The sequence below is a fragment of the Schistocerca americana genome, chromosome 6 (genome assembly GCF_021461395.2).
Source record: "Schistocerca americana isolate TAMUIC-IGC-003095 chromosome 6, iqSchAmer2.1, whole genome shotgun sequence".
NCBI lineage: Eukaryota > Metazoa > Arthropoda > Insecta > Orthoptera > Acrididae > Schistocerca > Schistocerca americana.
In genome coordinates, this window is record NC_060124.1 from 66,367,249 (window position 1) to 66,611,041 (window position 243,793).

General features: G+C 43.5%; 1 protein-coding gene and 1 non-coding gene across 2 annotated transcripts; both read right to left on the minus strand.

Moving 5' to 3' along the window:
• Positions 1-48,526: 48,526 nt before the first annotated feature.
• On the minus strand, positions 48,527-224,125 carry LOC124619965 (UNC93-like protein MFSD11). Its single transcript, XM_047146627.1, has 8 exons — positions 224,030-224,125; positions 136,532-136,701; positions 124,873-125,049; positions 107,719-107,996; positions 101,499-101,624; positions 83,893-84,061; positions 75,786-75,921; positions 48,527-48,763 (listed from the first exon to the last, which is right to left on the minus strand). The coding sequence occupies exons 1-8, from the start codon at positions 224,123-224,125 to the stop codon at positions 48,527-48,529; spliced, it is 1,389 nt and encodes a 462-aa protein (XP_047002583.1).
• Positions 224,126-241,512: 17,387 nt separating this feature from the next.
• Trnat-ugu lies at positions 241,513-241,586 on the minus strand. Its single transcript has one exon. It is a non-coding gene; the product is annotated as a tRNA-Thr (tRNA).
• Positions 241,587-243,793: the final 2,207 nt, after the last annotated feature.

Below are 243,793 nucleotides of genomic sequence, written 5' to 3' on the forward strand. Positions count from 1 at the left end.
TGGCGGGCAGTAACTCAAAAAAATTGTTAGCAGTCGACAGGTGTCCTAAACAATTATACGTCATTTTGATGTCACTTCCCGGTAAGCATCGAATGAAACTAGCTTTGCCTTGTCACGCCGGCACTTGGCCGACAGACTGGAGCCGGAACTTTTGGCAAACGACTCGTCTCTCTCTCTCTCTCTCTTTCTTTCTCTGGCAAGACTTTCTCACGGTCCCTGCGACCTTAGCCCGGAGGAGATTGTAGCCCAACCCAGAGAAGGCAGCAGTTGATTTATGAGCGTGGTCAGCATGCACGGGGGCGCTAATTCACCGAGAGGTTCGCTTCCAGAAGACAGCGCTCATTTCTCAGAGATCAAAGGCTCCTGACCCCTGAAGTGACTCATAAAAAGCGTTCGTTTCAAAACTTCCCAGCAAAAGTGTATATTGTCGGAATACTTTTGCTTGTTTGTTCACAAAATTGTAATAATATACACTCAATGATCTTGTATGTAGTCGGGTTGTGCCTAACACAGGCACAGCAACATCGTATTTATGCTGTTTGAGACTGTCCCGACGCAATAAGTTCTTCATTGGTTCAAGGGCGTCGCGTCGTAAATGTTGTGGAACCTGCACAGTATTTCAACGAGACAGATACTTGCCATCTTAATGCTTACTGATGTGTTGCTGCAGTATATGCTAGCTCGCTAGAAAAGCGCAGGCACAACGGGTGGGGCTATAATGTCATCGTATACGGATCATAGAGCACGGCGACATCCAGTGCCATCTGCCGGAGAAACGGGCTCGGTTTTCTCACGCGCGACTCGGAAAAAGCGCGGCCGCAAATCGCGCGGGCAGTGTGTTTGCGCCCAGTTTAAGTGTGCGGACTCCGATTCCTCGTATATGTTTCCGGATTCTTTCACCAGCGGCTGACGATGCCTTAGCAACCTGGTTCTCTTGCCTTGGTGAGCTGAAATCCCTTGTCTCTATCAACCTAGCGTTACTCATCCGTAACTTATACGTCTAATGATGGCGTCCCAGGACATGGAAGATCCGGCACATCCATCACCACCTCCACCGAAACCACCACCTCCCCAACACCCAATGTGTTGACCTTCCTTATCCGCCGATGACCAACTCCTACACCTCACTCATCTCCTCTCCCTTCATCTTCTCCCGTCGCTCCGCCATTTTTGTCTCCCTCGACCTCGAAAAAGCCTACGACCGTGTATGGCATCCCAATCTCCTGTTTAAACTCCAGACCTACGCCTTTCCTGTCAACTACGTCCGTCTGATTGCCTCCTTTCTCTCCCGCCGCCCCTCCTACGTTACCATCCATAACACGGATTCCTGCACCTTCTACCCCTCTGCAGGTGTGCCCCAGGGCTCTGTCCCCTCTTCTCTACCTCCTGTACACGGCAGATATGCCCCCCGCCCTCTCTCCAGTACACCTCCTGCAATATGCCGATGACACCGCATTCCTCGCCCTCGCTCCTACCCTCCATCGGTCCCAACGCCTTCTCCAGAATCACCTTGACCTTTTTGCGGTGTGGTGTAACCAGTGACTCCTGAAAATCAATCCTTCCAAGACCCAGGCAATCATCGTAGGTCGTACGACTTGCTCCTTCTGGCTCCTCAATTTCTCCCTTACCATCTGCGCCCGTCCTGTTCGCCTCTCCCCCACCCACACCTACCTTGGCCTCACCATTGACCGTCACCTCACCTGGATCCCTCATCTCCACTCCATCCAGTCCAAAGCCCACAACCACCTCAGACTCCTCAAACTCCTCTCTGGCCGGACATGGGGTTTGAACTCCTCTACCATCCTCCACACCTACAAATCCTTAATCCATCTCATCCTTTGTTATGCCAGTCCCACCTGGATATCCATCCCCCCCCCCCCCCTCCAGATCCTGGAGTGCCATGCACTCTGCCTCGCCTTCCATATACTCCTCCCATCCCCTGTGCGGATGCTCTACAACCTGATTCCCTTCCCCTGGTTGCTCCTCTCCTCTCCAACCCCCGCCCTCTGCTGCGCCTTCCCTGTTGTGTCCCCCCTACCCTCTACCTCTGCACCCTTCATCTCCTGGCTTCCGTCAACTCCCCGTCCTGGATGATGCCCTCTCTCCCTCCATTTATCCCTCCCATTGACTTTGATCCTCATCTCCCCCTCCTTTCCTCTGTCCTTTCCCCAGGCTCCCTCTTCCCCCTCATTCCATCTTTCTCCCCCCCCCCCCCCACGTCCTTTTGCATCTCCACCCTCTGCCTTTCCCCACTCTTTCGCTTCTGGCCAGCCCCCCCCCCCCCTCTCGGCTCCTTCCCCCCTCCCACCCACTTCGTTTTTCCTCTCCTTTCCCCCTTTTCCTTTCCCATTATCTGTGCAGGTCCCCCCCCCCCCCCCTCATCTACCCTCAGCTGTGGTGTGTCATATTTGTGACAACTTTTTAGTGCAGTGTTCAAGTGAGTGTTCAGTGTTGTGCGTCTTTCCAAAGTGTTGCAAACAGAAATCATGCTGCCGCTGGGTGTGATTTTTATATCTCTTGCGAACAGAAACCGGACTGTTGCCGTGTTTTTTTTAATTGTCTATTATTTTACCTGTCTGCTACCTGTGTATTTTATTAGAATCACCAACCCTCTGTTTTACGTTTTAAGTTCCACAATTTTCCGTCGTTTTACCATTCAAGTCACCGATTTTATCTCCTGTTTTTATTATTTATTATCTTCATTTTTTAAAAAACAAATTCTGTAGGCTGAAGAGCGGCGTAATAAGCTGCTGCCAGCCCACCCCCCTTTGGAGGGAATCGAAATTCAATAAAGGAGGGAAAAAAGACATGGAAGCGGACGAAACGATCTTTGTCTCTTCGTAATTCGTGCTATCGTCCAGTGTCAAGACAGTGTTCAGCAATAGCAAACCTTTCTGACTCATCTAGTCTGATGTGACGTCTTTGTTCAGCGCATCTATCTTCAACAGTGCGACACGTCTCTCCAACGTATTATTTCCCACACTGGCACGGGTTCTTATATATCCGTGGTCTCCTTGTACCAAGGTTGTCTTTAACAGAACCCAGCATCGTTTGCACTCGCACTAGAAGGCAAAAGACGTATTTTATTTCTTGTTTCTTGAACAGCCTGCCGATGTTAAAGGACACACCATCAATATACTGTAGAAAAACAATCCTCGTAGAGCTCTTCGTTTCTTCTGTCCGTTCTCCAAATTTATTGCGTGCCGGTTGAAATACATTACGAATCTGTTTATCAGTGTACCCGTTTTATACAAACGCAGAGCGAAGATGGCTGAGCTATGCTCATAAGCTCCCTGCATCTGAGGTAACTCTGGCCTTATGAACGAGGGCTCGTAATACGCCACTGCTTTGAGATGGGTGATGGCAGCTCGAAGCTCGTAGATATAGGTCAGTGTGGTTGTTTTTCGAAACACACTTTGGCCCAAGAATCCGTCGTCTTTTCTGCAGGCCAAGACATCTAAGAACGGGAAGCCACCATTTTTCTCCACTTCCATGGTGAAGCACTGCTTGGATGGAGGCAGTTGAGGGTTTCCAGAAACGTAGGAAGCTTTGCTGCCGCGTGTGGCCATACTACAAAGGTGTCTTCCACGTATCTTAAGAAACATATAGGTTTCAACACCGCTGACTGAAGTGCTTTTCCCTCGAAGTCTTGAATACAAAGGTAAGTTATTATGGAAGACTTAAGATGAAAAAGCACTTCAGTCAGCGCTGTTGAAACATAAATGTATGTATAATGTCTGATTTGATGGCCCTAATCTTGTCAGGTTAAGTAAATAAAAAAAAAAAATATATGAGCTACAAATCGCAGGTTGACTTTGTAATAGTAGTCTCCATTCCTTTGTTTCCATGTTTATTCAGTCCGCTATCAAGGAAATAACCAGTTGTAACAAGGATCGCTGATGCTGACTGACTGACTCGGCGTAATGACATAAATTTAAAAAAGACTAAACGTAGAGTGGACCGCGCAAAGTTGCAGGTTTCTTATCTAACAGCTTCCAGCGGCAACAAAAATTTCATTTTCCGTGTTTCGTGTAATTATTGACCCAATTTAAAATGTTGTGTAATCTACTCAATACGATGTATAATCTTACCGTAAAGATTTAACACAAGGAGCCAAGTATTAAAGTTAGAAACATCGTATAGGTCTTGAAGTAACGTAATTCACACCGCGAAAATTACCTAGTTTATCCAGCGTTCGATAATGAGAGCAATTCGCAACTTTCAAAATAATTTCAGATCTCTTCTATACCCTTCTTCCCTTAAAGCCCCGCAAAAATAATGAAAGGAAAACACTTTATCTGTTACTAAATGGCGTTTTTCATGGGGAAAACCTTCAGCACCAAAGATGATATTCTGATTCATTATTTGTTTATCGCTAACCCTATTCGTTACCCATTTTATAGACAGTATCCTCATGCACGACAGAAGACACGTACAAAATTATGTCATTAAATGCGACATAGTTTAGGAGAAATTAGACTTCGTAAATAAGTAAATATTTCTCAATATCGGTTGTATAAATATAGAATTAAGAAACCTGCCTTAGAAGGTAGTTCTCATATAAATCTACCATATAGGCCTACGATTAACAAATAAGCATGAGTCTTACACAGGGTGGTCTATTGATAGCGACCGGGCCAAATATCTCACGAAATAATTATCAAATGAAAAAACTACAAAGAACGAAGCTCGTCTAGCTTGAAGGGGGAAACCAGATGGCGCTATGGTTGGCCCGCTAGATGGCGCTGCCATAGGTCAAACAGATATCAACTGCGTGTTTTTTAAATAGGAACCCCCATTTTTTATTAAATATTCGTGTAGTATGTAAAGAAATACGAATGTATTAGTTGGACCTCTTTTTTCGCTTTGTGATAGATGGCGCTGTAATAGACACAAACATTTAAGTACGCGGTATCACGTAACATTCCGCCAGTGCGGAACGTATTTGCTTCGTGATACATTACCCGTGTTAAAATGGACCGTTTACCAACTGCGGAAAAGGTCGATATCGTGTTGATGTATGGCTACTGTGATCAAAATGCCCAACGGGCGTGTGCTATGTATGCTGCTCGGTATCCTGGACGACATCATCCAAGTGTCCGGACCGTCTGCCGGATAGTTACACTATTTAAGGAAACAGGAAGTGTTCAGCCACATGTGAAACGTCAACCACGACCTGCGACGATTGATGATGCCCAAGTAGATGTTTTAGCTGCTGTCGCGGCTAATCCGCACATCAGTAGCAGACAAATTGCGCGAGAATCGGGAAGCTCAAAAACGTCGGTGTTGAGAATGCTACATCAACATCGATTGCACCCGTACCATATTTCTATGCACCAGGAATTGCATGGCGACCGCTTCGAACGTCGTGTACAGTTCTGCCACTGGGCGCAAGAGAAATTACGAGGCGATGACAGATTTTGTGGATGCGTTCTATTTAGCGACGAAGCGTCGTTCACCAACAGCGGTAACGTAAACCGGCATAATATGCACTATTGGGCAACGGAAAATCCACGATGGCTGCGACAAGTGGAACGTCAGCGACTTTGGCGGGTTAATGTATAGTGTAGCATTATGGGAGGAAGGATAAATGACAATCTAAATGGTGCAATTCCCTAGGTAATGTTCTACCGATGTAACTACAAGATGTTTCACTGCATAAGAGAGTGACATCCAACATGATGGATGTCCGGCACACAGCTGGCGTGTGGTTGAAGCGGTATTGAATAGCATATTTCATGACAGGTGGATTGGTCGTCGAAGCACCATACCATGCCCCGCACGTTCACCGGATCGGACGTCCCCGGATTTGTTTCTGTGGGGAAAGCTGAAGGATATTTGCTATCGTGATCTACCGACAACGCCTGACAACATGCGTCAGCGCATTGTCAATGCATGTGCGAACATTACGGAAGGCGAACTACTCGCTGTTGAGAGAACTTTCGTTACACGTATTGCCAAATGCATTGAGGTTGACGGACATCATTTTGAGCATTTATTGCATTAATGTGGTATTTACAGGTAATTACGATGTGACAGCATGCGTTCTCAGAAATGATAGGTTCACGAAGGTACATGTATCACAGTGGAACAACCGAAATAAAATGTTCAAACGTACCTACCTTCTGTATTTTAATTTAAAAAACCTACCTGTTACCAACTGTTCGTCTGAAATTGTGAGCCATATGTTTGTGACTATTACAGCGCCATCTATCACAAAGCGAAAAAAGAGGTCCAACTAATACATTCGTATTTCTTTACGTACTACACGAATATGTAATAAAAATGGGGGTTCCTATTTAAAAAACACGCAGTTGATATCCGTTTGACCTATGGCAGCGCCATCTAGAGGGCCAACCATAACGCCATCTGGTTTTCCCCTTCAAGCTAGACAACTTACGTTCTTTCTAGTTTTTTCGTTTGACGCTTATTTCGTGAGATATTTGGCCCGGACACAATCAATGGACATCCCTTTATACAACGCAGTTACTTAACGCTTTGAGTGCGATTCTCGTAATATTACATTGCCTTTAATGTTGGAAAGAACGCCATGCCCGTAATGTTTCTGGCAAAGCATCTTAATGAGGACTGCCACGCCTATAATATAATTTATTATTTTATTTATTTATTGCTTATTTAGCCTGACAAGATCATGCCCTCCCTTACATATGACCACGAGTAACACACACAGAAAAATATTACACAGCATTCATAAGAATAATAATTTCCATATAATAATAATTGACAATAACGATAATAATATAACAGGAATAATGATGAGAAAATAGTGGAGAACTTAATGATGATATTGATTAGTTATTACATAATAAGCTCAATAATAATAATTTGCCTCGTTAGTAAAAGTAATAATTGGCAATAGTAATGTGAATAGCTTCACCAATAATAAATGTAAAGTAATGGAGGCATTAAGAACGATATTGATGAGTTTTGCAGTTTTGATTCCTTGTTTGGTATTAGAGGAGTGCGCCTCTGATATTCACAGTATGTTTGAGTTAATTGGTAAGGCATGGAGCACATTTTCTCCAGTCTTTTAGTGTTGAGTCTAAGCGTGTTTACCGTATAAATTACTGAGTCTATCAGTAAAATTAGATACATCGTAAGTTATGTCAGTTACGGGTGTGGCAGTCCTGAGTAAGATGTACCCGAAATACAGGGCTATTACAAATGACTGAAGCGATTTCATAAATTCACTGTAGCCCCATTCATTGACATATGGTCACGACACACTACAGATACGTAGAAAAACTCATAAAGTTTTGTTCGGCTGAAGCCGCACTTCAGGTTTCTGCCGCCAGAGCGCTCGAGAGCGCAGTGAGACAAAATGGCGACAGGAGCCGAGAAAGCGTATGTCGTGCTTGAAATGCACTCACATCAGTCAGTCATAACAGTGCAACGACACTTCAGGACGAAGTTCAACAAAGATCCACCAACTGCTAACTCCATTCGGCGATGGTATGAGCAGTTTAAAGCTTCTGGATGCCTCTGTAAGGGGAAATCAACGGGTCGGCCTGCAGTGAGCGAAGAAACGGTTGTGGGCAAGTTTCACGCGTAGCCCGCGGAAGTCGACGAATAAAGCAAGCAGGGAGCTAAACGTACCACAGCCGACGGTTTGGAAAATCTTACGGAAAAGCCTAAAGCAGAAGCCTTACCGTTTACAATTGCTACAAGCCCTGACACCCGATGACAAAGTCAAACGCTTTGAATTTTCGGCGCGGTTGCAACAGCTCATGGAAGAGGATGCGTTCAGTGCGAAACTTGTTTTCAGTGATGAAGCAACATTTTTTCTTAATGGTGAAGTGAACAGACACAGTGTGCGAATCTGGGCGGTAGAGAATCCTCACGCATTCGTGCAGCAAATTCGCAATTCACCAAAAGTTAACGTGTTTTGTGCAATCTCACAGTTTAAAGTTTACGGCCCCTTTTTCTTCTGCGAAAAAAACGTTACAGGACATGTGTATCTGGACATGCTGGAAAATTGGCTCATGCCACAACTGGAGACCGACAGCGCCGACTTCATCTTTCAACAGGATGGTGCTCCACCGCACCTCCATCGTGATGTTCGGCATTTCTTAAACAGGAGATTGGAAAACTGATGGATCGGTCGTGGTGGAGATCATGATCAGCAATTCATGTCATGGCCTCCATGCTGTCCCGACTTAACCCCGTGCGATTTCTTTCTGTGGGGTTATGTGAAAGATTCAGTGTTTAAACCTCCTCTACCAAGAAACGTGCCAGAACTGCGAGCTCGCATCAACGATGCTTTCGAACTCATTGATGGGGATATGCTGCGCCGAGTGTGGGAGGAACTTGATTATCGGCTTGATGTCTGGCGAATCACTAAAGGGGCACATATCGAACATTTGTGAATGCCTAAAAAATCTTTTTGAGTTTTTGTATGTGTGTGAAAAGCATATCTCAAATAATAAAGTTATTGTAGAGCTGTGAAATCGCTTCAATCATTTGTAATAACCCTGTACACTGAGGTCACAAAAGTAATGGGATAGCGATATGCACATATGCAGATGGCGCTTGTTATCGCTTACACAAGGTATAAAAAGGGAATTCATTGGTGTAGCTGTCATTTGTACTCAGATGATTCATTTGAAAGATTTTCGACGTAATTACGCCGGAAATTAACGGACTTTGAATGCGGAATGGTAGTTGGAGCTAGACACATGGCTCCTTCGATTTCAGACATCGTTAGGGAATTCAATATTCCCAGATCCACAGTGTCAAGAGTCGGCCGAGAAGGCGAAAATTTCAGGCATTACATCTCGCTACGGACAACGCAGTGGCCGAAGGTCTTCACTTAACGACCGTACGGCCGAGCTTTTTGCTCTCCATCAGGCCGTTCAGTATGCCCGCCGCCACCGCCATTCATCATATGTACTCTGCTCTGATTCACTCAGTGCTCTTCAGAGCCATGGAGCTCCATATCCGGTCCATCCCTTGGTGCAACGGATCCAGCAGTCCCTCCATTCTTCTGCTGCTGATGGCTCTCCTGTCAGCTTTCTGTGGGTTCCCGGCCATGTAGGAGTGCCTGGGAATGAGGCTGCTGATGCTGCAGCCAAGGCTGCAGTTCTCCTGCCTCAGGCAGCCTCCCATTGTGTCCTGTCATCTGACATTAGTGGGGTTGTTTGTAGGAGGCTTGTGTCTTTGTGGTGGGATACTTGGTCATCACTTCAAGGAAACAAGCTCCGGGCAGTAAAACTGTTCCCAACTGCTTGGACAACCTCCTCCCGACCATCTCGGCGAGAAGAGGTCCTTCTGACCAGGTTGCGGATTGGGCATTGCCGGTTTAGCCACCGCTACCTGCTCTCCGGTGACCCAGCCCCGCAGTGCCCTTGTGGTCATGCATTAACAGTGCGCCATGTTTTATTGTCGTGTCCCCGTTTTAGTCAATCTCGTGTTGTCCTGTCTCTGCCATCTACTTTACCGGATATTTTAGCTGATGACGCTCGAGCAGCTGCTCGTGTTCTTCGTTTCATTACTTTGACTGGCTTTTCCAAAGACATCTAACACCTTCACTTATTTTATCTGCATCTTTGTAAGAACTTTCTGGTGTCCCCCCCCCCCCCCCCCCCTTGAGTTTTACTAGATTCTATGTGCTCTAACAATTGTGACTGGGCGCTAATGACCTCAGTAGTTGAGCGCCCTTAAAACAAACAAAAAAAACTTAACGACCGAGAGTACCGGCGTTTGCGTAGAGTTGGCAACACGGCGTGAGAAAAGCACATAAATCAATGCGGAAGGTACGACGAACGTATCCGTTACGGCAGTGCGGCGAAATTTGGCGTTAATGGGCTGCGGACGACCGATGCGAGTGCCTTGGCCAACAGCACGACATCGCCTGCAGCCCATCGCCTGGGCTCGTGACTGCATCCGTTGGAGCCTAAAGGACTGGAAAAACGACTTCAGAGTTCAGTTGGAAAGAGTTGGTGGTGGGGTTCAAGAGTGGCGCAGATCCACGAAGCCAAGGCCCCAAGTTGTGAACAAGGCGCTGTGTACGCTGGTGGCGGCTTCATAATTGTGCGGGTTGTGTTTACATGGAATGGACTGGGTCCTCTGAACCCATCATTGACCATTTTCAGCCATTCATCGACGTCATGTTCCCAAACAACGATGGAATTTTTTTATGGGTCACAATGCGCCATATCACCAGGCCACAACTGTTCACGATTAGTTTGAAGAACATTCTGGACAATTGGGGCTAATGATACGGCCACTCAGCTCAGTCCTATCGAGCATTTATGGGACATAATAGAGAGGTCAGTCCGTGCACTGGCAACGCTTCTGTGGACAGCTATAGAGGCAGCATGGTTCAGTACTTCTACAGGGAACTTTCAACGACTTGAGTCAATGCCACACTGAGATGACGTACAACCCATGGCAAGAGGAGATCCGACACGATGTTAGGAGGTGTCCTACGACTTCCGTCTCCTCGGTGTAATATTTCTTCACTACAAACTCTATTAAAAACAGGGGTGGTTTTGGAAATCAGTCTTATGCTAACACAATTAGTTTATTTTAATATTTACCCAGACATGTTTCGACACCAATGTGACATCTTCTGTGGGTTAGATTCTTTGTTTCTGTAAAGTATAATATCACATTTGTAATAATTTAACTACTGTAGGCCTAAGAAATACAATATTTGCAATTTGCTTCTTTTTGCTTTGGACACTGACCTTAAATTGCATCGCTAATTGAACTGTATTATTGTACATCGATTTCAGTGTTCGTTCTCGTCGTTTTTTTGACAGCATGTCATCTGCAACCTAGCCGCGAAGAAAATTATTGCGTATTTGTGGAGAGCTGTTTCGAGGGTAGAAGTTATGTACGTTTCTGTACTTAACATTTTCCGTCCTGTTTCGTGTCCCTGGTTGGTGTCTCAATCAGCTACTATTTATTGCATTGCTTTCACTCAGTTTTTCGTAAATTTCCGCTCACTACTTCACCTCACATGCACTTACACAAAATGTGGCGAAAGGAGATCTGAGCAGACACTTCTGATGATACACTCAGTGAGATGTGTGATGTTATTTCGTTGCTCACTTGTTCATCGTTCGTCTTGTGTTTGTTATGGCGCTGATTTTTTTTGTGTTTGTGTGTGTGTGTGAGAGAGAGAGAGAGAGAGAGAGAGAGAGAGAGAGAGAGAGAGAGACAGCGAGAGCGAGTGCGAGTGCGAAATGCAATTTAAGGTGAGTGTCCAAAGCAAAACGAAGCAAATTGCAAATATTATATTTCTTAGGCCTACAATAGTTAAACTATTACAAATGTGATATTATACTTTACAGAAATAAAGAATTTAACCCACAGAAGATGACACATTGGTGTCGAAACATGTCTGGGGAAATATTAAAATAAACCAATTGTGTTTGCATAAGGCTGGTTTCCAAAACAACCCAGTTTTTAAATCGCAAACACGGAAGAATGAAAAACCTTAGTAAAACTTAGGAAAATGTGTATCAGAAACTCTATTCGCAAAAAAATTTAGAGGCAGTGTCCACATACACCACTGAATGTACTGCGTAATTATATAATTGTAGCACAAGTAGTTCAGGAGATGTGACGGCATATAAACACTGAGACGCGTGAAAAACTAGCTTTTCTTAAAAGAGCCGGCAAATTACCAAGTACAAAATTGTTAAAGCTTTCGTGGCCACTTGTTGACAAACTGACTATTGGCTTCTGTCTCGGGTTCTTCGGCCGACGTTCATCTAATCATTAGATGAACGTCGACCGAAGAACCCGAGACAGAAGCCAATAGGCAGTTTGTCAAATTACCAAGTGTTTGATAAAGAGGGCACTTGGCGTATTACAGCAAACTTTAAAATTTTTTCTCCCTTACAACCCCACAAAATAATGAAAACAGTTTATCGCTTACTAAATGACGCTGTCCATGTGGTAAATCTTCTGCATCAAACATGACATTTTGATTTATTATTTGTTTGCCAGTAACTCTCTCCGCTGCCCATTTTGCAGACAGTATCCAAATGTACAGCTGGGACACCTACAAAATTATGTCATTGTATGACACATAGTGTAAGAGAAAAGTTAATTTTCCACAAAAACGTAAATATTTCCCAGTATCGGTTGTATAAATGTTTGTAGAGCTAAAAAAACCTGCGTTGGAAGGTAGAGTTCTCACACGACTCTACTACAGAGGCCTCTTTAACACTTTGAGTGCAATGTCCGTAATACAGGGTGTATCAGAAAGAATCAACCGATTTTTAAAAAATCATAACTATTATGTTATTTGAGATACGTGTGTCGACAACGTACTGTTGGAAAGAGCAAACTCTCAAGTTCTACATGGTTCCCCTAGGTAGCAGCAGTGTGCGTCCACTTAGTTCTAGCAAAAACGATGTCGGGACAACTGAAAGCGTTTTGTGTTCTACGTTTTCCACAGTGCGGGCCGTTAATAACTGTTCAGCGCGACTTTCGTACTAGGTATGGTGAGGACCCTCGTACAGCACAGGGCGTTAGACGATGGTATGAAAAATTCCGAGAAATTGGTTGTTTGTGTAAAGGCAAATCGCCTGGCTATCCCGAGTGTTTGAAACAGACTTCGAACGCATCCGCCATAGTTTCACAAGGAGTCCGCAGAAATCCGCTCGCCGTGCAGCTCGACATCTCAACATGCCCCGGATGTCCGTCTGGCGTGTGTTGCGTCGACGTTTAAAGCCACAGAAAATTCAGCTGCTGCAAGCTCTTGGTGAAGGTGGCAAACAACAACGTGTGCAGTTCTGTAATTTCGTTCTTGGCAAGATGGAGGATGACAGTTTTCTTCCACGCTTAGTGTTTAGTGACGAGGCAACGTTTCATTTAAATGGAAAGAGGAACAGCCATAACGCGAGAGTATGAAGCACGGAACAACATGAGAGGGACTGCCAAAAATTTAATGTCTTTTTGTGCAGTTTCACGGGAAAAGGTGTATGGTCCAGTTTTCCTTACAGAGAACACTGTTACGGGGAGCGCATATTTCGATACGCTTGAGAACTTTCTTTTCCCACACTTGGAGATTGATTCGAACGACTTCATTTACCAACAGGATAGGGGAAGTGCAGGAATTTTAAATCAAAGTACAGGGCTATTACAAATGATTGAGGCGATTTCATAAATTCACTGTAGCTCCATTCATTGACATATGGTCACGACACACTACAGATACGTAGAAAAACTCATAAAGTTTTGTTCGGCTGAAGCCGCACTTCAGGTTTCTGCCGCCAGAGCGCTCGAGAGCGCAGTTAGACAAAATGGCGACAGGAGCCGAGAAAGCGTATGTCGTGCTTGAAATGCACTCACATCAGTCAGTCATAACAGTGCAACGACACTTCAGGACGAAGTTCAATAAAGATCCACCAACTGCTAACTCCATTCGGCGATGGTATGCGCAGTTTAAAGCTTCTGGATGCCTCTGTAAGGGGAAATCAACGGGTCGGCCTGCAGTGAGCGAAGAAACGGTTGAACGCGTGCGGGCAAGTTTCACGCGTAGCCCGCGGAAGTCGACGAATAAAGCAAGCAGGGAGCTAAACGTACCACAGCCGACGGTTTGGAAAATCTTACGGAAAAGGCTAAAGCAGAAGCCTTACCGTTTACAATTGCTACAAGCCCTGACACTCGATGACAAAGTCAAACGCTTTGAACTTTCGGCGCGGTTGCAACAGCTCATGGAAGCGGATGTGTTCAGTGCGAAACATGTTTTCAGCGATGAAGCAACATTTTTTCTTAATGGTGAAGTGAACAGACACAATGTGCGAATCTGTGCGGTAGAGACACGTATTCGTGCAGCAAATTCGCAATTCACCAAAAGTTAACGTGTTTTGTGCAATCTCACGGTTTAAAGTTTACGGCCCCTTTTTCTTCTGCGAAAAAAAACGTTACAGGACAAGTGTATCTGGACATGCTGGAAAATTGGCTCATGCCACAACTGGAGACCGACAGCGCCGACTTCATCTTTCAACAGGATGGTGCTCCACCGCACTTCCATCGTGATGTTCGGCATTTCTTAAACAGGAGATTGGAAAACCGATGGATCGGTCGTGGTGGAGATCATGATCAGCAATTCGTGTCATGGCCTCCACGCTCTCCCGACTTAACCCCATGCGATTTATTTCTGTGGGGTTATGTGAAAGATTCAGTGTTTAAACCTCCTCTACCAAGAAACGTGCCAGAACTGCGAGCTCGCATCAACGATGCTTTCAAACTCATTGATGGGGACATGCTGCGCCGAGTGTGGGAGGAACTTTATTATCGGTTTGATGTCTGGCGAATCACTAAAGGGGCACATATCGAACATTTGTGAATGCCTAAAAAAACTTTTTGAGTTTATGTATGTGTGTGAAAGGCATTGTGAAAATATCTCAAATAATAAAGTTATTGTAGAGCTGTGAAATCGCTTCAATCATTTGTAATAACCCTGCATTACTGAACGATAGATCGATTACACTGGACCAATGGATTCAGCCTTAGATTACTAGCCTCCAACGTCACCGGACCTGACTGTATGTGATTATTTCTTGTGGGAATTTAAAGAAGGCTCTGTTTATGGGCGTCCGTTATCAACGACAATGAATGAATTGAGACATCGCATAACAGCATACGTGGAAGCTGTAACTCAAGATATGCTCGCTGCAGTGTGGAAACAATTTGAAAACCGCATTCCTACAATATGCTGTGCATCTCAAGAGGGGGCGTACTGGACATCTATGAAAAAATGTGAAAAAATCTTTTTGAGTTTCACTTTCATCAAAAAACAAAATTCGTTGTGTATGTTCGTTAGTTTCAGAAATGTAGACGTGCCAAATCGGATGATTCTTTTAGGTAGACCATGTATTACGTTGCGTTCAGTGTTGGAAAGAATGCTACGCCCGTGATGTTTCAGGCACAGCATCTTTGTGAGCACTGGCACGCGCATAATATTAAGGGAATGCATGTACAGACTCAAACACATTTTTTTTTATTTTCATTCTTAGTGTGCAAAACTTACTCGGAAAGATAGTGATGTTTTATTAATGTGGAAATAATATTGTTATTACGAAAGAAGGACTCTGATGCTAATGTGACTCAAAACATGACAACGCTGACTCCATGAACAAGAAAAGAGAATCTACCTCGTTTTCGCTTCACTTGTTTTTAGGCCCCTCTTGTGATGGGTTCTTATCCTTACCTGCATCTGGTAACTGAACTGACGTATTGTCCGTGTAAGTTACGTTGAATAATAAAGCACTCCGTTTACAGGCCACAAGTGGCCCCTCGAGACCATCCGACCGCCGTGTCATCATCAGCTGAAGATGCGGGTAGGATGGGCGTGTGGTCAGCACACCGCTCTCCCGGTCGTTACGATGGCTGTCTTTGACCGGAGCCGCTATTATTCGGTCGAGTAGCTTCTCCATTGTCAACACGAGGCTGGGTGCACCCGGAGAAACGGCAACAGCGCGAGGCGGCCCGGATGGTCACCCATCCAAGTGGCAGCCAGGTCCAACGGCGCTCAACTTCAGTGATCTGATGTGGACCGATGTATCCACTGCGGCAAGGCCGTTGCCCACGTTCAATAATAAGTGAAGAAGAAAATGTATTGTGTGTGTTGTGATACATAATTTTAATCCTATTGTTGCGTTTTAATTGCTCATGTCAAAGAATAAGTGGCGAGTTTTTGGTGAACAGCATTAGTCGGCTTCGTCGTGATCTGTTCAGCCGCCATTGCCGTCGTCTCATTGAGATAACAATTATTTACGTATGTTTTATTTGACGAAGTCCGTTGCGCGCGTGCGAAAAGAAGTTGATGCACGTATAATTTTAAATTTCGCCGTCATAGAAAGCTTATAACCAAGCCTGTTAATTCATGGAGAAATACTTTGTATTCAGTCAACTGCTTAACAGTGCAAGAGAAAGTTATTTTAGTCTAAGGCAACTCTTACGAATAATTTAAAGATAATTCTCTCTGTCACGATGTGACGGACGTCTTATGTAATCTGAAACTACGGTTCATTAATGAATCAGTCAGAATTCGGCCATTATTTGATAGGAAGTATTTTCAGTAAATTTTATCTCTAGTAAGATCGCATATAACCTGCCTTACAGACGTACCCGAAATATTATGGGCATGGCTTTCTTTCCAAATCTGAGGGCAATGTATCATGGCGGGTATGGGACCCAAAATGTTAAGAATCGGGGTGGGAGATTTTTTCGTAAATAACTAGTGGAAGCAGCGAAGCCACAACTGCTCTTAGCCTGCGCACATTCCACTGACGCTACTGGGAGCAGCTCACATCCTCTACGTCGAAACGTCTGCAGGAGGCAGTCCGTGGGGACGGTGTGTGTTTCCCGATTTTATGCGGCTGTTAATTGTAGCTCAGACGGGACCCTGACCCGGCCGTAAACCGAGGACCCTTTGTCTCGCAACGAGCCACCAGTCCGTGCCCTCCGCGTAACACGCGGCTGCCTTTTAAGGAGACGCGCATTAACATCTACTCAGCTCCGCTATCAGAGGCCCGCCTTGTTCTCGTTCGTAATTGTTGCCTCCTTTTATCCGTTCCACTCGGGGCCGCCCGAGAAAGCAATCTTCCGACCCGCCTAATCACTTACGGCGCAAGCAAAAAACCAACACGGTCCAAGATTATTTAGAGTTATGAAATGGCTCGAATTCGCCATCACGAAAAAGTGAAATTTGTCTCCATTAAGGAACAGAAAAATTATTTCGAGTGGGCAAAGACGGACTGCCGTAACGAATGTCCGGCGACGCGCTAATCAAAGAGAGTTGAGAAGTTTTTCCCCGGCTTCGCTCGCCGCTGTCTTCTTGAGGCGGACTCTCCGCGCTTCTTGTGAACTGTTAAACTAATTACTTCAGCTGCCGAGTCTGGCAGCGACTTTTTTCTTTTGTGGTGGTGCTTTTAGCGATAACAGAGGAGTAATTGAAGCTGTAGGTTCCGCTGGTGCAGGTGTGAAAATTTTGTTGGACCTGTTCCCGACGAGGTATTCCACTGCTCTTATGGTTAAATACACGAAAATATGCACCAGGAATCATTCAGCGGCTTCACAGTACACGGAATGACGAAACGGTAAGTACGCCCCACATAGTGCTTCCTTTGGCAGGATAGAATACTGCACTTACCAGCTAATGATTCTAGTTCCTATCGCGTTATTTCTGAAGGTGGGAGCGAAAGGCTATTTACAATTTGTACAGAAACCAGATGGCAGTTATAAGGGTCGAGGGACATGAAAGGGAAGCAGTGGTTGGGAAGGGAGTGAGACAGGGTTGTAACCTCTCCCCGATGTTATTCAATTTGTATATTGAGCAAGCAGTAAAGGAAACAAAAAAATTCAGAGTAGGTATTAAAATCCATGGAGAAAAAATAAAAACTTTGAGGTTCGCCGATGACATCGTAATTCTGTCAGAGACAGCAAAGGACTTGGAAGAGCAGTTGAACGGAAAGGACAATGTCTTGAAAGGAGGATATAAGATGAACATCAACAAAAGGAAAACGAGGATAATGGAATGTAGTCGAATTAAGTCGGGTGATGCTGAGGCAATTAGATTAGAAAATGAGACACGTAAAGTGGTAAATAACATTTTCTATTTGCGGAGCAAAATAACTGATAACTGATGATGGTCGAAGTAGAGAGGATATAAAATGTAGACTGGCAATGGCAAGGAAATCGTTTCTGAAGAAGAGAAATTTGTTAACATCGAGTATAGATTTAAGTGTCAGGAAGTCGTTTCTGAAAGTATTTGTATGGAGTGTAGCCATGTATGGAAGTGAAACGGGGACGATAGTTTAGACAAGAAGAGAATAGAAGCTTTCGAAATGTGGTGCTACAGAAGAATGCTGAAGATTAGATGGGTAGATCACATAACTAATGAGGAGGTATTGATCAGAATGGGGGAGAAGAGGAGTTTGTGGCACAACTTGACTAGAAGAAGGGATCGGTTGGTAGGGCATATTCTGAGGCATCAAGGGATCACCAATTTAGTACTGGAGTGCAGCGTGGAGGGTAAAAATCGTAGAGGGAGACCAAGAGATGAATAAACTAAGCAGATTCAGATGGATGTAGGTTGCAGTAGGTATTGGGAGATGAAGAAACTTGCACAGGATAAAGTAGCAATGGAGAGCTGCATCAAACCAGTCTCAGGACTAGAGACCACATCAACATCGAAGTGGTCCCCTTGGCTATCCGTGCACAGTTGTTAAAGTTTCTGGAGGTCCTGGAAGCAAGCAGCGAAATTTTCAGTTCAATGCTTGTGAGCTCATTCGTCACAGTCCGTTGAATGCCTTCAATATCTTGATGGAGCTTTCCTTTCAGTAGCTTTTCACTCGCGGAAACAAGAAAAAATCGCAAAGCGAATATGGCGGATTTGTGACGGCAGTAACAGAATGTCTGGCCAGATATTCGATAACAGTTGAATCAGTATGGGGTGTTGCATTGTATACAGTAAGAACCAGTCCTGAGAATGCCACAGATCAGGGCGGCGACGTAGAATTGCTTGTGGCAAACGTTTCAGGACTCGATGTAAAGAGTTTGGTTCGCTGTTCGACCTGGAGGAACATACCCATGGTGAATAAATCGTTTACTATCAGAGACTGCGATCAACATTGCCTTTGTTCTCGAAGGTTGCCATTTGTTGTGATCCAGCATATTACTCTACATTTGGTAGTCAATCACTTTAAAACATTGTATCCAGCCGTCCTATCGCTGTCGATGAAAAATTGTTTCCCTCGTTCCCAGCGCTTACATGTCAGTTTTTCTCGTATTCCTCTTGCTGTCAGATTCAAGAATTGTCCTGCACCAATCGCAAGACATGCAAGTACTCCCGCATTTCGATGTTTATTTCTTCCCTCAATTTATACGTATTTTCCGTCAAATTTTTCGTAATTTTATGTCAGTTCTGCCCACGGCATCTCTACATCATTTCTCGCCACATATTCTAAAATTGCTTGTAAATGTAGTAGTACAGTTGACGACACCTAGAGCAAACACACTATTTTTTTCCTCTGGTCGGTTAGTATAGTAAAGCTCTGTACACGAACGCAGTTGCAGTGCTTTCGCTCTGTTTTCTATGTTGCTGTAGATTTCAATACTCGTGAACCATTCAACAAAACATCATCGATATGGGCTTTCGCAGCTGAAGGCCCACATGTGTACCCTTGATGACTGCACAACACAAAGCTTCACAGAGAGGTTCCCAAACTGGGGGGGGGGGGGGGGGGGGAGGGGGGAGTTAGCGGTATAAACCTAATATTTCTTTTTAATATCGATATTTTAATAAAAATGAATGTGCAGGTATTAATGATAGATTATGGTGCTAAATGCAAACGTTTGGCGTCCCACTTCCCGCAATCCTGTCTCAATAACCTATCCTAGAACATACAGCTTTTGAAGATCACTTTTAGAATGTCACATTTAGAATGTCACTCACAGAAACTCTCAAAATTACGAAGGCCATATGCGTTAATTCTAATATATCAGACTTGTAAACAACTTACTTCTGACAATTGGAAAACAGAAAAGTCAGGTATTAACTATTCCGTACATTTGTACACATGAACTGAACGTTTGTTGTTGTTGTTGTGGTCTTCAGTCCTGAGACTGGTTTGATGCAGCTCTCCATGCTACTCTATCCTGTGCAAGCTTCTTCATCTCCCAGTACCTACTGCAACCTACATCCTTCTGAATCTGCTTAGTGTATTGATCTCTTGGTCTCCCTCTACGATTTTTACCCTTCACGCTATCCTCCAATGCTAAATTTGTGATCCCTTGATGCCTCAAAACATGTCCCACCAACCGATCCCTTCTTCTAGTCAAATTGTGCCACAAACTTCTCTTCTCCCCAATCCTATTCAATACCTCCTCATTAGTTACGTGATCTACCCACCTTACCTTCAGCATTCTTCTGTAGCACCACATTTCGAAAGCTTCTATTCTCTTCTTGTCCAAACTATTTATCGTCCATGTTTCACTTCCATACATGGCTACACTCCATACAAATACTTTCAGAAACGACTTCCTGACACTTAAATTTATACTCGATGTTAACAAATTTCTCTTCTTCAGAAACGACTTCCTTGCCATTGCCAGTCTACATTTTATATCCTCTCTACTTCGACCATCATCAGTTATTTTACTCCCTAAATAGCAAAACTCCTTTACTACTTTAAGTGTCTCATTTCCTAATCTAATCCCCTCAGCATCACCCGATTTAATTTGACTACATTCCATTATCCTCGTTTTGCTTTTGTTGATGTTCATCTTATATCCTCCTTTCAAGACACTGTCCATTCCGTTCAACTGCTCTTCCAAGTCCTTTGCTGTCTCTGACAGAATTACATTGTCATCGGCGAACCTCAAAGTTTTTATTTCTTCTCCATGGATTTTAATACCTACTCCGAATTTTTCTTTTGTTTCCTTTACTACTTGCTCAGTATACAGATTGAATAACATTGGGGAGAGGCTACAACCCTGTCTCACTCCCTTCCCAACCACTGCTTCCCTTTCATGTCCCTCGACTCTTATAACTGCCACCTGGTTTCTGTACAAATTGTAAATAGCCTTTCGCTCCCTGTATTTTACCCCTGCCACCTTTAGAATTTGAAAGAGAGTATTCTAGTCAACATTGTCAAAAGCTTTCTCCAAGTCTACAAATGCTAGAAACGTAGGTTTGTCCTTCCTTAATCTTTCTTCTAAGATAAGTCGTAGGGTCAGTATTGCCTCACGTGTGTTCCAACATTTCAACGGAATCCAAACTGATCTTCGCTGAGGTCCGCTTCTACCAGTTTTTCCATTCGTCTGTAAATAATTCGCGTTAGTATTTTGCAGCCGTGACTTATTAAACTGATAGTTCGGTAATTTTCACATTTGTCAACACCTGCTTTCTTTGGGATTGGAATTATTATATTCTTCTTGAAGTCTAATCATGTCATAACTTTTAGCCGTAGTAGGCTATGTTCATCAGAGTAATAATCACTTATAGTGCGTAACTGCAAAAATGCCGTTTTATTACCCTGTCAACCCGCGGATCCCCATGTGATGCGATTACAGTGACTTTAACAGAATGTATACTCTTCAAATGAACTGGCGGGTTCGTAATTTGGACGCCAGGGTTATGCCGTTTGTCACCAGAAAAATGTGCACGACATGAATGCGAAATTAGTACAAGTGTTCGTTCTGAGTAGAGTACTTCACGCCGTTCTGGAAACGTTGTCGTGAGTCCATGCAGGACTCATTAGGTGTTTTAATCCTAACAAACGGTATTTACAGTGTGCTTCTCTGGACTTCCCGCCAACCACAACCTTGCAGTGTCAAATGGCTCTGAGCACTATGGGACTCAACTGCTGAGGTCATTAGTCCCCTAGAACTTAGAACTAGTTAAACCTAACTAACCTAAGGACATCACAAACATCCATGCCCGAGGCAGGATTCGAACCTGCGGCCGTAGCGGTCGCGCGGTTCCAGACTGTAGAGCCTTTAACCGCTTTTCCACCACGGCCGGCGACACTCTACTATATGTCTATTGAGGTAACAGTGATACATGCGAGTTGACTACTCTTTGATGCTTTCTTGGATGACAGAGAACTATCTGACTCTAAATTGACTTGCATCTGCGTTACAGGATGATAGAAACTGGATGGAGTGATCGGCTGAGATGGATTTGTCACGAGTTATGGCTGGCTCTTGGCACTATGGGACTTAACATCTGAGGTCATCAGTCCCCTGGAACTTAGAACTACTTAAACTTAACTATCCTAAGGACATTACACACATCCATGCCCCAGGCAGGATTCGAACCTGCGACCGTAGCGGTCACGCGGTTCGACTGAAGCGCCTAGAACCGCATGGCCACAACGGCCAGTTAACGAGTTACCATTTAGTCTTAGACTGACGAAGTATTCTAGAGACAGAGAGAGACAGATGTTACTGCAAGTCATTGATTGAACTATGTTTTGCGTTAATCTGTCGGGGTGTATCAGTTGTGTTGTGACTTGGCAAGACAGCCAGGTCACTATGAGAGGAAGCCGAAAGGCACGCGTTTAAGCTCACGCAGGATGGCGTGAGGTCTGGAACAGGTAAAGTAATTATACTAGCAAGAAAAGTACGTAGCTGCTGGAATACTTAACTTTAATCCATAATTGGTGAACATCGGTCTGACGGTAGATGCATCACAAGATAAATAGCAATTGATAATGGCGCCTTGCTAGGTCGTAGCAAATGGCGTAGCTGAAGGCTATGCTAACTATCGTCTCGGCAAATGAGAGCGTAATTTGTCAGTGAACCATCGCTAGCAAAGTCGGCTGTACAACTGGGCCGAGTGCTAGGAAGTCTCTCTAGACCTGCCGTGTGGCGGCGCTCGGTCTGCAATCACTGATAGTGGCGACACGCGGGTCCGACGTATACTAACGGACCGCGGTCGATTTAAAGGCTACCACCTAGCAAGTGTGGTGTCTGGCGGTGACACCACAAGTTGTGTAGCATAACGTGAGTTCGACTCGTAGATAACTGCGTGTTCTGTGTGTGATTTAGAGCACTATCCACATGTGATCGTTAACAGCAAACCTCTCAGTCATCAGAGGACTTCCATCTCATGTGTGATGAAACATGTCCATCCTGTTTAGACATATTCCTCTAGGCGAACGAATATTTATGCGACGTTTTCCTTCCCCCTGTCGCATCTCGGGCATAAAATCGACTCTTCAGTTTCGTAACTACGGTGATTCTAAGTTAGCCACAGGTTTCTGTGAGATGATGCAATCCCCATGTATACATCTGCTTGACAGATGTCCTGTTTCCGAAGTTAGTGCCAGCATGACTGCTCCTATGCGTTTGTCTGTTTCCTCGTAAGAGGCATTCTCCACTACTACCGATCATGTTTTTAGAGGACTGATGTGAGCATAGTATGATTTCTGAACCGGATGTGAACAGTGGGCGCTATACACCTCTGGAAAGCTATATTGCGCATGTATCGCAAAGAATCTGTTTTCTTTGGTGCGCAAGGCAATAGTCTTTTCGTTTTATAGTTTGTCACCATAGTTTATCGTAGAGAAACCTGCAAGGAGAATGTATGTCATGCGCTGGAATTATATTTCTTACATTGGAATATCAACAGTCTTGCATTCCCCATGACTAATAGGTCTGAAACAGCATTTTAGCGTATTTTAAGTGCAGATCCAGGTAGGCGTAGGAGTGCATGTGTTTATGTTCTCTTTTACCAGTAGTTTCTTGGTACTAGACCCAGACACTAGAACAATACTTTAAGATCTTGATGTACATAAACTCCGTCAAAATCCGTCCAGCTGGAGCTCCATCATGCATAAAAACCGCGCGTTTCTTCTTCCTGACCGTCTGTTACATTGAGAGGCACCCACATGCCTTGCTCATACTGCGGCATCAAGCAGTCAGGCCTGCAAGATGAGTGGTCTGCCAAGCGAGTGGATTCATTCTTATTTATCGAGTAACGTGAACTCTAGTGCTCACAATTAAGTTACAAATTATTCTTCTGTATGAATATTACGCAACGGAAACGCACATCTGACTATTAGTAATTTACACAGCTCTGACTGTTCACTACCCACTGGCAATACCACATTTTCTTTTTTGTTTAACGGCTTTGATCAACACGTGGCCATCGCACTGAATATGAATGGCGCACACATTATAAAGTCTGGATATCATGGCAACATGCAATTCGAAGGAAAAGGCCACCAATCTTTTTATTTTCACTATCTTATTTATTCCGATAAATTCTATAACCTAAACACACAAATTCTATAACCTACAACAATGACACATGAGAAATTCCGCCCAGAGGGCATGGCTTTACATTGGTGATTCTCTACCTTATGGTCTCGTAATTCTTTAACGCTACAGTGCACTTTCGGGATAGGATGGTGGATCTTTTGCTATATCTCACACTTCGACTCTCACAACCATCATCACGAAACTTTCCTCCAGACCGAGCAGTACAAAAGGAACATGCATAACCCACTACCTCTGAAACTACCTTGCTACTCTCCCATGCAAACCACACATACTTAAATTACATGACATACACCACACTGCAACATGGAATACAACATAAGGAATAGTCACAACATTATAATCACATCACTTTCAGCTTTCCCACTTCAATTAGTATTCATCCCAGTTCCACACGACACTGCCCCACTTCGTAACTTTTCTTTCCTACTACGAACTCTGGACGTTATATGCACGTCTTCCTGAGCAATGCAAGCCAAGTGGCGTTGCTGGATAGACGGCTGACTCACCTTGCTTCTCTCTCAGAGTATTATAGTTTGAATCAAGCGTCACACGGAAACATAACACGCAAAGTAATATTAAGAACATATTCATCTCACATGCGAGTCCTCAACTGATACCATGGACGAGTACTTCTCTTTATCCTTTGTCTCATACACAGATTGAGACTCTCACAGTACTCACCACGTGGAAGTACTCGTCTCTAATTTCAAGTCCTGCACACGCCATTTCTTAAATATTTCCAACTTATAGTACACACGCTAGTAATTCAGCTTAAGCACTCGGAAGTATTTCAACTTATTGCTACATGTGGTTTCATTGTGACAGTTGGTCACTTCCAAAGATTACTACGATCCCATTGATATTACCTGCCTGACATTTAATTCTCTCCACAAAAGTTCCTGAAATAGAGAAATTATTATTCTAAACTACTCTTAAGTATTTCACATGCATACCATGTCTCCACTCTTTTGTCCTTACGGAGCACGCCTAAGACAGGTCTTACCAGCCGGCCGGAGTGGCCGAGTGGTTAAAGGCGCTACAGTCTGGAACCGCACGACCGCTACGGTCGCAGGTTCGAATCCTGCCTCGGGCATGGATGTGTGTGATGTCCTTAGGTTAGTTAGGTTCAAGTAGTTCTAAGTTCTAGGGGACTTATGACCACAGCAGTTGAGTCCCATTGTGCTCAGAGCCATTTGAACAGGTCTTACCAACACTAGATCCAGCGGCAGAGTGCTGAAACATGGCCGTTCTTCAGGTTCTCTCGCACCTCTGCCGAAGTGGGGGAGCACCTTGCTACCATATTGGTCAGCCACATTTCAGGCACTCAAAGCTCTGGTAAATTTCATCTCTTTGGTCCCACCAAAGGTGACCCAAGTACCGTCTCAAAGATGATCATATATTGCACATTCACTATCTGCGGTTAGCAGACGACCATACATTCATTCATTTCACAGATCTCACCAAACTGGATGTAGGGATTTATTTTGTGGGAGTGCACATGTGATCAATTAAATAAATAAATTGTCATTCTTTCCCACACTGGTATCCGGCTTCACTGTATTAATTGAAATTGAGTTATTTTTACAAAAAAATGTGTTGTTCTGACAAGAATAATGAAGTATGTTGTACCTATTTTCAATGTCGGGTGGTACTGTACCCTTTCAACACCATCCCAACGCTTTCAAATGTACTATACACCGATAAAGGGTGCTAAGCTTCTCGACATGCGCTCATCTGGAGCAGTCTTGTGCACTTGGGTGGGTGCAGCGAGAAAGATTGGAGCAGGACAATAGTTACGAACTCAGCTTGCTCTGTTCCTTCACGAAACGTAGAATGTAGCGATCTACTTCTGGTCAGCTGGAAATGTAATCGACGACAGTGTTGCAGGGAGCGTTGATCAAAGAGGAAATCTTTCAATCTCTAACTTTATTCTAAAAATGCGAGGACTCTATGATTCCCATCCATTTAGGGAAATCGTAATCGTAAATTACGCACTATGATGGAAGTGCTAGAAATATATAGATCGCTGTCTGGTATACTTTGATGTAAAGTGGCGGCTCCGCAACCTCAAAACAGATGCTGACCCTAAACGCCCAGTTAATAAGGCACTACTTCCACGGTGCAGCTCATCTAATGTTTTGAATATGATTGTCTAGCAGACTTGTCACTCGTGCACTAATAATCGGGCCATGGTCGCACGCAGGGGATAGATTATCTATATACAAGCTGCTCTGCACAAGGTGTTTCTCTCGGTACCTTACAAAGTAATACGTAAAAGAAACATACACTACTGGCCATTAAAATTGCTACACCACGAAGATGACGTGCTACAGATGCGAAATTTATCCGACAGGAAGAAGATGCTGTGATATGCGAATGATTAGCTTTTCAGAGCATTCGCACAAGGTTGGCGCCGGTGGCGACACCTACAACGTGCTGACGAGGAAAGTTTCCAACCGATTTCTCATACACAAAAGCAGTTGATCGGCGTAGCCTGGTGAAAGATTGTTGTGATGCCTCGTGTAAGGAGGAGAAATGCGTACCATCACGTTTCCGACTTTGATAAAGGTGGGATTGTAGCCTATCGCGATTGCGGTTTATCGTATCGCGACATTGCTGCTCGCTTTGGTCGAGATCCAATGGCTGTTAGCAGAATATGGAATCGGTGGGTTCAGGAGGGCAATACGGAACGCCGCGCTGGATCCCAACGGCCTTGTACCACTACCAGTCGAGATGACAGGCATCTTATCCACATGGCTGTAACCATCTGCACGAACAATTCGACGAAGTTTGCAGCAGCATGGACTATCACCTCGGAGACCATCGCTGCGGTTACCCTTGACGCTGCATCACAGACAGGAGCGCCTGCGATGGTGTACTCAACGACGAAGCTGGGTCCACGAATGGCAAAACGTCATTTTTTTGGATGAATCCAGGTTCTGTTTACAGCATCATGGTGGTCGCATCCGTGTTTGGCACCATCGCGGTGAACGCACATTGGAAGCGTGTATTCGTCATCGCCATACTGGCGTATCAACCGGCATGATGCTATGGGGTGCCATTGGTTACACATCTCGGTCACCTCTTGTTCGCATTGACGGCACTTTGAACAGTGGACGTTACAATTCAGATGGGTTACGATCAGTCACTCTACCCTTCATTCGATCCCTGCAAAACCCTACATTTCAGCAGGATAATGCACGACCGCATGTTACAGTTCCTGTACGGGCCTTTCTGGGTACAGAAAATGTTTGGCTGCTGCCCTGGCCAGCACATTCTCCAGATCTCTTACCAACTGAAAACGTCTGGTCAATGGTGGCCGAGCAACTGGCTCGTCCCAAATACGCCTGTCACTACTCTTGATGAACTGTGGTATCGTGTTGAAGCTGTACACATCATCCAAGCTCTGTTTGACTCAATGCCCAGGCGTATCAAGGGCGTTATTATGGCCAGAGGTGGTTGTTCTGGGTACTGATTTCTCAGGATCTATGCACCCAAATTGCGTGAAAATGTAATCACATGTCAGTTCTAGTAAAATATATTTGACCAATTAATACCCGTTTATAATCTGCATTTGTTCTTGGTGTAGCAATTTTAATGCCCAGTAGTGTATATGTTCGAGAATTAACAGTTAATGGACGTACTGCACAGTCATCTATCTAATGGTTCAAATGGCTCTGAGCACTATGGGACTCAACATCTGAGGTTATCAGTCCCCTAGAACTTAGAACTTCTTAAACCTAACCAACCTAAGGACATCACACACATCCATGCCCGAGGCAGGATTCGAACCTGTGACTATAGCAGTCACGCGGTTCCGGACTGAAGTGCGTAGAACCGCCATCTATCTACATTCATAATCTAGTATGTGGTACAAAGTAGTGGAGGGGTGGTTTAGTGATGATAAAGAAATTGGGAAGCATGCTGCCGCGTTATTGGTTGAAATTATGGAAAAATTGCTAAAGCTGATCGCACTATCAACCATGATGCTTATTACAGTACGTCGATAGTGTCTTTTCCATCGCATCCATCCACTGGTACACTGTTGAGTACCACATAATTATTGACTGACATCCCTTGTTTAAGATGGAGAAAAAGTCTCGGTGGAGGGGCAACACCTTCCGGGGACGGCTAGCACCGAAACAGTGGTTCCAATGGTTCAAATGGCTCTGAGCACTATGGGACTCAACATCTGAGGTTATCAGTCCCTTAGAACTTAGAACTTCTTAAACCTAACTAACCTAAGGACATCACAAACATCCATGCCCGAGGCAGGATTCGAACCTGCGACCGTAGCGGTCTTGCGGTTCCAGACGGCAGCGCCTTTAACCGCACGGCCACTTCGGCTGGCCCGAAACAGTGATCGTGTACACGGCTGATATGAGGAATCACTCGAAACGGAACGATGAGCATCTGCTATGCCATCACTGTGAAATAGGAGTTTAAATGTAGAGGCTGTCAATCACTTTCACAACGCTTCACAACGTCACAAACTCTTCCAATTTCCATATGTTGTGACTGTCTTTTACTTAAAATCATCTTGTGTTTATGTTGTGGGAGCAGCAGCATAATTTACACCTTGCGACGTGCAGCTTTCAAACAGAGCAAATGGATCGAAACGTGTTAATGTCAGTTTAGAACCTGACACAGACCTCGAAGTCGTGGAGAAAACTAAATGTACGGCGGTGTACATGCTGTGTCATACGCAGCTTGCACGTGTTATAGCAGAAAAAACAAGTGTCAAACAACACAGGAACCCTCTGTTACTACTGATAGTCTGTGGGATATGGCCCTCCTACAGTACAGGCGATGACTGTGTGTAAGCGACTTCTATCACAGAGTGGATCAGTACCTGTATATTTAATTGGGGTCAGCGCATATGATTGATGCCAGCACGCAGACTGCATTTTTTTCTATCTATACGGGGTGTCCACTCAGACGTCCCTGATTTCAAAGAGCCAGGAAAAAAAACCACAGTAGATACGACAATGGAAAAATGCACCGTCTTGTAGAGCATCTCAAAGAATTTATTTATCATCATTACACCTCTACATGTGAACCATTTGTAGCACGAATAATATCGAGTCTATATTCAGTTTCTTGCCAAGTTCTTTGTAACATTTCCTCTGTTATTGTTGCAATCGCATTAGTGATACGATGTCGCAACGTAGGAATATCGTCCACTTTGGTCGCATACACGCGGTCCTTCACGAATCACTACATCAAGAAATCAAGCGGCGTGTTGTCGGGTGAAAGTAGTGGCCAGGCAATGGGTCCTCCGCTTCCGATCCAATGATGGGAAATTACATATACAGTAATTTGCGAACAGCCGTTGAGCCCGCATCTCGTGGTCGTGCGGTAGCGTTCTCGCTTCCCACGCCCGGATTCCCGGGTTCGATTCCCGGCGGGGTCAGGGATTTTCTCTGCCTCGTGATGGCTGGGTGTCATGTGCTGTCCTTAGGTTAGTTAGGTTTAAGTAGTTCTAAGTTCTAGGGGACTGATGACCATAGATGTTAAGTCCCATAGTGCTCAGAGCCATTTGAACCATTTTTGAACAGCCGTTGACCAATGCGGCGGAGCCCAATCTTGTTGAAAAATAGAGTTGGGTTGCAAGTCTTGTTTCTGAGGGTACACAAACTGCTCCAACATGTCCACATACGCTGACACATTCACTGTTTGTTCCGCAAAGAAGATCGGTCCAACAATCCTGTCGTGCATTAGCCCGCACCAGACATTTAGTTTAGGGCCATCACGGACATGTCCAATGACAACGTGCGGATTTTACGAACCCCAAATCCGAACATTATGCCTTTTAACCCTTCCTGATAGATGAAAGGTTGCCTCATCTGAAAATAAACATCTTTCCATGAAGCTGGCGTCCATATCAATATACAGGGTGATTTAAAAAGAATACCACAACTTTAAAAATGTGTATTTAATGAAAGAAACATAATATAACCTTCTGTCGTACATCATTACAAAGAGTATTTAAAAAGGTTTTTTTTCACTCAAAAACAAGTTCAGAGATGTTCAATATGACCCCCTCCAGACACACGAGCAATATCAACCCGATACTCCAACTCGTTCCACAATCTCTGTAGCATATCAGGCGTAACAGTTTGGATAGCTGCTGTTATTTCTCGTTTCAAATCATCAATGGTGGCTGGGAGAGGTGGAATTTGCAGCTCTCTGCTAGCTCTGCGAGTCGATTTTCCTGGGCTGCGAACAAATGCTTGCTGGATGCGTGCAACATTTTCATCACTCGTTCTTGGCCGTACAGAACTTTTCCCTTTGCACAAACACCCATTCTCTGTAAACTGTTTGGACCAACGTTTAATACACCACCTATCAGGAGGTTTAACACCATACTTCGTTCGAAATGCACGCTGAACAACTGTCGTCGATTCAATTCTGCCGTACTCAATAACACAAAAAGCTTTCTGTTGAGCGGTCGCCATCTTAGCATCAACTGACGCTGATGCCAAGTCAACAGCGCCTCAAGCGAACAAATGTACAACTAAATGAAACTTTATAGCTCCCTTAATTCGCCGACAGATAGTGCTTAGCTCTGCCTTTTGTCGTTGCAGAGTTTTAAATTCCTAAAGTTGTGGTATTCTTTTTGAATCACCCTGTACTGCAGCATATACGCAACAAATTGTTGTCGGCGTGGTTTGTCGTTCGGCGTCAGATGTTGCTGAATTTGCACTTTGTAAGCACGCATACGAAGACGCTGGTGAACTACACGATGCAGTTTTGATCAAGGTACATCAAGTTGCCTAGATCCTTGACGAAGTGACTACTTACCTGGGCTTCTCAGAAACGTTTGTCTGATGTCCTCCACTGTCTCTTCTGAAACTCCGCAACGTGCACCGCCAGAATGTTTCAGAACACTTCCAGTTGCCAGAAACTTCCTGTACCATTCGTTAATTGTTTTCACATCAGGTGGATCACATTCATACACACGACGACAATTTCTTTGCACGGTAATCGGCGATTTTGTCTGTGCAAACTACACTATTGCTTGCGCGCGCTGCTGTGGAGTCGACATTTCCACTTCATGCGACCATGCTGCACGTTGGCGACGATACTTGGCACTTCTGACGCGGGAATATAAATCCTTTGAGACGGGCTACAATATGGTGCATTTTTCATTGTCGTATCTACTGTGGCCTTTCTCTCCTGCTTCCTTGAAATCAGGGAGGTTTGAGTGGGACACCCTGTGCATCTCGGAATACAGGGCCGTGGTAAAATCTTATCGAGTTCTATTCTGGATGATGTTAGCTGAGTTTTTATAGTTCGTAGTTTTTTATTCTGTGTTGGATGGTACAATATAACTTTGATAGGGAGAATGTTTGGGTGAGAAACGTGCACCCTGAAGGACGCAGATCTCCTTCGGATTGCAGTGCCTGTATGTAGTTTGGAGACGCACCGCAATGCAGAAACGAAATCCTCGTCGTTCTTCCAAATCCCATACTGTCTTTTTGTACTACTGCCTCTCGTTGCAGAAGAAAGCACAGTTTAGCGTTGGCCTTATACATCGTACACTGTTGGTGAAGCTACAATATGTTCCAATTTCTACCAAATGGTCCAAATACGGTCTTGTCGCATTAATTGAGCTTACCCTGTTTCTACATGGGTTGCAGAAAAGGTGGTAGATAAAGCGCTGTCCAACTTCTGCTCGGTTCCGTCTTAAATTGGAAAGATCACATGCACAAAGCTTCAGGGAGAGCGGGACAGAGACTAAGGAACAGTTACGAGATGGGTAGGGGCTGCCTGAAAAGAGAACCATGTTGGAGTTTTATATTGTAGCAGATAGCTTCGAAAAAGGTCACTCTTTTCGAGATATGAGAGCGCCGTGAATGTGATCCACTAATGGCTGTAATCATTAAAAGGCATCTCCCTCGGATCCGACGCAGGTATGAGGTTGAATAGGAAGACTTGATTCCAAATGGCAGACAGCATTCATACCAGAATGCGTAACACTATAGATCTGAAAAGCTAGTGTGTTGATCATGGAATTTTATGCATTTCTCACGACCACAGTCTAGCGTTGCATTTTTTTTTTAAAGTCGAATAACACACCATCTATTGTATGTGATCATTCTCAATCTACCATCATCTTTCGTGGCTATAACCCAGTGGATATATCGCAGAATCTGTCACATGGCATTGAGACAGAATGCGTTACAAGTACTGGAGAAATATCTAGCGGTGGCATGAGGGAGTTGCAAATACCGGCTTCACACCACGTTCCTTAGTCGAATAACTTTCTATATTCGGCGATTTTATTACAAGCTTACACTGCCGGCGACGTGCACTCCGTACTTTCGGTCTGTTAATACAGGGTGTCCCATTTATCTTGACCACCCTAAATAACTGTTTGTCCAGATGCAAATTATGTTTCAAGGAAATGTTAATCAGCCGTCGAGGGGCATCAATCAGCATGATTGCCTTCGTTGTAGCTTTGGTTTTTACAAAGATATGAACAGCGGTATGACTTTTTTAAATGGCACCCTGTATTTTTTATTGGGTAATTCATTTCCTCTCCTAAGGACCTATTCAATAATGTATCACAGTGTACCATTCACTGAAACACAACGTTATTAATCACATAACACAACATTAACTTTGAGCCTGGGATCACAAACTCGTCCACTTGCTGGAGTTGTCAGAAAACAAATGAAAACCAAGTAAAAACATAACACAAAATTGACTTGACTCTCCTGTACCATTGCCCAGGAGTAGAACATTCAACGGTGCTCAAAGTGGTGACACTGGACACCGATACACTGGTGCACTCGTTGAATGAAAGAATTATTTACTGCTTCCATTGTTGCCTGCTGAAGAGAATTACAAGCAAGCACGATACGTTCCTGCATATCCTCTGGAGTTATTGGAATATCCCGATAGACAACGTCTTTAATGCATCCCCAAAGAAAGTCCAGAGCATTTAAATCAGGAGACCTAGTAGGCCAAGTAAATGACCCTCCTCGACCAATCCGTCTGGCAGGATACTTTCGGTTCAGAACACGAGGTGCGCGCAAGGCATTACGTGCTGGACACCCATCGTGTTGATACCACATAAGCATTCTGGTTCTTAGCGGCAGTTCATCCAGAAGAGGAGGAAGAATTCGTCTGAGGAAGTTGGCATACGCTGTGCCGTTTAGACTACCATTGATGAAATATGGGCCAATAATTGTAGTACCAAGCATCCCACACCAGACGTTACCTCTCCATTGACGCTGATGTTCCCCCTGTCTAAAGCATTGTGGGTTGTCGCTGGACCAATAATGCATGTTCCTTGCATTTACGTGTCCTCTGTTTGAGAAGGGACGTTCATCGGTAAATAGAATATTAGAGAAGAAGTTAGGGTTGACGAGGATTTCCTGCCCTGCCCACTGACAGAACTGTACACGATTCTGGAAATCATTCCCAAGTAATTCTTGATGTAGGTGTACATGGTAAGGATGGAACCGGTGACGTGTAAGAATACAATGTACAGTGGTTTTAGGAATGCCAATCTCGTGTTGAAGCTGTCGTGTGCTCACATGTGGATTCATAGCAACGGAAGCGAGAACAAACTTCGGCAGCTTTGTCTGTGTGAGTGCTACGATGATCCCAGTTTCCTGAAGCGTCGCGACAAGACGAGAAAACATCCGTCGGGAAGGTGGGTTCTTGTCAGGACATAACTCTCTGTACAGTTCCGCTACGTGCGTAGCATTTCGCCTACCTTCAGCAACAACAACAACAACAACAATAATAAAAGAAACCTTATGTCGATGCAATTTGTAGGAAGGACAGCATTTACAGGGTTATTACAAATGATTGAAGCGATTTCACAGCTCTACAATAACTTTATTATTTGAGATATTTTCACAATGCTTTGCACACACATACAAAAACTCAAAAAGTTTTTTTAGGCATTCACAAATGTTCGATATGTGACCCTTTAGTGAATCGGCAGACATCAAGCCGATAATCAAGTTCCTCCCACACTCGGCGCAGCATGTCCCCATCAATGAGTTCGAAAGCATCGTTGATGCGAGCTCGCAGTTCTGGCATGTTTCTTGGTAGAGGAGGTTTAAACACTGAACCTTTCACATAACCCCACAGAAACAAATCGCATGGGGTTAAGTCGGGAGAGCGTGGAGGCCATGACATGAATTGCTGATCATGATCTCCACCACGACCGATCCATCGGTTTTCCAATCTCCTGTTTAAGAAATGGCGAATATCATGATGGAAGTGCGGTGGAGCACCATCCTGTTGAAAGATGAAGTCGGTGCTGTCGGTCTCCAGTTGTGGCATGAGCCAATTTTCCAGCATGTCCAGATACACGTGTCCTGTAACGTTTTTTTTTTTCGCAGAAGAAAAAGGGACCGTAAACTTTAAACCGTGAGATTGCACAAAACACGTTAACTTTTGGTGAATTGCCAATTTGCTGCACGAATACGTGAGGATTCTCTACCGCCCAGATTCGCACATTGTGTCTGTTCACTTCACCACTAAAAAAAAAAGTTGCTTCATCACTGAAAACATGTTTCGCACTGAACGCATCCTCTTCCATGAGCTGTTGCAACCGCGCCGAAAATTCATCGGGTGTCAGGGCTTGTAGCAATTGTAAACGGTAAGGCTTCTGCTTTAGCCTTTTCCGTAAGATTTTCCAAACCGTCGGCTGTGGTACGTTTAGCTCCCTGCTTGCTTTATTTGTCGACTTCCGCGGGCTACGCGTGAAACTTGCCCGCACGCGTTCAACCGTTTCTTCGCTCACTGCAGGCCGACCCGTTGATTTCCCCTTGCAGAGGCATCCAGAAGCTTTAAACTGCGCATACCATCGCCGAATGGAGTTAGCAGTTGGTGGATCTTTGTTGAACTTCGTGCTGAAGTGTCGTTGCACTGTTATGACTGACTGATGTGAGTGCATTTCAAGCACGACATACGCTTTCTCGGCTCCTGTCGCCATTTTGTCTCACTGCGCTCTCGAGCGCTCTGGCGGCAGAAACCTGAAGTGCGGCTTCAGCCGAACAAAACTTTATGAGTTTTTCTACGTATCTGTAGTGTGTCGTGACCATATGTCAATGAATGGAGCTACAGTGAATTTATGAAATCGCTTCAATCATTTCTAATAGCCCTGTACTGTATGCCTACTCTACACAACAGTATGTAGAAGGACTAAACTGCTGTACTAAATGTACCCGTACATAAGAAAACAGTATTGCAATTATTGTTCAGCTAACTTACATTCCCCGTAGATGAGTATCATTTCTACCTTCTCTTCGTTGATGTACAATCTACTCTCACAACTCCATCGGACGATGGTTGACGGAATGATGGGTGTGCATTCTACTTCTGTTTACATTTGTCCTCTGTCAACGTCAGCACGTGGATGTGTTCCATTACCCCGAGTACCTGCACTAAGCACTGGGAGAGTCAACGTCAGTGTTGTGTTATGTAATTAATAACGTTGTGTTTCAGTGAATGTACACTGTGATATATTTTTGAATAGATATTTAGGAGAGGGAATGAACTACCGAATAAAAAATACAGGGTGCCATTTAAAAAAAGTCATACCACTGTTCATATCTTCCTAAAAAACAAAGCTACAACGAAGGCAATCATGCTAATTGATGTCCCCCTGCCGGCTAAAGAAAATTTGCTTGAAACATTTTGTAATTTGCATCTGGACAAACAGTTATTTAGGGTGGTCAAGATAAATGGGACACCCTGTATACACCCCAGCGATCATCATCTAGATTCAACGTTACGGTATTTGTGTGGAAGACCACTTCATTCAGAAGCCATACTGTAAGTAGGCTGTTTATGTTTTCTCTATGTAAGTAGGCTGTTTATGTTTTCTTATTGGCAACGTTACGTAGTGCTCGATATGAAAATCACTGGCTGTGCTGTGTGCAGTCTGTGGCTAGTTTGCATTGTTGTCTGCCATTGTAGTGTTGGGCAGCGGCAGCTGGATGTGAACAGCACGTAGCGTTGCGCAGTTGGAGGTGAGCCGCCAGCAGTGGTGGATGTGGAGAGAGAGATGGCGGAGTTTTGAAATTTGTCATGAACTGCTATATTTATATATGATGATATCAAGGTAAATACATTGTTTGTTCTCTATTAATATCTTTCATTTGCTAACTATCCCTATCAGTAGTTAGTGCCTTCCATAGTTTGAATCTTTTATTTAGCTGGCAGTAGTGGCGCTCGCTGTATTGCAGTAGCTTGAGCAGCGAAGATTTTTGTGAGGTAAGTGATTTGTGAAAGGTATAGTTTAATGTTAGTCAGGGCCATTCTTTTGTAGGGAATTTTGAAAGTCAGATTGCGTTGCGCTAAAAAAAATATTGTGTGTCAGGTTAAGCACAGTCATGAATAATTGTTCAAAAGGTGACGTTTCAATACCACACCTCGATTTATAAAGCTTCTATAGTTTTTTAACGTGGTTATCGTTAGTGATACTTGTGTGGGCCGGTAGAACCAAGACCATATGTGACAGTAATATAGCCATTGGAGTCATGTTTTCTTAACAGCTGGACACTTATAAGACAATTGCACGTCTCTTCGTAAGGCATACTGGTGCCACTAGCAAGAAAAATAAATGAGGCATGTCCATCCATGGCGGATGGAGTGCTTGGCGAAGTATTATACTTAGGCGGGGATATGTGATAGATTCGCTGTAATCACAGGCTTATACAGTATGTGTGTGTTCTGACATGTGCAAAGAAAATGACTATGTCCTGTCGTAAGGAAGATATGAATTTGAGAGGGTGAAAACTGTGTTTGCTGTAAGGGTGATGAAAGATTTTTTTACGTAGAAAATTATGTCCAGCCATGTGTTGTTGTTGTTGTTGTCGTCCTCAGTCCTGAGACTGATATGATGCAGCTCTCCATGCTACTCTATCCTGTGCAAGCTTCGTCATCTCCCAGTACCTACTACATCCTACATCCTTCTGAATCTGCTTGGTGTATTCATCTCTTGGTCTCCCTCTACGATTTTTACCCTCCACGCTGCCCTCCAATACTAAATTGGTGTTCCCTCGATGCCTCAGAACATGTACTACCAACCGATCCCTTCTTCTAGTCAAGTTGTGCCACAAACTTCTCTTCTCCCCAAACCTATTCAACACCACCTCATTAGTTACGTGATCTACCCATCTAATCTTCAGCATTCTTCTGTAGCACCACATTTCGAAATCTTCTATTCTCTTCTTGTCTAAACTATTTATCGTCCACGTTTCACTTCCATACATGGCTACACTCCATACAAATACTTTCAGAAACGACTGCCTGACACTTAAATCTCTACTCGATGTTAATAAATTTCTCTTCTTCAGAAACTCTTTCCTTCCAATTGCCAGTCTACATTTGATATCCTCTCTACTTCGACCATCATCAGTTATTTTGCTCCCCAAATAGCAAAACTCCTTTACTACTTTAAGTGTCTCATTTCCTAATCTAATTCCCTCAACATCACCCGACTTAATTCGACTACATTCCATTATCCTCGTTTTGCTTTTGTTGATGTTCGTCTTATATCCTCCTTTCAAGACACTATCCATTCCGTTCAACTGCTCTTCCAAGTCCTTTGCTGTCTCTGACAGAATTACAATGTCATCGGCAAACCTCAAAGTTTTAATTTCTTCTCCATGGATTTTAATACCTATCCCGAATTTTTCTTTTGTTTCCTTCACTGCTTGCTCAATATACAGATTGAATAACATCGGGGAGAGGCTACAACCCTGTCTCACTCCCTTCCCAACCACTGCTTCCCTTTCATGCCCCTCAACTCTTAACTGCCATTTGGTTTCTATACAACTTGTAAATAGCCTTTCGCTCCCTATATTTTACCCCTGCCACCTTCATAATTTGAAAGAGAGTATTCCAGTCAACATTGTCAAAAGCTTTCTCTAAGTCTAGAAATGCTAGAAACGTAGATTTGCCTTTCCTTAATCTAGCTTCTAAGATAAGTCGTAGGGTGGGTATTGCCTCACGTGTTCCAATATTTCTACGGAATCCAAACTGATCTTCCCCTAGGTCGGCTTCTACTAGTTTTTCAATTCGTCTGTAAAGAATTCGCGTTAGTATTTTGCAGCCGTGACGTATTAAACTGATAGTTCGGTAATTTTCACATCTGTCAACACCCGCTTTCTTTGGGATTGGAATTATTATATTCTTCTTGAAGTCTGAGGGTATTTCGCCTGTCTCATACATCTTGCTCACCAGGTGGTAGAGTTTTGTCAGGACTGGCTCTCCCAAGGCCGTCAGTAGTTCTAATGGAATGTTGTCTACTCCAGGGGCCTTGTTTCGACTCAGGTCTTTCAGTGCTCTGTCAAACTCTTCACGCAGTATCCAGCCATAAGAAGGATAAAGGTATTTTTATTTCCAGAGGCACAGTCGTCAGGAGGGGGTATTTTCGATACTTCGCTCATTGTCGAATGTCGTCAGATTGAGACTGCAATCGTAATACTTACTTGTAAGTAGAGTGATAAAATATATGTGGCTGGTTTCCTAGGATTGTTCTATCTGGGGTGTGGGAGCGAGCGTTGCGGCAGTTTCCTGTGGCGGAACGATTGACATTTCCGACTTACGGCGAAGCCATCCTAACCGGACGCGCTGGAGTGCAAGAATGCAACTGACCTTTGTCGCCCTCTAGGCGGGTGAATAGCGAACTAATACTCATTATGTGTTGTGGAGTCTGCGTGATCACTTGTTTTCTCTGTGAAAATTTGAGAAGATTCAATATGGGCGTGTATTTGCGGTGTACAGTTATTCCCTCGCATGTAAATTGGCCTGTTGACTACTTCTACACATTTGCCGTCTTTATTTGATCGAGAGAACATCGATTGTGGTGTCTGTTGTGTGCACGTAGATGGTAAAGACAGATGGAACAGATGTTTGCTGGTTCTCTAGACACGGAAAACACCATAGTTGACTTTGTGAAGTAGAAGGGTGATTTGGAATCCGTTATATCATTGACATCGAATATTCATTAAAAATACAGTGGAACTATCAGTTTCCTCTATTTTTTGGAGTTTTCACCTAAAGATCTCCACAGACGAGATAAGTTTCTAGTTGGTCAGTGGTTTGCAGCGTGTTGCAGTGAGTATGGACCCAACTTCAGGGGGCTTGAATTTGCTTGCTCTGTTAGCCTTGCGATCTAGGAATGAACATTCTGCCCTGTCTATTTGTCTGGACCGATCTGTGTAAATCTGTCTTGAGGATGGCCATGCTGCTCGGCTGTCGGCTAAAATTTTCTCATTCAGAGTACCTCGGGTGACTGGAAAGTACCTCTTCATATGCAGCTTTATTACTATGTTAGCTTAGGGCACGCCGAAACAGCTTATATTCGGGGATGCGACGAAGTATCTGTGGAACGACGAAGCATAAAAATAAAATTCTGCTAGGGGCGGTAGTTCCTTCTTAGTTAAATACCTACCTGCATAGCGCTTTGTAGTGAAATCTGTAACCTTTGTTAATATGTTGTTGTTGTTATGGTCTTCAGTCCTGAGACTGGTTTGATGCAGCTCTCCATGCCAGTAAAGCTGCATGTCCTCGGGAGAAATTACGGCTGTAGTTTCCCCTTGCTTTCAGCCGTTCGCAGTACCAGCACAGCAAGGCCGTTTTGGTTAGTGTTACAAGGCCAGATCAGTCAATCATACAGACTGTTGCCCCTGCAACTACTGAAAAGGCTGCTGCCCCTCTTCAGGAACCACACGTTTGTCTGGCCTCTCAACAGATACCCCTCCGTTGTGGTTGCACCTACGGTGCGGCCATCTGTATCGCTGAGGCACGCAAGCCTCCCCACCAACGGCAAGGTCCATGGTTCATGGGGGGCTTTGTTAATAAACAGTCATTTAAGAAGACAAAACGTTCTAGAGAAATTTGACGGTGACGTGTTTCCTATGTAGTTCTGATGGCATTTCATTTACTTCCACCAGCAAAGTGGTAATTTGAGTTGATTTGAATGCTCCAGTAGCTTTATACCTGCACTTGTCTAGTTTCTGTATTTAGCGTTGCTGAGCCGTAACAGATGCATTCGTAGTCCATGTAAGGTATTCTTATAGCTCGATGTGTGTTAATGGAGATTGTTGGGTCTGCTACCGAACAAATGCTTATCACAGCGCGAAGAATATTTTCGGAACCTTCACATTTTTGAATTATACGATTAATATGAGGTGAACATGTTATATTATGACGGATGCAAAGCGTTAAGTACTTGACCACGCTTTTGATCGGTAATATAAAGGGTCCTAATCTTAAGTTTCCTATTTCTTTACGTCACTGTCTCATATATATGCATACAGCTGCTCAATGAAGCGGTATGTGGAAGCATTCATTAAACACTATCCATCTACTTCTAACACTCAGATGTTGCTTATGCTTATGGTTTCCCAATTCGGTAGTTTGACTTAAGCATATGGTTAATTGTATCTGGTAAGTCTGTTTCTGGTAGAAAAAGTAGACCAGGTCTATTTAAATTAGTTTCGAAAGGAAGAGTTGTAAAGGAAAACCACTTGCATTAATTAACCATACGATTTAAATTATTTTCGAGGCTGAGGTATGTTTATTAAATATTTAAATTGACCATTTCTCTACATTACATGCACTACCTCATTATACTTACATCTTAAAAGCATGAAATTTAACAGTGTTTGGGAATTGATTCAGTTGCCATCTGAACCTTTTAGATAAGTATTTGACATAACATTCATTATTAATATTAGTTTTCTATAATGAAATACAAGTTGTAGAGAAAAAGTACTCCATATTTTGAAATGTGGTAATATGAACCAACGTAAGACAAAAATGTCCAGTAAACATGGACTCTTAGGTTATACTTTTTAGAGCCCATGTTTACTAGATTTTGTGTTATTTTGACCCATATTGCCTCCTTTCCAAATACGGAATACTCTTTTCATCTTGTGTACGAAATACTTGCTTACCACATTTACATACATATTCCTTAGACCCTCTGTTTTTAAAGAAGTCGTCCGCAGCTCGTGGTCGTGAGGTAGCGTTCTCGCTTCCCACGCCCGGGTTCCCGGGTTCGATTCCCGGCGGGGTCAGGGATTTTCTCTGTCTCGTGATGACTGGGTGTTGTGTGATGTCCTTAGGTTAGTTAGGTTTAAGTAGTTCTAAGTTCTAGGGGACTGATGACCATAGATGTTAAGTCCCATAGTGCTCAGAGCCATTTTTTTTAAAGAAGTAGTGTTTACAAAGCCTGTAATATCAATCCTCTTGTCACAGCTTCGTATTTCTCAACATTCTAGTTATAAAATATCTCTCAGTCGTCTTCATTTTGCAGGTTACGTTGCTGGACTGTTTGATCAACTGGAATGAATGGTTTTTTAATCATGGGTGATGCGTTGGTGGTATGCATGGCAAGAATGATTTCATACCGTTTTCTTCTACCTACTCACTGGTCTTCCTGAGTCATAAGGTAAACCTTGATGCACACTTGGTAAAGACTGCAGAGGTCGTCATTGTCCTTTTTTTCCAGATTAATGTCTCGAAAGGAAGTACAAAATTGGTTGAACATTTCTTTGAATTGAATCTCAACTCTTACTTCTGTTCATCTACTTGACAGAGCGTCCATTCTCCTGCCAGTTATGGAATTTTCCAATGCTTTAGCCTTATACTTTAATTTCTGAACATTAAAACGACTGTGAATTTAAGCTTATTCTTCTTTGCAGATTTTATCCCTTTGGTCCAATCTTCTGGCACGTAAACACATTGTTTAGTTTTACTTACTTTTCGAATGTACCAGTGTCAGCATCGCTAAGGAATAATGAATGCCCACACTGGAGGAACTGCAAATCCACATTTAGTACTTTCAGTTCAGGAGCTAGAGATGGTTTTAACAGAGACAGAGCTAAACTGATGTTTTGATTTTGTCCAGCGCACGAGTCTGAAAATAAAACTACATGTTTGCAGTTTCGAGAATTTTCTCTTAAAAACTTGCTGATACAAGATGCTGATGACATCCTCTTCATCAAAGCATTAAAACTGAAATTAAAGTTTCGCTGTTTACTTACAAAACATTTAAATGAAAAAATACACCAAGAGAACTATTGTGACCTGGTTTCATTATAACTCTGGAAGTAGTTGATTGCACTTATGAGGGGAAGGGGTCTGTTCCCATTTGGTAGATGAAATTTTAAAAGCTGGTTCAATAGAACACAGTAAACGAATAGTCTTTTACAATACAATTGTACGATTTTACAGTATACTTGCAATACTTGCAATAAATGAGGACATCGTCACTTTAACTCTGAAGCCTCCAGTTATTACTGTTTGGATAGATGATTATTTTGTCCCCAATACAAGGGTTGAATGTCTCAACAGCTCCTGTAGATGCGTAAATCACACCCAAGTTTAAGTATAGTGTTGGTTTGATTTTTGTTTATTTTGTGATGAGAGATCAACTCGAGTATCTCTGCAAGTGTATCGCCAAGTTGAGTTGACGTTGTTTACTTAGATGTGACTGTCACACTCACTTCGTAACGTCAAGAACCGTTACATGAATGTCATGGTACAAAGATACGTGACACATTGCCCTACTCACTGTTTGCCGGCCGGAGTGGCCGTGCGGTTCTAGGCGCTGCAGTCTGGAACCGAGCGCCCGCTACGGTCGCAGGTTCGAATACTGCCTCAGGCATGGATGTGTGTGATGCCCTTAGTTTAGTTAGGTTTAATTAGTTCTAAGTTCTAGGCGACTGATGACCTCAGAAGTTAAGTCGCATAGTGCTCAGAGCCATACTCACTGTTTTATCGCTCCATCAGTGCATAGAGTAGCAGTCTGTAACGAATGAGGATTCAGATGTGCGAACAGATTCTTCGTGGCCAGCATGTATCGACTACGAAAGTCAGGTGACTATGATACGACGTAAGGTTTGACCGTAAGGGCACTGCAGATTTCAAATGTCCATTATAGACAGATCTCGTTCAAAAGTATCGTGGATTCATATGCATCTTAACAACTTCAATTTCACAAGTGGAGTGAACTCGATTTAAAGCTCTCAAGAAATTAACGCGAGGGCGTTTCGCTTGTTTGTGGCACGTGCAACAACTCTTACGTCGCTATTTTTTGTTTTCGCTGGAAGTAAATAAGGGATAGCCATCACTGTTTTTGGTTTTGAACTGGACATCATCACATTGTCGAGTTCCTGTTTTAATAAATTACGTTGTTGGGGTATTGAAAATGACTTCCTAGTCCTCCAAAGTGAAAATATGCCGAAAACCTTTGCATTTGGAACTAAGACATACAGCAAATTAGCGATTTATCACACTATAAAATATTTTTATGGACGCATCTCTTCTGTTTTTACTCCCTATTACAATCTAATTAATGTCTGTTCATTCTTAGGGAAACTAAAATATCATAGGAACTTTGGCGACTGTAAGATAAGCACAATAATTTGGAAAAGTGAATAACACGAAGGAAATGAATCACTGTCTACATAAAAAACTTTAAATGCAGATGAACACTGCTCGAAGTGAGTGTAATTTCAACGAACTGACTGGCAGCACCTCCCACACTATTAAAGCGCGTTGTAGATATATGGCCATAAAGGATGCTATGCTTGACGTTAATCAAGACATAAAGCATCTCTAGTATCTACACATCAATGTAGATTACAGTCGTTATGTAAAGGGTAATCTCAGGAACTACTGTAAGGATTTTGATACGGTTGTCACTAGCAGACTGATTCACTAGGAATTTTTGTGTATACTTGTATAATTTATTATCATTGCGTCAGACCAGTCGTAGACGCTTCGTGTTACCTGTGCGAGGCTGGAAGAGGGGGGGGGGGTGTCTCTTGTGATAACTATAAACAGACCTTGGTGGTACTTAGTTATGAAAACTAACTTTTACTCTTTCAGAAAATTTCGATTTGCAACCGTAGCAGAAACAATGCGGCATCACTGTGGTTCGCAGTAAACTAATGGTTGGAAACACGTTAACAAGTGCCATACATCAAAGATTCGGTGTCAGCGCAAAATGTAAACAACAGCGACATACCAGTGACACAGAGTACGCGAAGGAACTTGCGCGCCTTCTTGCAGCGGTGTACCGTAGGTCTCTAGAAGAGCGTAGCATTCCAAAGGATTGGAGAAGGGCACAGGTCATCCCCGTTTTCAAGAAGGGACGTCGAACAGATATGCAGAACTATAGACCTATATCTCTATCGTCGATCAGTTGTAGAATTTTGGAACACGTATTATGCTCGAGTATAACGACTTTGCTGGAGACTAGAAATCTACTCTGTAGGTATCAGCATGGGTTTCGTGTGAAACCCAGCTCATGCTATTCGTCCACGAGACTCAGGGGGCCGTAGACACGGGTTCCCAGGTAGATGCCGTGTTTCTTGACTTCCGCAAGTCGTTTGATACAGTTCCCCACAGTCGTTTAATGAACAAAGTAAGAGCGTATGGACTATCAGACCAATTGTGTGATTGGATTGAAGAGTTCCTAGATAAGAGAACGCAGCATGCCATTCTCAATGGAGAGAAGTCTTCCGAAATAAGACTGATTTCAGGTGTGCCGCAGGGGAGTGTCATAGGACCGTTGCTATTCACAATATACATAAGTGACCTTGTGGATAACATCGGAAGTTCACTGAGGCTTTTTGCGGATGATGCTGTAGTATATCGAGAGGTTGTAACAATGGAAAATTGCACTGAAATGCAGGAGGATCTGCAACGAATTGACTCATGGTGCAGGGAATGGCAATTGAATCTCAATGTAGTCAAGTGTAATGTGCTGCGAATACATAGAAAGATAGATCCCTTATCATTTAGCTACAAAATAGCAGGTCAGCAACTGGAAGCAGTTAATTCCATAAATTATCTGGGAGTACGCATTAGGAGTGATTTAAAATGGAATGATCATATAAAGTTAATAGTCGGCAAAGCAGATGCTAGACTGAGACTCTTTGGAAGAATCCTAAGGAAATGCAATCTGAAAACAAAGGAACTAGGTTACAGTACGCTTGTTCGCCCACTGCTTGAATACTGCTCAGCAGTGTGGGATCCGTACCAGATAGGGTTGATAGAAGAGTTAGAGAAGATCCGACGGAGAGCAGCGCGCTTCGTTACAGGATCATTTAGTAATCGCGAAAGCGTTGCGGAGATGATAGATAAACTCCAGTGGAAAACTCTGCGCGAGAGACGCTCAATAGCTCGGTACGGGCTTTTGTTGAAGTTTCGAGAACATACCTTCACCGAGGAGTCAAACAGTATGTTGCTCCCTCCTACGTATATCTCGCGAAGAGACCATGAAGATAAAATCAGAGAGATTAGAGCCCACACAGAGGCATGCAGACAATCTTCATTTCCACGAACAATACCAGACTGGAATAGAAGGGAGGACCGGTAGAGGTACTCAAAGTACCCTCCGCCACACACCGTCAGGTGGCTTGCGGAGTATGGATGTAGATGTAGACACAGACGCGTAACTGTTTTGGTTTCATACCGGCGAGACGCGCAGTGTGCTCAATAAGGAGATATTGCTACGCTGTGCGTTGGCGATACTTGATAGATGCTGTTCTTAGTAAGGCTATACAATATGCCGTATGATACGTGATGTGACTCGCGATATGACGCAGAAGCAGCCTGCATTGGTGGGGCACGTGGAGACATAGCAGGAGAAGTTGACTGTATCACACTGGGCCGACAGCGATACAACAGCGACACGATTCTGTGTCACTGCCTGGCGCAACACTGAGTGCTCATTGCTCCATGCAGCTGTACCTTACATGGAGAGGGACATCTCGAGCCATCTGATATGCGTGAAAAGAAATTGTTTTATATGAAGCAGTGCTACAGCCGTCTCCGTAGTTAGTTTCTCACAAGGGAACCTCCCCATCGCACCCCCCTCAGATTTAGTTATAAGTTGGCACACTGGATAGGCCTTGAAAAACTGAACACAGATCAATCGAGAAAACAGGAAGAAGTTGTGTGGAACTATGAAAAAATAAGCAAAATGTACAAACTGAGTAGCCCATGCGCAAGATAGGCAAGATCAAGGACGGTGTGCGCTCAGTAGCGCCGTGGTCCCGTGGTTGGCGTGAGCAGCTGCGGAACGAAAGGTCCTTGGTTCAAGTCTTCCGTCGAGTGAAAAGTCGACTTTTTTTATTTTCAGACAAGTATCAAAGTTCAGGTACTCACACATAATCAACTTCGCTCTCCAAAATTCCAGGACATGTTCAGATTTACTTGGACATATGCAGGATTTGACAGTCTACACACGGAAAAATTTGAAAACGTTAAAAACATATGTTTGACAGAGCACAGGGAAAACTGTGCGACTGTGAAACTGTTGCATTCATTTGTTGCAGTTTATGTGACAAACTCTTATGTTATCATCACTGTTTTGGGAGTGATTATGACATCCACAAGAAAACCTAAATCGGGCAAGGTAGAAGAATCTTTTTACCCATTCGCCAAGTGTACAAGTTAGGTGGGTCGACTACATATTCCTGTCATGTGACGCACATGCCGTCAGCAGTGTCGTATAGAGTATACCAGACGTGTTTTCCTGTGGAGGAATCGGTTGACCTATGACCTTGCGATCAAAATGTTTTCGGTTCCCGTTGGAGAGGTACGTCCTTTTGTCTACTAATCCCACGGTTTTGCGGTGCGGTCGCAAAACACGGACACTAAACTTATTACAGTGAACAGAGACGTCAATGAACGAACGGACAGATCATAACTTTGCGAAAATAAAGAAAGTAAAAATTTTCACTCGTGGGAAGACTTGAACCAAGGACCTTTCGCCCCGCAGCTGCTCACGCCAACCACGGGACCTCAGCGCCACTGAGCCCAAATAATCCTTGATGTTGCCTATGTTGCACATAGACTACTCAGTTTGTATATTTTGCTTATTTTTTTCACAGTTCCATACAACTTCTTCCTGTTTTCTCGATTGATCTGTGTTCAGTTTCTCAAGGCCTATCCACTGTGCCAACTTATAACTAAATCTGAGGGGGGTGCGATGGGGAGGTTCCCTTGTCAGTGACAGTTCTACGTTTTGCGCAAAAAATTGAAAACCATCGTTTTGGATTTTGCGCGCGTTCTCCGCTATACAGTTTCTCTCATTGGATTTTGAGGAAACTGTTCGGTAAAAACTATAAAAAATATGCTTTTATGGTGTAATAACACAGCTTGATAGTGAACTGGTTAAAAATGGTTCAAATGGCTCTAAGCACTAAGGGACCTAACATCTGAAGTCATCAGTCCTCTAGCCTTTGAACTACTTAAACCTAACTAACCTATGGACATCACACACATCCATACCCGAAGCAGGATTCGAACCTGCGACCGTAGTAGACGCGTGGTTTCAAACTGAAGCGCCTAGAACCGCTCGGTCACAGGGGTCGGCAGTGAACTGGTTATCTTTTCAGGTTTGCCCATGGTTATTGTGATACTTCGAAATGAAGAAAAACGCAACACGTATTTAGAAAAGTTTGCAGCAAAAAATGTAGTCACTGCCCACTTTCCAGAATGAGAATTTCACTCTGCAGCGGAGTGTGCGCTGATATGAAACTTCCTGGCAGATTAAAACTGTGTGCCCGACCGAGACTCGAACTCGGGACCTTTGCCTTTCGCGGGCAAGTGCTCTACCACCTGAGCTACCGAAGCACGACTCACAGCCGGTACTCACAGCTTTACTTCTGCCAGTATCTCGTCTCCTACCTTCCAAACTTTACAGAAGCTCTCGTGCGAAACTTGCAGAACTAGCACTGTTTTCATTCTGGAAACATCCCCCAGGCTGTGGCTAAGCCATGTCTCCGCAATATCCTTTCTTTCAGGAGTGCTAGTTCTGCAAGTTTCGCAGGAGAGCTTCTGTAAAGTTTGGAAGGTAGGAGACGAGATACTGGCAGAAGTAAAGCTGTGTGTACCGAGCGTGAGTCGTGCTTCGGTAGCTCAGATGGTAGAGCACTTGCCCGCGAAAGGCAAAGGTCCCGAGTTCGAGTCTCGGTCAGGCACAGAGTTTTAATCTGCCAGGAAGTTTCATATCAGCGCACACACCGCTGCAGAGTGAAATTCTCATTCTGGAAACATCCCCCAGGCTGTGGCTAAGCCATGTCTCCGCAATATCCTTTCTTTCAGGAGTGCTAGTTCTGCAAGTTTCGCAGGAGAGCTTCTGTAAAGTTTGGAAGGTAGGAGACGAGATACTGGCAGAAGTAAAGCTGTGAGTACCGGGCGTGAGTCGTGCGTGGGTAGCTCAGATGGTAGAGCACTTGCCCGCGAAAGGCAAAGGTCCCGAGTTCGTGTCTCGGTCGGGCACACAGTTTTAATCTGCCAGGAAGTTTCACTGCCCACTTTGTTTGGTGCATTTCAAGTCATACAACACTGCGTACCAAATTTAGCTAACATATCAAAATTGATTTTATTGCTGGAAGGGGTGCTATACTTCTTTCTAGTCTAGAGTAAATATGCCATGTATTTGGAAGTCGTCCGCGACGAGGCTGATGGAGAAGTGCCACACACAAGGCTGCTACCGCCAGCTGTGTCTTGCTGCTTGTCGTATCGCTCGTGTGGGAATACGAGTGTCTTGTGGATGACCATCGCCTCGCGCCCCATTTATTGCAACGTGTCGTATCACATACTGCATTGCCTCAGAGAGGGAATTGTGCTATAATGTCTGAGACGGTGTAACAGAGATGCCACAGCGGGCCTCAGGTTTTGTAGAGGAGCGGCGCAGCCCCTCCAAACTGCAGCTGGTCGGCGTCGCAGGGCAGGACGTGGGCTACTCGGCGTCGCACAGCACGGCCATGGCCTGCTGCTGCTTGCTGCCACCTCGCAGGCTGCAGACTGCAGGCTTGTCGTCGCCGTCAGCGCAGCTGCCGCCGTGGCGCCGCCGCAGGGACGCCTCTGCCCGGCTGAAGGCAGCGGTGGAGACGGCGCAGCCCACCACCAGGATCCCCAGCTGCGCGTGCAGCCCCAGCCACCGGCTGTACACGAAGCTCGCCGCCGCGCCCACCGACTGACAAACACACCGCCTGTAAACACTCTCTAGAGTCCAGCACTAACATAAGCAAAAGATCACTCAGCTCACACACTGATTTGTGATTGCTCATCGGCCGCTGCGCACCTACACTGCTAATCCAATTCACGAAAAATTACCAGTTCATGACACTCATGTGGATGTGCCAACCGTAAAAAATTGTTAGTTCGCCTAAACAAGTTATTCCAAAGGATTTAAATATGCTTAATCTCATGTTAGTAAATTGTCGAAGTGTCTGTAGTAAGATCCCCGAGTTAATCTCCGAAGTAAACAGTACCAGTGCCAATATTGTATTAGGTACCGAAAGCTGGTTGAAACCAGACATACGAGGTGTGGGTAGAAAAAAACCGGGCTAGTACTGGTGAAACAATAAAACGAATGCAATAAGGCTGAAAGTCGCGTTGCCTGTCACGTGACTCTCGCTCCGCCTACTGCTCGAGTTTCATCTGCCTCCTGCACTCAGTCTGCCCGTGGCGTCTGTTTTAAGTAGTTGACGTTTTGTCTGTGCGTCGGAAAATGTTGAGTGTACAGAAAAAACAGCGTGTTAACATCAAATTTTGTTTCAAACTAGGAAAATCTGCAAGTGAAACGTTTGTAATGTTACAACAAGTGTACGGCGATGATTGTTTATCGCGAACACAAGTGTTTGAGTGGTTTAAACGATTTAAAGATGGCCGCGAAGACACCAGTGATGACACTCGCACTGGCAGACCATTGTCAGCAAAAACTGATGCAAACATTGAAAAAATCGGTAAACTTGTTCGACAAGATCGCCGTTTAACAATCAGAGCAGTGTCTGAGTTAACAGGAATTGACAAGGAAAGTGTTAGGCAGATTCTTCATGAAAGTTTCAACATGGACAAAGTGTGTTCAAAAATGGTTCCAAAGTGTCTCACAATTGAACAGAAGGAACGCCGAAGAATGATTTGTTCTGACATCCTGGAAAACATTGAAAGTGATCCCACCTTCTTACAAAATGTTATTACTTGCGATGAATCGTGGTTTTTTACTTACGGTCCCGTAACTAAACGCCAATCGATGCATTGGACAACTCCTGGTTCTCCACGACAAAAAAAGCACGAATGTCAAAATCGAAATTCAAGGCAATGATGATTGTTTTTTTGACATCAAAGGGATTGTGCACATTGATTGGGTGCCAGAGGGACAAACAGTGAATCAGCATTACTACATTAGCGTCCTGGCTACCCTACGTGAGCGAGTACGGAGAAAACGGAACGATTTGTGGAGAAAAAAGTCATGGATCCTTCACCAAGACAATGCCCCAGCTCACAGTGCGTTGTCAGTGAAGACGTTTTTGGCAAAACACAACATTCCCATCTTAGATCATCCACCCTACTCACCTGATTTGGCCCCCTGTGACTTTTTTCTTTTCCCTAAAGTCAAGTCAGCTTTGAAAGGAACTAGATTTGAGACTGTTGAAGCAGTAAAAGAAAAAGCGACGGAAGTAATGTATGGACTCACCGAAAATGATCTGCAGCATTGCTATGAACAGTGGAAAATTCGTATGGAGCGGTGTAGAGACCGAGGAGGAGAGTACATTGAAGGAGATAACATGAAATTGTAAATAATTGTAAATAAATGTTTTTTCCAGCATCAGTCCGGTTTTTTTCTAGCCGCACCTCGTAAAAAGCAGTGAAAGTTTGAACTCTGATTCGACGATGTTTAGGAAGGATAGGACTGACGCTATGGGAGGTGGTGTGTTCATTGCAGTTAAAAGCTGTTTAAACGCAGTCGAGATCGATACTGCGTCGGACTGTGAAACAGTCTGGATAAAGCTGTCAATCAGACAAGGATTGACCATTGTATTAGGATGTTTTTATAGACCACCAGCATCCGCAACAAACGTCGCAGAACGATTCAGGGAAAGTCTTCAGTACATAGGAAGTAAATATCCAAATTATCCATTAATTATAGGTTGAGACTTTATTCTAGCATCCATTGACTGGGAAAATTACACGTTCATCACAGGGGCAGAAGCAAAGATTCGTGTGAAGTTATTCTAGGAGCGCTCTCAACATACAACCTTGAGCAATTGGTTAGAGAACCAACTCGTGATGGGAACGTATTAGATATCTTGGCGACAAACAAACCGGATCTTTTTGAGGAAGTTAATCTAGAAGAAGGTATTAGCGACCATAATGTAGTTGTGGTTTCTATGTCAGCGGAAGTTGCAAAGAAAAAAAAAACAGCGAAGAATTTTCTTGTTTGTGGAAGGAAATAAAAGTGTCATTAATGAATATCTTCATAGTCAGCTCCAAGCATTCACCGCGGGAAACAAATATGTTGAGCATCTTTGGTCGTAATTTAAAGGTATTGTCCACCGTGTGCTAGAGAAGTAGTCGGCCGGTGTGGCCGAGCGGTTCTAGGCGCTTCAGTCTGGAACCGCGCGACCGCTACCGTCGCAGGTTCGAATCCTGCCTCGAGCATGGATATGTTTGATTTAGTTAGGTTTAAGTAGTTCTAAGTTCTAGGGGACTGATGACCTCCGATGTTAAGTCCCATAGTGCTCAGAGCCATTTCAACCTTTTTTTTTGCTAGAGAAGTATGTGCCTAGCAAAAGTATAGGAGAGGGAAAGGATCCACCTTGGTACAACAAACATATTAGGAAGTTGCTGAGAAAGCAGAGAATTTTGCACAGTCGTTTTAAACGTAGTAACAGCCCCGCTGACAAACAGAAATTATGCGAAATGAAAGCAGCTGTCAGAAGGACAATGAGAGGTCCTTTTAACGAATTTCAAAGCAATATTTTATCTGCAGATTCTAAAAATAACCCCAAAAAATTTTGGTCGTACGTAAAATCTACGAATGCTACAAATAATTCACTACCTTCTCTTGCTGACAGTACGGGTAATGGGCAATGTAACTGATGATGATAAACAGAAGGCCGAAATTGTAAACCCAGCTTTCAAAAACTCGTTTACGGTAGAGGACTGCTGCACCATTCCCCCTCTCAATTATTGAACAAACGAAAGGATGGCTGACATAGTGTTTAGTGTATCTAGGATTGCAAAACAGTTAAGATCCTTAAACGCCAGAAAGCCATATGGCTCAGACGGTGTCCCCGTAAGATTTTATGTTGATTATACTACAAATATAGCACCATTCTCATCCGTCATCTATCAGAGATCATTGGAACGGCGGAAAGTTCCACGGGACTGGAGAAAGGCCCAGGTCATAGCAATCTATAAAAAGGGTAGAAAATCGGATGCACATAATTACCGGCCAATTTCACTGACATAGATTTGTTGTAGAATCACGGAACATATTTTCTGTTCAGACATAATGACCTTTCTAGACTTCAAGAATCTCATCTGCAGAAACCAGCACGGTTTTAGGAAACAGCGGTCATGCGAGACACAGCTGGCCCTCTTTGTGCATGATATACAACAGGCTCTAGATACCGGCTCCCAGGTTGATGCCATATTTCTTGACTTTCGAAAGGCGTTCGACTCAGTTCCGCACTGTCGCTTGCTACAAAAAGTGCGCGCTTACGGCCTATCCAATGACATATGCGGTTGGATAGAAAGTTTTCTAACAGACTGAACGGGGTAACTTCAACAGAAACAAGAGTAACTTAGGTGTGCCCCAGGGCAGCATATAGGTCCTCTGCTTTTTACGATTTACAAAAACGATCTGGTTGATGGTATTGACAGCGCCATTAGACTGTTTGCCGATGATGCTGTAGTCTACAGGAAAGTAGTATCACACGAAAGTTGTGAACAAATCAATGAGGATTTGCAGAAAATAAATGCGTGGTGTAATGACTGGCAGTTATCTCTCAATATTAGTAAGTGTAACCTACTGCTTATAACAAGGCGAAAATCCCCATTAATGTATGAGTACAAAATAAATGATCAGTCTTTGGAAGCGGTAACATCAGTCAAGTATCTGTGTGTGACTATTCGAAATGCTCTCAGATGGAATGATCAGATTACACAAGCAACGGGTAAGGCGAATTCTAGATTGCGGTTTATTGGTAGAATCCTGAAGCGATGCAGTCCTTCAACAGAAGAAATAGCTTACAATTGTCCAGTGTTATTGTTCGCCTGTATGGGACCCTTACCAGTTGGGTCTGATTCAAGAGACTGAGAAGGTCCAAACAAGAGCGGCAAGATTCGTGACTGGTACATTTAGCCATCGCCAGAACGTTACAAATCTCATAGAAAGTTTGAAGTGGGACACACTTGCAGATAGACGACGCGCTAAACAGAAGGGGATGCTCATTAAATTCCGAAATCCAATCTTCACCGAGGATGCAGAGCATATATTATTACCACCAACTTTCAAATCGCGCAATGGTCATCATTCAAAGATAAGAGAAAGAAGAGCTCGAACTGAGGCGTTCAGACAGCCGTTTTTCCCTCGCGCGATCCGCGAGTGGAACAGAGGGGGGGAAATGTGACTTTGGCGCGAATTGTGCCCTCCGCCACACACCGCTTGGTGGCTAGCGGAGTATATATGTAGATATGTAGATGTAGATCAGATTCTTCGGAATAACGTGTTCCACCATTGCAACGGTCCCCAATCTGGGGCAATTACCCTCTGAGGGGCGAAATGAAATCTTCTGAAGGGTAAAAACTAACCAATCTGATTCTGCTTCAGCACAAAACTAAATTATTTTCGAAACGTCATTACTATAAACACAATTTCGTATGACTATAATAGTGACTATGTAAGTTGTTAATAGTCACTTCTTCACGATTAGCATCTTTAATGTGGTGTAAGTTATGGGTTCCTCACATAGTCCACCCATTACACACATATGTTGTGCTTTGTTCAATACATCGCTCATGATAAAAGTGACACATATACATAAGAAATGCTAAATATCGCAAGAAAATGTCTTCTCAAAGTTGTAGGTAGTCCAGAAATTGCTTCATTACTCTCATCGAGACAGATAAATGAATTAATTGACACAGTGACACAGCAGTAACTACACTCATGCTCATAAATTACGGATAATGCTGATACATGGTGAAACAATGCTCTGGTGGGCGGTTTGTGGGTTTAAATCACTTCGGGGTATGACCATGAGGTGATTTGGCCCGCGGTCGTCGCACGGTGGCGCTGGCAGCAGTCCACACATGTCAGAGTACATTACAGCGAGTAAGTTTGCAGACGTTTTCAGACGTGCTAATGGTAACTGTGTGTTGAAAATGGCTCAAAGAACACATATTGATGACGTTATGAGGGGTAGAATACTAGGGCGACTGGAGGCTGGTCAAACACAGCAGGTCGTAGCACGGGCCCTCCGTGTGCCACAAAGTGTGATCTCAAGATTATGACAACGATTCCAGAAGACAGGAAGCGTGTCCAGGCGCTATAGTACGGGACGTCCACAGTGTACAACACCACAAGAAGACCGGTATCTCACCATCAGTGCCCGCAGACGGCCACGGAGTACTGCAGGTAGCCTTGCTCGGTACCTTAACGCAGCCGCTGGAACTGTTGTCTCCCGACACACAGTCTATAGATGACTGAACAGACATGGTTTATTCGCCTGGAGACCTGCAAGGTGCATTCCACTGACCCGTGGTCGCAGAAGAGCCCGTAAAGACTGGTTGCAATAACACAGTATATGGTCATTAGAACAGTGGTCCCAGGTTATGTTCACGGACGAGTCCGGGTATAGTCTGAACAGTGATTCTCGCCGGGTTTTCATCTGGCGTGAACCAGGAACCAGATACCAATCCATTTATGTCCTTGAAAGGGACCTGTATGGAGGTCGTGGTGGTGTGGGGTGGGATTATGATTGGTGCGCGTACACCTCTGCATGTCTTTGACAGAGGAACTATAACAGGTCAGGTGTATCGGGACGTCATTACGCGCCAGTATGTCCGCCTTTTCAGGGGTGCAGTGGGTCCCACCTTCCTCCTGATGGCCGGCCGCGGTGGCCGTGCGGTTCTAGGCGCTCCAGTCCGGAGCCGCGCAGCTGCTACGGTCGCAGGTTCGAATCCTGCCTCGGGCATGGGTGTGTGTGATGTCCTTAGGTTAGTTAGGTTTAAGTAGTTCTAAGTTCTAGGGGACTAATGACCACAGCAGTTGAGTCCCATAGTGCTCAGAGCCATTTGAACCATTTCCTCCTGATGGATGATAACGCACGGCCCCACCGAGCTGCCATCGTGGAGGAGTACCTTGAAACGGAAGATACCAGGCGGCTGGAGTGGCCTGCCTGTTCTCCAGATCCAAACCCCATCGAGCAAGTCTTGGATGCTCTCGGTCGACGTATCTCTGCACGACTTCAAACCCGTAGGACACTTCAGGAGCTCCGACAGGCACTGGTGCAAGAATGGAAGGCTATACCCCAGTAGCTGCTCGACCATCTGATCGAGTATGCCAATCCGTTGTGCGGCCTGTGTACGTGTGCATGGTGATCATATCCCATACTGATGTCGGGGTACATGCGCAGGAAACCGTAGCGTTTTGTAGCACATGTGTTTCGGGACGGTTTTCTCAACTTATCACCAATACCATAGACTTACAGATCTGTGTCGTGTGTGTTCCCTACGTGCCTATGCTATTAGCGCTAGTTTTGTGTAGTGCCACGTTGTGTGGCACCACATTCTGCAATTATCCTTAATTTATGAGCATGAGTGTACATAACGGCTACTATAGCGCCGTACACAGTACTATTATTGTTATTACTACTATTATTAGAGTGATCACATGCAAAGCATTAACAGCCTGAAGTCTTCCAATTTCTGCCAGTTCAGAAGTAATGAGCGCAAAAATCAAGTGATTTACGAATAGTAAGTATAGTGCACACATCCGAACTTGTTTGATTTTAAATGGGGTTGCAGTGTGCAGGTCGAGTAAAAGCTTCAATGGAGAGAAGTAATGCAGGGGAAGGTTGTTTCGTAACAAACGTCTACCCTCGCTGTGGATGGTTAGCTTTTTTTCTGAGAAGGAGTTGTGGGTAACACTCGCGATACACCACGAATTCCTAGCGCTCCCCCCTCCCTCTCACGCACACAAACTAAATATATTTCATCTTTCATAATTTTAAAAGTAAAAGTGTTCCAACAAAAGTCCTTCTCTCTACAGTTTAGTTACGCGCTAAAGTTGGTGATAATGTTCGGAAAAGTGTGGAGAGGGGGAGGAGGAGGAACAGAAAGCGGCGGGGGTACTAGTTAATGTCTGATAGCACTCAGGGGTAATGGTCTAAGAAAGGTTGAGGACCACTGTACTATGAGGCAGACCATATACGTTCGTGAGAGGTAAAAAGGAATTTAAGTAGTTAGCATGTATGGGAGATCTGACTGTGAGCGTCCTTTGTGGTGTATGTGCAGATTCGCGGAAAGAGCAGTGAACTCCAAACAGAGGCAGGGTACGACAGAAATTGCGTGTCTCCAACTGCTGTGGAGGCCTGCTTATGCTTTAAAGTCGCAGCTTGGCGGTGTCTTGGAGCTCAGACAGGAAAGTAGGACTCGCGACAATTGCCACGTCCAGAAGCAGAAGAAGAACCTGTAATCTAGAGACTATTCTGAAATCATATGTTTGAATAAGAGTTTCTGTTACGGACCTAACTACATGAGAGTAATAACATAGTGATCTACGTACACGCAACCATATCTGCTTTAAGAAAGAAGCAGAATATCCTCGGAAGCCCCTATGTCGTAAACTCTGAAGCGCCCACGAAACTGACTAGGCCTGCGTATTCAAATACAGAGATATGTAAAGAGGCAGAATACGGCGCTGCGGTCGGCAATTCATACATAAGACAACAAGGGTCTGGCGCAGTTGTTAGATCGGTAACTGGTGCTACAATAGCAGGTTATCAAGATTTAAGTGGGTTTCAACATGGTGCTATAGTCGGCGCACGAGCGATGGAACACAGCATCGCCGAGGTAGCGTAGAAGTGGTGATTTTCCCGCACGACCATTTCACGAGTGTACCGTGAATATAAAAGAAGGTTGTATATCTGGAAGAATCCTGGAGATACTAAGAGGTATCAGATAGATTATATAATGGTAAGACAGAGATTTAGGAACCAGGTTGTAAATTGTAAGACATTTCCAGGGGCAGATGTGGATTCTGACCACAATCGATTGGTTATGAACTGCAGATTGAAACTGAAGAAACAGCAAAAAGGTGGGAATTTAAGGAGATGGGACCTGTATAAACTGAAAGAACCAGAGGTTGTAGAGAGTTTCAATTAACAGGAATGGGCGAAAGGAATACAGTAGAAGAAGAATGTGTAACTCTGAGGGATGAAGTAGTGAAGGCAGTAGACGATCAAGTAGGTAAAAAGACGAGGGCTGCTAGAAATCCTTGGGTAACAGAAGAAATATTGAATTTAATTGATGAAAGGAGAAAATATAAAAATGCAGTAAATGAAGCAGGCAAAAAGGAATACAAACGTCTCAAAAATGAGATCGACAGGAAGTGCAAAATGGCTAAGCAGGGGTGGCTAGAGGACAAATGTAAGGATGTAGAGGCTTGTCTCACTAGGGGTAAGATAGATACTGCCTACAGGAAAATTAAAGAGACCTTTGGACAGAAGAGAACCACTTGTATGAATATCAAGAACTCAGATGGCAACCCAGTTCTAAGCACAGAAGGGAAGGCAGAAAGGTGGAAGGAGTATATAGAGGGTTTATACAAGGGCGACGTGCTTGAGGACAATATTATGGAAATGGAAGAGGATGTAGATGAAGACGAAATGGGAGATAAGATACTGCGTGAAGAGTTTGACAGAGCACTGAAAGACCTGAGTCGAAACAAGGCCCCGGGAGTAGACAACATTCCATTAGATCTACTGATGGCCTTGGGAGAGCCAGTCATGACAAAACTCTACCATCTGGTGAGCAAGATGTATGAGACAGGCGAAATACCCTCAGACTTCAAGAAGAATATAATAATTCCAATCCCAAAGAAAGCAGGTGTTGACAGATGTGAAAATTACCGAACTATCAGTTTAATAAGTCACAGCTGCAAAATACTAACGCGAATTCTTTACAGACGAATGGAAAAACTGGTAGAAGCGGACCTCGGCGAAGATCAGTTTGGATTCCGTAGAAATATTGGAACACGTGAGGCAATACTAACCTTACGACTTATCTTAGATGAAAGATTAAGAAAAGGCAAACCTACGTTTCTAGCATTTGTAGACTTAGAGAAAGCTTTTGACAATGTTAACTGGAATACTCTCTTTCAAATTCTGAAGGTGGCAGGGGTAAAATACAGGGAGCGAAAGGCTATTTACAATTTGTACAGAAACCAGATGGCAGTTATAAGAGTCGAGGGGCATGAAAGGGAAGCAGTGGTTGGGAAAGGAGTGAGACAGGGTTGTAGCCTCTCTCCGATGCTATTCAATCTGTATATTGAGCAAGCAGTAAAGGAAACAAAAGAAAAATTCGGAATAGGTATTAAAATTCATGGAGAAGAAGTAAAAACTTTGAGGTTCGCCGATGACATTGTAATTCTGTCAGAGACAGCAAAGGACTTGGAAGAGCAGTTGAACGGAATGGACAGTGTCTTGAAAGGAGGATATAAGATGAACATCAACAAAAGCAAAACGATGATAATGGAATGTAGTCAAATTAAATCGGGTGATGCTGAGGGAATTAGATTAGGAAATGAGACACTTAAAGTAGTAAAGGAGTTTTGCTATTTAGGGAGTAAAATAACTGATGATGGTCGAAGTAGAGAGGATATGAAATGTAGACTGGCAATGGCAAGGAAAGCGTTTCTGAAGAAGAGAAATTTGTTAACGTCGAGTATAGATTTAAGTGTCAGGAAGTCGTTTCTGAAAGTATTTGTATGGAGTGTAGCCATGTATGGAAGTGAAACATGGACGATAACCAGTTTGGACAAGAGGAGAATAGAAGCTTTCGAAATGTGGTGCTACAGAAGAATGCTGAAGGTAAGGTTGGTAGATCACGTAACTAATGAGGAGGTATTGAATAGGATTGGGGAGAAGAGAAGTTTGTGGCACAACTTGACTAGAAGAAGGGATCGGTTGGTAGGAGATGTTTTGAGGCATCAAGGGATCACAAATTTAGCACTGGAGGGCAGCGTGGAGGGTAAAAATCGTAGAGGGAGACCAAGAGATGAATACACTAAGCAGATTCAGAAGGATGTAGGTTGCAGTAGGTACTGGGAGATGAAGAAGCTTGCACAGGGTAGAGCAGCATGGAGAGCTGCATCAAACCAGTGTCAGGACTGAAGACCACAACAACAACAACAACAACAACCGTGAATATCAGGAATCCGATAAAACATAAAAGCTCCGCCATCGCTGCGGCTCAAAAAAGATCCTGCAAGAACGGAACCAACGACGACTGGAAAGAATCGTTTGTGATATAAGTGTAACCCTTCCGCAAATTGCTGCAGATTTCAATGCTGGGCCATCAACAACAGTCAGTGTCCGAACCATTCAACGAGACATCATCGATATTGGCTTTGGAGCCGAAAGCCTCTCGTGTACTCTTGATGACTGCAGGACACAAAGCTTTACGCCTCGCCTGGGCCCGTCGACACAGACATTGGACTGTTGATGATTGGTATCATATTGCCTGGTCGGATGAGTCTCGTTTCAAATTGCATCGAGCAGATGGCCGTGTACGGGTATGGAGACAACCTCATGAAATCATAGACTCTGCATCTCAGTAGGAGACTGTTCAAGGTGGTGGAGGCTCTGTAATGGTGTGGGAGTGTGCAGTTGGAGTGGTATGGGACCCCTGATACGTCTAGATTCGACTCTGACAGGTGACACGTACGTAAGCATCCTGTCTGATCAGCATCACTTTGCAGGAAAACGGAATTTACTTTTGGAGAAGTGCGAAGCACTCGGGTGCAGGACTTTGGTCTGGAAGTACTTTTGGTCGAAGCTCTGGAATGTGTGACTGGTACTTGGGACTTGTCCTGAGACTGTCTTCCCTTGCGAGTAGTTTAGACTGGGGAGCCTGTGGTGAAGTTCTTACTGTACCGACAGTGTAACTTCAAACTTCTCGGACTACTCCTTTGCCGAGGGCACACTTACTCGTTTTTGGTTTACCAGACTAGACGTTTAGTATCCTTGTTCGCTCTGTCGTTTAAGTGAGCCAAATTGGTCCTTGGTACTACCAGCGAACGAGTGTGTCACACACTGAAATCTACCGTGATTTCAGGGCTCTGGTAGAGAGTAAATTGGGATCCGTCTGAATGATCGCTAGACCGTGAGATTTTTTGCATTTATTTCGTGGCCGCGATGGATTCACATGTGCCGCCTCCTCGTCTCACCTCCGCCGCACACATCTCGCCAGCTGCAAGTTACATCGCGGCACGAAGCAAACGAAGTAACCTACTGCCGCTCCGGCATTGTCAGGGTGTACAGATCTCAATCGCCACTTGCTCTCAGCTGCACCTGTGTAGTGAAACTACAGTAGATTTGATCAATCAAAGTCTGCTCATGCCTCAGATCAATTCAGATTGCGTTACTCACATTTTTAGGGCCAGAGTACTTGACTCACTCCACTAGTTAAACTGTCTCTGCCACCCAGGATCCTTGTCCAGTGTAGTATTAAATCACCTGTTAGTTGTTTACGGTATTCAATCAAGAACTTGTTTAGCATAATTTGTCTGTTTTAAAGAAGAAAACAAATGTTAGAACACCAAAATAATGCCAACATCCTCAGTAATCTATATAGTCCTCACGGGGTTACCTTTCGATACGTAGAAAAGATAAAATAGCCGACAGTCGTAACATACGATTAAGAGTATTTTGATACAATTATCAACGCCACATAATGTGTACACTTAAGTACATGGGTGAGTACTAGCGATGCCCTTGGAGGTCCTATAATTATAGCAACATGATCTATAGCCGGTACAATATGCTAATTTGAGGTTCATAAGTGACCGGCATTACAGATTACATTGCTTGAAATGGAATATTCATGATCGTTAGTTAAAATAGTTTCACATGACAAAGATGTGTGTCTTACACTAAAACATAAAGTAGAATACAGTATGTAATAACAAAATCCCTACTTAAAATCAGAGTAAAACAAGTAAAAGTTGTGAAACTTGCTGGCAGATTAAAACTGTGTGCCAGACCGAGACTCGAACTCAGGACCTTTGCCTTCCGCGGGCAAGTGCTCTACCAAAATTTCATATCAGCGCACACTCCGCCGCAGAGTGAAAATCGCATTCTGAAAACATCCTCCAGGCTGTGGCTAAGCTATGTGTCCGTAATATCCTTTCTTCCATGAGTGCTAGTTCTGCAAGGTTCGCGGAAGAAAAAAATAATTAAGTGCCAGACAAGATCGTGGACTCGTTTATAGATTTCATTCTGGTAGTGTCACTATGGGAGATTAACTTGCCATGTACTGTCCTCTTCTAACGGACAATTTCACATTGATGGATGTCCTCGTGTGTGAAAGCATTCAGGTTCACGCAAAGACGTGGTTTTAACTAAAATCGGCATACTCGCAACAATTAGTAAGTATCTACTAGAACGAGATATCGACTGGCAAAAACAAGCAAATGTACCTTCATACCTTTGTATCACCATTATCTATTTATTATCTTTCGCATCGCACGTACACTGATGAGCCAAAACATTATGACCACTTGATCGTTTGTCCGTCTTTGGAACGAAATACATCACTGATTCTACGTGTCAGGGATCCGATAGTTTGCTCGTAGGTCTGCAGACGTATGTGGCATTAGATGATTAAATTCGCGTGAATAATGGGCCGCTGATTAGCGTACGCGGTGATGGCGCCCAATAGCAACCCAGATGGGTCCCACAGGATTTACATCAGGCGAATTTGGTCGCCGAGACAGCAACGTGAGTGCACTATAATGCTCCTCAAGCCACTGTAGCACGGTTTTGGCTCCGAGACAAGGGCAATTATAGAGGTGGAAGAGGACATAGCCGTCGGGGAAGACATCAAGCATGAAGGGATGTAGTTGGTTCGCAGCTCTCAGCTGTCTTCGATTACTATCACAGGTCCCATGCAAGCGCAGAAGAATGTCACCCATAGCATAATACTGCTCCCACCGGCCTGCGTCCGTAGTGCGCCGGACGTTTCGAGCCGCCGTTCACCTCGATGACGTTGTCTGTGGAGACGACCATCGACCTGATGTAGCAAATGTGAGATTTACCCCAATAGCCGACACCTTTGCATTGGTCGACGATCGAATACCGACGGTCCCGTGTCCACTAGAATCTCAATTGACGAAGTCGTTGGGTTAACATGTGAACATGGAGGGGTAGTCTACTGCAGAGCTCCATGTTCAACAATATACGATGAACGGCGTGCTACGAAACACTTGTGCGTGCACCAGATTATGATCTTTCTGCAGAGATGGCACAGATCACCGTTTATCCTACTTTACAGAGCAGGCAAGCCCCCGAACCCCACGTTCTGTGAAGAGTTGTGGACGTCCAACCATTCAGCGCCTAGTGGTAGTTTCACTGTCCTTCTACCTCTTTCCGTAGGTACTCACGACAGTAGCACGTGAACACTCGACTAGCTTCGCCGTTTCCGAGATGCTGGTTCACTGGCTCTGTGTAACAACAATCTGAAATTACAATGAAATGAATACCCTTGGCTGCATACAGGTGTTGATATAAGTCAACGGGGACAGTTGAAAATGTGTGCCCCGACCGGGAATCGAACCCGGGATCTCCTGCTTACATGCAGACGCTCTATCCATCTGAGCCACCGAGGACACAGAGGATAGTGCGACTGCTGGGACTTACGTCTGGCACGTCTCCCGTGAGACCTACATTCGCAACTTTTTGTCCCGCACTATATTCATAGTACCCCTGCCCGTCGTACTCATTACTCGCGGCTTTACTGCCGATTCCCGTAAGAGTTCGGGCACTGTTTGTGCATATATATAATAATCTGCCCTTTGTCGAAGCCGCTTATCTCAATGGACTTCCCCATTTGCAGCCCACATCTTCGCTAGGGTGATCCGGCGTCTGTGTCTGCTCCGTTTATATACGCGTCACTTGCCCGCAGTGCCACCAGGCAGCATCGAACGTCGCAGAGAGCAGTGGTCAGAATCCTTTGGCTTGTTGTTGTTGTTGTTGTGGTCTTCAGTCCTGAGACTGGTTTGATGCAGCTCTCCATGCTACTCTATCCTGTGCAAGCTTCTTCATCTCCCAGTACCTACTGCAACCTACATCCTTCTGAATCTGCTTAGTGTATTCATCTCTTGGTCTCCCTCTACGATTTTTACCCACCACGCTGCCCTCCAATACTAAATTGGTGATCCCTTGATGCCTCAGAACATGTCCTACTAACCAGTCCCTTCTTCTGGTCAAGTTGTGCCACAAACTTCTCTTCTCCCCAATCCTATTCAATACTTCCTCATTAGTTATGTGATCTACCCATCTAATCTTCAGCATTCTTCTGTAGCACCACATTTCGAAAGCTTCTATTCTCTTCTTGTCCAAACTATTTACCGTCCATGTTTCACTTCCATACATGGCTACACTCCATACAAATACTTTCAGAAATGACTTCCTGACACTTAAATCTATACTCGATGTTAACAAATTTCTCTTCTTCAGAAACGCTTTCCTTGCCATTGCCAGTCTACATTTCATATCCTCTCTACTTCGACCATCATCAGTTATTTTGCTCCCCAAATAGCAAAACTCCTTTACTACTGTAAGTGTCTCATTTCCTAATCTAATACCCTCAACATCACCCGACTTAATTCGACTACATTCCATTATCCTCGTTTTGCTTTTGTTGATGTTCATCTTATATCCTCCCTTCAAGACACCATCCATTCCGTTCAACTGCTCTTCCAAGTCCTTTTCTGTCTCTGACAGAATTACAATGTCATCGGCGAACCTCAAAGTTTTTATTTCTTCTCCATGGATTTTAATACCTACTCCGAATTTTTCTTTTGTTTCCTTTATTGCTTGCTCAATATACAGATTGAATAACATTGGGGAGAGGCTACAACCCTGTCTCACTCCCCTCCCAACCACTGCTTCCCTTTCACGTCCCTCGACTCTTATAACTGCCACCTGGTTTCTGTACAAATTGTAAATAGCCTTTAGCTCCCTGTATTTTACCCCTGCCACCTTTAGAATTTGAAAGAGAGTATTCCAGTCAACATTGTCAAAAGCTTTCTCTAAGTCTACAGATGCTAGAAACGTAGCTTTGCCTTTCCTTAATCTTTCTTCTAAGATAAGTCGTAAGGTCAGTATTGCCTCACGTGTTCCAGTGTTTCTACGGAATCCAAACTGATCTTCCCCGAGGTTGGCTTCTACTAGTTTTTCCATTCGTCTGTAAAGAATTCGTGTTAGTAATTTGCAGCTGTTACTTATTAAACTGGTAGTTAGGTAATTTTCACATCTGTCAACACCTGCTTTCTTTGGGATTGGAATTATTATATTCTTCTTGAAGTCTGAGGGTATTTCGCCTGTTTCATACATCTTGCTCACCAGATGGTAGAGTTTTGTCAGGACTGGCTCTCCCAGGGCCGTCAGTAGTTCCAATGGAATGTTGTCTACTCCGGGGGCCTTGTTTCGACTCAGGTCTTTCAGTGCTCTGTCAAACTCTTCACGCAGTATCGTATCTCCCATTTCATCTTCTTCTACATCCTCTTCCATTTCCATAATATTGTCCTCAAGTACATCGTATAGACCCTCTATATACTCCTTCCACCTTTCTGCCTTCCCTTCTTTGCTTAGAACTGGGTTTCCATCTGAGCTCTTGATGTTCGTGCAAGTGGTTCTCTTTTCTCCAAAGGTCTCTTTAATTTTCCTGTAGGCAGTATCTATCTTACGCCTAGTGAGATAAGCCACTACATCCTTACATTTGTCCTCTAGCCATCCCTGCTTAGCCATTTTGCACTTCCTGTCGATCTCATTTTTGAGACGTTTGTATTCCTTTTTGCCTGCTTCATTTACTGCATTTTGATATTTTCTCCTTTCATCAATTAAATTCAATATTTCTTCTGTTACCCAAGGATTTCTACTAGCCCTCGTCTTTTTACCTACTTGATCCTCTGCTGCCTTCACTACTTCATACCTCAAAGCTACCCATTCTTCTTGTACTGTATTTCTTTCCCCCATTCCTGTCAATTGTTCCCTTATGATCTCCCTGAAACTCTGTACAATCTCTGGTTCTTTCAGTTTATCCAGGTCCCATCTCCTTAAATTCCCACCTTTTTGCAGTTTCTTCAGTTTTAATCTACAGGTCATAATCAATAGATTGTGGTCAGAGTCCACACGTGCCCCTGGAAATGTCTTACAATTTAAAACCTGGTTCCTAAATCTCTGTCTTACCATTATATAATCTATTTGATACCTTTTAGTATCTCCAGGGTTCTTCCATGTATACAACCTGAAACACGTATGTAACGCAGCAGCGATGGCGAGGCATTGTAGCATCTGTGACCAGAGAGTTTGCGCTTGACCGCGCGAGTGTTGCGAGTCAGTCGTTGCGTGCAGTTCGCTAGTTGTCGCTATGCAGAGCAGTACTCTGTCAGTCAGTAGTCTTTGCGAGTCTGTCGAGTAGTCGTTGCGAGTCTGTAGCTCTGTCTAGTTGAGAGCAGTACTCAGTCTGTAGTCGTCATGCAGAGCGGTCGGTCAGTAGTAGCAGCCCAGTGCGGTTGTGTGATGTAGGCGGTCGGCAACACTGGTCAAGATGAGGAATAAGGTATACTGTTAATTAATATAATCATTAGATAATGAAAAATTTTATTTATTGTAATTATTCTCCAACAAGTCTCCCAATAATAATTTTTTTATTTCAAAAGCATTTTCTCAAAAATTTAATTTTTTATTGAACTCAAGATTTCGTTGCACTTCCCATTTCATTGCACTTCTTTTGAAGAAAAATTCCACTAAAACCACAAAAAAAGAGAATATTATTATTTGCAATGCAGTTCCTCCAAGCGGTGCGCAACAACAAGAGCAGATATGTGACATCTATTTATTCTGAGGTAAGACTTTAATTCTGATTGTTTTACACAGGGCCAAAGACCGATGTTTCGGTTTAATTGAATTTTCTTATCACTGAATTGACCTTAATTTTTTGTGAAGAACTTATATTTGAGTCAGATTGCGAATTTCACATTTTTGTTGCCATTGTCAATACATTTCATTGTGGGCAGGTTACGCTTAGAGCAATGTCCATTAGCATCCCTAAATAATATTGTCAATTATTATAAATTTTGCGGGGAGGTTACACTCGGCTCCCATTTCTATTAAGTATTGCTTTATTTTCTTTCAAAAATACGGTGGTAGGTTACACTTGGCGACACCCAGTCCAGGATCGAATTTCGTTGAGAGTCTTTTGAGCGACAGTCAGATATCTGCTCTTGTTTGCTTAGATATAATTAGGATTTAGCGCAACGCTTTTAATAATATTGTGACTTTCTCTCTACAGGTCAACGGCAATTTGTTGCTTTGTTGTATTTGTGTGTTGCTTTTGCATTGTGTTGATTTGTTTTGTGAAAAATTTTGACTATTGTAAAAATGCCGCGAAAGACTGTGAATAGTGTATCGCGAAGTATTGTGAATGAAATTACCGACTTAAACAACGTGACCGATAGTAATTGTGATACGCAACGTAATGATGACAATCCTGCGTTCACTAACAATCAGTGCATTCCAACCACTAATGATGACTTTCACCTTAATGATGAACAAACGAACTCAATTGTCTCGTCTGTTAACTTGACGACAATTGATGACGCAGAACGCTCTATTGTAATGAGCGCTGCAGAGCTTAACACACCCGATTTGGAAAACCCAAGTAACGAACAGACAAATTTGTCTAATGAATATGAACAGATCACACAAAGTACGATGGATCTATTTAATTCCGAAATAGTGACCGACAGTATACATACGGCTGATAAACCTTTTTGTAAATTACAGAATGACCAAATGGTCATACAAAACGCGACAATTGTAGAAACACCATCAAACAGTACTGAGAATAGAGTAGGTAATGTCACCTTGGAGCAATTTATGGCAATATTGATAGATATCAAACAACAGAATGAGAAAACAGACAACAATTTCAAACAACTTAGGGAAGATAACAAACAAGATAACGAAAATCTCAAACAACAACTTAATGAACAGGTCAAACAACTTAGGGAAGATAACAAACACTTAAATGAGAAACTTGACAATAATGACGAAAATCTCAAACAACTTAATAAAAAATTAGACGACAATTCCAGACAACTTAGTGAACAAATTACAGCCGTTGCCGCGCAGTGCCATGACACTAAGGAACAGTTGCGCGTGGAAATTGAGGCTTGTTCACAAAAAAATAGCGAAGAAATAAAGTCGGTTGCACAAGAATTAAGGGAAATGCAAACAGCCGCGACAGATACACTCAGAGACGAAATTAGCGGAGTCGCCAAACAGTGCTCTGAAAAAGCTACACAATTACGGGACGAGTTTAGAGCAATGACGGTAGAACTTTCGCGCACTATGGACGCAAAGATAGACGCGAAATTCGAACAGCAGAACACTCAGATTAACGAGCGCTTTAATCAGCACATACAGAACAGTGATACGCGTTTCCGCAGATTTATTCAGGATCAAAACAAAGTAAAACGACAAGTCATGGAAACAATCACTGCTCAGAGACAAGAGGACAAACGTAAAATATTCGCGAAAGCGAAGACGTATGTAGACAATAATATTACTACTGTGTCCGACAAAATTAATACCATAGAACAATTGAACGCGGAATTACGGGATGAAATTTCTGATCTTAAAGCAAAAACAGATACACACACAGTAAATATTCAAACAGTGACAGATAGATTCGAACAACTAGATCTAACACAGGATTGCGATGTCATCAAAGCCGATGTTAAAAAACTGAGCGAAACTACGCGCAAGTTGCAAAAACAGATTAATGCGTCTGATTCTAAAACCGATGATCAGGTTAAAATACTGACTGAAAAATGTGATGAATTGGCCAGTCGTATTGATGTTATCGAAAATACTAATGACAATAAATCAGACGATACTGCACCGGTTTCTTTTATCCAAACACCTGAATTTCAAAATTTACAGCAGACAATTAATGAAATCGATTCATCTAACAACACGTTACGTCGGAAGTTATCAAATTTACAACAAGAAGTAACAGAAATGAAAAACATTTCAGTTAATAACATATCACAACAGACGCCACTTTATGAACATGTGTCAGACTTGAGCAGCGCGTATAATTTGAGCAATTTACAGCAACTACGCGACTTAAAGTCCGGAAAGCCACGCGACTTAAAGTCTGAAAAGCTACGCAACTTGAAATCCGAAATGACACAGACGAACAGGTTCACACACAAACCTGAACGTGTTTTCAAATTCAATGACGAGAACGTAGATTTCGAGCAATTTGCATTTGTAAGAAAACGTAAGGAATTTAATAATGACAGCGTACAGGTACACGCTTTGCACTGTATACGACAATTTATCTTTGTACATTCACCGCTATTATCTGTAATGCAGAAACTAGCTTTGAACCTGATGCAACAATTTGCTATTGTATTTTCATCAGCATTGCCTATAATGCAGAAACTAGAATTAACATGGATACAACTATTTGCTTTTGAATTTTTACCGCTATTGCCTGTAACGCAAAAACTAAAATTTATTTGCAGTGCGTAATTGACCTCAGGGGATTCATTACGCTTTAATGAATATGTGCCGTAGCGAGCATAGGGCCCCGAGCTGTAGTAGTGCTGTTTCATCTTTAGTTTTCTGCACTGCTGCCTTCTCTTCTACTATCCTTTATATCTATCAAAACTGCTCTTTAACTATTGCTCTACCTAGTATTAAGAAATTAGTAATGAAAACCCGATGTGACAAACTTTTACCGAATGTGACAATTTTCAGTAGGCACTCCAGAACCAGCGTAATTTTGATAACGGATAAAATCGTAATCATCAGTATGTATAAAATTAACAGCAAGCGCATTTTTGGTAACAATAGACCTTTACACCACAATAGCATGAAAGTCAACCGCTTAGCATACCTAACCAACAATGCAGTCTACAAGGTCAACCAAACTTTAATGTTTCGCCGCGTGCACGTATAGTCCCAGCTCCAACAAATAGTAACGCATGGCAGCAAAAATAACTACGTACAGACAACAGACCATTTCAATTCCTATCGCAATGCGCCGTATAGAAATTACTATCATGACAGACGTAAAAATAACGAGCACAATTTTCAGCGTACATTTAATAGCAGTCGATCTTTTCAGCAGCAAGAACATCAGCAACAACATATTATGATGAATGAAACAGACAATAGGTGTCATCCATAGCGTAAGACGTCAGGAAGAAATAGCAGAGCAGTTCAAAATAGTCGATATGCCACAATATTCTCCAGTAAATAATAACACGTACGATAGATTTTAACCAGATACAGCACAGATTGCATATTACAGTAACGCAAACATTACTTTTGACACGCAGAATTTTGTTCACGTGAATGTTATTTGAAGCATGCTTTGTTGAATGCTCCACTTTTATCGCACCCAGATCTCACCAGAAATTTTTCCATTGCCACTGACAGTTCCAACACCGCTTTAGGCGTACACATTTTCCAGGAAATCGAAGAAGACGGTTCTATAGTAATTAAAAACATCGCATTTGCAAGTCGCATTTTGTCACTTGCTGAACGAAATTATTCCGTTACAGAACTTGAAACATTATGTGTTGTATGGGCTTTTACGAGATTTCGGCACTTTCTTTATGGCAGACATACCACCGTTTACACAGACCATAGAGCTATACAATTTTTGCTTTCAGCTAATTTTACTCACGACAGATTAAGCAGATGGAAACTTTATTTACAAGAATTTAATTTTACAATAGTTCACATTCCCGGCACACAAAATGTTATAGCAGACGCACTATCGCGTTCTCTCGGCAACAATCAGCAAGACGTAGCAACCAACTTCTGCAAAACAAATTTCAGTGTCATGTACATTCAGCAAGTTGCTTTTGAAAATTTTATTTCATCGTCATTACAGGACATAGCACAAGAACAAAATAAAGACAATGTGTGGAAAGAAATTAAACACCTTTGGCAAGATAGAAAAAATGTTACGATTAGAAACCATTACACTGTACGCAATGACGTTCTGTTTCGCCGCTCTCATCCTGACAGCAACAATTGGTTATTATGCATTCCTGACGAACTGGTCAACAAATTAATTTGGTACACTCATTTAAGCTACGCACATTACGGAGCACGAAAATGTTTTCTTATACTGAGACAGAACTGTTATTTTGCCAACATGGAGAAACGTATACGACGAGTTTTAGCGTCTTGTAAAATTTGCCAGAAAGCTAAATCAGACACCACTTCACATATTCCTCCATTATATCCCATTATACCTGTTAAATTAAGACACATGGCCGCAGTAGACATTTTTGGTCCGATTCCGAGAACTAACAGAGGTTTTTGCTACATTTTTGTCGCTGTTGAGCTCACTTCAAAATTTGTTACTTTCACTCCGTTACGCAAAGCTACTGCTAAAACTGTTTCGAAAGCATTTGTAAAACATTTTCTATTTCATGTAGGGCATGTGATGAGAGTAATTTCTGACAATGGATCTCAATTTCGTAGTAGCGTATGGACACGCATGTTACGAGCCAGAAACATTTCTCCGATCTATATATCCAAGTACCACGCTTCTTCGAACCCCTGTGAAAGATTAATGAAGGAAATTGGTAAACTGTGTAGAATATACTGCCACAAAAGACATATTGATTGGGATACACACATACTCTCATTCCAAGATGTAATTAATTCCATTCCAAATGAATCCACTATGCTATCTCCGTCTGTTATACTGAAAAACGTTGAACCACCGAACAAAATTAAAGAATTAATAGAATTTCCCAAAAGTCGTCGCCTACGACACCACGAAATAATTGACATTGCGCTGAAGAACATCAAACGTGCCGCAGAGCGCCGGAGAAGACAGCAAAAACAGGTTTGTACACGCCGCGACTTTCACGTTGGACAGAAGATACTAGTACGTACACACTATTTATCCAGTAAATTAAAAGGTAAGTGCAGTAAATTTGAACTTCTATACGGAGGTCCATATCGGATTCGCAGCATCCCTCACCCCAATGTTGTACACGTCGAAACTTTGAGAACCAGAAAATCGAAAGGCAATCACCATATCTCAAACATTAAACCGTTTATTGAGTGAAACCACTGTATGATTCAACACACTATGATGCAATTTACTAATGCAATTAATTCACCTGACTACTTATTGATGATTATCGTATTTTTTCTTGGCAAGTGCCCGGCAAGGTAAGGTTAGCAGATCGCTTTTCTTGTCGTTACACATCAGACCGTGCATATTTTTCCAGATGAATTTACACATTTATGACTATTTCTGCAATTATATTTATGTGACTACTTATTGATGATTATCGTATTTTTTTTTTTGGCAAGTGCCCGGCAAGGTAAGGTTAGCAGGTCGCTTTTCTTGTCGTTACACATCAGACCGTGCACATTTTCCATTTTTTTGTGTATGTGACTGTACTCCAGTTTTGTTTGTATGGACTATGAAATAGTTAAGATATAACACACACCAGTCAACTTTGACATTTTTTTTGCCTTATGTCATCTCAACATCGTGACTGTTTCACATTTTTTTTTTTGCTGCTGCATTGTACTATTCTGTGTATATCTTTGTTTTTGAACACTGTCAATGTTTTTGACATATTACGTTTTCTGTCATGTTATGCTGTAGGGTTAATTATGTTACCATAAACCAGTCATTATCTAGTGGGTATATGATTTAAATGCAGGACATTAATCTTTGTTCATCAATTTCAGAAAGGAATGATGATTCTAAGAAATAAATTTAACATAAATGGAATTTCACCTACGGAATAAACGAAAGGAGATGCAATAACTTTATGAGGAAGAGTAAATGGATCAGGATTAACAAACATTAACAAGAATATACTATACTCATCGAAGAATAGCAGTCTTAACTAATTTTTTCTTTCAGAATACAAGGTGATTGATGCAGGCTGTCAGACTGAACTACACATCTTAGTTTTAGTGATGAAATATGCTAGAGATAAGGAATAGTTATGAAATGAGTAATGAAGTGATTTTTTGCAGATGATAATGAATACTGATGAATAATGATGAAGGATATGGTATTATGAATAATGAAGTTTTTCTTTACAGGTGATGATAATGGTGAGGTTATGATGATATGGATAATGAAGTTTTTTTTCTTTACAGATGAGGATAATGTTGAAGTAATGTATTTATGCTACGTAGTTATTTAAGTATTTGTTGCAGTTTGCTTTGACAGCAGGTGTTACATTGCATAGTAGGATGACTGAAAGTTTTGGAAAGGACAGCTATGGAACACATTTTTATACACACTTCACTGCCTGTTAATTCGAAGTTCACTACTTTTCAGCATAGTGTGCGTTTCTTCTTTCAGGTCAATAATCCGTTTTTGTATTTTTTTTCCAGGAGAAGCTTTTCATGATACTTACTAAACCTGTTAGTTATTATACCTGTTCTAGTACTTGCATTTTTATTTTTTACCCATTTGTGTTTATCACTTATAAATGTGATCACATATACTGCCTTGTTACATAATCTTGCTACAGCTGACTCATGACGAATGACGTTACCTATCCTCATTTGCAGCAATAGGTCAAAAGCAAATAGTGTTATGCTTCAGCAATTAATTATCGATCCCAACGCAATGCATTGCTACCAAAAAAAAAAAAAAAAAAAAAAAAAAAACATGTATTACCAGTCGCACATAATGTCACTAGTTTATGATAATTCTGAATAATACTGATCAACTATGAATAGCATGTCACTTGAGTAATGACCTCTTAATGAGATTATATTCAAAATAATGCTTTGTCACTAGCTAATAACTGCCACTGTCTATTATAATGATACTACGTATAATGCCTGTGATTATTAATGATTTGCCTGTAATTAACTGATTTTAATAATGACTTTGTAATGGTCTGAATACTACTGAAGGAGGAACACTGTTTATTGTAATGTTACCACTTATAATGCTTGTGATTATTAATGATTTGCCTGTAATTAACTGTTTTTAATAATGCCTTTGTAATGATCTGAATACTACTGAATGAGGAACACTGTTTATTGTAATGAGTCCTTGTAATGCCCATGATTATTAATGCTATGACTGTATTTAACTGATTTTTAATAATGACTTCGTAATAATCTGAATAATACTGAATGATGATTTTATTCAATACTTGCTGGCCACTGAGTGCCAATAATTAATGTCACTCCACGAATTGTTATTAATTATGCCATTGATTAGCTCTTGTTTCCAATGTTGATACTTTGTTGTTGGAAATGAATGTGACTGTTTCATAATGCTTTGTAATTAGGAAAAGACTAATGATTCTTAATAGATTGGAATGACACATAATTAATTAACTATGGTACTGTTTAATAATGCTTTGTAATTAATTAAGGCTAATAATTCTTACTATATTGAAATGATAAATGATTAATTAATTAACTGTAATTAGACAAATGATTAATTAACTGTAATTAGACAAATGATTAATTAACGACAAATGATTAATTAACTGTAATTAGGCAAAGGCTAATGATTATTGGAATGACAAATGATTAATTAACTGTAATTAGGAGAAGGTTAATGATTCTTAATTATACTCTGTAACTGAAAAGAATGCGATTATTTCATAATGCTTTGTAACCAGGAAAAGAAGGCTACTGATTCTATGTACAACAATTAATGAACATTTTTCTGTAATACTACATACTTGGTACAGAAATGTTCAATAACTGGGCTATGAATGCCACAAACTACTAATTAAGTCTGTAATTGTCAATATTATGTGACTTGATGTCCTTCACCTCATAAGCTGACTACCCTGAATTACTGCAATGTCCATTTGTCCTGTTTATCCTAGTGATCATGGAGCACTATCTTTGGTTTTGCACTAATTCTACGTTGGTGTGCCTTATAAGAGTGTGGTGTTGACACGACATGCTGTCCACCACCATGAGCGATGAAGACATTATTATGGTCCCACTGTTTGGTGTACCTAATGTACTGCCAAAATGAAAACATGGAACATTACTACGACAGTTCAGTGTCTTGGCTACACTGATAAATTCTGATGGGAAAAGAACTTCAAGTTGTGTCACTTGGTGTTGTACTTCTGTGGAAAGATATGGACTTTCAGAGCAGCTGTGTGCAATCTAAAGTGCTACAACCATGATGCAATCCTTCCCTTTCCTATCCTGATTCTTGTCACATTAAAAAAAAAAAAAAAAAAAAAAAAAAAAAAATTTTTTGGTAACATCATTTATGTTCATAGGTTATACATTTTTCGATTCGCTGAACTCCAATGCGAGTACACTTATGTCACTTTTCATCATGATATTTTTTCTTACCAGTCTGTTTATTTGTTCTGAATATGCTAAAGAATTTTCAGTGCCTGTGCACTTTGTTATCTGTCAAATAATTTGTATATACTTTTCTGATTTGCTACTATGTTTTGTACTCACATTTTGTCTTTGTCTGATATATTTTGTACTTAGTGCGTGTGCACAACATTTAAATATTCTGTAAGTTGTAGGATTTTGTTAATTAAAGAAAAATTTTGCCGCGATTGGCAAGTCCAAATGACTCACCATCGCTGCCAAATTTTTGCCCCCCCAGTGGAGGGTTATGAAACACGTATGTAACGCAGCAGCGATGGCGAGGCATTGTAGCATCTGTGACCAGAGAGTTTGCGCTTGACCGCGCGAGTGTTGCGAGTCAGTCGTTGCGTGCAGTTCGCTAGTTGTCGCTATGCAGAGCAGTACTCTGTCAGTCAGTAGTCTTTGCGAGTCTGTCGAGTAGTCGTTGCGAGTCTGTAGCTCTGTCTAGTTGAGAGCAGTACTCAGTCTGTAGTCGTCATGCAGAGCGGTCGGTCAGTAGTAGCAGCCCAGTGCGGTTGTGTGATGTAGGCGGTCGGCAACACTGGTCAAGATGAGGAATAAGGTATACTGTTAATTAATATAATCATTAGATAATGAAAAATTTTATTTATTGTAATTATTCTCCAACAAGTCTCCCAATAATAATTTTTTTATTTCAAAAGCATTTTCTCAAAAATTTAATTTTTTATTGAACTCAAGATTTCGTTGCACTTCCCATTTCATTGCACTTCTTTTGAAGAAAAATTCCACTAAAACCACAAAAAAAGAGAATATTATTATTTGCAATGCAGTTCCTCCAAGCGGTGCGCAACAACAAGAGCAGATATGTGACATCTATTTATTCTGAGGTAAGACTTTAATTCTGATTGTTTTACACAGGGCCAAAGACCGATGTTTCGGTTTAATTGAATTTTCTTATCACTGAATTGACCTTAATTTTTTGTGAAGAACTTATATTTGAGTCAGATTGCGAATTTCACATTTTTGTTGCCATTGTCAATACATTTCATTGTGGGCAGGTTACGCTTAGAGCAATGTCCATTAGCATCCCTAAATAATATTGTCAATTATTATAAATTTTGCGGGGAGGTTACACTCGGCTCCCATTTCTATTAAGTATTGCTTTATTTTCTTTCAAAAATACGGTGGTAGGTTACAAACCTTGTATCATAATTCTTAAACCAAGTGTTAGCTATGATTAAGTTGTGCTCTGTGCAAAATTCTACCAGGCGGCTTCCTCTTTCATTCATTTCCTTTGCTTATCAGAGTAAAATCGATCTGGAAATTTGGACCTCTTTGAATTACTGAACTTCCATCACTAATTTGTAGCCTCAAGTAAGTAATTTCCTGCAGTCTAATTTTAAAATTGTATTGCGATCACTTGATGGTTGTGCTGTTGTATAACAGCAACTCGTATGACATGTTCCTCATAGCGTTTTGTTTAGTATGATGTATGCGGAGATTAACTACTTTAAAGACGGAGAGATGCGGCGTGTGTTGTGCGTTCAATGGTGCACAATTTGCGCTCACCTGGACGAACTTGAAAATGGCGAACGCAGAGGCGCCGTCGCGCGGCCACACGCCGCCCAGCAGAGCGTACAGCTGCGTCACCAGCAGGCTGTCCCCCAGACCCAGCAGTGCCGCGCACGTCATCGCCACGTAGGCGCTGGAACACGCACCACAGCCTCAGCGTCACCTGGCGTCACAGTGCCTACTCCAAGTACTGACGTTTTGTGCAGAAGTCGGGAAAGTCATAACAGTGAAAGCGAGACGGCTAAAAAACATAATGTACATCCTTTATACAGTCAATAATGAAAGCAAGATGGAGGAGGTGGGGAAGTCAGCAGGTTGAAATCTCTGGGGTTCTGCATGCGACAGGAAAAGTCTTACCCACTGCTGAGACACCCCTGACCCATTAAAGTCAAGAGCGCCAGTATTCAAGGAAGTATGGCACACACAATAGATTCTCGAACATACAGGGTGATTCAAAAAGAATACCACAACTTTAGGAATTTAAAACTCTGCAACGACAAAAGGCAGAGCTAAGCACTATCTGTCGGCGAATTAAGGGAGCTATAAAGTTTCATTTAGTTGTACATTTGTTCGCTTGAGGCTCCGTTGACTAGGCGTCAGCGTCAGTTGATGCTACGATGGCGACCGCTCAACAGAAAGCTTTTTGTGTTATTGAGTACGGCAGAAGTGAATCGACGACAGTTGTTCAGCGTGCATTTCGAACGAAGTATGGTGTTAAACCTCCTGATAGGTGGTGTATTAAATAAACAGTTTACAGAGAATGGGTGTTTGTGCAAAGGGAAAAGTTCTGGACTGCCGAGAACGAGTGATGAAAATGTAGCACGCATCCAGCAAGCATTTGTTCGCAGCCCAGGAAAATCGACTTGCAGAGCTAGCAGAGAGCTGCAAATTCCACAATCAACTGTATGGAGAGTCCTACGAAAAAGGTTAGTTATGAAACCTGAACGTCAGCTACCCGAGGCGATGGGTCGGCCGCCAGGCAGCCCGTGACAGAGCACTTCATCACTGGCCTCCAAGAAGCCCTGATCTTACCCCCTGCGATTTTTTCTTATGGGGGTATGTTAAGGATATGGTGTTTCGGCCACCTCTCCCAGCCACCATTGATGATTTGAAACGAGAAATAACAGCAGCTATCCAAACTGTTACGCCTGATATGCTACAGAGAGTGTGGAACGAGTTGGAGTATCGGGTTGATATTGCTCGTGTGTCTGGAGGGGGCCATATTGAACATCTCTGAACTTGTTTTTGAGTGAAAAAAAAAACCTTTTTAAATACTCTTTGTAATGATGTATAACAGAAGGTTATATTATGTTTCTTTCATTAAATACACATTTTTAAAGTTGTGGTATTCTTTTTGAATCACCCTGTATTCTCAGTTCGAATATAATGAATTTCCTTGAGACAGAGAAGTTGCTGTCTATGCATCAGCACGGCTTTAGAAAGCATCGCTCCTGCGAAACGTAACTCGCCCTTTTTTCACATGATATCTTGCGAACCATGGATGAAGGGTATCAGACGGATGCCATATTCCTTGACTTCCGGAAAGCGTTTGACTCGGTGCCCCACTGCAGACTCCTAACTAAGGTACGAGCATATGGGATTGGTTCCCAAGTATGTGAGTGGCTCGGAGATTTCTTAAGTAATAGAACCCAGTACGTTGTCCTCGATGGTGGGTGTTCATCAGAGTGCCCCAGGGAAGTGTGGTAGGTCCGCTGTTGTTTTCTGTCTACATAAATGATCTTTTGGATAGGGTGGATAGCAATGTGCGGCTGTTTGCTGATGATGCTGTGGTGTACGGGAAGGTGTCGTCGTTGAGTGACTGTAGGAGGATACAAGATGATTTGGACAGGATTTGTGATTGGTGTAAAGAATGGCAGCTAACTCTAAATATAGATAAATGTACATTAATGCAGATGAATAGGAAAAAGAATCCTGTAATGTTTGAATACTCCATTAGTAGTATAGCGCTTGATACAGTCACGTCGATTGAATATTTGGGCGTAACATTGCAGATCGATATGAAGTGGGACAACCATGTATTGGTAGTTCTGGGGAAGGTGGATAGTCGTCTCTTCGGTTCATTGCTAGAATTTTGGGAAGATGTGGTTCATCTGTAAAGGAGACCGCTTATAAAACACTAATTCGACCTATTATTGAGTACTGCTCGAGCGTTTGGGATCCCTACCAGGTCGGATTGAGGGAGGACATAGAAGCAATTCAGAGGCGGGCTGCTAGATTTATTACTGGTAAGTTTGATCATCACGCGAGTGTTACGGAAATGCTTCTCTAGAGGAAAGGAGGCGTTATTTTCGTGAATCGCTACTGAGAAAATATAGAGAACCAGCATTTGAGGCTGACTGCAGTACAATTTTACTGCCGCCAACTTACATTTCGCGGAAAGACCACAAAGATAAGATAAGAGAGATTAGAACTCGTACAGAGGCATATAGGCAGTCATTTTTGTTGTGGACTGGCAAGACAGCCAATCCACAGTGATGGGTAACCGAAAGGCACGCGCTTAAACTCACGCAGGCTGGCGTGAGGTCTGAAACAGGATACGTAATGAATGCTATAAAGAAAAGTACGTAGCTGCTGGAATACTTAACTTTAATCCACAGTTGGTGAACATTGGTCTTGTTACTGTACATGCTTCATTAGATACATAGCAAAGGATAAATGGCGCCTTGCTGGGTCGTAGCAATTGACTTAGCTGAAGGCTATGCTAACTATCGTCTCGGCAATTGAGAGCGTAATTCTTAGTAAACCTTTCCTAGCAAAGCCTGGGGCGAGTGCTAGAAAGTTTCTCTCTAGACCTGCCGTGTGGCGGCGCTCGGTCTGCAATTACTGACAGTGGCGACACGCGGGTCCGACGTATACTAGCGGACCGCGGCCGATTTAAAAGCTACCACCTAGCAAGTGTGTTGTCTGGCGGTGACACCACAATTTTTCCCTCGTTCTGTTTGGGAGTGGAACAGGGAGAGAAGATGCTAGTAGTGGTACGAGGTACCCTCCGCCACGCACCGTATGGTGGATTGCGGAGTATGTATGTAGATGTAGATGTATAAATATGGCTTGGCAGAAAGAAAGCGAACCGAATCTAAAAGCGATTAAAACACAGGAGAACAGGGATGAAAGAGTTGGCTGGTCAACGAGATAGGGTCGGGGATCCCCCAGACCTAGCATACAGCAGGAGGCCTAAGCTGTATGGGAACGACAGGGAAGGCAAACCCGTTCCCGAGGTTCCAATCGCTACAAGGGAGGATCGGCACATCGTATACCAAGCACACTGTAATCCATTCACATCTGCGACTGCCATCAGAGAACAAATATTGTACACCGTGCAACATTCTGTGTCATCCTGTATGATTGGTTGCCGGCCGTAGCGGCCGAGCGGTTCTAGGCGCTCCAGTCTGGAACCACGCGACCGCTACGTCGCAGGTTCGAATCCTGCCTCGGGCATGGATGTGTGTGATGTCCTTAGGTTAGTTAGCTGTAAGTAGTTCTAAGTTCTAGGGGACTGATGATCACAGATGTTAAGTCCCATTGTGCTCAGAGCCATTTGAACCAGTTTGTATCATTGATTGGAGACTAGCGGCAGTGGAACTAGGGAATTACTGTCCCATGCCACGTTGCCAATAACACCGCAACACAAACGGCTGTGTTTGGAGTGGTGCAGTGGGTGAGAAGCATAGACTGGTCAAGAATGGCGTCGCATTGTGTCTAGTGATGAATCATGGTTCCATAGTACCGTGGATGACCATTATATGGCGCTGACTTGGGGACAGGTCCCATTCCTCCAATGTTTTGGAGGGGCACAGCAGTGTTACTCCTGGCGTCGATGTGTGTGGAACCAGCGGGTGCGACTTCAAGGCTGTTAGCGGCTGAGAGAACTCTGACAGCACAGCGGCACACTATGGGGCGGCGGCTAAAAGTTAATCATTTGTTTGTTCGCCGTTTTTCTCACGTGAGCCTGGCAACTAATTTAGTGGTCAGATAGAAAGCGAAGGGAAACACACTGACCTTAGTTTCCAGTCTCCATGGCCACATTCTGGTCCACCCCACTGAAAGAAAAGTTTCTATCCTCCTATTTATTTGCGGGATCAGGACTTTGATTTTAAATAAAAGTATAAAGTTCCAATCAAAATTATAATGCATAAAGTTTCTTCCATACAACAATTGGAAATTCACTATTTTAAATTGAAAGTAAGTCTTTCTATTCAAAAATGGTTCAAATGGCTCTGAGCACAATGGGACTTAACATCTGAGGTCATCAGTCCCCTAGAACTTAGAACTAGTTAAACCTAACTAACCTAAAGAAATCACACAAGTGCCCGAGGCAGGATTCGAGCCTGCGACTGTAGCTGTCGCGCGGTTCCAGACTGAAGCGCCTAGAACCGCTCGAGTCTTTCTATTCTAACAGCACATTTAGCAGTTTAGAGGCGATCTCTACGGTACGTTCCTACCTGATTGTCTTTCGCCCTGACTAAAATTACTCAATGAAAGTTTGTAATAAATTTTCAAAATAAACGCTCGCCATAAAAATGGAAATAAAGCCACCACTTGCCATGCGGAATTGTAATTCACACGGGCGGCACACTAACAGTCACTCTAGCGGATTCTAAGCGATTCAGGACAGTGTACGGTCCTCGCTAGTTCACTATCCGTTTTTACCGCAAAATACGCGCTTTGACACAGTTCGGCTCTGACGTCATCGGAGGCTGAGCGCGATCCGACGTTTAACATAGGTGGATCTTACAGCAGCTAAATGCGAAGTGAATCTTACTACTGCCTCTCGGGCTGTATTTATATACACTCCTGCAAATGGAAAAAAGAACACATTGACACCGGTGTGTCAGACCCACCATACTTGCTCCGGACACTGCGAGAGGGCTGTACAAGCAATGATCACACGCACGGCACAGCGGACACACCAGGAACCGCGGTGTTGGCCGTCGAATGGCGCTAGCTGCGCAGCATTTGTGCACCGCCACCGTCAGTGTCAGCCAGTTTGCCGTGGCATACGGAGCTCCATCGCAGTCTTTAACACTGGTAGCATGCCGCGACAGCGTGGACGTGAACCGTATGTGCAGTTGACGGACTTTGAGCGAGGGCGTATAGTGGGCATGCGGGAGGCCGGGTGGACGTACCGCCGAATTGCTCAACACGTGGGGCGTGAGGTCTCCACAGTACATCGATGTTGTCGCCAGTGGTCGGCGGAAGGGGCACGTGCCCGTCGACCTGGGACCGGACTGCAGCGACGCACGGATGCACGCCAAGACCGTAGGATCCTACGCAGTGCCGTAGGGGACCGCACCGCCACTTCCCAGCAAATTAGGGACACTGTTGCTCCTGGGCTATCGGCGAGGACCATTCGCAACCGTCTCCATGAAGCTGGGCTACGGTCCCGCACACCGTTAGGCCGTCTTCCGCTCACGCCCCAACATCGTGCAGCCCACCTCCAGTGGTGTCGCGAAAGGCGTGAATGGAGGGACGAATGGAGACGTGTCGCTTCTGCCTTGGTGCCAATGATGATCATATGCGTGTTTGGCGCCGTGCAGGTGAGCGCCACAATCAGGACTGCATACGACCGAGGCACACAGGGCCAACACCCGGCATCATGGTGTGGGGAGCGATCTCCTACACTGGCCGTACACCACTGGTGATCGTCGAGGGGACACTGAATAGTGCACGGTACATCCAAACCGTCATCGAACCCATCGTTCTACCATTCCTAGACCGGCAAGGGAACTTGCTGTTCCAACAGGACAATGCACGTCCGCATGTATCCCGTGCCACCCAACGTGCTCTAGATGGTGTAAGTCAACTACCCTGGCCAGCAAGATCTCCGGATCTGTCCCGCATTGAGCATGTTTGGGACTGGATGAAGCGTCGTCTCACGCGGTCTGCACGTCCAGCACGAACGCTGGTCCAACTGAGGCGCCAGGTGGAAATGGCATGGCAAGCCGTTCCACAGGACTACATCCAGCATCTCTACGATCGTCTCCATGGGAGAATAGCAGCCTGCATTGCTGCGAAAGGTGGATATACACTGTACTAGTGCCGACATTGTCCATGCTCTGTTGCCTGTGTCTATGTGCCTGTGGTTCTGTCAGTGTGATCATGTGATGTATCTGACCCCAGGAATGTGTCAATAAAGTTTCCCCTTCCTGGGACAATGAATTCACGGTGTTCTTATTTCAATTTCCAGGAGTGTAGGTGGCGGAGCGGACGGCCGAGGGAACATCTGTTGTTTACGGTTATCCGCATACTGCAGTTAAGTTGTTTGAATTCACCGAAAAAGTTTCAGCTCGCTAGAATGAAAACTTCGTCTTCTAGAAATTTCATAGTGTAACTAACGGTAGATCGTTACCTCTGAACCTTACCTTTACTAACACATATCGGCCGCCATGAATACTACAACTCTCAAATTTGATATAGCTTTTTCATTTGGTGTGTTTTACCATTCACTTTAACCAAAATTCTCTTATCATTAAAATTACAGGTGATTAATGTACTACGATTGGGTATACTTTAGTTGCAAAATTGGTTATTACTTAATTACTCAAAAACTATAAGAGGTAGCTTAACGTGGTCTCTCAGTTATTATTTTTGGGGTGAAGCCCAAAACAAATTTTCTTGTTTCTAAGTCCATTATTTAGCGCCTCTGATTTTTCCCAAGAACGTGGATTCCAGTGTTAATTTTCGTTATATGGTTTTGGAAACCTGCACCATTTATGAGCTCTAACTGCACCTTCTGGCCAAATTCTGGCTTTCTAGCTTCATTATTTAGCGCCACTTTTTTTCTCTTAAAACTGCATTTTTAGGTAAACTGTTAAGTCTAGAACATAAAAACTTGGTATTTGGAACATTATAACACTAAACCCTATTTCAACGAAGTTTTAAACATAAATTTCGATTTTCAATTTCATACTTAATTATGGTGCAATACTTGCGCGCTACGCGCATACGCGTTAAGGTGACGTGGCGCTGCTAGCAGTGAACTGGGGTAAGTCCCGGCACACTCTCTCCCCTCTGTATCTCACACATGATACAGCGCTTGCTTTGCTTCAGTACCATACCCAACCTGTCTCCCCATGTGTTACCTTTCAAGTGAGAGTATCCTGATGGCGTGTTTCAGAAGGACAATTTTCACCCTCACATGGCACATGTCTCAGTAAGATGTCTGCGTGATGTTGAAGTACTCGCATTGCCAGCAACATCCCCAGATCTGTTTTCGCAGAAGATGTGTAGGATCAACTTCGGTGTCGACTCTATCACTGTACTTGTATCGAGGATATCAAGAGCCAGTTACAAGAGTTATGGGCCAGTTTGCCTCAGGAGAGGATACTATTGCTTTATGACTCCCTTCTGCCGGCCGGAGTGGCCGAGCGGTTAAAGGCGCTACAGTCGGGAACCGCACGACCGCTACGGTCGCAGGTTCGAATCCTGCCTCGGGCATGGATGTGTGTGATGTCCTTAGGTTAGTTAGGTTTAAGTAGTTCTAAGTTCTAGGGGACTTATGACCACAGCAGTTGAGTCCCATAGTGCTCAGAGCCATTTGAACCATTTGACTCCCTTCTAAACCGAATCATTGCGTGCAATCAGGTCAGAGGGGATGCAACATCATACTGGTAAATGGTCTCATACTGCCAACGTCTTCTTAAATTTGACTATTTTGTAATCGCTGAAATAACATCACATACCATCTCAATGTTCGCCCCCGGTAGCTAAGTGGTCAACGCGACAGAATGTCAATCCTAAGGGCCCGGGTTCGATTCCCGGCTGTGTCGGAGATTTTCTTCGCTCAGCGACTGTGTGTTGTGTTGTCCTAATCATCATCATTTCATCCCCATCGACGCGCAAGTCGCCGAAGGGGCGTCAACTCGAAACCACACGACATTTACATTTACCATCTCAATGCGTGAAGTTTCATTTTGCTTCCTCTTCTTCTTGGTCGATCACTTTTTTGGCTAGACAGTGTAAGCCCTCCGTTGACAATATCGGTGACGTTCTTACAGTTACCAACCAGAATTGGAAAGCATTTTCGGCCAGTGTATCTGTTTAGCTGAAACAGCGAATATGGAGACAGGAGTGTGTAGCTCACTTGCTGTTGATGAAGGCCGGGTCTTCGGTGTCCTTGAATGGCGCCGCGTCGGGCAGGTTAAGGAAGGCGAGGCAGAAGGCGGCCACGTGGAGCAGGCAGCTCACCACCACACCCGGGAACAGGCCGTGACGCGTCGCTCGCTTACCCAGCACGCCCAGCGCCACGCCCCCTGCGACACAGAGGAACTACACTACAGCAGCGTTCTCGAATATTTTTTGTGACAGAATCCTTTTGAAATATCATGTTTTATGGAGCCTTAAAATAATCAAAACCTCTTTTGACGTTAATTCTTTATTCACAATCATTTAATGAAACGCAGACAAAAATAGGTACATTATACGCTACTGACTTCCAAAAAATGTATAAAACAGACAATAATAAGATTCACTGAGGCAACAAAAATAACGGGATAACGATATGCACATATACAAACGGCGGTAGAGTCGTGTACAAGGCAGAAAAACGCAGCTTACTGGTAGAGCTGTCATTTGTACTCACGTGATTCATCTAAAACTGTGTCCTACGTGATTATGGCCGCATGACGCGAATTAACAGACTCTGAATGAGGTTTGGTAGTTGCAGCTACGTGCGTGCGTCATTCCATTTCGGAAATGGTTAGGGAATTCAATGTTCCGTGATCCACAGTGTCAAGAGTGTGCCGAGAATAGCACATTCCAGGCATTGTATTTCAGCTCGGACAGCGCAGTGGCCGATGGCTTTCACTTAACGACCGAGAGAAGCGGCATTTGCATCGATTTGTCAGGGCTAACAGGCCAGCAACACTGCGTGAAATAAAAGTAGAAATCTTAGCTACAAATAATCCTGAGTTAATAACGTGCCTCAAAACCGATTCAGGGATTAATGAACACAGGGTTGTCGTAGAGAGACTGAATATTGTAATCCCCAAATCCTCGAAAAAGAAGCTAAAAATATACCTATTCAAAAAAAGCAGATAAAAATTCACTTGACGCCTTCCTGAGAGACAATCTCCACTCATTCCAAATAAATAATATAAGTGTAGACCAGATGTGGCTAAATTCAAAGAAATAGTATCGGCAGCAATTGAGAGGTTTATACCAAACAAATTAACAAACGACAGAGCTGATCCTCCTTGGTACACAAAACGGATCAGAACACTGTTGCAGAAACAACGAAACAAACATACCAAATTTAAACGGACGCAAAATCCCCAAGGTTGGCTATCTTTTACAAAAGCTCGAAATTTAGCGCAGACTTCAGTGCGAGATGTCTATAACAGTTTCCACAACGAAACTTTGTCTCGAAACCTGGCAGAAAATCCAAAGAGATTGTGGTCATATGTGAAGTATGATAAAGGCAAGAAACAATCAATGCTTTCTCTGCGCGATAGCAATGGAGTTACTATCGAAGACAGTGCTGCCAAAGCAGAGTTACTAAACACAGTCTTCCGAAATGCCTTCACAAAAGAAGACGAAGTAAATAATCCAGAATTCGAATCGAGAACAACTGCCAACATGAGTAACGTAGAAGTAAATATCCTCAGAGTAGTGAAGCAACTTGAATCACTTAATAAAAGCAAGTGTTCTGGTCCAGACTGTATACGGATTAGGTTCCTTTCGGAGCATGCTGATGCATTAGCTCCATACTTAACAATTATAGCCGGCCGGTGTAGCCATGCGGTTCTAGGCGCTTCAGTCTGGAACCGCGTGACCGCTACGGTCGCAGGTTCGAATCCTGCCTCGGGCATGGATGTTTGTGATGTCCTTAGGTTAGTTAGGTTTAAGTAGTTCTAAGTTATAGGGGACTGATGACCATAGTTGTTAAGTCCCATAGTGCTCAGAGCCATTTGAACCATTTTTTTTAACAATTATATACAACCGTCCGCTCGACGAAAAATCCGTACCCAAGGACTGGAAAGTTGCACAGAGCACACCAATATTCAAGAAAGGTGGTAGGAGTAATCCACTAAATTACAGGCCCATATCGTTAATGTCGATATGCAGCAGCATTTTGGAACATATTGTGATTGAACATTATGAATTACCTCGAAAATAAAACGGTCTATTGACACACAGTCAACATGGGTTTAGAAAACGTCGTTCCTGTGAAACACAACTAGCTCTTTATTCACATGAAGTGTTGAGTGCTGTTGACAAGGGATTTCAGATCGGTTCCGTAATTCTGGAATTCCAGAAGGCTTTTGACACTGTACCACACAAGCGGCTCGTAGTGAAATTGCGTGCTTATCGAATATCGTCTCAGTTATGTGACTGGATTTGCGATTTCCTGTCAGAGAGGTCAGAGTTCGTAGTAATTGACGGAAAGTCATCGAGTAAAATAGAAGTGATTTCTGCCATTCCCCAAGGTAGTGTTATAGGCCCTTTGCTGTTCCTTATCTATATAAACGATTCTGAAGACAATCTGAGCAGCCGTTTGTTTGCAGATGACGCTGTCGTTTATCGACTAATAAAGTCCTCAGAAGATCAAAACAAACTGCAAAACAATTTAGAAAAGATATCTGAATGGTACAAAAAGTGGCAGTTGACCCTAAATAACGAAAAGTGTAAGTAGCTAAAAGTGCTAAAAGGAACTCCTTAAACTTCGGTCACACGATAAATCAAGCTAAAAGCCGTAAATTCAACTAAATACCTAGGTATTACAATTACGAACAACTTAAATTGGAAGGAACACGTAGGAAATGTTGTGGGGAAGGTTAACCAAAAACTGCGTTTTATTGGCGGGGCACTTAGAAAATGTAACAGACCTGCTAAAGACACTGCCAACATTACTCTTGCCCGTCCTCTTTTTAGAATACTGCTGCGCGGTGTGGTATCCTTACCAGATAGGACTGACGGAGTACATCGAAAAAGTTCAAAGAAAGGCAGCACGTTTTGTATTATCGCGAAATATGGGAGAGAGTGTCAAAGAAATGATACAGGATTTGGGCTGGAAGTCATTAAAAGAAATGCCTTTTTCGTTGCGGCGGGATCTTCTCACAGAATTCCAATTACCAACAGGGAGGAACGATCACCACGATAAAATAAGGGAAACAGAGCTCGTACGGAAAGATATAGACGTTCATTCTTTCCGCGTGCTATACAAGATTGGAATAATTGAGAATTGTAATGGTGGTTCTATGAACCCTCTGCCAGGCACTTAAATGTGATTTGCAGGATATCCATGTGGATCTAGAGGTGGATGTAGATCTAGATGTGGGTGTAGATGTCGTACGCGCGACGAGCATATCCGTTAGGACAGTGGGCCTAAGTTTGCAGTTAATGGGCTGTGGCAGCAGATGAATAATGCGAGTGCCTTTGGTAACAGCACGACATCGCCAGCAGCGCGTCTCCGGGGCTCGTGACTATATCTGCTGAACCCTGAACCACTGCAAAACTGTGGCCTGGTGAGATGAGTCCCAATTTCTGTTGGTAAGAGCTGATGATAGGGTTAGAGTGAGGTACAGACTTCACGAAGCTATGGCCCCAAGTTGTCAACAAGGAATGGTGCAAGCTGGTGGCTTAATAATGGTGTGAGCTGTGTTTGTATAGAATAGACAGCGTCCTGTGGTCCAGCTGGACCGATAATTGACTGGAAATGGTTATGTTCGGCAACTTGGAGACGATTTGTAACCTTCCACGGATGAAATTTTTACGGATGACAATGCGCCATGTCACCGGACCACGGTTGTTCACGATCGGCTAGAAGAAGATTCTGGACAGTTCGAGCGAATGATCTGGCCACCCAGACCGCCCGACATGAGTCCCGTCGAACATTTATGGGACGTAATCGAGAGGTCAGTCCGTGCAGAACATCATGTGCTGGCAACATTTCAGCATTTATGGACAGCTTTAGAGACAGCATGGCTCAGTATTTCTGCAGGGGTCTTCCAACGACTTGTTGAGTCCATGCCATGTCGAGACGCAGCACTGCTCTGGGTAAAAGGAGGTCCGTCACGGCATTACGATATGTCTCATGACTTTCGTCACCTCATTGTACACAGAATAACTCTGTATTGATTCCACTGTAAATTGGAAAAATATTTTCCATTTAATGGGCCGGCCGTGGCGGACGAGCGGTTCTGGGCGCTTCAGTCTGGAACCGCACGACCGCTACGGTCGCAGGTCCGAATCCTGCCTCGGGCATGGATGTGTGTGATGTCCTTAGGTTAGTTAGGTTTAAGTAGTTCTAAGTTCTAGGGGACTGATGATCTCAGATGTTAAGTCCCATAGTGCTCAGAGCCATTTGAACCATTTGATTTGAACCATTTAATGGGAGATGTGGAGTTCTTTTTTATTTTTGATAAACAGTTTGTCACGCTTGACAGAAGAGAGCTGAAAATGTGTGTCCGATTAAGCATCCAGTCGAATGGGGTATTTTGTCTTTGTAGCTGAATATGCTGAGAATCCTATTCCACACCAGAATGTTGCAGGGAAGTGGAGATCAGCAGTCAGAGACTTCGTGGTTAGTTGTGGACATTCATCACGATCCCTGCACCAAAAATTATGAAGTGATATTGGACATCATGGAGACATTGGGCCAGTTCTTCAAGTATTTTATTTGGTAATTGTGCTGTCTCACATACAAACACACGCAGTGTTAAAAAGCTTTCTAGTTCTCAAGACAAACAATCCGAAAATCTTTTTATGCGGCGGTTATTTTGTTATTAGTAATGAAAGCTGTATGTTTTCCTCGTAAAGATAAATTTAATTCAGTATTTCTTCGAAGTATATCTGCCGAAAGAGCTAGTCCGAATAACCAAGTCACATCGATCAAACGATCTTTTAATTTAAAAGATATATCAGTTATAAAAGCTTGTAATTCAGCTCGTAGTTCCAATAATTTTGTTAAGGTATCTCCCTGAGAACCACCGGTGTGAGTGTGGAGCTGTAGTGTTTCATGTCTACTCTCATAGTCTTCACACAATATTGAAACTAACTGGTTCTGAAAAGCGCGTGTTTAATGTAACTAATTATTTTTACTGCAACATAGAGAACCAATTTTACATTTCGCGGCGTTCTCTTTATCGCAACTGCTCGTCTATGCGGGATAAAATGTCTGGAACCACAGTGTGGCGCTTTAGTTTTTACTAGCGATACCGCTTCTGCTATTTTACCTGTCATTACCTTGCCCCATATGTACAAATATCGTTACAATCGTTCCAGTCGGGATGGTTATACAAAAAATTTGTTAATTCTGTAGAAAATTTCTTTTCCGATGGTGTTAGTTGCCAGCAATGCTTACTGCATAAGCAAGGTACCAAACTACTGAGGTCATCGGTCCCTAGACTTACACATTACTTAAGAGCAACACACACACACACACACACACACACACACACACACACACACGCCCGAGGGAGGACTCGAACCTCTGTCAGAAGGGGTCGCGCAATCCGTGACGTGGCGTCTCAAACCGCGTGGCCACTCCGCGCGGCAAGCAAGTATCCTTCGAGTGAATGTTTACATGGATATCATACAATTATTCAATTATTATCAGCAAGATAGCCAGTTCAGCATCATCAGTCAGATTATCCATTTGCAGGTCCAGCCGAGGCGTCAGTGATACAGTGATATTAGTAAAAAGTTCACCCCGATAGCTGAGTGGTCAGCGTGACGGATTGCCATCCTACGTGCCCGGGTTCGATTCCCGGCTGGGTCAGAGATTTTCTCCGCTCAGGGACTGGGTGTTGTGTCGTCTTCATTATCTTCCCCATCCGCCGTACAGGTCGCCCAATGTGGCGTCTAATGTAATAAGACCTGCGCCAAGGTGGCCGGACCTGTCCCGTAAGGGGCCTCCCGACCAATGACGCCAAACGCTCATTTCCATTAGTAACAACATTTATTCCTCGTGCAGATTTACAAAGGTACAACTATCTCCAGAGGTGCAGTCACCACAGGGAGTGAGTGCACGGGCAGTGAAAGAGTGCTGACGTGTCATCAGAGAGTCGTGACGTTGCCGCCGCGAATCAGTGCCACGGCCAGATTGGTACACTCGTTGACGTAAAACCTGGCTGGCGGCCGGCCGCCGCAGAGTCTAAGTCAGCGTGTGCTGTGCTGGCGTCGGTGGCGGGACGAGAAAGGGGCTGCCCGCCCAGACGTTTTGCGTTGGCACAGTACGGCTACCACCTTAGCGCTCTTGAAGACAGCCCATCGTGCGCTCTGGTGGAGACTGTCGACTCTGGTCCAGGATGCCAGTTGTCGTGAAGAATACGCCCTGGGACCCACTACAGATCGACCAAGATTGCAGCAGATACTCGGCCAGAAGGCTGCGTGAGCGTGCGTTGCCTGCTCGGTGCGAAGAACGCGGTCTTCAGGTCATCTGTGATGACCCAGTAATGGAGGAGGGCTGGTTGCTCACCAGTCTCGTGGTCCGAAATGAGCAGTAGTGGCAGACCACGGGTGTGCAATGCATTGTATTGGCTGTGTCTCAGTGTCTAAGTCACCAAGCTGGCCATCTTTGATCAGGATGTAGTGGTTTCCATGAAACTTCATAGATTGTCATTGTCTCTGGTTCTAGCGATACAGACAGAATGGTAGCATGGTAGAATGTGTTCTTGAGCTGCAGAATAATCGCTATTTATTGGGCCAAGCCCACACCTTTGTCGTAGTGGTTGTGGATGTATGAACACATTTATCCTCAGTTAACGGTCCCATCAGTGGTCCTTGCTTTGCTATGTTAATTTCAATAATGATTCTGTGCTTGCGTTTGAGTCTGTCTCCTTTCGAGGTCTGTTGCATGTCTTGTTAATATAACGATCGGCACACCAACCCAGAGCTGGCGTACTCTATTTCAAGCTCGGCTGATAGAACTTTAACAAAATTTTAAGCCTGCATCGTAAAATTATGCTCCTGTGCAACAGCACACTATGTTATGTCTGCCACATATGATTTTATGAGATCTTTGAAGTTGATGCTGCATCTTCCGGGTGAACCAGTTCTCAAACCTTTGTTGCAACACCTTTAAGCTAACGCGCCCATTCTGTCTTCTAAAGGCAACAGTTTCATTTTAGAATGTGACGGACACAGAAAATATTTCCACTAAATATTGAATTTTACATCTATAGTCAATAACAAACATGACTCAAATATACTGCGATCTGAGAGTGGGGCGGGCAAACGCCTCGCTAAAATGGACTGCACGTTGCAACTGTAAACTCGAGTACGAACTGAAGAGTGGGCTGCTGAGCATGGGTTTGTATAGCCCGGGTGGTGAGGTGACAAAATCTTTCGAAGCGGATCAAGATGTTTTTGGATGAAAGAGAGATGGAGTCTAGCGTAGCGGAATGTTCGCAGCGTGTGTAGATGAGACAGCATGCAGAGGGAGAGGGAGAGAGTACGTAATTTTTGATCAGAGCGTTATTATGGAATGATTGTGCTGCTTGTCCCCTCATTTTCGGCTATTTCGCACTGAGAGAAAAATAACCTTAATAAAACCAGTATTGATTTGATGTTTAGAAGAGTTGCTTTTCTCTGTGTTTGATAGTGCGTGATGTGCTTTGTTTTTTAGGTTGATATTATTTCGGTGGAGCCCCAGGGCTCGGTGGAGCGTGCTTTGAGTATCGCTATTTTATAGTGTAAGCGGCACACGAAAAGCGCTCTTCATTCCAATAACCGGCATCGACTTCCCTAAATACAAACAACTCATCAGCCTGTTCTATGCCTTTTTTGTTAATTTGTGGCATTTTCCTTTCAATTTGTTACTTTCAGAAATACTAGCTATGCCTAACATGCAGTTCAATACCTCCTTTTCTTTTTAACTAGGCAGGCATATAGAAAGCACAAACGTTTACATGTAGAAAAGATGGAACAGAATGGCATTAAATTACGTAGTTTGTTGCCCATGGCTTCAGCAACGTAAGCGTACGTCACATTCATGTGACACACACACACACACACACACACAATATGGTCTGACTGGGCCAAGTAAACCACGAAATAAGCATCAAACGAGAAAACTACAAAGAACGAAACTCTTCTAGCTTGAAGAGGGAAACCAGATGGCGTCATGGTTGGCCCGCTACATGGCGCTGCCATAGGTGAAACGTATGTCAACTGCGTTTTTTTAAAAATAGGAACCCACATTTTTTATTACATATTCGTGTAGTACTAAAGAAATATGAATGTTTTAGTTGGATCACTTTTTTCGTTTTGTGGTAGAACATGTTTTTTTCTCGCGTATCATGTCATTTCTGGAAACCCAGAATCTACTATGTAGGAATCAACATGGATTCCGGAAGCAGCGATCGTGTGAGACCCAACTCGCCTTATTTGTTCATGAGACCCAGAAAATATTAGATACAGGCTCCCAGGTAGATGCTATTTTTCTTCCGGAAGGCGTTCGATACAGTTCCGCACTGTCGCCTGATAAACAAAGTAAGAGCCTACGGAATATCAGACCAGCTGTGTGGCTGGATTGAAGAGTTTTTAGCAAACAGAACACAGCATGTTGTTATCAATGGAGAGACGTCTACAGACGTTAAAGTGACCTCTGGCGTGCCACATGGGAGTGTTATGGGACCATTGCTTTTCACAATATATATAAATGACTTAGTAGATAGTGTCGGAAGTTCCATGCGGCTTTTCGCGGATGATGCTGTAGTATACAGAGAAGTTGCAGCATTACAAAATTGTAGCGAAATGCAGGAACATCTGCAGCGGATAGGCACTTGGTGCAGGGAGTGGCAACTGACCCTTAACATAGACAAATGTAATGTATTGCGAATACATAGAAAGAAGGATCCTTTATTGTATGATTATATGATAGCGGAACAAACACTGGTAGCAGTTACTTCTGTAAAATATCTGGGAGTATGCGTGCAGAACGATTTGAAGTGGAATGATCATATAAAATTAATTGTTGGTAAGGCGGGTACCAGGTTGAGATTCATTGGGAGAGTGCTTAGAAAATGTAGTCCATCAACAAAGGAGGTGGCTTACAAAACACTCGTTCGACCTATACTTGAGTATTGCTCATCAGTGTGGGATCCGTACCAGATCGGTCTGACGGAGGAGATAGAGAAGATCCAAAGAAGAGCGGCGCGTTTCGTCACAGGGTTATTTGGTAACCGTGATAGCGTTACGGAGATGTTTAATAAACTCAAGTGGCAGACTCTGCAAGAGAGGCGCTCTGCATCGCGGTGTAGCTTGCTCGCCAGGTTTCGAGAGGGTGCGTTTCTGGATGAGGTATCGAATATATTGCTTCCCCCTACTTATACCTCCCGAGGAGATCACGAATGTAAAATTAGAGAGATTAGAGCGCGCACGGAGGCTTTCAGACAGTCGTTCTTCCCGCGAACCATACGCGACTGGAACAGGAAAGGGAGGTAATGACAGTGGCACGTAGAGTGCCCTCCGCCACACACCGTTGGGTGGCTTGCGGAGTGTCAATGTATATGTAGATGTAGATGTAGATGTAGATGGCGCTGTAATAGTCACAAACGTATAAGTGCGTGGTATCAAGTAACATTCCGCCAGTGCGGATGGTATTTGCTTCGTGATACATTACCCGTGTTAAAATGGACCGTTTACCAATTGCGGAAAAGGTCGATATCGTGTTGATGTATGGCTATTGTGATCAAAATGCCGAACGGGTGTGTGCTGTGTATGCTGCTCGGTATCCTGGACGACATCATCCAAGTGGCCGGACCGTTCGCGGGATAGTTACGTTATTTAAGGAAACAGGAAGTGTTCAGCCACATGTGAAACGTCAACCACGACCTGCAACAAATGATGATGCCCAAGTAGGTGTTCTAGCTGCTGTAGCGGCTAATCCGCACATCAGTAGCAGACAAATTGTACGACAATCGGGAATCTCATAAACGTCGGTGTTGAGAATGCTACATCAACATCGATTCAACCCGTGCCATATTTCTATGCACCAGGAATTGCATGGCGACGACTTTGAACGTCGTGTACAGTTCTGCCACTGGGCACAAGAGAAATTACGGGACGACTTTTTGCACGCGTTCCATTTAGCGACGAAGCGTCATTCACCAACAGCGGTAACAGAAACCGGCATAATATGCACTATTTGGCAACGGGAAATCCACGATGGCTGCGACAAGTGGAACATCAGCGACCTTGGCGGGTTGATGTATGGTGCGGCATTATGGGAGGAAGGATAATTGGCCCCCATTTTTATCGATGGCAATCTAAATGGTGCAATGTATGCTGATTTCCCACGTAATGTTCTACCGATGTTACTACTAGATGTTTCACTGCATGACAGAATGGCGATGTACTTCCAACATGATGGATGTCCAGCACATAGCTAGCGTGCTGTTGAAGCGGTATTGAACAGCATATTTCATGACAGGTGGATTAGTCGTCGAAGCACCATACCATGGCCCGCACGTTCGCCGGATCTGACGTCCCCGGATTTCTTTATTTGGCGAAAATTGAAGGATATTTGCTTTCGTGATCCACCGACAACCCCTGACAACATGCGTCAGCGCATTGTCAATGAATGTGCGAACATTACGGAAGGCGAACTACTCGCTGTTGAGAGGAATGTCGTTACATGTATTGCCAAATGCACTGAGGTTGAAGGACATCATTTTGAGCATTTATTGAATTAATGTGGTATTTACAGGTAATTAAGCTGTAACAGCATGCGTTCTCAGAAAGGATAAGTTCACAAAGGTACATGTATCACATTCGAACAACCGAAATAAAATGTTCAAACGTACCTACGTTCTGTATTTTAATTTTAAAAAACCTACCTGTTACCAGCTGTTCGTCTAAAATTGTGAGCCATATGTTTGTGACTATTACAGCGCCATCTATCAAAAAGCGAAAAAAGTGGTCGAACTAAAACATTCATATTTCTTTACGTACTACACGAATATGTAATAAAAAATGGGGGTTCTTATTTTAAAAAACGCAGTTGATATCCGTTTGACCTATGTAGCAGGCCGACCATAGCGCCATCCGGTTTCCCCCTTCAAGCTGGACAAGTTTCGTTTTATGTAGTTTTTTCGTTTGACGTTTATTTCGTGTGATGTTTGGCCCGGTCACGATCAATGGACCACCCTGTACATATATACCCATGCAGTTTGACCTGAATTCAGAGGAAGCTTATAATTCTACCGTTACCCGAGTGCACTTCGAGGAGGACAGTCAAAGGCAATTGTCTGATTCTCCGCTGTTTCAGACCCTGTGACTCTAAATAGAACGGTAAATGTACATATGATGAGTCGTGTAGAAAGATCTTTGGCCCTGGAACGCATCCCTACATGTCACCCCTTCCCCTCCACACTCCCACCATGGCGGCAGTAAGGGTTCCTAAACTCCGCAGTACTTTTATGCAATAATAAGTCTTGTATGTGCTAAATTTTGTTAAAATTATGTAAGTCTGCAGGCTTTCGTGGCCATTGTCACTGAAGTTAAAATCTTCTGGGTTATTAGGCCGCGTCGTATTTCTTCTAAAATGATTGACGTTTCGACCCCTCTGCTGGGATCTTCCTCGGGATCTTCTGTTGTCCACTACTGCTAGAGCAGAGGGGTCGAAACGTCGATCATTTTAGAAGAAATATGACGCGGCCTAATGACCGAGAAGATTTTCACTTTGTTAAAATTGTTTGAGACGTTCCTGAGTGGTGCCTTTTTGAAACCCTATTTGACCGAAAGTTCTCAGCCTAAGTGCTAGGGATGGGATACTATTGTCACAGTAAATTTTTCCGTACAACAGTTGATAAGTGTGCCAGTTTTGGTAGGAATTCCTTCAGGGATTACAGAGATATGTTGATGTGTCACTGTCTTTGCATCCATCCCCCTTATCCTTGCCGTAGGCGTGAAACGTCACTGTGATCGGCACCAAACGTCTAACGACCCAGAGAACTGTGGATTTTATGCTAACATCGATCGTTATCGAATATTTGTACATATCAAGTCTTCTCATCCACACGCCAAGGCCTGGTTAGAATACATCCCCCCCCCCCAAGGAGGTTTATACATATAATAAGTCACGTATATACAAAATTCGATTGAAATTGAGAGATTCCTTAATTAAGATTCTACGTCACCTCTTTTTCACCTACAGATCTATGGGCAGCTCTTAGCCTCAAACAAACTTTAGCAGGCGTGCGCAAGAACAGCTCACTAAAGTTTCTTTATAATCAAGTCAGTCGTATGCAGGAACGCACAGAAGCTGGACAACCAAACATTCATTTTTATACATTAAAAAGCAGCTGGCTACATTATATATATTCTCCATGTCCAGACTCTCTTATTTCATCTGCTCTCAAGTGCCGAAATACTCCTAATACTCCTGTATACCACTGCACACTTGTACGTGGCGCCAGAATAAGATAAGAATATGAATAAATTAAAATGAAATTAGGATACTGTAAACGATGAACGTCTCTGATAGGCTCGATAATGTGGATCGCTGATTGTGCGCGATCACAGAGCCAAAGATACTGTGCTGCTTTGTTGGAGTAAGAGAGCGCTGGGTGCAGAGTTGTACGTAGCTGTCCGTGAGGGAAAGCAGTTTTTGTGGTGTGCTGTTTGAAGCCACCAAGAGTTACATTAATGTAGCTATGTCATTATTGTTGAACGTGGAAGCAGAAGTCTTCAAGGAAATAAGGTAAAGATGTTCAGTAATTACGATTTCTGTTTCCTGGCAGCGCGTTAGTATAGGTGAGTTGGCTGATAATTTAGAATTGTTGAGTAACCCCAGAATGTATGTAAACTGTTTTGAGAAAAGAACTAGTTAAATATTTCATTTTCGTAATACTTTTAAGGTTTATTAACAGAGGTATGTGTAATTTGATGATTTTCATTTATGTTGTATTAATGAAGTTAGATAATACTTGCTGTTTAAATCTCATTGCTTGTGAATCAATTGTGAGTACTGTAGCTTCAATTGTCAGATTTTTTTGAAAATACAAACATAACTTTCAATGTAACTTTCCTAAAAAAAACTGAGTGTTAGTAATTCACAGTAATCAGTACCGCCTACCATTCCAGGTCATATATTTTTTAAAGAAGCTGGATTTTCTTAAATGTTCTCCTTTATCAGCCAAATGAATTTCATGTGCATTTCAAGTATTATGGCTAGCGTTGCACATTGCTGAGCTTGTAGTTAGCATATTCATATTTTTTATGAGAGACCAGAGTATATCGCGTTACTCCGTTGCTGCTTTAGAGGTCAGACAATTTAATTTACTTGTTATGTGCACAGGGACCGAAGTTATCAGTTTTGAACAGGGTCATATTATTCAGGGCCTAGGGGCTGAATGTATTTTGCAGTGACTGTATTTCGTCATTGGTATTGGGAGTTGCATTGCCCAATCGATTCGTGTAAAGTTTTGCTAACAATAACACGGAGTAAGCACACCACTTGTAGTTACAACATGCTATACGACGGTTAGAGTTTCGTCATCATTCTCGTTCATTTTATTTAAAAGAACGTTACAACTATTGACTCCGATTGATCTTTTCAAAAAGGTATTCGATCGCCTTAAGTCTGCACATTCAAATACAAGTTCGCTCGGTGTAGCAGAGGTTCGTGAGAGTGGCCGCGAGGAATTCTAGAAGATACAACTAACTGAACCTAAGGGAATAATATCAACCTCCGTACGATTTTGACAAGTCGTTTCTTGCAGTGAAGGGAAATCACGAGAGTGGCAGAGCCTCACTCTTCAAATACCTGTGTGACTCTATTATAATATGCTTTGATGCGTCATTAATTGACTTTTAAAACTAAATGAACCATACAATTTTTGTTGCTGTCATTGCCAAAACTATCCGTTGTGCAAAAGATATGCTAAGCTTGTAAATGTCTCGCTAGAATGCATTAGATGACCGTATGATACGAATTATTTGTGGAATGAACTGAAAAACGTCATGTATAGGCTTGTTCAAGGGACTGGGGTACTAATTACTGCTACCCAGTATATTTATTCCATAATGAAATTTGTCACAAATTATTTAAATCTTTTTCAAGCCAACAGCTAATTCAAGAAATGAATATTATAAGCAATAATAATATTTACAAATATGTAAAGTCACGTCATTTGCTACAGAGAGGTGTCCATTGTCCAGGAATACGTCTTTTTCAATAACTTAAGAACGACCACAAAAGTTATCTACTGGTACCTGGCTGGTTTGATAAGTCTGGTAAAAAAAAAGCAAGAAAAATGTTTTGGAAACAACTCACCTTACTTCTCAACAGTCTCCTTTGAGTGCTATACAAACCTTTGAGGGACATACGAGTTGTTCGTACAGTTCAGTTTAAGAGGAACCTAAGTCATTTAATGGCAACTAATTGCTGCCATTCCATTGGTGAATTTATCAGCGGAACCAAGTAACGCATATACTATTAACAATCTCAGAGAACGTGAGTGTTAGGTAAAATCCGATTTCCGGAAATTTCCAGTGTAATAATGTGATTAATGTAAATAAGTGGTCTAACTAATTTTCTGTTTCCGTGGCTACATTAGCTTAAGAATTGTTGTGTGCACATCAGTGTGTTATACATTTACATGTTTCGTGACAAGTTCGTTATTACCTCTTAAATGGAAATATTTATTTTGTATTCTTGTTTTTTGGCATGTTCTTCATCCTTGAGTGGCTCGCCACTGTGGACCTACGGAACAAAAATTATATCTAATATAATCCAGTCTAATCTAACTGGATGAAATAAGGGCGTGAAACATGCTCACATGTACAGACACACGCACACACACACACGCACACACACACACACACACACACACACACACACACACTATATAACGAACTTACAGTTACAGCTGTGGATAACTTCCCATCCGTGATGACGTGCTGCGCGATCTCACTGTATCAGTTATTACGGCTTCTTCGCATTTCATTCATGTATGGAGCGAAGTGCGAGAAGAATGATCGGTTAAATGGGTCTGAGCGCCCTTTAATTAGTTTAATATTGCCCTAGCCATATCTACTGGAACGATACGGAAGGAGTTGTAGTATATTCCTTGATTCGTCATTTTAAAGCTGGTCAGTGGAACTTTGTAAGTATACTTTGTCGGGATAGTTTGCGTCTGTTTTCAAGCGTCTGCCAGTCTAGTTTCTTTAGCATCTCTGTGACTCTCTCCATGGGCCAAACAAACCTGTGACCAATCGTGTTGCCCTTATCTGTAGACTTTCAATACCCTTGTTAGTCCTATCTGGTACAGGCCCCGAACACTTGAGCAATATTTCAGGTTGGGTCACACGAGCATCGTACAGTCTCCTTCGTAGACTGATGACAATGTCCCCAGTATTCTACCAATGAACCGAAGTCTGCTAGCTGGTTTAGTTATGAACTGAGTGTATGTGATCGTCCATTTCATCTCTCTAGAAATTTTTACAAGCAGGTATTTGTATATGTTGACGAATTCTGTTTATGATTCATCGATATCGTAGCCACAGGGTACTACGATTTTTCGTTTTGTGTAGTCAACAATTCTACATTTCTGACCATTCAAAGCAAGTAACCAACCTTTCTACCACCTTTCTCCCTATACACTTCCCTGGGACACACCTGAAGTTACTTCTACATCTGTTCATGACGCTTGAACCAAAATAAATTGCTGTGCTCTCCGTACCAAAAACTCCTTAATCAATTCACAAATTATGCTTGCTACCCCATGCGATCGTACTTTCGCTAATAAGCGTAGATGTATTACTGAGTAAAATATCTTTCGGAAATCGAGAAATAGTCCATCTATCTGACGGCATTGAGGCATTTTATCCATGGCTTTCAGTATGTCATCTGAGAAAAGTGCGACTTGGGTTTCATGTAATCTATGTTTCCGGAATCCATAAGGGTCGGCATGAAGGACGTCAGTCTTTCCGAGATAAGTCGTTACTTTTGAGCTCAAATATGTTCCAGGGTTCTACAAGTAAAGGATGTCAAGAATATTGGACAGTAGTTTTGTGGATCGCTTCTGCTGCCCTTCATGTGGGAGGGGGGGGGGGGGGAGGAGGAGCGCTGATCCGTGCTTTCTTCTGACTACTGGGCATGATTGTTTGCTGAAGGAGTCCACAGTAGACTATGGTTAAAAGAGGGCCTAACACAAACGCAGATTCGGTATAGAATCTGACAGGGATTCCAGTGGGCCCTTGGCTTTGTTCGAGTTTAGCGGTTTCAGATGTTTCTCAATGCTATGTGTCGTTAGTTTCCGTTGCTAGCTGCAGTTGCATGTTAAAGTACGTGTTTAAGTTTCTCTTCGTTGCTTGAGGTGCATTTTGGTGGGTTTTGGAATTGGTATGTTAGAATTGCCGAAAACACTTGTTTTGTGATGAATTGAAAGGGACAGAAAAATCGGCAGTACTCTCCGGCACTCGAGAAGTGATACAGATTCGCAGCCTTCCCTAGTATGGAATGCACTAACCGCAGCTGGTGGAGCTGATTCGAAGACACTGAACGGGTTTATAAAGCATCAGTAGTTGTTAGATGTTAGATTAAGGAAAGGCAAACCTACGTTTCTAGAATTTGTAGACTTACAGAAAGCTTTTGACAATGTTGACTGGAATACTCTCTTTCAAATTCTGTGGGTGGCAGGGGAAAATACAGGGATCGAAAGGCTATTTACAATTTGTACAGAAACCAGGTGGGAATTATAAGAGTCGAGGGGCATGAAAGGGAAGCAGTGGTTGGGAAAGGAGTGAGACAGGGTTGTAGCCTCTCCCCGATGATATTCAATCTTTATATTGAGCAAGCAGTGAAGGAAACAAAAGAAAAATTCGGAGTAGGTATTAAAATCCATGGAGAAGAAATAAAAACTTTGAGGTTCGCCGATGACATTGTAATTCTGTCAGAGACAGCAAAGGACTTGGAAGAGCAGTTGAATGGAATGGACAGTGTCTTGAAAGGAGGATATAAGATGAACATCAATAAAAGCAAAACGAGGGTAATGGAATGTAGTCGCATTAAGTCGGGTGATGCTGCGATTAGGAAATGAGACACTTAAAGTAGTAAAGGAGTTTTGCTATTTGGGGAGCAAAATAACTGATGATGGTCGAAGTAGAGGCGGTATAAAATGTAGACTGGCAATGGCAAGTAAAGCGTTTCTGAAGAAGAGAAATTTGTTAACGTTGAGTATAGATTTAAGCGTCAGGAAGTCGTTTCTGAAAGTATTTGTATGGAGTGTAGCCATGTATGGAAGTGAAACATGGACGATAAATAGTTTGGACAAGATGAGAATAGAAGCTTTTGAAATGCAGTGCTACAGGAGAATGCTAAAGATTAGATGGGTAGATCACATAACTAATGAGGAGGTATTGAATAGAATTGGGGAGAAGAGAAGTTTGTGACACAACTTGACTAGAAGAAGGGATCGGTTGGTAGGACATGTTCTGAGGCATCAAGGGATCACCAATTTAGTATTGGAGGGTAGCGTGGAAGGGCAAAAATCGTAGAGAGAGACCAAGAGATTAATACACTGAACAGATTCAGAAGGATGTAGGTTGCAGTAGGTACTGGGAGATGAAGAAGCTTGCACAGGATAGAGTAGCATGGAGAGCTGCATCAAACCAGTCTCAGGACTGAAGACCACAACAGCAACAACCGTTGTTAGTGCACAGCTGCAAATTAAGGGCGCTCCAAAAATGGTACCGCTGTCGTGAGTGAGGTGAAGACGGCTTGCAGTTGGCGGGACTCACCAGCCACCTCCCCGGCGCCACAGAAGATGCCGGCCAGGGGGACCAGCTGCTTGGCCTGCGGGCCCAGGCGGGCCGTGAAGCCGACGCTGGCACCGTACACACCGCTGTAGAAGGACAGCTCCAGCCCTGCAGGGACAGCACAGCACGGCGCAGGGCAGGTATCAAGTGGGCGCTCGTCCAAGGCTGCACCCTCTCACCAAGGCTCTCCACAATATTTAGCGTATGGCGTAGCGCATCACACGAATTAATTTAATAAATAAATATAAATAGTTTACGATACAAACATTAATTATACATGGAGGTATGTTCCGTCTTAGCAACTAAATGAAAGGCAGTTTTTTTTTACTATCTGAAACAGTCTTGATCACAATTTATATATTACAGTGATCGGTTTCGACCACTACTGTGGTCATCTTCAGACCAATCAGTAAGAACCTCCTTCTGGTGGTAAAGCACTAGAAGGAGGTTCCTACTCATTGGCCTGAAGATGACCACAGTAGTGGTAGAAACGGGTCACTGTTATAAATAAATTGTGATCAAGACTGTTTTTGATAGTAAATATTTGTAACACATTGATCACAATGTATTCAAAAGCAAGAAAGGCAGTTTGTTTTATGACATACACGTTTCGCTTTTTTTTATTTATGAAACATCTTCAGTGGCCGGTAATACATATTTGTTTTTACATTTATAATTAATATATTATGTAGTAGTTACAAATATGTTACTATGTTATGTTTTTTCACGTTTTTCACTTGTTTTTCGGATTAGAAACAACTTTAGTGGCACAAGTTTCGTGAGGTTGAATTATCGTTTGGTGTTGCTAAGGATTTCCAATGTTGCTAGCCCTCGTGTGTGGTCCTGGAGACGTGTTCATTCGGTCCCCATACTGCAACTGGGAAACCGAACTTAAAATTGCAGCGTTCCCAGCAGCTCATGAGATTCGTTTAGTATGACTGACCATTTGACAAGTATGCTTGAAAGTGCATTTTCTGGTTCTAGAATAGTACAAAATGGTGTTATGAAAAGAAACAAAAGAATGGCTGTTACAAGAAATTCTACTGTATCTTCTGATAAAAATTAGCTTGTTTAGTCAAATAGTTTTAATGTTTCTTTGTAACAGTAGAACATAGGCCAGTAAATACTATCACCGTAGGTCGAGATGGTAGAAGGGGAGGCACAGATTAAAAAATAAAGGTTTATGCTATTTTCGGTGGTAGCATGATATTTTCATAGTGGGTTTATGATCCATTTGCTGTGACTTCGTACCAACACTGATTGCCACTGTGACTAGAGGCACTCGCCATGCCGCCAACCAACAGACACAACCCCCTTAAGAGGCGCTGCCAGTGCGGATATATTTGTTTTTACCCTCTCATATGTTCGCAAATAGGCTGCTACGTATTCTTCAGTTGGCATTTTATCTATTAAGCCACAGGGTCAATGCCCGGCAGTCAAAGCCGTCGCACCAATCTGGAGACCACAGCCTTGCAGAGTCGACCTCATGCTGCCATCGTCCACCGCGAAGCAACACTGCGACATTGGTCTCGTGGAGCTCTGGTGCCAAGACTTTGGTATTCACCAGGTTGTCACTGTGTTAGTGCTACTGGACAGTTGTCCAAAACAGTGGTTTTTTTCAGGGCATAGACTTTTTTACCTATGTAAAATTCAGTGAACTTATTTAATTATGGACAGCTAATATGAACTTTACACAGACTGCTTATAAGTAGACAATAGATGGTTTATTGTGCCATCAGGAAGTTGTTGTGATTTTTACTAGTGACTGAATTACTGACAGCGCACAGACAATTGTGAAGTGTTGTTTTCTTTTGTTTTAAAATGAACGTTTTCTTTTTCCTTGTCCACCTAGGGGTGAGTTCTTGCTTACCAGTCCTAATCCAGAAAGTTCACCACTGATGACAGTAGGAAGTCCATGCGCCGAATTACTTCAACTTATAATTTCTTGGATTCAGCAGAAGAGAGATCAGCAATGACAACATATCAGATTATATGTGGAGGCATGTGATGCTCATCCATGGGCTACTCGAATTAAATATGGTGGAATATTCATAGTACATTACTAATTACCGATGTCAGAAAGACACGCTATAAAGCAGCCAACGAAATTTTCAAGACACCTGAAAATAATAATTGTTTAACATTAAATATTGCAATGTAATGTGTGAAACCCAGACCCAACGTGCTGTGTCAGTTCCTTTACGGAGAACCCAAAATTATTTGGAAATGGACGCCTCGAAAATTACCGACAATCACCTGCATGGCGCCCCAAGAAAGACACATCTTGTACATGTCATGATCTGAACGGAAGTTCTTCTGAAATTCAAAGCATAACGAGTACATCTGGTTAATAGGCTACTGCCTTCATTACATAGTGTAGGCCATCATCTCATCTGAGTAAAGATTCTATGAATATTTAATCCAACAGCTCTGAATGTTACTACAACAGTTGCAAGAATACAATCACCTTTTGTAAGTAGGCTGTTTATGTTTTCTTATTGGCAACGTTACGTAGCGCTCTGTATGAAAATCACTGGCTGTGCTGTGTGCAGTCTGTGGCCAGTTTGCATTGTTGTCTGCCATTGTAGTGTTGGGCAGCTGGATGTGAACAGCGCGTAGCGTTGCGCAGTTGGAGGTGAGCCGCCAGCAGTGGTGGATGTGGGGAGAGAAATGGCGGAGTTTTGAAATTTGTAAGACTGGATGTCATGAACTGCTATATATATATTATGACCTTTGAACACTATTAAGGTAAATACATTGTTTCTTCTCTATTAAAATCTTTCATTTGCTAACTATGCCTATCAGTAGTTAGTGCCTTCCGTAGTTTGAATCTTTTATTTAGCTGGCAGTAGTGGCGCTCGCTGTATTGCAGTAGTTCGAGTAACGAAGATTTTTGGTGAGGTAAGTGATTTGTGAAAGGTATAGGTTAATGTTGGTCAGGGCCATTCTTTTGTAGGGATTTTTGAAAGTCAGATTGCGTTGCGCTAAAAATATTGTATGTCAGTTTAAGCACAGTCCTTCACTTTTACAAAATTATTTGTGCATAGCACCGGAGATATGATGAAATAGGAATCAGCTCTTTAAGTGAAGAGATCAGTCAGTTGCAGGAAAAGAAAGTGATCAAATGGAGACACCCAACTGAAACAACCAAACCCATGGAAACATTAGCGTCATCATCAAAACTAAAGAACCGTTCAAGTCATCTTACATAGCATCTGTTGTATATGTACACAAAGCAGAGTGTGTGTGTGTATGTCGGTATGTCTGGGATGTTCTCCCAGGCCCCTGGATCGATTCCAAACAAAACTGGCAACTCCTAGCTCCAGAAGGAGTGGAAATATGAGCAAAAGGTGTTGTTTCCAGACCCTAGCATATAGTCTGCCCCACATGATAGGCATGTTGTGTTGGAGTAGTATTGGCCTGCCTTATTGACCTGCTTTGCATGGTCCGGTACATCAGGAGCAAGTAAATGAATTTCAGTCCCTCGGTATGTAGCCTGCCCTGCATGACGGATTTGCTGTTGGGGTAGCATTAGCCTGCTCTGTTGAATTGTATTGCAGGGGCTACATGTTCCGATGATCATGGCTGGTGGCAGCTTGATATGGATAGAGGAGGGGATGGACAGAGTGAAGGGTGGCCGGGAGGTGGACAGTTGGAAAAAGAAGATGGGAGGCAGAGACCGAAATTGAGAAGGGGAGGAGGATATGGTCAGAGAAGGGGAGGAGTAAAAGGACAAAGAGATGGGGAAGAGGAGATGAAGAGACAGAGAGTTAGGGCGGAGGGGATATGCAGATAGATGTGGTAGGATGAGGTGGTTAGACAGAGGGAGGAAGAGGTGGAAACAGAGAGGTTGAGGAGGTGTGTTCATTATGTTTCGAATGTATACGTAAGCAAAGCCACGGGGAAAAGACTGGCTGTTTGTTTTATGTTTACATTTTGCATTCAAGTTGGAAGTCATGGCATGATTGATCCAATGAAGTAAATACACCAGCGTCGAAAAAGTGTAGAACCTAACCATTACCAGGCGAGCGATGCTGAATAGCTTTCTGATTGCCACAGCCTGGTGCAAATGAATTATGGTCGTGAGGGACAAAGCTCCACAGGGACGTGTGTCTCACAACGAGGTTGTGGGAGGCTGTTAAGGCAATCATGGGAAGTTATTCAAAAGGGTGTTTCTGCCTCAGAACCTCTCTCCAGGTCATTCTTCACAGGACTCAGTCACATATGCTGCTTCTTTGGGCTGTCAAGTTTTGCCTCGACTTACATATACTTCTGGCTTGGCGCCCAGTGGCCTCTTCGTATTTCCTCTGACAAAGAAAGCATTGCCCAGTAGGAAGCATCTCTAGAATAATAAAGTTGTTCTTCTCCAAGTCGAGCGTTTCCTTAACAGCCGAAATATGAACTTCTGCAACCAAGGTCTATGCCAAGTAATCCTCATTGCGAAAAATGTTTCTCACTGGAAGGCGAATATGTCGAACAGTAACACTTTCATCCAATCCTGTCATCAAAGCTTGATTTTTTTTTCTAGGTGATAATTAAAACTATATGACTACCCATCATATTCAGTTTAGGTGAAGCCTTTAGGTACATTGTTATTAGCGTGACCTTAAAGAAAATTATTTAAGCAAGTCGCGGAAAGGAGAAACAGTTATCAGTGTCTGGCCAAAAGTATCCAGACCGCTGTATGTAATTCAGATGCCATGAAACTATATAAAAGGCAGGAAGTACTGTGTTGCCAGTATAGAAGCAGAAATAGCAGAATGCGCCGATCAGGAGGGATCAGTACTTCAGACATAGACTAGTTCAAATGGTTCAAATGGATCTGAGCACTATGCGACTTAACTTCTGAGGTCATCAGTCGCCTAGAACTGAGAACTAATTAAACCTAACTAACCTAAGGACATCACACACATCCATGCCCGAGGCAGGATTCGAACCTGCGACCGTAGCGGTCGCTCGGTTCCAGACTGTAGCGCCTAGAACCGCACGGACACTCCGGCCGGCTCATAGACTAGTCATTGGATGTCACGTGAGTGGCAAATCCATCAGTGACATTTCAGCCCTTGTAAAGTTGTGCAAGTGGACTGCTGGTGATGTGACTGTGTAGTGGAAAGGCGAAGGAACAACCACCTGAAGCAGGGCCAGGCAGACCTCAATGTACTGTTGGACAGGAACCGTCGATCATCAGCGAAAGGAATCACTTGGGTGCTGCATAGTGCAAGCAGCAGTCCAACTAGCACAATGAACACGTGCAGGGAGTTAAAAACTACAGAGTATAATAGTCAAGCAACTCCTCAATAAGCCACACATTTATTTAGCCCAGGTTAAGAGTCGCTTGAGGTGGCGTAAAGAGTGACTCCACTGGACAGTGGATGATTAGAAATGAGTGATTTGGAGTGATGAATGACCATATGCCGTGCGGGATTAGTCGAGCGGTCTAGGCGCTGCAGTCATGGACTGTGCGGCTCGTCCCGGCGGAGGTTAGAGTCCCCCCTAGGGCATGGGTGTGTGTGTGTTTATCCTTAGGATAATTTAGGATAAGTAGTGTGTAACCTTAGGGACTGATGACCTTAGCAGTTAAGTCCCATAAGATTTCACACACATTTTTTTGACTGTCTAACCTGTGACAGTCCAATGGAAGGGTTTAGATTTGGTGAATGGATGCAGTCACCTGCCAACATCTGTAGTGCCAGCACTGAAGTAGGCAGGAAGTGGTGCTATGGTAAGAGAGTAGTTTTCTTGGTTAGGACGTGGTTCTCTTATTGCGATTAAGAAAACACTAAATGCAGAAGGATATGGACACAGTTTACAGCGTAGTGTATTGCATACAGTAGCGTAACAGCTCGCAGACCATGACTGATTAGTTTGTTGATTGCCCTGCCCAGAGTCCATACTTGAACCCAGTAGAACACTTTTGAGATGAGTCAGAACGTCGACTTCACTCCAGACCACATCGTCCAACATTACTACTTTCTCTGGTTTCGGCTCTCCAGCAAAAATATGTTGCCATTCCCCCAGAGGCTTCCGGACGCATCATTAAAAGTGTTCACAGTAGAGTTCAAACATCCTCAAGGCCAAGGGAGGACAGACCCCGTATCAGAGCCCACTGGCAGATGGATACTTTTGATCACATTGTTGACAAAGATAGCATTGGTACGAGATGCCATAATGAGGCATGTCGGCGGGACTGGAGGCGGCTTACCGGAGTAGAGGAAGGTGAGGGCCAGGAGGCGCATCTGTGGCGTGGCGGCGAGTCGCAGCGCCCCGCGAAAGGCGTCCATGGGACCGTCGGGCCCGCTGCCGGCGGAGGCGTCGTCCTCAGAGGCGGGGGCGGCGGGGGCGGGCCGCAGCGCCGCCAGCATCGCCAGTCCGACGCCGCACACCCCCGCCAGCACCCCGAACACCAACCGGCGAGTCGACCGGGCGATGCGCGCAGCGCCCGAGAACGCCACGTACACGAACAGGTTGCCGAAGAACATGCTGGAACGCACGGGCCGGCCGCTCAGTCACCTCCACTTGGACTGTCTGCAGCTGTTAAGAAGTGAACACGAACAGCCTCGCAGTTCGTGTTTTTGTGAGGAATTGGCGGTATTTAACGTAACTATTAAAATACATCTACTCGTACATCTACATAAGCACGCTACAAGCCACCGTGAAATGCATATCAGTGGGTACCGTGTACCATGTACCACTACTAGACGTTTCCCTTCCTGTTGGACTCGCAGCTACAGTGAGGGAAAAACGACTGTCAATATGTCTCCGTATGAGCCCAAATTTCTCGTATCTCATCTCCTTACATGATTTACCCATATCTCTGTTGTAGACCTCTGCGACGTGAAATGTCCGGTGTGCGATGATGTCACGGCTGTTAAAACTTTCCACTCCTGGAACTTTATCGACTTTACGTCCACGGACGAGTGCTACGTTTTCCCATCCGTTACCTTGCTGCGTGGTATCACTGTTGCTAATAGTAAAGTTCAGAACTCCACGACAGAAAACTGATGGACCACGCAGGACGACTTGTGCACCTACATAGTTCTCCATATTATTAGCAATATTGTCTATTGCTTTACACACTGTAAGGCGCGTACGCCTTCGTCTCCTCCTGTAAAATCGTGGCATCTTCTGTGTGAGCGGTCCAATGTTGTTGCTCGAGCGGCTGCCCGAAGACTGAAGCCTTCTTACCAGATTCATTACTTATATAGACAAAGCTGTTGCATCCTTGAGCCCCTGGTTCTCGATGTACACTTGGCGCTTCTCGGCTGACGCTAGTAGTCATAAATTTTCTAAGTCCGAAGTCGGGTGGATATCCCGTACGCGTTCTGCAGTAAAACTAGCAGCACGCGGCTCATTTGGCTTTTCATGTTTGTAAACACAGAGCGAGAAGCGATCGGCGGTTGCGTAATGACCAAGGTCAACGCTCACAAAAAGTATCTCCCATGTGGCTGATGTAATGGCTTTGTAATTTATTTTTTATTATTTGGTATTTTCTACATCTACATCTACATCTATACTCCGCGAGCCACCTTACGGTGTGTGGCGGAGGGTACTTATTGTACCACTATCTGATCCCCCCTTCCCTGTTCCATTCACGAATTGTGCGTGGAAAGAACGACTGCTTGTAAGTCTCCGTATTTGCTCTAATTTCTCGGATCTTTTCGTTGTGATCATTACGCGAGATATATGTGGGCGGTAGTAATATGTTGCCCATCTCTTCCCGGAATGTGCTCTCTCGTAATTTCGATAATAAACCTCTCCGTATTGCGTAACGCCTTTCTTGAAGTGTCCGCCACTGGAGCTTGTTCAGCATCTCCGTAACGCTCTCGCGCTGACTAAATGTCCCCATGACGAATCGCGCTGCTTTTCGCTGGATCATGTCTATCTCTTCTATTAATCCAACCTGGTAAGGGTCCCATACTGATGAGCAATACTCAAGAATCGGACGAACAAGCGTTTTGTAAGCTACTTCTTTCGTCGATGAGTCACATTTTCTTAGAATTCTTCCTATGAATCTCAACCTGGCGCCTGCTTTTCCCACTATTTGTTTTATGTGATCATTCCACTTCAGATCGCTCCGGATAGTAACTCCTAAGTATTTTACGGTCGTTACCGCTTCCAATGACCTACCACCTATGGCATAATCGTACTGGAATGGATTTCTGCACCTATGTATGCGCATTATATTACATTTATCTACGTTTAGGGAAAGCTGCCAGCTGTCGCACCATGCATTAATCCTCTGCAGGTCCTCCTGGAGTACGTACGAGTCTTCTGATGTTGCTACTTTCTTGCAGACAACCGTGTCATCTGCAAATAGCCTCACGGAGCTACCGATGTTGTCAACTAAGTCATTTATGTATATTGTAAACATATTTTACAGGAGAAGAAGGCGTATGCGCCTTACAGTGTATAAAGCAACAGACAATATTGCTATTAATACCTCTAACTACGTTGGTGCACAAGTCATCCTGCATGTCCATCTGTTTTCTGTGGTGGAATTCTGAACTTTGCTAATAGCAACAGTGATACCCTGCAGCAAGGATGGGTAACCGTAGCCCTCGTCCGTGGACCCAAAGTCGATAAAGTTCCAGGGCTGGAAAGTTTTAATAGCCGTGACGTCATCGCATACCAGAAATTTCACGTCGCAGAGGTCTACAACAGAGATATGGGGAAATCATATTACCTGTCAACCACGCCCTTCGCTCTCAGGACCAGAAATCATCGTAAAATAAATGAATCTGAATCTGTGTCTGTAAGGGTTAAAGGTGCTGACAATTGTAAAGAAATTAAACTCGTCGGTGACCCTACCCATTATTATAGAAATAAATCTTTCCTTTCCCTTAGTCCTTTCAAAAAAGAATACCAAATAATAAAAAATAAATTACAAAGCCATTGCGTCAGCCACATGGGAGATATTTTGTGTGAGCGTTGACCTTGGTAATTACGCAACCGCCTATCGCTTATCGCTCTGTGTTTACAAACATGCCCATACACGACATGTATGTTGGTGGCAGTAAAATCGTTCTGCAGTCAGCTTCAAATGCCGATTCTCTAAATTTTCTCAATACTGTTTCTGAAAAAGAACATCGCCTTTCCTCCAAGGATTCCCATTTCCGTTCCCGAACCACTCCGTAACACTTGCGTGTTGTTCTAACCTATCCGTAACAAATCTAGCAGCCCCCTCTCGATTTCTTCGATATCTTCCTTCAATCCGAACTGGTACAGATCCCAACCATTCCAGCAGTACTCAAGAATAGGTCGCAGTAGCGTCCAACATGCTCTCTCCTTTACCGATGAACCTTATCTTCCCAAAATCCTCCCAATAAACCGAAATCGACCATTCGCCTTCCCTGTCACAGACGCTACATGCTCTTCCCATTTCACATCGCTTTGTGACATTACGCCCAGATATTTAAACGACACAGACTGTGTCAAGTGGGACACTACTAATGCTGTATCTGAAAATTACGGATTTCTTTTTCCTACTCATCCATATTAACTTAAATTGCTTACATTGTCAATACCTGCGATAAATCACATGTCACCAGTGCGGAAATGGATTTTCGAAGTGCCCCCATTTGCTGCGAAGTGGCAGTAGCTTCCTTTAACTGTCGTCTGCCGACCTGCGCATTTCGACCATTCTCGTTGCTATTTCTTTACTACATAGCGTGGCACTGCAGTTTTGGCGCACGCGAATGTCTGTGCAGCATTGGTAACCAATTCTCCCTCAAGAACGGAAATCATAGGAGGCAGTGATATCAGATACTGATGTCTGGAGCGAAGCCTATATTCTAACTCGTCCCACAGGTGTTCCACAGGATTCAGGTTGGGAATCCGGGCAACTCAGCTCGTTTTACGGAATGTTACTGTGCACAGACCACTGCCTCATAGATGTTGCTTTATGACAGTGCGTTATCATGCTGGTAGAAACAACTGCCGTCACGGAATTGTTCCTCGATCTTATGCGGTACACATTGTTGAAAATGTATTCGCATCTTTTCGCATTCAGCGTTTTCTAGAGGGTAATAAGGGTGCCACAATGAAAGGATTCTTTTCATGTCTAAGTAAGTTTAAGCCACAAAACTAAAAAAACCATGTAAACCTAAGTAAGAACCGCTGTATTTTTGTATTAATTCCGCATATTCTGTTTAAATTGTCTTATAATTTAAAACTGTAATTAATTCTTGAATGTGAGAGAGCATACAGATGTTAAAACTAGTGAAAGACAGCAGCTGTATTTTTTAATTGGCAAATAATGCATCAGGTGCAGCGCAAACGGCGACAGCAATCAGATTTTATGCGATCAGCCGCGCCGAAAAGGAGCGCAGCGACGTTTTTCCACGCAAGAGGCTTCCAGAACGGGAAGAGACTGAGGGAATATGACAGCAGAGCTGCCTTAAGTTGTCTACACGAGCGGCATCTGGATGGCTCTCGCCTGAGGCCAGCTCTCTATTGATATCTCCGCTCTTATCGATCGCTCAATCTTAATGATAGCTCTCCCGAATCATTTTGTAACAGCCAGTTGTGCTTGAAAGATATTTTCAAGGTGTGTAAAGTACACACATCAAAAAAAGTTTGTATCACTTCAGTTCTGAGAGTTCCGGAACCTGTGCAGAAAATTGGAATAGAGATCAACATAAACATCATTTCCGCCCATTTTAATGCTCATGAAAACCACATATTGAATGTTCCACCACCATACAGAGAGACATTCAGAGTTGGTGGTACAGATTGCTGTACACACTGGCACCTGTAAAACCCAGTAGCACTTCCTCCTGCATTGATGCATGCCTGTTTTCGTCGTGGCATACTATTCACAAGTTCATCAAGGCACTGTTGGTCCAGATTGTCCCACTCCTCAACGGCGATTCGGCGTAGATCCCTCAGAGTGGTTGGTGGGTCACGTCGTCCATAAACAGCCCTTTTCAATCTAGGCCAGGCATGTCGATAGGGTTCATGTCTGGAGAACATGTTGGCCACTCTAATCGAGGAATGTCGTTATCCTGAAGGAAGTCATTCATAAGATGTGCACGATGGGGGCGCGAATTGTCGTCCACGAAGACGAATGCCTCGCCAATATGCTGCCGAATGGTTGCACTATCGGTCGGTTGATGGCATTCACGTATCGTACAGCCATTACGGTGCCTTCCATGGCCACCAGCGACGTACGTCGGCCCCACGCAATGCCACCCCGTAACAGCAGGGAACCTCTCGACCTTGCTGCACTCGCTGGACAGTGTGTCTAAGGCGTTCAGCCTGACGGGGTTGCCTTCAAACACGTCTCCGACGATTGATTGAACGCATATGCGACACTCATCGGTGAAGAGAATGTGATGCCGATCCTGAGCGGTCCTTTCGGTATGTTGCTGGGCACATCTATATGGCGTGGTTGCAAAGATGGACCTCGCCATGGACGTCGAGAGTGAAGTTGCGCATCATGCAGCCCATTGTGCACAGTTTGAGTCTTAACACGACGTCCTGTGGGTGCACGAAAAGCATTATTAAACATGGTGGCGTTGCTGTCAAGGTTCCTCCGAGCCACAATCCGTAGGTAGCGGGCCGCGCGGGATTAGCCGAGCGGTCTGAGGCGCTGCAGTCATGGACTGTGCAGCTGGTCCCGGCGGAGGTTCGAGTCCTCCCTCGGGCATGGGTGTGTGTGTGTGTTTGTCCTTAGGATAATTTAGGTTAAGTAGTGTGTAAGCTTAGGGACTGATGACCTTAGCAGTTAAGTCCCATAAGATTTGACACACATTTGAACATTTTCGTAGGTAGCGGTCATCCAGCGCAGTAGTAGCCCTTCGGCGGCCTGAGCGAGACATGTCATCGACAGTTCCTGTCTCTCTGTATCTCCTCCACGTCCGAACAACATCGCTTTGGTTCACTCCGACACGCTTGGGCATTTCCCTTGTTGAGAGCCCTTCCTGGCACAAAGTAACAATGCGGACGCGATGGAATTGCAGTATTGGCCGTCTAGGCACGGTTGAACTACAGACAACATGAGCCGTGTACCTCCTTGCTGGTTGAATGACTGGAACTGATCGGCTGTCGTACCCCCTCCGTGTAATAGGCGCTGCTCAAAGGGACTGTGTCTGTGATACAATATCCATAGTCAACGTCTCTCTTCTGGAGTTCTGGGAACCAGGGTGATGCAAAATTTGTTTTGCTGTTTGCATTTACCTACGTAAAAGTATCGTCAATTCATGAATAATTGTTATTGTTCACCATTGTTTCATTTCAACAACATTAACCTTGTCCGCCAACTTTGCTGTGTTTCAGCTAGGAGATCTGCAAGGCTGCGGACATATCGTTTGCTAGCTGCTGCCGATCATCATCGATGTTTATAATTTTTAGCAGCCACTCGTGCGTCCCTGACATCTGTTAAGCCGATCTGTAAATGCAGTTTCCGGGCAGCACTTCTGTGCAGAACGCGCAATAATAATGATCGGCAAACGGCCAAGAAACGATGTGCCCGGTATGTACGCTCCACGGTATCAAAGCAGGTTAGGCAAAATCTTGAATAATTAATTTTCTCTCTCTTAGTGCTAATTTTATATGTACTGTGCGATAATTTAATCTTTTCATTTTTTTTTTACTAGGCTGATTCTTTTAATTAACGGCACTCCAATTAATTTCCTCTTATCAAAATTTATTTTTAAATTACCACTAAAGAGCGCCACACAAAATAGAAAGAATTTTCTTTTTCGACTATAACAATTCAATGCCCTAACCACGAAAAACACATCCATACTGTACCACCACTTCACCCGTATTTCACTCTTCGCACCAAATGTGATGGCATATAACGTTCTCCAGGCATTCGCCAAGCCAATCCCTTCCATCGGATTTCCACAGGGTACAGCGTGATTAATCACTTGTTTGCAGTCATCCACTGTCCAGTGGCGTCTCTCTTTACATCACCTCAAGCGTAGTTTAGCAATCACTGCAGAAATACAGGGCTATTACAAATGATTGAAGCGATTTCATAAATTCACTGTAGCTCCATTCATTGACATATGGTCACGACACACTACAGATACGTAGAAAAACTCATAAAGTTTTGTTCGGCTGAAGCCGCACTTCAGGTTTCTGTCGCCAGAGCGCTCGAGAGCGCAGTGAGACAAAATGGCGACAGGAGCCGAGAAAGCGTATGTCGTGCTTGAAATGCACTCACATCAGTCAGTCATAACAGTGCAACGACACTTCAGGACGTAGTTCAACCAAGATCCACCAACTGCTAACTCCATTCGGCGATGGTGTGCGCAGTTTAAAGCTTCTGGATGCCTCTGTAAGGGGAAATCAACGGGTCGGCCTGCAGTGAGCGAAGAAACGGTTGACCGCGTGCGGGCAAGTTTCACGCGTAGCCCGCGGAAGTCGACGAATAAAGCAAGCAGGGAGCTAAACGTACCACAGCCGACGGTTTGGAAAATCTTACGGAAAAGGCTAAAGCAGAAGCCTTACCGTTTACAATTGCTACAAGCCCTGACACCCGATGACAAAGTCAAACGCTTTGAATTTTCGGCGCGGTTGCAACAGCTCGTGGAAGAGGATGCGTTCAGTGCGAAACTTGTTTTCAGTGATGAAGCAGCATTTTTTCTTAATGGTGAAGTGAGGAGACACAATGTGCGAATCTGTGCAGTAGAGAATCCTCACGCATTCGTGCAGCAAATTCGCAATTCAACAAAAGTTAACGTGTTTTGTGCAATCTCACGATTTAAAGTTTACGGTCCCTTTTTCTTCTGCGAAAAAAAACGTTACAGGACACGTGTATCTGGATATGCTGGAAAATTGGCTCATGCCACAACTGGAGACCGACAGCGCCGACTTCATCTTTTCAACAGGATGGTGCTCCACCGCACTTCCATCATGATGTTCGGCATTTCTTAAACAGGAGATTGGAAAATCGATGGATCGGTCGTGGTGGGGATCATGATCAGCAATTCATGTCATGGCCTCCACGCTCTCCTGACTTAACCCCATGCGATTTCTTTCTGTGGGGTTATGTGAAAGATTCAGTGTTTGAACCTCCTCTACCAAGAAACGTGCCAGAACTGCGAGCTCGCACCAACGATGCTTTCGAACTCATTGATGGGGACATGCTGCGCCGAGTGTGGGAGGAACTTGATTATCGGCTTGATGTCTGCCGAATCACTAAAGGGGCACATATCGAACATTTGTGAATGCCTAAAAAAACTTTTTGAGTTTTTGTATGTGTGTGCAAAGCATTGTGAAAATATCTCAAATAATAAAGTTATTGTAGAGCTGTGAAATCGCTTCAGTCCTTTGTAATAACCCTGTATGTGGTTTAGCAGGATCCGTTTGGCCACTGTATCCCATTCTTTTTAACTCCCTTCTCACTGTCACTGTGTCGAAATATCGGTAATGGGTTTGTTACACGAATGACAGCCAAAGACCAGTCCACTTTCGCAGTGATTGAGTTCTCCTGGCTGACACTTCTATTACTGCCCCACCCCCTTTTAAACTGGCGGGTCGTCTCTTGACATCTACTGGTCAGTTCCGCATTGAGCCATGCTGGCCCTGGCTTATGCATTGGTTTAAACCTTGACAGTTACTCGGCGTTGGTTTCCCGCGGTTATTGCGGTTATGCCGTGGTTCTTCCTCTTTCTACGTGTGGCAGCAGCGGTGTGTATCGATATTCGAACCTTGTACTATCTTTAGTGCTTATAGTTTCCGGCTAGCTGATGTGCGGCAGTCGGTCGGTTGGTGTGGATCAACCAGGAAATCTCTGTGCGGCGCAGTGGGCCGGGCCTGCTGACAGTCTCTACGCAGTGTCGAAGTGTGTGGGAGCTGTTCCGATTGCTACGAGGTTCGTGGCTCACCGACCCAGGGCATCGAAGTTGAGTCGTGATTTTATTACCGAAGCCAGTCTGTTCACATTGTGCCATTGGTTTTCATATTTCGCTGTTGGGGGTATTCCCGTGAGCAACAGCGAGTGTTCGAGTTGGCGAAAGTTTGGCCACTGTCATGTGGAGTTTAACTGTATTTTGGTTATTTGAAGCCCAAGTGCACCAGCGGAATTTTCTGCCTTGTGGCCATTAGCGTTCCGGTTACCTGCACTGGCCGCTGACGTAAAATTCAGGCAGTGTCCTTTCCTCGTCATGTTGTCGCTGTTCAACATGTGTGTGTAGTTTTGACAGCTAATGCATACTTGGTTGTGCGCGGCTACGCCTTCTACGTTTTGGCTGTGGAATTCCTTATGTACTGGTCGGGTGGAAAGCGAGTCGTCTTGTCGATTGGTCTGTTGACAGTCTCTTGGTTGGGTTGCCGGCGGATCGGGTATAGTTGGGCCGACTACCTGTCTCCCCTAAGCGAACCCTAATATTTCAAATGCAGACCGACCACCGGAAACTTCTGAGCGCCGCTGGCTGTACTGCCTTTCTCGATAGTGTTTGAATGTGTATTTTAATGGCTCATATCCGATGGTTTGAAATTATATGCTTTTACTTGGGTTAAATAATGGGCCTTCAGCTGTTTTAAAATTGGAAGTTCCTTACTTGTCAAGTCTTGCATTGTTTGGGCCTTCAGCCTCATTTGAAATATTATTTAAGGATAAAATCTTGCGCTTTCTGCCTTTTGCAAATTTATTGAAGTTGTGTTTTAAATCTTCGGCCTTTAGCCGTTTTAAAAATTAAAGAGGTTGTGGCCTTAAGCCGTAAGATTGTCTGACATATTCAGTCGATAGTTAAGCTCGGAAATTTGCGCTGTAATGTTTGGGCAACTAAATAAAAGTACGTGTGTTCGAGTGTAACTGACAGCCGCTCATTTTTGGCCCCTTTCCACAATTCCAACTACCTGTTCTGTCCTGCGGATTTAACCAGGCCTTTCACGCATTACATCTACATCTACATACATACTCCACAATCCACCATACGATGCGTGGCGGAGGTTACCTCGTACCACAACTAGCATCTTCTATCCCTGTTCCACTCCCAAACAGAACGAGGGAAAAATGACTGCCCAGATGCCTTTGTACGAACCCTAATCTCTCTTACCTTATCTTTGTGGTCTTTCCGCGAGATATAAGTTGGCGGCAGTAAAACTGTACTGCAACCAGCCTCAAATGCTGGTTCTCTAATCTCCCTCAGTAACGATTCACGAAAAGAACGTCTCCTTTCCTCCAGAGACTCCCATCCGAGTTTCTGAAGCATTTCCGTAACACTCGCGTGATGATCAAACCTACCCGTAACAAATCTAGCAGCCCGCCCCTGAATTGCTTCTATGTCCTCCCTCAATCCGACCTGATAGGGATCCCAAACGCTCGAGCAGTACTCAAGAATAGGTCGTATTAGTGTTTTCTAAGCGGTCTCCTTTACAGATGAACCACATCTTCCCAAAATTCTACCAATGAACCGAAGACGACTATCCGCCTTCCCCACAACTGCCATTACATGGTTGTCCCACTTCATATCGCTCTGCAATGTTACGCCCAAATATTTAATCGACGTGACTGTCAAGCGCTACACTACTAATGGAGTATTCAAACATTACGGGATACTTTTTCCTATTCATCTGCATTAAGTTACATTTATCTATATTTAGAGTTAGCTGCCATTCTTTACACCAATCACAAATCCTGTCCAAGTCATCTTGTATCCTCCTACAGTCACTCAACGACGACACCTTCCCGTACACCACAGCATCATCAGCAAACAGCCGCACATTGCTATCGACCCTAACCAAAAGATCATTTATATAGATAGAAAACAACAGCGGACCTACCACACTTCGCCGCGCGGGATTAGCCGAGCGGTCTCAGGCGCAGCAGTCATGGACTCTGCGGCTGGTCCCGGCGGAGGTTCGAGTCCTCCCTCGGGCGTGGGTGTGTGTGTTTGTCCTTAGGATAATTTAGGTTAAGTAGTGTGTAAGCTTAGGGACTGATAACCTTAGCAGTTAAGTCCCATAAGATTTCACACACATTTGAACACACCTACCACACTTCCCTGAGGCACTCCAGATGATACCCCCACCTCCGATGAATACTCACCATCGAGGACAACGTACTGGGTTTTATTACTTAAGAAGTCTTCGAGCCACTCACATATTTGGGAACCAATCCCATATGCCCGTACCCTTAGTTAGCAGTCTGCAGTGGGGCGCCGAGTCAAACGCTTTCCAGAAGTCAATGAATATGGCATCCGTCTGAGACCCTTCATCGAAGGTTCGCAAGATATGTGATACGTAGGGGTGACCGGCCACTTTTGACCAGATAGCGTTTACAGGACGGCCGTCAGTATTTTTTCGCGCGCATTCAAACATTCTGCTTGGTGTCTGTTCTAAGTCGTGTCTCCCTACTACTTTCGCGCAACGACGCTCTGAGCGTGTTTTTTAGGGAATTGACTAGTTTGAACCTGGGACCTGTTGCTGGTAAGGAGACGCCAGACCACACATGACATGTAGAGATCAGAACAGTTCAGTGAGACTAGCGATGATATCCCCCCTCCCCCCCCCCCACCCCCCTGAACCATGGACCTTGCCGTTGGTGGGGAGGCTTGCGTGCCTCAGCAATACAGATAGCTGTACCGTAGGTGCAACCACAACGGAGGGGTATCTGCTGAGAGGCCAGACAAACGTGTGGTTCCTGAAGAGGGGCAGCAGCCTTTTCAGTAGTTGCAGGGGCAACAGTCTGGATGATAGACTGATCTGGCCTTGTAACATAACCGAAACGGCCTTGCTGTGCTGGTACTGCGAACGGCTGAAAGTAAGGGGAAACTACAGCCGTAATTTTTCCCGAGGGCATGCAGCTTTACGTATGGTTAAATGATGATGGCGTCCTCTTGGGTAAAATATTCCGGAGGTAAAATAGTCCCCCATTCGGATCTCCGCGCGGGGACTAATCAAGAGGACATTGTTATCACGAGAAAGAAAACTGGCGTTCTACGGATCGGAGCGTGGAACGTCAGATCCCTTAATCGGGCAGGTAGGTTAGAAAATTTAAAAAGGGAAATGGATAGGTTAAAGTTAGATACAGTGGGAATTAGTGAAGTTCGGTGGCAGGAGGAACAAGACTTCTGGTCAGGTGACTACAGGGTTATAAACACAAAATCAAATAGGGGTAATGCAGGAGTAGGTTTAATAATGAATAGGAAAATAGGAATGCGGGTAAGCTACTACAAACGGCATAGTGAACGCATTATTGTGGCGAAGATAGATACGAAGCCCACGCCTACTGCAGTAGTACAAGTTTATATGCCAACTAGCTCTGCAGATGACGAAGAAATTGAAGAAATGTATGATGAAATAAAAGAAATTATTCAGATTGTGAAGGGAGACGAAAATTTAATAGTCATGGGTGACTGGAATTCGGTAGTAGGAAAAGGGAGAGAAGGAAACGTAGTAGGTAAATATGGATTGGGGCTAAGAAATGAAAGAGGAAGCCGCCTGATAGAATTTTGCACAGAGCACAGCTCAATCATAGCTAACACTTGGTTCAAGAATCATAAAAGAAGGTTGTACACATGGAAGAACCCTGGAGATACTGACAGGTTTCAGATAGATCATATAATGGTAAGACAGAGATTTAAGAACCAGGTTTTAAATTGTAAGACATTTCCAGGGGCAGATGTGGATTCTGACCACAATATATTGGTTATGACCTGTATATTAAAACTGAAGAAACTGCAAAAATGTGGGATTTTAAGGAGATGGGATCTGGATAAACTGACTAAACCAGAGGTCGTACAGAGTTTCAGGGAATGGATTAGGGGACAATTGATAGGAATGGGGGAAAGAAATAGAGTAGAAGAAGAATGGGTAGCTTTGAGGGATGAAGTAGTGAAGGCAGCAGAGGATAAAGTAGGTCAAAAGACGAGGGCTAGTAGAAATCCTTGGGTGACAGAAGAAATATTGAACTTCATTGATGAAAGGAGAAAATATAAAAGTGCAGTAAATGAAGCAGGCAAAAAGGAATACAAACGTCTCAAAAATGAGATCGACAGGAAGTGCAAAATTGCTAAGCAGGCATGGCTACAGTACAGATGTAAGGATGTAGAGGCTTATCTCACTAGGGGTAAGATAGATACAGCCTACAGAGAAAAGAGAACCACTTGTATGAATATCAAAAGCTCAGATGGAAACCCAGTTCTAAGCAAAGAAGAGAAAGCAGAAAGGTGGAAGGGGTACTTGAGGACAATATTATGGAAATGGAAGAGGATGTAGATGAAGATGAAATGGGAGATATAATACTGCGTGAAGAGTTTGACAGAGCACTGAAAGACTTGAATCGAAACAAGGCCCCGGGAGTATACAACATTCCATTAGAACTACTGACAGCCTTGAGAGAGCCAGTCCTGACGAAACTCTACCATCTGGTGAGCAAGATGTATGAAACAGGCGAAATACCCTCAGACTTCAAGAAGAATATAATAATTCCAATCTCAAAGAAAGCAGGTGTTGACAAATGTGAAAATCACCGAACTATCAGTTTAATAAGTCACGGCTGCAAAATACTAACGCGGATTCTTTACAGACGAATGGAAAAACTAATAGAAACCGACCTCGGGGAAGATCAGTTTGGATTACGTAGAAATGTTGGAACACGTGAGGCAATACTGACCCTACGACTTATCTTAGAAGCTAGATTAAGGAAAGGCAAACCTACGTTTCTGGCATTTGTAGACTTGGAGAGAGCTTTTGACAATGTTGACTGGAATACGCTCTTTCAAATTCTGAAGGTGGCAGGGGTAAAATACAGGGAACGAAAGGCTATTTACAATTTGTACAGAAACCAGATGGCAGTTATAAGAGTCGAGGGACATGAAAGGGAAGCAGTGGTTGGGAAGGGAGTGAGACAGGGCTGTAGTCTCTCCCCGATGTTATTCAATCTGTATATTGAGCAAGCAGTGAGGGAAACAAAAGAAAAACTCGGAGTAGGTATTAAAATCCATGGAGAAGAAATAAAAACTTTGAGGTTCGCCGATGACATCGTAATTCTGTCAGAGACAGCAAAGGACTTGGAAGAGCAGTTGAATGGAATGGAAAGTGTCTTGAAAGGAGGGTATAAGATGAACATCAACAGAAGCAAAACGAGGATAATGGAATGTAGTCGAATTAATTCGGGTGATGCTGAGGGAATTAGATTAGGAAATGAGACACTTAAAGTAGTAAAGGAGTTTTGCTATTTTGGGAGCAAAATAACGGATGATGGTCGAAGTAGAGAGTATATAAAATGTAGACTGGCAATGGCAAGGAAAGCGTTTCTGAAGAAGAGAAATTTGTTAACATCGAGTATAGATTAAAGTGTCAGGAAGTCGTTTCTGAAAGTATTTGTATGGAGTGTAGCCATGTATGGAAGTGAAACATGGACGATAAATAGTTTGGACAAGAAGAGAAGAGAAGCTTTCGAAATGTGGTGCTACAGAAGAATGCTGATGATTAGATGGGGAGATCACATAACTAATGAAGAAGTATTGAATAGAATTGGGGAGAAGAGGAGTATGTGGCACAACTTGACAAAAAGAAGGGACCGGTTAGTAGGACATGTTCTGAGGCATCAAGGCATCACCACTTTAGTATTGGAGGGCAGTGTGGAGGGTAAAAACAGTAGAGGGAGACCAAGAGATGAATACACTAAGCAGATTCAGAAGGATGTAGGTTGCAGTATGTACTGGGAGATGAAGAAGCTTGCACAGGATAGAGTAGCATGGAGAGCTGCATCAAACCCGTCGCAGGACTGAAGACCACAAGAACAACAATCAAATAGTTAATGATGTCAGCGTCAGCTCCACTGCACTCCCTGTAAAAGAATCGTAATACTAACTAAATTTAGTGGAAGTGGTTCAAGGCTTTCCTAGTTTCAGTTAGCTGGTAAAATAACGTCGAAAAAGCAGTTAAGGTTACCATTGGAATTTTTATTCTACTCACAAAACATTGTTTATAAATTGCACTATTGATAAAAGGAAATGTTTTAATACAGGATGGTAAAAACCAACTGCGTTCAACAAAAATGTGATCGAATATTCCCTGAATGGGTTTCCAAGTTCTACAATGGATCGAAGGATGACCTTTGCCACATAACATCTATAATCTAGGTTTAAATTAAGTTTCACAAGAGAGAAAACTATCAAAATGGTCTACAGTGACCCTCAATTATCTTTAATTACTTATCTAACTTGTCGTAAATTACAGTGGCTGATGTGGCTTAATAATTATATAACAGAAAAATCGTTGCGTTTCAGATTTTAACTTACGTAGCAAATGTGAATACCATGAGCTTTAATTGACGATCGACACTAGTATTACGCAAAAAGGGGGTGTAACAGATGCAGTTCTGCAGTTCTGAGTGAAGCCTTATGCGCTCTTATGCGGCATCGTGTGCGTTCATTACCTTGTCGGTGTTCGTCAGGGGGCGACGGGCAGCGCAGCTCCACACACCTCGCCGTCTCGGAAGCAACTCCGTTCTAACTGCTCCTTACTTTTTTTTCCAAAGTTGGTTTAAGAAAAAGGTAATTGACTGTGTTTTCAACTGACCAATCAGGGTCTCAATGTTAACTTTAAGCTCCGCCTACAAAAATTCTGTCTATCCAATGGGAAACGTTATACTTCTCGTGGTGGGGCAATGTTTTTAATGTTTGCAACGTAACAGAGACGTGTATAGTCTCATGCTAAAACTTTCAGCTGGTGTGGCCCTTTTAGTGTTTTCGTAAGATCTATACTGTTCTTCTGGAGGGCTCCATCTTTTAACATCTGTTTCATGGTGGGAAGGTATGCCATGCATTTAGGAGTTCTTGTGTTAGTCTGTGGTATTCCATTTGCTCACTCGTTGATCGTATTACTTTGCTTAATTTAATGTCAGGATTTATTCGGAGCAATGTGACATACTTCCGGATTTGCTACCATGTCAGGGTTTTCATGGAAGGTGTTGGATTTGCCCGACACCTTACAGCATCATTAAAAAAAGGACTAGTAGGAAAGGGGAGAAGATGGTACTGGTCGGTAGCGCCCTATGCCACTGCAGAGATGTACGAGGGCAGTTCAATAAGTAATGCAACACATTTTTTTCTGAAACAGGGGTTGTTTTATTCAGCATTGAAATACACCAGGTTATTCCCCAATCTTTTAGCTACACAACACTATTTTTCAACGTAATCTCCATTCAATGCTACGGCCTTACGCCACCTTGAAATGAGGGCCTGTATGCCTGCACGGTACCATTCCACTAGTCGATGTCGGAGCCAACGCCGTACTGCATCAATAACTTCATCATCCGCGTAGTGCCTCCCACGGATTGCGTCCTTCATTGGGCCAAACATATGGAAATCCGACGGTGCGAGATCGGGGCTGTAGGGTGCATGAGGAAGAACAGTCCACTGAAGTTTTGTGAGCTCCTCTCGGGTGCGAAGACTTGTGTGAGGTCTTGCATTGTCATGAAGAAGGAGAAGTTCGTTCAGATTTTTGTGCCTACGAACACGCTGAAGTCGTTTCTTCAATTTCTGAAGAGTAGCACAATACACTTCAGAGTTGATCGTTTGACCATGGGGAAGGACATCGAACAGAATAACCCCTTCAGCGTCCCAGAAGACTGTAACCATGACTTTACCGGCTGAGGGTATGGCTTTAAACTTTTTCTTGGTAGGGGAGTGGGTGTGGCGCCACTCCATTGATTGCCGTTTTGTTTCAGGTTCGAAGTGATGAACCCATGTTTCATCGCCTGTAACAATCTTTGACAAGAAATTGTCACCCTCAGCCACATGACGAGCAAGCAATTCCGCACAGATGGTTCTCCTTTGCTCTTTATGGTGTTCGGTGAGACAACGAGGGACCCAGCGGGAACAAACCTTTGAATATCCCAACTGGTGAACAATTGAGACAGCACTACCAACAGAGATGTCAAGTTGAGCACTGAGTTGTTTGATGGTGGTCCGTCGATCATCTCGAACGAGTGTGTTCGCACGCTCCGCCATTGCAGGAGTCACAGCTGTGCACGGCCGGCCCGCACGCGGGAGATCAGACAGTCTTGCTTGACCTTGCGGCGATGATGACACGCGCTTTGCCCAACGACTCACCGTGCTTTTGTCCACTGCCAGATCACCGTAGACATTCTGCAAGCGCCTATGAATATCTGAGATGCCCTGGTTTTCCACCAAAAGAAACTCGATCACTGCCGTTGTTTGCAACGCACATCCGTTACAGACGCCATTTTAACAGCTCCGTACAGCGCTGCCACCTGTCGGAAGTCAATGAAACTATACGAGACGAAGCGGGAATGTTTGAAAATATTCCACAAGAAATTTCCGGTTTTTTCAACCAAAATTGGCGGAGAAAAAAATGTGTTGCATTACTTATTGAACTGCCCTCGTAGATATGGCTGCAGGAATATGGAAGCTGGGAGGCGTGTACGCACCTGCACTGCAGCAGCGCCCAGAAGACGGCCGAGTTCCTGGAGACGGTGTCCGGGTCGGAGTTCTGGGCCAGGTAGGCGCCCTGGCCAGTCCAGAGAAGGGCCGCGCCGAAGCCCACGAGTGCTGAGGCGGCGTACAGCAGCCACGTGCTCTCCGCCAAGAACGACGCGATGAACAGCCTGTGACAGCCACAAAACTCTGTACACTCTCCAGGTGTCCGCTCTAGTCAGTCACATCAGATGGAACACTTAGCCGCATGGTTAAATGAGACTCCTATCACGCCTCTGCATGGATTAATGGAGGAGAGATTTGGGTACATCTACATCTATATGGATACTCTGAAAATCACATTTAAGTGCCTGGCAGAGGGTTCATCGAACCACCTTTTCGCAATTCTCTGTTATTCCAATCTCGTATAGCGCGCGGAAAGAATGAACACCTATATCTTTCCGTACGAGCTCTGACTTCCCTTATTTTATCGTGGTGATCGTTCCTCCCTATGTAGGTCGGTGTCAACAAAATATTTTCGCATTCGGAGGAGAAAGTTGGTGACTAGAATTTCGTGAGAAGATTCCGTCGCAACGAAAAACGCCTTTCTTATAATGACTTCCAGCCCAAATCCTGCATCATTTCTGTGACACTCTCTCTCATATTTCGCGATAATACAATGCGTGCTGCCTTTGTTTGAACTTTTTCGATATACTCCGCCAGTCCTATCTGGTAACGATCCCACATTGCGCAGCAGTATTCTAAAAGAATACAGACAAGCATAGTGTAGGCAGTCTCCGTAGCAGGTCGCTTACATTTCGTAAGTGTCCTACCAACAAAACGCAGTCTTTGGTTAGCCTTCCCCACGACATTTTCTGTGTGTTCCTTCCAATTTAAGTTGTTCGTAATTGTAATTCCTAGGTATTTAGTTGAATTTACGACTTTTAGATTAGACTGACTTATCGTGTAACCGAAGTTTGAGCTCCTTTTTGTACTCATATTGATGACCTCACACTTTTCGTTATTCAGGGTCAACTGCCACTTTTCGCACCCTTCAGATGTTTTTTTCTAAATCAAATGGTTCAAATGGCTCTGAGCACTATGGGACTGAATTGCTGAGGTCATCAGTCCCCTAGAACTTAGAGCTACTTAAACCTGACTAACCTAGCGACATCGCACACATCCCTGCCCGAGGCAGGATACGAACCTGCGACCGTAACAATCGCGCGGTTCCAGACTGCAGTGCCTAGAACCGCTCGGCCACCATGGCCGGCTTTCTAAATCGTTTTGCAGTTTGTTTTGATCTTCTGATGACTTTATTAGTCGATAAACGACAGCGTCATCTGCAAACAACCTAAGACGGCTGCTCAGATTGTCTCCCAAATCGTTTATCTAAATAAGGAACAGCAAAGGGCCTATAACACTACCTTGGGGAACGCCAGAAATCACTTCTGTTTTACTCGATGACTTTCAGTCAGTTACTACGAACTGTGACCTCTCTGACAGGAAATCACAAATCCAGTGTCATAACTGAGACGATATTCCATAAGGACGCAATTTCAATACGGGCCGCTTGTGTGGTACAGTGTCAAAAGTCTTCCGGAAATCCAGAAATACGGAATCGATCTGAAATCCCTTGTCAATAGCCTGCGGTTCTACTATTAGTACATCGTGTATCAGAAACAGTATTACAAATGCGCGGCCAACTTGTCGCTGTTGTGGTCTTTTAGTCAGGTTGTGCTATGAATTTCCTGTTTCCTCAGTTCGATTCAGTACCGCCTCATTGGTTATCATATCTACTCAGCTTCAGCATTCTTCTGTAGCACGAGATACGAAAACGTTCTTTTCTCTTCTCGCCTGATCTGCACTGCCGGAACAAAAATAGTACACGTGGAAAGACGACGTCGGTTTTGATCCGATGACGGCATAAGTCACCTAGATAATAGTAGATGTACTGATAATATTTTCAACGTCGTCCGCCAACGGATAGCGTAGCAGAATAGCTACCAGAGTCTAATAGGGAATGTTAACAGGCAGAAGGCTCAATGTGGTGCAAACATGAGAAGCAAGCAGAAAACCATGCCACAGGGACGCACTCGTGTTTCCTACTGCCAACAGAGCGAGTTTGGAAGGGGTCAAATAGTGGCCTTCCATTGGCGGGACGGTCCTTACGGAGAAATACCACGGAAGTTGGACGTGCTGCTTCAGTTGTGCAATGGTGCTGTTGTCAGTGGTCACGTGAACATTCGTATCGTCGTATTGTGAGCGCAGCAATGGCATACCGTACAGCTACCACAGCACATATAAGAGGGCTTGTGAGCCCAGACTTGTCGACACGAACTGTTGTGAACTGGTTATTAGCAGTGGGACTACAGGCACGTACACCTCTTTTTGTAGACCCTCGTCGCCAGTTTTGGAAAGGCCTCGTCGCTACTGCTGTGGAGGCCAAGCTGCCACTCTCGTTACGTTTGGCCGAGTTTGTGAGTTCGTGAAACGGCTTCTGGTACAATAAACTGTTCAAATCAAATGTGTGTGAATACCTAAGGGACCAAACTGCTGAGGTCATCGGTGCCCACACTTACACACTACTTAAACTAACTTACGCTAAGAATAACACACACACACACACACACACACACACACACACGCACGCACACACACACACACACACACACACACACACTGTAAGTAGGCTGTTTAGGTTTTTATGTTTGTAAGGCCACGTAGCGCTCTGTATGAAAATCACTGATTGCGGTGTGTGCAGTCTGTGACTGGTTTGCATTGTTGGATTATTCGCTAGTGTAGCGTTGGGCAGTTGGATGTGAGCCGCCAGCAGTGGTGGATGAGGGGAGAGAGATGCCAGAGTTTTGAGAGGTTGCTATGAGCGGACGATCTGGACGCGTGTCCGTCAGAAAAAGAAAATTTGTAAGACTGGATGTCATGAACTGATATATATATTATGACTGTTGCACACTATTAAGGTAAATACATTGTTTGTTCTCTATCAAAATCTTTCTTTTGCTAACTATGTGCCCCTCAGTAGTTAGTGCCTTCAGTAGTTAGAATCTTTTATTTAGCTGGCAGTATTGGCGCTCACTGTATTGCAGTAGTTCGAGTAACGAAGATTTTTGTGAGGTAAGAGATTCATCAAGCATATAGGTTAATGTTAGTCATTGCTAGTCTTTTGTAGGGATTGTTAAAAGTCAGATTGCGTTGCGCTAAAAATATTGTGTGTCAGTTTAGTGATGATCAGAATAAGTAAAGAGAAAACTGTCAGAGTACGCTCAGTTTTACTCAGCTGTTTCAGTATCAAATAACGCAGAAGTTTACCAGCACAGTCTTTCTTTACATACAAAGGGGAAGTTTCAACACCCATGTCCAAGGGAGGACTCGAACCTCCGGCGGGAGGGGCCGCGCAGTCCGTGACATGGCGCCTCAAACCGCCTGGCCACTCCGCGCGGCACAATACGCTGCTAAGACAATTACTCCCTGCCGCTATTACACAGCTATGCCCCAGGGTCAGGTAACAGGATAGGTGCACGAAGGTTCTACAACACTCAAATAAATTAGTAACAAAGTCACACAAACGAGTTAAAAAGGTTTACTTATCTTTGTGAGTTGTTGAATAGTGAAGTCTGGAACACTGCGTGTAATATAACACAAAAAAGGCCCTCAGTGGCTAAGTGCAAATAATCGTAGGTAAACAGTACACAGCAAATGCAATTTACAACAACTGTCTGTTCACTTCTAAGATTTCACTAACGACATTCCCTGTCTGTCAGCGCTGGACGATGACCTGTAACCAATTAGGCGAGAGCTGCTCTTCTATCTTCCGAGCAGGCTTCTGTCCGCTGTCGTCCGGTCATTGGCGAATTGCGCTCGGCAGGCAACTGGCCGAGGCGAAGCCGATATTTTCAGCCTCAACGCCGCCCGTGTCGCTGGAGGAACTCGCGCAACTGGCTAGTCTATGGCACCAGCAGCAGCTCGCGTCTTTGCGCCTGTGGGGCTTTTGCCCTGGCTGTGTCTCGTTCGGACGACACAGCACCTCCAGCCCTTCCTCCACTCACGTTACGGCATCGACGTGCACGACTCAACTGGCGTCGTTAGAGGACCACCAGCAATTTGGAATGGCACACCGTGTTCTTCATCGATGAAAGCAGATTCTGCCTGCACGCAAGTGTTGGTCGTTTGGGCGCACGATGTAGGCCAAGTGAGTGCTGTCTCGTACAGTGCATTCGTCCAAGACACACTGGCCCCTCCCGAGGCCTTAAGGTCTGAGGTGCGACAAGCTACAACTCTAGTTAACCTTTGGTGTATCTGGAGGGGATGCTAACCATCGTTTGGTACGTGCAGAATGTTGTCGGGACAATTCTTTTGCCGTTCTTGCAACGGGAAGGTGATGTGTCGTTCCAACAGGATAATGCTCGCCGACGCATTGCCCGTGAAACACAACGTGCCCTACAAGAGTTGCAACAACGTCCTGGCCGGCACCATCTCCAGACTCGTCTTCATTCGAGCACAGGTGGGATATGATGGGACGAGAAGTGACTCGTCAACTAACAGAACTAAGCAAACCAGTCGAACAGGCGTGGCGTAACGTTTCCGAGCACAGTATTCGCCATATGTGTGATCGACTTGATGCGTTGCCGCCCGTGGAGTCTACACCACTTATTAATATGGGTCTTACAGCTTGGGTCGACACTAGTACCTCAGAACCACTTGTGCTATTGACCCGTAACAGTAGATCTTGAGTGAACTGTAAACCTCTAATTTCTTCCGGCATTGAGTTTAGAGACCACATTTCACTTCAGTACAAGACTACACTCCGGGCAGTTACTTTCGATGTTAATTAATTGCCCTTTTACAGTAACTCTGTTCTTGCTGTTGCAGGTCTCTACTCCCGCCATCATCAACGATTTTGTTGCCCAAATAGCATACCTCATCTTCTATTTTTAATATCTCATTTACTAAAAATGGTTCAAACGGCTCTGAACACTATGGGACTTAACATCTGTGGTCATCGGTCCCCTAGAACTTTGAACTATTTAAACCTAACTAACCTAAGGACATCACACACATCCATGCCCGAGGCAGGATTCGAACCTGCGACCGTAGCGGTCACGCGGTTCCAGACTGTAGCGCCTAGAACCCCACGGCCACAGCGGCCGGCCTCTCATTTCCTATTCTAATTTTCCAAGCATCAGCTGATTTCATTAGACTCCATTCCATTACCGTTGTTTACTTTTTTTATATTCATCTTATAACCTCTTTTCACAAAACTATCCATTCCTCTCAACTGCTGTTCTATGATACTGGCTGTCTCTGGCAGACTTACTGTGTCATCGGCAGACCTCAGAGTTTTTGTTTCTCCTGCCTTAACTTTAATTTCCACTCCACATTTCTCCTTGGTTTCCTTCACCAATCGCTCTGAATACAGATTAAATTACATCAGGGTAAGCTTCAACCCCGTCTCAACTCCTTCTCAGCTACTGCTTCCCTTTCATGTCCTTCGACTCTTATAATTGCAGTCTGTTGGCTTTACGAGTTACAGATAACCCTTTGCTCGCTATATTTTGTCCCTGATACCTTAAGAATTTCGAAGTGTGTGTTACACTCAGCATTACCACAAGCTTTCTATAAATCTGCATAGCATGATTTTGTATTCCCAGTGCAGCCTGGAGTTGAGATTTACAGATCTAAACATGTTGCTTCATAAAATAACTTAAGAAGCCAAGCAATATCGTGGCTGGTTGCGGTCCTTAGAAATACCTTCTCATAACATGAGCGTAGGTTTTCCTTTCTTCGGGTCTGTTCTCGCAGGTTATAGAGTCAGTATTGCCTGGCGTGTTCCTATATTTCTCCGGGATCCAAACTGATCTTCCTCGGTGTCGGCTTCCACGATTTTCAGTACTCTCATCAAGAGAAGAAAACAAATCCATACATAAATATGACGCGAATACTTCGTTTCTGAGTTGGTAACGATTTTCTTTAGTAGCGTAAACATAAATATCAAAGCCATATGAACGTTAAAATGGAAAGGTGAACCATCATAATGGGAGAATATGGGGTACGAAAAAACCACATGAAGTTATGGAACATGAGAGGGGCTGTCCAAAATGTAATGTGTTTTGTGCAGTTTCACTGGGAAAGGTGTATGGTCCAGTTTCCTTTGCCGAGAACACTGTTACAGGAAGCACGTATCTCGATATGCTTGAAAACTTTCTTTTCCCATTGTTGGAGACTGATTCGAACGACCTCATTAACAAACAGGATGGGGCACCACAACACTGGCATCTGGAAGTGCGGGAATTTTTAAGTTGAAGGATTACTGACCGATGGATCGGTCGCACTGGACTAAAAGATTCAGCCCTACATTACTCTCCTCCAACGTCATCGCTATTGACTGTAGGGGATTATTTCTTGCGGGGGGTTTATGAAAGACTCTGTTTATATGCCTCCATTACCAACAACAATGAATGATACGAGCAGCTGCTGCGGAAGCTGTAACTCAAGACATGCTCGCAGCAGTGTGGTAGCAATTTGAATACCGCATAGACATATGCGGTGCATCTCAAGGGCGGGCACATTGAACACCTATGAAAAGGTACGAAAAAAACTTTTTGGTTTTCCCGTTCATAAAAAAAAAAACAAAATTCATTGTATATGTTTATTAGTTTCAGAAATATGGACGTGCCAAATCGGATGACTCTTTTTGATACGCATTGTGTTACATAGAAAAGCTATAGATTTATCACCTTCCCCTACAAGGTTTTCACTAGAACTATCACCAGCCACGTACAAAAAACAACTGGATTTTAATGGAAATAAGCGTTTGGCGTCATTGGCCGGGAGGCCCCTTGTGGGGCAGGTCCGGCCGCCTTGGTGCAGGTCTTATTACATTGGACGCCACATTGGGCGATCTGCGCGTCGGATGGGGATGAAATGATGATGAAGACAACACAACACCCAGTCCCTGAGCGGAGAAAATCTCCGAACCAGCCGGGACTCGAATGGGACGGCAATCCGTCACGCTGATCACTCAGCTATCCTTTTTTTTTTTTTTTTAATTCCACAAAAACAGTAACAAGAATGGCTACAATGAAATGACATAAATAAGGTGACAGATAATTGCAGTCATAAATTACAGCATTCAAAGAATGAGTCTTTAGCAGTAGCACAATTTAGCACCTTCACTGTCACCTTCAACTGGTGGCTGTTCAGCACGCACATTTTCTTCTTCTGCAGCCTGAGGTTCCTCATCATCATTTCCCAGACCCAAATTAATCATTCAGTAAATGCTTGATGTGTGTTCCTTCCAGGGTAAATCATGTGGACAGAAGAGAAGTCCCGAACAGCGACATCGCAAATTACTTCACTGCCTTGTTATTTTTGTCAGTTACAGCCTTCTAAACGCATCCATAGGGAGTTCAAGATCTTCCTTTATATCAGACACCAGATGTTTGTCGCCATATTCTTGTATCTGCTGTACTACTGATTTATTTTTTATGTGTGACTTGCAGGTGAGGTTAGGGTCGGGAACGTGACCCAACCCATTGGTTCAAATGGCTGTGAGCACTACGGGACTCAACTGCTGAGGTCATCAGTCCCCTAGAACGTAGAACTACTTAAACCTAACTAACCGAAGGACATCACACACATCCATGCCCGAGCCAGAATTCGAACCTGCGACCGTAGCGGTCGTGCGGTTCCAGACTGTAGCGCCTAGAACCGCTCGGCCACTCCGGCCGGCCCCAACCCATTCCCTCTCTACTAGGAATCCAGTTCCTAACCTATACCCATTCTGTTGAAGACAATTCGGAGCATGTTACCATATTTCTTATTGTGATTCTGATATTTAAGTATTTTCTCGAATTCATTTTCCATATACATCTTGTATTCAGTATGTTCATCGCTCCCAATATTGTTAAAAACATAACTTGTATATTTGCCCATTAACCAAATCACTGCGTTATTTTTTGCCTGAGGGTAGTAACTTTCCTCTGGTCTGAAGAAAATGTTAGTCGGTACATTGTTTGCTGAAGTTCTTGTTATTTGAGCAATTTTCTCCCTGGTCCACCTCCAGTTGATAATCCGATCTCCACATGTGTAACGATGAGGCACACTATCAACGAGGTTGCATTTACTGCAGTGGCCAGTGTCACTTAACCCGGTGGCAAAGAGACGCTCATTAGTGCTGATGATGTTATTGACTGCCTTGTACCACGCTGTTCTCACGTCAGACGAAAGAACATCACTACTGATATTTTTCCAGACCACATTCCATTCTTTTCCAGCATATTTAGTTTCTGTGTTATTTTTCCTTTCATGTTTCCGTCTTTCAGCTAAAATCGCCTTTGCTGTAACGTTTTTGGAGTTTAAAAGCGTTTTGCTGAGATAACTTAGTTCAAGATAATACTCCCTAATGTGCTTCAGCTTAAAACTTATTTTTTGTATATTTATCGGCGGCTCTACACTTTCTGGCCTGACAACATCGTATAGTTTTGCTGTAATGCACCCTGGATCATTACACATTATGCTCCATGTTCGTCTGACATACAATGCCATCGCTTTAGACTTGATGTCGGTTAGACCCATTCCTCCATTGCTTGGATCCAAAACTGCTGTCTTCACCGGCACTCGAAACAATTCCCCTTTCCACAAGAACTTTGCTAAGGTGGACGTGATCGTCTTCGCCACCATTGATGGAATGGGGAGAACCTGTACTATGTAGTAGGCCTTGGATAAAATATACATGTTGATAAACAGTATTCTCTGGAACTGGTCTATGCTACGTTGACAGTTTTCAATCAAAGCTCCCATGATTTTTCTTGCCACCTCCTGCCAATTTATTGCTATCATTTTTAAAAGGGAAGTTGTCAATGTCATTTCAAGAGCTTTATGTTCATTAACATGGTTCGCCCACTCAATGCGCAAGTTAGCAAGCCGCTTTATATTTATAAATTTACTTTTATTTTCATTTACCCTCGCACCTGATGCGGAACAGTATTTTGCAAGTATCATCTCTAGTTGTGTCACATCTGTTTGGTCCCTAATGATTACGCCTACATCGTCCGCGTAAGCACCTACCACGGTCTTTGTTCCTTGAATGGTAATGCCTGTCAGCCCGTGCTGTAGCTGTCTCAAGAAAGGTTCCAGCGAAAGAACGAACAGGAGCATGGATAAGGGGCTTCCTTGGGTAACACCCCTTTTTATTTCAATTTTTTTTGTCAGTTGACAGTTAACGGAGATTTGTGCAGTAACACCCATTGCCATGTTCTTGATGATGTCGATGGTTTTTGGCAGGAAGTCCATTCGGCGCATTGTCTCTATCATGTATTTGTGATCAATTTGATCAAATGCCTTATGGGAGTCTATAAAAAGCAGTCCACATTTTATGTTACTTGCCTGAGCTAGCGCAATGACATCGCGGTACAAAGCCGCAGTTTGTAAAAACGTCCTTCTAAAAGCACAAGTCTGCTGTTGGCCTATGATGTCAGCGGTGCATGGTGTAAAGCGCTTGTTAATTAGTCGAGCTATAATTTTATAATCTGAATTTAAAAGCGAAATCGGCCGTAGGTTGTTTATTTTTTTGCAGCCTCTGTTCTTAGGGATCAACATCATTTTGCATTGTTTGAACTCTGCAGGCACTGGCTTTCCTTGTAAGACTTCATTGACAATTTCAATGAACTTTTCTCCTATTAGGGTCCAAAATCGTTTATAGAATTCAATGGGCAGTCCGTCAGGTCCTGGAGATTTTCTAGCAGGGGAGCTGCACACGATTTCTAATACATCTTCCTTGGTCCGAAGAAATGTTCTCATCATCATCTCGCGATATTCGTGGAAGATATGTACCAAAGAGCTCATCGTATTCTTCTTCGTTTGTTTCCCCTGACGCATACATACGTTCATAGTACGCTGAGATCTCTTTAATTATTTCCTTCATAATAAGCAGTGTGTGTCTGATCCGAAGTAATGTCAATAACGTCAACGATCCAGTCATGAATTTCTAGTGAACTTGGCTGAACATTACGGGTTGCTTTGTCAAATCCAAATCTTAGGGTAAGCTTTCTGGGAAACATGGTTGCCATGTCAGCAGTTAACAGCTCGCGAAAACAAGGAAACTAAAATGCTGCATCACCACAATCACAATTTTACACAACACTGTTACGCAGAATCATAAAATCCAAACAGAAGCGCCACAGCGCGTCCGCTCAGGACGGCCGCAAAAGCCGATATTCTGGTCCCAGTCAAACGAAACTTCTGTGTAATTGCTTGTCAAAAGGCTATGAACGATAATGGACACCGCTCAAAGTATAACTGTCTATAATACAACTATATTTTTAAATTATTTCACAATGCGAACCAAACTGCGATCTCTGTTTACGTTGCTAAGCAGAGATACTCGCTATCGGGGCGGACACTGGATTTTAATCAAACGAAGGGAATAGCTGGCTTCAGAAGTGGATGCACTACAACGGCTCATTCGCAATATTGAGCTAAATTAAGTACGGAGCAGCGATTATCTCTTACTGGTTTGTGTCCTCAATTCATAGATTAGACTGGGTTCCAACAAAACCTGTACTAACAGCCCTTGAGAAGTAGGGCAAATATAAAGTCTACGTTAGTATACTGAAGAATACAAACACTACCTGGTCAGAGGTATTCGGGTACCTGTTGGTGGACATTAATGTGGGCTGCGTCTACCCTTCGCTGGACTGCTAGTAACTCTGTCAAACTCACCAGTGATTCCTCCAGCTTATTCCGTGCGATTTTTTACAACCAGACTCCTCAATGCTCATCCATCCCCATCCATCCCCGGTCCCCAACGAACGAAAGGACTCGCGTCGTATACAGTCACAAAACACAAAACCAGTCCAGTCGAGTACCAGTTAAGTATCAGTCTGAACTAAGGCGGAACATGTAACGGATATTGTGTCAGTAGCATGCGTTTCCAGAGCCATTTGTCGGAAAATCTCAAAACTATCTCGCCATTCACCTAGAAACTAACATTAATTGCGCTCCCTCCCTTCTAACTCAGATCAGGGTAGGCTATTGTCACTGAATACAGTACTCGTAATATTTCATTTTCACTTTTTAAAACCCATACAGCATTACGCAAATAGATAAAAAAAACGGTGGATGAGTAAATCCCGAAAACGGATCGGTCGCCAGTGAACTGGTTCTCAAAACTAAACGGCCCATCTCGTTCCTATGGCTGAAGACAATAACACATTGACGCGCTGTAAAGTCTGAGAGAGGCCTTTCTCCTGATCGAGCGAGGTGGCGCTGTGGCTAGCACACTGGACTCGCATTCGGGAGGACGACGGTTCAATCCCGCGTCCCGCTATCCTGATTTAGGTTTTCCGTGTTTTCCCTCAATCGCTCTAGGCAAATGCCGGGATGGTTCCTTTGAAAGGGCATGGCCGACTTCCTTCCTCTTCCTTCCCTAATCCGATGAGACCGGTGACCTCGCTGTCTGGTCTCCTCCCCCAAAAACAACCCAACCTTTCTCCTGCTCTGGATGACAAGTAGTTGCTGCTGACATATCTTCCACAGCAAAGAAGCACACACACACACACACACACACACACACACACACACACACACACGCACACACAGAGAGAGAGAGAGAGAGAGAGAGAGAGAGAGAGAGAGAGAGAGAGCGCTACCAACCCGTAGGTGAGGGCGCCCACATCCATGGCGACCCTGGGCCCCGTAACGCTGATGATGGACGGCGTTAGCCAGTTGGACAGCGACAGCACGGCGTAGATGATGGCCAGGCTGCTGTAGCCGTCCCCCGAGAACGAAGGGTCGTCGCCGTGGATGCTGTCCAGGATCGTCTTCTGCAAAAACGTACCGCAATTCCATCACTCTGATTGCTCCTATTCACAAAAGCAAACTTCGACACAAGTATAGCTCTGCACAGGTGTAATAGTGAGTGACAGCAACCGCGCTGACGCCGCACTAGTGTCTAGTCTAGAGTAACGCGCTCTCTCTATAATTCGAAAATGGCAACGCTGAGCGTCCCTAGTTGCATAGGTCGAGTGTCAGTAACGATACGGTGTGGTCGGCCAGAGTGGCCGAGCAGTTCTAGGCGCTACAGTCTGGAACCGCGCGACGGCTACGGTCGCAGGTTCGAATCCTGCCTCGGGCATGGATGTGTGTGATGTCCTTAGGTTAGTTAGGTTTAAGTAGTGCTAAGTTCTAGGGGACTGATGACCTCAGAAGTTAAGTCCCATAGTGCTCAGAGCCATTTGAACCATTTGATGCGGTGTGAAGATTTTCGCGCAGTTCTTATTTTCCATTCCTTGTTGTTGTTGTGGTCTTCAGTTCAGAGACTGGTTTGATACAGCTCTCCATGCTACTCTACCCTGTGCAAGCTTCTTCATCTCCCAGTACCTTCTGAATCTGTTTAGTATATTCATCTCTTGGCCTCCATCCACGATTTTAACCCTCCACGCTGCCCTCCAATACTAAACTGGTGATCCCTTGATGCCTCAGAACATGCCCTACCAACCTATCCCTTCTTCTACTCAAGTTGTGCCACAACTTTCTCTTCTCTCCAATTCTATTCAGTGCCTCCTCATTAGTTATGTGATCTACCCATCTACTCTTCAGCATTCTTCAGTAGCACCACATTTCGGAAGCTTCTATTTTCTTCTTGTCTGAACTATTTATCGTTCATGTTTCAGTTCCATACATGGCTACACTCCATACAAATACTTTCAGAAACGATTTCCTGACACTTAAATGTCTACCCGATGTTAACAACTTTCTCTTCTTCAGAAACTCTTTTCTTGCCATTGCCAGTCTACATTTTATATCCTCTCTACTTCGACCATCATCAGTTATTTTGCTCCCCAAATAACAAAACTCATTTACTACTTTAAGCGTCTCATTTCCTAATCTAATTCCCGCCCCATCACCCGATTTAATTCGACTGCATTCCATTATCCTCGTTTTGCTTTTTTTGCTGTTCATCTCCTTATTGAGTTATTATTTTCGGCAGTTTGACTCGAAGTAAAAAACTGTATCTCGTGGTATTAATTGTGCAACTTACGAGGGTTGGAACTTAAATAGTGGCAACTATTTATTCACAACCGATACAAAAGAGTTACATGTCTGCACCTGTTACTGTCCTTCAAAATAGTCACCAGCGTTGTACAGAACCCGTTGCCCAGCGATGTGGAGGGCGTAGTATACCGTTAGCAGAGCCTGTTCTGTTGATGGTGCGAATGGTGCGGTTTATTGCCTATCGAATCTCTGGAACAGTTCTGAAGCGAGTGCCACGAAGTGGTTCCTTCATCTTCGGAATCAAATCAGTCACAAGGACTTAAGTCCGGGGACTATGGTGGACGGTACAGTACTTTCCAGTCCCAGCGACCGAACAGAGCAGCCACATCTTGCGCTGTAAACGCCCGCGCATTGTCATGCAAAATGTGGGTGGGTTGAGCAGAAAGTGTCACCGCTTCTTTCGTGAAGCTGGTCGCACGCGATGCTCCAAAAACGAGCAGTAATACTGTGCATTGACGGTCTGCCGTGAAGGGACGTAATGCGTTAGGATAACACCATCACAGTCGTACACGAGAATCACCATAACTTTCACCGTACTGGGGCTCTGACGCACTTTCAACTTTCCATAATGACGCCATTCGTTGGATTGGCATTTCCGTTTTGGCTCGTACGATGTGGCCCATGTCTCATCCAGTGTTACGATACGGCGTAAGAAAGCCTCTCCTTCGCGCTCATAGCGCTCCAAGTGCGTCTGAGCAGCGTCGTAACGCATCCATTTCTGCATTTCCGTCAAAAAAATGGCTCTGAGCACTATGGGACTCAACTGCTGAGGTCATTAGTCCCCTAGAACTTAGAACTAGTTAAACCTAACTAACCTAAGGACATCACACACATCCATGCCCGAGGCAGGATTCGAACCTGCGACCGTAGCGGTCACGCGCTTCCAGACTGAAGCGCCTAGAACCGCACGGCCACACCGGCCGGCATTTCCGTCAAGTCATGCGGAACCCATCGTAATGCAATTTTTCTCATGCCCAGCCGTCTCTTCAGGATGCGAAGCACAGTCGTGTGCGCTAATCCGGTTTCGTGGGCGAGCTCACGATTCGTATGGCGTCGATCACTGTCCACTAACGCGGCAACAGCATGCACTTCTTCTTCAGAGACGCTAGGACGACCTGCCAGATGCATGCCTGCCACAGTTTGCCGACCTTCGTGCCACTGTTCTGTACGGCAATGCCGATGCCCCGTACGCCTCTTGAAGACCGTGATTACACTGTCGAGCTGTACGACCGCTGGCACATTCAATCTTGATCCAACTCCGTTGTTCCTGTTTCGAAAACTAGTGACACCGTTACGTTAGACCGCTCGCTCGCGGGTGACCGTGTTTCCCTCCATTGTGCGCACGCCGGTGACGTGGGACGGGCGAGTCCGTTTGCTCGGAAGTGAGGTAGATAACATCGTGTGCTAGCAGCGACAACAGTAGATCCCATTGCATAGTGTCTCCACAGCAGTGTTGCCACTATTTAAGTTCCAACCTACGTATTTATTGATTCGTAGTGTTGTGTAACTTGGAAGTGGAAAAGCAGGAAAAAGAGAGATTTGCCCTGTGCCTATGTGAGTCGGGTTCCAAACACCTGCCGGCCGAAGTGGCCGTGCGGTTAAAGGCGCTGCAGTCTGGAACCGCAAGACCGCTACGGTCGCAGGTTCGAATCCTGCCTCGGGCATGGATGTTTGTGATGTCCTTAGGTTAGTTAGGTTTAACTAGTTCTAAGTTCTAGGGGACTAATGACCTCAGCAGTTGAGTCCCATAGTGCTCAGAGCCATTTGAACCATTTTTTTCCACAAAACTCCGGCAAGACGTACTTTGACAGCAGGAAAAATGCGACAGGAAAAGGCAACTGACTTCCGGCGGCAAAGCAAATCCATAATCCACGGAGTCTACAAATATTTAAAGCATCTTGTAGACAGTGGTGGTGAAGTGTTAGGATCGACATTCAGGCACGTTAAGAAAGATTTGCGGAAAGCAGCGCTGGTATCAAGAAATGCTGTAAGTACGATGTTTATGTTTTCATATTGGCAACGCCACGTAGCGCTCTGTATGAAAATCACTGGCTGTGCTGTGTGCAGTCTGTGGCTAGTTTGCATTGTTGTCTGCCATTGTAGTGTTGGGCAGCTGGATGTGAACAGCGCGTAGCGTTGTGCAGTTGGAGGTGAGCCGCCAGCAGTGGTGGATGTGCGGAGAGAGAGGGCGGAGTTTTGAAATTTGTAAGACTGGTTGTCATGAACTGCTATATATATAATGACTTTTGAACACTAGTAAGGTAAATACATTTTTTGTTCTCTATCAAAATCTTTCATTTGCTAACTATGCATATCAGTAGTTAGTGCCTTCCGTAGTCTGAATCTTTTTTTTGGCTGGCAGTAGTGGCGCTCGCTGTATTGCTGTAGCTTGAGTAACAAAGATTTTTGTGAGGTAAGTGATTCATGAAAGGTATAGGTTGTTGTTAGTCAGGGGCATTCTTTTGTAGGGATTATTGAAAGTTCGATTGTGTTGCGTTAAAAATATTGTGTGTCAGTTAAGTGTTGATCAGACTAAGTAAAGAGAGAAACGTCTGAGTACGTTCAGTTGTGCTCAGCTGTTTGAAAATCAAATAACGTACGGGGTTTATCAGCACAGTAATTCATAAATTTTTAAAAGGGGACGTTTCACTTTGTACTTTTATCGCCGACATGTTAAGACGTACTACATAGCATTACTACAAGTTGTATTTTTATTTTGTGTAAAAACTGTGTGAAACGACGAACAAACGTTTCGGTAACTAAGGTGATGATGTAATGTACTTACACACAAGCAAGGACATTTAATTTTAAGAAGGAACGGACTGATAAAGCAGCGATTATTGGTCTGCGCCATGTACAAAAGAAATATCAGATGTAAGTCATGTATTTATTGTGTATTTGTCAATGTCCAGAAGTTTAAAGCCAATTTGTTCAAAATATATTAATATTTTACTATGGAGTAATTTTCTTCTTCTTCTTATTCTTTTCTTTTAGCAACCAAAAATGATTTTCAAATGTATATGAGCATTGTTACAGGTTCGCTCTTTATCGCGGTGTCTCGATTGTATTTGGGAGACCACTAATGTGTTCAACTTCCGATCTGTTAATGTTTTTCTTACGAAATTCCACTAATTTCCGTTCATTTCCATTTTCATATTCAAATAGGTCCCTTAGGTATTTTCATCGAAGATTCTGATTGCGTGAAGGCAATCCGGGTCAAAAGATCAATTAAGAAAGCCCCTTCGCGCGATCAATCCGTACGTCTCCTGAACACAATCGAGAACCGACGCATGGGTGATCAATTAATAATCTTTCACTCTTTTTAAGTCATACTAAAAAACGGCCATAGAAGATAGCCGTAAGTACGCAATCTAGCGCTAGGTTGCATTTTGTCAGTAAATATTACCAACAAACAGTGACAGCATCACTATTATTATTTACTAATATTTCTTGTACAGAATAAGCGAGTTCCTAACGCCAGAACGTTCAGTCGAGGTGGTGTCGTGGACCGGTGAACAACGCGCTGTCGCTGCGGAGACGGTTAACAAAAACGACAGTTACTTGTTCGTGCAGCATGCACACTGACGAAAAAAAAATAGCAACACCAAGAAGGAGTTGTGGGACATAAACGAAGATTGGTAGGCATGTTTCTACATCTGAAAGATGACATCTATTCAAGTTTCGCACCAGTCGCATAAGAGTAGCTCTAATAGCGCCACCATGAGGATGCAAATCAGGTTTGCTTTAAATACACGCAGCATCGGTCGTGAGCGTTAGTTATCTTTGAGATTGGACGTGGTGAGTTGATGTTAGTCAAGAATTCCTTTAAGACGCGAAAGACGCCATAATCAACACCTCGCTGAACTTGAACGACGTCGTGTAACAGGGCTACGAGAAACTGTTCTTTTTCTTCTGCGACATTGCAGGAAGACTTGGCAGGAGTGTATTATGTAGCCACTGTATACGATTGCTGACAGAAGTGGTCACGAGAATATTCTGTCGCAAGAAGAACGGGCTCCTGACGGAAAACGATCGTGCTCGGCGTATGGCTCTGGTGCATTGTACTGCATCTGCAGCAGCAATCTGAGCAGCAGCTGCCTCCACGGTAACTGTTACAGATCGGTTACTGGATAGCTCCGAGCCAATTGCCCTGTAACGTGCGTTCCACTGAACTCAAAGCTTCACCACTTGCGGTATCAGTGGTTCAAATGGCTCTGAGTACTATGGGACTTGACTTCTGAGGTCATCAGTCCCCTAGAACTTAGAACTACTTAAACCTAACTAACCTGAGGACATCACACACATCCATGCCCGAGGCAGGATTCGAACTTGCGACCGTAGCGGTCTCGCGGTTCCAGGCTGTAGCGCCTAGAACCGCTCGGCTACGGTATCAGTGGTTTCAAGGGAAAGCTCATTGGAGGGCAGGGTGTGATGCCTGCGTATTGATTAGAAAGAAGCAGTTGAGGGCCTGCATCTAATCTATCTGTGTTGTAGACACAATGGACCTACGCCTGGAGTTATGGCGTGGGGTGCGATTTCGTATGACAACAGGAGCACTCTTGTACTTACCCACGGACACTGACTGCAAATTTGTCCGTCAGTCTGGTGATTCGACCTGTTGTTCTTTCTTTCGTAAACATCGATCCAGAGAGTGTTTTCCAACAGGATACCCTTCGCCCACACACCGCTGTTTAACATTCTCTACAAGGTGTCGACATGTTGCCTTGCCTTGCTCGATTACCAGATCTGTCTCCCATCGAGCACATATGGGATACTGTCGGACGACAACTCCGGCGTCATCCACACACACCAGAAAGAGTAAATTTGTAATACTGGATATCATGAACTGATACATATTCAATGACTTTTGAACACTATTAAGGTAAATAGATGTTTGTTCTCTATCAAAATCTTTCATTTACTAAGTATGCCTATCAGTAGTTAGTGCCTTCAGCAGTTAGAATCTTTTATTTAGCTGGCAGTATTGGCGCTCGCTGTATTGCAATAGTTTGAGAACGAAGATCTGGTAGTCTGGTAGCTGAGTGGTCAGCGCGACGGAATGTCATACCTAACGGCCCGGGTTCCATTCCCGGCTGGGTCGGAGATTTTCTCCGCTCAGGGACTGGGTGTTGTGTTGTCCTTATCATTTCATCGCCATCGACACGCAAGTCGCCGAAGTGGCGTCGACTCGAAAGACTTGCACCAGGCGAACGGTCTACCTGACGGAAGGCCCTAGCCACACGGCATTTCCATTTCCATTAACCGTTCCTGTATTGACCGACCAAGTGCAACAGTCCTTAAACTCCATCCACAAACTAACACCCGGCGCATGTACCAAAAAATTCATGCATGTTTGAAGCAAAATGGCGGCCACATACGTGATGTCATTTTCAAGAGATGGGCATTTTAAATTACAGTCATTATAAATTCATATCGTATTTCTTTTATACCGCTGTCAATAAGTTTGTATAACTGATGAAGGTTTCAAAATCGCCAATTTCACTGCCGCTCCCGTTGCATATACAGCAAACATTGTTGTTGTGGTCTTCAGTCCTGAGACTGGTTTGATGCAGCTCTCCATGCTACCCTATCCTGTGCAAGCTTCTTCATCTCCCAGTACCTACTGCAACCTACATCCTTCTGAATCTGCTTAGTGTATTCATCTCTTGGTCTCCCTCTATGATTTTTACCTTCCACGCTGCCCTCCAATGCTAAATTGGTGATCCCTTGATGCCTCAGAACATGTCCTACCAACCGATCCCTTCTTCTAGTCAAGTTGTGCCTCTTCTCCCCAATCCTATTCAGTACCTCCTCATTAGTTATGTGATCTACCCATCTAATCTTCAGCAATCTTCTGTAGCACCACATTTCGAAAGCTTCTATTCCCTTCTCGTCCAAACTATTTATCGTCCATGTTTCACTTCCACACATGGCTACACTCCATACAAATACTTTCAGAAACGACTTCCTGACACTTAAATCTATACTCGATGTTAACAAATTTCTCTTCTTCGGAAACGCTTTCCTTGCCATTGCCAGTCTACACTTTATATCCTCTCTACCTCAACCATCATCAGTTATTTTGCTCGGCAAATAGCAAATCTCCTTTACTACTTTAAGTGTCTCATTTCCTAATCTAATTCCCTCAGCATCCTTAATTCGACTACATTCCATTATCCTCGTTTTGCTTTTGTTGATGTTCATCTTATAACTTCCTTTCAAGACACTGTCCATTCCGTTCAACTGCTCTTCCAAGTCCTTTGCTGTCTCTGACAGAATTACATTGTCATCGGCGAACCTCAAACTTTTTATTTCTTCTCCATGCATTTTAATACCTACTCCGAATTTTTCTTTTGTTTCCTTTACTGTTTGCTCAATATACAGTTTGAATAACATTGGGGAGTGCGTACAACCCTGTCTCACTCGCTTACCAACCACTGCTTCCCTTTCACGCCCCTCGACTCTTATAACTGCCATCTGGTTTCTGTAGAAATTAAAAATCGCCTTTCGCTCCCTGTATTTTACCTCTGCCACCTTTAGAATTTGAAAGAGAGTATTCCAGTCAACACGATCAAAACCGCGAACATAGGCATATAGGGGGCAACGGCGTTGCCGCAGTGGATACACCGGTTCCCGTGACTTCACCGAAGTTAATCGCTGTCGGGAGTGGTCGCCACTTGGGTGGATGACCATCCAGGCCGCCATGCGCTGTTGCTATTTTTCGGGGTGCACTCAGCCTCGTGATGCCAATTGAGGAGCTACTCGACCGAATAGTAGCGGCTTCGGTCAAGAATACCATCATAACGACCGGGAGAGCGGTGTGCTGACCCCACGCCCCTCCTATCCGCATCCTCCACTTAGGATGACACGGCTGTCGGATGGTCCCGGTAGGCCACTCGTGGCCTGAAGACGGAGTGGTAAAATAGGCATATAGAAATCGATTTTACATTTCACAGCGTTACGATCAAGTAATTGAAACTGCACTTTTGCTCACTAGAGTAGCAGCAAAGAGCGATGTTACACGCGAACATCTGCACTGATGTCGCATTTTGGATAACCATCAGTGCCTGCAGACTTAGAGCAGAACAGTGTACGCCACATGAAAACCGTGAGAAACATGCTACGGTTATTGTAGTAGTTCACAATTTGCAGACTGCCGTCGTGTGACTGCGTGAAAGGAGGTTATTTCCGAATGTGGAGCACTCACATTTACGAGACGTAACGCACACCAAATTGCCTCCTACTAGTAGTATTTACGTTCTGAGCGTCAGGCAGCCTCATTACGGACATGGGACGCTCCGACATTAACTGACGACAGACGAGGAAACATAAACTGCTTCCTGTCGGCAGGTACCTCCTGTATCACCGTTCTTAAGACGCTGCCTTTCACGTCCTGGGCACTTTACACGTAATAACATTTTACACGTAGCGGTAGAGAATTGTAGGAAACGTGAGACGGCACTGACCACTGTAAGGTCCCACACACCTCCCCTCTCGGTAGCAGGAATCGGCTGGTCACTATGCGAGGTGCTGGGGTGGAGAATAGTTTGTACCTCTTTAATTCTGGCGAATTTTGCATGAGAACTAAACATGCACTCGACCCGCTCCTTAAAAAATGGTTCAAATGGCTCTGAGCACTATGGGACTTAACTTCTGAGATCATCAGTCCCCTAGAACTTAGAACTACTTAAACCTAACTAACCTAGGGACAGCACACACATCCATGCTCGAGGCAGGATTCGAACCTGCGACCGTAGCAGTCACGCGGTTCCGGACTGAAGGACCCGCTCCTTGCTTACCACTAAATTAATTATGTGCACAACGGCAACGAAAGGAATTGATTGTGATCCCTGCTAGTTGGTAAAATAAGGAGTGCACACTTACAATAACCTAATAAAAATCGTAATCTTCTCAGTAAAAAGATGGGAATTTTACCATAATAAACGACAGGAAATAGGATTGTGCGTCTATCTAAGAAATGATATGTGGATTAAACATTACAATAAGATTTATTATTAATCAGAACATAAAGGTACCTGATTGTCGATACAAACAGCAGGGTAAAGGTAGGGTATTCTGAACTATTATGAGAATAAGAGTTGGCTCGAGAACAAGGGGCTCCTACTCTCTATGATGCAATAGACTGATGATAATGACTGGACTTCCTAATGAATCAAATATTACTCCCCCAACTATGACGCAGTATCGCAATTAGTAGTGAGAGCTCAAATGGGAACACAATGAGGAACAAACAAGTGGACTTGTACCAAAGCGAGCGCACGTGGTGCTGTTTACTTCAGTATAAAAGTGATAGGTCCTACTATGTCGGAACCGCAAAATACTTTACCAGTCCTGAAACCATCAGCACGTCGTCGGTAGGCAGCGTTCTGATGATGAAGGCGCCGACTCCTGCTTTGCAGCAACTCTGTTTCAACCCATGGCCTCGAATGCTGTCTGAGAATTCAAAGTTCTCCTCGCGTGGCCAAAGCAGAGAAACTCCTAGATGCACGAGGATGTATCTCCAGGAAGAGACACAGCAAAACCGCCTGAACTCGCCCTGTCGGCACAGGTGCGAAAACGCAGAGTAAGAATGTGGGTCTTAAGTCGCAAATGAAACTGGAGTATGACCGAAGTCTTGCTCCACAACGATTCTGAAAAAGTGCGACGAAGTCGCAAGACCGTCCGATTCGGATGAAGATCAGATTCCGAATGCCCTGCGCCCGCGCAACGCAAGAGCGAAGCCAACGTTATCCAACTCCTCACTACCCTCAAAAAGCCGTGAATCAGCATTCAGTGCTGATTCCAAAATTCCCCCACACTATCTCAGAACATCATTCGCGCCAATAGCGACCATTCCCTCCAATTTCGTGCAGGCTTTATGACGTCAACTGACCACTGTTCAAGTTGACCATCATGCGTCTGCTATTTAGCTCAGGGCACTGAACTTGCCGTTTGACCGGCTACGAAAACAGCACGCCAAGACCACCGGCCATCCGACGCCTGACAGTCACACCCAGCAGGGCACCGCCCACAAGAATTCTCAGAGTCATGAAGACAATACAGTCAGTCGGCGCCAGCAGTCTTCGTTCCAGACGCGCCAGAACGATAAACACATAGACTGCGGGGACACTCAGACTGCTCGCAGGTCGTTTTGCCCTCCGTACAGTAGGCGAAACCTGACCGAGGTCAGTCGTCCCGCCAGGCGCTCAAGCCCATTGTGTACGACCCTCTCCATGTTCGCAGAAGTGCAGACCCCCCACGAAAACGCAGTGTGTCTTGTCCTCCAGTGCTCGCCTCGCAACAAGCCACACAGGGAAGTAATGGAGCGTAGCAATCAAGTGAAAAGTAATTTGAGCTCTCAGTACAAATACTCCCATCAGAATAACCTTATTCGGCCCGTTCCCACTGTGAAATGATACAAAACATTAATGAAATTGATGAAAATGAGAGGCGACAAAAAAAGGCATGGAACCTCACAATTATTTTTATTATTAGTAGAACTTATTTCGTTATGGTTGGAAGTTAGGTTCAACATGTTAATCATCTGTGTAAATTTGATCCACAGAAATTGCTTTCACTGACTTTCTCTGACGAAACAAACGATAAAAATCTGAAAGTATGGCTTCTTTCTCCGTCGCTGAGCGAAAAATACTTGTCAGTGATACTGATCAAAGAAATGAAAACTGCTGACTTCAAAACATATTTCGTGGCTCACTATTCATTATTACTCTATAGTCTTCCTATGTTTGCAGTGATCGACTACACCCACCTATTACCGACGATACAATGTATTTAGGAGGAAGTCAAGAAATGTTCCAATAAAAGTCTCTCATACTCCACGTCATATCTTAGAAGACAGCTTGAAGAAAGGCAAACCTACATTTATAGCATTTGTAGATTTAGAGAAAGCTTATGGCGACGTTGATTGGAATACGCTCTTTGAAATTCTGAAATTAGCGGAGATAAAATATAGGGAGCGAAAAATTATCTACAACATTTACAGAAACCAAAAAGCAGTTATAATAGTCGAAACACATGAAGGAAAAGTAGTAGTTAAGTAGGCATTGAGCCAATACTGTAACCTTTTCCCCAGTTATTCATACTGTATATTGAATAAGCGATGGGGAAGAAATAAAAACGTTTTAGTTTATCGCTGCCACTGTAATTCTGCCAGACGCGGGAAAGGTCGTGCAAGGTCAATTTGCCGGCCCGGGTGGCCGAGTGGTTTTAGGCGCTACAGTCTGGAACCGCGCGACGGCTACGGTCGCAGGTTCGAATCCTGCCTCGGGCATGGATGTGTGTGATGTCCTTAGGTTAGTTAGGTTTAAGTAGTTCTAAGTTCTAGGAGACTGATGACCTCAGTAGTTAAGTCCCATAGTGCTCAGAGCCATTTGAACCAAGGTCAATTCGCCGGGAAACATTTCAACTGAATCTTGGAAACCATGATGGGGTTTTCAATCCAAAATACGTATCGGAAATTGAAATCTACTAAATGCGAAATACCGGCAGATGATGGGCTTTTGTTCATCTACTGTAGTCACCTTAAGGTGCGCGGCGGAGGATACTTCTGGAACCAATATCTGATCCCTCTTTTCCTGTTCCATTCATGAATGGCGCGTTGGAAGAATTACCGTCGCTAAAGCTCCGTATCAGCTCTAATTTCTCGGATTCTCTCGTCGTGATAACTTTGTGAACACGTTTGGGGGGAATTAATATACTACCTCACATTTCTTGGAACGTACGTTCTCGAAATTCCAACAGTAAATATCTGCGTTATGCATAATGCCTCTCTTGTAGTGTCTGCCTCTTGAGTTTGTTGATCATCTCTGTAACACTCTCGCGCCGAGTCGACGGAACGCACCGCTCTTTGTTGGATCTAATCCATTTCTTCTATCAATCCAACCTGGTAACAGTCCCACACTTCTGAATGGTAACGAAGAACCGTTTGGAGGAGTTGCTTGTAAGCCACTTCTTTCGTGGATTAATTACATTCCCTTACGATTCTCTTTCAGATTCTGAAGGTGGCAAGGGTGAAATACAGAGAGCGAAAGGCTATTTACGATTTGTACAGAAACCAAATGGCAGTTATAAGAGACATGGGGCACGAAAGGAAAGCAGTGGTTGAGAAGGGAGTGAGACAGGGTTGTAGCCTATCCACAATGTTATTCAGTCTGTATATTGAACAAGCAGTAAAGGAAAACAAAAGAAAAATTTGGAGAAGAAATAAAAACCGAGGTTAGCCGACGACATTGTAATTCTGTCAGAGGCAGTAAAGGACCTGGAAGAGCAGCTGAACGCAATGGAGGATATAAGATGAACATCAACAAAAGCAAAACTAGGATAATGGAGTGTAGTCGAATCAAATCAGGTGATGCTGAGGGAATTAGATTAGGAAATGAGACACTTAAAGTAGTAGATGAGTTTTGCTATTTGGGAAGCAAAATAACTGATGACTGTCGAAGTAGGGAGAATGTAAAATGTGGACTGGCTATGCCGAGGAAAACGTTTCTGAAGAGGAGAAATTTTTTAACATCGAGTATAGATTTAAGTGTCAGGAACAGAGTGTTTTGCAGTAAGCTTTTGCAACACCCGGTCCCAAGAATGGAGTCACGCAAGAAACACACGTCAATACCGTGGGATTTTTTCATGAAATTACTTTTACTATTTTCTTGTATAAAAAAAGTGAAAGAAATGAGAAATGGTTTTTGTTGACTACAGTTCTACTACTCAAAATATTATTGCTGTATTTCTGTATTTGTATTGTCACAAATAAAACGTAGTGCCTCTGTATGACTAGCACTTGGAACAAAAATTTCTAATTGGGTCTTAGAACGAGTTTTCTTTTATGGCACTTAGAACGTTCTTAATACATGATTTCCAACTTGTTATTTCTTGCAGTGGTGACATTGTCAGCATTATTACATGGAATCAGAAAGTCTTTTCAGTTGTTTATATACAAATAAGTTATGATCAGAAAAGACACATGATTTTTTATTCCCCCGAAAAATATGAGATCTGGCGCTTCCACTCTTCTACTGTCGATCATATGCAGCTCTTCCTGCTGTTTGCTATATTCTTCTGGAACTGCAGCCTTCGTGTAGACAGCAGTGTCGTCCGCAAATGGCCTCGCATAGTTTTCAATGTTATTCACTAGATCGTTAATGTAAACAGTAAGCAGTATTAGTCCTGTAATACTCTTCTGGGTACTCCCGAAATTACTTTTGGATAACAACGACATGCTGAGTACTGCCTGCAAAGACAAGACCTACCTTCAAGAAGGTGCGTTAGCTGTGGGTCCTCTGTTGGCAGGTACACTAGCATATATTTTCGTCAATCATTTGCAAAACAAATTCTCAATGACAACCCCGAAACTAATCCCTGTATCCCTGTATCCCTACAAACGATACGTTAACGGCGTTCTCGTTTTATTCCGTGGCTCACAAAGTGATATCGACCAGTCTGCAAAGGCCTGTTCTAAAATGCACAATAATATTACTTTTACAGCTGGGCTCCAACGGGATAACAATATTAATTTTTCAGATCTTTCCATTGCCATGAATCAACATAGACATGCCTTTGGAATAAATCATAAATATGCATCTTTCGATACCATTATTTCTGCCATATCATGTCATCCTGCGCAATATGAAAAGGGCTTCTTTCGTTATGCAATAAATGCATTCCTTAAGCTGCCACTTAATACTGATAAAGTAGCTAACTAACGTAACTGGGAAATATAGCGCAGAACAGTTTATCGCAACCTGGTATTGAAAAACATATTTTGCGAAGTCTACAGAAAATCAATTGCCACAAAAATTAGAAATTACATAAAAACTATGTGTATCGATTCCTTTGCATGCTCAGATCTTACATGGACTCAGCAATCATTAAAAGAATTATGTACACCTCGCGTATAAATCTCAACTTCCAATGTTACGTCTTTTAATATACGACAATGCAAAACTTTTAGGGAAACGATAGTATTCGCAACTGTACTGTTACATTCTCTGACTGTAACAGTAGCCACATTGGACAAACGGGAAGGGATTTTAAAACCCGTTACAAGGGACACACAGAATTAGAAAGAAAAACATAGGAACTAAATCCATCTTTACAGCTCACCTAAGGCAAGATAGTCACGCGAGGCATAGTATCGAAACCAATCTAGTATTTATTCATATGACGAAGAAGGGACACTGTACGGAAATTCATAAAGAAACATATTTATTCTACCTGCAAAAATCCATCGAAAAGGCGCTCAAAGATCAGTGCACGTTAAGAAACCCCGCACTGGTACTGACTTCTTCCTTTAAAGGTATTCCGCAATTTCGTAGCTCTACCCGAATGTTCTTGCAAGCATTACACATTGCATCCACGACATGCTAGCATCCTCTAGAGTTCCCTTTGTTCCAACTTCTATCCGTTCATGCTGGAGTACACAACTTCACACTCGACAGGACGCACCGCATACTGCAACTATTTTAGAATTTTATTAAATCTAAAAATAAAAAATTATCTCAGTTTAAAATTTCGAATATATGAGAATATAAATGATTTTAAAAATAAGGCAAGTCAGTACATTTAATGTATCGAAATGTACAGATTTTTACAATCACAACACATCCATTTATCCTACGTCATCGGGGACATCACATTTAACTCTACCCAATTCCTACTTTCTTAATCATTTGCTGCTGCTTCATCACAGCACAGTGCAAGATACATATCTTTTTCTGTACATACACTATACAAGCGTAAACGTAGTTTTCCATGTCCTGTTGTGTAAAATATTTGAATGTCTGTTATACACTGAAGAGCCAAAAAAACTGGTACACCTGCCTAATATCGTGTAGGGCTCCCATGATCACGCAGAAGTGCCGCTACGCGACGTGCCATGGACTCGACTAACGTCTGAAGTAGTGCTGGAGGGAACTGACACCACGAATCCTGCAGGCCTGTCCATAAATCCGTTAGAGTACGACGGGGTGGAGGACTCTTCTGAACAGCACGTTGCAAGCCATCCCAGACATGCTCAATAATGTTCATGTCTGGGGTGTTTGGTGACTAGCGGAAGTGTTTAAACTCAGAGTGTTCCTGGAGCAACTCTGGGCGTCTGGGGTGTCGCATTGTCCTGCTGGAATTGCCCAAGTCCGTCGGAATGAACACTGGACATGATCGGACGCAGGTGACTAGACAGGATGCGTACTTACGTGTCACCTGTCAGAGTCGCATCTCTACGTATCAGGTGGCGGAGGGTTCTAGGCGCTTCAGTCTGGAACCGCGCGACCGCTACGGTCGCAGGTTCCAATCCTGCCTCGGGCATGGGTGTGTGTGATGTCCCTAGGTTAGTTAGGTTTAAGTAGTTCTAAGTTCTAGGGGACTGATGACCTCAGATGTTAAGTCCCATAGTACTCAGAGCCATTTGAACCATCTACGTATCGGGGGTCCCATATCATTCCAATTGCACACGCCCCACACCATTACAGAACCTCCACCAGCTTGACAGTCCTCTGCTGACATGCAGCTTCCATGGATTCATGAGATTGTCTCCATACCCGTACACGTCCATCCTTCCGATACAAAAAAACGAGACTTGTTCGACCAGGCAACAAGTTTCCAGTCATCAACAGTCCAATGTAGGTGTTGACGGGCCCAGGCGAAGCGTAAAGTTTTCTGTCGTGCAGTCATCAAGGGTACACGAGTGGGCCTTCGGCTCCGAAAGCCCATATCGATAATGCTTCATTGAATGGTTCGCACGCTGACACTTGTTGATGGCCCAACATCGAAATCTGCAGCAATTTGCGGAACGGTTGCACTTTTGTCACGTTAAACGACTCTTTTCAGTCGTTGGTCCCGTTCTTGCAGGATCTTTTTCCGGACGCAGCGATGTCGGAGATTTGATGTTTTACCGCATTCCTGATATTCACGGTACACTCGTGAAATAGTCGAACAGGAAAATCCCCACTTCATCGTTACCTCGGAGATGCTGTGTCCCATCGCTCTTGAGACGACTATAACAACACGTTCAAACTCCCTTAAATCTTGATAAGCTGCCATTGCAGCAGCAGTAATCGATCTAACAACTGCGGCAGACACTTGTCGCCTTATAGAGGCGTTGCCGACCGCAGCGCCGTATTCTACCTGTTTACATATCTCTCTGTTTGAAAACACATTCGTATACCAGTTTCTTTGGCGCTTCAGTGTATTACGCATTGACAATGACAGCTTCATATAAACTTGGAAATGGCCTAAATGTCAAGCCCGAAACTGGCCGTGGACTTGAAACAAAGAATAATCAGCTGCTGGAGCGGTCTTGCATTTATAAAAATTAACCCGTTTCTGGGTGAAGTTGATGATACATCCAAAACCACCCACAGCTACTGACGGGCTTTTGCGTCCGCTGCCACCCTTCATCCTTGGTTCCTTCGTTGTGCACTACCGCGGTTATGCAGTGGTACCTACCATTGTGGTTGGTGTGATATGGTTGTCTGAAGTGGTCGCGATCACATCGTGTTGGCCACCAGGACACATTCTGTCTCTTTCGACTCAGTGTATGTTTCAAGGGGAAAATACTAGATTTTTTTCTAAAATACTCTCGAGGTTTTACGAATATTCTCGAATCTGAAAAAAATGTTTCCTAACTTTCTAGATGATTCTCGAATGATCTAGAGCAGCTCGTATCAGATTGATGCGCAGTCCTGGAGTAAAGACAGAGGAACAACTCATCCTGAATGTGTACCCCCTTATAAATTTCGTAAACAAACAATGGTTGTGTGAGCGGATAGTTCTAGCAACAAAAAATGTAGTTCAGCCACCAGATCACCGAGTACAGAATATGATAGCAGGGGAAACACATTAAAGACTTTGATACAATGATTAACCAAGACCAAAGTATAAGCTTCGCAACACAATTCCTAAATTCTCTTAACGCTCTGGGTATGCCCTCGCAAAAATCTTCTAAACAACGTCATAGAAGAGGAAATGCATAGGCCGATCAATAAGGAATGATCATAACTCTTCTACGGTCATAATTACTTGTACTTGAACTTAATCTTACGATATTCTGTTTGCCTAATGTGTAACGAACACGCAGTACTGGTTTCATTGTTGGCACTCCTGGTTGTCACCTCTGAGAAGCGGGTAAGGTGAGATGTGTTCAGTATCGCCTACCGCAACAGTGAAGGTGATGCGCTATGAACAATTTGTGGCTTTTAAGACCTTACGCCTCAACGAATCGTTACCTGAGGCCTATGTAATGTTGCAGGAGGTTTGCGGAGAGTCTGTTCTTCCCGACAGCACACCTCGAAGGTGATTTAAATTATTTAAAGACTGGAGACAATCAGTTTTAAAGGAAGGTGGACCCGGCACTCCAGTTATGCTTTTACGAGAAAAAAAGAAAAAAGCCACAGCTGTTGTCACCGTGTGACAGGATCGACGAATAACATAACAAATTCTTTGTGAAAAACCTCGTATTTCGTTGGGTGCCGCCCACGAGATGGGGACAGAAACTTTACTCATGAGACGTGCTTGTGCACGGTGGATTCCAAGACTGTAGATTTCCGAACAAAACGACATTCGTGCGTAGGTTTGCATGGAGTTGAAGCTGATGTTAGAGGGAGATCTGAAGTTTCACTTTCTTCGAAGACAATCACTATTGTGATGAAACCTGGGTACGTCATTTCGATCCTGAAAGCAAACAGCTAAGCTCAGTGTGGAAATTTCCTTGATCACCGACACAAAAGAAGCAAAAGTGGCTGTTTTCTCCGAGAAAGTTACGTTCATCTCATTTTTTGATTTTCGTGGAATGGTATATCAGCACGTTTTTCTCGCACACATGTCAAAACTGGAGTATACTACATCACGTCCTGAAAACTGCCGGCCGGGGTGGCCGAGCGGTTCTAGGCGCTAAAGTCTGGAACCGCGCGACCGCTACGGTCGCAGGTTCGAATCCTGCCTCGGGCATGGATGTGTGTGATGTCCTTAGGTTAGTTAGGTTTAAGTAGTTCTAAGTTCTAGGAAACTGATGACCTCAGAAGTTAAGTCCCATAGTGCTCAGAGCCATTTGAACCATTTTTTCCTGAAAACTTCGGAAGTGCATATCAAGTGAAAAAGACCACATGTCCGTAAAACAGGCTGGATGGTGCACCACGATAACGCTCTACTGCATACTGCAAATGCTGTTACTGAATATCTTGTATAAATTAATGCGGAGTTCATCTCTCAGTCTAGATTTAGCTCCATATCTTTTTGTCTATTCCCTAACCTGAAGAAACACATTTGTGGGAGGCGTTATCCATCATCAGAGGAAGTAATGAAGGTTCCAGTTGCGATTGTAAAAGACCTTTCAAAAATGGTTTGCAGCATGGCTTTGCAGACTCTAGAACAAGCCCATCGCATCCAAAGGATGCATGTTGCCAAAACAAAATTATCATCGTTTTTTTCTGAACAGCCTTCGTATTAACCGGAGAAGAAAAAAAAGTGTTTGAAATCTTATGGGACTTAACTGCTACGGTCATCAATCCCTAAGCTTACACACTACTTAACCTAAATTATCCTAAGGACAAACACATACACCCATGCCCGAGGGAGGACTCGAACCTCCACCGGGACCAACCGCACAGTACATGACTGCAGCGCCTTAGCCAGCCGGTGTGGCCGTGCGGTTCTAGACGCTTCTGTCTGGAACCGCGTGACCTCTACGGTCGCAGGTTCGAATCCTGCCTCGGGCATGGATGTGTGTGATGTCCTTAAGTTAGTTAGGTTTAAGTAGTTCTACGTTCTAGGGGACTGATGACCTCAGATGTTAAGTCCCATAGTGGTCAGAGCCATTTGAACCATTTTTTGCAGCGCCTTAGACCGCTCGGGTGAAGAAAAAACGCATCATTATTCATACCACGAATTCCACTAATTTCAGCTAACTTTATCATTCTCGTATTTCCGATAAGGTTAGCACAGGAGTAAACATTCCAGTGTAGCGGAGTCAATTTAAAACACTCGGAGTTTCTCGCATGGGTCATTATACGTAGTATGTTCACACGATGGATAATCACGAAACTTATTCGTCTTTGCAACCGAAAGCGAATGGAGATTGTAAGGATATACCTTGAATAACTTAAATACTATACAAATGAGATTATTTAGTGCACATTTGTCAATTCAGAGCCGCAAGATGTGGCCGCGTGGTTAGAGGCACCATGTCACTGATTACGCTGCCCCTCCCGCTGGAGGTTCGGGTCCTCCCGCGTACATGATTGTGTGTGTTTTTCTTAGCATAAGTTAGTTTAAACAGTGTGTAAGACTAGGGACTGATGACCTCAGCAGTTTGGTCCCTTAGGAATTCGCACACATTTGAACATTTTGAATTCAGAAGGACTTTCAGCACCATTTCTTAAGGGAAGACTCGTTCCGACATTTTGTAAAGAATAGAAAATATGCGTGCCTACGCACGCAGTACTCTGTAGATGGGCGCGTCTTGAAGGGTACTCTTTACTGGTAGTCCTCTTTTCAGTTGGGCCACAGTTTGCTAGCAGAGTCAAGAGCCGCGGAGCAGTAAGGCTGCGTTTGACGGGCGGCAGGTTCTGGTGGAAGGCGCGGAAAGTTACTGGCGTTCCACTGCCGCTCCCTCCTCGTGTACTTCCCATGCAAATGCGGACGCGCGCTTGCACTGTTTACTGGCGGTCACCGGCCGCGACACGCCAGTAAACACGTCTCCGATGCAAATGGGATTTGTTCCTCCGAAGAGGGGCCCGGCGCCACGCCGTGTGAAGCTCAAACAGCCGCGCGTCGGCGGCGATGCGAGAGACCGCGGGTTCGCATCCCGCCAACGCTGCTGCCGACGAATCAGCGCTCGCCCCTTCCCCATACAATGCACACGAGCTCTCTGTCGGCACTACTCGTGATGAATAACAAATCAAGCATTGATCTGAGATGGGAACAGGCCGCAGTCTTCATATAATTACCGAACATTCATAACGAAAACGGTATTTTCACTCTGCAGTGTGGTAGGCGCTGATGAGAAACTACCTGTCAGATTAAAACAATGTGACGCAGCGAGACTCGAAATCGGGAAGTTTGCCTTTCGCGGGCAAGTGCTCTATCAGCTGATGTACCCGAGCACAACTGAGGGCCCGTCCGTCCACTACGTCGTCTCCTACCTTCCTAACTTCACAGAAGTTCTCCTGAAAATATCCCCCAGGCTCTAGCTAAGCCATTTCTCCGCAATATCCTTTCTTCCAGGAGAGCTAGTCCGGCAAGTTTCGCAGGAGAGCTTCTGTAAAGTTTGGAATGCTGGACACGAGGTACTGGCGGTAGTAAAGCTATGAGGGCGGGTCCTCTGTCGTGCTTGGGTATCTCAGTCAGGCTGAGGGTACATACCCCCTCCCCCCTCCCCCCTCCGGCGTTGTCTGACTTTCAAAATGGTTCAAATGACTCTGAGCTCTATGGGACTTAACATCTGTGGTCATCAGTTCCCTAGAACTTAGAACTACTTAAACCTAACTAACCTAAGGACATCACACACATCCATGCCCGAGGCGGGATTCGAACCTGCGACCGTAGCGGTCGCGCGGTTCCAGACTGTAGCGCCTAGAACCGCTCGGCCACCTTCGGTCGGCTTCTGTTATGTTATACTGTAGTTTTTTGCGGGCACACACCGGGAACATTTAGTGAATTTAGCAATTGTGTTGGTAAGTTTAGACTTCCGTCGCGGTTCATCATTGTACAAATAGACTGAAATACGTATTTCTTTTCTTCTCCTAGTATCATGTTCCTTATTCACTGATTTGCTTGTTGAACTAAGTTATTTTTTGTTGCTAACAACCTTTTTCCTGTAGAAGCGGTCACACTTTTTCGTTGAGTTATTACTATGTGATTACTACGTCGCACAGCTCATCGGTTAAGACGGTTTTGCCGGAGTGCGGATCAGCGCGTTATGTGCTGTTTCCAGTTGTTGTTCTAGAACATTCGAAAACATTCTAGAATATTCGCAAATGCACGACAACGCTGTAGAGCAATATCAAATTTTTTCCTTTGAAAAATACATTGGTGCGATAGAGACATAAGATGTTCTGGTTACCATAATAGTGTGATAGCAACTGTTTCCTTAAGATCGTCCTAATGGATCTCAATCAGGCATGTGCTTTACTTACTATTTGTTTTATGTGGTCATTCACGTTTATTTCGCTCCGAGGTATTTTACGGTAGTTACTATTCCCAGTGATTGGTGGTCTATATTGTGGATCTCTTCGCTTATTTGTTCACATTTCTTCCAGTCTTTTCACCAACCGCTGATCCTCTACAGGTCTTCCTGCATTTTGCTGCACCCTTCTGGCGATTCCGCCTTTTGTTAGACAGCAGTACCGCCCGCGAATAGTCCCATCTAGTCTTCAACGTAACCCATCACATCATTCACATAAACTGTCAATAGTAGCGGCCCTAAAACACTCGCTTGTGGTACTCTCGAAGCTATCTTTGCCTCTGTCGATTTTGTTACTGTGGTGTCACCGCCAGACACCACACTTGCTAGGTGGTAGCCTTTAAATCGGCCGCGGTCCGTTAGTATACGTCGGACCCGCGTGTCGCCACTGTCAGTGATTGCAGACCGAGCGCCGCCACACGGCAGGTCTAGAGAGACTTCCTAGCACTCGCCCCAGTTGGACAGCCGACTTAGCCAGAGATGGATCACTGACAACTACGCTCTCATTTGCCGAGACGATAGTTAGCATAGCCTTCAGCTACGTCATTTGCTACGACCTAGCAAGGCGCCATAGCATTTGATATTGATATTATAACATGTACCGTCAAGAGCGATGTACACCAATTGTGGATTAAAGTTAAGTATTATATCAACTACGTACTTTATTTGCTACTATTAATTCCCTTAACTGTTCCAGACCTCGTGCCAGTCAGCGTGTAATTAAACGCGTGCATTTCGGCCTCCTCTAGCAACACAGTGTTGGCTCTTCTGCCAACACTTCAGTTACTTTAACGCGTGATGCTCAGGGAATTAGATTAGGAAATGAGACACTTAAAGTAGTAAAGGAGTTTTGCTATTTGGTGAGCAAAATAACTCATGATGGTCAAAGTAGAAAGGATATAAAATGTAGACTGGCAATGGCAAGGAAAGTGTTTCTGAAGAAGAGAAATTTGTTAACATCGAGTATAGATTTAAGTGACAGGAAGTCGTTACTGAAAGTATTTGTGTGGAGTGTAGCCACGTATGGAAGTGAAACATGGACGATAAATAGTTTGGAAAAGGAGAATAGTAGCTTTCGAAATGTGGTGCTGCAGAAGAATGCTGAAGATTAGATGGGTAGATCACATAACTAATGAAGAGGTATTGAATAGAATTGGGGAGAAGAGGAGTTTGTGGCACAACTTGACTAGAAGAAGGGATCGGTTGGTAAGACAAGTTCTGAGGCATGAAGGGATCACCAATTTAGTACTGGAGGGCAGCGTGGAGGGTAAAAATCGTAGAGGGAGACCAAGATATGAACACACGAAACAGATTCAGAAGGATGTAGGTTGCAGTAGGTACTGGGAGATGAAGAAGCTTGGACAGGATAGAGCAGCATGGAGAGCTGCATCAAACCAGTCTCTGGACTGAAGACCATCACCACAACAACAACAACAACAAAAACGCGTTCGATGTCCCGTCCCGCCAGGCTTCGTAGCTTGGGGAACGTCAGGTAGCCGACGCCACGCCTAGTATGTGGTATCGGCGCTGTCTAGTCTATATTGTTTACTGTGCGGGTCGGATTTAACTCATTCCGTGACCGGGCACTCTGAAGGGAACGTCGGTTGCGATTTAATTGTTGATTTATCTTTCTACCATTCTGTGGTGAAACTTGCGCAGATAAATGTATTGCCGGCCGGGGTGTCCTAGCTGTTCTATGCGCTTCAGTCTGGAACCGCGCAACCGCTACGGTCGCAGGTTCGAATCCTTCCTCGGGCATGGATGTGTGTGATGTCCTTAGGTTAGTTAGGTTTAAGCAGTTCTAAGTTCTAGGGGACTGATGACCTCAGAAGTTAAGTCCCATGGTGCTCAGAGCCATTTGAACCATTTTTTTTGATAAGTGTATTCGTTTTCAATTTGTCGTTCTTTATCTATAAAATAATTATTTTCAGCCTAATTACACACTAATTTTATTTTCATGGACATGTCTCAAAACAGGTGTCGACGTACGAGAAAATTATTTCTTGTTGAAGGTAAATCTATAATAAGTGTTTTGTCTTTCATTATCTTTAATCACTGCGCGCTTCGCATAAATATCTACCGTGAGTCCAAAAAGTATTCGTCTCATTGTATTTTTTTTAAAAAAGCCAGGTATATGTCACGTGAAAGGAAAGGAACATAAAATGTGAACATCCAGTCATTTTTATTCATAGACAAGGAAATAAACACATTCATAGCGATAGCAAATTTGACAAAATTGAGAATTAATTCAAGGGCTACTTTAAAAAGTATTCGTTCACTCATTTTTTTTATTTACAATCTGAAAATATGATTTCAATTATAAAAATTAATGTTTAGTGGGGTTTCCCTTTGCTGCTATTACTGCTTGTAGTCGTCTGGGCATCACTTGACCAAGTTTGCCGTCAGAGAGGCTGGAATTGTGTCCCATTCGTCTTGAAGTGCTTCTTTTAGGTCTCTCTTGTTAGAAATGTCTTCTCCTGGTGCTATCTTCCAGTTCTTTCCAAAGCTGTTCTACAGGATTAATGTCTGGGCTCTGAGGAGGGGTGTTAAGTTGCTTTGAGGTATTACACGGAAGCCACAGCCTTGTAATAGAGCCGTATGCTTTGGGTCGTGATCTTGTTGAAAAATGTAATTTCCTTGCAGACCTAATTTTTCGGCCCTAGGATTCAGATTGTCCTTTAAAATGTCGATATACATATGGTGATCCATTGTACCTTCCATGAAATGTAATTTTCCAACACCTGCAGTCCTCTTACGCCACGCCATTCGCCTGCCATCCGACCCCAATGCGTTATATTTACTCTCATCAGAAAATATTACTCTATTCCAGAAGTATTCCTTTTTGAATCTATATTCTTTCACAAAATGAAGACGTTTCTTTCGATTCTGTTCAGTAACCCAAAATTTCTTGCTCGCTACCTGGCCGTCATACCCATACGTTTTGAAGGTATTTCTGATAGAGTTCGCACGTACCTTCTTTCCCCTACACTCTTAACTCCCCAGCCGACTTAAGAGCGCTGATTTTAGGTTTCTTCTTCATTTCCCTGGTGATAAATCTGATACCTGCACCAATCAAAGTGTGAGGGCTCCGGTACGTGGTTGGTTTCTTAATGATTTTGTTGCGCAAAATCGATCTATTATCGACTGAATCGTGGATCTAGGTCTACGGACTACTTTAGCAATCTCTTAAGAAGATTTGCACTCATGATGTAAGCGCAGAATAAGTTTCCTTTCCATCAGCGTCGCCTCACTACCCTTACGGCCCATGGCGCTAACTGCACTGCATCGTCGCCGTTCAGAACCACAACAGGCGATAGAGTGGAGCCGCGCACGGTTGACCCTAGTGTCTGCCGTGGTTCAGCGTTATAGTGTAATCACTGCGCGCAGAATTTCGGCATATTCAGGTGGTGGACGAATACCTTATGAACTAACTATTGTATTACATTTTCTATTTTGTTAACCTTGCTGTCGCTTTGTATGTATTTCTTTCCTTGCTTTTCAACAAAAATGACCTACCGAGGTACTTCTTACAGGACTGGCTCTTTAGATTTTGTGTGCATTTATTTTCATGTTTTACAGACATTGTTTCCTAAAAGATATGCAGCTAGACGAATACTTTTTGGACTCACTGTAATATTCGAGATCATAATTTCATTACAGAACTTTCACTACACGTTCAATATTTTTTTTTCTCCTCAGTGAAATATTGTGAAATTATCTGACAAGAAATGTATGCAATGTTCTCAGCATCCCTTGCTCTCCATTTGAGCTTTGGCTATTACCATTTTTTTCAGTTTAATACGAGGATGAAATTTCTTCTTGTCATTTATCAGCACCTCCTCATTCTATCGGCTCGGCCGGAAATCAAGGTAAAGTATGAAACTTGGGCTGATTTCTGTGCGACGTTCACTGCAGAGTGCCGGGGCACGAAGTGACGCAGATCTGACCCGCACAGTAAACAAAACATAGACTAGACGGCGCTGGTAGTCAGAACACGCTAGGCTTGGCGCAGCCACTTGTTCGTCGAGCTACCACGCCTGGCGGGGCGCAGGAACCGAAGATGCTAAGAACGACGTGTAGTGTTCCATCTCGAAGACAGTCCCATATCGAATCACAAATCAGGTCCGACACTTGATAAGCTCGTATTTTGTTCTCTATCGACAGTGGGGAACTGCATCGAATGGTTTCCTCAAGTTAAGGAAGACGGCATCATCATAAGCGCCTTTGTCTACGACGCTCTGGACCTCATGGGTGAACAGAGTGAGCTGAGTTTCGCAAGATCTCTGTTTCCGGGCTCCATATTGATCATTTTAGACGAGGCCATCGTTGTCCAAGAGCTCCATTGTAAGACGTCTGCTTTGCCGGCGATGGGCGTGGCATGACAGAATCTCTGACCAGAGAGTAGTTTATCGTTAGTTGTTGCTTGTCGCGAGTCTGCGCTTGTCTGCACGAGTCGACAGTAGTAGTCGGTCGGCTTTAGTAGTCTGGTGTAGTCTGCGAGTGGTCTGCGGGAGTCGGCATGCGCCGGCTGTGTGCTCTGCTCGCGACTCTGGTCAGGACTCTGGAGGATGAGTATTGTTGTAGAAGGTAAAGAAGCAGCCTTGCGCATATTTAATAATGTATGTTAATTGTAATCTAATTTGTCCAAAAATGCCCCAATAATAATTTTTATAATATAAAGTGTAAGTAACTCCGCCTAAGCCGGTCCCAAGCCCGGTTGTAAAAGGAGGAGGGGGAGGAGTAACACCTCGTAAAAAAACCTTGGTTCACCTGGCCCGGGTGATAGTACCTTGTGAGGGTCCCTTGCCAGGGATACGGCGAAGACCTCAACGGTAGTGAAGACGGAGATGAAGATCATCGGTACGGCGGAACTGGCGGAAGAGGCAAGCATTATCAACAAGATAAAGCATATTGAAAAGCCCAGACACGTCTGTGTGGCAACCACCGGTACTCTGGCCAGCGTCTGTTCACCATGTGAGGTGCGGCTGAACACCAAGCTCCAGGAACTAACAATCCCTGGTTCTAACTACCCAGCATTAGCTGGAACTTAATTACAAGCAGTATGATTCGTACAAGTAAAATTAATATTACCCCAGGTGGCCAATCCACTCGCCCTGTGGCGACAACCAAGCTATCGGATTCTGGGGAGCTTGGGCTCGTACGACAGAGAAAGTCGGAGTTCTCTAGTAAACGTCCACGAAAGTCCCATACATTTATTGGCACTTTTAACATTCAGACACTAATTCAGACAGGCAAACTTCATAATCTTACAACAGAACTCAACAAACAGAAAATTCAAATCCTTGCTCTCCAAGAGACCAGATTCACTGATTCAGAAACAATAGACTACAACAATTACCGTATCTTTAAAAGTAAAACAGACAAGAAAATTGGCAAAGGAGCTGCAATATTTGGCATGGCTTTTATTGTAAATAAGGACACCCTTGACTCTGTTATAGACATGAATCAAATCAGTAACAGACTAATGACCATGCGAATCAAGCACACCAACAAAATATATACATTTATTAATGTTCATGCACCTACCAACATTGCCAACAAAAAAGAACCGGAGAAGACAGAAAAATTTTGGGAAAAACTCGAAACTGAAATGTCCAAAATTCCAAAGGAGGATGTAAAAATTCTTCTAGGGGATTTCAACGCGCAAATTGGCAAAGAGAGGAAATATAAAAAAACAGTCGGTAATTACCCTGCACACAAATTCACAAACAAGAACGGCATGAGACTCATCGAGTTATGTCAGCAAAACAACCTAAAAATCGTGACAACATCACTTCGAAAAGACCCCAAGAAACAAAAAACATGGAGATCACCAAACCTTCAGCTTGGTGAATTTCAAATAGACCATGTTGCGATCTCCTATGACTTCCAGAAAGAAATACACGACGTTCAAGTCCGCAGAGGGGCAAATATAGATTCTGACCACTACCTTACCAGAGTTAAAATTAAATTCACTCCAAAAAGGAAACGCCAAAGGAAATCACCACTAATTCCCAAATTTGACTTGAAAAATATCAAGGAATCAGGAATTACAGAAGCATGGGATAAACAACCAACAAACAACTGGAAAGATTTCCGAACGAAAATTATACAGAAAGCAAGAGATTTGATTCCGTTAAAGAAAATATCCAAGCATCCATGGTGGAATTCGAATTGTGATAACGCATTAGAAGAGAGACAACAAGCCTTTTTAAATTACAATTGTGATAAATCAGAAACCACACAACAAACATTTTTCAAAGTGAGAAAACAAACAGCTAAAATACTTAGACAAACTAAAAGAAAATACCTTAATGAACAGCTAAACACAATTGAAGAAAACTTTAAGAACCACAACACTCAAGATTTTTATAAAATATTCGCAAATCAAATCAAAGGATACACTCCACAAAATCTCTGCTTCCGGAAACAGAATGGAAAATTGGCACTAACTAACAAAGAAAATTGCCAAGAACTAGCTAAATATTTCTCACAACTCCTAAATTGCCCACAACCAAGTACAAGATTCCCCAGATTACAACCAGAACACACGAATGAGACTTCACTACCACCATCTCAAGAAGAAATTTATAGTCACATTAGAAAACTCAAAAATAATAAATCATCGGGAGAAGATGGAATTGTAGCTGAACTACTGAAAAACCTTGGTCCAAATTCGTTAAAAGAGATCACTAGCATCATCAAAGAAATTTGGCAGACAGAAAATATCCCAGAGGAGTGGAAGTGTGCACTAATTCACCCATTGCACAAAAAGGGAGAGAGATCAGACGTAAACAACTACAGAGGCATTTCACTTTTACCAGTTACCTACAAAATTCTATCTGCATGTCTCCTAAAGAGGGCACAAGAACAACTAGAACATACAATTTCAGACTACCAAGCAGGCTTTCGTCCTAATAGATCATGCCCGGAACAGATATTCAACCTTAAAACTATTTTAAAGATTAAAGCAATCAGGTCAAAACCAATAATCTGCACATTCGTTGATTTCAAAAAGGCATACGATTCCATAGACAGACAGTCTCTATGTCACATTCTCGAAGAACGAGGCCTAGACACTAAAACCCGAAAACTAATTGAACAAACACTAACAGAAACCAAATCAAAAATTAAATTCAGAGGGGAAATTTCGGAACCATTCTCAATTAAAACAGGAGTAAGACAAGGAGATGGGATCTCACCACTATTATTCAATATAGTTTTGGACAAAGTTATGAAAGAGTGGGAAGTAACACTAAGGAAACAAAGCTTTTGGAAGCCAATTGAACTAGGAAGAGGTAAAGGAAAATTGAACATCCCTTATTTAGCGTTTGCAGATGACTTGGCAATTATAACTGACAGTGAAGAAACAGCAGTAAAACAAATTGAGACACTTAAAGAATGTGCTGAGAAGGTTGGCCTGCAAATCTCCTTTGAGAAGACAGAACTCATCTGCTCAAAATTAGATATTTCGAAACTAAAAACAAAGTATGGTGAAATAACTAGAGTCAAGCACTTTAAGTATCTCGGTGAAGTTATTGAACCAACAGGACTTGAGAAAATAGCACAAAAAAACCGATTACAGAAAATCAAGAAAGTATTCGGACTTATTCAAAATATATATAACAAGAAATGTCTATCAAAAGGCACTAAAATCAGACACTACAACACAGTCATCAAACCAACAGTCACATATGCAAGTGAAACACTCTCCCTGAATAGAAAATTAGATTTACACGAAATTAAGAAAGTAGAGAGAAAAATTATTAGAAAAATCCTAGGACCACGATACACACAAGATGGATACAGGCTGCAGACTACCGAGACAACCGAAAAAATATCAAACATCGAGGCAGATATCAGGAAGAGGCGGATGAAGTTTTATGGACATATAGACAGATTACCTGGAAACAGGTTAACTAAACGTCTATTGGACTATATGACATCACTTAAGGCAACAATACCCTGGGTAACTGAAGTTAAGAAGGATTTGAAAAAGGCAAAAATTGACATAACAAACACATCAGACCGGGATACATTCAGAAGAAAAATCGACAAGTGGAAGTTTACTCCAGAGACGGAATCTAAACCTTTCCGACCAAAGTGGACCGAAGAAAGGAAGAAGGCCTTTGGGGAGGCAATGAAGAAATACTGGGGAAATAAGAAGAACATTAAGAAATGTTAATCACCTGCTTATCGTTCTCCCATGGGGACATTCGCTAATAATAATAATAATAAAGTGTAAGTTGGCTGTTTAGGTTTTCTTATTGGTAACGCCACCTAGCGCTCTGTATGAAAAATGACGCTGTGCTATGTGCAGTCCGTGGCTAGTTCGCATTGTTGTCTGCCATTGTAGTGTTGGGCAGCGGCAGCTGGATGTTAAAAGCGCGTAGCGTTGCGCAGTTGGAGGTGAGCCGCCAGCAGTGGTGGATGTGGGGAGAGAAATGGCGGAGTTTTGTAATTTGTCATGAACTGCTATATATATTATGACTGTTAAGGTAAATACATTGTTTGTTCTCTATTAATATCTTTCATTTGCTAACTATCCCTATCAGTAGTTAGTGCCTTCCGTAGTTTGAATCTTTTATTTAGCTGGCAGTAGTGGTGCTCGCTGTATTGCAGTAGTTCGAGTAACCAAGATTTTTGTGAGGTAAGTGATTTGTGAAACGTATAGTTTCATTTGGCTCCATTACCATTTAAACATTTTCGTGTGGGGAGGTTACACTTGGCTCATTTTTCATTTACATTTTCATTAATATTTTTGCTGGGAGGTTACACCATAATACGTTAGCGTAAGTTTGTTCCATAAATCCTTTTGCAGGGATTTTTGAAAGTCTGCGTTGCTCTAAAAATATTGTGTGTCAGGTTAAACACAGTCATGTATAAATTGTTCTAAGGGGACGTTTCATAAAAGCAACTCTTTTAAAGTAAAGCATTCATTTCAATTTAAAGAATTTCCGATGCATTATCATAGCATCCAAGAATCAAATAAAAATATACGCCAGCATTGAACGAAGCTGTGTCGAAAAATTCCTATTTAAGAGCAGATATAATTGCAGTTTTATTGAGGTAAGAAATTTTTGCCTTTATTATTCAGAATACAGGGCCGGAGGTCAGCGCTGCTGTCCTTATAAATTTATCAGGTTACTAAACTTTTTTATTATTTTTGTGTTTAGGAATTTTTCTGTTTCGAACTTGACATAAAATGAGAATAGAATTTTGTCGTAACATTAAATGTGAATGCATTTCTGCATACAGACAATAAAAGGGAGCCCTTTTTGTTCAGAGGTTACAATATTAGAAAAATTCATTTAATTATTATTTTTTGTGGCGAGGTTACGCTTGTCACATTTCCATTTAACAATATTTTGTGGGGAGGTTACATTTGGCTCCATTACCATTTAAACATTTTCGTGTGGGGAGGTTACACTTGGCTCATTTTTCATTTACATTTTCATTAATATTTTTGCTGGGAGGTTACACCATAATACGTTAGCGTAAGTTTGTTCCATAAATCAACAACGGACTGACGTAGTGATGTAGTAGTAGTTGTCGTTGTTGTGCTCTCCAGTTCGAAGACTGTTTTCATACAGTTTCGTACAGCTCTCCATGCTGCTCTGTCCTGCTGCTCTGCCCATCTAATCGTCAGCATTCTTCTGTAGAAGCACATTTCAAAAGCATTTATTCTCTTCTTGTTTGAACTGCCTTATCATCCATGTTTCACTTCTATACATGGCTACACTCTGTACTAATGCTCCCAGGAAAGACTTGCGAACACTTAAATCTATATTCGATGTTAACAAATTTCTCTTCTTCAGAACGCTTTCATAGCCATTGCCAGTTAGCATTTTATATCCTCGCTACTTCGGTCATATTGAGTTAATTTGCTGCCCAAATGGCAAAATTCGTCTACTACTTTTAATGTCTCGTTTGCTAATCTTATTCCCTCAGCATCACCCGATTAAATTCGTCTACATTCATTATCCTTCCATTGCTTTTGTTGGTGTTCATCTTGTATTCTCCTTTCATGACGTTCATTCCGTTTAACTACATCTTCCAAGTCCTTTGAAGTCTCTGACAGAATTACACTGCCATCGGCAGACCTCAAAACTTTTATTTCTTCTTCCGGAACATTAATTACTACTCTAATTTTTCTTTTCTTTTTTTTATTACTTTCTCGATGTACAAATTGAGTAACACTGTGGACAGGCCTCTAATTGTGCGTATCCATCCGACGCCTATTGTTGAAAACTGAAATGACCTGCGGTTTTGCCAAGTTCTTTCGCGTAATCTTTGTAGAATCTTATCTTACATGTACAAAATGTATTAAAAAAAAGTAATAATGTTTAGAGTACTAAATGTACTGAAAGTTAAGTGAATGTAAATTTTAATTGAAAAAAGATGATTTCATTGCACGGCGGTGCAACAGCAGTGTCGACCTCGGAATGTTAAAATCACGTGCGACAGCTCGTAAAGATATTTATTCCCATCTGCACTGCAGCAACTGCTCGGCGAATATCGTTCTGATTGCGTTTTGTTGTTTTTCGTTTGTAATTTCGTACCACTTTCCTAAAAATAAACAAAAATTCACTTTGTTTCCATAAATAAGTAATTCCCAACACATAAACGATAAAAAATATGCGGTCGGATTTACCCCACCATTTAGCGGCCGGACTTACCTCACCATGCCATTTTTCATTTAACACACATAGAAACAATTTACACGAAATTTCCAACAAAAACTATACAAACATTGAACAGATCACTAAATGCACTACAAAATCACTAACCGTTTGTTTTGCGATCTTTTTATTTAATACGGTAATTGAAACAATCGAAAACACAGTTTCTTTTGAGTGTCTAAATGTCAAATGCGGCAAAGCTGTCAATGTGACATTTTCGTTATTTTGAGTACTCTGTATGGCAACACTAAAGCGAAATCGCTACGCTTTCCCGTTTCTCACTAGTAGAGGGCGGTCAGGTTTACCCACCTGGTCGGATTTACCCCACCTTAACCTACTTTTAGTCCTCATAAGCGAGTCTAATCCAGGGATCTTACCATTGATGTTGATGCAGTTTACTAATGACACATTAAAAATATATTTTCCGGTCTGGAAGGCGGCGAGTTCTCCTCTGAGAGTAATGTGGCTGCAGTGGCCGTGCGGTTCTAGGCTCTGCAGTCCAGAACCGCGGGACTGCTACGGTCGCAGGTTCGAATCCTGCCTCGGGCATAGATGTGTGCGATGTCCTTAGGTTAGATAGGTTTAAGTAGTTCTAAGTTCTAGGGGACTGATGACCTCAGTAGTTAAGTCCCATAGTGCTCAGAGCCGTTTGAACCAGTAATGTGGCTCATCTATTTTCCATTTCGGCAGGCGGTTGAGTACTCCCCTTGCTCGGGGGAAATATTAAAATGCATGCCGAAATGTAAGATGGGTCAGCAAAATTACTCTCAGAGGAGAACTTTCGAGCATTTCGAAGGGTGGTTGTAAAAAATCTCATGAAGTCAGTGGAAGGAATTACTCGTGTGTATCTAAGTGCTACCAGGAGGCCAATGACTGTGCATAGACAGTGAAAAAGTATGAGGCACAATGGACGAGCAACTCCTCACAAGCCACACATTTTTGTGGTCATGACCAAGTGCCATTTGAAATGGTCCAAAGAACGACGTCACTGGACAGCTAATGACTGGAAACGAGTGATTTGGTGTGATGATTCACGTTACACTCTGTGACAATCCGATGGAAGAGTGCGAGCTTGTCGAATTTCTAGAGGACGTTATGTGCCATCATGTATAGTTCCAACAATGAAGTAGAGAGACGGTGGTGTTACGGTATGGGGGGTGTTTTTCGTCGATGCCTCCATTACTGTGCTTAATAAAACCCTAAATACCGAGGGATATCACATTTTACGGCGCTGAGTACTGCGTATAGTAGAGGAACAGTTCGGAGACGATGAATTGTGTGTCTGAAAGTGACTGACCGAACGAGGTGGTGCAGTGGTTAGCACACTGTACCCGCATTCAGGAAGACGACGATACAAAACCCGCGTCCAACTATCCAGATTTAGATTTTCCGTGATTACCCTAAATCGCTCGAGGCAAATACCGGGATGTTTCCTTTGAAAAGGTATGGCCGATTTCCTTCCATCTACATCTACATCTACATCGTTACTCTGCAGTTCACACTTAAGTGCCTGGTAGATGATTCATCGAACCATTTTCATACTACTTCTCTACCATTCCATTCTCGAATGGTGCATGGGAAAAAGGAACACCAAATCTTTCCGTTAGAGCTTTTTTTATGATGATCATTTCTCCCTACGTAGGTGGGAGTCAACAAAATATTTAAGCAATCGGAAGAGAAAATTGGTGATTGAAATTTCGAAAATAGATCTCGCCGCAAAGAAAACCGCCTTTGTTTCAGTGACTGCCACCCCAACTCGCGTATCAGTGACAAAAAAATGGTTCAAATGGCTCTAAGTACTATGGGACTTAACATCTGAGGTCATCAGTCACCTGGACTTAGAAGTACGTAAACCTAACTAACCTAAGGACATCACACACATCCATGCCCGAGGCAGGATTCGAACCTGCGATCGTAGCAGCAGCACGGTTCCGTACTGAAGCGCCTAGAACCCGTCGGCCACAACTGCCGGCCATATCAGCGACTCTCTCACCCCTATTGCACGATAACACGAAACGGGCTGCCCTTCTCTGCACTTTTTCGATGTCCTCCGTCAATCCTACCTGGTAAGGATCCCACACCGCGCAGCATTCTTCCAGGAGAGGGCGGACAAGTGTAATGTAGGCTGTCTCTTTAGTGGGTTTTTCGCATCTTCAAAGTGTCCTGCCAACAAAGCGCAGTCTTTGTTTCGCCTTCCGCACAATATTATCTATGTGGTCTTTCCAATTTAAGTTGCTCGTAATTGTAATTCCTAGGTATCTAGTCGAATTCACAGCCCTTAGATTTGTGCGATTTATCGTATACCCAAAATTTATCGGGTTTCTTTTAGTACCCATGTGGATGACCTCGCACTTTTCTGTGTTTAGTGTCAATTACCACTTTTCGAACCATGCAGAAATTCTCTCTAGATCATTTTCTAATTGGAATTGATCTTCTGATGATTTTACTACACGGTAAATTACAGCGTCATCTGCAAACAATCTAAGGGGGCTGCTCAGATCATTTATGTAAATCAGGAACAGCAGAGGCCCTATGACACTATCTTGCGGAACGCCAGATATCACTTCTGTTCTACTCAATGATTTACCGTCTATCACTAAGAACTGTGACCTGTCTGAGGGGAAATCACGAATTCAGTCACACAACTGGGACGATACTCCATATGCACGTAATTTGATTAATAATCGCTTCTGAGGAACGGTATCAAACGCCTTCTGGAAATCTAGGAATATGGAATCGGTCTGAGATCCCTTGTCGACAGCACTCATTACTTCATGGGAATAAAGAGCTAACTGTGTTGCACAAGAACGATATTTTCTGAATCCGTGTTGGTTATGTATCAATAAGTCATTTTCTTCACGGTGATTCATAATGTTCGAGTACAGTATATGCTCCAAAATCCTGCTGGAAATTTAGGTCAGTGATATAGGCCTGTAATTCAATGGGTTACTACTATTTCCTTTCTTGAATACTGGTGTGACCTGTGGTACTTTCCAGTCTTTAGGAACAAACCTTTCGTCAAGTGAGCGGTTGTATATGCTTGCTAAGAAAGGCGCTATTGTGTCTGATTGACTGTTCCGTCGGTTTTTGGTAGAATATTGTATACATTATAAACTAAACACACACAGCACCGGTGTAGTATTCTACAGTATTTATTATTTGTAACACGAACCGGTTTTAGGCTGTTACACCACCATCAGGTACAAAGGTAAGTACCCGCTTGAAGGAACACCACAGAAGTTGGAGACTTAGAGAAGGAGGCTCTCCTTTCCAGACCACCTGCTTAAAGAAGGCCGTAATTAGTAGGTGAAACTTGAAGTATTGCGTCTCATCCACAAAGGAAGGCAGATGAACTATCTTGAAATAATGGACATGAATAAACACATGTTCATCAACCCAAGCTTAGTACTGAATGACCAAACACTGTTCCCTTACTCGCCAGTTATAACTACATATACTACTCATAATCCCATCCAGGCCACGTTGTAAACCACACCTGTTTCCTTTATTTTAGTTAGTATAATTTCTCTCGTTTTGTTAAAAAAAATTACTTTATATAATCACAGCTGCTTCACTCACCTGCTTAATACCACTATTATATCTTATCTGATTGTAATTTAGAATCTATGAAAGACAAGATTATTTTGTTCAGCCACGTCACTGGAATATGTCACAAAAGTTTTTCTATTTACAACTGTTGTAATTTGTCTGTAGTTAGTTAACGTGTCGGATATTTTATCTTGGTTACATAGTCTTACGTCGCATTTACACTGAAACACTCTCGCTTCTTTTATTCCTAATTCTAATATTAACCATCTCTGGAAATGGAGGTACTGTACAGATGCACAAATTTAAAATCTTTGAGGCAATAAAATTTCACTGCACCACATACTTATCTTTGTACCTGACAATGGCGTAACAGCCGAAAACCGGTTCCCATAACAAATAACAGGTATTGTAGAGTATTGATCTTTAACCAGATTGAGCGTTTGCTCCGTCTGTAATGGCCTCGTTGTCGATAAGACATTAAATCCTAATATTCCTTCTAAAAGAACGTGACTTCGCTCCAGACCCCCATGCCAGCATCACTACCGTCTCTAGTTTTGGCTTTTGAGAAAACATGGACTGCCATTCTTTCATAGACATTCAGATACCGCACTGAAAGTCTTCCCAGCAGAGTTCAAGCCGCCAGAAAGGCGAAGTGTGGACACACTCCAGTTTAATGTCCACTAATAGGTGTCCGGACACTTTTGATCAGGTAGTACAGGTGTCAGCAGAGGAGATCGATGTCAGCAGGGCAGGATCAGGACTGGCTAGGACCCTCTTCAGGGATAAGTTGGGTAAGGCATGATTGGAATGATGGGTAAATTTCACGGATGACTCCTTCGTCTGGATGGGGAAGACTATGGAAATTACAGTTTAAAATGACATGGAGTGTCCAGAGATGGAGGGACCATGAGACGTGTTGGTAGAGGCGAGGACAAGGTCGAGGTTCTCATGTCCAGGGGAGACTGCAGTGTGTTGGGACTCAACTTTACAGGAGATGCAGGAGAGGCGAAGGTGTTCTATTGTTTCAGAAGATGTGGAAACTTTTCAGCTGGTTGAGGATACTGGTGGGAGAAGGTAGTCGAATAAGAAAAGCGAAGATTTGGAGGGAGTGAGACAACTTGATGGGGGGGGGGGGGGGGCTCTGTGATACATTGGCGTAGGTGGTAATGGGACGGATGAGGGTTTTATAACTTTGGATTTGGCCGTGGGATTTAATCCCAATATTCGGTCCGTTGGCTGTTTTAGTCTGTTGTGGGCTATGTAACAGTAGTGGGCTAATTTTAGTGTTTTAGTTACGTTGACTGTACTTTGTGGATCATCAGGCAAAGGTCTCTGGGGCGGAATACTGGGCTTGTGTTTCTTATAATTATTGCATGGACTTTTGTGGTATTGATGGAAAGGTACCACTGGTTAAAACAGAAGTCGAAGTAGTAGAGAGGAAATCGGAGGAACCGGTGGGTGGAATATAGGCTAGGATTAACTAAAAGGAAAAGGGCGTCAGCATCATGTTGTAGTAGGTGCCCGCCAGATGTCGCGGTGATAGGCCGGATCTTAGAGGCACACCTGCTGTTGGACGAAAAATGGATGATGTTGGTCAGAAAGGATGTAATTAGACACATGTAACTGACCGCCAGACGCGGTCTTAGGCTTTTTCGATGCCTGAGGAGAGGAAAAGGGACGCGTGGTATCGGTAGTAGTAGTAATAGCAATAGTATTTTCTTTAAGGAAGAAATTCTGGTGAAGGAGTTGCTCATCAGCGGAGAAGTTAGGACGGGAGCCACGCTGCGTGACAGACTGTGGAAGGCATTGTTGAAGTTGCTTGTGGATGGTTGTATTAAGAGAGGATGCATGCAAATGCAGATGTACAAATAAGTGTAATAAAAACTTCGAACAGGTACGAATAGTGTCCAGGTAACATAATAAACACACATACATAGAACCATGCCAGGAATCATGACAGTAACTTGTATGCAATACGATGGTTTAAAAATAAATAAATATTTTACTGTCGTTGTTTCGGCATTGTTTTACTTGTGGCTGTTTATTCTGTGGTCTAGAAACGATCACTACTCAGAATTTTTGAGTAGTGGCTGCATTTAGGCCGGCGTTAATAACTGCATTTGAGCCAAAACTGGTCTTCATCCTTCTAGGATCATCTATAAATCTCTCATCCGCCCCAACCTAACGAATCTAAATGTCGCTACGTCTTCGGCTCTCCTAGACTGCTGCATACCCTTGAAATCCGTGAAAGACATATACTCTGTCTCGCCTTCTTGATACGCCTACCTTCCCCAACCCGCAACCTATAAAAACTCATCCATTTTCCACAACTTCCTCTCTTCTTGGAGCACCTATAGGACCTTTCGAAGTATTACAGGGAGCAAGAGTTCTCGTGACCCGTACCACTCCAACTCTGGGGAGCTATTGGATGTGGCAATAGGACTGATTTGGTTATTGATGAAGGAAGGTTGAATGCTCGCCAGCGGGTGACAAGATTGGTAAACGCTGTTATCACGACCACAGTACCAAATGACATATCCAGCATGCTAATGCAAGACTGCACACTGCATTTCACGCAAGAAACGCCTCGAGAAATGGAAGATCATTGAGTAACCTGCTGGTCTGCTAATTTGTCACTTACAGAGCACGTATGCGATGTGATGGGAAGATACGGGTGTTCAAAAAGTCTCTCCGCATTACCGTATGACGATTGTTCGCCTGCCTGGGTTACTTCCCTTCGAGTAGACTCTCCCAACATTCCTCTGTTTCGTTTATATCAGCCAGCGGCAGTAGTATCGTTGGTGTGTGTCGTTCGTGTTTACGCGAACGTTCAAGTTTAGTTCCTTTGTTCATTTGTTTCGTTTTTGTCACTGTTAAAATGCTAACCATTGAAGAACATGTGTTTGTAGTCGAACAAGTGTTCAAATCTGGCGGTAAATACACAGTTTCAGTTCGTCAAGCATTTAATTCAGTTTACTCGGAGACAACACTCCCACGTCGCGATAATGTGCGAGATTTCATTAACAAATTTCGAAGTACGGGTTCAGTGACAGATGCACCGAGAAGTGGTCGTCGTAGCGTTTTGTCTGCGGATAAACTACTCGATATTTCCGATAAAATGTCCACAAGTCCGAACAAGTCAGCACGAAAACTCGCCCAGGAAATCGATGTTAGTGTCGGAACGGCCCACACAGCTGTAAGGAAAAAATTAGAACTTTTCCCATACAAAAGTGACAGTCGTTCAAGAAATGAAAAATACTTACCGTGGATAGACTCTGCAATGGTTCAAAAATTTCGCTCAACAAAATGGAAGGGATATTCTTCATGAAACGTTTTCCACTGATGAGGCGTGGTTTCATTTATCCGGGTACATGAACTCGCAAAATTCTCGTATGTGGAGTACTGAAAATCCATTGAGTATTTGTGAGGAACCACTTCATCCTGTGAAAATAGGAGTTTGGATTGCAATTTCTAGACGTCGGATTGTTGGGTCCCATATTTTTCAACGAAACAATAAACTCACAATGATACTGCAGTGGTATTCTGTACCCATTCATAGGAGAACTTGTGTTAAGTGAAATACTGAACGGTTATTTTCAACAAGATGGTGCAACCGCGCATACAGCTCGCGTTTCGATGTCACTGCTTGCTGATGTTTTTGGTGATCGTATAATTCCACAGGGACTTTGGCCTCCACGATCGCCTGTCCTAACACAACCTGAATTTTTCTTCTGGGGTGAAGCGAAAGCAATTTTCTGTAAAAACCGTCCAAAATCCATCGATGAATTGAAAACTGCAATATCCACTTTCACTGCTTCTGTTACAGAAGAAATGTTACAGCTTGTGTTTGGAAACATGATTAGACGAATTGAATTGTGTATTCAACAACAGGGGGGGGGGGGGGGACACTTTCAACATTTAATGTGAAAATTTGTAAGTAAAAATGAATATTGAATAAATTAATAACTTGTATTTCCCTGAGTTTCATTTTGGTATAGTCACTGCGGCATGCGGCACACGCGGCTAACAATCATTCGGCACGGCGGAGAGACTTTTTGAATACCTCGTATGAACCACCATGGAAGCAGCAGTATTCAAGGACTGACACAGCAGGGAAGGAAATTCCACAAGAAAACATTTGCTTCCATGCCACAACAAAAATAACAGCGTATTCCTTCCCGTACTGCTCGTATCTCATAATAATAATGATGATGATGATCATGATGATGAGTTACGAACGGAATGAAAGTTGAATAATTTTATACGTGTTATGTGATGATCACCTCCACAAAGTTTCATAAATATCGGACTAATATTTCGGGGGTAACACTTTGCATTCCGTTTGTGTATATAAAACAAAAAACCATGTACTCTCTGGTATGACTATATGCTTACATACAAAATAGAGTACTGCTTTACGTTATTCGGGAGAGTGATAATTAAAGTCACTGCCAAGTTGCCAGGACAACACAGACAGACTTCTTTTTGTCTGCTTTCAGTATTCTACGCTGACTGCACCCGGGTATTTCCTGTGGCGGTACCACGGTCGTTGTATACTCTGACACTGGACCAGTCGACTTCCCATTCTGGAGCGTACGATAATGAAGGCTCTTCCCCTGAGTACGTACCGCCTGGTATTTCAGTTTTTTCTTTATTTAAAAAAAAAGTATTTCAACGTTCCTAAAAGCATATGTCGTCCGCTAATCATCACACACTTTTCTAACACGATATACCACTTTTCAACTAACATGACGATAGTAAGAGCATGAAACGCTATTTTCTTAAGTGCGTGGAGTGCCACGTGTGGGAATGAGATTTCTGTTCCACTTGCACCGTCGGAAGTTCGGTAAACAGCGACAGCTGAAGAACTAGGACAGCGATTATCGGCCAAGTCAAACAAGCTGCCTGTCCACTTATTGACACTCGGGAGCGACGGATCAACGAACGGTGTCTCTTAGGAAAACACGAGTTGTTCGCAACGGTAAGGCCGTTCACTGACGAAGCTGTTGTACACAGAAAAGTCTCTTCGTCGGGCTACTGTAAGACACTGCAAAGAGACTCGTACAAAATTTCCACCTGCTGTATTGAATGGCATTTCTCATTAAATTCGGATAAAATGCAAGATAATGCCAGCGATAAAGAGAAATAACCCGACAACGCCCGATTACAAGAATAGTGGAGAACATTTTCAGTACATCACATCCCATGACGGTTTAGCAGTGATTTATGAAGCGGTATGGGATGGGACGACTACGTAAAATCAGCATTAGGGAGGTAGTAGGAAGACTTGGAAGGGGAGGCCACGACGTTTGGAACGCGGATTTACTGCAAACTTCGTACACTCGTAGTACTCCATTAGGACAACAAAATGTGTAAGCAGTAGCGCGTACTTCTCAAGCGTTACTGAGAAAATCGCAAGATAATTTCGGTCGTCCAATATACAGGGTGAGTCACCTAACATTACCGCTGGATATATTTCGTAAAGCACATCAAATACTGACGAATCGATTCCACAGACCGAACGTGAGGAGAGGGGCTAGTGTAATTGGTTAATACAAACCATAAAAAAATGCACGGAAGTATGTTTTTTAACACAAACCTACGTTTTTTTTTAAATGGAACCCCGTTAATTTTGTTAGCACATCTGAACAAATAAACAAATACGTAATCAGTGCCGTTTGTTGCATTGTAAAATGTTAATTACATCCGGAGATATTGTAACCTAAAGTTGACGCTTGAGTACCACTCCTCCGCTGTTCGATCGTGTGTATCGGAGAGCACCGAATTACGTAGGGATCCAAAGGGAACGATGATGGACCTTAGGTACAGAAGAGACTGGAACAGCACATTACGTCCACATGCTAACACCTTTTTATTGGTCTTTTTCACTGACGCGCAGGTACACGTACACACGTGGCTTCCGTTTTCAATTAAGGAGTGGAATAGAGTGTGTCGCGACATGTCAGGCCAATAGATGTTCAATGTGGTGGCCATCATTTGCTGCACACAATTGTAATCTCTGGCGTAATGAATGTCGTACACGCCGCAGTAGATCTGGTGTAATGTCGCCGCAGGCTGCCACAATACGTTGTTTCATATCCTCTGGGGTTGTAGGCACATCACGATACACATTCTCCTTTAACGTACCCCACAGAAAGAAGTCCAGAGGTGTAAGATCAGGAGAACGGGCTGGCCAATTTATGCGTCCTCCACGTCCTATGAAACGCCCGTCGAACATCCTGTCAGGGGTCAGCCTAGTGTTAATTGCGGAATGTGCAGGTGCACCATCATGCTGATACCACATACGTCGACGCGTTTCCAGTGGGACATTTCCGAGCAACGTTGGCAGATCATTCTGTAGAAACGCGATGTATATTGCAGCTGTTTGGGCCCCTGCAATGAAGTGAGGACCAATGAGGTGGTCGCCAATGATTCCGCACCATACATTTACAGTCCACGGTCGCTGTCGCTCTACCTGTCTGAGCCAGCGAGGATTGTCCACGGACCAGTAATGCATGTTCCGTAGATTCACTGCCCCGTAGTTTGTGAAACCCGCTTCATCGGTAAACAGGTAGAACTGTAACGCATTCTCTGTTAATGCCCATTGACAGAATTGCACTCGATGATTAAAGTCATCACCATGTAATTGCTGATGTAGCGACACATGAAACGGGTGAAAGCGGTGACGATGCAGTATGCGCATGACACTACTTTGACTCAGTCCACCGGCTCTCGCAATGTCCCGTGTACTCATGTGTGGGTTCATGGCAACAGCAGCTAACACACCAACTGCACTCGCTTCTCCTGTGACGGGCCTGTTACGGACCCGTTTGCGTGCTACGGCCATACCTGTTGCATACAGTTGGCGGTAGATGTTTTGCAATGTGCGGCACGTTGGATGCTCTCTGTCCGGGTACCGTTCTGCATACACCCTGCAGGCTTCAGCTGCATTTCGTCGACACTCGCCATAGATGAGTATCATCTCCGCCTTTTCAGAGTTCGAATACACCATGGTCACAGTTCCTACAACACTACACTATCACAGACGTCTGGTAACACGGTGTACTACAGTTAATCTGCGTGCGGAGACGAATGCAGAATAACAATAGCAGCAAGCGCTACATGCGGACACTGCGACAGCTAGACCAAACCACAACAGTGCACTACAGCCACACTCGTAAACACGGTCGTCATCGTAAACATGTCCCTGCAGATGCTGCTCGCCGACTGTGGCCCGTGTTTGTTACAACACGCAACTGAACGTCGGAAGTTTCAAGCGTCAACTTTAGTTTACAATATCTCCGGATGAAATTAACATTTTACAATGCAACAAACGGCACTGATTACGTATTTGTTTATATGTTCAGATGTGCTAACAAAACTAACGTGGTTCCATTTAAAAAACGTAGGTTTGTGTTAAAAAACATACTTCCGTGCATTTTTTTATGGTTTGTATTAACCAATTACACTAGCCCCTCTCCTCACGTTCGGTCTGTGGAATCGGTTCGTCAGAATTTGATGTGGTTTATGAAATATATCCGGCGGTAACGTTAGGTGACTCACCCTGTATACCTGTGCGTGGTCATTTGTACGACTGGTTTGCCGGCACTGTAGCTCAGCGTGTTCGGTCAGACGGTTAGCTGCCCTCTGTAATAAAAACTGAGTTCATGGATCAACGACGAACTGAAACGGGTGTCTTGCGACGTCAGCTCCGAGCAGATGCAACGATCGAAAACGAACAAAATGAGATTTAAAAAAAAAACTGGTTGTCGTTAAAGCCGCGTAACCATTACTATTTATATTGCAATTGATATAATGTGAAAAATACGTGTAATCGGATGAACTTTTATTAAATTTACAATGTTATTTGGCAGTCTACAAATTTTTATTATCACAAATAATATAATTTACTATCGACTAGTAAACGACCAAACGCATAAAGTGGTGCTGAAAATGTATGCTTGTCCGTGTCTTCAAAATAGTTCGTATTTAATCGAAAGAGAACGACAAATTGCTTCTCGTGAAGACGCTATTAAAATTGCTTCCAAATTATCGTCTGAAAGAGAGGTTTTTGAAAATGTTAACGAGGTTTGTTTCCGCACGGAAAAACTCAAAAGACCTTGCGTATGCGGAAACATAGCATTTATTCAATGCAGCTGGTGCCGCTTAACTTAATGTTTTCCATGTTTTTACGAAAAATACCATCCTGCAAATTGTAATGTCGAAAGCGGCGATTAATTGTACATCTTTCGAAAGCCGTCTGTGCCGCTCATAAACTTGGAGGTGACAAGTCGCTACAAGCTCCTTCCAGGTATGACGGATTTGTCAAATCACGGACAAGCATACATTTTCAGTATCACTTTATGCGTTTGGTCGTTTACTAGTCGATAGTTATGTAAATTATATTATTTGTGATAATAAAAATTTGTAGACTGTCAAATAACATTGTAAATTTAATAAAAGTTCATCCGATTACACGTATTTTACCCATTATATCAATTGTAATATAAATAGTAAAGAAAATTACTTGAAAATAAATAAAACTGACGAACGGGACTCGATCCATCGATTACGAGGCTTGAACGCTACCCACTCGGCTGCCGCCGCTTCGTGGTAAAAATGGTCACGCACGAGTATATATTTGACGACCGAAATTACCTTGCGATTTTCTCAATAACGCTTGAGAAGTACGCGCTACTGCTTACACATTTTGTTGTCCTAATGGAGCACTACGAATATGCGAAGTTTGCAGTAAATCCGCGTTCCAAACGTCGTGGCCTCCCCTTGTTAGAGTCGTTGGAATAGTTTTTTTCAATAATGCAACACATCTGTAAGAGAAAATGCGACCATTTCCAGAGTAGTGTTCCAGTGCTCTGCGTCCACATCTATACTCCAAGAGATACCTTGCGGTGTGTGGGGGAGGGCACTTTCAATGTCACTTTCCTTTTTCTGTTCCACTCAGGAATGGTTCGCAAGAAGAACGATTGCTGGTAAGCCTCCGTATGGGCTCCAACTCGCTTCATGGTCTTTTCGCGAGATATACATATGAGGAAGCAATACATTGGCTGCCTTTTCTAGAAACGTACCCTCTTGGAATTTTAACAGTAAACCGTACCGCCATGCAGAACGCCTCTTTTTCAGCGCCTGACACTGGAGTTGGGTGAACATCTGTGACGCTTTCGCGCTTACCAAATGAATCTCTAACGAAACGTGCTGCTCTTCGTTGGATCTTCTCTATTTCCTCTATCATCCCTGTATAGTACGGTTCCCAGACTGACGAGTGATACTCAAATATTAGCCGAACGAGGGTCTTGTAAGCTATTTCCTTTGCTGATGAGCTACATTTCCGGAGGACTCTTCCAATGAATCTCAGCCAGGCATCTGTGTTACTCGTGATTAGTTTTATGTGGTTCCACCTCAAATCGCTCCGTATGTATTCTCCTAGGTATTTTATAGAAGCATTTGATTCCAGTGATTGTGCTGCAATCGTGTACAATAATGAGTGTTTCTACCTATTTGTGCGCATTACGTTGTATCTGTTTGTTGAGGGTAAATTATGACTCTCTGCGCCAAGAATCTATCACTCTGCATATCTTCCTGCATTTCGATACAATTTTTTTTGGCATTAGCATCATCACCATCCGCATAGAACTTCCTACGTTTTCCACTAGGTCATTTATATACACTGATGGAAAAGAAATCACAACACCAAGAAGGAGTTGTGTAACATAAACGAAAGTTGGTAGGCGTCTTTCTACATCTGAAAATGTCTATTCAAATTTTGTGCCGGTCTCATAAGAGCGGTGCTAATAGAGTCACTATGAGGATGCAGATCAGATTTGCTTCAAACACACGCTGTAACGGTCGTGAGCGTTAGTTATCTTTGAGATTGGACGTGGTGAGTTGAATGCCTTTAAGCCGACAAAGACGCAGTTATCGACACCTCGCTGAGTTTGAACGTCGTCGTGTAACAGGGTTACGAGAAGCTGGATGTTTCTTCTGCAATACTGCAGGAATGTAGTCATTGTACATGATTGCTGGCAGCGGTGGTCACGAGAATGTACAGTCGCAAGAAGAACTGATTCCGCTCAGCCACGTGGCACAGCCGAGAGGGAAGACTTTCGTAGCTCTGGTGCATCGTACTGCATCTACAGTAGCAAGATGGCTCTGAGCACTATGGGACTTTATATCTGTGGTCGTAAGTCCCCTAGAACTTAGAACTACTTAAACCTAACTAACCTAAGGACATCACACACATCCATGCCCGAGGCAGGATTCGAATCTGCGACCGTAGCGGTCGCGCGGTTCCAGACTGAAGCGCCTAGAAACGCTCGTCCACTTCGGCCGGCCTCAAGCAGTTTCACAGGTTATTAATGTACCAGCATTTCACCTTTGCAATAGCTTACATTGCGCTTACATTAACCTGTTCTCCTGCAGTATTAATCACATAAATATGTTACCTACGCAAACGTATTCCTGAAAATTCATTATTCTACATTAATTAGTTAATGGTGCTGCGGTTTTTTTTTTTTTTATCCGTGTGTGTATGTACTGTGAAACGTACTGGTCTTACAACACTCCCTTGGGGTGAGTTAAGTTCGAAGTTACTTTTACGTGTGTTTGGAGTTATCAAGCAGGCATGACGTTAGACATTGAACGTATTCAGAAACACCCTGCTAGGATTCTAGCAGGTCGCTATAGTCCACACGAGAGTGTAAAGGAAATGATTGGGGATCTTAAATAGGAATTCTTGGCAAAAAGAACTGAAAACAAATAACTTCGCAGGGCTAAATCGAATCACAATTCTGTTGTACAGAGAGTGCCCTACCGCGTTGACCCCTTACTTAGCCTACATTTATCGCAAATTTGTTACCCAACGCAAAGTCCCAAGCGACTGGAAAAAAGCGCAGGTGACTAGTATATAAGAAGGTTAAAAGAAGGAACCAATATCCTTAACATCTGTTTGCTACAGAATTCTTCGAGAATAATAATTTCCTTGAGAAAGAAAAGCTTCTGTCTACAAATCAACATGGATTTAGAAAGTATCGCTCGTTCGAAACTCAGCTTACCCTTTTCTCGCATGAACGGGAAGGTTGCATATTCCCATATTTTCGGAAAGCATTTGACACGGTGCCCCACGCAGACTGTTAACGATAGTCCGAACGTACGGAATTGATTCCCAGATAAATGACCGGCTCGAAGACTTCCTAAGTAATAGAACACTGTACGTTGTCCTGGACCACGAGTGTTCTCCAGGGACAAAGGTAACGTCAATAGAGTTCCCGGGAAGCGTGATAGGATCACTCTTGTTCCCTACATACATAAATGATCTGACGGATCGGTTGATCAACGATCTGCGACTGCTTACGTCGCTATAGTATACGGGAAAGTACTTTCGTTGAAGGACTGTAGGAGGATAGAAGGTGACTTACACTGAATTTCTAGTCGGTGTGATGAACGATAGCTTGTTCTAAATGCAGAAAAATATAAGTTAATGCAGATGAGGAAGAAAAACAATCCTGTAATGTTCGAAAGCAGTCCTGATGGTGTGCTGCTTCACAAAGCAATGTCGATTAAATGTCTACGCCTAAGGTTGCAAAGCAATATGAAATGGAACGAGCACCTATGGATTCGAATTAAAGGAAGACATCGAAGCAATTTAGAGATACGGTGCTAGGTTTGTTACCAGTAATTTCGATTAACATGTGGGTATTACGGAGATGCTTCGTGATATCATGTGGGAATCTCTGGAGGGAAGACGTTTTTTTTTTTTTTTTTTTTTTTCTTGTGGCACTGTTGAGAAAATTTAGAGAACCGGCATTTGAGGCTGACTGAAGAACGATTCTACTGAAGACAAGATAGGAGAAATCGGGACGCGTATGGAGGCATATAGACAGTCGTTTATGCCTCGCTCTATTTACGAGTGGAACAGGGAATGAAATGAAATGACTACAGTCCAATCCATGAACGATCCAAAAACACTTTTCAAACTTTCATTTGAATTTTGTGTGTTTGCTCCCTAGCACCGGTACAATAACTCGTCCTCCGAAAGAAAAAAAAACTGGTGCGTGTAAAAGTCAGATTTCAGGCAGGTGCATTTTTTTGTTCAACCGCTAATAACAATCATTTTCGTTCCGTATTCGGAAAAACCGTTTCAGGGCTGGATTCTAAAAACTTTTATGGATCCAAAATTGCAGTTTAAAAAAAATAGATTTCTTGAACCAAAAGATAGTAAACCTCCCCTTAAGCAAAGACTAGCAATCGATATTTTCAACCCTACTCTATCTTTGAACCTGCATTCTACTAAAGAAGAGTGCAAATATCGACGGTACATGCTGTTCAGAAACAGACTTGTCCCGTATACTCAACGCACTTACTGCTGACAACAGTAACACTTAACTTTAATCTTTGCCTCCAATCTTGCAGTCAGTGCTGGTCAGTCCCGTGTCGGGCTTGTTTTTCCGGCAGTGTTGGTTGTACGCCGACAGTGATACAAAGCAGGATAGATATCACACGACAGCGGAAAACAGTCTCCGAAAGTCGTCTCTCGCCTTCCGTAAGTTGTGTCGCATATGAAGGAGGGGAGTCTGAGACCGTTTCGTCAGAAATAGGAATAACTAATAACTGTAGAAGTGTTTTCTACATTAACGACCCTAGTTAATGTCCAGTTCTTATGAAGATTAACCATTTTTGTGCTGTCGTAATACCAATCATCAGTGTTAATAATTATTAAGCAATCACTGCCATTAGTTAAAGTAATTTGAGTATTCCATTTAACTTTTTGTAGTGGTGCATGTGGTTTTATGGGCCTCAAAAAACAAATCGCCGTCTACTGGAACTCATATAAGTGAACACAACTGTTTTGCATCGTATATAAATAAATACGAGCACTTAAACGCATATTTAGTAATGAAACAACTGATAAATTGGCACTAAATACTCAAATATTCTGTGCAGTGTTGGAGCAGACAACATGCAGTTGCTCAAAACATCTGTGTAAAAAATATATTAGCCATCTGAAGATAGGCATGGAACCCGTTATGGCACCAAAATAAAATATTTAAGAAGTATTTGTGGTTGCTTGCGTCATTAATTAATTAAAGAGTGAAATTTCGAATTCGAAAAGTTATTCTCCAGAAACCGAGACCCTCTCAACTCTGTGTGGTGTAAGACAGTGCCATGTGTAGCCACAGAGCTACGAATTCAGCAGTCGAGTGTGTATTGACTGCACAATAATGTGACAAGTTGAACAGACAATGACTGACATCGTTCAGTCCCATTTTGCTAAAAGTCGATTCTGGTGGCCAACATGAGGGTGATTTTGAAAGATTTCTCACGTTCATCTAGTCGGGTACAGGCTGTGGCCAAAACTTTACATAACCAAGCCAAAAAATACAGTTTTCAAAATATATTTTGTTTACGTTTAATTGTGCTAGCCAATTTAAAAAACAGAAAGCATGAAAAAGATTAAGTAATTCAATTAATGTGATCATGTGTTTTTGTAAGCAGATTTTGAAAGTGACCACCATTCATCTCTTGGTACCTATGGGCCCTGGTCAGCAAGCTGATGAAGGCAGATTGAAGCTGGACTACTGGAATTGCTGCAGTCTCATCCGAAATGTTCTGCTGCAGTTTTCGAAGACCATGGGAGTTGTTTCGATACATCTTAGACTAGAGGGCTCCCCACACAAAGCAATCGCACACTGACAGATCCAGTGCCCTGAGTGGTCAGCTAGGGTCGCGATCAGACTGACCTCTGCTAACAATAACCATCTTGGGGTTGAAGCTTTTTTTTCCGTGTTTGCTTTAACAATACGTATGTTTTTGGATACGGTCCGCCTTTAGCAAAACACAATTTTGTTTTTTAGCCCAAACATGTTTCACTGCAGTTGCAGCATCTTCAGTGGGCTTTTATTTTTCATTTGATAAATAATGTTCTTTACTGTTTGTATGCATGTAACTATTAGTTTTTAAATCGTAATTACAGATACTTGAAAAACATATAAAATTATGAATTCATACCTTTTTGCCACATGGTGTGGTTTTTCTGATGTGTTGTTTCTACAGTGACTGTTTTGTTCCACAATTTGTCATCTGCAACCACTCACACCTTAAGGGGAGCCGGAGGTGGTCAAATCCAAAAAATTACGATTTTTTTTTGCTACCGAAAATTAATTGGAACATTCCTTTTTAATGTAAACTTTGAATTATTGTTCTACTCGCCCTAAAAGGGGAGTTATTACCATTTTCCCCCACGCCTGCAGAGGAAATGGGCGACCGCTGAATGCATCTAACACCCTCTCGTGACTTCCTGGCGAACTGCTTGGGATTTTCTCGGCCTGTTACGCTTACAGCGCCTTATGTTACGCATACAGCGAGTGTGCAAGGGTTGGCTACATTGTTTTCTCTGACAAATGAAGCGCTAAGAGCGCGGAACATCGTCTCTTTGCTGTTTACCGTTTCGAATTAGTTCAGTGTTGCGCCTGTTGTTAGTAGTATTATACTTGTGTAAAGCGTTGTCCTGGTTACGATTCCACGTTTTAGTAAACGTGTATATAAGAAGAGGAAGAACGTAGGGAAAAGAAAATTAACACTAATACCAAGTTGAGATACTACAATTACTGAAACAGTCCGTTCTTCTGCTAAGCAACACATGGCCGGCCATAGCCCTGTGACGTCTTCTAGCAAGAAGCTGACTGGTGGAAGTGACAGATTTCGTGAATATGTTAGTGACAGTGATGATATTAACGAAGTACTGAATATTGGATTATTATCTTCTGTGCTGAAAGAAAGTGTTCTGTGCAAAATGTGTTCAAGTGTAGGAGTGGGACTAGAGATAACAAAGCACTTTGGTTTAGCTTGTGAGATGAAGATAATCTGTGCATGTTGCAAGTATCAAGTGACTTTCTACAATTCACATGTCAGTCTCTTTGGTGAAAATGGACGATCTAGAGTGTTTGATGTGAATGTTCGACTTGTGTATGGTCTTCGATCCATTGGAAAAGGGTCTGCTGCTGGTAAACTGTTTTGTGGTATTATGAACTTGCCATCGCCTCCAAGCAAATTTGGGTACTACTGTGAACTGGTAGGATCCTCTGTTGAAGATGTGGATTTGAAAACCATGAAGGAAGCAGTGGAGGAATCTGTAGAAATGAACGGTGGTTCTAGGGATTTGGTAGTGGCATTAGATGGTTCCTGGCAAAAGAGGGGTCATAAATCTCTGAATGGGGTTGTAACTGCTACTTGTGGTGATAGTGCAAAAGTGATAGATGTTGCAATATTATCAAAACATTGTAGGTGCAAAAATAAAATCAAAGGAGAGCACAGTGGAACCTGTGAGGCAAATTTTAGTGGATCAAGTGGAGCAATGGAAGTGGATGGAGTGAAACAAATTTTTGAACGTTCAGTTCCCAGATACAACGTTAGGTACAAATACTACCTTGGGGATGGTGACTCCAAAGGTTTCAAGACTATAGAGGAACTGAAACCATATGGAAATGAATTTGTAGTTGAAAAGTTGGAATGCATTGGGCATGTGCAAAAGCGTATGGGTGCACGGCTTCGAAGGCTCAAACAAACTTTGGGTTCAAGTAAGCTCAGTGATGGAAAGACAATAGGAGGGAGAGGCAGGCTTACTGATGAGGTGATTGAACGTCTACAGAGGTACTATGGGTATGCTATAAGGCAAAATACTAGTAATGTTAGTGACATGCGAAAAGCAGTGTGGGCATTGTTCCTTCATACTGCCTCTTCCAATGAATACCCTCAACACAGCCTGTGCCCAAGACATTCCTGGTGCAAATATAATGCAAAAAAGGACTATGATCACAAACATGGTTTGCCAGCAGCTGCGATAAATGCAATAAAACCAATTTTTCATGACTTAGCACAGCCAGAATTGTTACACAAATGTCTACACAGAAAGACGCAGAATCTTAATGGGAGCGTAAACAATTTGATTTGGAAAGTGATTCTTAAAAGGGTGTTTGTAAGCATAAAAAACACTGCACTTTGGCATTTATGATGCAATAGCAACCTGCAACCAAGGGAACAGTGTAAAATGTAAAGTTCTGAAGGCATTGGGATTTACAGCTGGAGTGAACACTGTACGAGCACTAAGCAATATTGACAGAGAAAGGATAAGAGGAGCAGAAAAAAGAGAAAGGCATATGAAGTGTGATGGAACAACAGGCCAGAAAAGAAGACAGAAGAGGAAGCTTTTGGAGGATGAAGAAGAAGACCCTGATAATCCATCCTATAGTGCAGGAATGTATTGAGAAACTTTGATAGCCATTTCCCGTAAATTAGAATTTTTCGAATATAGGGAACACTTTCTCAAAATGCACTCAAGCTAGAGAGATTTAAATTTTTATACAGCACTCCTAGAGGTCAAACTTACATTGTAACACAGCCATTTGGCAATATGTTCAGAAGTTTCATTTCAGTTTAATTATAAAGAAATTATTTGTAAAAAAATTTGGGTCATTAATAAAAAAAAATAATTGGAAGGAAACTAGAAAAGATACTCCAAAATCCCTCTGTCATAACTGCAATACTAAACCACTCTATATGTAAAAAAAATTCAAATTTATCTATTTGGTAGTTTATTCATAAATGTTCCTCAAACTTAGTGATTTTAACATGGGCAGCATAGGCACCTCCGGCTCCCCTTACAGTAGATAAATTGTTTAAGCCAAAATTACGATTTGAAAATTGTTATTTCTATCCCTGAATTTAAATAAATCCGGGTTTGTGTGTGTGTGTGTGTGTGTGTGTGTGTGTGTGTGTGTATTTACATAATGTTTCACTTACGTTTTCTTCTGTAAAATCGTTTGAGGGACATTGCACGGCGTGCGCCTCGACTCTGTCATCGCCGACCGGCAGAAAGGTGGCAGACAAATTTGGCCTCCCCTCCCAAACAAACGAATGAACTCGCCCAGTACTTCGGACGAAAATTGGTCACGGCGCATCGGCCACCGCATCCTGTGCGGACTATAAGTGTAGGTTTTTCCCTCCCCTGAGGTGTGCCTATACGCATACTTTCACGTCCAATCGTATCCGAGTGTCTGGACCATTTTCATTTGCCCCATCCTATAACTATGTTCCGTCTTCATTTCATAATGCGTTGTATGCGCTGGATTTAGTCATATGACAATGAAATTTTAGATTATTGAATCAAGAAGGTGGCATCATCCATATTCCTACTAATAACATAAAAAGATGTACTTTGCACGTGCAACTGAATATCCTTACCATTTGGATATCAAAGTAATGTCTTAAAAATTCCAATTGGATAACTGTCTATCGTTTGAGGTACAGTAAGCTTTGTATACTTCTTGCTAAATGTAGTTCCTGGTGCACAACGCTTTTTCAAACTCTCCGAACCAGTTACATAAAAACTACAGTTTCAGGATTTCCGTCCTCTCTGAAAAATTTCTGCGGACGCCCATGGATATACTTGTCCAGTTCTTAATAATGTTACGTTGTAAAATTCTGTCGCCGCTTCATTGTTCTGTGCAGGTCGACAATTTCGTTTTTGAAAGCTAGTTTTGTATAAAGATGGTGAAAACTGGGCGCAGAGTTAACTACCAAAATTAAATGCGAATGTTTCTGGCTGAAAACTCCAACAGGCCAAACAAAAATGAACAAGAAAAAGAGTGTCTTCTGTGAGACAGATCATTGCTTTGTTTTCAGTCACACCTGTCTGGCTACCACGTTGAATAGTGAAGAACATGAAATTGTTTACAAGAGGAGAACGACCATAACTAGTCATATAGTTTTCATATTGTAGAAAATTTGTGTTGTACGGTGCAGTAATATGGAAATGCGCACACGTGCTTAATGTACAGAAATTTACGTTGGTTACAAGGTTTTACACCGGACGAAAATATTAATATGGAGCCGAAGTTTTTTGTATTCATGACAAGTATTTATTGTGAGAGCACAAGATATGATTAAGTATCAGTGTTGTGTTGTTGCAAGAAACGTCGCGAAATCAAACAAAATGAGTGGAGGCGCTCAAGCATGTTCTGGAAAAATAAATTTGTTAGTGGAGTAAATAATTGCATCTACTACGTGATATTAGCTGTGTTACCGCTCCTAGACTTTTAACATCTGCGGGTCTTTTTTATCGTTGTGCTTGGTAGTTGCGAACGTCGCAAGACATACGTTCAAGTTTGTTTGTTGATCCTTCTACTCAGTTTTTTTTATTTATTTTTTTTTAGTACAGAGGCCAACCAGCTCTCTGACCGAACACGCTAAGCTACCTTGCCGGCTAACCATCGCTGTATCGTTACAATTTTAGTATATGTACCGTCGAAGCGAGTACTCTTCAGTGACTGGAATCCCGGATGATTTCTTAAGTAGTTTAAATGTAAATGTCGTGTGACTAGGGCCTCCCGTCGTGTAGACCACTGGCCAGGTGCAAGTCTTTCGATTTGACGCCACTGCGGCGACTTGCGTGTCGATGGTGATGAATTGTTGATGATGATGATGGTAACAACACAACAACCAGTCCCTGAGCGGAGAAAAATCTCCGACCCAGCCGTGCCCTTAGCATTGACGTTCTGTCGCGCTGACCACTTTTTTTTTTTTACCGGGAGCGGACAGTAGTTTCAATAAAAGCACTAGAATACTTTCCGCCATCTTTTGTACCGCGCTGCAGACAGCACATCTTCAAAGATATCACACCCCATATGCTTCGCGTCCATGGAGGTAAGAACAAGGGGAGATGGCGCTACGTATCCCAGCCGTACTACGTTTTGAAGCCATGGGGGCGTGGCTCGCTGCCATGACACTCTGATCAAAACATTGCCGGTGTGTATAGCGCTGCGTGTTTTACAGTCGCTGATTGCACCATATACGCATGTAACGTCATCAGATTGGTTGTTTCAAAGTTTTTGTTTAAAATAAAATCTCGTAAAGGCGAAATTCCGCGTTTCTTCTGATTAAAAATAGTTTTTAATGTAATATTACGAATAGCTAGCCTTCAATGTAAACGATACAATTTTGTTAATTCAGTAATAAACGTGTATCACAAACTAAATAATAGAAACTGAAAACTAAGTTAGCTATACCCTCCCTCCAAAGCCCCATAAATACATCTTGTTTGTAATATGTACTGGGACATTTCAGTTACGTTACACTACTGGGAAACACTGTTCATTACCACCAATATTTACTGAAATACGGTACATAGAATGGCAAATCTACACAGTGTCCTGTTTAGGCCTATACTTTACACCAGTTAATGTAGTGTTAGCTTTTAATTTGGTACATGATGAAGATAAAGTGAGTTACTCAACACTTCGATTATCGACGATACGTACGTATTATACAGAAACGTGGACTTGAAAACTAAGAATTTAATTCTTTGAATTAACATGCCTTTTGCAAATGTTTTGGGTGTGTAGGGAAAACTGATGGTGCAGCATTTTCTCGGAGTCTTGCTGTTGAAAGGGAAGTTCGGTCTATGTCCTCTTCTCGGAAATGCTGAGAACATATAGTGCTCCATTTAGACGCACGCCAATTCTTCCTCCTCACGGCATTCTCCCACAGAGCTTTCCGATTTTCAATTTTAGGAAATCTAAAATCATACAGGAGAAAAACACGCTATAGTACAAGTACCGATGTAGCACACGCTCATTCACAATGAAGTTGTAAAATCACACTTAACGAGACAACTTAAACATGAAATGTTATTCCCTTCGATTTCGCATCACAATCAGAACGATTCGTACATCCGAACACCACACAAGTCACCATAATAGCACAAAATCCTTCCAAAAGCGAGCGACAAGCCTATGCACACAAGCTTACAGCAGCAATGTTTTGGTCGGATTGAGATGGCTACCCTCGGCTTCACATAGCTTCACAGCTGTGACGTCACGTCGTCTCCCTCTATTCTTACCTCCATGTTCGCGTCAGTACAAGGTAAGACCAACTATGCTTTGCTACGAAACGTCTACGGCAGGACGTTGTACTGACAGTTCACGTCCCTCCAATTACATAGTAAATGTGTCGTAAGTAACAATGAAAAGTTAACTTCAATTTTAACAGTCTATAATGTGACCATTTCATACAGGACACCGACAAATGTAAATAGCGACAGTCTGTTACGTGTGACACAATCATTTATTGACAGTTAAAAATTGAATGACAGAGATGAGTAACACATATGAACTTAACATTCAAACTCGTTATAAGAGGGTGTACTGATTTTAAGAGAATTTACACAGTAATCCACCAGCAGTGCGCGCAAGGTTAAAGATAGCTACAAGAGATTACTGAGTACTGCACGACCGCAACTTCTTGCAAGTTTGTTCTAAATGATATTATTTCTATCTGATGTATATGGGCAGGCATATCGGATCGAAAGGAATTTGTGACACTAGATGTCGGCTGCTGTGACATCATTTATTGGTGCTTTCTTGGAATTTAATTTCTTTATACCATCATTACATGTCATTTTTTCATTGGTTGTAAGAGAAATTATTTCTAAATTTCTACAGTGTTTGAAAAACAAAATTCTGTCAATTTTGTTTAGCCAATGATTCTAATAGACCCTACACACACGGCGATTTATCGGCCGACCTAGCAAACTGCACATGTGTTAACTTGTTGGGCGACCAACATACAGATTTCGCTGATCAGGTTGTCCGATAGGAGTGATCACTCTGAGCTAATCCCACTACTCCTACCGTTTACAGCTACATTGCCAACCGCCCGACGGAAGTTCGTCCGTTACAGTGCGCGAGAAAAAACGCTAACATGTCAGAGTGCTTGTCGGACGAAACTTTAATGAAAGAATTTCAGAAGTTTAAAGACTGCGAATGTTTATCGTGGAAGGACCATAGCAACAGAGATGAAAGAAATGAAGCGCTTGCTACATTGTTGGAAGTGTTAAAAAAATCAAGCTAACGCTCTCTGCTGTGAAGAGCAGGTTACTGGACTGAAAAGCTTTTTACGGTTTCGACAGTTGTTGAATGCTTCATTTCTTGTGTGTGTGTATTGCTGTATCTATTATCCGACGTGTGACACATTAGTTTCTTAAAACGTGTGTGTGTATGTAGGGTCTTTAATACTTCGTCGATTTGTCAATCTTTTTTTTCTTAACGCCAAACTTCTTTTTTTGTTAATTCTGGCTGTGTTTTACCCTACAACTGTAAAGCATATTTTACGACACTCAATTCATTTTCGCTTCGCTAAGCAGTTAAACTTCCTGAGATAGCCGTTTCGAATCCATACGTATATTCATAACTGCGTAACATAGCCTGTGGTTGACCTAGACCTATATAGCTAAAATGTATTTTGCAATACTTTGCTTCACTTTCTTTACATTAATATGTTTTCTTTTTATATCTTCATGCCGTGCGTCGTGATATCCATTAGAGCAACAGCGCCTCTTTTACGATACTCGATTCACTTCCTTTCCGACAAATGTTTGTTATTTATCTGTGACTGAGTATCGTAGTTGTAACTCGAAATTTCTTTTCGCTGTGCAATAAATACTCGCAATCAAAACTGACTGTTCTAGTTAAGTTTCAAAATGACAATCGGTCTGAAGGAAGCTGTTTCTCTCCTACTTTACTTATGTTGACTTCCGCTGATTGGGCTTCTCGTATTGTAGTACAGTGACACTGAATTTTCTTGACTGTGCACACTAGGGCTAAATGTTGGTTGTTATGAATATTTTTTGCTAAATGTTGGTTGTTATGAATATTTTTTTTGTTTTGCTACCAGTCACTGTTGTGGCGTAGCAAGACAGCCACGCCACGGAAGTAGCCGAAAGGCACGCGTTGAGTTCACGCAGGCAAGAGAGAGGTGTGTAACAGGATACGTAATGAATGCTATAAACAAAAGTACGTAGCTTCTGGAATACTTAACTTTAATCCATCCTTGGTACATCGCTATTGACGATATAAGTGAGACTCCATAGATACATGCAATGTTACTAATGGCGCCTTGCTAGGTCGTAGCCATGGACTTAGCTGAAGGCTATTCTATCTGCTCTGCAAATGGGCGAGGCTTCGTCAGTGTGCATCGCTAGCTACGTCGTCCGTACAACTGGGGCGAGTGCTAGTCAGTCTCTCGAGACCTGCCTTGTGGTGGCGCTCGGTCTGCGATCCCTGACAGTGGCGACACGCGGGTCCGACATGTACTAATGGACCGCGGCCGATTTAAAGCTACCACCTAGCAAGTGTGGTGTCTGGCGGTGACACCACAGTCACATTTATTTATTTTGCTTTAATTTAATACATTGCTACATGTTGAGAATAAGTTTTGCTCATCGTCGCTCGATTTCATTTCATTCATATGAAAACAAAAGCTACCGAAATAATATAAAACTACCTATTTGATGATTTACAAACTATACTATAATCTTGACACAGTCGTTCTTGTGAGAAAACAGGACGTGGCCGTTGTTGCTCTTGTGATGTTGAGCTGCATTTTGTTGACTGTGCAGGAAGAGTAACGCTTTTTTTGCGTCATTCACTAAGTTACGTTAATTATTTTACATTCTTCCGTATTTCAAAGGTTTTACGTCAGATTTAAGAGTGCCAAGCTTCATTTTCACGTATTTCTTGGAAAATTAATGTATTACATTGCAGAATTGCATCACAGCACTACAGAAAATTGTAGTTATAATGTTATGATGCAAACTGCGGAGACAATGTTAAATAATTATTACTACATACTAACTGGTGCCAAAGTATCGTCATGTATCCAATCAACAATATACCGATCAACATCACGGCAACAGAGGGCTCGCTTTTTCAATCTCCCACCTCCCTCAGTACTCCATTTTCTCAAACAAGCGGCTGCGATAGGATTGTTATATCCTATTTCTAAATTAACAGATAGTTAAATTTAGATTTTTTCCAGCCAAATTTGCATATGCAAGCAGTGAAATCGCCTGATGATGAGTACAACCAGCTCTAAAGTGCATTATATTAACAATAATTAACAATTAACAATAAATAACAAATGTGCTTGCTAGCAGAACAAAAAAAGAGGCAGTGAATTTTCTTGTTGAGCAGCTCGCGGGGTGTTTTTCTGAGTAACACGGTTGGCTTTCCGCGACGCCAATACGCGTCGTGTTCTAGATGCAAGCTATGTTGTCAGCAACTGAGGACCAAAATTCTCGACTCCGCTGATAAATTCTATGTTTATACATTAGGTTTCAGCTTATCTATTTTGAGAAATGAGAGACCAAATTTGGATAGAAATAATAAAAAAATGTTTTTGATGAGCTTCGTAGTTCTTACCTTCCGCCACCATATGTGAGCGGTTAGCGTGAGAAGCTGCCGTAGACAGGTTCAGTTTACGGTACTGCTAGGAGATTTTCCTGCGCAGTAGGACCGAGAAAGGGTGCACTGAGCCTCGGGCAAACTGAATGAGAAGTAGCGACTCCAAAATTTGGAAAACTGCAACAGCCGGGCCGGCCGCTGTGGCCGAGCGATTCTAGGCGCTTCAGTCTGGAACAGCGCTGCTGCTACGGTCGCAGGTTCGAATCCTGCCTCGGGCATGGATGTGTGTGATGTCCTTAGGTTAGTTAGGTTTAAGCAGTTCTAAGTCAGGGGGCTGATGACCTCAGATGTTAAGTCCCATAGTGCTCAGAGCCATTTGAACCATTTGCAACAGCCGGGAGAGTGGTGTGTTGACGCCAAGGCTTGTCATACCGCATCCAAATGATGTCCGCCATATGGCAGAGGATGTCATGACAGCCAGTCTGCGTCGCGCGCTCCACTGGGCCTGATCGCGAAGCTACTTTTTCTCACAGCCCCATCCACTTATTCAGCTGAACAGAGCTGTGACGGACTGTATTGGAAAAAACCGTTAAGAGTGGCCTGTTACTTAAGCATCCAGAATACGAGATCTCCATTAGCAGAGCAGGCTGCCAGGTGCCTGTTTACGTCTAATGGACACAAATAACGAGCCACCTTGAAAGCTGCACGCTCCATACTCCTTCCTCCTTACATTCATTTGTCTTTCAGATTCCTGTAACAGAACAAGAGACTAGGCCAGCGAGATAACCAGTCGAACAGAGGCAGACCCAGTTACATTATGAGCGCGAGATCTGAGCATTCCCAGCACGCACGGGGACTTTCGTGTTGTCCCATCCTCCACACAGACAAGGCACAGGACCCTCCAGGATGTTTATAATTAGTAAAAATACAAGGCTCATTCCGTAATTAATGCCCCACAATTTTTATCTCAGAACATGTTTATTCTTAAAATTTAGAATTTGGTGACATAAAATGATACAATAAATTGTCCAACGATACCAGATTTAAAGTGTGCCACTCAATCAACACATATTCAAGGATATTTGGATAACGCAGAGCAGCGGATGGTAAAGGTGTATTGTTAATAATGGAACACACTTGCCACTGCAAAGAATACTTCCACTGTATAACTGTATTACTGAAAAAATTCACACACATGACGTAAATGGATACCAACTTCCTTTCGTCTTCTTTAACCATGAAGGCTAAAATGTATGTATAATTGTTTGTGTTAATAACCGTGCATACCTCAACATCTGTTCCACTGTGAAGGGATGCAGACTGCATTTTTCAGACAGAAAAAAACTGGAAGGCTTGAATAATGTAACGCAGATGAGGGGTTACTGACATGGTCCTACTGTAATGTTTTCAGTGCTTGCAATATGTGCAGTGGTTAGTAATGACACATGAGTGAACAGTGTAACATCAGTATCGACATTATCAACTAGTTGAATTGCGATCATGTTACTGACTGACCCGGTTCATGGTTCAGAGCCACAATTGAAGGGTTTCTGGCAAAAACAACCAAAGTCAATGAACGCCAAAAATGAGATTATTAGTAGAATGGGAATAACAGATGCTCCTTAGTAGAATGGGAATAACAGATGCTCCTCTCTCGGTGTACATCACATACTACATTCTACAAAAGCAACCGTAGTCACTGACTTACAAGTGCCAATAAATATAAGCAGTGTCAGTTGACTTTCCAGCAAGAACAACCATAGTCAGATGACACTGATTGTTTTTGCTTGCAATCTACAACATGCTTGTGTTCCAGCCATCAGCTGTTTGCGTTGCATTAGGTCGAAAGTTGAGAGGTATCCTGAGTGCTCGGTAGCATGACCACTTAACAGGCAGAAGAACCGAAGAATAGCTGAGGTAAAAGTATACAGAGTGAGTACCTTATAAAAGCAACAAAGGTGTTTCAGTTCCTAGAAGGACAACTGGTGATGATTGCAGGTACGTTGCTTGTTAACTTTAAGGTCATGTGTGCCCGTTTACAAAGCACATGGTACATTTACGAGGGTGAGTCAAATGAAACCCTTAAATATTTTTTAAAATATTATTTATTGTGCAGACGTGGTACAAAGCTGTATCACTTTTCAACATAATCTCTCCCACGCTCAGTGCAAGTCCTCCAGCGCTTACAAAGTCATAAATTCCTTTAGAAAAAAATTTTGGTAGTGCGCTCAACCATCCATGCACCGCGTGGCGTACCTCTTCATCAGAACGGAACTTCTTTCCTCCCATTACGTCTTTGAGTGGTCCAGACATATGGAAATCACTTGGGGCAAGGTCTGATGAGTATGGTGGATGAGAAAGCCACTCCCCAAATACAGGTCTGTGATTGTTGCAACTGTTGTACGGGCAGTGTGGGGCCTTGCATTGTCATGTTGCAAAAGGAAATCTGCTGACAGCAATCCACATCGCTTTGGTTTGATTGCCGGCCGCAGACGGTATTTTTAGGAGATCTGTGTATGATGCACTGGTGACAGTGGTCCCTCTCGGCATATAAGGCTCCAAAATCACGCCTTTTTCGTCCCAAGAGTCAGCATAACCTTCCCTGCTGATGGTTCTGTTCGAAACTTCTTTGGTTTTGGTGATGAGGAATGGCGCCATTCCTTGCTCGCTCTCTTCGTTTCCGTTTGGTGGAAGTGAACCCAGGTTTCGTCCCCAGTAACGATTGTTGCAAGGAAGCCATCACCTTATCGTTCAAAGCGCCGAAGAAGTTCTTCACAAGCATCAACACTCTCATCTCCGGAGTCAGCTGCCGTGGTACCCATCTTGCAGACACTTTGTGAAACTGGAGCACATCATGCACAATGTGGTGTGCTGACCCATGACTAATCTGTAAACATGCTGCAATGTCATTCAGTGTCACTCGGCGGTTTTCCTTCACTATGGCTTCAACTGCTGCAATATTCTGTGGAGTCACAACTCGTTGTGCCTGACCTGGACGAGGAGCATCTTCCACTGAAGTCACGCCATTTGCGAACTTCCTACTCCATTCGTATACCTGATGCTGTGACAAACATGCATCACCGTACTGCACCTTCATTCGTCGATGAATTTTAATAGGTTTCACACCTTCACTACGCAAAAACCGAATAACAGAACGCTGTTCTTCCCTGGTGCAAGTCGCAAGTGGGGCGGCCATCTTTATACTGATGCTGCCACCTACAGGCCTTTCTGCACGCTGTTTGTAGCACGCTTACCAAGTTACAGGATAACGGCGCGAAAGTTCGATCTGTTATTACAAATTTAAGGTTTTCATTTGACTCACCCTCGTATCAGTAACCATTGCGGTTCACATATGGTAAAGCCATATGATTGTATTGTATTGTACGGAATCGGAGACCTAGAAACGACGGAGAGGCTTCGTCCCGCCGTAGCCCTCAGTGGTTCACAACCCCACAGCAGACCACCCACCCTACCGCCGCCCCACACCAAAACCAGGATTATTGTGCGGTTCGGTCCCCAGTGGACCCCCGCCGACCCCTCCCCCCTCTTCCCTACACCCCCCTCCCCGGCAACGTCTCATACCAGACGAGTGTAACCCAAAGTGTTTGCATGGTAGAGTAATGATGGTGTACAGGTAAGTGGAAACAGTGTTTGCATAGCAATCGCCGACGTAGTGTAACTGAGGGGGAATAAGAGGAACCAGCCGGCATTCGCCGAGACAGATAGAAAACCGCGTTAAAAATCATCCACAGGCTGGCCGGCACACCGGACCTCGACACTAGTCCGCCGATACTTCCATCCCAATTATCAAGCCCTTGCTCTAACTGAGAAGAAAAAGAGAACCACATCGCCAGAAGTACCAAATGACTGGAGTGAAATAATGAGTAAACGCCGCAGCTGACCATCTCCATTTGATGTCGTCGTCGTGACCAAGGGCATGCTTGATGATGGAAAACTTGCAGTAACTCCTTACTTCTTAAAAACGCGAAGACCATCTTTGACTCAAAGAAATTTTCGCCTAATGGAAACACTGTATCAGATAAATGGCCCTTTATTTTGAAACGGGATACGTACTGTGGCCGCTGGGACAAATTTAATGTTCACAGCAAAGTTGAGCTCTCTCAAAGCGTAGACGTAACCCTACTGCATGGAAGTCCCATTCGTCTTACAACAGCAAAGTTACAGGACTTGAAACGGTTGTGTGAATTCCTTCAAAGGCCAGAATGTAGGCTGTTCGACACACAGCTGGATATACACTACTGGCCATTAAAATTGTTACACCAAGAAGAAATGCAGATGATAAACGCATATTCATTGGACAAATATATTATACTACAACTTACATGTGATTACATTTTCACGCAATTTGGGTGCATAGATCCTGAGCAATCAGTACCCAGAACAACCACCTTTGGCCGTAATAACGGCCTTGATACGCCTGGGCATGGAGTCAAACAGCGCTTGGATGGCGTGTACAGGTACAGCTGCCCATGCGGCTTCAACACGATAGCACAGTTCATCAAGAGTAGTGACTGGCGCATTGTGACGAGCCAGTTGCTCGGCCACCATTGACCAGATGTTTTCAATTGTTGAGAGATCTGGAGAATGTGCTGGCCAGGGCGGCAGTCGAACGTTTTCTGTATCCACAAAGGCCCGTACAGGACTTGCAACATGCGGTCGTGCGTTATCCTGCTGAAATGTAGGGTTTCGCAGGGATCGTATGAAGGGTAGCGCCACGAGTCGTAACACATTTGAAATGTAACGTCCACTGTTCAAAGAGCCGTCAGTGCGAACAAGAGGTGACCGAGACGTGTAACCAACGGCACCCCATACCATCACGCCGGGTGATACGCCAGTATGGCGATGACGAATACACGCTTCCAATGTGCGTACACCGAGATGTCCCCAAACACGCATGCCACCATCATGATGCTGTAAACAGAACCTGGATTCATCCGAAAAAACGACGTTTTGCCATTGGTGCACCCAGGTTCGTCGTTGAGTACACCATCGCAGGCGCTCCTGTCTGTGATGCAGCGTCAAGGGTAATCGCAGCCATGGTCTCCGAGCTGATAGTCCGTGCTGCAAACGTCGTCGAACTGTTCGTGCAGATGGTTGTTGTCTTGCAAACGTCCCCATCTGTTGACTCAGGAATCGAGACGTGGCTGCACGATCCGTTACAGCCATGCAGATAACAAGCCTGTCATCTCGACTGCTAGTGATACGAGGCCGTTGGGATCCAGCACAGCGTTCCGTATTACCTTCCTGAACCCAACGATACCCTATTCTGCTAACAGTCACTAGATCTCGTCCAACGCGAGCAGCAATGTCGCGATACGATAAACCTCAATCGCTATATGCTAAAATCCGACCTTTATCAAAGTCGGAAACGTGATGGTACGCAATTTTCCTCCTTAAACAAGGCATCACAACAACGTTTCACCAGGCAACGCCGGTCAACTGCTGTTTGTGTATGAGAAATCGGTTGGAAACTTTGCTCATGCCAGCACATTGTAGGTGTTGCCACCGGCGCCAACCTTGTGTGAATGCTCTGAAAAGCTAATCGTTTGCACATCACAGCATCTTCTTCCTGTCGGTTAAATTTCGCGTCTGTAGCACGTCATCTTCGTACTGTAGCAATTTTAATGGGCAGTAGTGTATTACCAATGGAGATATTGATGCAGACGAAGACGAGAAGAGTGATGGGTGCACCGAGTGAAATCATTCTAGTGAACAATGACATCACTGTGTAATTTTCTTAATCAAAAATGGCTCTGAGCACTATGGGACTTAACTTCTGAGGTCATCAGTCCCCTAATTTTCTTAATCCATTTTCAGTACCACGCCATGTAAGGTGAATAAGTAAGAAAAACTATAAAAATATCTATAGCACATAACGTTTTGTTGAAAAAGTTGTGATAATATTGCCTTGAAATTATACTGAACAGGCTCAGCCCATACACTGAGAAAATATTAGACACAGCACAAGCAGGGTCCAGAAAAGGTAAATCAATAGTCGACCAAATATTCACACTAAGAGAAATATTAGATAAGAACTGCGAGCACAATCATGATACCTTTTGCCTGTTTATAGATTTTAACAGCATAGTAAGACAGGAAATGTGGAGGATAATGGCAGAGTATGGAATACCTGACAAGCTGATAAAGCTAACTAAAATGTGTGTGATGGAATCAAAGTGTAGACTGAAAGTACAGGGGGAGTTCTCAGAAGTGTTTGAAGTAAAAACAGGAGTGAGACAGGGAGATATTATGTCACCAACCCTGTTCAATTTGGCCCTCAACATCTCCCTGAGGAGAGCAACATGTGAAAATGCAGGAGTCACCGTAGCAAAAAAGACATTGGCTTTTGCGGATGATATTGTGCTGATGGGACAGAAGATGGAAGAACTGGAGAAAATGGGGACTATGCTGATGGAAGAAGCTAAGAAAGTAGGTTTAACTATAAACGAATGTAAAACAAAGTTCACTGTAGTAGGAAGAAGAGCTTATTTAGGACCAAACCAACTAAAAATCGGAAATCTAACAATACAGAAGACAGACACATTCACGTACCTCGGTGTCAACGTCAACCAACAAAACTGCATAGAGCTATGTACAACATCATATGATCGAAGTTACTATGTAGGCAGGCAAAAATAAGAATATATCAGACCATCATGAAGCCAGTAGTGTGCTATGCAAGTGAGACATGGACCCTGACAAAGAAAAAAAGAGAAAAAACTCATCACTTTTGAAAATAAAGTACTGAGAAAAATATATGGACCAGTGAAAGAAAATGAAAAGTGGAGAATAAGGAAAAACAGAGAACTCCGACTATTATACACAATGCCTGACATCGTTGTCAGTGTGAAAATTATCAGACTTAAGACTGTACTGACGTGTGAGGAGGAGACGGGGGAACACGGTGATAAAGGCTGTAATGGAAGGAGAAGCTGAAGGAAAGAGACCACTGGGACGGCCGAGAATGAGATGGAAGGGTAATACCATGCGAGACATGCAGATACTGGGTCTGGGAGATGAAGATCCAGATGACAGGGAAGTGTGGACTGGACTGATTGAGGCCAAAGGCCGGCTGCAGTTTGTGTGGCCAGTATAAGCAAGTAATATTGCCTTGAACTAAACGTGCAACTATAATCACAGGTTCTGCTGCATTAAAAGGCGAATGTAAGAAATATTATGTGCATCTGTGGCAATTTAAGGCAAAAACAACCAATGTCAGCATATTTTTTTTGTTTAAGAAGACTGTTGAAGTTTTTGGCGTTGAAAGTTTAAAAGAAACTGTTTCTTTCCTATGAGCAAAGGTACGAAAATTTTGCCAGCTTTCAACGTAACACGATATCAAATACAGACAGCTTCTTGCCTGTTCTGAATGTTTCATTTTTTTTACCTTGGTTGTTTTTTTGCCAGAAACCCTCCAATTGCAGGTTGCCTGTCCTACGGTCTCAGGGGCAACAAAAATTTGATTTCAAATATTTCGTATAATTATTGATCGAATTTAAAATTTTAAAATGCTGTCATAATTTACTCACTAAGAGATGTAATCTTACATTAAAAGTTTAACCAGAGTAAGACAAACACTATAGTTAGAAAGTGTGTACATGTCTCGAAGCAGAGTAACTCATGGCATGCAAATTATTGTTTGTTGTTGTTGTGGTCTTCAGTCCTGAGACGTTTGATGCAGCTCTCCATGCTACTCTATCCTGTGCAAGCTTTTTCATCTCCCAGTACCTACTGCAACCTACATCCTTCTGAATCTGCTTAGTGTATCATCTCTTGGTCTCCCTCTACGATTTTTACCCTCCACGCTGCCCTCCAATACTAAATTGGTGATCCCTTGATGCCTCAGAACATGTCCTACCAACCGATCCCTTCTTCTGGTCAAGTTGTGCCACAAACTTCTCTTCTCCTCAATCCTATTCAATACTTCCTCATTAGTTATGTGATCTACCCATCTAATCTTCAGCATTCTTCTGTAGCACCACATTTCGAAAGCTTCTATTCTCTTCTTGTCCAAACTATTTATCGTCCATGTTTCACTTCCATACGTGGCTACATTCCATACAAATACTTTCAGAAAGGACTTCCTGACACTTAAATCTATACTCGATGTTAACAAATTTCTCTTCTTCAGAAACGCTTTCCTTACCATTGCCAGTCTACATTTTATATCCTCTCTACTTCGACCATCATCTGTTATTTGGCTCCCCAAATAGCAAAACTCCTTTACTACTTTAAGTGTCTCATTTCCTAATCTAATTCCGTCGGCATCACCCGACTTAATTAGACTACATTCCATTATCCTTGTTTTGCTTTTGTTGATGTTCATCTTATATCCTCCTTTCAAGACACTGTCCATGCCATTCAACTGCTCTTCCAAGTCCTTTGCATTCTCTGACAGAATTACAATGTCATCGGTGAAATGCAAATTACCCAGACTATATTCGTCCAGTATTTGAGAATGAGAGCACTTAGCGACTTCCAAAAACTTTACATTTAGAAACTTATTCCCAGTTACATATTACACACATTAACTCATTTGCAGAGAAATCAGATGCCTGGAGCTGTTTTATACATGGGAGTTTGATTCTTTAAATAATCTGGGGTTTACTGGAAATGTAGCTAGACAACATACAAATTCTCTTCAAAATACAGTTGCAGGTTAAACTTCGGTTGTGTTCCGGAAAGTGTACCTGAGCATGACTCTGGAATGCCTGAAGCAATTTAATACGCGTATACACTGACTGACGATAAAAAAAGCCAACAGCGGTGCCGCAGTGGTAACACCAGTTCACGACAGACCACCGAAGTTAAGTGCTGTCGGCTTGGCCACCACTTGGATGGGTCGCTGTCCGGGCCTGCTGAGTGCTGTTAGCAAGCAGGGTGCACTCAGTCCTGTGAGGCCAATTGAGGAGCTACTTCATTGATAAGTAGTGATACCAGTCAGAAAACTGACAATGGCCGGCAAAGCGGTGTGCTGACCCTCCGTATCTGCATCCGGTGGCACCTAAGGGCTGAGGACGGTACAGTGGCCGATTGGTACCGGTGGGCACTCAAGGCCTGTTTGGACAGTGTTTGATTTTTGTTTTGTTTTGACGGTAAAAAAAGTGAAGAGTGCAGGAGTGAAGGAGGATATGAAATGAAATTAACAAGTTGAGAGGGTACGTGATGTTATTTCAGTGATTACAGAATCGAATAAAATTTACAAAGAACGTATCAGTATGAGTCCACTTATAAGTATTAAGCTGCAGTTCATTTGCGTAGGGAGCCTTTAGGCCGATGTAGTCTCTCCCGGGACAAGATGGCCAACAAATGCTGTAAATCGTCCTTGACATCCTTGATACTGGTATTGGAATGGACTGAAAGGGACCCTTTGCCCAGGTTCATTTCGGTAGGGTATCATAAAGCGGATGTATCCTCTCCTGAGACAAGATGGCCAACAAATGTTGTAAACAGTCATTGAGACTGGTACTGGAGTGGAGTTCACAGCCAAGTTGGTTCCACATATGTTATATTGGGGACAGATCTGGGGATCTTTCTGCCCACTAGAGTACCTCAACATCACACAGACGGTTCGCAGAGACACATGCCAAGCGTGGACAAGCTTTTTCTGTTCAAAAATTGCAACACGATATTGTCACATGAGAAGTAACTTATGAGGACGCATCTTGTCCATGACATACTGTTGTGCTGACAGAGCTCCCTCAATCACTCCAGCCATCACCTGTAGCCATATCTGCTGACTCCCTCCATCTTGATACCAGGAATAACACACACTGCCTCTCCAAAACTTTAGAGAAATTGGCCCTCTCCATATGTCTCCTCCATACTCGCCGACGATAGGCATCCAGCGTAGTGCAACACAGTGATACGTCACTGAACACAATGCAACGCCATTCATAGCAGTCTGTGCTTCCCAGTCACGGCACAACTCCAAATGCAGAGTTTGTGTTGTAGTGTTAACTGCAGCCTGTACATGGGACGTTAATTCCCTAGTCCAGTTGATGCTAGTCTCTGACCGATGGTGCATGATTGCAGAGAGTCCCTTTTTGTTCTTAGGTGGCAGGTGTAGATGTGAAAGGGTAACCATGTGTCCGATGCACAATATGGCGAACCTGCCTTGTGGTGATCAGATGATGTCGACTGGAACGTTAATGACGAGTATGCCTGTTGTCACTGTTCTATGTAGTACATCATAGGGCTACTGCCACATCCAAAAGTCCTACCAACCTGGATACACGATTCGACCAACCAGCCAAATGGAGACCCACAATAAGGCCCCTTCAAACTCTGTCAAGTGCTGATAACACTGTCTCTCACGAGCTGCAGCATCTCCGTGTCCTTCAGTGATTACTCAACATCTGACGCTGTTAATGCCCGATTAGGTAGGCCTATATCCTACCAGACCTGGTAACAACACTAAACATGAAGACACTGATGCACTCTGGTGACTGTTCTACCTAACACAAATCTGTAGTTTTCATACCCATTGATAAGAGGCACATGGTCTCCAGTGGCTTATTTCTGGTGGATTATTACAGAATAATTGGATTTCTTATCCCCATTTACCTTCGTATCTCTACTGCGCGGAATTGCCAGTGCCATCTGGATCCTTCCCACCAACACCAGCTGTTCTGAATTGTGCGATATACCCTATGTTCCCTTAACCCTCCTGGCCTCAACCTTCGTTAGTCATTGTCACTACCCATCTAGCCCCTTCCCTGTTCCAGTTCCAGCACGACACAGCCCTCTACTCCACCAACACATCCACTCTTTTTACTTCTCTCATTTTCCGCTACCCCCTACCCTCCATTTAACCTCCGAATTGCATCTAGTTAACCTACCCTCTCTCCACCTCGTCCTTGTATGCTCCCACAAGCAGCACCTTACCGTCATCCACTCCTACCCTGCTATCCCTCCCTCAACCTGTCCCAGCCTTATCGTTACCCCCACCAGCCGGTTGCTTCTCCCACCATTCACTGCTGCTCACAGTCTGGCCCCAGCACCCAGAGATTTCGATTATGAGTGTGTGTGTGTGTGTGCGTGTGTGTGTGTGTGTGTGTGTGTTGTCTATTTCCAATGAAGGCCTTGTTGGTTTGGAGCTCACCTTTTGACAGTCTTTTGCTGTGCCTGCCAATCAGCATCTCTGCCAGATGGTGAGTAGCAATTATCCTTTTCATAATATTGTTGCACTGAAAATAACTGCACAACAGTGTAAATGTCAACTGTATGGGCTGTGTGGCTTGTTTGGAAACAAACTTGTTCCATTCACTCTTCATACTTGCTGTCGACATCAGTAACGTCCACATTCAGGCTTCTGTTCAGTTCTATCCTTGGGGTTGTCTTTCTGGCAGTATTAGTTATACGTTATCACCAATACACAGCAGTATCGATAGGTTTATTGATGAAGAGTTGTTCGATGTGCACCTCACTATCGGTTCAATGAGTGCTATGGAACATTGGTACAACGAAGCCGATACTGAGCTGTTTCGACTGAGAGTTGTAGCATTACCCTGTGTCTATGTTGTACACTTTGGCGATTGTGTAGTGCAGATTTCTTGATTGTTGTGCGATATTTTGAAGGAAAGAAGAGCTATGGTACCAAACGAATAAATCATAATGACATTATCACTCTTTAACGAGCCACTAGAGACCACTGTCCCTTATACCAAAATACTAAGAAAATATCCCTGAACAACCTCTGAAATTGGGTTCTGCCTGTATAAGCCTGATACAAAATCTGGTAACTAGCCTTTATAACTGTGCTTCCCAACCTTTCTAGGACCATTACTTTATGCATCACCAAATGCCCCCAACAAAGTTGATCATCTGACTTCACTTTAGATTTAAAAAAACAAACACTCTTCTTTTTATAATGTGACAAGGTGAATAATAAATTGTTAACATTCGAAGGAATGAAACACATTTGTCTATGCAGCTGTTTTTTTTAATCAATAAATAATGATTAGTTATAACAGATCTTTTTACATTTCCTGTGGTGTCAAGCAGTGCACGTCCTAACTCACGGTCGAAGTATATTCCCTTCATTGTTTCTGTTGCCGTTGGTACGAGAGCCGTTCGTTCGCTCTCACACCTGTAAATTTCTTTCAATTCAGTCAATATTCTTGAGGATTTTTCACGTAATAACAAATTGCCTCTACTGACTTTTCGCCTAAATGTCGCTATTTCTCTAGTCTCTAAGCGTACGAGGGTTGGAACTTAAATTGTGGCAACTATTTATTCACAACCGATACAAGAGATTTACAAAAATTGTTCAAATGGCTCTGAGCACTTAACTGAGCAACTCAACATCTGAGATCATCAGTCCCCCTAGAACTTAGAACTACTTAAACCTAAGGACATCACACACATCCAAGCCCAAGGCAGGATTCGAACCTGCGACCGTAGCGGTCGCGCGGTTCCAGACTGAAGCGCCTAGATCCGCTCGGCAACAACGGCCGACAAGAGATTTACGTGTTCGCACGTGTTACTGTCCTTCAAAGTACTCACCAGCGATGTGGAAGGCGTAGTGTACCGTTAGCAGAGTCTGTTCTGTTGATGGTGCGAATGGAGCGGTCTACTGCCTGTCGAATCTCTGGAACTGTTCTGAAGCGAATGCCACGAAATGGTTCCTTCATCTTCGGAATCAAATCAGTCACAAGGACTTAATTCTGGGTAGTATGGTGGATGGTGCGCATTGTCGTGCAAAATGATGGGTGGGATGCGCAGAAAGTGTCGCCGCTTCTTTCGCAAAGCTGGTCGCAGGTGATGCTCCAAAAACGAACAGTAATACTGTGCATTGACGGTCTGCCGTGGAGGAACGTAATGCGTTAGGATAACAAGCTATGGCTGTTCTGTTCGGTCGATGGGAGTCCTTGTGACTTTGATTTGATTCCGAAGATGAGGGAACCACTTCGTGGCATTCGCTTCAGAACTGTTCCAGAGATGCGACAGGCTGTAGACCGTTCCATTCGCAGTATCAACAGAACAGGCTCTGATAACGGTATACTGCACCTTCCACATAGCTCGCAACGGGTTCTACACAACGCTGGTGACTACTTTGGACAGTAATAGGTGCAAACATGTAACTCTTTTGTACAGGTTGTGAATAAATAGTTGCCACTATTTAAGTTCCAAATCTTATGTTTTCAGTGTGTTGTCTGTGTGGAGTCCAACTAATTTGGTTCGTATTTCATTATTTGAAAACATTTCATTAGTTACTGATAGTAGGTTTAGAACAGACATTTACACTAATCAGCCAGAACATTCTGACCACCGACCTATTATCGATATAAATCCATCCGGGTGATAGCAGCGTCACCTGGCGAGGAATGACTGCTGGTCAGAGACACGCACGAGTTTGCCCGAGAGCAGATTGTGATGACCCGGAGGCATTTCGGAAACTGCACGACTTGTCGGATTTTGGAGAAGTGCTGTGGTGAGTGTCTTCAACACGTGGCGAAATCAAGGTGAAGATGAAGGAGTCAAGACGTCGTGGGGTTGAGCGGCCATCCCTCATTACAAATGTCGGATGTTGTATTCTGGGCAGAGTGGTAAAACAGGATAGGTGGCGAACTGTGGCGGAACTAAATCATACTTTAATGCTGGGCAGTGCACCAAACACTCCCAACGATGGGCCTCCGCAGCCAAAGACCCGTGCAAGTGCCAATGTTAACATCACGACGTCGGCAACCACGACTCAAATGGGCACGTGACCATCGCTTCTGGACATTGGCACAGTGGCAAAGCGTTGCACGGTGTGATGAATCCCGGCACCTTCTTCATTATGCCGATAAAAGGTCGCGAATCCATCGCCTTCCAGGGGAACAGCTCCTTGACACCTGCAGTGCAGGATGGAAACAAGCTGGCGGCTGCTCCATTGTGCTCTGGAGAGCATTCATGTGGGCATCCATGGGCCCAGTGCAGCTTGTACGAGGCATCATGACGGCCAAGGAGTATCGTACACTGGCTGCAAATCACGTACTCCCCTTAGTGACCATCATGTTTCCTGACGGCAGAAGTATTTTTCAACAAGATAATGCGTCAGGCCACAGGACCAAGAGTGTGGTGGAGTGGTCCGAGGAACACAGTGGCGAGCTCCAATTGATATGCTGCCCCCCCCCCCCCCCAACTCGCCAGATCTGAACCTAATCGAACACATCTGGGATGTGATGGAACATGGCGTCAGAGGTTATCGCCCCTCTACCCGGAATTTTAGGAAATTAGGTGACTTGTGTGCGCAGATGCGGTACCAAATCCCTCCAATCCCTCCAGCGACCTACCAAGACCTCATTGCTTCCATGCCACGACGTGTCGCTGCTGTTATCCGTGCCAAAGGTGGACACGCAGGCTGTAGGTAGATGATCAAAATATTCTGGCTGATCAGTATATTTAAGTGTTGATTTTTCAAATCATAAAAACCAATGTTAATACAATTCATTTCTGATGACTAGCGCCGGCCGGTGTGGCCGAGCGGCTCTAGGCGCTACAGTCTGGAACCGCGCGACCGCTATGGTCGCAGGTTCCAATCCTGCCTCGGGCATGGATGTGTGTGATGTCCTTAGGTTAGTTAGGTTCAAGTAGTTCTAAGTTCTAGGGCACTGATGAGCTCAGATGTTAAGTCCCATAGTGCTCAGAGCCATTTGAACCATTTTTGATGACTAGCACTGAGTACTGGGAGTGGATGCGCAGCGAATAAAATTAACAGAAGAGTAAAACAGACGAGGGCTACTTTTGATGAATGCGTATACTTGTGTTAGGAATCATTACACAGGAAAATACAAGAATGGATAGGGGAACAGGCTGGGATAAAGCCGTGTTTTGGCTGTAATGGAAACGAAATGGATGTGCCAAGTGCATGTAGCCAGACGAGTGGATAGTGAATCGATCAGGAAGTTCTCTCTTGGTTTGCAAAGAATGGAGAAAAATCTGAGGCCACGGTGGTAACACCGGTTCCCGTCAGATCACCGAAGTTAAGGGCTTTCGGGCTGGGCTAGCACTTGGATGGGTGACCGTCCGGTCTGCCGAGCGCTGTTGGCAAGCGGGGTGCACTCAGCCTTTGTGAGGCAAACTGAGGAGCTACTTGATTGAGAAGTAGTGGCTCCGGTCTCGTACATATGGCATATGGCCGGGAGAGCGGTGTGCTGACCACATACCCCTCCATATCCGCATCCAGTGACGCCTGTGGACTGAGGATGACACGGCGGCCGGTCGGTACCGTTGGGCCTTCATGGCCTGCTCGGGAGGAGGAAAGAGAGAGATCCGAATGACCGCTTAAGGCAGCATGAATAGATCAACATATGAAAAAAATCCAGGAGTAGTGAAGATGAGAATTCACTGAAAACGCTGCGGCATGAAAGGCCTGAAAGAGACATTTATCCAAAGCTGAATGTCAAATAATTGACGATGATGATTTAATAACCACTGCAGACTAACGTAGTAATGAAAACTTAGAGTATTTTTTTTTAAATAATTTATTGCTTTAACTAAACCTAATGGCACACTTTTCGTTTCTACCCGAAAGAAAGGAGGCTACAACGTCAGTGAGTCATAACTAGCATCAGTCAGCTCATACAGAAATCTGGGTTTAGCAATTTATAACGATGTAAAACGGAACGATGAAATGGATAAAGCTAGTGGTTAACTTCAGTTCACAGGTCAGATGCTAGGAGATTCCTTACAAAACACTCGTGTGATCCGTCCTATAATGCTCAGATGTGTGGCAGCGATACCACATGGGAGTAGCAGCCGATACTGAACTAGATATGGGCAAAGTCGTTCATCCGTGGGAACTAGTTCGCTGGTGATCGCTCTTTCTTGGGAACCGTTCATTTTTACTCGTTCACCGTTCATTTGTGCTTGCTGTATGGTTCTTACGAAAAATTGAAAATTAGTAGCATATGTGACTGAAGATGGAAGGCGCCAAGAGGGAGCACTTACCTTCCCCGTGGAGTACTGAGTTTTTATTCATAACAGAATTCTCACACACTTGTAGTTTTCGTGATTCTGCAAAACATCTCGTTTAGCCAACTGTAGCGTCATGTGGCTGACAGCAGGGAAATAATATAAGGTGGCGCACGAAAAACCCTGTCCCGAGTACAGACTGCTCGCCAATTACGCACTATTTGTTGACCGCTACTAGCAGAATAGATAAACATGTAATAATTAGGCAGTGAAGTAATAACAAATAAGCTAACGCAAACAACTTCGAAACAATAGATGACGATTGGTAAGCGACAATGAGCAGCTAGTACTCGGGGCCGATTTTTCGTGCGCTACACTGTACTACTGAAATAATATTGTAGGAGTTATCATATTTTCTTTACAAAATGTGACACAATACCCTCGATTATAAGTCGGTCTGCCTTCCATAATAATGAAAATGCTCTTTTACCTTGGATAAAAATAAAGACGGAAAATGGCCACTAGTTTGTGTCGTGCCGACGTCCTTAGCATGTGTAATAACAAAAAATCTTTCCTTCTTACGAGTATTTCTTCTGCTGTTTATCGAAAAAGGGAAGTAAGCTGATACGCCGTTTTGTTACCTGAAAATACGTATGTATTACATACCACGTTATTTTTATGTAATTTACGTCATTATAAAATACATTTTAATTACCGGTCGTGGAAGCTGAATAGAACCAGACCAGAAGTTCAGAGTACAAAAGGCTCTGAGCACTATGGGACTTAACATCTGAGGTCATCAGTCCCCTAGACTTAGAACTACTTAAACCTAACTCACCTAAGGACATCATACACATCCATGCCCGAGGCAGGATTCGAACCTGCGACCGTAGCGGTCGCGCGGTTCCTGACTGAAGCGCCTAGAACCGCTCAGTTCAGAGTTCAAAACAGGTTTGAAATATCTAGAATGAGCTTGTGAAGCGAACGGAACGAGCAACAACAACTCGATACAGAAGTATCAGCAGTCGGCAATGAACTGCGACGAGTGGCCACCCGAAGAAGGACGAGTGCGGCCGAGCGAGACCGAGACAGATAGACAACGGGACAGAGGCTGGAACGAGATCGGCCGACGTTCCCTTTGCGGGAACGAGACCGACAGTTTCCCGTTCCCGGGAATTACAATTAGTAAGCCGCGACCGAAGTGAACTATGAAACACCGTCCCTTAGAATTCGTTCCTCGCTCGTTCCCTTCATCTTGGTGAACCGTTCCTTTGGACTCGTCAGTTCGCGAATGACCCATCTCTATACTGAATATATTCAGAAAGGGGTAGCACGAATGGTCACAGGTTTTTTTAACCCTTGGGAGAATGCCCGAAGAAACTTGAAAATCTGAACTGGGAGACGTTTAAAACACCAATTATCCTGCCAGAGTTTACTTAGAAGGTTCCAGGAACCAGCGTTCGTGAGGATTCTAGGAGTATACCACAACGCCTTACGTATGCCTCCTGTAGAGACCGCGAAGGTAATATTAGGCTAATTATAACGTGGTCAGAGAGGCATTTAAGAAAATCGTTTCAGCGCTCCATTCACATTACCTTTATGTCTGCATGCCTACTCTGCAGTTCACGGTTAAGTGGTTGACAGAAGGTTCATCGAACCATCTTCAAGTTACTTCTCTACCGTTCCACTCTCGAACAGCACACGGGAGAAATTAACACTTAAATCTCTCCTAGCAAGCTCTGATTTCTCATATTTTAATACAATGAATATTTCTCCCTGCGTAGGTGCGTGTCAACGAAATATTTTCGCATTCGGAGGACAACGTTAATGATTGAAATTTCGTGAAAAGGTCCTGTCACAACGAAAAAGGCCGATGTTTTAACGATTACCACCCCAATTCACGTATCCAATCCGAGACATTCTGTACCCTGCTTCGCAATAATACACTCCTGGAAATTGAAATAAGAACACCGTGAATTCATTGTCCCAGGAAGGGGAAACTTTATTGACACATTCCTGGGGTCAGATACATCACATGATCACACTGACAGAACCACAGGCACATAAACACAGGCAACAGAGCATGCACAATGTCGGCACTAGTGCAGTGTATATCCACCTTTCGCAGCAATGCAGGCTGCTATTCTCCCATGGAGACGATCGTAGAGATGCTGGATGTAGTCCTGTGGAACGGCTTGCCATGCCATTTCCACCTGGCGCCTCAGTTGGACCAGCGTTCGTGCTGGACGTGCAGACCGCGTGAGACGACGCTTCATCCAGTCCCAAACATGCTCAATGGGGGACAGATCCGGAGATCTTGCTGGCCAGGGTAGTTGACTTACGCCTTCTAGAGCACGTTGGGTGGCACGGGATACATGCGGACGTGCATTGTCCTGTTGGAACAGCAAGTTCCCCTGCCGGTCTAGGAATGGTAGAACGATGGGTTCGATGACGGTTTGGATGTACCGTGCACTATTCAGTGTCCCCTCGACGATCACCAGTGGTGTACGGCCAGTGTAGGAGATCGCTCCCCACACCATGATGCCGGGTGTTGGCCCTGTGTGTCTCGTTCGTATGCAGTCCTGATTGTGGCGCTCACCTGCACGGCGCCAAACACGCATACGACCATCATTGGCACCAAGGCAGAAGCGATTCTCATCGCTGAAGACGACACGTCTCCATTCGTCCCTCCATTCACGCCTGTCGCGACACCACTGGAGGCGGGCTGCACGATGTTGGGGCGTGAGCGGAAGACGGCCTAACGGCGTGCGGGACCGTAGCCCAGCTTCATGGAGACGGTTGCGAATGGTCCTCGCCGATACCCCAGGAGCAACAGTGTCCCTAATTTGCTGGGAAATGGCGGTGCGGTCCCCTACGGCACTGCGTAGGATCCTACGGTCTTGGTGTGCATCCGTGCGTCGCTGCGGTCCGGTCCCTGGTCGACGGGCACGTGCACCTTCCGCCGACCACTGGCGACAACATCGATGTACTGTGGCGACCTCACGCCCCACGTGTTGAGCAATTCGGCGGTACGTCCACCCGGCCTCCCGCATGCCCAATATACGCCCTCGCTCAAAGTCCGTCAACTGCACATACGGTTCACGTGCACGCTGTCGCGGCATGCTACCAGTGTTAAAGACTGCGATGGAGCTCCGTATGCCACGGCAAACTGGCTGACACTGACGGCGGCGGTGCACAAATGCTGCGCAGCTAGCGCCATTCGACGGCCAACACCGCGGTTCCTGGTGTGTCCGCTGTGCCGTGCGTGTGATCATTGCTTGTACAGCCCTCTCGCAGTGTCCGGAGCAAGTATGGTGGGTCTGACACACCGGTGTCAATGTGTTCTTTTTTCCATTTCCAGGAGTGTACATAACGAGCTGCCCTTCTTTGAACTTTTCCATGTTCTTCAGTTCTATCTGATTTGGATCACATACCGCACAGCAATACTCCAGAAGAGGACAGGCAAGCGTAGTGTATGTAGCCCATCTCTTTAGCAGCCCTATTGCATTTACTAAGTCTTCTGCCATTAAATCGCATTCTGTGGTTAGTTTTTCCCACAACATTGTCCTTGTGATCGTTGCATTTTAAGCTGTTCGTAATTGTAATTCCCAGGTATTCCGTTGAATTGACGTTCTTTATAGTTGTGTGATTCATTGACTAAACCCTCCCTCGAGCATGGGTGTGTGTGTGTTTGTCCTTAGGATAATCTAGGTTAAGCAGTGTGTAAGCTTAGGGACTGATGACCTTAGCAGTTAAGTCCATAAGATTTCACACACACACATTTGACTGAACGAAGTTTAACGGATTCTTTTTAGCACTCAAGTGGCTGACTTTACACCTTTCATTATTTAGGGCCAGTTGCCACTTTTCGCTCCATGCAAATAACGTGTCTACAGCCGGGTTCACTCACGCAACTAATGTGGCACCACAGCTTGTGGCTTTCTGTAGTGACACCGTCAGCTATTGTTCACACAGGACGCCATAAAATCTACGTAGTTCCACAGCTTTCAATATGGCATCAATTTAAATCATATGGGCAGGTGTGAATGTAATAGTGCAGGTTATGGCAGTAAGAGCTGTGTCAAAAGTTAAATACTAGGAAGACAAAACCCAAATGTTGAATCCAGAAATAGATTTCACACAAGGGTAAATCAGGGGCCATGAACACAATTATAAAAGAAACAACACGCGCAGGCGAAAACGCTGCCTGCAATAGCAAACTAAACAACAGATGGCAAGTAAATTTCATCTGGAGACGCGCCACCCTTCCAAGATTTTACAAACTTATTATACTCGTTGAGATACGCATTTCGAATAACTACTTTTTAGTTTAACAGCTGCCACATCAAACTCGGGAGCTATTTGCTGCATACTATCCACAATTTATGCAGTGCTGGTCTCACAAATCACGAAGTTAATACGACCTGCTTTTTTGGTTACTTATGTTAAGTTTAATTATTTATTCATTCAAAAATCTTTTAAGATTGTAGGATATGTCACTGAATTTCAAATATTGCCCCTCCGACCTCCCACCCTCCACCCCACATAAAGACACACTGCTGCAGGGAAACAAGCATATGTTGCTGTTCTTGTATTTCCAGAAGCTGCGAAAGTGTACCTGCTGACCACTGTTTTCACTTTTTTCAGTGATAGAATGAAACCACACTGAAATCGAGTGGAGTGCAGCTGCAATTACTCCGCGATAACTGCGACAGAATGCTTGTGTTTCGAAATACTGCCACCAGGGAGCAGTGGTGGAAGGGAAGTGGCGCAACAAAGTACAACCAAGTTGAACTTTTTGTAGCATGACAAATGTCCCGTCTCTTAAGTTGCGACACTACGAACAGGGGGTTCACACATGCAACTGCAATATGCCACCAGCTGTGGCGACAGTTTTGTTGCGTGTGTGAATGCGGCTTAAGTCATTTTGAAGTTGGTTTTAATATTCTACGAGACAGTAAATGGCAGCATCGTCTGCAAACAATCTAGAGCTGCTCAGATTCCCTCCTAAACTGTTCAGTTACTACGAACTGTGATCTTTCTGAGAGGAAATAGCGAATCCAGCCCAACTGAGACGATACTCCGTAGGCACGCAATTTGATTAGAAGCCACTTGTGAATAACTATGTCGGAAGCCATCTGGAATTCTAAAAGTATGTAATCAATTTGACATCCCCTGTCGATAGCACAAATTACTTCGAGGGCATAAAGGGCTAGTTGTGTCTCACAAGAACAATTGTTTCTGAGTCCGTATTGGGTACATATCAAAAAATCGTTTTCTTCCAGGTAATAATTCATAATGTTCGAACACAGCGTGTGTTCCAAACTCCTGCTAGGAATCGACGTCAGTGATACTTTTCTGTAATTCACCGGATTTTTCCTGTTTCCTTTCTTGAGTATTGGTGTGATCTCAAGGACGTAGCCAAAAGGTGGGGGGGTCCTGGCGGTTCTGATCACCCCCCCCCCCCTCCCAAATCACATAAACGAAATTACGCATGACCTAACTACCAACTTCCGTTTTGTGAAACTGAAAGATATTTCTGTTTTCAAAAATACGACACACTGTCGATAATCAGCCAACGATAGCAGTTGTTGTTGTTGTGGTCTTCAGTCCAGAGACTGGTTTGATGCAGCTCTCCATGCTACTCTATCCTCTGCAAGCTTCTTCATCTCCCAGTACCTACTCCAACCAACATCCTTTTGAATCTGCTTAGTGTATTCATCTCTTGGTGTCCCTCTACGATTTTTACCCACCACGCTGCCCTCCAATACTAAATTGGTGATCCCTCGATGCCTCAGAACATGTCCTACCAACCGATCCCTTCTTCTAGTCAAATTATGCCACAAACTTCTCTTCTCCCCAATCCTATTCAATACCTCCTCATTAGTTATGTGATCTACCCATCTAATCTTCAGCATTCTTCAGTAGCACCACATTACGAAAGCTTCTATTCTCTTCTTGTCCAAACTATTTATCGTCCATGTTTCACTTCCATACATGGCCACACTCCATACAAATACTTTCAGAAACGATTTCCTGACACTTAAATCTATATTCGATGTTAACAAATTTCTCTTCTTCAGAAACACTTTCCTTGCCATTGCCAGTTTACATTTTATATCCTCTCTACTTCGACCATCATCAGCTATTTTGCTCCCCAAATAGCAAAACTCCTTTACTACTTTAAGTGTCTCATTCCCTAACCTAATTCTCTCAGCATCACCCGACTTAATTCGACCACATTCCATTATCCTCGTTTTGCTTCTGTTGATGTTCATCTTATATCCTCCTTTCAAGACACTATCCATTCCGTTCAACTGCACTTCCAAGTCCTTTGCTGTCACTGACAGTATTACAATGTCATCGGCAAACCTCAAAGTTTTTATTACTTCTCCATGGATTCTCTCCCCGAAGTTATTCAGTCTTTATATTGAGCAAGCAGTGAAGGAAACAAAAGAAAAATTAGGAGTAGGTATTAACTCCCTTCCCAACCACTGCTTCCCTTTCATGGCCCTCGTCTCTTACAACTGTCATCTGATTTCTGTACAAATTGTAAATAGCCTTTAGCTCCCTGTATTTTACCCCTGCCACTTTCAGAATTTGAAAGAGAGTATTCCAGTCAACATTGTCAAAACCTTTCTCTAAGTCTACAAATGCTAGAAACGTAGGTTTGCCCTTCCTTAATCTAGCTTCTAAGATAAGTCGTAGGGTCAGTATTGCCTCACGTGTTCCAATATTTCTACGGAATCCAAACTGATCTTCCCCGAGGTCGGCTTCTACTAGTTTTTCGTTTCGTCTGTAAAGAATTCGCGTTAGTATATTGCAGCTGTGACTTATTAAACTGATTGTTCGGTAATTTTCACATCTGTCAACACCTGCTTTCTTTGGGATTGGAATTATTATATTCTTCTTGAAGTCTGAGGGTATTTTGCCTGTTTCATACATCTTGCTCACCAAATGGTAGAGTTTCGTCAGGACTAGCTCTCCCAAGGCCGTCAGTAGTTCTAATGGAATGTTGTCTACTCCCGGGGCCTTGTTTCAGATCTTTCAGTGCTCTGTCAAACTCTTCACGCAGTATCATATCTCCCGTTTCATCTTCATCTACACCCTCTTCCATTTCCATAATATTGTCCACAAGTACATCACCCTTGTATAGACCCTTTATATACTCCTTCCACCTTTCTGCTTTCCCTTCTTTGCTTAGAACTGGGTTTCCATCTTTTCTCAAAAGGTCTCTTTGATTTTCCTGTAGGCAGTATCTATCTTACCCTTTGTGAGATAAGCCTCTACATCCTTACATTTCTCCTCTAGCCAGCCCTTCTAAGCCATTTTGCACTCTCTGTCAATCTCATTTTTGAGACGTTTGTATTCCTTTTTGCCTGCTTCATTTACTGAATTTTTATATTTTCTCCTTTCATCATCCGTTACCCAAGGAGTTCTACTAGCCCTTGTCTCTTTACCTACTTGATCCTCTGCTGCCTTCACTACTTCATCCCTCAAAGCTACCCATTCTTCTTCTACTGTATTTCTTTCCCCCATTCCTGTCAATTGTTCCGTTATGCTCTCCCTGAAACTCTGTATAACCTCTGGTTTAGTCAGTTTATTCAGGTCCCATCTCCTTAAATTCCCACCTTTTTGCAGTTTCTTCAGTTTTAATCTTCAGTTCATAACCAATAGATTGTGGTCAGAGTCCACATCTGTCCCTGGAAATGTCTTACAATTTAAAACCTGGTTCCTAAATTTCTGTCTTACCATTACATAATCTACACTCCTGGAAATTGAAATAAGAACACCGTGAATTCATTGTCCCAGGAAGGGGGAACTTTATTGACACATTCCTGGGGTCAGATACATCACATGATCACACTGACAGAACCACAGGCACATAGACACAGGCAACAGAGCATGCACAATGTCGGCACTAGTACAGTGTATATCCACCTTTCGCAGCAATGCAGGTTGCTATTCTCCCATGGAGACGATCGTAGAGATGCTGGATGTAGTCCTGTGGAACGGCTTGCCATGCCATTTCCACCTGGCGCCTCAGTTGGACCAGCGTTCGTGCTGGACGTGCAGACCGCGTGAGACGACGCTTCATCCAGTCCCAAACATGCTCAATGGGGGACAGATCCGGAGATCTTGCTGGCCAGGGTAGTTGACTTACACCTTCTAGAGCACGTTGGGTGGCACGGGATACATGCGGACGTGCATTGTCCTGTTGGAACAGCAAGTTCCCTTGCCGGTCTAGGAATGGTAGAACGATGGGTTCGATGACGGTTTGGATGTACCGTGCACTATTCAGTGTCCTCTCGACGATCACCAGTGGTGTACGGCCAGTGTAGGAGATCGCTCCCCACACCATGATGCCGGGTGTTGGCCCTGTGTGCCTCGGTCGCATGCAGTCCTGATTGTGGCGCTCACCTGCACGGCGCCAAACACGCATACGACCATCATTGGCACCAAGGCAGAAGCGACTCTCATCGCTGAAGACGACACGTCTCCATTCGTCCCTCCATTCACGCCTGTCGCGACACCTCTGGAGGCGGGCTGCACGATGTTGGGGCGTGAGCGGAAGACGGCCTAACGGTGTGCGGGACCGTAGCCCAGCTTCATGGAGACGGTTGCGAATGGTCCTCGCCGATATCCCAGGAGCAACAGTGTCCCTAATCTGCTGGGAAGTGGCGGTGCGGTCCCCTACGGCACTGGTGTCAATGTGTTCTTTTTTCCATTTCCAGGAGTGTATCTGAAACCTGTCAGTATCTCCAGGCTTCTTCCATGTATGCAGACTTTTTTTATGATTCTTGAACCAAGTGTTAGCTATGATTAAGTTGTGCTCTGTGCAAAATTCTAGCAGGCGGCGTCCTCTTTCGTTTCTTATCCCCAATCCATATTCACCTACTACGTTTTCTTCTCTCCCTTTTCCTACTGCCGAATTCAAGTCACCCATGACTATTAAATTTTCGTCTCCCTTCACTATCTGAATAATTTCTTTGATTTCATCATACATTTCTTCAATTTCTTCGTCATCTGCAGAGCTAGTTGGCATATAAACTTGTGCTACTGTGGTAGGCGTGGGCTTCGTGTCTATCTTGGCCACAATAATGCGTTCACTATGCACTCCTATTTTCCTATTCATTATTAAAGCTACTCCTGCATTAACCCTATATGATTTAGTATTTATGATCCTGTATTCGCCTGCCACTGAACTTCTCTAATTCCCACTATATTTAACTTTAACCTATCCATTTCCCTTTTTAAATTTTCTAACCTACCTGCCCGATTGAGGGATCTGACGTTCCACGCTCCGATCCGTAGAACGCCAGTTTTCTTTCTCCTGATAACAATGTCCTCTTGAGTAGTCCCCGCGCGGAGATTCGAATGGGGGACTATTTTACCTCCGGAATATTTTACCCAAGAGGACGCCATCATCATTTAACCATACGTAAAGCTGCATGCCCTCGGGAAAAATTACGGCTGTAGTTTCCCCTTGCTTTCAGCCGTTCGCAGTACCAGTACAGCAAGGCCGTTTTGGTTAGTGTTACAAGGTCAGATCAGTCAATCATCCAGACTGTTGCCCCTGCAACTACTTCAGGAACCACGCGTTTGTCTGGCCTCTCAACAGATACCCCTCCGTTGTGGTTGCACCTGCGGTACGGCTATCTGTATCGCTGAGGCACGCAAGCCTCCCCACCAACGGCAAGGTCCATGGTTCACGATAGCAGAGGAAAATCGATTATGATCCGACTGCTAGCGTTACGCCAAGTTAAAAGTATGTACTCACTACTATAATACCCTAATTACTTGTCTATAGCTGTTTAATGTGAGCACTGGAGTCGTTTTTTGGAGCCTAGTAGAACTTAGAGGTTGCAATATTGCAGTATTTCACAAGACAGCACAACAGTAAATATCATTACAAATAACATTAAATTAAATCAGTGCATAAAAATACACTTGGATTTGTCTCTCTCGCCCAAAAATCGCGTTGATCAACAAAAATATCGCCCAAACGGCGATGGTTGCATCTCTTTGAAGCATTTGCTCAATATTCTATCATTGTAGCACAAATGGCAAAATATCGCCCAATCTGGTCACCCGGACGGTACTCAATTATGAGAACAGTTCGATACGGAACGATGGACAGGAGTTTATGGAGAGCGAAAGCACGTCCTATAGTTCGTTCCAATCAAGATTTTTTTTCAGCGGGCTGCTTGAATTCGTCCGAGCCCTGCATCCCTCCCTCCCTCTTTCGTCCAAAATCTATTTATGCTCTTGTAATACTATACATGCATTTCATGCACAATTAATCTTAAAATGTGCATGCACCCATGCATCATCAAATGACTAAACACGCACAATTAAAGGAAAAACATGCAATGTCAGAATTCAGTCTTTCCCTGTGATTCATTTTATTTTATTTTAAAGCGATGTACAGTAACCAGTTTTCCAAATTCTCCAGCGATTTGGGATAGCTCTGCGTGTTGAGCCGCTGAGCTAACAATCCCTGGATTCGGGAGGTGAGGCGCTACGAATCCAACCACCTGCAACCTTGATAATGGTTTTCTGTGGTTTCCCATTTTCAGTTTAAGCAAATGTTGGGGCTAGTTCAAATGGTTCAAATGTCTCTGAGGACTATGGGACTTAACTTCTAAGGTCATCAGTCCCCTAGAACTTAGAACTACTTAAATCTAACTAACCTAAGAGCATCACAGACATCCATGCCTGAGGCAGGATTCGAACCTGCGACCGTAGCGGTCGCGCGGTTCCAGACTGTAGCGTCTAGAATCGCTCGGCCACGTCGGCCGGCTTTGGGGCTAGTCTCGTAGTATAGGTCACAGACAATTCCACCGAATATCTTTCTTTCCTAACAGATTCCAGTTCCCTTAAAGATGTAGCCCATCCGGCTAAATGAAAAGAGCTATGTCGAAGCCGAGCCGAACACCTTTTACGAGACTCCCGACACTGAAAGCCATATGATGGAAAAATAATAATAATCAAAATTTTACTAATTTAGGCTCTTGCATTTGTCTGCAGGGACATTCCGCAGAAAATGTTTTTTGCAGTGCAAAAAGTAACTGATGCATATTTAAATGAGGAAATTTGGGAAAGTTAATAACTACAGATACTTTGCATTTTCGCCACCAAAAATTGTTCTAGCTTCTCCGTCGAACATAGGTCTGTCTATTCCAAAACCTCTGCCGATAATAATCACGGTGTTCGAAAAACTTTGCGGTCGTTCGTTCCTGACAACTTCCGCAGTTCAAATCCCGACTGAAAGAAGACTGTAAAATCGCGTTGGAGGATGAAGGTAGACTGGAACATAACTGCTTGTTAGTGGTTTGCCAAAACACAGCACTTGTAAGTAACGAAATTATAAGCATGCATAACTTTGCATCGCAATCAGAGTAACACAGGCACTGCAAAGCCGTATTTATCTGCCGATGCCGGGGATGCGAATTCCAAGTACAACGGCTGACCTATGTAGGAATATACGGGGTGTTCAAAAAGTCTCTCCGCAGTACCGTATGATTGTTAGCCGCGCGTGCCGCATGCCGTAGTGAATATACCGAAATGAAACTCAGTGGAATACAAGTTATTAATTTATTGAATATTCATTTTTACTTACAAATTTTCACATTAAATGTTGAAAGTGTCCCCCCTGTTGTCGAATACACAATTCAATTCGTCTAATCATGTTTCCAAACACAAGCTGTAACATATCTTGTGTAACAGAAGCAGTGAAAGCGGATGTTGCAGTTTTCAATTCATCGATGGACGGTTTTTTATAGACAGTTGCTTTCGTTGCAGCCCAAAAGAAAAGAAAAGTCAGGTGGTGTTAGATCAGGCGATCGTGGAGGTCAAGGACCCAGTGAAATTATCCGATCACCAAGAACATCAACAAGAGCGACATTGAAACGCGAGCTGTATGCGCGGTTGCACCATCTTGTTGAAAATAACCGTTCAGTATTTCACTTAACACAAGCTGAGATAAACGAAACAGTGGAATGTTGGGAGAGTCCACTTGAAGGGAAGTAACCCAGGCAGGCGAACAATCACACGGCACGCGTGGCTAACAATCGTACGGCACTGCGGAGAGACTTTTGGAACGCCCCGTACATAGTGGTTGTACAGGTCACAGACGACAAATGGCAAGGCAACTGCTCGCGATAAGCGGGACATCCGGGTTCGAGTCCCGGTCAGGTACAAATTTTCATTGTCATTACATTCTACAGCTGATGGTTGTCCTCAATTGCAATTGCGGATTCATTTAATGTAAAATGGTTCATGGTTATTTGTGGAGACTTTCAGAATAAATGGAAGACATGAGTCTTTTTACGGTCCTCTACAACAAATCCGACCCTCCCTTTGACAAAATTCTTGCTACATCCTTCGTGACTTGCTTATGGGAAGAAATCCTGATACGTGATGTGAAGGACCCTTTGCCAAGCATGTGACAGTGGTTTGCAGAGTACAGATGTACGTGTAGAAAGAGCGTCGGCCCCACCTCGATGTTGCCGATGGTCTGGAAGGCAGTGAAGGCGAACATGAAGCCCAGGCCGAGCACCACGACGTTGACGAACCTGCGGTCGAAGGCGGCCATCCTGTCGCGCCGTCTGCTGGGCGTCTCGCACTGACCCGCCAGATAAGCCGCCGCGGCTCCTATAGCGAGGCGCCGGCCACAGGTGGGAGGCAAAGGGTCTCCTCTCGCTCGGCCCCCGCCTAACTGTCGACGAGGCGCACAGGCTCCCTGCCGGCTGACTAAGCAGCTCCTCGGGAAAGCGCGCAAACCAACCACCTCCTATTCGTGATGGTGATAATGTGTCACAGCTATAGACGTATTACTCTTTCGATCTCTGGATACGAGATACATGCGAAACTAATTACAAACAGACTTTCAGAAACGTATCTTACAGGAGGGCAGAATGGGTTGGGGAGCTATTGCTTTAAGAGTGTTTTTCCATAGTTACATTTACTGTATCACAACAACACAGTGTATAACATTAGAGATTTTCGCAACATTAATGTTGCAATTTTGAGCAATGGAGTAATTTTTATGTAATATACACTACTGGCCAATAAAATTGCTACACCAAGAAGAAATGCAGATGATAAACGGGTATTTATTGGACAAATATATAATACTAGAACCGACATGTGATTATATTTTCACGCAATTTGGGTGCATAGACCCTGAGAAATCACTACCCAGAACAACCACCTCTGGCCGCAATAACGGCCTTGATACGCCTGCGCATTGAGTCAAACAGAGCTTGGATGGAGTGTACAGGTATAGCTGCCCATGCAGCTTCAACACGATACCACAGTTCTTCGAGAGTAGTGACTGGCGTATTGTGACGAGGCAGTTGCTAGGCCACCATTGACCAGACGTTTTCAATTAGTGAGAGATCTGGAGAATGTGCTGGCCAAGGCAGCAGTCGAACATTTTCTGTATCCAGAAAGGCGCGTACAGGACCTGCAATATGCGGTCGTCCATTATCCTGCTGAAATGTAGGGTTTCGCAGGGATCGAATGAAGGGTAGAGCCACGGGTCGTAACACATCTGAAATGTAACGTCCACTGTTCAAAGTGTCGTCAAAGCGAACAAGAAGTGACCGATACGTGTAACCAATGGCACCCCATACCATCACGCCGGGTCATACGCCAGTACGCCGGGCACGCTTCCAATGTGAGTTCACCGCGATGTCGCCAAACACGGATGCGATCATCATGATGCTGTAAACAGAACCTGGATTCATCCGAAAAAATGACGTTTTACCATTCGTGCACCCAGGTTCGTCGTCGAGTACACCATTCCAGGCGCTCCTGTCTGTGATGCAGCGTCAAGCGTAATCGCAGCCATGGTCTCCGAGCTGGTAGTCCATGCTGCTGCAAACGTCGTCCAACTGTTCGTGCAGATGGTTGCTGTCTTGCAAACGTCCCCATCTGTTGACTCAGGGATCGAGACGTGGCTGCACGATCCGTTACAGCCATGCGGATAAGATGCCTGTCATCTCGACTGTTAGTGATACGATGCCGTTGGGATCCAGCATGGCGTTCCGTTTTACGCTCCTGAACCCACCGATTCCATATTCTGCTAACAGTTATTGGATCTCGACCAACGCGAGCAGCAATGTCGCGATACGATAAACTGCAATCGCGATAGGCTACAATCCGTCCTTTATCGAAGTCGGAAACGTGATGGTACGCATTTCTCCTCCTCACACGAGGCCTCACAACAACGTTTCACCAGGCAACGCCGGTCAACTGCTGTTTGTGTATGAGAAATCGGCTGGAAACTTTTCTCATGTCAGCACGTTGTAGGTGTGAATGTTCTGAAAAGCTAATCATTTGCATATCACAGCATCTTCTTCCTGTCGGTTAAATTTCGCGTCTGTAGCACGTCATCTTCGTGGTATAGCAATTTTAATGGCCAGTAGTGTATTTTGTCTCTAATTTGTAAATATTTTCTTATCAATGAATATTTTTAAACAATTTAAATTCAATAACTAAGAAGGAAGAGCCGGCCGGGGTGGCCGAGCGTTTCTAGGCGCTACAGTCTGGAACCGCGCGACCGCTACGGTCGCAGGTTCGAATCCTGCCTCGGGCATGCATGTGTGTGATGTCCTTAGGTTAGTTAGGTTTAGGTAGTTCTAAGTTCTAGGGGACTGATGCCCTCAGATGTTAAGTCCCATAGTGCTCAGAGCCATTCGAACCATTTAAAAAAGAAGTATGTAATAGCATGTGCGAGGGCTATTCGGAAAGAAAGGAACGATAGGTCGCGAAATGGAAACCTCAGTGAAAATCAAAACTGTTTTATTTGCAGCAGTTAGCTACAACTTCCAGCTACTTATCTCCATAGTCGCCGATCCGACATAAGACATTTGTCGTAGCTTTGTACCAACTTTCCAATACCCTCGTTATAGAAGGTGGCCGTCAGTGCTTTCCGCCAGTTCTCTTCACTGGCTTACAGTTTGTTGTCTGCGCCAAAACGTTGTCTTCATAGCCGGCGGTTCACATGAGGAGAGATGAAACTCAGAGGGAGACAATTGGGGGCCGTATTGTGGGTAATCAAACATTTCCAATTGAAAACGATGCAGGCGCATCTTCATTGCCCCTGCAGAATGCGGGTGAGATTTGTCTTGAAGAAGAAAACGCACGACAGTTATGTAATGTTGGCTGCATAGCTTCAGGCGAAATCTCTCACCAGGCCCTCGTACTTGGCGGGATACACCATTGTTCTAGGTACCTTAAGTGCTTCCTGTGTGCTCAGAACTAGAAAGAACGACGTAACGCGATCGACGGCCATACTAGAGCCACTGCCCAGTACACCTGTGCAAAACGTCATCGGATTTTTCACTGTGGTTTCCATTTCGCGACTGATCGTTCCTTACTTTCGGAATAACCCTCGTAGTAAGCACGCTGGTCTTGTCAGGGCAATTTGTTATTGTGAACAGTCAAAGAGTATACGACATCTGCTCAATATATTCAAGAACTTTGTCCACAAAATTTTTGTACGCTTGCCTTTACTTACCGTACAAGGTCTCCTTCGAAATACTCTGCAGTTGGTACACCACTCCCAACGCCGTTTCCACTTCCGGAAGCAGTCTTAATTCTTTTATCTCGTCTGTCGTTGCAAATCTTCATCCATTCAACGGGGTTTTAAACTTTGGAAATAAAAAAGTCCGCACCGGCCAGATCTGGAGAATACGGAAGATGAGGCAGCACAGTGATTTCATTTTTTGTGCAATAGTCACGCACCAGCAGGGACTAAGGTGCGGGTGCGTTATCGTGATTCAAGAGCCACGAATTGTGTCGCCACATTTCAGACCGTTTCCTTCTCACATTTTCTCGTAGGCGTCGCAACACTTCCCGATAGTACCATCGATTAACAGTTAGTCCCTGTGGTAACGAATTCGTGACCAACCAATCCTTCAGAGTCGAAGAAAACTGTTAGCATGGCTTTGACAGTTGACTTGACGTCACGAGCTTTTGTGGTCTTTGTGAACCTTTCCCGACCCCTTGTGAAGATTGGATCTTGGTCTCAATATCATAACCGTAGACCCACGTCTCATCACGTTATGATTCTCTTAAGGAACGCCTCGGTCTTATTTGCGCGATCTAAAAGCTCTTCACAGATTGCAAGGGGAAGATCTTTCTGGTCTCGACACATGAGCCGTGATACGAACTTGGCAACAACACGATGTATTCTAAGATGCACCGAGCGAGGTGGCGCAGTGGTTAGGCACTGGACTCGCCTTCGGGAGGACGACGGTTCAATCCCGCGTCCGGCCATCTTGATTTAGGTTTTCCGTGACTTCCCTAAATCGCTCCAGGCAAATGCCGGGATGGTTCCTTTGAAAGGGCACGGCCGACTTCCTTCCCCAATCCGATGAGACCGATGACCTCGCTGTCTGGTCTCCTTCCCCAAAACAACCCAACCCCCCCTCTAAGATGCTGTGTCAGCATTTCATAACGTGATCCAACTGACATGTTACATTCTTCTGCAATATCTCGGTCAGTCAGTCTTCGATTGGCACGCACAGTTTAGTTGACGTTCCCGATATGAGCGTCGTCGGTAGACGTCAAGGGCCTCCTGTACGAGGGCCATCTTTAATTTCCATCCGGCCGTTTTTAAACCATGTGAACCATTCGTAATCTGAAGTACAGCTTAACCACTCGTCACCATAAGCTTCTTGCATTTGGTGTGTCTCTGTAGGGGTTTTGTTCAGTTTCACGCAAAATTTAATGCAGATGCGTTGCTCCCTTATCTCTGCCATCTCGAAATTCGCGAACTGTGCGACACAACATTCTACTAAATACAGCAGTGAACAATAACTAACAGACACAACAACAATCAAACTTCCGGCAGTTACACATTACACACAGACTTGTGCAGGGATGCCAACAGGAATTCGCTCCAACACACCATTGGCAGGAAATCAGAAATGTACCGGAATTTTTTGCACAGACCTCATATTTGAAGCAGGGAACATCGTCGCTGGGGGCGGACGCGCACACTGCAGTTGAGTCTGACGCGAGCTCTTGTACAGTAGAGACTGACACAGTCACTGTAGTAGCTAGTGGCGTGTAGTGCGAGTACCATTCACAAAAAAACTATGTATATACATCCTGGAATGTTCACTCAATGTTGATTATCATGTTATTGTTTGGTCTACCAGCATTACGTTATTGACGAAGTCTTCTACTCACCACAGTGGTTGCAACTTGGTAACTGGGGTTGTGAGGTACCAGACTGGAAGAACTGTATGTTATGGCCAGGCATAATAACGGTATTCACTGGGCACAGTGCAAAAAAGTATCAAGAGGAATTAATATGAAAGCAGAGCACTGTGGACCCAAAATTGTTTATTGCAAACCGACACTAAAAAGAGCATGTTGCCATGCACTGTCGGAGGACTAGCAGCCACTCACTGAAGTAAGACCAGACCAAATTTAACATCAGAAGTGTGTCAAAGCTAGCCAACGTTGTAGTTTCATTTTGTGAATAATTCCAACTTAAAGTTAACGCTGTGTTATGAGTGCTTAAACTCGAACAATTTATCAAGTAGCGTCCTATCTTGTCGTTAACAATTAAAACCAAGTGTCACCAGTGATGACAAAAAGACTAAAACTGCTGAGCCGTTTTAATTTTGATAATTTGTTTAAAAAAGTGAAAGTTATCAAAACTTGAAAAATAGTTGAAAGATAATGGACTTTGTTGCTTAGCGAAATCTTTATTTAAATAACAGTATGAAAAAGTAATTTCAGTGAGTTTTTAAAGATTATTGTAGATCAGTATGTTTAATTTCTTTGTGTGATAAATAATTTCTGCTCTCGTTTCCAAAATACTTAACAATGCTATGCAAAAGTTAATCAGTAGTTACACGCTAATAAGATACATTTTGCTTAACAGAAAATATTTCTTTAAGAACAATTACAATATTACTACTACTACTACTACTACGTGATGAAGCCCAGTGGACCGCACGCTTCTACAAGTTTCCTCCTCCACTGTATTCTGTCCATTGCTGCTATCCGCCATCCGTCCACATCTATTGACACTTGCTTTAAATCTTCATGGAGTCCATCCCTGCAACGCTTCTTGGGTCTCCCTGGGGGTCTCTTTCCGTATGTGTGAAATCCAGGAGCTTCCGAGGCCATCTGTGATCCTCCATCCTCCATCCGGGCCACACTGTATTCGTTTGGCTTTGACAGTTCCTGCTATGTTGGGCTGCTGGTATAGTTCCTCAAACTCTTGGTTGTATCTGATCCTCCATTCCACTGTGTCTGCATCCAGAACCGGACCGAAGATCTTTCTCTCGAAAACGAGGAGCTTATGGAAGTCATGTTTCCGGATACTGCATGTCTCACAGCCATATGGAACAATAGGCTGGATCAGGGTTTTGTACAGTCAATCTTGAATTGTCTAGAGAGATATCTGGACCAAGGCAGTTGTGATAGGCTGTGGTAAGATTCGTTTCCTGCTTGTATGCTGGCACTGATCTCTGCTTCACATGACGAGTTCTCAGAGAAAAATGCCCCTAGGTATTTGAATTCATGCACTTTCTTGCAGGACGGGTCTCCCACCTCAGTGATTTTAGATTACCATCAGTCTGACAATGACCACGTGACATAACGAGGTACTCTGTCTTGGCTTCGTTTATATTTAGCCCAAATTTGCTGGCAGCCTCCTTTAGTGCTTTGGTCATTTGCTCCAACTCTTCTTCAGACCTAGAGAGTAAACAGATGTCGTCTGCATAGACTAAGTATGCCAGTCTCTTTCCTTCGATTTCAATCCCTTCGTTCTCTTTCGAAGGGCTCACGTACAATCTTCTCGAGGGCAAAGTTGAACAGGGTAGGGGACAGCCCATCTCCTTGTCTGAGTCCTGTCACAATTTTAAATTCCTCAGTTACGCGATTTCCCATCTTCACCTTTATACGTGTTTCGCTCAGACAGATTTTTATCAGATTGATGAGTTTCTCTGCCAGGCCTAACTCTCTTAAACAGCTGAGCAGGCTCTTGCGATGCATGCAATCATAAGCCTTCTTAAAATCAACGAGTAAAATATGCAAATCTTTACCATATTCACCCAGTTTCTCAGTGAGCTGCCGGAGACTGAAGATGTGATCTACTGTTGACCGTCCTGGCCGGAAACCTCCCTGGTACTCCCCAATCACCGATTCTGCCACTGGCTGAAGTCTATGTATGAGGCAATTGGACAGGATCTTATAGCAGACGTCAAGCAAGGCGATTCCTCGATAGTTGTCGCATTTGAGTTTGTCGCCCTTCTTATGTATTGGACAAATCAGAGCTGTTTTCCATTCTGCTGGTAGTTCTTCTTTGGTCCATATTGCCTGTATCAGTTGGTGTATTCTTTCTGCAACTTTCTCTCCTCCTGCCGGGATAATTTCAGCCTATATTCCATCTTCACCTGGACTCTTATTCTGCTTAAGGTGTCTGATTCTGGTTTTTATCTCATCCAGGGTAGGTGGGGGATAATGTGCACCGGCTGTAATTGGGTACTGGAAATCAAACTGCAGTTCGGATTCATCACAATTTGGCAGCTGTCGAAAGTACTCTTTCCATCTCTCAGCTATGTCGCTATCATTCGTCAGGATCTTATCGTGGGAATCTTTGACACATTTCTGCTTGGCCTGGTGACCTTTGCAGAGGTACTTCACCTTCAGAAACATTTCCCTAGTCTTTCGTCCTCTGAAGTCTGTTTCTGCTTGATGATATCCCTTATGTACTTCCTCTTACTCTTACTCTTCTCAGAGTTGCTTGTGTAGTCTTTCGGACTCCTCAAATTGAACTTTGACCTGTGCCGGAAGATTTGTCCCCTTCAGCCACTTGCGCCTGGCTTCCTTCCTTCTTTCCAAGGCATCTGCACATTCCTTTCAAAACCATTAGAGCCAAGCAATTACGATAAGCGAAATATTAATAGTACGCTCTGTGGTAGGCTGCGTGAAGCTATTTTTAGGCAAACTGAGTGCCAAACAATTAACAGTCAACTGTTTGTGATTAGCGCAATTTGATGTATTGATTTCACGATTAGATTTATTTTATGTTGCTAACCGTGATTTTGAATCTGAGCTCGAGTCAGGGTTACTGAGTCCGTTCCCCCTGATTGTCTTGTGTTAATCATTACATAAATACTTTTCCAAATAGAGAAACAACTATACAAAATTGTTCGCTTCGCCCACACCGTGAGCAGGCGAGCATTTTCTATAACCATTGCAATCCAAACTAAAACATATTTAACTTCATTATCTGAAACTTCACTATTTTGCATTTTTTATCATTCGTCGAAATTCTTTCGATCGTTATTGCGTAGAAATAGTCGAGCAGTAACGATTGGGTTGTAACTGATTCTTCATTTTCTTCGATTTAATTTGTTCCTCAGAACCGATATTTCTTCCAGACATTGGGAACACGTATCATCAATTATTTCAATTATTCCAATGTGTAGGCGCGTTACGTTACTTTTAGCCGATCACGCACAATGGACCGCGCGCTGCGACAGAACCTGCTCCATTGTCCTGTGTCCACCCCTGTCATCTGCCATCCGTACACATCTGTCACTGACTGTGGCAGGTCTTAATGAAGGCCATCCCTCCACCACTTCCTTGTCCTTCCCAGAGGTCTCCTCCCTGTGGGAATGAAATTCAGGAGCTGGAAAGGCCACTTGTCCTCCATCCGAGCCACATGTCCAACCCGCTGTAGTCACTTGCTTCTGTTGATTTATTTATTTGTATTTTACACGTGTAGTTCCATAGGACCAAATTGAGCAAATCTCCAAGGTCATAGAACGTGTCAGTACATGAAATTACAGCACAAAAGTAATAACAGATAAAATAAAATGTTTATGAACCCAAAAAAAGTCAAGCCATAAGTTTAAGTAAAATCAGTCAACAATATAACATAGAATCAGCTTAATTTTTCAAGGAACTCCTGGACAGAATATAAGGAAAGACTCATGAGGAATTTCTTCAGCTTCGATTTGAAAGCGCGTGGACTACTGCTAAGATTTTTGAATTTGAGTCGTAGCTTATTGAAAATGGATGCAGCAGTATACTGCAAACCTTTCTCCGCAAGAGTTACGGAAGTGCGATCCAAATACAGATAGGATTTCTGCCTAGTGTTAACTGAGTGAAAGTTGCTGATTCTTGGAAATAAACTGATATTGTTAACAAGACGCGACAGTAAAGAATATATATAGTGATACGTCAATTTCGGAATACCCAGATTAGTGAACAGGGGTCGACAAGAGGTTCGCGAACTTACACCACTCATTGCCCGACCTGCCCTTTTCTGTGCCAAAAATATCCTTTCGGAATGGAAAGAGGTATCCCAAAATATAATACCATACGACATTAGCGAATGAAAATAACCAAAGTAGACTAATTTTCGTGTCGAATGATCACTTACTTCAGATACCAATCGAATCGTAAAAATGGCAGCATTATGTCTTTGATCAAGATCTTGAACGTGGGCTTTCCACGACAGTTTACTGTCTATCTGAACACCTAGAAATTTGAACTCTTCAGTTTCACTAACCATATGCCCATCCTGTGAAATTAAAACGTCGGGTGTCATTGAATTGCGTGTTAGAAACTGTAAGAACTGAGTCTTACTGATTTAGCGTTAGTTTATTTTCTACAAGCCATGAACTTATGTCAAGAACTGCACTATTTGAAACAGAGCCAATGTTGCACACATCATCCTTTATTACCAAGCTAGTGTTATCAGCAAACAGCAATTAGTTAAATCGAAAATTATGCCTAGCGTTCGAAACCTTTCGTTTAATCCATCTAGTACCTCACAGAGAAAATAGAATATGGCATTATCAGTTTTGAACCATTTGTAAAGCCGAACTTTACGTTTGATAGCAAATTATGTGATATAAAATGATCAATTGTCCTTACATATAAAGCCTTTTCAATAACTTTAGCAAACACTGATGGCGTAGAAATAGTTGTAAAATTGTCTACATTATTCCTTTCTCCCTTTTTATAAAGCGTCTTTACTACTGAGTACTTTAATTGTTCAGGAAACTGACCATTCTTACAGGAAAAATTACAAACATGGCTAAGTATAGGGCTAACATGTGCAGCACAGTACTTCAGTGTTCTGTCCTTAGTCTTCAGTGACTTAATTACTGACTCAGTCTCTCCCTTGTCAATATCACAGAGAAGTATTTCAGATATCAATATCGGAAAGGCATTTTCCAAGAGAATTATGTGATTCCCTGTAGAAAGTATGTTTTTATATAATTCGCCAGCAATGCTCAGAAAATGATTGTTAAATACTGTACACATATCTGACATACCAGTAACAGAAATATTTTTACTACGAACTGACTTTATATCGTTGACCTTGTGCTGCTGACTAGACACTTCCTTCACAACTGACCATATGGTTTTAATTTTATCCTGTGAATCATCTATTCTATTTGTATACCTCATACTCTTTGCCTTCCTTATAACATTTTAAGCACCTAACAATCATGTAATGGGATACTGCAGCTTGATTGTGACTACTTCTAACATTTTTATATAATTCCCGCTTTGTTCTACATGATATCCTTATCCCACTGGAATGGGGATCCATGTTATCGGCGCTATAAACATCCTGCCACCCTTGTTCCTTAATGAGGTTTAAAAAACTCTATGTTGCATTTGATTAGCTTTCCTACATAGTTTGTAATTATAAGTAACATTTTTGAGTACAAAAACCTGTTAGTGTTAAAATTTGTGCAAGGCCACTGAAATCTGTGAATGGCCATTCACCCTTTTACTAACAGAATGCCCATCTAGTAATGAAGAATGAATAAAAATATTGTCTGTGGATGTGCTACTGTTCCCTTGCACCCAGATTGCAAAAAACACAGTCTCCCTCAGATCATATGAGTTTAGGAGATCTACCAACATCCTTTTTCTTGCACAATGATATACAAAATTAATTATTTAGTCACCACATATAACTAATTTTTGGTAGCTCCTATAAAGTAAACCAAGAACCCTCTCTAGCTTGAGCAGAAATCTTCTGGAGTCAGAGTTAGGGGACCTATAAACAACAATTAGAAGTTTAGTTTCACTGAATTCAACTGCCCCTGCACAATATTCGAATACCTGTTCAGTGCAGTGCCGTGATACGTCTACGGACTGAAATGGAATACTGTTTTTTATGTGCATTGCCACTCCCCCACTTCATAAAGAACTTCTTGAAAAACAGCCAGCTAATCTGTATCCTGGTAAAGGAAGCCCCTGAATTGTAAAATTATTTAAGCGGTGCTATGATATACCAATAATGTCAGAGTCAACATGTACAAACAGTTCACTAACTTTATCTCTAATACCTCTTATATTCTGATGATATACGCTAATTCCTTCTCTTTGGATACCTGACCTCCTTTGAATGTGATTCCTTTGTTATAGGGACATCCTTTAAGCAGGTATACTTATAGCTGACTTCAATCTAAAAAAGGTGCAGCTCTAACACCAATCACTATAGGAATTTTTCCATGAGTGATCCCACCAGTACCCAGTACACTGTTATCCATAAGCTTTGCATACCTATTGAGGTGTAGGCCATACCTACTGAAACTGTCTATTGATAGTCTCAACTGGCACCACTGCAATGTGAGCCACGTCCTCTGCCATCAGTGCCTTCTCCAGCCCCATGTTAACACGCCTAAGAGCAGCACCAAGATGAGGCTGGTCATGACGCTGAAACAGTTGCACGAAGTGCAAAGCAGTTCCACTAGTTTGAGTAGCTATCTTTACCAGCTCAGCACCTAAATCATATTACCCGTCCCTAGCAAAACTATTCCCTGCTCCACCCACAATCACTACCTGTTCCTCTTTCGTAAAATTCCTACATGACTCTCCTATGCTTGTCAGTCACCTGAGCCAACCCTGCAGTAAGCTCCAAAATGCTGGTGACCTGGTGCTCGCCGGCCGGAGTGGCCGTGCGGTTCTAGGCGCTACAGTCTGGAACCGAGCGACCGCTACGGTCGCAGGTTCGAATACTGCCTCGGGCATGGATGTGTGTGATGTCCTTAGGTTAGCTAGGTATAAGTAGTTCTAAGTGACTGATGACCTCAGAAGTTAAGTCCCATAGTGCACTCAGAGCCAACCTGGTACTCACTTGTGCTCACATGTGACTGCTGCTATATAGGCGTCTCCGTACAGTTCATATAGCACAGTCGTTGCCAACGTGGTGATAATTACACCCCCCCCCCCCCCCCCCCCGAGGGTAAGATGAAAATTTCCCAGGGGATAAATCGCGTTTGAAAGGTCATTATCACAGTTTTTAAGACTCTAATATTGGTTATGTAAGTTATCAATAATTCCTTTTCTCTATGCTATAGGTAGTTCATGCATTATACCAGAAACTGCTTCGCTACTGACCCTACGACTTATCTTAGGAGATATGTTAAGGAACGGCAAACACAAGTTACATCCTTTGCAAACTTAGAGAAAGCTTTTGACAATGTTGACAAGAACCCTCTCTTTGAAATTCTGAAGATAGCAGAGGCACAGTACAGGGAGCGAAAGGCTGTTTACAAATTGTATAGAAACCAAACGGCAGGTTTAACAGTTGAGGGGCATGAAAAAGAGGCAGTGATTGAGAAACGAGTGAGGTAGGGTTGTACCTTAACCCCGATGTTGTTTAATCTGTACATAGAGCAAGCAGTAAAGAAAACCAAAGAAAAATTTGGAGAAGGAATTAAAGTTCAGGGAGAAGAAATAAAACCCTAGAGGTTTGCCGATGACATTGTAATTCTGTGAGAGACAGCAAACGACTTGGAAGAGCAGTTGAACGGAATGGACAATGTCTTGAAAGTTTGGTATAAGATGAACATCAACAAAAGCAAAACAAGGATAATATAACAGTCGAATTAAAACAGGTGATGCTGAGGGAATTACGAGGGTCACTCCAAAAGAAATGTACACTATTTTTGTAAAAATACAGTTTTCATTCTGCATGTGTGAAAGTTTTACAGTGTGTAAATACATCCTTCCCGCATGTTTTCAAACTTAGTTCAACTTGTTCCCCTGAGTGGCGCCGTCACAGCATGTCTTCAAGATGGCTGGTACACTTGACGTTCGTCATAAGCAAGTGCTGTCATAGAATTCCTGTGCTGCGAAAACGAGACAGTGGGAAACATCCACAAGAGGTTGAAAAAGGTGTATGGAGATGCTGCTGTCGATTGCAGTACAGTTAGTCGGTGGGCAAGCGGGTTACGTGATGAAAGCCGGCAGGGCAATATTGAGGATTGTACTCGCAGCGGCAGGCCTCGTACTGCACACACTCCAGACAGTGTGCAGAGAGTTAACGAATTGGTGACTGCTGACAGACGCACCACAGTGAACGAATTGTCACGCTACATTGCGATACGGGAAGGAAGTGTTTGCAGAATACTGAAAGTGTTGTCGTTAAAAAATGTTTGTGCCAGGTGGGTTCCCAGGATGTTGACAGTGGCTCGCAAAGAAACAAGAAAAACAGTGTGCAGAGAAATTTTGGAACAGTACGAGAATGGTCGAGATGAATTTCTTGGATGAATTGTGACAGGTGATGAAACATGGCTCCATCATTTTTCACCAGAGACGAAGAGGCAATCAATGGAGTGGCATCATGCAAATTCACCCAAGAAAAAAAATTCAAAACCACACCTTCTGCTGGAAAAGTTATGACTAAGGTGTTTTTCGATTCCGAAGGACTCTTGCTTGTGGACATCATGCCAAGTGGAACCACCATAAATTCTGATGCATCGGCAAAAGCAGGATGTTTTGCTGTTGCACGACAATGCACGGCCACATGTCAGTCAAAAACCCATGGAAGCGATCACCAAGCTCGGATGGACAACACTGAAACACCTGCCTTAGAGTCCTGACTTGGCTCCATGTGACTATCATCTTTTTGGGAAACTGAAAGACTCTCTTCGTGGAACAAGGTTTGAAGATGATGACTCACTTCTGCACACTGCCAAACAGTGGCTCCAACAGGTTGGTCCAGAATTTTACCGTGCAGGTATACAGGCGCTGGTTCCAAGATGGCGTAAGGCAGTTCAGAGGGATGCAAATTATGTGGAGAAATGAAAATATTGTTCCTAAAGGATGTATCTACACACTGTAAAACTTTCAAACATGTAGAATAAAAGATGGATTTGAAAAAAAAATAGTGTGCATTTCTTTTGGAGTGACCCTCTTAGATTACGAAACGAGACACTTAAAGTACGTAGTAGATGAGTTTTGCTGTTTGGGCAGCAAAATAAACGATGATGACCGAAGTAGAAAGGATGTAAAGTGTAGACTGGCAATAGCAAGAAAATCGTTCCTGATGAAAGAAATTTGTTAACATCGAATATAGGTTTAAGTGTTGGGAAGTCTTTTCTGAAAGCATTTGTCCGGAGCGTAGGCATTTATGGAAGTGAAACATGGACGCTAAAAAGTTTTGATAAAAAGAGAATAGAAGCGTTTGAAATGTGGTGCTGCAGAAGAATGCTGAAGATTAGATGCGTAGATCGCATAACTAATGAGGAAGTACTAAATAAAATCGGAGAGAAAAGAATTTTGTAGCGTAACCTGACTAGAGGAAGTGATCGGTTGGAAGGACATATTCTGAGACATCAAGGGATCACTAATTTAGTACTGGAGGGAAGTGTGGGGGGTAAAATTCGTAGAGGGAGACCAAGAGATGAATACAGTAAGCAAAATCAGAAGGATGTAAGTTGCAGTCGTTATTAGGAGATGAAGAGGCTTGCACAGGATAGAGTAACATGAAGACCTCCATCAAATCAGTCTTCGGACTGAAGACCACAACAACAACTCATTTCGAAACGGGTACATGAACTAACTGACAGTACGACACAACAGCAACTACATAAGATCTACTATACACTACTATATTGTTAGTCATCAGACACAAAGTATAAACAGCACGAAGTCTTCCAGTTTCTGCCAATTTAGAGGTGAGGAGTCAGCAATGAAGTGATTTACAAACAGTAAGTATAGTGCATACATTTTAACTTGGCTGATTTTAAATGCAGGTGCAGGGTGCAGCTGAAGCAGGTAAGCAGTTACGACTAGGAAGAGGATCTGTGTAGGCAGAGCGTGTTTCGTAATGTTTAGCCTCACTGTGGATAGGTAGCTTTCTTATCTGAGAAGGAGTTGTAGGTAGCATTCAGAATGCACGCGCTATCTGAACAGAAAACATCAAAAAGGATTTGCGGCATTCAAGATTTATCGATGAGAAAGTAGATTTTTGACTATGACAGCAATGAAAATACACTACTGGCCCTTAAAATTACTACACCAAGAAGAAATGCAGATGATAAACGGGTATTTATTGGACAAATATAGTATACTAGAATTGACATGTGATTACATTTTCACGCAATTTGGATGCATAGATCCGGAGAAATCAGTACCCAGAACAACCACCTCTAGCCGTAATAACGGCCTTGATACGCCTGGGCATTGAGTCAAATAGAGCTTGGATGGTGTGTACAGGTACAGCTGCTCATGCAGCTTCAACACGATACCACAGTTCATCAAGTGTAGTGACTGGCGTATTGTGACGAGCCAGTTGCTCGGAACCATTGACCAGACGTTTTCAGTTGGTGAGAGATCTGGAGAATGTGCTGGCCAGGGCAGCAGTCGAACATTTTCTGTATCCAGAAAGGCCCGTACAGCACCTGCAACATGCGGTCGTGCATTATCCTGCTGAAATGTAGTGTTTCGCAGGGATCGAATGAAGGGTAGAGCCACGGGTCGTAACACATCTGAAATGTAACGTCCACTGTTCAAAGTGCCGTCAATGCGGACAAGAGGTGACCGAGACGTGTAACCAATGGCACCCCATATCATAACGCCGGGTGATGCGCCAGTATGGCGATGACGAATACACGCTTCCAATGTGCATTCACCGCGATGTCGACAAACACAGATGAGACGCCGGCCGAAGTGACCGTGCGGTTGTAGGCGCTTCAGTCTGGAGCCGAGCGACCGCTACGGTCGCTGGTTCGAATCCTGCCTCGGGCATAGATTTGTGTGATGTCCTTAGGTTAGTTAGGTTTAATTGGTTCTAAGTTCTAGGCGACTGATGACCTCAGAAGTTAAGTCGCATAGTGCTCAGAGCCATTTGAACCATTTCAACTGATGCGACCATCATGATGCTGCAAACAGAACCTGGATTCATCCGAAAAAATGACGTTTTGCCATTCGTGAACCCAGGTTCGTCATTGAGTACACCATCGCAGGCGCTCCTGTCTGTAATGCAACGTCAAGGGTAACCGCAGCCATGGTCTCCGAGCTGAAAGTCCATGCTGCTGCAAACGTCGTCGAAGTGTTCGTGCAGATGGTTGTTGTCTTGCAAACGTCCCCATCTGTTGACTCAGGGATCGAGACGTGGCTGCACGATCCGTTACAGCCATGCGGATAACATGCCTGTCATCTCGACTACTAGTGATACGAGGCTGTTGGGATCCAGCACGGCGTTCCGTATTACACTCCTGAACCCACCGATTTCATATTCTGCTAACAGTCATTGGATCTCGATCAACGCGAGCAGCAATGTCATGTCGCGATACGATAAACCGCAATCGCGATAGGCTACAATCGGACCTTTATCAAAGTCGGAAACGAGATGGTACGCATTTCTCCTCCTTACACGAGGCATCACAACAACGTTTCACCAGGCAACGCCGGTCAACTGCTGTTTTTGTATGAGAAATCAGTTGGATACTTTCCTCATGTCAGCACGTTGTAGGTGTCGCCACCGGCGCCAACCTTGTATGAATGTTCTGAAAAGCTAATCATTTGCATATCACAGCATCTTCTTCCTGACGGTTAAATTTCGCGTCTGTAGCACGTTATCTTCGTGGTGTAGCAATTTTAATGGCCAGTAGTGTAAAAACAAGGAGCTGATTGGATACTGAGCATGATACATGATGTTTACCGACTGAGAATATCTCAAATATAGAAAAGGTTGTTAAGACATAAACAGTACCAACTGCCCCATTGATCAGTTCGTCGATTAATAAAACACTCACAAAAACTAAATATCAATCATCATTCATCAGTGTTCGAAAGAAAATTCTTTTTCATTCTAGAGTTTAGTTAGTCTCTAATATCGATGATGATGGGTGAGGTATAGCAGTACTAGCTAATATCTGATTGCACTCAGGAATAATGGTCTAAGAAAGACTGGGAACCATTGACATAGCTCATTGTTGTGTCTGATTCTCCATTCACCCGTACTTGGATCCAACATTGGACCAAAGATATTCAGCAACATATATCTCTCAAATACGAGAAGTTTATGGAAGTACTGCTTTAGGATACTCCACATCTCACAGCCATATAGTACCACAGGTTGGGACAGGGTTTTTTACAGCTGAATCTTGAACCGTCTCGTGATATCTGGGCAGTATCAATTGTGTTGGCTGTAGAAGGATCGGTTTCCTTGCTGGATCCTAGCGTTGCCGTCTTCTTGCATGTCAAATTCTCCAGTCTGCCAACTTACTGAAAAACACAAAAAAATGGTTCAAATGGCACTGAGCACTATGGGACTCAACTGCTGAAGTCATTAGTCCCCTAGAACTTAGAACTAGTTAAACCTAACTAACCTAAGGACATCACAAACATCCATGCCCGAGGCAGGATTCGAACCTGCGACCGTAGCGGTCTTGCGGTTCCAGACTGCAGCGCCTTTAACCGCACGGCCACTTCGGCCGGCCTGAAAAACACGGAAATAGAATCATGCTGCAACATAGCCACAGAGCAAGGTTGCCCACTGGTTAGCACACTGGACTCGAATGCGGGAGGACGATGCTTCAAATTCCCATCCGGCTAATCCAGATTGAAGTTTTCCATGATTTCCCTAAATCGATCTAGATATATGCCGGGATTACAATGAAATGAATACCGATAGCTGCATGCACACGTTGATGTAAGTCAACGGGGACAGTTGAAAATGTGTGTCCCGACCGGGACTCGAACCCAGGATCTCCTGCTTACATGGCAGACGCTCTATCCATCTGAGCCATCGAGGTAAAGACGTGGTAAAGACATGGCAGGCTAAAGTATTAGTCCATTCTAAGTTTAATAATGAAGTTATAAATACTGCAGGGACTTATCTCTGGCACGCCTCGCGTGAGACCCCCATTCCCAACTTATTGTCCCGCACTATATTCATAGTGCCCCTGCTGATTATACTCATTACTCGCGGCTTTTTGCCGGTTCCCGTAAGAGTTCGGGCACTGTTTGTGCACCCGCACAGAAGATGGTCAAATGGCCGGTGAGCCTTAACTATATATATGGTATCTGTTCTTTTAGACTTCTTTTGAGAAGGCCGATTTCATTTCCCTTCCTTGCGTAATCCAAGCTTGTTCTAGTCTCTAATGGCTGCGCTGTCGACGGGACGTTAAATTATAATCTTCCCTCCTTCTTCTAACATACATAGCCTTTATCGACTATTTAAATGCTTTTGATACAGTTAACAAAGTTGAATTATGGGAAATTTTAGAAAAGAATGGTATACCTCAACGTCTAATAAGCGCATTTCAAAATAAGTGTATGTACATACACAACAAAATCGAAGCACTAAAAGTAGTCCGTTAGCAAGAACCATCTCTCAAGAAGTGAGACAAAGATGTTCTTTATCGCATACGTTATTTAATATATAAACCAACGACGTGGTAAAGACATGGCAGACTAAAGTGTTGCACCATTCTAAATTTAATAATGAAGCTATAAATACACTCCTGTTTGCAGATGATATTATAATCTTGGCGGCCTGGGAAGGTAAATTATAGAGAGCCATTTCGGTTCTTGCATAAGGTAGCAAATGATTATAATATGATAGTATCTAAAGATAAAGCTAAGACAATGGCATTCCATGGTAACGAGCACTTAAGAGCAAAATAGTAATTGGTAAACCACTACGTCGGATAAATAACAGTAAAAATAAAATTAACCGGGTGCAAAAACATACTTCAGAAAATAGAAGAGTACAGAAAGAAATGGCATGAACACATTGAAAGGATGCCAGCTAAACGAATACCTAAATTAATATACATATATACGTCTCAATACAAAATAAACGTTGGGTGTCCTAAGAGGAGATGGAAACAGCTGAAGTCTGCAAGGCGGAACAGGCAAGGATGCCTAAACCAAAAGTGGATATTATGATGACAGTTTGCACCCACGAGAGATCTTTAGCGCCCTCCCTAAGATTTTAAAAGACTACTGTGACTAAAGTGATGGAACAACAAATCTTAAAACAACAATTAAAATACGAGGTACGCTTAATAAGTAATGCAACACAATTTTTTCCTGAAAGCAGATTGGTTTTATTCAGGATTCCAATAGACCATATTAATCCAAAGTCGTTTTGTCTACAAAACCCTATTTTCCAACAAAACCTCCGTTCAGTACGACGGTCTGGGCCGCCTTACTGGGAAGGCCTCTACGTAACCTCTCTACATAACCTCTCTACATCTACATGTACTTGGTTACTCTGCAATTCACACTTAAGTTCCTGGCAGAGGGTTCATCGAACTATTTTCATACTACTCTCACCCCTTTTGCGCGATAACACGAAACGAACAGCCCCTCTTTGCATTTTTTCGATGTCCTCCGTCAATCCTACCTGGCAAGGATTCCACACCGCGCAGCAGTATTCCAGCAGAGGACGGACAAGTGTAATGTAGGCTGTCTCTTTAGTGGGTTTGTCGCATCTTCTAACTGTTCTGCCAACAAAGAGCAGTCTTTGTTTCGCCTTCCCCACAATGTTATCTATGTGGTCTTTCCAATTACAGTTTCTCGTAATTGTAATTCCTATGTACTTAGTCGAATTGACAGCCCTCAGATTTGTGCGATTTATCGTATACCCAAAATTTAATGGGTTTCTTTTAGTACCCATGTGGATGACCTCGCATTTTTCTTTGTTTAGTGCTAATTGCCACTTTTCGCACCATACAGAAATTCTCTCTAGATCATTTTGTAATTGGATTGTCTGATGATTTTACTAGACGGTAAATTACAGCGTCATCTGCAAACAATCTAAGGGGGCTGCTCAGATTGTCACCTAGATTGTATGTAAATCAGGAACAGCAGGGGGCCTATGACACTACCTTGCGGAACGCCAGATATCATTTCTGTTCTACTCGATGATTTACCGTCTATCACTACGAACTGTGACCTCTCTGCGAGGAAATCACGAATCTAGTCACACAACTGGGACGATACTCCATATGCA

Coding starts and splice junctions, on each gene's coding strand:
- LOC124619965 (XM_047146627.1), bottom strand. CDS start 224,125: ATGGCCGCCTTCGACCGCAGGTTCGTCAACGTCGTGGTGCTCGGCCTG. Junction 107,997..124,872: donor TGGGCGCTGCTGCAGTGCAG/GTGCGTACACGC, acceptor CGTGCGTTCCAG/CATGTTCTTCGGCAACCTGT. Junction 75,922..83,892: donor CCGGCCTTCATCAACAGCAA/GTGAGCTACACA, acceptor TGCGTGTTCCAG/CGCCTACGTGGCGATGACGT.